Genomic DNA, 288,358 nt, shown 5'->3' with positions numbered 1-288,358 from the left:
GCGTGAGCAGGACTTAATTTGTAACAGCTGGGAAGGTTTCCCTACAAATTAATTTAAAGATGCAGAAATATTCTTTCTCAAACTGAGCATGTTGGTTTGTGGTTTTCTAAAAACTCACTGTCTACATAGCTATTATTTCTCATGAAAAGAGGCTTGATAAAAGAGCACAATGTCATGCTGTTATCCGTTGTAAATCAGCAGCTTTCAAGTTTATCAGGCAAGTTTAGCGAGGAGACAGTTGATTACAACATGACCTCCCCCTGTGTCTCTCACTGATGCCAAGATGCCACAAACCCAGCTTTAAAAACCTGAATGAGTAGGTGATTTTGAACTGATTTTGATCCTGTAGTTGTCCATAACATAAAACACAGGTAACATTACAACATGGTCCAAATTTTTTCCGAGTATTACATATCATGTTTAGATAGTTAGAACTCCCTGCTACTGTTTATTCATGGCAATATAAATGATTGTCTTTACATGAACTCGAGTCACGTAAACTGGCTTCCAGGAACCAAAACATGCTTTCTTTTGGAGAGATGTGAATTTCACCTTATTCCTTGAAAATTGAGAAATCAAATAACAAACAACCCTAGTGTTTGCAATCAATACTGAGTTCAGTAACTCCTTGAGATTGCTTGACTCCAGTGTGAGTCGCGGTCTTGGGAGTATTAAGGACTTGAAATCTTTTTTTGCTATCAACTCCAAAACCCAGGTGAGCTGCAGTAGGGAGCAGCCTTTATTATGGGGGTCTGAAGAGGATCTCTGGTTTGTTTTATTTATTTTAAAGCCAAAAGCCAATTCAAGGGTGATGAATGGTGTCAGTTTGACAGCACCGAAGACTGAAATTCTTCATTTCTTCTAAGGTTTAGGAGGGCAATGACTGTCATTTCTTTTACAGTTTACCGGGTGAAGTGCATTAACTCTTACCTGGATAAGCTGATTCTAAAAATGTGGTATTAGGATCATGATCTATTCTGACAATCCTTTTCTCCTGATAGAAAGGTAGATGTAAGTGTGAGGATAGATGTATAAAAAGAGATTTCTTTTACTTTTTAAGAGATCTTTTTTTCTGTTGGAACTGAATAAAGCCTTCTGATTGAATTTATTGGGGTCAGCACAGTGATTGAAGGATAGAGCTGGTGTGAACCTGACCCCAACAATGACTGCTCCATGGACCCAATCTCAGATGGGGTCCAGATTTATTGACCTGAATTTTTCCAGATTGAAAGGAAGCCGTGGAGAAAGTTTAACCTTACATAATCTACCTTTCTACTTTAACAGAAACTCATTCTACTCTTTGTTTGGCACCACTAGTGATGAGGGCGGCAATGGATATTTCTTTGCTACATTCAGCTGGTTATTACCATCTAGGTAATAATGACTTCCGGTTGCTAATACACAATCTAGTTTCAAATGAGACTCATTTTGTCAGAAGCAATTTGCTTTTCACTTATTCTTTCCCATAAGTAACTAGTTTAGAGCATTTAAATATTTTCATTAAAATGATTATAGAAAATAAAAGGATGGAAGACATGATTTCATTTCTCATGCCTTCTTTTCTTCAACTTTTTAAACATGATATACATTTTAAAAGAAGGTTATTAATAGACACTGAAGCTAGGTTTATATGAATAGTAGCAAAAATGTTTGAAGAATCGTTATAACAAAAAGTGTTGCTGAAATAACTTTTACAGTGAATCATTTTTAATACATAATTAACTAGATAATATGGCATGGACTCCAAATACTGATGGAATTCAGGTAAGGAAGGAATTAAATGAAGCATACGGTATTTGAACTGTGCACTAGAATTTGGAAAAAAAAAAAAAAACCAAGACAGTATATTTAAAAAATAGATTTGGAAGAAGACATTGTCGATCAAAAAGTAAATGCTATTGGATGGTGTGAGAATGGATTTTATCATTGAAACAATGAAAATTTCTCATTTCTCTAGTGGATGGAACCCACTTTGAAACGACTTTAGTGAATATTGTTTTGCCCTTCACACAAAACTTTTAAGAAGTGAAAAACTGAGTGATTATTAGGATCATTTCAACTCACATCAAAAAATAAAGCAAATTATAGCAAACCAAGTTGGAAGGGAGGGAATAAAAAGGCAAAACATAATTCCTTCTCTTAAAGGATTGAATATTTGTGTTAAGATTTGCTGCCCACAGTCTTGACAGATTTTTAAAAATCTCTTTCTTGATTTAAAATGATGAAAGCTGAGTGAGAAGTGTTCTTGAATTTGTTAGACTAATGTAACACTTCATAGCTTACAAGTATAATCACTCATATTACTTATTGTATCCTAAACTGGAGAGAGGATAGCTGATTTCAGTGCACACCTTCCAGCTATGGGATTAGGCCTTTCCTTTTTCTATTTTGAACATCGTTTGTAGTTTAGTTTTCTTTTCTGTTGTATGAAAATAATGATATTTATCACATAAGAGTTGTCGTAAATCCCTTAAAAACATAGTGCTTAGTACAGAGTTGGCACTCAAGCATTAGTCCCCTGTGCGGACTGAGCATGGCCACCATTTAAATGATGACAAAATCTAGAAAAAGCCAAGTAATTTATCAGAGGCTTCACAAAATGAAGACAGATAGCAGTAGTCTTCAGATTTACCATCTTGTGATTTTCCTGCTGTATTGTATAGCTTCAAATACAAATAATTTTTCATATCCTATTAATAGATATGAGAGTCTTTTTTTAATTTTTTAAATGTTTTATTTATTCTTAAGAGACAGAGAGAGAGAGAGAGAGCATGAGTGAGGAAGGGGCAGAGTGAGAGAGGGACACAGAATCTGAAGCAGACTCCAGGCTCTGAGCTGTCAGCACGGAGACTGACATGGGGCTCGAACTCACAAGCTGTGAGATCATGACCTGAACCAAAGTTGGATGCTCAAGCGACCGAGCCACCCAGATGCACTGATTTGAGAGTCTTTAGATACATTTTTACCTATATCTAACAAAGCCAAAATCACTTATATATTTAAGTGGTATGTGTATCACCATTAAGCATCTTAAACTATGCATCCATGGGGAATGTGTTGGGGTGCAATTGTTATTCAAAATTAAAGATTAAACTTAGAGCACCTTAAAGATGGGAGAAGGGCAATATTTTACATTAAAATAAGCAACCACATATATGCCATATGTAATGAGGTAGACTTTCCATTTCTTAATATAAAACAAAAAAATCTGCTTCCAGAAGTTTGTTTTAGATCTTATTTCAGTCCCTCGTTTATATGATCATGTTTTCCACCAGCTTGATACCAGGCTTGAAAGGAAAGTTTGATGAGCAATCAGATACCATGTCAAAGATCACAAAAGCATTTGTGTTCACAGAAATCTACATTTTCAAATATAGGCTAGTGATTAGTATGCTCTCTAATCCTCTCTTTATGCTGCGATTTCTATATACTCGTATTACCTACTCTTTCCCATTTCTCCTTCTCCTCCATTTTGAATGAGGAAGTACTATGTCTAGCATGGCCAAAGGCAATGTAAGGAGGGAAGGCAGAGGGAAACAAGCCCAACACTTAAAATATGCATCGTGCTTTCTCTATCCTAAAGGACATGATTTGACTGGAAATAAAATTAAAATTCTTAATTGTATGAAATGCTCTCATATCAGTGACATGTGTGCTGAATAGCAAATTTTAAACCCAATCTTCTATAGTGCCCGTGTGGTGCTGGGGCTGGAGGTCTGTAAACTCATTTCTGCTTTATGTAGCTGGCTGCCTGTCGGACTGTGCCAGTAGGGGGTGCTAGAGGGAGATCAGAAAGCCAGAGGATGAAAAAAGGCGTGCTGCTTTGTGTCTGCTTCCTGTTCTTGTCCCAGTGGACCCAGCCACATACCTTCTCCCTGCCAGTGACACTTGTTCAGTAAGCATAGTTAATTCCTATTTGCAGTTTTCCCAGCATTACCACCGTCTTGCTTTAAATCACTGATTTAGACATTGTTTCTTTTAAAATCATTTCCTTAGTGCCTTGGTTATTATCACAAACAACAGTGACAGGTTTTTGCTTGTTGTTGTTTTTTTTTTCTCCAGCTTGATCTCTGCCAGAAGTCTCCAGAGCAATCATACTATCTCTCATCTCTCCCCCAAGAATTCTAGATGGGTTGGGTAATCTCCTTTTGTGATTACTGGAAAGAGAATATTCAAATAATTAAAATAAAATTTGTCTCAACACTGAAAGCCATGAGACCATGAGATCTTATTTCAAACCCAGTTCAATGTGTCCATATAAAATATTATTGAATGAAGTAATTAATTTGGACTTGCAATTAAAAAAAATCTCTTGAGAGTTTCTATGGGATTAGAAACAATTTTTTTCATTTCCTTCACAGATGCAGCATAAAATGCACCAGAAAAACTAAACCATTATGCTTTTCACATCTGTTTTTCCTACTTTATATATAAGTAGGAAGACTTACATACAAATCTTCATTTTTTTCTTTTTCTGTTCTCTGTCTAATGCTCTACAAGACCTTGTGAAACAAATATTTTCAGTTCTCTACCATTTCATAGGAAATAAATAATCCCAAGATAATTTTTAAAATATTTTTAAAGCTTTTATTTTAAAGATTTTTAATCTTCCAGAAAAGTAGAAATTTATATAGTAATTTTCCATATATCCATTAGATGGTTAATTTTATGTGTCTACTTGGCTGGGCTACAGTACCCGGATATTTAGCCAATGTTATTCTGGATGTTTCTGTGAAGGTGTTTTGGAAGAGATTGACATTTAAATTGGTGGACTTTGAGTAAAGTAGATTACCCTTTATACTGTGGATGAGCCTCATTTAATCAGCTGAAGGACTAAATAGAACAAAAAACGGACTTCCTCTGAGCCGGAATCCTGCCAGCAGACAGTCTGCACATGTCAACTGCAACAATGGCTTTTCTCTTTTCAGCCTGCTGACCCATCCTATAGTGTTCGGACTTGTCAGATTTCATAATCACGTCAGCCAGTTCCTTCAAACAACTACATACATTAACATATATATAATATATATATATATAATATATATATAAAATTTAAACTACACACACACACATGCACATGCACACACACACACACACACACATACACATATACACCCTATTGATTCTATTTCTCTGAAGAACCTTGAAAAATATACTCATTATCACAATCGACAATTGGAGTTGCCATATTTACTTACTCTATTTTTGTTTATAATTATTTAAATTCAGACATCATGACATTTCATCCCTAAATAGGTCAGTACATTACCATCAGAATCTCCGAAAGTAGTATTTTCCCACATAAGAGAATACTATTATCATACTTAAGAAACTTAATAATTCTTGATGCTGATCTAGCTGCATTTCAGGGACAGGAGAAGCAGAGAACTCCCATGGTGCTCTGCCATGGTGGCCCCTCCTCCAAAGTTTGAAACTTAATAATTCTTTACATCAGTTAACACTTACTCCATTTTGGAATTCTCCCAATGGTCCAAAAAATGTCCTGTTCAAACAAGAAGCCAATTAAGAACCAAAACTTGTGCTAGGATGTGATGAAACATAATACTTTATAGGTGATGCCGTGTATCTCCCAATGTATCACAGTAAGAATTCCGTGATGTCTGCACTATTAGTGATGCTCACATTAAACTCCGGTCCAAGAGGATAACTGCTGGATCTCTCCTTTGTAAAGTTGCATCTTTTTCTTTTTGTGACCTGTAAATATTCTTTGTGATGATATTTTGGCATCCTATGAAGATCTATAGCAATCTTTCATCTAGTGATTTTATAATCCATTAATAATCCTTACCTGAATCAAATTTTATTAAAGGATGCAAAACAAATGTTAGCAGACTATCCAAAGATAATTCATTATAGGATTACAGGAAAGCCAGTTCTATCTTCTATCTCCTCCTAATTTGTTCAATTCTAAACACACTAGCTTAGAATTTTGGGTTGTCATGACTGCAATCAGTAAAATTAAGTAAAAGAGAATTGCTCTGGATGGAAAAGAGTCTATTTTAAGGTATGATTTCTGTAAGATGAAGGCAGTCTAAGAGACTAGTAATAGAAATATTGATCTTTAGGAGTCCCAACCCCCATATCATTTTAAAAAATTACTTGGGATAGGGGCATCTGGATGGCTCAAACAGTTAAGCATCTGTCTCTTGATTTCAGCTCAGTTAATGATCTTGCAGTTTGTGAGTTCGAGACCAACAATGGACTCTTTGCTGCCAGCATGGAACCTACTTGAGATTGTCTATCTCCCTCTCTCTCTCTGGCTCTCCCCTGATCATGTTATCTCTCTCTCTCTTAAATAAATAAATAAATAAATAAATAAATAAATAAAATAAACATCTAATTACTTGGGATATATTGTATGGAATGTTCTGATAGAATGAGGAACAGATACAGATGAATTATGTTTTACAGGGCAAACCAAGGAGTTATTAGCTTGGAATTTTTATCCAGTTTTATTGAGATATAATTGACAAATAATTGAATTACTTTTATAAAGATCTAGTCAAATGACATTTAGTATATGTTACCTGCTAACTGAACACTGTTTTTACCTATTGCCATGTATTTTTGTATGGTTTTGGCAATTCTTAACGTTTTTTGTTCCCATTTTTTTTCTCATACTCACTTTGCATCACAGGTTTTAAAACTCTGAGTTCTTTGGCCTTTGATTTTCCTCTTTTTCCTACCACTGTATATCTTCTGCATATACCAATGTACCTTCAATTTCACTAAGTCTATGACAAAGGAACACCCACTGAGGATAAATGGAAAATATATTAAATTCAAGGGCTATGGGAATTTAGAAATTAACATTCTTATAGGAACAAGAAGATGCTGAGACAATACTGGAAAAATGCCAGTTTTCTCTAAGTTTTTGGTCTGTTCTATAGATTGTAGACATTTAATTAAGATCCCAATAGACTTTGAACTCAGAATACTTATTCAAACTCATTGTGAACCCTTTGAGGTTGACTCATTGCTAAAATTTTTCCATTTTAGGGTAAGATTTCCCACTGACACTAACCAATACAACCTTAATGTGGATAAGTGGAATAGGAAGTTCAAGATCACTGAACTCTTGTAAGATGACTTATTTATTGTTTTTACTTAATTCCTCAGACATGCTTTGTGGGTTTTTTATTATTACTATTAGATTTTTAAGATCTACTTTCCATCCAGTGGCCCTGATCTTCCTAAGAAAATCCTGAACAACAGGGACAGCTGTTAAAAGAATGAGCTCACTAATTAGTTTCATGTTGGAAAAATAAGTAACTTACCTTATTGTTTATTTCTTAAGAGATGGTGTGGAAAATGTCCACTCATGACTTAATTGCAATAAAATAAATAAGATTTGATCTGTATGCTTTGGTTGACAAATTTTCTAAGGGTAGAACTGTGCCAAATTAAAATAAGAACCTGTCTTCACAAGCTTGGTTGTTATTATTTATCTGTTTATTCATCTTTTTAGTCTGAGAAAAATTCAGTGGTGAACAAATCAGTTGCTTAAATCCTAGGATGCAACAGCGTCCTCCTGAAATTCCTCCAGTATTTAGTCTGCATGCCAGTCTATCATGGGAAGTAATATAGGAAACATTATCTACTGAGAGATGACAGGTTTCAGTAGATTCTAAATAAGTATCCCATACACTGGATCTAATTGTTCTATCTCAATAATGGAGTCAATACATTTTACCTATTCTACAAATGGCATGTTCCTTTCTTTAAATGTAGATGTAATTTTTTCTTTGTGTTTCAATTTTTCCTTTTCATTTCTCCTTCTAAGAATTTACTGGTTTGTTTCATATATGGAAACCCTATTCCCCTAAACCCCAATATATAGAAACCCTACACCCCTACTGGTATTAAGACATTGAGTCTTTGGAAGGTAATTAGGATTAGATGACATCATAAGGACTTGCCTTCATGAATGGGATAAGTGTCCATATAGGAGTCACCAGAGAGCTTGCTTCTCTCTGCTCTCTGCCCTGTGCAGATAAGAGAGATGACAGAAAGTAGGTTCTCACCAGACTCTACTGGATCTCCAGGCACCTTGATCTTGGATTTCTGAGCCTCCAGAACTATAAGAAATAAACAGATGTTATTTAATCCACCTATCCAATAATAATTTGTTATAGTAGCCAGAACTAAAATTGTATAAGTAATTGCATGTCATTACAAAAATAAGAATATGTTTGAAAAATAATGCTTTTCAACTCCAACACTGCATACAAACCTACTGCACCTAGTTTTAGTTTTGACTTCTTACTCAAAAGATACAGTGTTCTGCAATACACAAATATATCTTCTTTCTGGACAAACTTAAAATGTAATGCCCATCAGAATTATCATGTGGTTCAACACAACTTTGCTTCTCATTTTTGCCTGGTACCAAAGTGAAGACAAACCCACAGCCAGTTCCTGTGGGGGCACAACAGCCAACACTCGTTTCTCCATAACTGCCACGGGCTAATTGGCATCTTACCTGGAAGTCCTCAAGAGCACCCAAACTTTTAGATTGCCTTCTTCTGTTTTGTCACCTCAATTGTTAAAAAATGAGGAAGTAAGTGAGACTAAGCAAAGCAGTAAGGAAGAGAGTGGCTGGAGAGAAAAGGAAAAAGACAACAGGAAACATTTACAGTGGATTTCTGGATTCCTTTACAATGTTCTCTAACAAAGCTCTGGAACAAAAGGCCATGGTAACATGATGTGCAGCTAGTAAACTATGCAAAAATGGGGAGTTTTATAGTGACCATTGGTGTTGTCAATCCAAATAAATCAAAACTGACTAAAAATAAAATATTTTCATTGAATTTATTATTTTATTAAATGTATTTTAAATCTTAACAAATGCTTGAGATATTAACTTCAAGCAGTTAAGTAATATTAACACATTAACTTGAGAAAATGGATCACATGTTTACTTCCGCCAGTAACACTTAGCTATAGAAAAACTTAAGGACTTTCATTTGCTTTCAAAATGTTTTCCAAAGCAGTTTATCATACTGCTCTGTTTTCCTCCTGTTTCTCATATCCAACCACTTTACAGTTGAAAACAAGTTTTAAAAGTCTGTGACAAAACTCTTGCTTTTCTTTCTAAATAGGTAGGTTAGGTTAAACATAAATAGCATCCAATAAATCTGTAAATGGCTAAGCCATGAATAAATTCGTGTTAGCTTCCGCCCTTGTCTTTTCATAATTCTGAAGTAAAAAACTATATATTTATGACTGAGTACATTCTAAGCTACAGGAGAAGACGTGATTAGTGGTAAACCAAAGAGAAGATTCCAACTGAAACCTCTCAAAGCTTCTTAAACATACATTCTGAGGCAGAATGTATTTTCAAAGAAATGGCCACAGCAATATCTCTTGTTCCACAGATTATTTTCAGATCCTTGTCATTCCCCCATCAGGAAGTGGAGTCTATCTTTCCTCCACTTTTTTTTTTTAATTTTTTTATGTTTTATTTATTTCTAAGAGAGAGAGAGAGAGAGAGACAGCGTGAGCAGGGGAAGTTCAGGGAGAGAGGGAGTCACAGACTGAAACAGGCTCCAGGCTCCGAGCTGGCAGTCAGCACAGAGCCCGACGCGGGGCTCGAACCCACGAACCGCGAGATCATGACCTAAGCGAAAGTCGGACGCTTAACCGACTAAGCCACCCAGGCGCCCCTATCTTTCCTCCACTTTAAACTGAGTGGGACTTTCTGAATAAAATATACATCAAGTGATGCTGTGTGACTTTGTGGCTGGGTTATCAGTGATGGTGTGGCTTCTGCGTGGCTCTTTTCCAGTCTCTTGGGACACTCATCTACGGAAACTGACCACTATATGGAACCCGTCGGTGTTCAACTGACAGCTCCTAAATTCAATCCTGGACAACTGCCACACGGGTTTGCTAGTTACACATAGGAGTCAATGACTCCAACCATCAGGCTTCTGGCTGCCCCTGTTGACACTGAGTGGAGCAGAGACAAGCTTAGCTGTTGAGCCTTGGCCGATGGAAAATTTGTCAGGAAATTCAATGTTGTTTTGTTTTTAAGCCACTAAGTGTTGTGAAGGTGTTATTGTTATGGGCTGGACTGTGCCCTCCCTCCAAAATCCATAACTATAAGCTCTACCTCCTAATATGACTATATTTGGAGGTAGGGCCGTTAGGGAAATAATCAAGGTTAAATGAGGTCATACAGGTGGTGCTTTTAAGGAAAGGAAAGACACCAGAGCTCACTCATTCACTCTCTCTCTCTCTCCACTGACATACAAAGGAAAGGCTATATATAGACACAACAAGAAAGTGGCCTTCTGTAAGACAGAAAGAAAGGCGTTATGAGAAACTGACTTGCTGACACCTTGATCTTGGACATCTAGCCTTCAGAACTGTGAGAAAATAAGTTTCTGTGGGCTAACCCACTTTGTGGTGTTTTGTTATGGCAATTGGAGCAGACTAATACAGATGTTGGTATTATGAAGTAGGGTGGGTCTATGAAAAATAACTAAAAATGTGACAGAAGTAATGTCAGCTAGACTAAAGAGGACAGAGAAAAATGGGACAGAATGAAGGAAGGCTGTTGGCTTCTACAGGATGGAATGATAGAACTCTCCAGCTTTGAACATGCATTATCCTTCAGGAAAAGAGAAGAAAGGCTATGAAGACAATTCAGAGACCATCAGGAACGCCACTTCTGTCCCAGACCCAGGGGGCAAGGCTGTTTCCTCTGGTTTCAGGGGTGGGGCCACCTCGTCAATTTCTGTGGGCCAAGATGCTGCTGCGCAGTGCTTCAGGGACAAGACCATCCACAGAGGTGAAGGGATGGGGCTGACACCTCAGGGCCAGGGAGTAATACCACCACCCAACGGGCCCAGAGGGCAGAACATTGACCCAAAGGGGATTATACTCGAGTTTTAAGACCTAATGGGGTTTTTACCTGCTTGGGACCTGTCATCCATTTTGTATTTCTATTTTCTCCCTTTGGAATATGGGAATGTCTATCCTATGCTTGTCCTTCCATTGTATTTTGGAAACACATAACTTGTCTAGTTCCATAGGTTCTCAAGTGGACAGGAATTTTGAGTCAGGAAAATCATACCTCAGGTCTCACCCATACCCAGTTGGGATGAGACTTTGGGATGAATGGTGGAATGGGTTAAGATCTGGGGAGGGCTGTTGGGATAGGATGGATTTCACATGTAAGGAGGACATGGATTTTGGGGGTGAGAGGACAGAATGCTAATAATTGAACTGTGTTCCTTTCAGATTCATATATTGAAACCCTAACCCTCTTCGCTCCCAATGGGACTGTGTTTGGAGATAGGGACTTTAAGGGAAGTAATTAAGATTAAATGTGATCATAAGGGTGAGACCCTAATCCAGTATCCTTATAAGTAGTGGAAGAGGAACGTGCAAATATACAGGAAAGCCTCTGTGAAGACACAGAAGAGGCTGAATGTCAAAATCTTCAACTATATTGTAGATTTGTCTATTTATCCTTTTACTCTGCCAGTTTGGGGTTTCATAACTTAAAGATCTGTAATTGGCAGCATACATATTTGGAATTCATATATTTTCTTGATGAAATGGACCCTTAATCATTATGCAATAGCTTTCTGGATCCCTGCAAATAGTCTTCGTTCTGAGGTTTACTTATCCTGATATTAATATATTCACACCCACATCCTTATGATTAATGTTTACCTTGTTCATCTTTTTTTCCATCATGTAACTTTTAACATAGCCATGTTTTTATATTTATAACGAGTTTCTTATAGACAACATTTAAATGGGTTTGCTTTTTCATCCTTATAACTCTGTCTTTAATTAGGGTGCTTTTAACTATTTACACACAGTATAGAATACTTGAGTGTTGTTCCGAATGGTGGCTTTACAAGTAAGTATAAAAAATAAGAAATAAATTGTAAATTTGTACAAATGAAATCTCATTATCTGTTGCATAGTTCAGAATGCTGAATAAGACATTTTTGAAGACAAAAAAGGTTTTGCCACTAAAATTATCTACAAACCACAGATGATTTTGCATTGATCAATTATTAGCTTTCAGTTAAGTGGATTAGTTGGTGTCTTAGCAGATGCCCAAATGAATTTTCATTTCTGATTAAAGATATGGGTCATTGTTTATCACTTATATTAATAGTACCACAATACATTTATAGAACTAATTCTGCCACCCTCTGGTAATTCTACCACGATCATAGGCCTTTGGAACTCTGAGTTTGGCTACAATGAAAAGTCAAAGGAACGGAGAACTGTTTCTCATGAACTTTGCACTTTGCTTCTCTCCAGAATTAGTATTGACTTTGCCACCTTATCAGTCTAAGCTTCCATTCTAACACCTAAAATATGAAAATAATATTATTTTCTCCAAAGGAAGTTAGAGTATGATCACAAGAGAATAAGTGATATTTCCTAATATTTCCATTAATTCTGTCTTGCTGAATGCGAATCTTGTCTTTATATCTCCTCCCTCCCTTGAAAATGCATCCATGCTATAGATAAGACATTTTTCTCTCTTCCCTTTTGTTTGGCAAATTTAACTGAAGAAAAGTCAAATGCTGATATTATCCAGAGACTAGCCAAATTGCTCTTAAAAGAAGGCATCTGTGAATCACTTGCGGGCTTTAAAAGGGGTTGGTAAAAATACAAATGATAACAAATTGTTGTAATGAAAACCATTTGTTTTAAGGATTCTACCCTATCTTTCAAGTTATTATTAGCTAGAAAAGAACAGGTAGAAGGAAATTATTGCATGGAAAATAACAAAAGTTCACTTGCTTGTAATTGAATGAATGTGACTCAAATTTGAGCTCCTGTATTTGCCTGGAAAAATTCCCTCATTTAGTTACTTATTAAAGATAGAGAACTTCACTGGAGGAGTGCAATATATCAAATCATAGGCTAACTCCACAGAGAAAATAATAAACACCCATTTTTCTCAAAGTATATAAAGGAGAAAAAGCGATTTCTCTGTGATGAGTTTAGTGAAATCATACATACCAACTCTATGAAATCTAGTCATGTCTGCTAAATCAGCTTATATTTTACATTGAAATACTTCTGCTATATAGCAATAAAGAAAAAATAATATTATAAAATTGAGAAACAAAACCTTCACTACTTTATAAACTTAATCTCATTTCTTATAATCTCTAAAATTAATCTAACCTTTAAAAACGTAGATGACAAATCATTCACACTTATTTATAATTTTTTTAAATCCACAATCATAAAACGCTGAACCTAAATTTACAAAAATACAGACCTGAAAAAATGTTAACACTTAGAGATTATTTTTAAATGGACCTGGATCTAGAGTTCTTAATTTACGTAATCAGTTATATAGTTTTTAACATATCTAAACTGCTACATGCTTATTTGAACTTTAATAAAATAGCATTTTAAAATTTAAAGAGACTTTAGAGATTATCTAATCTAATTATATTACTTTAGAGTGAAGAGGATTTAGGTCAAGGAAGATGAATCCCTCACCCAAATCTCCCTGGCTACTTAGTTTGCCAAAATGGAATTAGAACTCGCATGACAATAGTTAGAATAGTAGATTATATTACAGTTAGAAAATCACTTCCAAGTAAATATCATTTTATCTAGTGTATTTTCTACCACACCAACTGTTTTTATCCCTCAATTTGGTTTCTATTGTTTATTCTGTGTAATTGTATGATTTTGCTTAGAAATAACCAACTATTTCCCTTTCTTTTTACCTGGAAAAGAACATCTCCTTAAAATGAATGCTATTCTTCTGTCTTAAGCAAAATGATTTCTTATATGACAATTAGTAACATTCAGATTTATTGACCCTGACAAATGAGAGCAGTGACTTTTTTTAACTCCCATTTTCTGTCATTGAAATGCTTGCTCCTTGACTAACAAACCATTTCCTATGCTCATTTGGTCTAAGCTGAAATTCAACCACTAATCTATATGAAACCCCCATATGTGTATACTTATATCTTTACCTTAAGTACTTACCAGCTGGGTATGAAATGATTTTTGAAATGTGTTCTAACATATTACAATGGCAGAAATTAGAAGGCTAAACCACTTTATTTCATGGTAAATTATTCACTATTCTGCTCTCTTTAGCATTTTCTTCTAAGCTTCTATTATGTAAAATGTTGGTGGTCATATGTGGAGAGAAAAGAGATAGTTGCAAATAAGATTGAAATTGCAATGAACATCTCTAATAGGGATTAGAGTATAAGAAACATGCTATTGTGAATAACAGAATTTGTTGACACTCAAACCCATCATTTTAACATTTGGGGGGAACTACCAAAGACACATATGCTGAAAATAGAAAAAAATAGCACATTACTAAGAAGTGCAATATTAAATTGTTCTATACAACATTTGTTTCTATCTATAAGGTGCCACAAATTATACTGAACTGTATCCCAAAATTGGATTGATATGCAAATAAATTCGAACTTATGCATGTAGACATAAATGTGGATATAAAGAATACTCCTCTGTCTACTTGATTTATATTTATGTTTTTCTATATTTATTTACTTCCTGTTCACATTAAAACTGTGTTCTTTAAAGTTTCTGTATTTATAAGATAAGCAGAACAATTTAATTCCATATCTCAGGTATGATTTATTTTCCTTCTGTTTTGTGGAAATGGGCTAATTCCCATGGATTATCCAGCATTATATACGGTTTCATTATCTTTGTTTATTCAGATAGTATTCAATTGCCAACTTGATGGTGACTATAAGACACAAGCTAGCAAAAAAGAGTTTTTCATTTTGATACCAAGAAGTCATTAGGATTAACAAATGAATATTTATCAAATTACCCTAAACACTCGAGTGCATATTTTTGCATTAGTACAAAGGATTATCTGGTAAACCAGATTAACAGAAGTGAACAGCATGGTAAAACAAGAATCATCTGCTTTACGGAATTAAGTAATTATATATAATTAATGGAAAGGAATAATAATTAGTGAATACATAATACTTATACAATAATTAGTTAACACTTTAAAAATAATTATCTTTCTTAATGACCATTTTCAACATTATTAATGTATTTTGCATGAGTAGCTGGTGACAAGTAAAATACTAATAGCTCCTCATTACAGCACTGCCAGAGGGGGTAGAAAGAATACGGTGAGAGCAAACCTTCATGTTTTTCATTAGTATACTCCTCATGGTTCTTTTCCTAAAGAATAATAATTCTCCTTCAAAAATTTAGCACTGGTAGAATTTAAGTGACAAAAATATACATATACGTTTATATCATATGGATGTATGATGTAAATATGTATATTTATAATTACTGCATTTAAATGCATTCATTTCAGAGAAAGTAATTTTTAAACTATCTCAGTGTCATCTTTGATGCTTTCTCGTTCATCCTGCTATTTAGTCAGTCTTCAATGTGACTATTTTTTTTCCCTTTAGACCCATTTCAATCTTTTCATTCTACACACTGCCGTCATTAGTGCCTGATCTCCTCCAGGTATCTTGCTTATGTTTTTAACTCCTGCATTTCATCCTATGCATGGTCAGCAATCTATTTTCTCCCCTAAAACATGGTTTACAACCACATCTTAACCCATTCAAGAAATATCAGTGGTGGGGCTCCTGGGTGGCTTAGTCGGTTAAGTGTCCAACTTTCGCTTAGGTCATGATCTCGCAGTTCGTGGGTTCGAACCCCGCTTCGGGCTCTGTGCTGACAGCCAGCTCAGAGCCTGGAGCCTGTTTCAGTCTGTGACTCCCTCTCTCTCTGACCCTCCCCTGCTCACGCTGTCTCTCTCTCTCTCCTAGAAATAAATAAAACATTTAAAAAAAAAAAAAGAAATATCAGTGGTTCCCCATTACCTGCAAGACTAAACCCCAATACTATAGCCTGACACTTAACTCTGACTAAAACCCAACCGAGCTTCTTACTTCATTCTTCCATTTCTGCTTTTCAGATAGTTCTTAAATGAATTTAATGACTACCTTATTTTCCTCAAGTTAATAATTCCGATATTCAATGGTAGGAAGATCAAAATTCAAAACACTCAAACTTGCCAGCTATTATAAAGGTGATCTTTCACACTATGCTGAACTTTCTCATTAAGATGAGTATTCCAAAAAATAACCAGTCATCAACAGAAAAATAATTAAGTCCTAACGAAACAATGAAATAAAACTTCCTGCTGTGACTACACTGGCTTCCAAGTGCTCTATAGTTATTGCCAACTCTTCTAGAACAGAAGTATACGCTGTTAGAATTTACCTTCTTTTTTTCACCCTTGACTTTTGAACATTTGCCTCACTATCTGACCAATTGGGTGGCCCAGGGTTTGCTCATCTTAGCTACCTACGTACCATACTACTCTTGGCAAAACATCCCCTAGAAGTCTTTTAGGAACATGACAGCTGAACTATGGGGGAAGAGGGGAAGATGTGCTAGAGACTGACTTAACCCACAATATTATTTTAAAGGCAGTGAGCCGGGCATCACTGTAAAAATAAGGAGATGATATAAAGAAAAAATGGGTCTCCCGAGAAGGTAAAAAAGACACAAAGACATAGGGAATTCATGCAGTGTTAGAGCCAGGGAGATCTTTAGAGCTTATGTAGTCCAAATACCTTATCTCATGAATTAGGTCCAAAGATACGGAGTCACTTGTGTAGTATTCTCCATTCAGTGAGTGTGATATAATTTAAAAAATGAGTGTTCTGACTGAAAGGTGATCCACAAATTTTCTATGAACCCATGCTCTAGATCAGGGGTCTCCAAAGTGGCATGCACACACCCTAGAAGGTAAATAAACCAAACCATTGTATTGAGTATAGAAAATCTTAGCATTTCTCATTATATTTACTTTTTATACTTAGAAGAAAAAAGAGACTGGGCACCTGGGTTGCTCTGTCAGTTGTGCATCTGGCTCTTCATGTTAGTTCAGGTCATGATTTCGTGGTTTGTGAACTGGAGCCCCTAGTCAGGCTCTGTGCTGACAGCATGGAATCTGCTTGGGAATCTCTTCCTTCTTTCTCTCTGTCCCTCACCTGCTCCCTCACTCACACACTCTCCCTCTCTCAAAATAAACAGCCATTTTCTAAAAAATAAATAAAATAAAAGAGAAAAGGAGATATGGAATTAAGCTTTACAAGATTTTAATATAAGAGATTGACACTAGTCCCCTCATTAGGGTGATATATGTCTCAGACATTAACATCACCTACCGTATTCAGCTGTCCTAAGAAAAGAGTGAAACAGGGGCACCTGGGTGGCTCAGTCTGTTAAGCGTCCAACTTCAGCTCAGGTCATGATCTCATGGTTCGTGGGTTCGAGCCCCGCATCAGGCTCTGTGCTGACAGCCAGCTCAGAGACTGGAGCCTGTTTCAGATTCTGTGTCTCCCTCTCTCTTGGACCTTCCCCTGCTTGCTCACGCTCTCTCTCTCTCTCTGTGTCTCTCAGAAATAAATAAAACATTAAAAAAAAAAGATGTGGTGACCAGTAAATTCCTTTAAAAAAAAAAAAAAGAGTGAAACATCAACAACTAGGAAAAATGAGATGGAAGTTCCTTCACTGATATATTTACTTTCATCTTATAGATGCATGTTTTAGTTTACATTTATATTGCACCAGAAAGTGAATTTGTAGACCAACAAGTGAATTTACAAATTGTATTATCTGGTTTCCACTAAATTAAACCTCCATGAAATGGGCAAGTGGCCACAATTACATTACTGCTAATCCTAGTAGGAGAGCCTCACTGGCCACATTACAAAATAAAATGAATGAGAATTCAATTGGATTGGAAAAGATATCAACAAAAATATTAAAATTATGCAGAAAAAACTAAAAATGTAAACATATATACACTGGCAGTAATGGAAAATCTCACCCTAAATGTGTATTGTATGTTGAGATATAGGTTAATGATAATGATCTATGTACAATAAATAAATAAATAAATAAATAAATAAATAGCTATTATGGCCAAAAATATTTTGAGATCACTGCTCTAGTGAAGGAACTGGATATCAAATATCAACAGATGAGCCAAAAACTGTTAATATGTCCATTAACAGAAGAATGGATAAGCGAATTGTGGTATGTTGATATAATAGAATAGTACTTTGCAATAGAAAAGGAGAAATCATGAATACAAGCAACAACATGGATAAATCTTCAAAACATTGTGCTGGGAGCAGGAAGTTAGATAAAAAATAAAACAACAACAACAACCGAGCAAATCAACTGATTTCATTTGTATGGAGTTCAAGCTGAAGTTAAAACAATGTTTCTATGAGATGGAAAATGAGTGAAATGGGACAGGAGAAGACTTTCTAGGATGATGAAAAATGTCCTATGTCTGGATTAGGGTGTTGGTTACACAGGTATATGCATTTATCAAAATTCAGTAAATGGTATCTATGAAGTCTATATATTTCACTGTGTATAACATTTGTCCCAATTTAAAAAAATACAAAAAAACACATTTAAATGAATAACATCAGGTTGAACTCTCTTTTATCTGAAGCTCCCATAGTCTAGCTCTTTTTTTTTTACATGAACTGTAATTTTCATTAGTATATCCATATCTCCTCCTTATTAGGGCAGATACTGTGACTTATTTATTCCCTTTATTTAATGTTTTATTTATTTCTGAGAGAGAGACAGTATGAGCAGGGGAGGGTCAGAGAGAGAGGGAGACACAGACTGAAACAGGCTCCAGGCTCTGAGCTACTTGTCAGCACAGAGCCCGATGCAGGGCTCAAACCCATGAACTGTGAGATCATGACCTGAGCCAAGTCGGACGCTTAACCGACTGAGCCACCCAGGTGCCACAGTGACTTATTTATTCCTGCTTTATTCTGTCACACACAGGATATCATGGCAATGGCTCAAAGCAGGTATTGTTGAATAAATAAATAAATAAATAAATAAATAAATGAGGTACTCATTTTTTATTTCCAAGTTCTTTAATCCTTTTAACTAATGAGCAGTTCTCCACATTAACTCCATGAGGAAGCTTCTCATTGGTCTTAGAACAATAGTAAATAAGCTCCTCCAAGTTCCTGAAGACTCTCTGGCTTTTAAGTCAATCAGCTTTAGGCCTCAATTCCAGATGGGCCTCTTACTACCTGTGGGGCCTTACGTAAATCAGTTAACCTCTCTGGGCCCATTTTCTCATCGATATACAGAAACGATGATAATAAGACCCAACTCAAAAGGTGCTTAAGATAAATGTTAAATAGAAAAGCACTATCACATAATATGACACATACAGCAAACATGCCATATGAGTTTGCTTTATTAACATGTCCTATAAACAACATGAGTGTATTTCTCCTGAAGTCATCAAAATAGTACAGCCTAATGCTTCTCTCAACCTTTAAACGTGTGCAGATGGCCAGAGAAGTTCAGTAATTAACCTCTGTCCCTGCATGATTTCAAGTGGCCAAGTGATCTCTCCCCAGTCCTCCATTTTTAATTTGGTGTGATGGGGTAAGTGGAAATGTTAAGTCCCACACCTTTTGTGGCTTGTGTGTCAAAATCCCCTTTTAAATCTACTAGAAACTTCCTCCCGGAGCACACCAAAGCTCTTTTAGGATGTGACAACTGAATTCAACAGCTCCTTCTAGAATTCAGTTTAATGAGCCTGCTGAATTGTCTAAGGAATGTCTTCCCTTCATTTACTGTTTTACTGCCAACCTCACCCAAAATTGTAGTGTACCAGTTGTTTTCTGCTAACTGCCTCATAAGGTATCCCATTAAAAAAGCAAAAACTGTTGGGAGGAAAGCGAGTAGTTTATATTTGTTCTGTTCTCTATGAATACCTCATTAAAAAAAAAAGAGTAGGCAATGTTTTTATTTATAGCAATAAAGCTAAACTCTAAACTTGGGGAAGGTTTCTGTAGACTCACAACCCAGGAGCTATCGTTTGAAATTCAGAAGTCTCTGACAAGTCCTGGTTTCTGTACCTCAGGCATTTCACAGCTGAGCCTACAGATCATAGTTATAATAAGCCCTAAAAATTTTAACTTTTACAAAACAATACCTACCAACTAACTCCTTCATATAAGCAATACACTCAAATTTACTGTGTGATTTCAAGGAAGGAAGGTATGAAATTGGAAACTAGTCTCCTGATAAGACATTTAGATTTTTAGCACTTTAACATAGAACAATATTTTTTTCTGAATCCTGCCATTCCCACCACATGTTCTAACCAATTTAAACAAGAAAACAACTAATTTAATTAATGTAACTAATTTAAATAAGAGAGATAATCTTTACGTAACAGAATGGTATTTTTACTGGACATGCTAGAAGGAGATCCGTGTAACCTCAGATGACTGCCAAACCCACAGTAGCCTCCTAAAAAATGTGTCCAGAACTGGTTCTTTCTTGAATAAGACATTTTCAAATATTTGGAGTGAAATCAACCCCAGTCTTTTAGTCACAACTGATCCCTGCGATAGTCAGTGCTCTAGTCGAAGACAACCACATTGGAGCAGGTCAAAAGTGAGACCAAACAAACATCTCTGAAAAACTTTGGCCTGAAATTCTACCCAAGAATCTTAAATTTTAGAAATAGAAATGTTAAATGAAAAGATGTTTCATATTCCTATTAGATCCTTGGTAATACTGTTATGGTTTTTTTTTAATAGTTTATTGTCATGTTGGTTTCCATAATACTGTTATGGTTTCAGTTTTCCAAAGAGGGTAGTACTCTCTTAGAATCACTTTCAACCCAATATTTCTACATAAGCTTAATAAGCTCCCTTTGCCAAAGGTAATTCCTGTGTGCCTCTTTCCTGCAGTATTAAAGAATCTGACTAATATAACAATACCACTGCTGGGAATAATGTATTTATTTTTATGTGTATAACAGAGTAATACAATAAAACAAAGCCTTATCTTTGACATCACAGATCATAATTCTCACTTGTAGCTTTCCTAACCACTGGAAACATGTTTAAAGGGAATACGCTTTGGAGGAACAAAAGGAATTAATTTAGCCAACGAGTTGACTGTGAAAACTGTATTATTGAGAGAAAAATACTAATTGCAAATAAATAAGTGGGTTAGTTCATTGTACTAAATCCCCATTTTCCTAGGGCTGTGTCTCGGTTAAAAGTAGAGCTTTAAAAGGTTGGCAAATACCAAGTATATCGTGAAAATTCTCCCCAGTTTATACCACAAACCAATTCCAATCATCACTGGCTCTCCGCCAACAAAAGCAGCTAATCAGAAATAGGGTCAACACAAATGTTACCCAGTCAAAAATGTTTAAAAAACACCAACTTATAGCCAAACATGTAAAATAAATTCTTAGACTATAGTTTGGATCATATCAATACCTAAAGTGGGTAGTAATTAGATATACAGGAACTTTTAGTTACTTATTATTTCTCCCATAATTTTGTCTTCTCAATAAGCCCTGATGCAATTTGCACAAATTTTGCATATTTTCCATAATATATACTATCCTATTTATAATGCAATTCTAATTATATGCAGTCATAAAAAGGGAAATGTTATTTTGCTATTTATAATTGGCTGTAGTAGCAACAAGGCTATTATCACTGAATTTCTGTTAAGGGCATTGTGTCCTCATATATTCCAGTTATCAGTGAAATGAAGTATTTTTCCATGTTTTAGTCTTACTTTCTGATTTTAGCCCTAATTTTTGCCCGATAATTTGAAAACATGAATGCACTTCACTCGTCTAACCATTAGATTCCATCTTCTATATATGTGGTCTTACAATGTTTTATGACACATCTTCTTCTCTACTTTTCTTGCACGGTGACCTCAAACCAGACCTCTTTGCTTAAACCATCCTTTCATGAAGAAACATTGGTGTTTAAATCTACATAATGAAACTTATTCTAAACTTTTAAAAAAATGTTTTACTTATTTTTGAGAAAGAGAGAGAGACAGCGTGAGCAATGGAGGGTCAGAGAGAGAGGGAGACACAGAATCTGAAACAGGCTCCAGGCTCTGAGCCGGCTGTCAGCACAGAGCCAGAAATAGGGCTTGAACCCACCAACCATGAGATGATGACCTGAGACAAAGTCAGTCACTTAATCGACTGAGCCACCCAGGCACTCCGAAACTTATTTTAAATATGCCTCCTGATAGCTCCTTGTACTTATTAGTGGTGAGAGATACAAGGAGAAATCTAACTTCAAAATACAGAGTGCAATGGAAGTACCAATTAGTCCTTGTTCTCCACACAAATCCTCTACAAAAGAGACTATCTTTTGAAAGGCTAAGGCCATGAAAGAAGATAAAGCTAAACTTAAAAAGTTTGCCCCTGAAACTGAGAATTCAAGATGCATTAGAATTTCATTACTCAAATGCAACCTTTAAGGGACTTCAGATGAGATTCCGTTTTTTGGCTCAGAAGCTCAGAATATGGTGATAGAAAATCTGGAGGGTCACTCCTTGGTCTGATAACATTGATATCTGTGATTTGATTGGTTGGTTCATACTCATGGTTTGTGAAACAATCTCCAGGTCAATAGTTCTAGAATTCATAGAACCTTAGAGTAGAAAGGAACCACAAGAAGTCACCTGCAAATAAATGACTTAGTGATGGGTGCTTAAAAAAAAAGACAACAGGACCAAAATGGAGTCACTTGTCCTAAGCCTCACATCAGCAAAATAGGACTTAATACCTAACATAATTGCAGTTTTGTCCTCTCCCAGGAATGTAACCTTTAACCAGTCAATCTAGAATTACTTGGATCAGCATAGTGAGGTAATCCACTCAATAGACCTCTTCCATCTCCCATAGGAAGATGACTTTGAAACATTTGACTCTTTGCTAGAAATGTTCTTTATCTGCCTCTTTCTGCCTATAAATGCCTTTATTTCATACAGCACTTCAGAGATCCTTTCTATCTGCTAGATGGGATGCTATCCAATTCCTGAATCATTGAATAAAGCCAATAAGATCCTTAAAATTTAGTTGAGTTTTGTTTTTTGACATGGGAAGGTGAATCCTGTGACTAGTTAGGGGAGAGAGAGCACTAAAACCAGTTTTTCTGCCTCATGGACCCGTGTTTTATTCCACTACAGAAGATACAGAGAAAAAAAGCTTTTGTCTACTTGATAGTTTCACTTTCCTTCTATCTTTTGGTTCTTAAACGCTTTTACACTCTAATCCTGCCTTCCATAAATCTCTAAGCTCTCCTGGAGGTGTGATTTTTCAACATTTTCTATTGTAATTGCTATTTATTTAAAAAAAGAATTCTAATAGACTCTTTTCTGGCTTGCATCTCATCAGAAAATGTGAAATTTCAATCCTAAGCTATTCTTTCAAATAGTAAATATTTTATATTTATTTAAATAAAATTACATTTTGTAAGCATGTTCCAAATTAGTGTTCCAAAACACTTTAGAAACTCAAAATACTATATGAGGCCCAAAGGAAACAGTTTTCTTTTTATTATAAGAGGCTTTATCTAAAAAGCAAGGGATTAGACTATGAATTCAATAATGTTTTACACCAACTTAATTCTAAATAGCCTGAAAATATGGTCTTAAAATTTTAAGTGGAATGCATAACTCTCCTAAGTTAATCAATGGATTATTTTATGTACTGGCAAGAAAACAATATATATACACCAGGATAATTATTTCAGTCACCAGAAATAACTCGTTAAAGTAGAGCTGAGTGAAAAAATAAAGAGCCAACACACAATAAAAACAAAAGAAATACAACAATGTGACAAACAATGTGACGACTAAGGTTTGTGTAAGAGGTTTTCATCTCTATGAAAGGAAAAGAAAGTGAATATGGACTTCAGGGGCCCAAAATCATCAAAGCAAATTTTGACAAAAGCATGAGGGGTGGACTCACAAGAAACAAGAAAGAAAGAAAGGACCAGAACACTTCTGACTAAGATTCTTATTTGTTTTTTGATACACATACACAGAACTGTATGTCTAATTTTATCATTTCTATGTAGGCACAAGAAATCAACAAGGAAAAAAAATGTACAAAAAGACTTCTCCCTAGCCAAATTTTTAAAAAGAAATTTACAGGACCAGGGAATTGAGGGGGGTGGGGGGGGGGGGCGTGTGGAATGCACACATGGAATGGTAGCTGAATTAAAAGAGGCCCAGTCAGCCTTTTTGATCATCTCCAGTAATGACTAATATCAGTCACGGCTGGCCCTGCGAAGTCTCCAGCCCTGCTGGGTAACCATCTGAGTATTGAACTAAACGACCCTCCGTGATTCCCAAATACTGTCATAGATCAATTGCATTTTAACATTTGCACAGCTGGTTATTTGGTTAAATGTGGGCAATTCCCCAAGTCCTCATTTGATTTTGGAATGTATCTGTTCACTTAAAGCACACTGTAATGTGCTGTCTCGGATAGTGCATTTGTACCAGGGGAACTCGTTCAGTAAACCTGTGCTCCCACAAACCACACATCCCTCCTAGGGAGACAGTAGAAGGCATTCTGAATTCATTGGTCAAAGCCCTAAATACACACTATCTGATAATTTTTTTTTTTAAAGAAAGAAGCTATTAAGATTAGCTAAAGAATCGAAAGCTCAAAGAAAGGGGGAGCCCAGTGGTAAACTTAATTCCCACATTACTTATGATCCAATATATCTGTTAAAGTTGCTGAATTTTAGCATAGCAACTCTCTCAAGATTTGGATTACAAAATACCAGAAAAATTATCCACAGACTAAAAAATTTAGTAGGCTAGATACTGAGACTTTTTACTAAATAAATGATATGTATGGCATTTTCAGTTTATCAGAGAGTTTTAAGTCTTTTCATGTTAAAAATATATATTCTTTACACCTATTATGTGGGGATTTCTTTCTACCATCCAATGAGGAAAACAGAAGCAATGTGTTCTTCTGCCCTCAGAAGAGAAAAGAGGTGAGATTTTTGGAATCAATGGAATCCTCCATTGCTGCTCCCAGAAGGCTTTGCTGCTGCCCTTTAACAGCCAGCCCCTCTGGTCCCTGTTCTCAGATTCTTTCCCCAAAAGCAACGGTTCCAGATTTTTCTTCCTCAGTCACTTTAGCTTCAGGACTTTTGCTTGGAGGAAAAATACTTGGATGTTGCACATGCTCAATTAGTTCTTAGGAAAGAACTACCCAGATGATGGCTATATGCAACCTCTCTGAAGTCTCAACATCTCCCTCTATAAAGGATCATGTTTGGGGCATCTGAGTGGCTCAGCTGGTTAAGCATCAGACTCTTGGTTCCAGCTCAGGTTATCATCTCATCACTCGTGAGATCAAGCCCCACATTGGGCCCCATGCTGACAGCACGGAACCTACTTGGGGTTCTCTCTCCCCCTCTCCCGTCCCCCCCCATTCATACTCTCTCTCCCTCAAAATAAATAAATAAACTTTAAAAAAGGAGAATGATTTAAAAATCTATCTCAGAAGTCTTTGTGAGAAATAAAAGAGCAAATGCATGTGAAGTATATGTTGCAAGACCTGGCTGTTGGAACATATTGTGTGGATGGTAGGTCATATTATCAAGCACTCTAGTAAAAGACAAAAAGGTGCTTTAAAAAAATTTGAAAAGGAATTTGTAGCTTAATATTTAGGGCAAGAAGAGGGAAAGAACAGTAAAAGAGGAGATAAAAAAATAATGAAGGCAAAAGACACTTCACTTTAGTTCATGGGGCTGCATCTGCTTTGAGCTCAACTTAGGTGCTAAAATGATGAAAGCTGAGTTCTTCATTCCACTCCTTTTTTTCCCCTTTGCAGAGCATTCTATTTTAAACAGAGGCTAGAAAATATCCATTTCTGAGCATAATGGAATTTAACACTATAATATTTTAAATTTTCTTAATGTTTTATTTATTTCCGAGAGATACAGCGTGAGCAGGGGAGGGTCAGAGAGAGAGGGAGACACAGAATGTGAAACAGGCTCCAGGCTCTGAGCTAGCTGTCAGCACAGAGCCCGACACGGAGCTCAAACCTACGAACCATGAGATCATGACCTGAGCCGAAGTCGATGCTCAACCGACTGAGCCACCCAGGCCCCCAGACATGATATTTTAATTTATGTCTCAGGCACCTAAAATAGCAAGGACAAGGAAAGAGTGGGAAGTGGTAGTCAAGAGTGGGCTTTGAGCAGTGAAAAATATTACAGATTTGAAAAAACTGTACCTACAATATCTCAAAAAAAAAAAAACCCAGTCTGAAATGGATAGATATATGTGCACCCATGAATCTTTTGTACTTTTATATTTTTATTTTAAAAAATTTAATTTTTATTTATTTTTGAGAGAGAGAGAGAGAACAAGCAGGGGAGGGGTAAAGAGAAAGGGAGATACAGAATTCAAAGCAGGGTTCAGGCTCTGACCTGTCAGCACAGAGCCCCACATGAACTGTGAGATCATGACCTGAGCCAAGGTCTGATGCTTAACTAACTGAGCCACCCAGGCTCCCCTCTTTTGTACTTTTAGAATCTTCAGAGTTCATTATTTCTCTTAAAAGTGAGAATGAACACATATGCAACTACATGTGAATGAAATTAAGGAAAATTAAAGTCAAAAAAGCCCTTTCTAGAATCGCTCAGGTGTCAGCATTGCCACTTACTCCTTCATAGACATATTTAGTTATTTTTGTCTGTACAGTTTTCTAGGTTCTCAAAATTAAAGTTGTGTTTCTTCTGCAAGGAGTGAAGAAGGATCAGGCAGCAGAGAAGTAGGAACTGACCCCAAAGGGTTAATGAGGGTAGACTCAACGGAAGGGAGACAGGGCTAGGTAGCTGATACATCTGGGGATTGTTAATAGCAATCAAGGGCCACTATAAACAAATCAGCAGGAAATAGAGAGACTACATTTTTCTGGCTTGGTAGTAGGAGCCATCTGGGCAGAGGGAATTTGGCTTAAAAGACTCATGAGGGAGCTTGGCTTTTTCTTTTTTTATCCATCTAGTGTAGTAGGTCACTGAAGTAAACAAACTGATCCTGCTTATGCTATAACAGATTAAATTACTATCACAAAATATAAAATCCACAATGGATTATGACTAATGTAACACAACAACATAGGAAGAATTTTACAGCTAAGGAAAAGTGGGTATAGTTTTAGGAGTAGCCAGGGAAACTTACACAAAGAAAAGAGAGTAAAGAAGAAAAAGTTATTGGTTTATCACACACACACACACACACACACACATACACATATATATTAGATTCTCCAGAATTTGAAACAGAAATTATTTGTTTAAAAGCATCCAAGCCAGCAGAACTGGTAACCATAATCAAGTTTCCTCGAAAACATCTCATAGGTAGTCCTTGGTCAGGGAGTTGCCAATGAGAATAGAAGTAAAACACAATCTGGAAAAACAGAGACTGAAAATCTTTTTCTCTCTCTAAAAAATAAAAACTAAATAAATAATTTTTTAACGGGACGATCACAATAGAAAAGAAGGGCAAACAACCAAATGGTGGTTTTTTCCAAGACTTTTCTCTCTGCCTGTACACTTACAAATCTCCAAATCTGCATCATCTCTGCTCCGATTTCAAATGTTTACGACACCCAGACCACACTCCAAATCCTCACTGTTGTTGCTATTGTCGTTGTTGTTAGCTTGGCATTTTCTTTACTGCTCTATGAGTCCCTTTGTTTCTATCTACAAGTTGCACATTTCACTATCAAGGGGACAGACAGGGGGCTAGGGGATTCTCCATCAGCAAGGTTGCTAATCAGCAAGGTTAATTAGCGCTCTCTCTCCTGACTTCCTGTCTCTTTTTCAATAGTCTGCTCTATAAGGCTAACTCTTTCAAATATTATATCTAACCAAAACTTTGACTTCAGAACTCAGAAGGGCACCTGGATGGCTCAGTCGGTTGAGCGTCAGACTTCAGATCAGGTAATGATCTTACAGTTTGTGAGTTCAAGCCCCACATCAGGCTCTGGGCTGACAGCTCCGAGCCTGGAGCCTGTTTCGGATTCTGTGTCTCCTTCTCTCTCTGCCCCTCCCCCACTTGTGCCGTGTCTCTCTCTGTCTCTCAAAAATAAATAAATGTAAAAAAAATGTAAAAAAGAACACAGATAAAGAATTGATGTAAATTCAGGACCCTACATTTACTGTGACTTGGTGTCTTCTTCTTTTGGCTATGAAAATCTCAGTGTTAAATAATTAATATGAAATGCACTCGTTATTGCTATCAGTTGCGTAATTAAATCCTAAGGGATAACCTAAAGACATCTAGCCCCATGGAGGTGAGTTTAAACAGACAAAAACGTTTTACTGCCCCTGCTATTAGGCTTGTATCCAAGTTGTGGCCTCCATATACAACAATATGTTTCATAGTTAAGAGACCCACTCAGGACAGAATCTCTGTGCTATCATTTAGCAGCTGTGTAGTAACGAGGAAAGGTACATACCTTTCTAAGATTCAATTTTCTCATTTGCAAAAGGGGAGAACACCGATTCACAGTGTTGCTTGAGGATTTAGCATTTTAGTGTGTGCAAAGTCCTTAGCATGGTGCCAGGCACAAAGAACAGGCTTTTTAAAAAGTAGGTCAACTCATTACTTTTTCCAGGGACTGCTTTTGAAACATTTTATGACTTCCCTCCATTTGAGGCCGACTCATTTGACTCATACCCAATGGTGAAATTATAAATATTTTGCTATGAATAGTTTTACCTCTCCTTTGTCATTTTTTTTGTCAAGTGTATTATGTGCACACAATTCCCACCAAATAAAGGCAGAAACAATTTCTTGGGTTTTGCTTTTCTCTCCTGGGCAGCAATTATAATTTGCTTGGAACATAGTTTATTGTAAGTCATCAAATACATTTCCCCAAGGTGTCATTGCATACCACCTATCTAAATATTTTTTCTGCTGATTTACTTATTTATTCTTTGGAATAAAAATAAAGAAAGCCATATGACAAAAAATATAATTTACTTATCCAAGGGTCTTACACAAAAAGCATGTACAATTTTAATACGTTGAACCTCTATCGATGATGATTTCAAATACCATTGGGTTTTCAAACTAATTCCATGCTTCCAAAAATTCTTAGTTGAGACTTAAACGCAGAAGAAGAGACTAACATTAGCCATAGACTACATTGGAAAAGGAAAAGCTCGGATATGTTCCAACATCATGGAATCATTCTTTCCGTTTTCAAATCATTAAATGAAGAAACATACATAGAGCACTTAGAGGTGCCCACACTCTGCTAGGCACTGAGGATATGACAGTGAAAAAAATTGTCTTGCCTCAATGGGCCTTGAGTTGTTCTGTGGAAGTTAGAAAATGAACAAATCATATATATGATGTGTTAGATCAGAATTAGTGGCGAATAGAAAAGGATAAAGTAGGAAGGGAGAGATTGTGCACATTGACTGGGGTGGCTCATGGTGAAGGTGAGTTTTGATGGAAACCTGGAAACACAAAAGAACTAACTCTAGGATATCTGAAGGAACAGCATTTCAGGAGAAGCAGTAGCAAGTGCCAAGTCCCTGGGTCAGGAGTATATTTGGCTGTTTGAGTAAAAGCAAGGAGGAGGATGAAGAGAATGAAAGGAAACCAAAAAGTGACAGAAGTCATGAATACGTAAGCTTGCAGGGCCTTATCTTTGCATATTCTTTGACTCAGTAACAAATATTGCCCAGAAAATAATTAGAAGTTTTATTATTTTATTTTATTTTATTTTATTTTATTTTATTTTATTTTATTTTATTTTATTTTATTTTATTTTGAAAGAGAGAGAGAGAGAGCAGAGCGGGAGAGAGGGAAAGAGGAAGGAAGAGAAAGAATGTTAAGCAGACTCCACACTCAATGCAGAGCCTGTTACAGGGTTCAATCTCATGACGTGGGCAGAAATCAAGTCAGATGTTCAAACGACTGAGCCACTCACGTGTCCCTAGAAGTTTTACTGTTCTACAAAATATGTACTCTAACTTAAGGTAGCCTAAAAAGAATATTTTAAAGATGGAAAGAAGGAAATATATATTATAATATATATGTAATGTAATGGAGATAATAGAATTCATCATATGTATGATAAATAGATACATAGAGATAGATATGTAAATAAAGACAATTACTTATCAGACTTTAAGGTTAATTTACTTGGAAGTGACTTTTGATGACAAACTTCTTGTTTGCATGTGTAATACCAATAGTGAATCTTTTCTATGCATCATCTTTTAATCTAAGGCTAAAGATACAAATTGGAGAAAATATGACCATTGAAATTTTTTTCTTTTGAGTTAAATCACAATGTTAATCATTGATACTTTTAGTTTAAAAATATGATAGAGATTAAATTATGATACCTGTAAAATAGAAGTAGCTTCAAGTAGTAGGTAAGAAGTTCTACCCAGTAAAAAGGACAGGTTACTCCTCATGGGGTCCAAATCCATAATGCTCAGTGAAGAAGATTCCTTCAGAAACTCCTTAAATTCACTGTAGGGGAAAATAATTAGCAGCAGAACACTGACAGATCTATTAATGATCTAATTCCTCTACAATTTTAGGACCAAAAATGCTCAAATGAGACATGAGAACTTTACATAAAGAAAAGACTTAAGTACTGAACCTCCAGTAAAGAGGGAGTCACTAAGAAGGATTAAATGTAATTGACATAGGATCAACAATGGAAAGAGGCCCGTGCTAGATACACAGCAAGTAAAGGCGTTACCGTCTAACAGAGAGGACAGATGTCCTTAAAAAAAAATCAAACAATGAATTTTAGAACCAAAATGAAACCGAATGTTTGTTTACAAGATCATTTTTATAACTTCAAATATAACTTCTATGAGAAAAAGTAAAAATCTTTAAGTAGGATATATGAAACATGTACAACTTATTCATCTAAACAGTACTGTTTACTTACCAGTAAGAAGAAAACATGTTATACTTCCTTTACATTTGCCTCCAAAATTCTGAAACTATACCAATAAAATGGGAAATCCAAGAATATAGTTTAATCTTGGTATCCGCTTTGAAAAGGAGCCTCATATTTATCATTTTGTTCATTTTTGACAGTTACATAGCCTCACCAGGCTTAATATTAATCGGCAGTTGATAGAAAATATATTTCGATTCAGTTAGTATATTGCCCCAGTAAAACTGAGTCACTTTTAGTATCTTAAAAGTACTAACAAATTATATTTTTTATAATTTATCAAATTATGCCACACTTATCAGGTGTCATAACTTGTTTTCAGGTATCTTCCCTCACTGCCACTAACAAGAATATGGATAGAGGCTGTGAAACTATTATCTAGCCGTATCTGCACTAGGAGTAGGAGTTTTCCTATAGTCACCTCATGCCTAGACTTCAGCTGTTTGGGGTCTTTACCCCCCTCTGAAGTTTAAGAAATGAGAGTTACCAAAAAGTGACTTCCAAGTAAATTAACCTTAACCTTCAATAAATAATTCTCCTTATCTATCTATCCATCCATTTATATATACACAGACATACGTTTACATGACGAATTCTATTATTTGTATTATCCTACTGTTTTTACAGAATTATAATATAATCTGTTATAAATAAATTCTATTATCCAAAATTTTTGACCCAGAACTTCCTGTCACTACCAAAGCTGCGGCAAATCCCCTCCCTTCTTTGCAGTATGACTCATTTCACACTCTTAAAAATGGTTTCCCCTAACATTCCTGATGCAAATGTAAGCCTGCTTCTCCACCGTTCACTTGAATCCACACTGATCTGTCTCGTTTTCACTGTCTAACTCTTTTCTTCCACCCTCTCCATGGGTTCTCCTCAGCAGCCTCCAGTGTCTACCTTCAGTCTTCCCAGGACTCCTTCCTCCTCCTCAGGCCTTTCCACAGTGAATAGAAAGAAGCTAGCACATGCCTGCAACATAAAATCCCCAAGATTTCCCTTCCACCTTTTTTTCCCAGATCACGTACTAACTGTCGAGCATTTTACACAGGACTTCAATTTCAAATGCTTTTCTAATTCGTTTCTTTTAATAGAGCTATGGCTTGCACATTGTACATGTGCTAACATATAATCTTCACAAACACTCTGTGAGGTAAGTACATTATTCGTCCCATGTTACTGGGAAGAAACTGAGGTACCTAGAAGTTAATTGCCAAATTCACAAGTTAGTGAGTAGAAGAGCTGGTATGTGGCTCCAGAGTTCATGTTCTGAACCAGTTCACCAATCTCCTTTGTGCTCAATATTTACCCTTTATTTATATTTTTATAGCCTATGCAGCTGTGTTGTCTGTTCTAGGATACTAAAAACTCTATTGTTATGAAGACAATGCAGTTTAACTCAAACTATTCTTGAATTTTTTTAACTTTTATTAATCATTAGGAGATAATGCATTCAGAGGACTAACTAACTTGGACAGGGCCATGCAAAATGGTAATACATAAGAAAAAAGACAAGGAAGAGACAAGAGAAATATGATGAAGCTGTATAAATAATATATTCGCTGAGATTTTTTTAAGGAGATTCATCATCTCCTTTCAAAGTTGTCTACTGCCTCAAACCATTGCTGAAAGATTATATTAATGTTCTAGTCCCTTCGATGGATTACTTGCTTTGTCAGCAGTATTTGTGAGGGCTTTTTTCCTTGGAAAAAAAACTAAAATATACCTCAAATCTTAAAATTGTGCTGTTGTTTACAGTGTGCTTTTATATACATTATTTCATTTGACTATATTGGCAATCATCTCATCTTTTTCCCTGACAAGTAGTAAGTAAAGGTGACATAAATATGAGAGTGGATTTCCTAATAAAGCCTTTATTTTTAGCAAGTAGAAGATATTCCTCATGATATACATACATCTTCCCTTTCCTAAGACCTAAATATCTATCTTAACTGATAAGAAGGTTTAGAATACCATTGCAGGACCATCTTTTTTGTATCAGTTTCTACTAAATAATAGCCAGGGCAAATGAATGAAAAAGAGTTGAGAGCCAGCCTCAATTCACACAGAGTGGTAATTCATGTACAACTCTTATTTTAACCATGCTCTTAACTTCTTATAGAAAGCTATTCATTTATTCATGGCTAAATCACCACAGATGAAAACCTCTTATACACATATACAAATACACATAGATATAAAAGAACCATTTTATTAATGTATTAATGTGTAAAATTCTTTTATGAAATTTTTCATATAGTAACAACTAATTGAAAGTAGGTAGGTGGTCTCTTATTAGTTATGATTTACTCCTATTTCAAAGAAAATGTGTTAGGCTTAACAAAACAATCGAGGCTAAGCTAATTGTAAGAGTGAATTTACTTTATAAGTTGTACCTCCTTGGATTCTTATTATTTGGGGGAAAATCTCTTACTTTTTTCATTGTTTTTATATTTCATGCTTTTAAAAGAACTCTTCCACTGGATTCACTACAATAACAATAACTTAAAGATTTTTACTAGTCAGCAAATAACAGTAGACTTTGTTAAGGAAAAGATCACTAGTACTATTCTTCACTGCAACCAATAACTTTACAATTACAGGAAATAGGCCAGTTGCAGTATAGACTTTTCCATAGAATTCTCGTGAAGTGACTGCCAAGAACAGATTTCCACACCTGCTTAATGGTCATTAAGAAATGATACATTTTTGAAATTTAACTGATTAATTTCTTCAGATACTCTCTTACTTTAATATAATAAAAACACAAAAACATACAACCAATGGTTCTAAAGTGCATAAAGAATGTTTCAAAATCCAAGTCTCTTTTTTTTAATGCCTTTTATTTACTTTTGAGAAAGAGATAGAGACAGCATGAGCAAGGGAGGGTCAGAGAGAGGGAGATACAGAATCTGAAGACAGGCTCCAGGCTCTGAGCTAGCTGTCATCACAGAGCCCGTCGTGGGGCTCGAACTCACAAACTGTTAGATCATGACTTGAGCTGAAGTCGGATGCTCAACCAACTGAGGCACCCCTGTGCCCCTCAGAATCCAAGTTTCAACTAAGTAAGTGCCAAGTGCATCTCTAAACAGAGAAAGAGTTATTATTCTCTCTGAGCAGGAGACTACACCACTAGATAGGATATACACCAAGCTTCCTGTCTGCAAGTTTGCCTTTCACAGAAAGGGAGTTACTCAGCGCATTTTTACCACACAGCAACACAGATAGCCTACAATTATGTTTAAGACAAATCCATATTGTGGAATCAAACAATCACTGCTGTATTAACATTTTCAAGTAACACAAAAATCATGTTAACACACAAAATCAATCAGATTGATGTTTGAAGTCCACAAAGAAGTCACTGTAGCTGTTCTTCAACTATTCCTTTGATTTCTTTTTCTTTTCTTTTTTTTTTCCTTTGCAAAAATCAGAGCTTGATACTGGCAAGCTGAATTACATACCTGTTGTAGAGACATCTGTAAATGATTGTGTAACCAATGGCCATGGCCAGACCCCAAATTTAATTATGTGTAAAATGATAAATAAAACAGAAAAAGTTCCAAATTTAATTAACATGGTGAACATTAAATGGATATTATATTTAGAAAGTTCAAGCATTTAACAGGCACATAATGCAGATGCAGTATTTTTCTTTGCATCACACATACCACTGGTCATGAATGAGAGCAGGCAACAGTTGATTGAAAACCTTTCTGAAATTTTGGGTGTGTTTTTCTCTACACAAATATATCATTGATGATACTACACAGCTCCAGTAATGAAGAGGCTAGGCCAGTGTCAGGCTAATCACATGGAGAGCCAGGACAGTTCCCTCCTTGTCACAACCAGAAACCACTCAGCTTTCCTTCCTCTGGGCGAAACACAAAAAAATCTTTCATGTCATTCAGATTTTTTTTCTAGTTTGAGACATTTTCCAGAAGTCTATTTTTCTTCAAGTGCTTGAGGAATGGTAACATGTTCTGGTCCTTGGTCAGCACTGTAATGCCTGCCTGGATCACTGAGAGTAAATTAGCAAAGATGGCACATGCCAACATTCCTCAAGTGGTGAGCTGGCGGCAGCAAAGGTGTGTATTTAGGGACATCAACTAATATTTGCAAGGTAGTGCCGATTAATAATAAAGAGCAAAAAGCCCTGGAACCAAAGCTTAGTTTCAAGCCCCAGGTCTGCCACTTTCTGTGACTCTTGCCAAATTACTTAACCTCTCTGCACTTCAGTTGCCTCAATATGCAAAAGGAGGATACTTATAAGGTTGTTTGGGGGACTAAATGGTTTAACATGTATGTAAAACTCTAAAAATGTATACTAGTCATATTGTTATATTTTATGATTTATAGTTTCTCAGAAGACATTTGGATTGTATGACACTATAACAACATTCTCTATTCCCAGAAGAAAATGAAGCTTCTTTATGCCACTGGTTTCAAACCTGGCTACACATTGGCATCGTCCAGGCAATGTTTAGAACTACTCACAAGAGGTGTAGGCTACAGCCTAAGCATTCGAATTTTTAAATGATTCCTATGGTATTTCAATGTGCACCCAAATTTAAGAACCATTGATCTATGTTCTTCCTCATCTAGATGGATCATCTGGAAACAATACAGTCAGAGTGAGGTTGGAGGTAGCTGATGCTAGTTCCCAAGGTTCACTGTGGCCTATGACAGTTGTTCTTAATCTTCAGTGTGCATTAGAATTATTGGGAGGACTTATTAAAATAAAGATTTCCAGCCACACCACAGTTTCTGGATCAGCAGGGACAAGGCTCAAGGATTTGCTTTTCTAGCAGGTTCCAATGGAACGCTCATGTTACTGGTCCAGTGATCAGGAGTTGGGATAGGTAAGCCCGCAATAACCCCATGATTTTCACATCTGAAGTATGGCCTGTTTTAGTCAGGATTCTCCAGAAAAACAGGACAGGATATGTGTGTGTGTGTGTGTGTGTGTGTGTGTGTGTGTGTGTGTGTGTTCTATAAAGGCCTTCAACCAATTGGATGAGACCCACCTGCATAATGGAGGGTGCTCTGCTTTACTCAAAGTCCACCAATTTAAATGTTAATAACCAAAAAAACCAAAACAAAACAAACAAACAAAAAAAAAACACCGTCATAGAAACACCTGTGCACTGTGGCCTAATCAGGTTGACACTCAAAATGAATAATGCATATTCTCATTCGTCCATAAGTACCAAATCCAAGATGAAAAAGAAATAATTTTTCTTCTCCAAATCTCTTCATTATTTCAAATCACCATGGGAAAAGTTCAAATGAATCAGATGGAGATAGAAACAATAAGAAAGTTGAATGAACTAAAGCCATTGATTTTGGTCATAGTCGGTGACAAAGTTCTCAGTGTATTTAATGACCCAACAGAAACAGCTATCTAAGTAAAATTTTAGGATGCTTATGAAAACCAGACATGGATTCACTTGAAGGACAATTATAAAGCAGACCCTTGTTTCCAGCAACTGCTCTGCTGGGTGACAGGGCTCTAATGCTCTTTGAATCCCTCTAGCTTGTCCCATTCCCTCCATCAAAACTTAGCCCCAAATTTCCCAATCTCAGCTGTAAATATTATAACAAATCAAACTAGTGTGTTAATATGCCAAGAAGTACAGAAACAAAGAACATTGACTGATTTTTACGTGGCTTAATAAACAAACCCCTGCCCACATTATTTTTCCAGAATTGCAAATGGACAGCAAAACTAAGCACATGAATGGACTTATTTTTCACACAGGGGTCTATTGCAAGATTAGCATTAGTGGGGGAGCTTTTTCAAAACATACATCGGGTCACCATGCACACAGGATATATTAATATGCCCAGTGATGGGTTTGTTCCAGATCATTCAAATAAAACCCCTTCTCCCTCTCCCATCAACCTTAATTGTATGTTAAATCACCTTACAAGCTTTTATTATATACAGATGCCAGGGCTCCTCCTTAATCCAATTAAGAAAAAACATCCCAGATGGCTAGGGAATCTATGAGTTTTTAACAGCTCCCCCCCCCCCCAGTGACTCGGTGATTCGAATATGTAGCCAAGGTTGAGAACCACTGCCTTACATTAAGAAGCAGTCGTAAACCATGAGGTCACTGAGTTTGTAAAGGAAAGCAGACTACATTATTTATCATAAAATAAGTAAAATCTTTATAGTATCAGTTTTACAATATACAGTCACAAACTTTATACTTATAGCCAGCTGACGTTAGAAACAGCCTGGTGTGGGAAGAAGTTTGGGGGGCGACACAAACATCTTTAGCATCTTCTAACTTCTCATTCTCTCAGCTTTACTATTTTTATCCATTGAAAAATCCTTACTCACTGAAAAATACCACCATAAGTATGAAACAAGCCAGGTACTTTGTCATAGCAACATTTATTTAAATAAAATAGTGATTAAAGATAGAGGGTTTTTTTCTCTTCAGTTGGGCTTTTTGTCTGCTAGTCTAATGAGCTTAAAAGACAAATGCCCTGCAAACATCCTGAAGTTTTCTTGTAACATTTGATCAACTAGAGCAGAGGGTATGTCCTAAATCAATTGAGGCCTCTCCACAGTTCTAGCTCAGACAGGAACTCAATAAGTATTATTGATTGGCGACCGAGGATGAATTGCTTTAACTGATTTATTTCAATTTTTAAGGTATTTTAAACACACATATTTTAATGCATTTTTGTAAGATACATTTAAATACTTTGATTTTAGAAAAGCAATGTAAACCTTCAGAAAACATTTATACCACAAAAATTTTGTTGGCTATCAAAGAGGTAAATTTGAGAAAGATCAAAGAACCAATGTTCAAATAATAGGAAATATTGGAAAACTGTTTTCAAAATATTTCAGACTTTAGATATAAGAAAATTTTAGGGGGAGAAAAACATTCCAGCTGTTACAAATCCTTAAGCAAAGGAAACATTCTTCAAATAAACAAAATAATACACGTTTCTAATTGTAAGTGGAGTGGGCCCTTATCTACACAATTGGATTATAAAGGTAACTGGCATAAGGCCATACTTCCTCCCAAAACCACATCTATTATTGATTGAAATGCCACCAATGTTGTTAAGGGTAGTTGTAAGCACTGATCACTTTTAGCAAATACTCCTGAGAAAACTAAGAGCCCCAGTGATTTAAGTAACTTTACTCAGCTCTGAATTGAAAGTGCCTGGTGTGAAGAGAGGGCTTAGGGTCTTCCAGACAGCATTGAACTCTACTTTTATCTACTCTTCCAAAACTGAAATTATAGGACTCACCTACATGTTCTCAGGATCAGTTTCTTTGTTGAAAAAGATGTGAATAACATGGTGGAGCTCTGGGAAGCTGGAGTCACTTACAATTAGACATATTTGCACATAATTTTGACAGCTAGAAAATCTGAAAATCTAATATATGTTTTACCTAACCTTAAATGTAGAAGGAAATATAAAAACTGTTTGACAAGAAGAGTATGCTCAATAAAATTTGAGGGAAGACATCAGGGTAATTAACTTGTCAACAGCAAAAAGAAAATTTTCAAAGACTACCAGAATGCCAGGGGCTAGTCTACAATAAATATGAGCACCACATTTACATTATTTCAGTACATTTTAAGATAACACGGATCATTAATATGCGATTTCCAAGTGGGTAATGCTAGCAATGTTTTTAATGGTGTGTGCTGTTGGATTCATTTTAATTCATTTAACTTTTCAGTAATGTTCCATTTTGTTTGCAATTGTGCCATAAAATAATAGCAACCATATTTGCAAATACAAAAAGAATGAATGAGGGGTGCCTGGGTGACTCGTTCATTAGGCTGGCAACTCTTGGTTTCGGCTCAGGTCATGATCTCACAGTTTGTGAGATGGACTCCCATGTCGGGCTCTGCACTGAACATGGAGCCTGCTTGGGATTCTGTCTCTCTGCCCCTCAACTGCTCATGTACTCTCTTTAAAAAAAAGAAAAAAAAAAGAATAAATGATATCATAAACATAACATTGATAACAATTAATTTGAATAATATATTTATGATTTATAATGATTTATATAAATTTATAATTACGTTTGTTTTATTAATACAATTTTGCATGATAATTGTAATATTCATGATACTGTGCATAAATTGAAAATAGTAAATATTTTAAATATTTGAAATTAAAGTATTTGATGATATTATATGCATGTGTTATTTGTACAAATCAGTTTTTTTTTTAATGTTTTATTTATTTCTAGGAGAGAGAGAGAGACAGCGTGAGCAGGGGAGGGTCAGAGAGAGAGGGAGTCACAGACTGAAACAGGCTCCAGGCTCTGAGCTGGCAGTCAGCACAGAGCCCGACGCGGGGCCCGAACCCACGAACCGCGAGATCATGACCTAAGCGAAAGTCGGACGCTTAGCCGACTAAGCCACCCAGGCGACCCTGTACAAATCAGTTTTGATAGTAATATTTTAATACCACTTCCTTCCTAACCTTGCAATAGAATTTTTTTTAATCATTAAGAAACACTGCATTCAAATATTGAGTTCAAGAGATCTCTTTAGAAGTAAAACCAAACTCTCATAGAAAACTTACGTTAACTGACCTCATAATTTAGACACATGCTAAAATGGTGATTAAATTTGAACACATAATAGATAAATAAAACACAAATTATTATAACCCAAACATAGGTTTTCAATTTTAAATCTCTTACCGTTCACAATTTCAGTAAGTGAAAATACATATAAAACCTCTTTAAGTAGAATCCCCACTGCTATTTAATCAGCCCTAAATATGCTATTCACTTTCCACATGGTGCTGGGCTTATCAACACGTTTCTAATATCTTGAGATAAGATGTCTTTGAAAGAATGAGAAATGTCATTTATCAGGCAAATCTTCCTGGATCACTCATTGACTTCATTGCAAGATTTAGGAGGCACAGAGTCAGAAGAGAAATTGTTGATCTAGTTCACGATTTAAAACATTGTTTTTATATTAAAACAAATAATATCATGGAGTTAGAATAAGAACATTCCCCAGAATGTTTAGGATTAAACAGGATGTATCCAATGTATTGGGTACGGCTGCTTTGGCTACCCTTCAGCCGCCTGGACCCTCACCACTCTCCTCTGCTTCAAGGACAACATATCTTGAGAAGTATGGCTGTGGTCCCTTCCTCGTGTTCATTGCAATGTTAACTGCACCTCTTACCCTGCATGATGCAACTAAAACTGTGCTTCTTTGATTAAATTCAACAGGTAAAGAGAGGTTATTATGAAGCTGGCACTTTAATATACATTCAAAGAGATACTTGAGGATAAGACACAATATACGAGGGAAGAAACAAAATACAGTAACTTTTATAGCTTACAAACTCAATAAGCATATAGGACAGATACACATGAAATAATGCATTTTAATAAACCACACAATAGTTCCCATGGGTGATACAATAATTACTAATCACATATGGGAAAGGGAGACAGACCTGAGCAGTAGAGGAAGGAGTAGACAGTACTCTAAGGCAAGAGACTTACCTTCTTTCTTAAAAGAATGGATAGAGAGAAAGGGGCCAAGCTTCCCCATTTGGAAGAACAACTTGAGTACCACCATATCACTGACAATAATCAGGGTCTGAGAAACACTGTAAAGGAAGAAATTGCTGGTCATGAAAGATCGGACGAGGGCGAAGACTAAAAGAAAAGATTATTTCTAAGTTCCAAATCTGGAAGAATAAGAGAACAAAATCAGGTAGGTCTGAAGGGAATTGTCACAAGAGAAAAGCTTGAGTTTGGGTTTGTATGTGTTGAATTTTCAGTCATTTCTGGGACCACCGGAAGACAATGAAAAGTGGCATTAAATCTTAACCAACATGAGAAGTGGTGACAAAAGATCACTGCTACCATTTCTATTACTGGGAGAAGCACAATACCTAAAAATTTTCATTATTTTTATCACAGCATCTCTTCCATCCACATGAAACACAGAGCAGTGAATATTTTCAGTGAAGGTTTCAGCAGGATCCCTAGAACCCTTGCATTTTCAGCATCTCTGAGGAATGAAGTTCAACACCAGGACATTGAGTCAAGCCTCCTTCTATGACTTTTCTTGCAGGTTCACTTTCCTACACTCATTGAACGCTTTCCTAATTCTTCCAAGAGTCTTCTAATTCATTATCTTGAACTTTACCCCAGGCATATGAGAAAATGATGTGTCTAGTAAAGGGGCCTAGAATATGAAGGTGAAGACTAAGTAGCATGATCACACTTCCATCTGGCACTCCCTAGAAAGAAGGAATGGTACCAGCTCCCCACCAAGAGATGAACAAAGTGACCACAAACATTTCCTACACTTGGAAACCTGATGTCTTCTAGATATAGACAATAACTCAGGTAACAACCAGGCTCATGTGATCCAGGCTCAGCTCAGACTTTTGGTCAAAGAAACATATAGAGTAACCAGAAGGAATTAAAAGACATTCAAATCATTTAAAGATGTCCTTTTAAAAATGGTGACAGGATGGAAGCTGACTTTAAAAACCACAAATCATCTGAAATGTTCATTCTCCCCATCTTTGCGACTCTTAACATTCCCCACATGGATTAGCAGCAGCTTCTAAAGATCTTCCCCTCTGATACTCACAAGGCCTACGAGTGCTCTCCTCAGTCCCACCACCATCCCATGAGCGTCTTTGCCTTTCCTTCCTCCCACTTTCCTTCTAAGGCTATTCTTTTTTTTTTTTTTTTAATGTTTTATTTATTTTTGAGTGAGCGCAAGTGCGGGAGCAACAGAGTGGGGACGGAGAATCTGAAGCAAACTTTAGGCTGACAACACAGAGCCCAGTGTGGGGCTTGAACTTATGAACCATGAGATCATGACCTGAGCAGAAGTCAGATGCTTAACTGACTGAACCACCCAGGTACCCTTCTAACACCATTCTTTTTTTCTCTTCCCAAAGTAAATATTCCATCCTCCCTTTCTATATTTTTTTTAAATTCATTGACCCAAAACAGCATCAAAGTAACATAGGGACTGAAAGAATTTTCCTTGGAGGTCAGAGGCAAAGAGAAAACCTGGGGCTTAAGTGGGAAGGAGTAAGCATACACACATTAGCATTTGTTGTTCCCATCACATGTGGATGCTTAGTTACAAAATAATTTACTGTTATTATGCCTTATTTTGTTCTCAAACTCTAGGCTTTTCAGAAGAAAATTCAAAATCTCAGAAGAGCTCTGGATCTCTCTTGTAGGATCCCTTGGACTTTTGGAATCCATGACAAACTGAATAGAAATCTCTGTTGTTCAGTCAAACCACAGAGACCTCAAGAGTCCTCCAACCCTGGAGATGCCAAATGTCTTCAGTGCTTCCTGGCATGTGGGATGAAATGCTGGGACACAGTGCAGGAAGGGGTGCTCACTGGTCTGTGCTCTCCACATGGCCACTCACCAGAAGGCAAGCATGGAATTTCTGTCTGTTCCAAGACGTGGTGCATTGGCATTTCCATGTTGCCTGTTTCTCTCACACAGATTATATTTTTGTCCTATTTTGCTTTTATTTATTTATTTTTTTAATTTTTAAATGTTTTTTATTTATTTCTAGGAGAGAGAGAGAGAGAGAGAGAGAGAGAGAGACAGCGTGAGGAGGGGAGGGCCAGAGAGAGAGGCAGTCACAGATTGAAACAGGCTCCAGGCTCTGAGCTGGCAGTCAGCACAGAGCCCGACGCGGGGCTCGAACCCACGAACCGCGAGATCATGACCTAAGTGAAAGTCGGACGCTTAACCAACTAAGCCACCCAGGCGCCCCTGTCCTATTTTGCTTTTGATGAGTAAAGAGTTTGACAACATGATTAATCAAATTTTATTTAATTTTTTAAGTACTAGAGTACAACCAAGAAAGAAAAACCCTGTAAAAATACATAATGTCCCAAGAATTTTATGTAATGGGTAGTGAACATCTAGTTAACTAAAGATTTTTGTATCAATTACTAATTTCAATGACATAAAGTATAATCACACAAAAATAACAATGTGTTAAATATAATTCAAAGTATCCTTTGGCATAGAGTGGGAGCTCCATAAATATCCATAAAGAATCGTTCTCCTTCAAGAGACTAAATTATGGATGGTGATTGCAGATAATATTCTCTTTGCTAGAAAACTTAAATACTACCTTTTCTTGAAAAAATATTTAAGAAAATTTGCTCTTAAGGAGTCCAATTTTAAGTAACTTATTTGAATCATGTCCTCTAATATAATTATTCTTTATAATAACAATTATTATAAATGTGTCAAGGAGTGCTACATTCTTAATCTCCACTTACAGAACAAGAAACCAGAGGAATAAGGTTTCAGTAATGTAGAATATGTACTTCCTACTCGACCCTCAACCTGTCTAGCACTACTTAAAAATTATGTGATCTGTAACTATCAATTGTACCTACTCAACTGTTTATTCAGCTGAGTAAGGAGACATCAGCCTAAGTAGCACCAAGTAGTTTCAGAGTTTACCGAAGTGCTAGAGAACTTTAAAGACACTAATAAATTACAATTACATAGCAGATAACAATTACATGAAATAAATGAAAATCATCTGAATTAATGAGATCTTACTTAAAGCATACTATGTACCATTTAGGAAAAGTTCTGAATACTTGGTCTGGGATGAAAGAAAATTTTGAATAAAGTTCCTTAATTTTAGATAGCTATTCTGTGAATGCATGTGTTTAATAGCATTATAAAGTATCACTTCTGAAGCACCATTCTGTTTGCAGACAGCACATTCTTGGGTCACAGAGTTATGATTCATATATATCAAGCCACTTAGCACTGCTGGCAAGTGTTGCCAGCCTGAAATATAAAACAGAGAGGATAATAAAACTTTAACAAGCTGCAATAAAACTAATGAAATATAATCTCAAATATACTACTCTAATTCATCCAGAGAGGAAACACGATCACCCAATCCTGAGGATGAGGAAATGAAGCCAGCTCCATAAAAACACATATTCATCACAGTAACATGGATCATTTTAGAATTAGGACCAAAGATAATTCAAGCTGGTTACAGTAGTGTAATTATCATGGCCAAGTAGATGAGGATGACAGGATGAAGCAACAGTTCACAAAAGCTTATTTTGGCTCCCTATTTAAAGCTATGGAAGTGAAAATATTGGTATTATTTTTATTAGAGGTCATCTTTCATGCTGAGGACAGAGAAACTTCATGATAGTCAGAATGAGCAGCATTTCAGAAGTTAAGACTTCCAAGATCAATATGTAAGTGGGTCACAAGTTTATTTACATACGGTTTGCATATGCCTATAATAGCCATGCAACCTAGTCCAAAAGAACTTCAAGTTGATGTTTATTACTATGTCCCTTGAGGTTGTAATTTGGCAAATACGAGTTTCCTGCTCCCCACCCCCACCCCCATTTCTTGTCATTCTCATCAGTGTTTGAGAACCTAGAATTCCAAATTTAAGAAGAAGCAAAGAGAGAGCAGGAAAGGAAAGGGAGAGTGAGGGAGGGTGGAGTGAGGAGATGAAGGAGGTAGAGGAGAGGAGCAATTTGTTATATGAGCCCTGCCTCTACAAGCTTTGAGGTTCTGCACACAAAAGTGATTTAAGGCTGCAAGCTAAACAGAGACAGACCTCTCCAAAACTGAGATCAGAAGAGACAACTTGTTTTACCTTTTAGTAGACAATCTATGTGATTGTGCATATAATACAGTTTATACATCAAGTAAATTAGGAAAGGGAAACAGATCAGTAGCTGCCCATTCTCAGAAGCATCTGCAAGACCACTAAGGGTTCTGTGCTTGGTTTTCCACCACAGGAAGATCAAGGAAAAACTTAGAGGAATTCATATCAATGATTGATTTCTTTTATCCAAGGAGACTGAAGAAACACATAGTGTCAGGTGGGTTCAAATAATGAATGAGACAAGATAGGAAACTCTGTTGTTCAAGATAAGCAAAAATAGTGGAGAAGAGCAAGATGCCATATGGAGATTATACAGGAGTTTGGAATTTCTGTTAACCAAACGGCAACCCGGATGGGCTAGTGGGAGTGTCTTCCTAATGAACTCGTGAAAAGTCAGGTTATCTGCTGCAGGCTGAACTGAGGCATTTTTAAAAGCTCGAACTAATAAGGTGCTTGAAAAACAATAATGGAAAGAAGGTGTCACATGAAAAATGTATGAATGGTAAAAATGACTTTTCCTTTTTTTAATCCCACATTTTATGAGTAGAAGGTAAAATATGAGGTTAAATTCAAGTATTAATAACCAAATTCATCTTACTTTCTGGTGCCTTGCCTCACTTTTCTTTTTAAAATATATATATACTTCTACCCATTGGTTTTATTTCGGTTTGTTTGATAGCACTAATGTTGACCTCAATATTGTCCCCTTGTAAAAGATAGTTTTCACTATTTCCTCCATCTTGAAATTTTAATAGCTAGGTACATGACTTTACATCTTAAAAGTGGTAATTATTTAATTTAGTACTCATCCCTGAAAGGTGTCCTGAGAATTAATAATGCAAAAGGAAGAAAACACTTTACAGAAATTAAATAACAAGGTTTATAAGAGTTATACATTGATAAAGAGCTAATGTTATTATTTTCCGTCTGAATATAAATGCCTGATCTTTCTTTTCACTAGAAATAAACTCAAGACAACATCTTTCACATCCACCTGCCTTCAGGGTTTATTAGTAATTCTGTCAGTCTATGGTGGGGGAGGGAAAACTTCAATATAAAGAGCGTAAATTGATAGTAGTTTCAGTATGAAGAACGTTCTGTGGAATTGCAGAACTGAATTAGGTCACGTTTATGTTTTAAGTGGATAATTTCAATTGTTCCCTTATACAGTTTAAAAAGGAGTCTTTTTAGGCCGTGCTCCCATTATAAAGCATTCACTTAGCACCATCGTGTGGTAGCTCAAGCACATAGCAGGTTATTTGGATTACTGTGAAAAGACCCCAAAAGAGAGAAAATGTGCTATTTGTTTTGGTTCATTCTGTCACCTCCATTTCATTCAAAAAAGCATAAAAGGAGTTAGCTGTGGTAACCTCATACTGCAGATCGAAGCCAAAGAACTTGCTCACTAGCAGGCTGGGATAGGCTGAGTTTGAAGTCAGAACACATGAACGTAACTGATAAAAACACAGGGAGCAAGTAACATTTTCCCATTTCAAAGCCGTTTAATATTCTAGTATCTTATATAAAGTGTCTATCAACTGTTCAAAGTCATGTCATTTATGTATTTCCCAAATCACAAGGTACAAGTAAAATGATTATTTATAATCACAGTGTCGTTTTTATCTAACCGAAAGAAACAGGCTACATGAAAGGACAAGTTTAAGTGCATATATGGGGTATTTGAAAGCTACTTAAATTGGAAATGTTAAACCTACAGCTCAATATCATGATTTTGCTAAAATTAGATCTAAATTAGATCTAAATTAGATCATTTGCATCTATTTTCTTTTTCTTTTTTTTTATTTTTTTTTTTAATGTTTTATTTATTTCTAGGAGAGAGAGAGAGACAGCGTGAGCAGGGGAGGGTCAGAGAGAGAGGGAGTCACAGACTGAAACAGGCTCCAGGCTCTGAGCTGGCAGTCAGCACAGAGCCCGATGCGGGGCCGAACCGACGAACCGCGAGATCATGACCTGAGCAAAAGTCGGACGCTTAACCGACTAAGCCACCCAGGCGCCCCTTTTTGCATCTATTTTCAAAAGCACAAAATCCAACTTTTATTTTAACTCTCTGCTACTTAATTTTCAGTATCATATCTAATACTGAGGAAGGAGTATAATAAGATTATTTTAACAGATTTATATTACAAATTAACATTTTTCTTCTGAGGTTAAAACATAGAAATCAAAAACATAAGTTGGTAGGGGAGTAATTCTGGCTTTATAAGAATACAGAAATTCTTATAAAGTGTCTAAATTTTTTTTTCAGAAACAAAAAATACTTAAAATTTAAATTTAGCAAGAACTACAGAGAAGTGCAAATATGTTAATAATTTCTCTCACTTTAGAAAGTACTAAATGAGCCGATGAAATTTTTACCTTTAATTAGTAGTGTAAGTAGAAAAAAATGTGATTATTCAAACTCTATGATCTTTATATATTGTTTTAAGAAATGCCACGTGCTTTCAAATATATTGCCTCAGATTATAAATTTAAATACACCAAATAGCTTTGTGACATGAAATCCTAACTTGTTTTCCTCTTTTACTTTCTCCATTGAACACAAATCACAAATTGCTTATTAAATTTAAGAGATATAAGAGCACTTGGGTGACTCAGTCAGTTGAGCGTCCAACTTCGGCTCAGGTCATGATCTCAGTTCGTGGGTTCAAGTCCCGCGTAGGGCTCTGTGCTGTCAGCCAGCTCAGAGCCTGGAGCCTGTTTCAGATTCTGTGTCTCCCTCTCTCTGTGACCCTCCCTTGCTCACGCTGTCTCTCTCTCTCTCAGAAACAAATTTAAAAAATAAATAAATAAAAATAAATAAATAAATAAATAAAAGATAAAATTGTCAACAGATATGAAATCAGAATATGAGGGGGAAAAAAGACCTAGTAAGCAAATGTCCCAATGAAGAAAGAAAAAAAAGTATTGAGTAGAGGTGGAGATTATCTAACCCTAAGATTAGATAAACTAATATTTGTTTATTACAAAAACAAAAAAAAAAACCAGTAAGTAGACATAACACAGAGATGTAGGATGGCTAATGGAATCTTGACATTTTTAAAGGACTTAATAATTAAGGAAGGCGGGACCACAACTGAGACAGTCCAGAAGTTATTTAACTGTCTGCCAATCCCAGAAAAAGTTAATTTAGTCACAGTGACTTTGGCTCAACAGGAGTGTCCAAGGCAGCTGCCAATGGCAGGGTTACAAATCTAAAGTCTCCGGAATCTCCACCCCCATGAAGAAGATGAAGGGCATCTAGAAGATCTGGCCATGAGGTAACATCAAGGAAGGAGTACTGGTCACCTTCATAGCTACATGTCTATTGTTTTAAAGAGAAAAATGGAGACAATCTGAGTCATCTTTCTTTTGACTGCAAGTTACAGAAACTCATGTAAGATAGTTTTTACAAAGAACAGGAGTTTCTTACATGGAAATAAATGTGCAGTGCTACTCAAAGAGCAATCAAAAGACAGTTATGGGACTGGTTATAGAAATTGGCACTAAGTATTTAAAAAGTTGTACAGCATTTGATAGAGTACTCTTTTGTCTGCTGATTCTTTAATGAAATCTGCATTACTTTACTGTGGCCATTGTAACGAATTACCACAACTTGGTGGCTTGAAACAATAGAGATTTATTGTCTTATAGTTCTGGAGACCACTAGCCATTTTCTTTCAGGGGGGCCTTGAGCTAATGAAGCATGTTAGGCAGCATAAGCAGAGAGCAGGAAACACTTGAGAGTTTACAATCACCATTGCCTCCCAAGATGGCTATAAACCAACAACTGATTGGTAAGGGAATATAGAAGCCCAGGAACTTTGCCTTGGGTCAAGACAAACAGTGCATTGTATCTTACATTCCAAATTCCTCTACTGAATAAGGCTGTCACCACCCTTGCTTGAAATAGCACCCTTTGCTGCTTACTTTCCCTGTCTTACTTCCGTCACTCCCTTATCAGTTTATCTGGGAGCAAGTTCTTAATAAATGACTTGCATATGAATCCCTTGCTTAATGTCTTATTGTATTGAAAAAAGTGACCTAATGCTAAAGGTATTTCACAAAGACCTTGTTTAACACCCCCTAAGTCTGGGAAACCCAACCTAAGACCAAAGCAAACTTACACAGAAGAATCCAACCCTCACGGAAGAATCAGAACCAGATCATCCAGCTCTCTCTCTCTCTCAGCCTCCAGAGCCTAATGAACTACTATTCTCTTTGCATGCCTTTTTTATTTTTATCTCTGCATGCATCCATCTCCGCTGCTTTATTGTACATGACCATAACTTTCAACCTAATTTTTTGGTCTCTATAATTTTCTTCCACTTAATATAGCAACTCTCCACAATCTGTTAATGAATTTTATAATAGTTTTATATAAAAGGAGTTTATTTACTTCAATAAACTTCAATAGGAAAAAAAAAGGGATCACTCCACAGCTTTAGAGACTACAAAAGTCTTCATAATGATAAACCAGATTAATTACTTCTCAGTCTCATTCCAGTATAGAATGAAGGTGGATCTGATTGACTCAGATTATATTGAGATAATAATAGTGGGTCCGATCAGTAGAGGTATATGGTTTAAAAATAACTGCCAACCTTCACTCCTTTAAGATGTCCTCTCTTTTAAAAGAATAAAATAACTAGGAGTAAACTTAACCAAGGAAGGTGAAAGGCCAGAATTCTGAAAATTATAAAATACTGATTGAAGAAATTAAAAAGGACACAAACAAATGGAAAGATATGTCATGCTCCTGGCTCAGAAGAATTAATATTGTTAAAATGCCCATAAAACTCAAAGCAATCTACAGATTCAATGGAATCTCCATCCAATACCAGCACCATTTTTCACAGAACTAAAACAAATAATATTAAAATTTTTATGGAACCACAAAAGACCCCAAATAGCCAAAGAAATCTTGAGAAGGAAAAACAAAGCAGGACTTATAACAACTCCAGAGTTCATCATATGTTGCAAAGCTGTAGTAAGCAAAACAGTATGGTACTGACACAAAAATAGACACATGGAGGGGCGCCTGGGTGGCTTAGTCGGTTGAGCGTCCGACTTTCGCTTGGGTCATGATCTCGCAGTTCGTGGGTTCGAGCCCCGTGTTGGGCTCTGTGCCGACTGCCAGCTCGGAGCCTGGAGCCTGTTTCAGTCTGTGACTCCCTCTCTCTCTGACCCTCCCTGCTCACGCTGTCTCTCTCTCTCTCTCTCTCCTAGAAATAAATAAAACATTAAAAAAAAATTTTTTTTTAAAATAAATTAAAAAAAAAAAAATAGACACATGGATCAATGGAATAGAATAGAGAGCCCAGAAGTAAATTGGCCATACTTATATGGTCAATTAATCTATGACAAGGGAAACAAGAGTACACGATCGGGAAAAGACAGTTGCTTAAATAAATGGCACTGGGAAAACTGGGTAATTATGTGCAAAACAATGAAACTGGACCACTTTCTGCCACTATACACAAGCATAAACTCAAAATGGATAAAAGGCCAAAATGTGAGGCCTGAAACCATTAAAATGCTAGAAGAGAAAATAGGCAACAATTTCTCTGACATTGGTTGTAGCAACATTTTTTTAATATTTCTCCTAAAGCAAGGAAAACAAAGCAAACAAACTATTGAGACTACATCAAAATAAAAAGCATTTGCACAGCAAAAAACAAAAACAAAAAACTATCAAGAAAACAAAAAGGCAACCTACTGAATGGGAGTAGATATTTCCAAATAAAATATCCATTAAAGAGTTATCCAAAGCATATAAAGAACTTATACAACTAAACATCAAAAATAAAACAATCTGATTGGAAAATGGACAGAGGACCTAAACAGACATTTTGCAAAGAAGAAATACAGATGGCCAACAGACACATAAAAAGATGCTCAACATCACTCACCATCAGGGAAATGCAAATCAAAACCAGGATGAAATATCACTTCACACCTGCCAGAATGGCTGAAATAAAAAAACCACAAGAAACAAGTGTTGGTGAGGATGTGGAGAAATAGGAACCCTGTGTACTGTTGGTAGAAATGAAAACTGGTGCATCTTCTGTAGAAAACAGTAAAGAAGTTCCTCAGAAAATTAAAAATAGGACTACCTACCTTATGATCCAGCAATCGCACTACTGGGTATTTACCCAAAGAATACAAAAACATTAATTCAAAGTGATCCATGCACCCCTGTTTATTGCAGCATTGTTTACAATAGCCAAATTAGGGAAGTAACCTCAGTGTACATTGACAGATGAATGGATACAGAAGATATATGTATATAATGGAGTATTACTCAACCATAAAAAAGAATAAAACCTTGCCATTTGTAATGACATGGATGGAGCTAGAGAGTATTATACTGAGTGAAATAGGTCAGTCAGAGAAAGACAAATACCATATGATTCCATTCGTATGTAGAATTTAGGAAACAAAACAAATGAACAAAGGAAAAGAGAGAGAGAGAGACAAACCAAGAAACACACCCTTAACTATAAAGAACAAAGAGAGGGTTACCAGAGGAGGTGAGTGGGGGAATTGGGTGAAATAAGGGAAGGAGACTAAGGGCACACTTATGTTGATGAGCACTGAGAAATATGGAATTGTTGAATCACTAAATTGTGATGAATATAACTATGTGTTAACTACACTAAAATGAAAATTAAATATACATATTTTATTAATTGAATGTATATGTTTTTATTGATTTTATATATAATTGTTTAACTTAGATAAAACAGTATAACCAAACCTGTGGAAGTTTAAAATGAAACTCTGATGGTAGAAACTCATTTTGTGCTTTTTTTCCCTATCCTTACCATTTATCAAATGCTTGTCATACAGTAGCTGTTCAGTAAATGAGTTGTTCAGAAAATAAGTGCACTGAGAGCTAGCCGAACTGTAGAATGCATAGAAGCAATTCAATATAAAGAATGACAATGGAAACACAGGCAAGGAGAAATGCAATAACCCAAGTGAGAGAGGAAGTGAGCAGAGGGCAGAAGTACTGTGGTGGTAAGTGAGAAGAGATAACAAATCCCAAAAATATTTCAGTCACAGAATTGACAAGACGCGGTGACTGAATGAATGTATATGAGGGAAGTGAGGGAAGAAAGCAGCATGAGGTCATAGATGAAAGATTCTCAGAGCAAGTGCCCAAGTGAATGATGATCCTTTTATTTAAGATAAAGAACACAACAGCAAAAACAGACTTGCAGGAATTAATAAAAAGTGCAATTTCAGGCTCTGTTAATTTTGAAATGCCAGGTATGTGTTGGGGTTATTCTAGAGATACAGAACAAAAGCTCAAGAGAAGTAGGCCAGAGATACATCTTTGGAAGTCATTTCCAGAGAGTTGACCTCTCAAAATGGAATATGCGCAGAAAGGGTCTGTGTACTTAGCAGCGCAGTAAGTTTACACTAAGTCACAGGAGACTAAAGGGTGTTCTCCTAGGGCAAGTGATCTCAAGCATTGGCAACGGGAAAACAAAGTTTAAAACTGAACTCATGGCATGTAGTTCTTGCTGAAAGAATTCGTTTCCAGGAAAAGGTTAAGAAAATGATTCTCAGAATGTGTTGATGCAGAACATCCTTGGAGAATAGGCTGAGGCAAACGGGAAAGTATCACATGATGGGTAACTGAGAAAATGTATGAACAAGAATGACTAAATATCATTTTGTAGTTACTTTTTAAATTACTGTCATCAGGTACATCAAAACTTTACTGAGTGCTGCACCTTCAAATTCATTGTGTCAGCTATATTTGGAAAACTGTGGAGAAAGAAGTTTATCTTCTACACATGGCGTGATGTGGTCCTGACAGGGATGGATGGTACTAGAAGGATAGTGAAAGAATATATAAAATGCGCTACATCAGAAGCAGCAGGAACTCAAAGTCAGAAGTGACTGAGGAAAGCTTAAATGCCTGTTGGCTGCCACACAGAGACACCAAATCCCCAGTTCACAGAGAGATGGAGAGGGACCCCATAGTATCTGGTATGAGGTTTAAGCAAACACAGTATTCGTTGCCAAGGACAGACTACCTCATCTGACATTTTAGTTACAAGTTTTATAAATTAAACAATAACAGATATAATATCAACTGAATATAAAATCCACCTGATTTAAGATAAAACTCAGAACTTCAAAGTAGTTTTGTGCTTAGGGTGAACAACTTCATGTTATGCTTCCAAACCTTCAAAAGACAAAAGTTCACTCTCATTTGCTATTGGAACTGTTTTTTCAGTTTGCAAAACAACTAAAACAGAAGACAGGAGACGGAATGAGAGATTGTGAAGCCAACCATGGAACTGTATAAAGGGAATACAACGCCAAATATGAGGTTTGAAAAAATTCAATTTAAAGGATGACTTTCCCAGAGTTGGCCTCCCACTCAATTTTTTTTTCGGAGACACTGGAAAAAGAATCCTGAAAAAGATAAAGCACAAAAACCAAAGTCTAAAAGTGTTTCAGATCAAATAGTAGGCCCTGGTCAACAGTGTCAAATGTGGTTAACAGGTCTTTGAGAATTATAATTAAGATCTTCCGTTTGGTAGATGAGAGCTGACTTTTACAAAAACAGTTTTAGTGGAATAGCTGGTCTGGGTCATGGATTAAGTTGTAAACAGATGACTTTTTAAACCGAGCAAAAGAATATGATGGCTCTCTTGAGAAGTTTAGAAAAGCAAGTGGCAGTCAAGAGATAAGAATGGACTAAAAGCCTTTCACAGAGTGAAGACATCATGAATATGCTTGTAGACCAGGAAAAATAGATAGAAAGAAGAAAGAACTGATAAAGAATGCAAGGAATAGGGAAGTCTGGGCGGCTCAGTTGGTTAAGTGTCCGATTTCAGCTCGGGTCATTGTCTCATGGTTTCTAAGTTCGAACCCCGCGTGCACATGCTCTCACGCTCTGTCTCTCTCTATTTCTCCCTCTCTCCCTCAAATAAAGAAACATTAGAAACAAAAAAGAATGCAAGAATGCAAAGAATGGAGAGGTTTTAAGGGCATGGGGTGCCAACAAAGTGGAGGCAGTGTGACTGAAGCGCACGGCACAGGAGAAGCCCTGCTTTCCCAGGCACTGAGAAAAGAAGGGGTACAGGAGGGTGACAAGCTAGCAAGTCTGTGAGTCCTCTGACTTCTCAGAGGCTTTAGACACTGCTTCTCTGGAGAGGGCTGAAGGCACAGGGTTGAGGTCAGTCATGAAGAGATAATAAAAGTTTGTTCAATCTAGGTCAACTCGAGAGAAGTAAAAGAATTAGTTAATACATTGTAAATGCACTGAACACCACCAAATGACTTTAAAATGGCTAATTTTATGTTATGTGAATTTTACTTCAATTAAAAAAAAAACGGTGAGTAAAAGTGAAGTGAGATCCTGAAAAGCTCTCAGTCATGTACAAAACAATAGGAAGGAGGAGAAATAGGTTTTGCTCGAAGACCATAACATGTTCTGCCAAATACGTCACAGTTCTGTTTTACTGACCTGAAACAAAGCTAAGACTGAAATATGAGTCTACCTTCAAAGGCAGACAGAGAGAAAAAGCAGTTTTCTCTGTTAAATGTAAATAATGGGAGATTTTTCCCTTTGTGATGGAGTAGAGTTCATTTGAATTATTCCCAGGGATGTCAAAGTCATGATGAAACACTCCTTTTGTAAGAGGATTTGAAAAATAATGACATGTCCAGGTTGATATGAAAGTTGAGGATTTCCTTTGAGACAGTTCCGACAAGATTTGTGGATGTGGGCTGTTCTACACTAATATGAGTCATCTGTTTTGCCTGGGACGTGAAATTCCAAGAATGAGGAGGAAAATAGGGTGCATCTTTGCATGTCAATATCTTCCTTACATGATAATCTCTCTTTAGAGTGTAATGCTTTTTGTCCTAAATCATCTGGTTGTGGACTTGCATAGAAATGGCTTGTTCTTGCTTCTTTATAGATAGAACAGAAACACAGAAGCCTTTGATGTTTTCCTTTATATCCTGCAAATGTTCTGCCATAAACATTCAGCTCCAAAAACCTTCATTATCGTGATATTCTCTTTTAGATGAAATAGTAAGTGAAGCATAACATAGTTTATCTCTGTGCGCTAACAAAGCGCTTACTGAAACTCACATGTGTCATTCTTTCCCACCTATTGCTTGTTCTTCCTTTGACCTTCACTAGTCCTCAGGATTTTAATGAGCCTTGATTTTTCAAGTATCCATGAAGTCATTGGTATTTTAGGAAGTAGACAGATTGTCCAGAAGCATTTATGGATTCAAAAAGAATAGTATTTTCCCCGTGTGTGAATGTTTACAAATTTGCTGCAAGTTGAAGAGGAAGTGAAACAAATACTTAAAAACAAAAGTATTTAACAAATATGTATTACTTACCAAATGCCAGGCACTAGGGTACAGATAATGTCCATCCTTTCAGAAAAATTACAGTCCCTGGAAGGGTCCATTGTAAATAATCAGTGTTTTTGAAAGTGTATAAGTGTGATCAAGTGCTTTACAAGGGAAAATGGATGGATTGATTTAAGAAAGTCTGGATAAAAGTAGGGAGGGATCTCTTAGTGGATGATGACAAGAGAATTAAGTGACAGATTAGTGGTACCTGTGAAAAGCCGCAGAATAACTAACCTGATGAGGTAGAGATAATGGCTGGGGAGATAATGTAATAAGAGGGGAAAAGATTATGAAGGACCTTGGAAACTCTGCAGGGAACTTACACACAAAACAAAGCAATTAGTGATGAGGGAAGTAGTCTGGGGTTTTTTTTGTTTTTTAAATGTTTTATTTATTTCTAGGAGAGAGAGAGAGAGACAGCGTGAGCAGGGGAGNTGAGCAGGGGAGGGTCAGAGAGAGAGGGAGTCACAGACTGAAACAGGCTCCAGGCTCTGAGCTGGCAGTCAGCACAGAGCCCGACGCGGGGCTCGAACCCACGAACCGCGAGATCATGACCTAAGCGAAAGTCGGACGCTTAACCGACTAAGCCACCCAGGAGCCCCAGTAGTCTGGTTTTAAAATAAGCTTAACCAGGGGCACCTGGGCTGGCTTCGGCTCAGGTCATGATCTCACAGCTGGTGGGTTTGAGCCCCGCATCGGGCTCTGTGCTGACAGCTAGCTCAGAGCCTGGAGTCTGTCTTCAGATTCTGTGTCTCCCTCTCTCTCTGACCCTCCCCTACTCATGCTCTCTCTCTCTCAAAACTAAATAAAAAAATCAAAAAATAAAATAAAATAAGCCTACCCAGACTCATTTCTTTTGTCTATGACGAGAATTTACTCTTAGTCTTTTCACTGGAGAATTTCACAGGTAAGGAAAAAGGTAACAGTCAGGGAAAGCAACTGGTGACATGGTAACTTGTCATTTTGTCCCTAGTTACCTTGGGTTTTACTTATGTACTAAACTGAAAGCATAAGTTGAGAGAAAGTGTATGCAAAAAGCTGCTTTAACATCTAAGTAATTAATGGAGCACCTGGGTGGCTCAGTCAGTTAAGTGTTCAAATCTTGATTTCAGCTCAGGTCATGATCTCATAATTCATGAGACTGAGCCCTGCATCCGGCTCTGTGCTGACAGCTCAGAACCTAGGGCCTACTTCAGATCTTGGGTCTCCCACTCTCTCCACCCCTCCCCCACTCACTTTCTTCTCTCTCTCTCTCGCCCTCGCTCAAAAAGTAAATATTAAAAAAAAATTCTTCTCACTTTCTATCTCTTTCCTCTTAAATTTTAGTATCAATCTAATATGAATTTTAGACTGTAGTAAACCTAACAGGCTGGATCGTTTCCCCCTACCCCCCAAAAATACATGCCTACATCTTAATCCTGTAAATTATAGGTGTTACTTTACTTGGAAAAAGAAACGTTTTTTGCATGTAATTAAATTAAGGCTCTTGTGGGGCGCCTGGGTGGCTTAGTCGGTTAAGCGTCCGACTTTCGCTTAGGTCATGATCTCACGTTCGTGGGTTCGAGCCCCGCATCGGGCTCTGTGCTGACTGCCAGCTCGGAGCTTGGAGCCTGTTTCAGTCTGTGACTCCCTCTCTCTCTGACCCTCCCCTGCTCATGCTGTCTCTCTCTCTCTCTCCTAGAAATAATAAATTAAAAAAAAAATAAATTAAGGCTCTTGAGATGAGAGATTATCTGGGTGAGCCATAGGTTTTTTATGTTTTGTTTTGTTTTTTGTTTTTTGTTTTTTTGAGAGAGGGAACAAGGAAGGAAGGAAGAGTAGATGGAGAGGGGGAGTGAATCTTAAGCAGGCTCCACACCCAGCACAGAGCCTCACACCAGGCTTGATATCAAAACTGAGATCATGACTGGAGCCAAAATTGAGAGTTGGACACTTAACTGACTAAGCCATCCAGGCACCTCAGATGGCCCAAAATTTAATGGCAAACACTATTGAAAGAGATGCACAGAGAAAAGACACACAGAAGGAAAGCAATGTTAAGATGGAGACAGAAGTGCAGTAGTGTGATCACAAGCCAAGAAAGTCAAAGAATGCTGACAGCCACCAGAAGTTAGAAGAGGTAAGGAATTGATTCTCTTCTAGAGTCCCCAGAGGAAGCATGACCCTGCCAGATTTCCAACCCTGGCCTCCAGAATGGTGAGAGAAGAAATTTCTGTTATTTTAAGTCACCGAGTCTGTGGTAATTTGTTACAGCAGCCTCGGGAAGCTAATATAGTAAACAATATATTGGCTTTGGATGACTAATCTGGAAGCACATTTTAAGGAACTATTAAGAATGGTATAACTCAGACAGACTTGCAAAATCTGATTTTTGAATATTCAAGAATTTTGCAAATTTGTTGTTAAATTGCTACCAATCAGACGTTCCCTTTCCCCCATAGAGTCATTTGGCCATTTTGCACTACCTCTACTTTATGCACTGTTGGAGCTGGGGTTTCTCTCTTGGCCTAGGTCTCATCTTTTCACAGCCCTCACTCACTGCATCTAGTAGAGCTCTGGATTCTGCCAATAGGAAATGTTTTCCTTTCCTCAGCAGAGGCATCTTATGCCCTTTAGCAAGTTTTGATTATTACTGTTAATGTGTATAGGGAGAGGAAGAAGTGTGGAGAAAACAGGATAAGAATATGAAGTGTTGCTAAACACCAGGACAGGGGCTTCTATAAAAGACCTGTTAGAAAAGCTGGTTAAGTATTGGCACATCCAACACCTTCCCCACCTTCTCTCTACCTGCTTCAGACACAAACATACTTCTATTCTAAAATTCACTTTGTATTTCATAGGTTAATTCCTGGGATCAGATATTCTTGAGTCAAAAGATATTTCAAGTCAAACACTAGGATGTGGTGACTGCACAAAACCCATAGACATGCCTCTACTTGTCTGAATGTCTGTTGATTCATCCTATATTTTTTCTTTCTATCTCAAAAGTTTTATCTAATGTTCAGCTACAGGAAACCTTTTACTGTGTATTGAATTGTTTTCCCAAAACTTCTATGTTGAAGCCCTAAACCCTAGTATTTCAGAATGTGATCTTATTTGGGGACAGGGTCTTTATAGACCCTAAGTATCAAGTTTAAATGAAGTCATTAAAGGGGCACCTGGGTGGATCAGTTGCCTGAGTGTCAGACTTCAGCTCAGGTCATGATCTTGCTTTCCTGGATTCGAGCCCCACATCAGGCTCTATGCTGACAGCTCAGAGTCTGGAGCCTGCTTCAGATTCTGTGTCTTCTCTCACTGTCCTTCCCCTACTGGCAATCTGCCTCTCTCTGTCTCTCAAAAAATAAATAATAAAACATTTAAAAAACTTCACTCATTCATTAGAGTGACCCCTAATTCAATATCACTGCTATCCTTCTAAGAAGGAGACATTTAGAGGCAATTATGTAAGGAGGAAGATGGTATGAAGGCAAGGCAGGAGATGGCCATCTGTGAGCCAAAGAAAGAGGCTGGAATATACCTTCCCATCCCAGCCCCTAGAAAGAGCTAAACTTGCTGATACCCTAAGTTCACATTAAGCCTCCAGAACCATGGGACAATACATTTTGTTATATAAGTCAAACAATTTGTGCTATTTTATGCAGCATCACCGGCAATCCCATTCAATCATGCATAACCTGAGTAGAAAATCTGGACAAAGATAGGACCAAGAAAATTATCTAGACTTACTCAACTTATGTATATATAAAAGTGTCAGAACATACTATAAATAAAACCCTTTATTTGACAAATACAAGGATAATTCAATGTTAGGAGATCTGTTGATATAACTAACTACGGTATATAAGGAACAAAAAGTAAATCCCAGTGGACACTAATGACATACATGATAAGCTTCAATAAGTAATCTAGAAAAAACCTAGAAAACTAGAAAAATATAATGTATTACTGTTAAGCAATTTATAAATCAATTGATGAGTCATATTTTTAGAAATCAACAGCAAATTTTAACTTAATGGTGAAATAGCAAAAGGAATACCATTAAAATCAAGAACAATACAAGAATGACTGATAATAATCAGCAATATTCTGAAAGTCTTAACCAATATAATTAGTAAGAAAAACAAATGAAGTGTAGTGTACAGAGAAGAAAAAATTACTACTATTTTAATAGTAGTGAAAACAGTAAAAACCAAAGAAATATGCTGAGTCAATCAAATGGAACATTTAGTGAGGTGATGGTTTATAAGATAAATAAGAGATGATAATTAATGTCTATGATATATAAAGAACCTCTAGACTTCAATAAGAAAGACAAACCATCGAATAGCAAAATACATGATGAACAAGCAAGGCTCTTCTCCTCAAACAAGACAACATAAAGTTTCAATAAATGTAAGCAAAGTTTCTCACCCACACTCGTTACCAATAAAAGGCAAATAAAAACAACAAGCTACCACTTTTTCTAAAAAGAGTACCAGAATATAAAAAAGATTAACAATATGAAGCATTGGTGAGAAAGTGGAAAAATAATTATATAAATTTTGAGGGAACAAAATCTGGTATCTGACGAAATAGAACAAGAACATCAGAAAGCGTGGTAGTTTACGACAGAACCAATCATTTAAACAGGTTTTATCAAGACTCTCCAAAAACAATATAAAGGTAAATGCAAAGAGAAAATTTAATATTGTATTCCAACCAGAGTTGCTTTAAAACATTTCTGAAGAGCCATAAGAGGCAGAGTATGAAACCTGGGAAAGAGTTGGCCTCAGCAGGTCCCACTGCCAAAGTGATATCTCCTCCACAATGGAAGAAGATAATTTATAAAAACGAGTTATTTGCTAGCCTAAGTTTTATGCCCAAAATTTGGTTTGCTTTAGAAGCATATACATTTTCAGACTTTTATTTCTGTATGAAAAGTGTATTTCAAGTTAGAGTGATTTTTACACAGCTATTATTATTATTATTATTATTTTATTTCTAGGTGAGAGAGAGACAGTGTGAGCAGGGGAGTGTCAGAGAGAGAGGGAGTCACAGACTCTGAAACAGGCTCCAGGCTCTGAGCTGGCAGTCAGCACAGAGCCCGACGTGGGGCTCAAACCCACCAACCGCGAGATCATGACCTAAGCGAAAGTCGGACGCTTAACCGACTAAGCCACCCAGGCGCCCCACACAGCTATTATTTTTATAAGGTATACATATTACATGCTAGAGTAATACTTTTCCTATGGTAGAAGAAGGATTTTTTGTTGGCATGTTTTTTAATAAAATCTTTAATCAAAAAACATGGCAAAATAAGACATACTTTAAAAATGGGGTGTAGAAATATAGCTTTTATTGAATAAGCTGGGTAAGAAGATTCCTTAGAAACAATGGAAAGTTTTTACTTCATGGTGGGAATCTACAGGTGGTTGCCAGGACCCCTTCTTTGCAGTTGTTTGCACTCCCAGCCCCTTCCCATACATCTGGTTTCATGGACGATGCATGCTCCTGTTACGTGCCTTAAAATCACCAGCAGAGTTTTGAAACTCTCCATGACCAGATGGCCCAACAAACTGATTAAATTAGAATCCTGGGCTGGAGATTGGAGTCTGCGCTGAGGCTAAGGGGAAGGAGGAAAGTAGTCAGTAGTTCTGAAGGTCTGCAGATGATTTCACTGTGCAGTCAAGCTTGAGAACCACTGGTCTCAATGATGTCAGCCCACCATTATTGCCTTGCCACCATTGTTGATGGTTCAGAATTAACACTTGACCCAGGTTGAGCCAGTCATATATTTCCCTTGGAATTCTGCAACTGGAGATGAAACAATATTACCTAGAGCTGTTATGTGATCTGAATATGTAAATTCAGAAACAGTTGGCAGCCATATTCCATGACTGAATAGTTGAGGAAACCAGGATGTATTCTTATGGCAAACTATAGTTGTTCAGAGAGAAACAGTCATGAGGAACAATGTGAGGAAACTTCCTCAGTTCATTACAACAATCCAACCCTTGGGAACAGTTTTTACCCTTAAACTCTGTAAGTTAGCTATATTACCTTTCTAAGCATTCTCTTTTTGTGTAAGCTACTTCCGGATGAATTCCTGCTACTTGCATCCAATAGAATCCTAACTCATTTGTGTCAGTAAAAGAGGAGCATTTAGTGTTAGGTATGGATACTCTGATTTTTTTTTTTTAATATCAAGAGGGCTTTCTAATAGAGCTGACTGTGGCAGATATGGAGGCATGCTGCTTAGATCACCTTGAAGAGAGCCTGTTGTGTGGAACACCACTGACTGACAGCTGCCGTTGTTACCTCCCTGGATCCATCTGGAATCCTTCCTGGCCAATGACTAACCATAGTTCAAGCACTTATGCCAGGCCACTTCTGCCTGGTGCAGAACCCTTCTGATGGGCAATATTTTCACAAATTCTGTGTCAACCTAGCTGAAACTTTCTCAGAACTGCACTGAGATATTAGACTCTTCCTATCAATCTATTTCCTCCTCTCCTTGTATGGCTATCAGACATACCTGGCTACCTGAAGATTCTCCCTACCCGTTCCTGCTCTCTCTTCCACTTTTCCCTTCACAGGTGATTCTCCCAATAAATCTACTGTGTGCTGTATTTGCTAGGACTGCCAAAATAACATACTATACATCAGGTGACTTAAACAACAGAAACTTGTTTTCTCATCGTTCCGGAGCCTGGAGGTCCAAAGGTCAATGTATCAGCGGGTCTGTTTCTCCTAGGGCCTCTCTCTTCTTTGCCTTGCAGATGGCTGCCTTCTTTCTGCTATGCCCTCATATGGGTTTTCTTCTTTGTGCATACATCCTGTCTCTCTCATTCTTCTTATAAGAATAGCAGTTGCATTGAGTTAGGACCCCACTTTTATGACCCCACTTAACCTTAATTACCTTCTCACATGCCCTACGTCCAAACACAGTCACATTGGGGTTTAGGGCTTTCACATATAAATTTTGTGGACATGCAATTCAGTTCATAACATCTGCCTAATACCAACTTGGTATCTGCTTTTTGAAACTTCCAAGCTAATGCACTGAGCAAAGAGAAAAAAGGTTTCTCAGACAAATAGTGAGCCCTGCATCAGTGAACGTGTTCACATAGAGCCTAAAGATCACTTCTCAGTGATATCATATGGTCCTACTGATTAGGTTTCTATCTGAATTCAGACCCACATAACATTTTTTAAAACGTTTTATTATTTATTTTTGTGTAAGAGAGAGTAGAGTACAAGCAGGGGAGGGGCAGAGAGAGAGGAAGACATGGAATCCAAAGCAGGCTCTAGGCTCTGAACTGTCAGCACAGAACCTGATGTGGGTCAAACTCACAAGCTATGATATTATAACCTGAACCCAAATCAGATGCTTAGCCAACTGAGCCACCCAGGTGCCTCCACCATTTTATTTTGAATGAACATGAACAGTAAAATAGTAAACTGAAATATGCAATACTAAGGTAAAAGCTGATTTAAATTAAGCCATAATATGCAAAGAGTCACAGAAGATACTTTTGCTTTCTGGGTTGGACTTCTAGTTTCTTTTTTTCCCATGGCTAAGTTTGTACATAGGTACAAGGTTTTCACTCACGTAGCCCAAGTACCTAGAACAAGTCTAGCATATTGTATGTGTTCCAGAAAAACTCTCAGAAGTTTTCCCACAATGGTGTGCAGTTCATGGCCTTCAGAAACCCCTCAGATAATTCTCTGGGGTAAATAATCTGATCATCAGGAAGACTTGATGTTATTATGCCAATAGTTTTCAAGTAATCATGGGCTGTAAGGCTTAACCTTCCTTACTAGACAGGGAGGAAAGAATAAAGATGGCAGGAAGGAAAGGCAGGAGTAAAGAAAATATCTTTGCTCTCTTGAAGGGAGATTTATGATTAGATGCCATGCTCTATGCAAAGAACTCTTGTGAAACTAGATTGAGCTAAGAGTGAGATAACAATTACTGCATAAAAGTTACAGATCCCGTGGGGCGCCTGGTTGGCTCAATTAGTTAAGCATCTGACTCTTGATTTTAGCTCAGGTCATGATCTCATATCATGAGATCAAGCGCCACCTCAGACTGTGCACTGGGTGTGGAGTCTGGTTAAGATTCTTTATCACCATCTCTCTTTCTGCCCCTTTCCTGCTTGTGGGCTCTCTCTCTCTTTCTCAAATAAATAAATAAATAAATAAATAAATAAATAAAAGCTATAGATCCCTAGTACTTTCAGGCATTTCTAGAGTATTTTAAACAACAGAGGAGAAAGTATAGATACCAAAGTGTGTGAGGATTCAGATCGAAATGGCCTGGCATAAGAGAAAAATTTTCTTTGAAAGGTACTCTTTTTAGTTTCATATGCATTTGCCAAAGCCTTTCAAGAGCAACATGTTCAACATCAAGTTTCATGCTTTGGGGAGATTCTGGAAAAATGTGGTGCTTGCAAGGAAAATACAAACACATTATTTAGATCTCCAGACTGATTGTTCTACATATTTTGGGGTCTATAACAAAGACAGAGGAATGTTAAAAATCGTGAGAATCTCTTCCAAAGAGGCAGAGAGGGTCTGATGAAGAGAGGGCTACATTACCTTAATAATGGATTCTACTAGAGGGTGCAATTCAAGCAAGGTTCTTTCTTTGTGGAATATGACATGACACTCTCCATAACTTAGTAGTTTTCATAAACTTGTCATTTGCACATACTACTGGATTTTCTTTCCTTCACTCCCAAGGGTTGCACATTCATATATATAACTAGACCACTGTTAATAGGCCAGCAGCCATAGCCTATGATGCTTGGATTCTCATACAACAGTAGGTTTAAAAGTTCTTGGGCACCTGGGTGGCTCAGTCAGTTAAGCATCCCATTCTTGGTTTTCGGCTCAGGTCATAATCTCACAGTTGTGAGTTTGAGCCCCACGTCGGGTTTCACACTGAGAGTGCGTAACCTGCTTGGGATTCTCTCTCTCCCTCTCTCTCTGCCCCTCCCCTGCTCACTCTCTGTCTCTTAAATTAAAACTTTAAGAAAATAAGGTACAATTAAAATGAAAGTTCTCACTGTTCTAATTGTAGCATTGATCTCACTCCATGTTTAAGAGTGCCTTCTCGCCTCTGCATTTCCCCACATGTAATCCCTGATGATCCTTTTTGGTGTAAACTGACCAAGCCCCTAATTTCAAAGAGGTCAGAAACGAGGCAAGAAAATGTCTGTGATGGTAGTTGCAAGCCCTTCCACCCATTCCTGGCAGAATAGTACAAGATAATACCTATGAATTCCTGTAGAGGATTCCTTGAGGATTGATTTTGGGGACACTTTGGGGTAAATCCTACTTAGCAGATACTTGGCCGGGAACTCCACCTCCTGGCATGGAACATGATCTCCACACTCAAGTCTTATAATTGCCATGCTCACCTTGAGTAAACTGAATGAGTCCCCTCTACTTCTTCTTTTTTTTTTTTTAATGTTTTTTATTTATTTCTGAGAGAGAGAGAGAGAGAGAGAGAGAGAGAGAGAGACAGCATGAGCAGGGGAGGGTCAGAAAGAGAGGGAGAAACAGAATCTGAAGCAGGCTCCAGGCTCTGAACCAGCCGTTAGCACAGAGCCTGACGCGGGGCTCAAACCCATGAACCATGTGATCACGACCTGAGCTGAAGTCAGATGCCTAACTGACTGAGCCACCCAGGGGCTCCACCCCCTCTACTTCTTCTTATCTTCTTCTATATTTCTGGTTCTCTTTCTTTCTCTCTCTCTCGTTTCTTACTTTTCCTTTTATTTATAACTATGTTCTTCTTGTTCCTACTTTCTCTTCCCAGACATATTCTTCTCCTTATTTCTATGTCTGCTTCCTTCTTGTTTTCCTTCTGGCACTCTTTCCCTCCCTTTTTCCATTGTATTTGTTTCTTCTGTCTGTGCTTGACTCATTTCCCTCTTCCTACTTTTTTTTCTTTCTATGCCCATCTAGTTTTTTCTGTTTCTCTTTCTCCCTTTCTTCTTTCCTAATCTTTTCTTCTTTCATTTTTTCCTTTTAAATTTCTGTCTTAATTTTTAATGCTTATTATTTTTGAGAGAGAGAGACAGATTGTGAGTCAGGGAGGGGCAGGAAGAGAGGGAGTAACAGAGTCTGAAGCAGGCTCCAGGCTCAGAACTGCAAGCACAGAGCCTGACCCAGAGCACAAACCCACAAGCCTTGAGATTGTGACCTGAGGCAAAGTCAGACACTTAACCAAATGAGCCACCCAGGTGCCCCTAAATTTCTTTTCTTATAAATTTCTGTCTCTACTTCATTATCTCATTCTCTCTTTATTCCATTTTCTATGTGGATCTCGTTTGTCACTACTAATAACACCTACTCCTACCTAAGTGTCTAGAAGAATGTAGATATTTCATTTCTTTTTGTATTTTTTTTTTCTATCTCTATCTTATTCTCCTCACCCAGTATCTCTCTATGTCCTTTGCTTTTTCTCTTTCCCTTTCTTCATTTTGTATCTTACCAAATCTTTCACTGAATCTGTTTTCATATCTTTTTTATCTCCTCTCATTCTCTCTTTGTCCTTTCCTCTCCTCCTGGTTCACACACACTCACCCATACCTGTTCCTCTCCCTTTCTCCTATTTCTATTTTACTGATTTTTTTTTGCTTTACGTCTGTTTTTCTGTGTGTGCGTGTGAGCTCACATGCCATGAGAGACAAAAGGAGACAGAAGGGAGTGCATGAGGTTAGGGAAGAACCCAGAGGCTGGATCTGTCATGTGTAATTCTGGTTATCCACGGGGATCTTCTGATTCAGTTGTCTGCAATGGGGCCAGTGAATGTAATAAGCATCTTGGGTTGACTTCCACTAGTTTAATGATAAAAGCTCTTGAAAGCTAGGATAAATCATCTGTACTTTGTGCAATAATCAATACGGAAATAAAGGAGATTTTGAGAATTATAGTGAAATAAGATCTCTCTGTGTGAGAGATTATCAAAACATTGTGGGAAAGAGGACTTGGAGCAGAGAAACTAATGGAAATTCATATATACATGTATATGAATATATATGTATAAATATATATTTAACGTTTATTTATATTGTGTGTGTGTGTGAGAGAGAGAGAGACAGAGACAGAGAATGAGCAGGGGAGGGGCACAGAGAGAAGGAGAGAGAGAGAATCCCAAGTAGGCTCCATGCTCAGGGCAGAGCCCAATGCAGGATATCAGGACCTGAGCCAAAACCAAGAGTCAGATGCTGTACAAACTGAGACACCCAAGTGCCCCAGGAAGTTCATATATATCTTAGTAGGCCTACTTTAAATAGCAATTCACTATACTTCCATTTGTAATCAGTTTCTCCCTCACCATAATGCCTTTATACGGTTTATTCCCCTGTTGCACATCTTGCCAAACTCAGGTTCATATTTGAATTACTTGTACCATTACCATCTCCTAGACTATTAATATTTTTACGGAAGGACTAGAACATTTTCTCCATTGTTTTCCTAGGACACTATAGAACCCAGAGTTCTAATTATATACATTTTCAGAGTCATTGTCAGCATTTCCTTAATTTAATTATATAATATTACATTTGTCTTCAAAACTATTAAATTATTAATATTATCAACTAAGAATCAAAGACATAGCAAGTTATACATAGAGCTGAATACAGAATTTGTTCACTCCAACAATTAACAGTTTACTGAGTAGTGGAATAACTAGAAAGAATATAGGAACAATATAGAGGTTTGAATTTGGGCATGGACTCTTGATTCAGATGGCATAGGTTTGGTTTGGATCCCCTCCTTGTAACCTGCTAGCTTCATGTACAAAATAGGCTAAGACCGTACCTATTTTCTAGAAGAGCCAGCTGCTAGTCCTCTGTGACTGCCTTGTACATGCTGAGTTGGCTCAGTAAGATATTCATCCCTGTAGGATCCAGCCTCAACCCATGTTCAATATGGCTGTTTAATTTTTTATATTTATATAAAAATATAAATATATTTAATTTATATAAAAATATTTATATATTATTATTTTCCATTTATTTATTATTTGGGAACTTCAGATAATGATATTAGATTCTTCCTATGTCATTTAAATATTGACTCAAACTCCCTTAAGATCAACTTGAAAAAGGATCAGAGGTATCAAGTGGTTTTTCCATCTGGAGACTACTTACAGAATAAGATTTTAGATTCCACCATTTGAAACTTTAGTAAGAAAGAGGATTTATCCTCTTCTAGAGGAGAAGGTCCAATTTTCAAATGTAAGTTCTCTGGGAAACCTTGAAGTCTGGTATAGCAAGTAGCCCATGTGTAAAACCATTGTCAGATGAATCTCGTCTGTAAGAAACACTCCCAACCCCAAGCCTTATGTACATGCATCTCAAAGAGAGATGGAGCCTCTGTGAAGATCACTGCATGTTGGAAGTTTTCTGTTTCTGATGGGAAATGTGGAATTGGTCCCTATAGCTGTCCTTGTACCTGGGCATAATTAAACAAAAATCAGAAAACTCCTCCCCAAACAAAATTCATTTTCCCTTTGTTCCTTTTTTTTTCTTTTTCATATGCTCAGTTTTTCAGCTTTGTTGCTTTTTTACACCAACATAATTGTCAATAGTTGCTGACTGAATTCATCACTCCTAGTACCCTGTGGTAACTGGGAGAAAGATTACATCCAATAAGATGAGCTGGCACAATTTCTGGTATGTGTCAAACACTCAACACATATTACCTTTGTTTTTCTTCTCTTTCAGAGCTCCAGTGTACACCTTAACCATAATATTGATCAAAAATTTAAGCTTTATATCTTTCAACTAAAGAACTACTGTACTGTATGAAGACGTACATGTATATTATATAATTTTACCTTCTGTTCAAAGAGTTGATAGAATATAGATATTATTCATATAAACTTTTAGAATATACTCCACTTTATTATGTTTTACATGATATAAAATATTTACAGTAGAAAAAAAAATTTTGTTTTCCAAAACTATCAGTGAAACCTCTGATACATACCTAATGTGACTGGTCGGTTTGGGAGTGATAAAACTGCCCCTTGAAACGTGTTACCAGCAAGGACATGGCACTCTTCCATCCTTACGCCAAAGACCATCTTAACTATGTCCCTGTGTGGTTATGCTTTTGTCCCATCTGTTCTACTTTTCAGAGCTCTTTTTGTCCTGCAGCAATCACAGGCTGGCACGTTACCTGGTAATTCAAGGAAGACTATGAACTTCCACCTCATTCATTCTCTCATTCATCCTTTCCACTTAGGCTCTGCCTTTTCTAATCTTGAGCTTGTGTGCCCCGCACAGCCAATTTAAGGAATGAACCCAACCTAGGTTTCCACACCCATTCCAGCATAATCTAGTATCTCATCTTCATAAAATTCAATTACTGACCAGCAACAACCATGTGCTCTCGTAGACACGTGCACCCCTTGTTTTGTAACTCACGAGAGCTACTGGTTCAAATGTGAAGCTAAGTGAAAGAAAAATGAAGCCAAAGCTGGTCTCCCTGAAGAGACGCTTGGGAATAAAGCTTTAAAGCCTTCCATTCAATTCATACTTAATAGGCCACCGTCTCTCCTTCTGCCTTCATTAGGAAATAACAAATAAAATAGTATGTGCTATCATCACAAGTATTTAGTACATGCACTTTTGTTTGAGTTTACTTCCCCGCCTTCCAAAAAACACAAATATTTAAGCACTAGCTCATGGTGACAAAATTAAATTCTACTTTTGCAAACATAAAAATGAAGAAATGCCATTTGTAGCAAAAAAAACTTCACATTAGACATGTTTATGAATTTCATTATTTAATTTCTAGGCAGCAAGAGAGGTAAGGATGTTTTAACGTGATTTGTATCACAAAAGGATCTTGTTCTCTTGAAAAAGGACCTTTTGGAAATTCCAGCAAAGTCAAAGTACCATAAAATAATCAAGTTCTGCACATCGCAAGTAAAACCTTTCAGCTATTATTGAAACGTTAAGTATAATTACACACAGGAAAAATATATTATCACACAGGAAAGATGCCTTAGGAATTCTTTGTGTTTTTCAAAATTGATGGACACGAGTGAGCTCTGATATCATTATGCTTAGAAATGGCTTCATCCAGATCCAACTGAACACCATTAATGTTCATTTCCATACAGCCATTATAAAAGGCATTCACTGGTGTAGCGCTGAACGGAATATCTGTAAAAACAGAACATTAAAATATTAGCCCAAGACTTTTGGCATCTTATTTGATTACAATTAGAGGAACTATTCAGACTTCCCACTTCAAACCTAATTCTATTCACAAAGCAAAAGTTAGTAATGTAATTCTATCCAATAAATTTATATTAAATGGCTCCTGTGTATATAAAGTATTGTGCTTGGCATTGGATTCAGCGTATCATGAGTTCCTCTGATTTCATAAACACAATCAGTCTCATCAAGACTTAAAATAAGTAAACACACTTGAAAAAGAATAAAGAGCATATTCTTACTTGTGATGCTCTACTTTATTATTATGTCTTTTTAAAATTTTTTTGAGAGACAGAGAGAGCGCATGAGAGAGGGTCAGAGAAAGAGAGACAGAGAGAAAGAATCTCAAGCAGGCTCCATGCTCAGTGTAGAGGTCGATGCGGGGCTTGATATCATGACCCTGGGATCACGACCTGAGCTGAAATCGAGTCAGACACTTAACTCACTGAGCCACCCAGGCATCCCTACTATTTTCTCTTTATTTTTTTTTTATTTTTATTTTTTTTTATTTTTATTTATTTCTAGGAGAGAGAGAGAGACAGCGTGAGCAGGGGAGGGTCAGAGAGAGAGGGAGTCACAGACTGAAACAGGCTCCAGGCTCTGAGCTGGCAGTCAGCACAGAGCCCGACGCGGGGCTCGAACCCACGAACTGCGAGATCATGACCCAAGCGAAAGTCGGACGCTCAACCGACTAAGCCACCCAGGCGCCCCAACTATTTTCTCTTTAAATTTGAGCAATAGCTTATAAGTATTTTTAAATCATTTTTTTTAAACTCTAAACTGTAGTTACTTGGAAATCTTTTAAAATGCTATGATAAATATATACCCTTTATTATTGCTAGAATAAAAGCAGATTTCTATATTTCCGCCCAAAATAGCTTCTTGCTAAGCATAAAATGGCAACTCATGATAGGGAATTCACTTTTATGTACTGTTTGGTGTTCTAAAAAATAATTTTAATAATGCTTCAGTGAATACTTTAGGGCCTTTGGGCCTTTCTACACTTTCACTTTCTTCATCAGACTTAATACTTGAGTTACACCCTTGCATTCCTAAGAGCTATGGTTCATCTTAATAACATCCATCTCTCTATTTGCTTCTTTTTTGGCATCTTCTTTCCATCAATTTAGTTCCCAATGGACATTTTTCAGAGCCTTTATTCTTCTTCCTTAGTGCCTTATGCAAAAAATATTCAGTTCAAATTTTCTACCTGTAGTTTGCCAGAACAGTGAATTAAGTCCATACTTTTCTATGGAAAAGATTCGGCCACTATTCTAAAAATCCTCAGAATCATCCATTTTCCCTGACTTTTAATTCATAACATTCAATTCATTATGCCTATTTTGCTGTTAACTGATACTTTTCCTATCCCATTGTTTATACTCCTAAAATCTCAATTGTCAGTTCTCCTCAATTTCCCTCACTCTTTTTCTAAACACATCTTACCTGAAATCAATCTTCAGTGTTGGTGTAAAAGTCTTGGAACCACTAAAATTTGATAGTTTTACCTCTTTTGAACTCTTTCATTGTCTGATTTACAAAAAATTGCATTCAACTAATTTGTAAATAAGGAGGTAGAAAGATTTCGATATAGAATTCATTCATTTGAACTATAATTATACCCTAATAATTAACCATAGTAAGTTAAGAAACTTTCTAATAATTAGCCATGCTATTTTTTCTATTTATCTACCTCTTTTATAGCATCTTTACTTCTATTCCCCAAAAACTCAGACAAAATTTCCATATAAAAAATGAAGACCCTGAGCAGTTAAAGTAATATAACAAAGATTACTAGAAAGCCAGACATCAAATTCAGAATTTTCCCTATGAGAATAACCTGAGAATGGTAGTTGAACATATTTCTCAGAAACTTTTTCCCTCAATTATTTTTACCACTTAAAGATTGATGCCAATTTCACATTTTCCAATATTAAGTTAAAGATGAATGTGCTTTTCCTCCAGTTTTCCCCATCATGTGGTAAATGGAATCTCCACCCATGAAACTGGGAATGCCAGACTGCCTAGGAAGGAGATCCCCACACTACCTTTCTATCCTATTATTTTTTTAAGTGTTTATTTATTTATTTTGAGGGGGGAGCCTGATGCAGGGCTCGATCTCACGAACCGTGACATCATGACCTGAGCTGAAATCAAGAGTCAGACGCTCAACCAACTGAGATGCTCAGGCACCCCAAATCCTATTAATTTTGTTTTTACATACAGCTCCAATCTAATCACTGTTTACCACCCTCACTGCCATCATCCTAGTCCAGCAGCTTCCTCATCTGTAATATGGGGATAATAATAGCACTCACAGGTCTATTTTGAAAATTAAATAAGTGGATCCATTTGAAGCAGTCTGAAAAATGCCCAGCCTGTTCACTATGTACTGATTAATGGTGGTATACTTGTTGCTTCTGTTGTTACTGCTTCTCCAGCTGGACTCCTTCAGTACCCCCCAGCTCATCTCATCCACTTTTCCCTCCCACCTGTCCATCTCCATCCATCATGCATGGTATATTGATATACCATTTCCTTGCCTAAAATTTTTAAAGACTCCCATGGCTCTTGCAATAAGACTCAGGACCACAAACCAGGTCTACAAATCCCCACCCAGTTCACAGCCTTATCTTGCACTACATCCCCCTTGCTCAATATGCTCTCACCATCCCCATCTTCTATACAGTCCTCGAGCATGTCAATCCCCCATTCTGCCTACACATAGACCATTTCACTTGCATATTAATTCCAGTTCCTACCTCATTACTTGGTTAAATTTAAGCCTTCAATGTATCATATTTACATCTTAGCCTTTTCTGTAGAGAGCTCATTTCTGGCCCCCACAACCAGACCATTTTCCATTTTCAGGCTCTAAAAGCAATACATACTATTCCTTCATAGGAGTTATCACTGTTTTAATTATCCTCATATTTTTCCAGTTGGTTATTTAATGTCTGCCTCTACCATTAGATTGTAAAAGGCTTAGAAGCAGGGATCATATCTATTTTTTTTATTACTAGTCACTGGTACCTAGGATGTAGGTTCTTAATAAATACAAGGTAAATGATAGATGAATTGAAGAATAAATATTGAATTCAGAAGACTATTGTGAGGATGAACTAAAATAATAAATATGTTCTGGGGACACCTGGGTGGCTCAGTTGGTTGATCCTCCGATTCAGCTCAGGTCATGATCTCACTGCTCTTGGGTTTGAGCCCTGTGTCGGGCTCTATGCTCACAGCTCAGAGCCTGGAACCTGCTTCGGATGCAGTCTGTCTCTCTCTTTCTCTCTCTCTCTCTCTGCCCCTCCTCCACTCATGCTCTGTCTGTCTGTCTGTCTCTCTCTCTGTTTCTCTCTCTTTCCCAAAAATAAACAATAAAAATTTTTTTTAAATATATGTTTTGACTAGGGTAGTCAAATGCAGCAAAACTTGATTAGTTTTAGTTCACTATTAAAAATAATAAACAAAATGTACCAATAAAATGTCAATATAAATCCCCAGAAAGAGACTAATAGATACTGGAATTTTGTCTTACCCTTCTAATGTCCTTTTACTAAAATGACATATTTAAAATACTATCCATTTGATTAAAAACATACTTTTAAAATCTTTTTAAAAATAATTTTGAAACAAAAGTCAGAAGATACCTGGAAGACCACCCAGGTAAGTGGCTACTGTTCCCTTCATTGCTTTGTCCAAAATGGCAAGTTGACTCTGAAGGGCTTCGGAGTAGATGATATCTTTTTTAAGTGGAGTCAACAGCTCCAGATTGGTTCTGTTGACTCTTACTTCCAGATGGAATTGTTGACTAGAACAAAGACTTATGGCCTCTATCCGAGATACTACCATATTTTCAATAGATACCAGGATATCCTGAAAAACAGAGTAAAGAGAAAATATAAGCAAGTATTAATGGTAATGCCACTTAAGAGTGACTTTTGAGTTTTTAAATTCAAAAACCAAATTTCAGTGAGGAAAAAATAAGTATGATAGTGCCTCCCAACTTAAATTTAAAAAATTATTATAATCATAATTTTAAAATATATATTAGAAATTTAAAATTTACAAACTTTACAAATTTCAGGGTCAGCTAGGATGTAATTGTATAGTGGCTTTTGAAAATTCCGTAAGCAAGAGAGTTGTTTTACTAAACTCATGTCTTAAGCAATATTTTTCTGTTTGTGAGCCTTACTAACTTCAAAACTTACATATGAAAAAGGAAGGAGCTGAATAACTCTTTGTTGGGGAAAAGACTAAAGTGCTTTAGTAAGCAAATGCCAGCAAGACTGAGAGGTTTTTGTGTGCCACACAAGCAATCCTGTAAGACTTGGGGAAAAGTTAGTGAAGGCGTCCTGAGAGGGAAAAGCCAGGGATCACCAGCAGTAAGTTAGAGTATTCACCAGAAGATATTCAAAAGTTTCAAATTTTGTTAACTTTTGTTAACATTTTGTTAACTTTTCAAACTGCTGTACACAAAATCATTCAACTTGTTGAGAGTGATCCATGCATATCATTTATGTGTGTGTAGAGGGAAGGTAAAAAGAGAAAATAAAATCAGAACTAGGAACGTGGATGTTATGAGATGGTAGAAAGAGAGTCTGAAGTATTTACTTCAGAATCAAATATACCTATGTTAAGTTTACACTTCATAAATACAGGTTATCTGAGGAAATCTGTTACTGTTTATACATGTCTATGTCCTTGAATTCACTAATAGTCTTAAAATGGTCAGCTGACAAACCATTCCAGAATGATCAATTGTATGTGAAATAATGTTATGAAACACTGCACACAGATTTTGAGAAATCAATCTGACATGGAAAAGAAAAAGAAGAAGGAAGAGGAGGAGGAGAAGAAGGAGAAGAAGAAGAAAGGAAAAATGAAGAAGGAAAAAGAAGCCATCATGGAGTCAAACACAGAAAAGATCTAATAAACATCAAAGACATGGCATGCCTTAATGTCCTGTACTGCATGGATATAGTAGAAAACAGGATTTCCATTTTATTAAAAAAAAAAAAAAGGCAAACAAAAGGCTGAAATCTAAATGTAGTAAGCTTCTGTGGTAGACTGGAGATAAACACTCAGCAGGATCTCTTAGGTAGCTTATGCTTAACCACCAGAAATTCCCTGCAATCATCATTAAGCTGCAACCAGCACACCTTTTTATTATCACAGACATTATTCAATTATAGGTCTTTTTCCAAAAGCCACATAGAACATCCAAGCCAACCTGGGCACAAACGCAAGTTTCTTGCTGTAACTTGTTGGAATCTACTGTCGATGACACATGGTCAGAACTATTCGCCTCTAATAGAAGGCTGAATAATATAGATCTTCTGATAACGCTCATGTTTCCTTTTATCCAAGAGTTTTTTCCCCCTGTTCTTCCTCCTAATTTCAAATGAGAGTTGCCAGCAAGAAGCCAGGTGGACTGGTTTTACATTTTTCTAGTTCTTTCTAATTTACTCATGGGAGAAAAGATTAAGAGTGCCAGAGAGCACAAAACATTATAATTAGACACAGAATATCTGTGAGTGAATTTTAATCAGACTCACTTTTATGTTGTTAGTACAGACTAACTCCCATGATACTTCCAGAATTCTAAGTAAAGGTGGATCTCTATGTACTCTGGGAAGGCTCAAGGCAGCCTATGTGTGAGTCTCCCTCATCTTAGCTGTAGATGCAGTAACAGGCTTTTCCTTTTCTCCTCTCTCCTTCTTAGATCAGACCTCAGAAATAAGCCAGCAAGAAAGTAATAATAATGGACATTTATGGAGTCTTTACTGATGTGCTAGAGACTGTGCCAAATACTTTCCATACGTTATCTCATTTAATCTTCAAAGTAGCACTTTGAGGTAAATACTGCTAATATATCCATTTTACAGATAAAAAACAAAACAAAACAGGAAAACAGGAATCACAAAGGTTTAATAAACTTACCTGAAGGTTTTCAGAGGCGGAGTCTACCAAGGACAAGGCAAAGGGCACAGTGAAACCAGAAACCAAGGCGAACATAACACCAGTACCCGTGGATGGACGGCTATTCAAGGACACATTTACTTGCCAGCCCTCGGCATTGGATATATTATCTGTTTAAACAATAAAACAGAAGCAAGATCAGTGTACTCCTAAAATATGCCAGAAGGAATTATTACAATCTTATTCATACTTAAAGCCATTAAACCAACTAAAGATTTTAGTTCTCCTTTCTCCATGATCTATATAACCTAGGCAAAAAAACATAAAAGGCAAAAGCCATTTTCTTTGAAATGCAGGCAAAAATACACATGAATGAAGCCCCATCCTTCTGGTTTTTCTAGAATAAAATTCTAGACGTGGTATTTCAGATTATTATGAATTTTCCCATTTGCTCTTTTACAGATTACCTTCTTCCTGTATATTCACCACTGGTCAAATCTCAGAGTGGTTATACTTGAAAGCACAAATTTAGAAGGAAGTTCACCGAATTTATTATAATATTTCTGAGGGAACACAGTTATAGCTGTGATCACCATTCCATCATGGTGATCATGGGGGGCTCAGTTCAAAGCAGGGGGGAGGACAGGATTTACACAAATAGGGAAGTTAGATAGTTTGATAGTAGAGAAAGACTCTGAAATCAACTCTGGACTCTGAAATTCTAAAAGGGACTCTTCTTCTGTGATTCTCTTATCATAATAGTTAACATTCTTTTTATTCATTACTAGGTTAATTGTCTATCCCACTAGAGTGCAGGCCCTACATGTCTCTTCTACCACTTTGTTTTCCACAGTAGTCACTCAACAAATATTTGTTGACTTGATATGTTTCCAAAACAGTGTAATTCCTAAAAATATTAATTCACAATTTGAAGTCTTCCTTATTTAATAAGAAGTAATATATAACAATAGTCCAAATACCACTTGTAGATTTTGAAAAGGTGAATGTGAATGGAGAAAATAAAGACCCTTGACAAGATGATCTTCCATTTAGCCACATCTAATGCTATTACATTTTTTCATTATAATTCTTGAATTTTCACCCAAGAGAAAAAAATATATACATATATATTATATAAGTTGAAATTTTGAAATAAGTAAATTTACAATATTAACAAACTCAAACTAAAATAAACTTACAAATGTAGAGAGATTATAATGTAACATTAAATATTAATTTAAAAGTTAGTCACCATCTGGCAATATGGTACTGGCACAAAAACAGACACTTAGATCAATAAAACAGAATACAGAACCCAGAATTGGATCCACAAACACATAGCTAACTAATCTTTGACGACGCAGGAAAGAATATCCAATGGGATAAAGCCAGTCTCTTCAGGAAATGGTGCTGGGAGAACTGGACAGCAACATGCAGAAGATTGAACCTGGGCCACTTTCTTATACCATACACAAAAATAAACTCAGAATGGATGAAACACCTAAACATAAGACAGGAAGCCATCAAAATCCTAGAGGAGAAAGCAGGCAAAAACCTCTTGGACCTTGGCCACAGCAACTTCTTACTTGACACATCTCTGGAGGCAAGGGAAACAAAAGCAAAAATGAACTATTGGGACCTCATCAAGAAAAAGCTTCTGCACCGTGAAGGAAACAATCAACAAAACTAAAAGGCAATGAACAGAATAGGAGAAGATATTTGCAAATGACATATCAGATAAAGGGTTAGTATCCAAAATCTATAAAGAAGTTATCAAACTCAACACCCAAAAAAACAAATGATCCAGTGAAGAAATGGGCAAAAGACATGAAGACACTTTTCCAAAGAAGACATCCAGATGGCTAATAGACACATGAAAAGATGCTCAACATCACTCATCATCAGGGAAATACAAATTAAAACCATGATGAGATGCGACCTCTCACCAGTCAGAATGGCTAAAGTGAACAACTAAGGAAATGACAAGAGTTTGCGAGGATGTGAATAAAGAGGAACCCTTTTGCACTGCTGGTGGGAATGCAAACTGATGCAACCACTCTGGGAAGCCGTATGGAAGTTCCTCAAAAAATTAAAAATAGAACTACCCTATGACCCAGCAATTGCTCTACTAGGTATTTATCCAGAGGATACAGGTGTGCTGTTTTGAAGGGGCAAATGCATCCCAATGATTATAGCAGCGCTATTGACAATAGACAAAATATGGAAAGAGCCCTAATGTGCATCAACTAATGAATGGATAAAGAAGAAGTAGTGTATACACACACACACACACACACACACTGGAATATTACTTGGCAATCAAAAATAATGAAATCTTGCCATTTGCAACAACGTGGATGGAATTAGAGTGTATTGTGCCAAGCAAAATTAGTCAGTCAGAGAAAGACAAATATCATTTGACTTCACTCATATGTGTAATTTAAGATACAAAAGAGATGAATATAAGAGAAGGGAAGCAAAAACAATATAAAAACAGAGAGGGGGACAAAAAATAAGAGACTCTTAAGTATAGAGAACAAACTGAGTGTTGGAAGGGTTTGGGGTAGGGAGATGGGTTAACTGGGCAAAAGAGCATTAAGGAAGACATTTGGTGGGATGATCACTGGGTGTTATATGTAGGGGATGAATCACTGGATGCTACTCCTGAAATCATTATTGCACTATATGCTAACTAATTTGAATATAAATTTTTTTTAAAAAGTCACTTTCAAATTATCCATGAATGAAATAACTAATTACTTATGAAGGTGATTTTTATCAGATACAATATAACTATTTTCATCTTCTTTTTAGCGAGATTTTCCTTCAAGCAAATTATTGTGGGCCTAGCTTTTTCCTGTATTCAGTCATCAACCCTAACTAAAACATTTAAAAGAAATGTTTCATATACAAAACAGAACTAAAGTTAAAGACATTGCATTAATTCATGTTAAGAATACAGAAAGTACCAGAGTAAGATTTGTCCTTAAAACTGTAGCAATACTTTTTTGTTAGACTGCAGATAAACACATTGAAAATACATTTTTTTTCTTGGGGTGCCTGGGTGGCTCAGTTGGTGAAGCATCCAACTTTGGCCCAGGTCATGATCTCACAGCTCATGGGTTTAAGCCCTGCATCGGGCTCTGAGCTAACAGCTCATGGGTTTAAGCCCTGCATCGGGCTCTGAGCTAACAGCTCAGAGCCCGGGGCCTGCTTTGAATTCTGTGTTTCCCTCTCTCTCTGCCACTCCCCTGCTCACACTCTGACTCTGTCTCAAAAATAAACATTAAAATATATATATATATATATATAATTTTTTCTTAGAGCAGAGTTATCAGATTAACATTAAATTTATAATACAAAATATTAGTCATTCAAATAATGAACTCCTAAGCAGAAAAAGACAAAGAACCTAATAAGATAATTAAGATATAAAAATAGTTAATAAACATGTGGAGAGATATTCAACTTCAGTAGAAATTTGGATAATAAGATTTACAAGATTTAATTTCTCAACTCTCAGATTGGGAACAAATCTCAAGCAGAAACTGTCTTATTCTGTTGGTAAAAGTATAAATTCATAAAACATCTTTGGAAAAGAATCTAATCAAGCAACAGAAGATATACATTTGAATAATCTTTGATGGACATAACCAAAGAGTCTCTCCTACAGAATTAATCATATAAAAATACAAAGATGTATCCCAAGGATGTTACAGAAATACTATTTTTAAATGCAAAAACCTAGGTCAGTCTGGCAAGAGTTCCTGTTCTGCTTAGACTCTGGAAAAAACTGGAATAACACTGTTCCCAGCCTTACAACAATAACAAAAGACTAATTATCTATCAACTATCAAAGAGCTGAGGTTGCAGAGCCACTAACTAGAAATCTGAAGAAAGACAAGTGCTTCCATGAAAACACAGGAAGAGTTTACTCTCTTCCCCAAAGCAGACACCTAGATGCTATATAATTTGATAAGAATAATTTAAATAAAAATATTAACTGCTAAATTCCAAGTGGTGGCTCATATGAGAATACAGAAGCACTGGAAACGGCAGGCACATGAGGAGTTAGGGAAAGGAAACTGGAAAAAACAAAACAAACAACCAAAAAGCACCTACCACAGAAAAGGAGCAGAAAGACATCTTGAGTGTTGACTGTTAGATCTCTCCCCCACTGGTTGGGAGGGGGACAATGAAAAGTCCAGGGATACAACACCTGCCAATCACTGAGTCTGTGATAGAACATTAGAGAATGCTCTCCAGATCCTGCTACCATGCTAGCAAATGTCAAGTAACAAGAGCAGTCTTCTGGGCTGAAGCAAGACCATGGAGAGACACTTTCTAAGGTATCCTAAACAGAATACCTAAAGCTAAGGAGAGATCAGCTATTAAGAAAAATCCTCTGGCAAACCATTGCCTACCATAAGCACAAGGTAACAATAAGGGAATTTGAAGGGTACTCCTGGAAATAAGAAAGCTTAAGTAACTCAACTCTGGATAAGCCTGATTCAACCACCTTATTAAGGGCCTAGCAAAAGCAGAAAGATGCTCATTTCCAGACATAAATATTATTTATCTGTCTCTACTATTCTACATAAGATGCTCATCTTTAAACCAAAAATTATCCAATTCAGAAGGAAACAAAAACAACACATGGTTAAGAGATAAAGCAATCAACATGACCAGACTTAGATATGACACAGATATTGGACCTATTAGACATGGAATTTAAAATACTTAGGATTAATAAGTTGAAGGCTCAGGTAGAAAATGTGGACAGATAGGGAATTTCAACAGAGGGGTGGACATTTTAAAAAACAATCACATGGAGAGGGGGGCCGGCAAAATGGCAGAGAAGTAGGGAATTTCAACAGAGGGGTGGACATTTTAAAAAACAATCACATGGAGAGGGGGGCCGGCAAAATGGCAGAGAAGTAGGGAGCTCCGTGCATTTCGCTTGCACCCATCTCTCAAATAAAGAAGGCCTGAAGTCATAGGACACTAAGCCACAGGAGTTTCTGAAGAGAAAGACGCAGAGCACACTGGGAAGGAAACCTCATAAGTGCATGAGTGCGAACTGGGGAAGATAAAAGTGGCCTGGACCCAGAGATACGGAGGGAGGGGAGGGAACATGGCTTGCGTGCAGCTGCGGTGAGTGATGAGCCTCAGCGAGTCGAGGGGAAAGGAAAGACAAGCTGAGACTGCTTATTGAACTGTCCCTGGAGAAGACAAAAACCTCAGCTTGGAAAGAGTGTTTTTTAGTTCTGGCTGGGGTGCTGACTTTGAACTAGGTGCCCCCGGTCCCAGAAGGCACCAGGAAAAACTGCTCTGTTGCGCTCCCAGCACCATCCACAGCGGCAGCGCAGACGCTGTGGGCCTGAGGCTGCTGCGTTCCCCGCACGCATATGGGGCGCGGAGGCCTCGGATCCCAAGTTGTATCGCTGCTTGACTCCAGCGGATCTGAGGCTGCAACACCTCCCCCCCACCACCTCAACCCCCGGCAGCAGGGAAGCAGCGACCTGCCAGACGCTTTTGGGCGGTATAAGCAAAGCCCATGGACTGGGACCTGGAAACGAGGCGGGATGTGGGGCATAGAACTCAGCCCACCTTGGCTATGTCCTCCACACAGGGAGATCGGACCCAAAGGGGGGAATCGCAACGTTTGGTTGAGAAGGGACTGGGGCGACACCATTCTTCTCCCCACAACACCAAGGTGGCTCAGGGAGCGGCCAGTGGACACAGTGGAGGCAAGACCTGCCTACACCAAACCACACCCATCCCCGCCAGAGAACTATTTTTTGTTGTTGTTGTTGTTGTTTACCTGAGCCAGGGGCAAGACCAACATGGATGCACTGCCATGATTAATCCTAGATAATCCTTTCAATTCAGATACAATCTCTCTTTTCTCATTCGTAATCCTCCACTCTGTTGGTCAGGGCACTCTGGTCACTGGTTGGCTTAAACAATCACATTTAATCCATTCTCTAGATGTACGCTCTACACCTCCACCACTACCTTTTTCTCTCTCTCTGAAGTAATCAGACTATATAGTTTCTCTGAATGCCTCTTAGTCTCTCTGCCTGATCATTTCATTTCCAATTTCCTCCCCAACCTGTCATTTCTCTCTTTGTATATGCTCTTCCATCAACACTGCATACACCTTGCTCTTTATTTGTAGCTGGGAATTCTGGTTTTATGCCTTTATACTGTCCTTTGCCTTTTGGGCTTTTTCTTTTTTCTTTTCTTTTCTCAATTTTTTATTAATTTTAATTTTTATTATTTGTCTTCCCTCCTTCCTCTTTATTTTCTTTTTTGTATTGTTTTGTTTTTTGTCCTCTCTTTTTTTTCTTTCTTTTTCCTTGTCAGTTTGCATGTTTATTGGATTTGTCTGTGCGTTTGTGTACCTTTGTTCCCTGTGTGGTTGTCTGCTTTCTTTTTCCAGGGCTTCCTTAAGAAACAAGCCAAAGTATACATGGTTGAGAGTCCCATATACCACTATTAGTAGGGAAACAAAATAACCAAAGTCTCAACAAGAGAAACCAAGAGACACCATTCAAAGAATACTTCCTGAATAGACAGGCCCTGGACAGTCAAAGAGCCCTCTTTAATACAGCAGAACCCGCAGGGGCAGAGTACACAACAGGCTTTTAAAATTAACAAGAGATAGAAAGCTAACCAAAATGATGAAACGGAAGAACTCTCCTCCAAATAAATTCCAGGAAGAAATGACAGCTAAAGAACTGCTCAAAACAGATATAAACTGAAAAGAATTTAGAACAACAGTCATAAAATTAATCGCTGGGCTTGAAAAAAGAATGGAAGACACCAGAGAAACTACTGCTAAAAAGACTTGGAGCTCAAATATAGTTGTGATGAATAAAAAACGCTATAAATGACATACACAATAAAATGGAGGCATCTAATGCACAGATTGAAGAGGCAGAAAGGAGAATAGGTGATTTAGAAGACACAATTACAGAAAAAGAGGAAGCTGAGAAAAAGAGTGATAAACTGTCCAGGAACATGAAAGAAGAGTTCGAGAGCTCAGAGATACAATCAAATGGAATAATATCCATATCATAGGAATCCCAGAAGAGGAAGAGAAAGGGAAAGGTGATGAAGGAGTCCTGGAACAAATTATAGCAGAGAACTTCCCCAACCTGGGGAGGGAAGTAGATAGTGAAATTCAAGAGACACAGAGAACTCCCCTCAGACGTGACTTGAATCATCTTCTGCACGACATATCATAGTGAAACTGGCAAAATATAAGGACAAAGAGAGAATTTTTAAAGCAGCTAGGGAGAAAATGGCCCTAATATACAAAGGGAAACCTGTCAGAGTGGTTACAGACCTATCTACTGAAACTTGGCAGGCTAGGAAGGAATGACAGGAAATCTTCAATGTGATGAACAGAAAACATATGCAGCCAAGAATCCTCTATCCAGCAAGCCCGTCATTCAGAATAGAAGGAGAGATAAAAGTCTTTCCAAATAAACAAAGATTGAAAGAATTTGTCACCACTAAACCAGCCCTACAAGAAATCCTTAGGGGGACTTTCTGAGGGAAATGTTGCAAGGAATGCAAGATGCTAGAGACACCACCACAAGCATGAATCCCACAAATGACACAATGACTCTAAACCCATATATTTCAATAATAACACTGAATGTAAATAGGCTGAGTTATCCAATCAAAAGACATAGGGTAGCAGAATGGATAAAAAACCAAAATCCATCTATTTGCTGTCTACAAGAAATTCATTTTAGACTGGAGGACACCTTCAGATTAAAAGTAAGGGGATGGAGAAATATATATCATGCTACTGGAAGTCAAAAGAAAGCTGGAGTAGCTTATACTTATACCAGACAAACGACTTTAAATTAAAGACAGTAACAAGGGATGAAGAAGGGCATTATATAATAATTACAGGGTCTATTCATCAGGAAGAACTAACAATTATAAATGTCTATGCACCGAATATGGAAGCACCTAAACATATAAAACAATTAATCACAAACAGAAACAATCTTATGGATAAGAATGTGCTAATTGCAGAGGACTTTAATACTCCACTTACAGCAATGGATAGATGAACTAGACAGAAAATCACTAAAGAAACAATGGACTTGAATGACACATTGGACCAGATGGATCTGACAGATATATTTAGAGCTCTACATCCTGAGGCCATGGAATTCACTTTCTTTTCAGGTGCGTATGGCACATTGTCCAAGATAGATCACATACTGGGACAAAAAGCAGCCCTCAATAAATATAAAAGAATTGAGATCATACGATGCACACTTGACAATCACAATGCTATGAAACTTGAAATCAATCACAGGAAGAAGTCTGGAAAACCTCCAAAAACATGAAGGTTAAAAACACCCTACTAAAGAATGAATGGGCCAATCAGGCAATTAGAGAAGAAATTAAAAAATATATGGAAACAATGAAAATGAAAACACAACAATCCAAACTCTATGGGATGTGGCAAAGACAGTCCTAAGAGGAAAGCACATTGCACTCCAGGCCTATTTCAAGAAATTAGAAAAAGCGCCAAGAGCAATATCTAACAGCACACTCTAAGGAACTAGAGGCAGAGCAACAAGAGCACCCCAAACCCAGTAGGAGAAGAGAAATAATAAAAATCAGGGCAGAAATAAACAATATAGAAACCAAAGAAAAGGTGAACAGATCAATGAAACCAAGAGTTGGTTTCTTGAAAAAATAAACAAAACTGAGAAACCTTTAGCCAGGCTTCTCAAAAAGAAAAGAGAGAGCACTCAAACAGACAAAATCATGAAAGAAAATGGACTTATTACAACCAGCCCCGCAGAAATACAAGGAATTATCAGGGAATACTATGAAAAATTATATGCCAATAAACTGGACAACTTAGAAGAAATGGACAAATTACCAAACACACACTCACTACCAAAATTCACACAGGAAGAGAGAGAAAATCTGAACAGACCCATAACTAGTGAAGAAATTGAATCAGTTATTAAAAATCTCCCAACAAATAAGAGCCCTGAGCCAGATGGCTTCCCTGGGGAATTCTACCAGACATTTAAAACAGAATTAATACCCATTCTTCTCAAGCTATTCCAAAAGATAGAAATCAAAGGAAAACTTCCGAACTCATTTTATGAAGCCAGCATCACTTTGATTCCCAAGCAAGACAGAGACAGCAAAAAAAAGAGAACTACAGGCCAATATCCTTGATGAATACGGATGAAAAATCCTCAACAAGATACTTGCAAATCGAATCCAACAGCACACAAAAAGAATTATCCACCAAGGTCAAGTGGGATTCATTCCTGGGTTATAGCTCTGGTTCAATATTCACAATTCAATCAATGTATACATCATATCAATAAAAGAAAAGATAGAAACCATATGATCCTGTCGATAGATGCAGAAAAAGCATTTGACAAAATATAGCATCCCTTCTTAATAAAGACCCTCGAGAAAGTCGGGATAGAAGGAACTTATTTAAACATCATAGAAGCCATCTATGAGAAGCCCTCAGCTAACATCATCCTCAATGGGAAAGAACTGAGAGCTTTTCCCCTGAGATCAGGAAGACGACAGAGATGTCCACTCTCACCTCTGTTGTTTAACATAGTGCTGGAAGTCCTAGCATCAGCAATTAAAGGAATAACAAAAGTAAATAAAAGGCATCAGAATTGGCAAAGAAGAAATCAAACTCTCACTTTTCGCAGACGACATGATACTCTACATAGAAAACCCAACAGACTCCACGAGAAACCTACTAGAACTGATCCATGAATTCAGCGAAGTTGCAGGGTACAAAATTAACATACAGAAATTGGTTGCATTTATACACCAACAATGAAGCAACAGAAAGAGAAATCAAAGAACTGATCCCATTCACAACTGCATCAAAAAAACCCCATAAAATACCTAGGAATAAATCTAACCAAAGATATAAGAGATCTGTATGATGAGAACTATAAAAAACTTATGAAGAAAATTGAAGAAGACACCAGAAATGGAAAAACATTCCATGCTCGTGGACTGGAAGAATTAATATAGTTAAAATGTCATTAGTACCCAAAGCAATCTACACATTCAATGCAATCCCAATCAAAATTGCATCCTTCTCAAAACTAGAACGAACTATCCTAAAATTGTATGCAACCACAAAAGACCCTGAATAGCCAAAGTAATATTGAAGAAGAAATCCAAAACGGGAGGCATCACCATCCCATACTTTAGCCTCTACTACAAAGCTGTCATCATCAAGATAGTATGGTATTGGCACAAAAACAAACACATAGACCAATGGAATAGAGAACTCAGAATTGGACCCAAAAATGTACAGCTAACTAATCTTTGACAAAGCAGGAAAGAGTATCCAATGCAAAAAAGAAAGCCTCTTTAACAGATGGTGCTGGGAGAACTAGACAACAACATGGAGAAGAATGAAACTATATCATCTTCTCACACCATACACAAAAATAAACTCAAAATGGATAAAGGACTTGAATGTGAGACAGGAAACCATCAAAAGCCTAGAGGAGAAAGCAGGAAACAACCTCCTTGACCTCCACTGCAGCAATTTCTTACTTGACACATCCGCAAAGGCAAGGGAATCAAGAGCAAAAATGAACTATTGGGACCTCATCAAGATTAAAAGCTTCTGCATGGCAAAGGAAACAATCCATAAAACTAAAAAGCAACTGACAGAATGGGAAAAGATGGTTGTAAATGACATATCAGATAAAGGGCTAGTATCCAAAATCTATAAGGAACTCACCAAACTCCACACCAGAGAAACAAACAATCCAGTGAAGAAATGGACAGAAGATATGAACAGACACTTCTCCAAAGAGGACACCCAGTGGCCAACAGACACATGAAATGATGCTCAGCATCCCTCCTCATCAGGGAAATACAAATCAAAACCACACTGAGATACCACCTCATGCCGGTCAGAGTGGCTAAAATAAGCAAATCAGAGGACTCTAGATGTTGGCGAGGATGTGGAGAAACGGGCACCCTCCTACACTGTTGGTGGGAATGTAAACTGGTGCAGCCCATCTGGAAAACAGTGTGGAAGTTCCTCAAAAAATTAACAATAGAAGTCCCCTATGACCCAGCAATAGCACTGCTAGGAACTACCCAAGGGATACAGGAGTGCTGATGCATAGGGGCACATGTACCCCAATGTTCCTAGCAGCACTCTCAACAATAGCCAAAACATAGAAAGAGCCTAAGTGTCCATCAATGGATGACTGGATCAAGATGTGGTTTATCTATACAATGGAATACTACATGGCAATGAGAAAGAATGAAATCTGGCCATGTGTAGCAACAGGGATGAAACTAGAGGATATTATGCTGTGTGAAATGAATCAGGCAGAGAAAGACAGATATCATATGTTTGCACGTATAGGAGGAGTAGGAGGAACGTAACGGAGGACCATGGGGGAGAAGAAAGGGAAAAATTGGGGGGAGAGGGATGGAGGCAAACCATGAGAGACTCTTGAATGCTGAGAACAAACTGAGGGCTGATGGGGATGGTGGGGGAGGGGAGTTGATGGGCATGGAGAAGGGCACTTGTGAGGATGAGCACTGGGTGTTATATGGAAACCAACTTGAGAATAAACTATTTTTTTAAATAAATGAATAAATAAAAAACAATCACATGAAAATACCAGGAATGATGAATCCTTTTGATGCATTAATTAGTAGACTCAATACAACTCAATACAATTGGTGAACCTTAGGTTAATCGAATTTACTTGAAATTAATCAGGTTATGTGCCAATGATCTTTAAATAAGAATATAAGCATATTCTACTTTCTTTTCCCCCTAATATACTGCAAAAAGCTAATATACATATATATATGTATATATATATATATATATATGTATGTGGATCCTCCACTGGGATCCTAATGATTTTTAACATATATATATGTATATATATACATGTATATATATATTAGCTTTTTGCAGTATATATATATATATACACATATATGTGTATATATATGTATGTTATATATATGTATATATACATGTATGTTATATATATATACATACATATATATATACATATATATATAAAACACTATGAATAAGCCTAACACTATTCCTTGCACATAGTAAGTACTGAATAATGTTTACTGAAGGAATTAGTGCAGTTAGCCAATGAACAAATTTAGTCATTAATGAGAAATGAGAAGTAAAATGAGAAATCACTTACTATAATCAATGCTAAACAGAGCAACTCCAGAACCAGGATAGTAGGAACCCTTTTCCACAGTGACAAGACAATGCTTATTTTGTTTTTCTTGAATAATTTCCTTTACTCCCGAAGCTCCTTGATTCATCAAATTCCAGGATCGTATACATCCATCCAGACGAGGGTTAATCTAACAAATTGAAATACAGGTCAAGGAGTGCATCTGAAACAAGTCAGACTCAGAAGTGGTTTAACTGATTACAGATACAGTTTTCACTTAGAGGGAAAACCCTTTCTTTGATAACATTTTAAAATATTTTAAATATTTTTAATTTTATCTAATTTTTAAGGCATTCTTCTTTTTCAGTAACAGGGAGTTTATGCCATCACAGACCTCCACCGGGATCCTAATGATTTTTAACACCTTGAGCCCTACTTGCCTTTCCCATCCAGAGATAATTTTTCTGCTCCAAGTTCCATGTATGCTACTAGCTGTGGCCTTGGGCCGTAAGCTGCTTTCTTTAATTGCATTTACAATATAGGTTTGTCTTGTCATCAGGCACTGACCCTCTTCAGGAGCAAAAGTGTTTGCTTTCTTTAGTCTCCAAGAAAGCATCCAACCAGACTCAAGACACACAGTAACCATTTCATAAATATTTTTTGAATAATTTATTTTACTTTTAAAGTGTCTTGATTTATCAATTTCAAAGGAACGGATATATTCACTCTGACATGAGTTAACTAATTCAGGTTTTATATCATATTGCAGAAATCTTTCAAAAGTTATGGTAACTGAATTGCCATGAGTAAAAGATGGATATAAAATAGTAAATATTTAAGGTAAATCAGCAAGTATAATTGGCAGGCCCATGACTTCAAATGAAATTTTTAAAACTCTTCAAGGGCAGTGATTAGTCTCCTTCATGAAATCTCTTCCATGGTTATTAGACAAGCATAATATGCAGAAAATCATCTTTTATATAGAACTTCAATTTATGACAGGCTGAAGTTGTACTCCCAGCAAAGATTTTTTTTAAGATTTTTAGAAGTTCTACTTTATCTCCCAAATTTAAGTCTTAAAGTAGACCTAAGAAAATTCTTTGACTGGCTTCTACAAAATATTGTATTTTTTGAACTCAAATACATGTATTTGTATCTGCAATAGCTGAATATGGACAGTTCTCACGTTAACACTTAACTGATGCTTGAGAATTGGAAAGGCCTACTTCTCCACGAGTAACACTGGGGGGTTAAATGGGCTCAAAAACACTACATTCATTTCCTTAATACAATTTCAAGGATCACTATGTTATTTTTCCTTGTTCAATTCAAGTTGTCACAGTTGGTGTGTTCAACAAAATAACTTCTTTTGACTCTAAGAAAAACACATCTTCAAATCTATTACAGACAAGAGGAATTCATCCATGGTAAATGATGTAAGCTCGGATCATTACCGGTTTAATGAGTGCATTCTCCCCTTTCCGAGGTAATCCTGCAAAATAAACTTTAGTTTCTAGAAATCCGTTTGCAGGCTTAAAAAGGCCTCCGGGTTTATTTATATTCATTACAGCTTCTTTGGCTATTTTAACACTTATACTGTTTTCTAATTCTTCCACAGAGACCTACAATTAAAAATACAGAAATTATCAAACAGCCAAACATCACTGCATGTCATTTGAAATACTAAGATTAAAAAATTCCATTATTATTCCAGTAAATACTTTTTCAAAATAATCATTTTAAAGTTATACTTTATTATAAACCCACTGAAATCTCTAATTTATTATTAAGGTGGTAAAAATGTGTTTTAAAGTGATAATTCTTGTCTGAAAATTAAGTGAATATTTTAAAGTAAAAAAATCAATATTATTCTTTTAAATTTAAATATCCAATTACAATACATCTTTCAACCCCAGTGTGTCATTCTACAAAATCTTAGGAAACCTTTAAGTGTTCTTATTTTGCAATTGTCTAGAAGTATACATATAGAATCAATAATGGAAATAAATTCTTAATATAAATTATTTGAAATTAGTATCTCCAGTGTTCTGTTCATTACACAAATTTATACTTTATTTCAAAAATCAAAAGTAATTGAGATCATAAGGAAGCACAATACATAAATTTAAATTGGGTTTTTCCAATTTTGAAAGTGGTTTGGGTTTTCTAAAAAGGTTGAAAGTGATAGTAAACAGCAATAAAAAAATCCTCCCAAAAGGCAACCTGAAGAACCCATCTCCTCAAGCAAAACTCTAGCACTCAAAATGCAAACTCTTCTTTTATTCATCAGTAATAGAAGTGAAACAGTAGGCATGTTAAAGCACCATAACAGGAAAAGAAAAATTATGCTCTAAAGTAAAATAACTTTGGTGACATTTACAGATTTCAAGTTGGTCAATGCTCTGTCCTCAATACAGCCAATCAGCATCATTTTACTCAAATGACTGTTCCCTCCTGGAAAGATGTTAAGCTGGCCTCTAGAACCTCAGTCTAGCTTGCTTCTAGAAGTCTTACCCCTCCTCTGTCTCTTTTGGGGGTTCCTCCTCTTCTTTTCAACCTCTATGATAAGCCCCAGATCTCAGTCCTCAGACCTTTTTCCTCCTAGTCATGCAAATATTTTTAAATGGGGCTCTACTGTCCCACTCTTGGGCATCTGGAAAATTTGGGGGTGGGGAGGGTACTTAGCTGTTGCAATGAGTAGGATGCTGGCATTGCAAGATGCTGGATATCCTGTAATAGGGAGGATCATCATGCAAAATAAACAGTAAAACATCCAATATCCTGCAAACCTACAGGATAGCTCTACAGGATATTCATGTAGGGTGTACTCATGCTTATCTGAGTTTGGTATATATGAAACAAAACATTTTTTGTACCATTTCAGTATTCACTACTTTTTAAAAAATGTTTTAATGTTTACTTATTGTTGAAAGAGACACAGTACGAGTGGAGGAGAGAGAGGGAGACACAGAATCTGAAGCAGGCTCCAGGCTCTGAACTGTTTGCACAGAGCCCAGTATGGGGCTCTAACTCACAAACTGCAAGATCATGACCTGAGCCAAATTCGGACACTTAACAGACTGAGCTACTCATGGTCCCCAACAGTCTTGCAAACCAAGGATAAATTGACGTTTTTTGTGTGGATCTTTACCAAGAGTTTCTCACTATTTTGGAGAATTACCTTTACTGATGGTAATACCATCTATGCATTTATGGTATTTGAATTGCCAATACAATACACCAGCATGAGTCTTCATTTGCAGCTCTCACATTATTCTACATATAGGAGCAAACTTTGACAAATACTGTACTTGTATTTGAGCACTTATATATTGAAATACATATTATTTTCTTATGATTTACTTTCCTTTATTTCTTTGTATAATAATTAGGGTATTATATTGGTTTCTAATAGGAATATGCAAAAGTAGCTTACATTATTGATGCGTTTCATTAGAGGACAGGAAAGGAGAATTATGAATATATGAGCACTGGATGAGACAGAGTTTAGAACCAGAGATAAACTATAATCAATCTCATGGCTTTTAAACCTCTCTTTATGTTGAATATTCAAAAATTTTTATCTACCTTAAACTGAAGGCTGAGCTCAAAAGTATATCCAGAATCTGGCCACTTCTCACTACTTACCATCAACACTCTAGTCAGAGACGCCCTGTTCTCTCTACTGAGTTACTACAGTGGTCCAGTGGTCTCATAAGCTCATATCCTGTCCCATTTTTACTCTCTACTATCTAGTTTCCACAAAGCCATCATGTCCTGATTAGGTTTATCTTTTTTTTTTAATGTTTATTTATTCTGAGAGAGAGAGAGAGAGAGAGCATGCACACAAGAGTGGGAGACGAGCAGAGAGACAGCTAGAGAGAGAGAACCCAAGGAAGGTTTTGCACTATAAGTGCAGAGCCCAACGTGGGGCTCGATCCCACAAACCATATCATGACCTGAGCCGAAATCAGAGTCGAAGCTGAATCAACTGACCCACCCAGGTGCCCCTAGGAATATCTTTAAACATACATGCAAATTAAATCATGCAACTTCTCAAAATCATCTTAGGTCTTTCTACTTAGCATAAAATCTGATTTCTCAATAGAGTCCCCATGGCCCTACTGGTTTCATTCCAGATCACATTTCTAACCTCATTTTCTACTCCTCTCTCCCTCCCTTACTCCACTGCATCTGTACTGAGCTTTGTGTTGTTCCTCAGATACAACAATCACATCCGGTTGCCTGTTGCTCTATACTTGCTGTTCACATGGCACAGAATCATCTCCCCCCATATTTTCTCATGACTTGTGCCCTCAAATCTCGTCAGATGTAATCTCATTGGAGATGGCTTTCCTGATCCCGCATGCATTCACCATCATGCCTCTCTATTGCCGGGCCTTGCTTTCCTTATGCCGCCTAGCACTAACCATTGTCTGACATAGCTAGTTGTTCATTCATTCGTGGTGAATATCTCACCACGAGAATGCAAGCTCCATAAGAGCATGATTTTGTTTTAATCACTATTGTAGCCTCACCACCTAGACGAAGAAAGAGCACATAAAGCACTCAATAAATATATTTTTGAATGAATAAAATTATGATACAAAGTACTGATTTCCTGCCAATATTAGAATTATACCCAAATATGGGATGTTATAACGACATAGCAATATTTATTTCTCTGATTTATAGCCATTTTAATTAACAATCACCCACGTTCTGTTTATCTCAATTACCACAATCCTAAGTTCTACATTTTAAATTCTTATTTTTAAAGTATTTGATGTGAACTTTTAAAATTGTTTGAATTTAGTGAAGGAAATGGTACCAAGTGAACAGTCCAGTTCACTTAATGTAACTTAAGTATTAATGTTTAATGATTAATATAACTTAACTTTGTCAATTAAAGCTTTTACTTAAAATATGTATTTATTTGAGATAATTTCTGTGTCTACATAGTGTGTCTGACACTGTACAGTTTATTAACAAAGCGTCAAAATTATAAAATGATAAAATTACTATGAAATAATATTTTTTAAATGAAAGATAGGGAGAAAAGAAATCCTACATATATGGTGGGGGAGAAAATTCATAAATTACTAAAATAACAAATTAAGAATTTTTATTAAAAAAATTTTTTTTTTAAAGTTTAATTTTGAGACAGGGAGAGACAGAACATGAGTGGGGGAGGGGCGGAGGGAGAGGGAGACACAGAATCTGAAAGAGGCTCCAGGCTCTGAGCTGTCAGCACAGAACCTGATGTGGGGCTCCAACCCAAGAACCACAAAATCATGACCTGAGCCAAAGTCAGATGCTTAACTGACTGAGCCACCCAGGCACCCCCAAATTAAGAATTTTTAAAAACTAGCCAGCATCAAATTTATTACCAGATTAAAGTTTTTCTCTGATTTACTTATTGTTCTTAAATTTTTAATGTCAAGTTGTATTCAATGTAGAAAGAGAAATTCCGTGTTTTATTTAAAATATGGGCATATCATTAAATAATAGTTTCTTTTTAATAAAGATCATAAATCTAGGAGGCAAAATGTATGGAACTGAGTAGCTGCCTTCTATCCAGTCCAGAAACCTGCTTCTCACATAACATTCATGGATAATTCATTAGTAAACACTATCTGCAACTCAAGATGTTAGCCTCACAGGTAAACATTTACCTTTTTATATATATTCCATATTACCTAAAAGGTATCTAAATTCTCCTTCAAACAGCTGATAATTTCAATTTGGATCAATTACTTGGAAAAATTCTGTTTGCTCTCTTTTGCTGAAAAAGTAATTTTAGTGATTTTTAGATAGGTGATAGAGGCAATAAAATGTATTATTCAGGAGTACCTGAGTGGCTCAGTCAGTTAAGCATCTGACTTTGGCTCAGGTCATGATCTGATGGTTCATGAGTTCAAGCCTCACATCGAGGTCTGTGCTGGCAGTGTGGGGTGTGTTTGGGAAACTGTCTTCCTCTCTCTCTGCCCTTCCTGGCTCACGCTTGCTCTCTCAAAATAAATAAAGTTTAAAAAATGGGGCATCTGGGTGGTTCACTCAGTTGACTGTCCAACTTCGGCTCAGGTCATGATCTCATGGTTCCGTGAGTTAGAGCCCCGAGTCAGGCTCTGCGCTGACAGCTCGGAGTCTGGAGCCTGCTTTGGTTTCCGTGTCTCCCTCTCTCTCTGCCTCTCCCCTGCTTGTGCTCTGTCTCTCTCTCTCTCTCAAAAATAAATAAACATTCAAAACATAAATTTTTAAAAACCTTAAAAATGTATTCTTCAGGACAGTGGAGGAATAGCTGTACTCACAGTATTCTACATATAGATGCAGCTGGAAAGATGTAGCAGCAAAGCTACACTAATGAAATCATTTGGAGAAGCCAGAAAATTTTAGTGATTTTTCTGGCAGTTGCATCTGATCATGTGCAGACACTATTTTGTTAAGAGTCAGGAGCTCTGGGGCAACTGGGTGGCTCAGTTGATTAAGCGTCCAACTTTTCATTTTGGCTCAAGTCATGATCTCACCGTTCATGGGTTCGAGCCCCACATCAGGCTCTCCACTGGTGGTGTAGAGCCTACTTGGGATTCTCTCTCTCCCTCTCTCTCTACCCCTCCCCCATTTGCGCTGTTTCTGTCTCTCTCAAATTAAAATAAACTTTAAAAAAGTGTATTTAAGAGTCAAGAGCCCCAAATGTATTGCTATTAAAGGACAGATAGCCCCATTTTTGGTAAACTACCTCTGTGCCCAACTGTACTTTGTTTGCCACCTGTACTGTAATGATTTCACATTACATTGTATTAGTTCATAAGGCAGCATCACCTATTAAATTGTGAGGTACTAAGCAGGCTCAAGAGCAAGGAAAATCTCTTGCCATCGTTCTAGTGCCTTGAACTCAGGGACACAGCATTTTCATAAATTCTCTTTTTTTAAGTTTATTTTGAAAGAGAGAGAGAGAAAGAGAGAGAATGAGTACATGTGAATGTGAGTGGGGGGAGGGGCAGAGGGAGAGAGAGAGAATCCCAAGCAGACTCCACACTGTCAGCACAGAGCCTGATGTAGGGCTCCATCTCACAAACCGTGAGATCATGACCTGAGCCAAAATCAAGAGTCAGATGCTTAATTGAATGAGTCACCCAGGTGCCCCAGGAACTTAGCATTTAAAAAATGTTCACTGAAGGCTTCTTGAATATATGAGTGTGAGTGTGTAAATAAATGAAATAATTTAGTGATGACTTCACATGTCTTTTCAATATAGACCTCTTGTCAGATCCCATAGGCATAGACAGTGTCTCTTTTGAATACCACATTCTAAGGTGAAGCTAAGTTCTCAGTTAGTACCTGCTGAAAATAGCAATGACTCTTGCAGAAGAGTTCTCCTCATTATAGACTAACAGTAATCCCCCTGTGAAAAATTTCATTTTAGGCTCACTTTTAGTGATTATCTAAAAATGCTAATTTCTAAGCACTGTAATTGGTATTGGCTAATATATACTCTTTATACTAATTGATTCCTCCTTATCTATATGCTAATATTTAAAATTGAATTAATTACTAAATGTATTACTCTTTTTCTATGTTACTATTGTATTTCTCTTTCATTTAAAAAATGTTGGTGTCTACTCAGTATATTTGTCCTTGATCAGTAATATCTTTGCATAAACTGTTATGAGTGCTATATATAGTATATATATACAGCACTGTTATGAATGCTAATAACGTATAGGAGAGACACCAATAACAGCCATTAAAAAGGTAAAAAGTTATAGAGTAGTTTAAGCGAATAACTGAAGGCAATTTCAGTTACAAAAATCCTAAATATATTCTGTGACATTATTATTTCTCAGGCTGTTTCAAGGATTTACAGTGTATGTAGTATACTTCATATAACATCAAATAAATCAAACTCCATTTTGATTTGGCATCACTATAAAAATTATTAATGATGTTAAACAAACTGTGTCAAAGTAGAGATATTCTTTCTGAATTCTGTAAGACATACCGTATTCCACAGACCGTCATTAATAACTGTGCCTCCAGTTGTGATTTTGGTTGTATATCCATTCTTAAACTGAATTTCAATCTTCCCATCACGAAGTGCAATCAGGAACCAACATGAGTGGTCAAGAGATTCTGCATACAGGATAACACCTTCTGTATCATAGGTCCGGAAATCAAATTCCGCTGAAAATCTACAGAATGGGCAAAGAGAGAGCCTTAATAGAAAAATATGGAATGCTCAATGCATTATTCTTTTTCTCTTATACTAGCAAAAAATAATATGTTGAAAGACTCAAGTATTTTCTTTCTTGGAATTAATAAAAAAGTAGAGCAGAATTAGACTGTTCATGTGTTATCTCTAGCTCTGTGTGTGTTCAAAATCAAGTTATTAGGGGCGCCTGGGTGGCTTAGTCGGTTAAGCGTCCGACTTTTGCTTAGGTCATGATCTCGTGGTTCGTGGGTTCGAGCCCCGCGTCGGGCTCTGTGCTGACTGCCAGCTCAGAGCCTGGAGCCTGTTTCAGTCTGTGACTCCCTCTCCCTCTGACCCTCCCCTGCTCACACTGTCTCTCTCTCTCTCCTAGAAATAAATAAAACATTAAAAACAAAACAAAACAAAATCAAGTTATTATACTTTCAAGCTTATTCTTGGAGACTCTTTCCTCAGTGAACAGATGCTTTGGTACCTTTTCATCATTTTTTGGCATTTGTTTTGAAGGTACTCATGTAAAGGCTGGAATTCATACAGATGTACAAATATTAGATATATTGTATCTCTCCTGGAGCTTTTTATACACTACATAATCTGATATTAAGATTGTTTTTTTTTTTTTTTTGGCTGTATCTGTGATTAGTAAAAGATGTTACAATCTCATGATTGGCTTATACATCAAAAGGCCTATTTTCCCTGTGACTTCATATATATGTCAGGAAGGAATCACTCACAGATACACAAAACAGCATCTGGATAACTGCAAACGTAATTAAGCCTTCGTGTGTGGTAAGAAACATAAAGTAAAAAACTATCAGATCTCTTAGCTTGATTTTAAAGAATTCTCCAAAGCTTTCATTGTATAAATCACTAAACTAGAGCACATGGAAGAAGACCTTAAAAGACATAATCTAGCCATGTTTTTTGGGGTACCTGAGTTCTGGCTATGCCTATTGCTATTAAGACCCTGAGTACATATGTAGCTATTACAGGGGAATATCTTAGAAATGCTGAATTAAAAAGTAACATGTATTGGGGCTCCTGGGCAGCTCAGTCAGTTAAACGTCTGACTCTTTGTTTTGGCTCAGGTCATGATCACACAGTTTGTGAGTTTGAGCCCCATATCAGGCTCCACTCTGACAGTGCAGAATCTATTTGGGATTCTTTCTCTCTCCTGTGTCCCTGTCCCTCTCATGCTTTTTTCTCTCCCTCTCTCTTGTTCTCTCAAAATAAATAAATTTTAAGAAAAAATAATACGTATTGATTAGTCCCCTATGACACTGAAATGAAAATCAGCATTAACATTTCTAAGAAACCAGCAAATCAAAATGATTGAAAAAAGACAAACAGAATAGAAAAAAAAATAGTTGTATAACTATTAGTCACTGAGTTAAGTTAAAATAAAGGTGATTTAAGTTAAAAAGTCAGGACTTCAGATAATTTCCAAGAAAGGCAAGAAAGAATCCCAGCCACACCCTTACCTTCTAGTGATAGTAACAGAGGCACCATATATGCAATGGGGAGCAGACTTAACTTCAAATAGAACAAAGAAAAGCTGATGAAATAAATGTTTTAATCTTTAGAATCCCAAAGAAATATTTTAAAGAGGTTATATGGAGTGAAGTATGTTGGACAGATAACAATGGAGTAAGGATTTACTGATTAAGATTATTTTATTTATTTTTGCTTAGGATAAGGACCTCTATTTCATAATCATCACAGTTTGCAGATGTGAAGCAGGTATTATCTTGTCAGAACGCAAATCTGTGTATGCTCAGGATCTTCCAGAAGTTGATCCTCTTATGGAGATAATTTCCTTCTCTTTGCAAAATCATGCTACACCAGTAACACAAAGAGTTGTGTTCTATATTCTTTCTGTCTGGAATACATCAGCATACACTGGGGAACAATTCATTCTTTCTCTGAAGTTTTGTAGAATGAAAAAGAAGAGTGAATTTGTTAACTTTAGGGTGGGATAAGTATTTGATCATTAGAGACTGAGCTGAAGGAATTTGCGAAAAAAAAAAAAAAAGGAAAAAAGCAACAAAGCACTAGCTATTCATTGTGTTGGTTACCAGGTGGCAGCTTATAAACAATTCATCAAGCTGTACATTTAAGATAGGTGTTTATTTCTGCATATGTATATACATTATACTATAATAAAAAGTTTAAAGTATATAAATAAAGAACAAATAAATACTGGAAAAAATAATAGTTTGGCTTATTTGATTCCATTTTAGAGCCCAAGCTATTGTGAATTGTCAGAAATGCATCCCCCTGACAGTGACTAAACGTATACAATAATTAACCTTTTTCTCTCTCATTCTCATTATTATCTTAGCAAGGAAATGTTGCCTCCAGTCTATGTCACTAGACGATATTATTTGCTGAGATGTTAAAAGGGAAAAAGAAACAAGTTTGGTGGATAAAAGAGTGTTGAAGGAGCACCATCACATTAGTGAATTTTAGAATAATGTTCCTTAATGATACAATTTCTATGAATTTTATTGAATTATTTAATGACTAATCATTCACATATCTAATGAATTAAATTGTACATATGCATGTTTATCTAATTATTTCTATATATGGACTCTATAATCAATCTCAAATACATTCCCTATTATTGCAACACAAATCTAATTTCTTTTTTTCTAGTTTCAATCATGTATGACTCTGAAAAAATTTGACAGCTAAAGAAGAATCATGACTAAATCATAAACAACTATTCTTTCCCTAGAGACAACCTAACTACAGGAATAGCAGATAAGCTACTCAGTCAACTAAAATCATGTGATGTGTTTCTTTAAAATACCACTTAAGCAATCTTATGAATTTTCCTAGGTAATCATGAATATAACTATATTCTAAAGGCTATACATGAAGTGTTTTCTTTAAAAAAATTTTTTTTAAATCTTTATTGATTTTTGATAAATAGACAGATTGCGAGCAGGGGAGGGGTAGAGAAAGAGACACAGAATCTGAAGCAGGCTCCATGCTCTGGGCTGTTACCACAGAGCCTGATGCAGGGCTCAAATTCATGAAACGCAAGTTCATGACCTGAGCTGAAGTCTGAAGCTCAACCAACTGAGCCACCCAGGTGCCCCAAGTACTTTCTTATTACTTAGTTTTTATAACATGTATAAAGAAGAATGAAGGGGTGCCTGGGTGGCTCAGTAGGTTGAAAGTTTGACTTCGGCTCAGGTCATGATCTCACAGTTGTGAGTTTGAGCCCTGCGTCGGGCTCTGTGCTGACAGCTCAGAGCCTGGAGCCTATTCCAGATTGTTTCCCTTTCTTTCTGCTCCTCCCCTTCTTACACTCTGTCTCTCTCTCTGTCTCAAAATAAAATAAAGACATTTAAAAAATTATTTTAGGGGCGCCTGGGTGGCTTAGTCGGTTAAGCGACCGACTTTCGCTTAGGTCATGATCTCGCGGTTCGTGGGTTCGAGCCCCGCGTCGGGCTCTGTGCTGACTGCCAGCTCAGAGCCTGGAGCCAATTTCAGTGTCTGTATCTCCCTCTCTCTCTGACCCTCCCCTGTGCACGCTGTCTCTCTCTCTCTCTCCTAGAAATAAATAAAAAATATTTAAAAAAATTATTTTAGAAAGGAATGAAAATTTCACAAATATATTAAATCTACTTTCTCAACTTCTTAGTAAATATGTATTTACTAGAAAACGAAGAAGGATGGATTAAGGTAAAATGATCATTGGGAAACGTCACCCAAATGATTTTAGCATGAAAATTACATGTGTGAAGAGGTGAATTAACTTTAGGGCTCCCTAAATCATCTGATTGATAATATATCTAAATTATCTAATTGGAAGTGCAATTTCATACATTTCATACCTTTTTGGTCACTTCTTCTCTGTCCTTACTTTTTTACCTCTAAAGATTGTCACTGACATTGGTTCCTCACCTGGTGATTTCCGGCAAACGAAATTTTAAGTATAAAACCACCCCTATGAACTGCTCTGCCAAGTAAAGTAATTCATAATTTTTGTCAAGGTTCAAGGGAAGGCACACTGGAACAGCCTGGAGAAAAAGGAAACAAAACACATAAAATCATGTATAGGTTATTGCTTGCTGTTTGTGTCAGGTAACACATCCTTTCTCTGGTGCCTACTGATCTTGTGAAATGTATTCTTTGGGATACATTAAATAAAGAACACCGTTGGTAATAAGGCAACATCTTTTACTTCCTCATACAGTCCATCAGTAAAACCTCCCAGAACACATATTCTAAAGTCTTGTTCAATGTCTGTGGCTTTAAATTTTCATCCTTAATAATTCGTTTGCAAATCTCTGCCCAAAACACAACCTTTTTCTTCCAGTAGCAACGTGTATCCCTTTAATTAACTATAGTTCTGATGTCTTGAAGAATTACATTGAGAAAAAAAATTGGAGTCAGAAATCATGGAGAATTAATATACCAATAAGCAGCACCCCATACACACACTCATTCATTTACTAAGAAGAAATTTCTGAGCAAAAATGTACTATCTAGACAGTGAAGCTTCAGTAGGGAAGTTGAAGGAAATCATTTTAGAAAGGCTCCATTTCTTCTGTTTTCTTGCTGGGCCCTATTTATTCATGTTCTATATTTCACTTTCTATCTATGTAAAAACCAAAGAAGCCATATTCCCACCCCAGGGGGAAACAAGGACGTTAATAATTTTCTGAGTTTTGTCCCAGGGCCCCCAAACACTTGATAACATCGAAGAAGAACCAGATCAGCCAACATGTTCCAGGACATTAGCCTCAAAAAAACCTCGGCTGATGCTGGCATCAACACCCCCTACCTTCTATGATTTATAAAATAACAACTATTATTCAACTACCACTTGTCTTTGATTGGACCCTCCTTAGATTCCTGAAGGAACATGTATCCCGGACCCCTTTCCAATATAAGCCCTAGCCTTAAACAATGAAGGGACTCATTCTCTTTTCCTTTCCGTGTCCTTCAGACACTCGGTCTGCCATACTCTGTTATTCATGCTATTTAATAAACTCTGCTTTCACTTTCTCTGGTTTGCATTTGATTTCTATCCTTTGCAAAGCTAAGGGACCTCTTGGATGGCCCTGTGGGGACTCCTTCCCAACCTGGGTTCTCAATGAGAATACTAGAAAACCTAGATGGTATAAATATAAATTAAGAGATCATGTTAGTCTCCAAGGAATTTACAAAAAAAGTGATTCGGAGTCATTAAATTTAATTTCATTTTTTTTCCTAAGAGTAACACTAAACATAAAAATGGAAAGATTTTGGGGCGCCTCAGTGGCTTAGTCGGTTAAGTGTCCGTCTTCGGCTCAGGTCATGATCTCGTGGCTTGTGCACTGGAGCCCTGCATCAGGCTCTGTGCTGACAGCTCAGTGCCTCAGATTCTGTGTCTCCCTCTCTCTGTGCCCCTCCCCTGCTTATGATTTGTCTCTGTCTCTCAAAAGTAAATAAACATTAAAAAAATAAAATGGAAATAATTTAGGGATAGATTTTCGGGCATACATATAGAGGTATTCAGGGGCAACTGTGTACATGGCACAGAAACAACATCTCATTTCCTCTTAGGACTTTAATAAATCTATTCTAAAGAAGACGGTGATGTGTAACTACTACAAATACTACAATAGTAAAAGTAAATTACAAAGTAGCCATTCACGCAGCATGGAATTCCATTAAATAAAATCAAAGTTACTACAGAGATATAGTATTATCTCACCTTATCTTTCTTTACCAAGAAGGTAGCATATATTGAATGTTACATTTTTGGACATAGTTTTGTCTTGGTAACAGATACAATGGTTTGTGTATACACACGATTAAATCACTATTTAGGTAGTTTTTGTTTTGTCTTGGGGTTTTTTTGTTTGTTTGTTTGTTTTTTCACTGTCTGCTTCATGATCATATAACATTTTACCTTCACTTATGAAACGAAATGCAGGAGTTGGACCAAGAATCACTAACACATGATCTTTAGTTAGGGGGAAAAAAGCTTCAGATGTTGACCTGCTTATTTCAGTGAAGGAAAAGCTACCCCCAACATTCAATTCCTGGGTCAATAATGAATTAAATCCAAGTAACTAAAAGCAAGTAACAAAATCAACCTCTCTGAATTTTGATATCCTTAAACCTCACTAAATCCTATCCTGACAGTTATTTCCACCGGAGATTTTATGAGGACTCTTGCAAGTACCAACATGACGAGGTGTGATCAAACTCGTCAAGAATGGGATAAAGAAAAGTACGCATGGGAAAATGTTTCTGATAAGGGTTCCATATAAGATTTTTTCCTCACAAAGAGAAATATGAACCTCAGCTTGTCTTAATATTTTGAATAAACATACACATTGTATTTTGTAAATGTATAGGCAGTACAGATGAGCACTCTCTGAGCCTTTTTTTTAAAACCTAGTCACTAATTATCCCAAATATTTATGGTTTACATGACCAAAACTAGTAAACAGGCTGTGACTCAGAGCCTGCTATACATACAGCAATTATTATTGAACATCTGTATTTTCCTGACTTACCTCAGTTATATGGAAATAAGTACCCAGCTCTCTCATTTTAGAAAAGAGATAAGAAGTTGAATGTTGCAAAATATTACCTCACAACTCTTGTGATCTTGGGCAAGTTTGAATCCTTTCTTCCCATCACAATAACAAGAATAACCTCCAGGGAAATTGACACATAGTTGAGCACACATGTTTTCAGAGCATTCATCCACATCTGGGGTCAAAGAAAACATAAATCTTAATACCTTCTAAATGTTCAATCCAAGAGGAGTATTCTGATTTTAGTGTAAGATAATCAATGATAATAGATTCTTAGTAAAAGAAATTTCTGTGACCGGAAATCACATTTCAACACTTGGCAGAACTTTAAATGAGTTACAAGTGTAATGCCTATCGATTTATACACCTAAAGCAACAAATGTCATGTATAACTTTTAGCAATAAATAATTAATAACTATACTAATTTTCCAGTTTTTGAATTTGAAGGAAAAAAGGCTAAGAGTCTCAAGATAACTATCATTTCTGACTAAATAAGTTCCACTGAGACTGCTTCACAATTCTTTGCTTCGAAGAAAAGAAAGGGAAGGGTAAGGAAGGGAGAGAGGAGGAAGAGGGAGGAGGAGATAATGAAGAGAGGGGAAGGGGAAAAAAGATCCCTTTTAACTGAAGATTAATATAATCTGGTATTAAATAATTTCAAGAACATTTGATTTTTCATAAGGCATTTAAGGATGTATCTTTATTTCTTACAATTAAAAAAGAAAAACAACTTCATGGTACTGTAATCTCCCATATTGTGAAATCTTTGATATACCCCTGTCCTCACTCCATATTTTGAGAAAATCATTCTTGAAAAGTTGTAATAATACAACTTCAGCTAAAATTCATTTCAGAGCTATATAAGATCCCTGATATTTTCAATGAATGCACCCTGCAATCTTTGAAAATCCCCAAGTACATAAATGCATATAATCATGGCATGTAAATTCCCCCAAAAATGTCTCAAAATGCAACTCCAAAATTAGTGATCCCTCAGCATTAAAATTAATGGCATATAATTAGGCATGCCTGGGTGGCTCAGTCAGTTAAGCATCCGACTTCGGCTCTGGTCATTATCTCACAGTTCATTTTGACAGCTCAGAATCCGGAGCCTGCTTCGGAATTTGTGTGTCCCTCTCTCTCTCTCTGCCTCTTCCCTGCTTGTGCTCTCTCTTTTTCTCTCTCTCAAAAATAAATAAACATTAAAATAAAAAGAAATCATTGCCTAATCCAAAATAATAAACAATTTTCAAGAAAACAAATGACATATAAAGTAATATGAATATTGTACATATGTACCACACATACATCTTATTTTTAAAAATATGTCATTCTTGAATAAAACTATAATATACATAATGAAGTTGGCTAATAATAAAACCGAATATTATCACAGTAATTTCTCTCTGGAGTTGTGGGAGAATAGAGATGGTACGTGAAGGGGATAATTTTTGATGAGTGCATGGGAAGTAAAACATCAAAATATCAAGAGAAGCACATATATTTGAAAAAAAAACTATTCTGAAATTACTATTGATTTAGGCAAATTAATAGAGACAGAAAGTAGATTAAAGGTTATCTCCCAAAAAGTAGATAGAGACAAAAAGTAGATTAGAGTTTAGGAGAGGGGGGAGGGTAAACTTATTGCTTAATGGTTACAGAGTTCTGTTTGGGATGATGAAAAGTTTTGGAAACAGATAGCTTTGATGACTCCATAACCACTGGTTATGGCTAATGCCACTGAATTGTACCCTTAAAAATGGTTAAAAGGGTACCTTATAACATATATATACACTTATATATCTATATATATATATAGATATCTCCACAATGAAAAATCACTATCAATTTGATTAGTTTTAATTATGATATTAAATTTATTTTGAAATTTTACAAAATGTAAAGGAGGATATGAGTCTATTTGAATATATCCATGATAAAAAAATCACCCTAATACTTCTAAGGTCCCTGGGGCGCACCTCACAGCGCACCTTCAGCCAAATGAAGTAATGAGTCCAAAGGGCTCTCCCAAATGCACAGGTGCTGACAGTACTAATCAATACTTCTCAAATTTCAAGAGCTCAGTTATCATTTAATTATGATGAGATTTTTCTTTTACATGTATTTAATTGTAACAGAATGATGTCATTTCCTACTTGAGAATAGATGATATAATGGTACATGCACAGAAAATCATCCAAAAGCTTGGCATAAACCTGAAGGTTTCTAACCATCCACGTAAAACCCATGTGATTTTTAAACTTGTCTTTTGTTTATGTCTTTCCTTGCAGGTTGAAATTCTTTTTATCTTTGAATACTATTTAAATGATGTGAACGTGTTTTTATTTTGCTTTTATCATCCATGGGAGGTTTCCCATTCATACACAGCTTCAAGGGCAAACAGACTACACAACAGCAAACCTAAAGGTCATGTGTCTTATGTACTGTTATTCTGAAAGGAAGCCAATGACTACCCAACCAACCAGGTTATATCATGGAGCCTGCCATCTTAGAACATCTGACTGCTGAGTTCAAGCAGAACCAGTGCTTCTAATATGAAAGGAGGACTCAAACCCACCCTCTGCACCATCAATGATGATACCAACACAACTCTACCTTCACAAGACTTTAATGTGGGGTTATATCTGTAGCCTTCGGCACATTCACATTCAAAGTCTCCCGGGATGTTCCTGCACACAGCTGTGCCACAAATGTCTGGCTTCACAGAGCATTCGTCCACATCTATAAATGAAACCAATAGATTAAAAAAAAATTTCCCCATACCAGAGGATACTAGCAAAGAATGTTTAATTTGTGCTTCCTGGATCTAGTTTAATGTATGTAATGAGAATAGAGAGTGGTCTGGGAATAACAAAATTTTAAATCTGTCATCATGTTTTAGTTTACTAAATATGATTTCTTCATACAGACATGCAGGGAATTTGACTGATGTTTGCTATGTTCTTTATAGTTAAGTAAAATAAGGAGAGGGCTTTAGTTCTTTTCTTATGTATCAGGTTACATTACATGAATAAACGGGAGAAAAGATTCACCATATTCTTAATATATATCCCTAAATACATGTTTCTGAAATATGTTCTTAAAAGTAGACTCACTCTATATTAGCAAAATTATAAAAAATAAAAACAAAGGGGCTCACCAGTCATGTTTTCCTTTGGAAATAGACACTAGCTAAATGTGCATATTCTTACTGTTGGCTACAGTATCCAAGAGTGATTCAAATGTAAAATGGGATTGAGTAAGGTCTCTAAGTATTTATAAAATTACAGAACAAATTTTAGTGCTAAATTAATATCCAGAAATTTCAGATGCATTTACTGTATTACATGGTAGAGTAGGAAATAAAGTATTGATTGCAGTTAGTCACTAGATAAAAGCATCTATGAGAAAAACAAAACAGGAGATAGAAATAGTTCAATGGAGATGTAATTATTTTAGTGAACTTTTCTCATCTGTACTCTCTGGAGACAGACAAGTTCAGAACAGGAAATATATTTTCTACTCTAAAAAATTTAATTTTTTCCACAGACTAAATAACCAAAATTTCAGATAATACTCCAGTTAAAAAAAAAGGAAGCACAGAAATAATTGTATCAATTCCTGTGGTAAGAGAATTTTTCTGTATCATTACTGTATCAATGTCAATAGTATAGTTGTGATACTGTACTATAGTTTTGTAGAAAGTTACTATTAATGGAAATTCAGCAAAGAGTATATGGGATCCCTTTTTATAATTTCTTACAACTGTAAGTGTCTAAAATTACATTGAATAAAATATTCATTTTTTAAAAAAGAGCTATCAGATTCATATATTTAAAAGAAAGTGGGGGTATCTGGGTGGCTCAGTGGGGTTGAGCGACCGACTTTGGCTCAGGTCATGATCTCAGGGTTTGTGAGTTTGAGTCCTACATCGGGCTCTGTGCTGACAACTAGCTCAGAGCCTGGAGCCTGTTTCAGATTCTGTGTGTGTCTCTCTCTCTGCCCCTCCCCTGCTCGTGCTCTGTCTCTCTCTCAAAAATAAATAAATGTTAAAAATAAAATAAAATAAAATAGTAAAGTAAAAACATGTGACTAAAATTATTTGGTTTCAGGCATATTGCAGAGAATTGCATAAACTATATGAGTCCAAGTTATAGCACATTGATTTTATTACTCTACACTGACATCTAATGTCTGATGAAAAGTTTCATTCTTGCATCTGTAGACAATTACTGGCAACTTGATCTCAAGCATATCCACATTGTGGTAAAGGCCCTATTGTAATAGTTATATACATATTCTTCTTTCACCTAGTTCACAGATAAAGACTATGTAAATCAGAGTGCCTGATTGGCTCAGTCGGTTAAGCATTTGACTTGAGCTCACGTCATGATCTTAACTGTCCTGGGGTTCAAGCCCCGCACTGGGCTCTGTGCTTGGAGCCTGCTTTGGATTCCATGTCTCCCTCTCTCTCTATTCCTCCCCCACCTCACGCTCTTTCTCCCTCTCTCTCAAAAAATAAACATTAAAAAAACCAGACTAACAAGAAAAAAAAACACAGTAAGAAAACAATAAAATACTCACTAAATAATAAAATACAATAAGAAAGCAATGAAAAATTCTATAAATAACAAAATGCAAGTATAAACATTAACCTAAAAGTCAGTCACCTCAAGGCTTCAAGGTGGATGATAATGTGTATTTATTAGAAGTGCTTATAACCAGAGAGTTCCTCGCATTTTCTGGGGGAAATTCCTGTAGCTGAACTATGCTCTCACACTTACCTTTACAGTCCTTCTTATTTGAAAGCATAACAAAACCACTTTTACAGGAACAGTGGTAACTTCCAGGTGTATTATCACACATCTGGCTGCAACCTCCATTCACATTTGAGGGATCTTTGCATTCATTTATGTCTAAGAAGGGAAAAATCGATTATTTTCAAAGCGGTGAAGCCTTTGGAGAATTTCCCAGGAGGCCAATCCGGATGAGCCATGTGGGTTTACTATACATACCATATTCACACTTGTCTCCTTGCCAACCTGATTTACAAATGCAAGTGAATGTAGCTTGGCCATCTTTGCAGCTCATATATCCATCTTCATTGCATGGTAGAGGACTACACTGGTCGGGAATGGCTGAAGGAGATAGACAACTATTTAATTTTTACCATGTACCATGGTAAAAAAGAATTATATGCCCTATAATAGAAATACTGTGCACAAAGCCTGTAAGCAATACAAAAAAATTAGAACCCCTTCCTTCAAATAATTCTTTCTCATAGAAAAATGAATCCATATTTTTTCTTCTATGATTGTTTGCCTTGTTTTCCAAACTCCACATATGAATGAATTCACATGGTACCTGTCTTTCTCTGACTGACCTATCTCTCTCACTAATACTCTTTAGCTCCATCCATGTTGCTGCAAATGGCTCCATTCTTTCTTTATTAAAAAGAGAGGCAAACCAAGAAGCCGACTTGTGACTATGAAGAGGCTGATGGTTGCCAGAGGGGAGATGGGTGGGGGGATGGGTTGAAAGGGTGATGGGGATTGGAGTTACAATTGTGATGAGAGCCTGGTGTTGTGTGTAGGTATTAAGTCACTAGATTGTACACCTAAAACTAATATTGCCTTAATGTTGGCTAACTGAAATTTAAATAAAACATATACAGAAAAAGGGGGGAAAAGAAAGAAAACACATACCTTCCTGGAAAAAAAAAAAAACAGTAAGTCCACTAAACAAACCTTTATAATTATTTTGCAAAAGGAGACTACTTCTTTATTTGCAAATATACACAGACTTTACAACTCTAATTTGATATTTTTTTCATATAAATTACTCTATTTGATCCTTAAAACAATTCAGTGAGCTGGGCAGAACAAATAAAACTACATAGTATCAATATAAAATGAATTTGGGACTTCCAATTTGGCTAAGAAGAAGTAACATGGAATAGATTTATCTTCCTGCTCAAAATACATAAAGCAGCGGTTTCCAGACCACTGGACACAGGTAGCAGAGTACTGGCGATGCCCAGGGGAAGGCCATTTTCTTCATATGTTATAGCACTTTATCACCATCTTAAATGATATGCCCATTTGCTTCTTTACTTATTTGTGGTCTCTGTCCCTTCACTGGACACAGCAATGGTCCCTTGGTTCCTGTACATTTCCACATCTCTTTCTCAAGCCTTCCTAGTTAACTCTGCAAGTTCCTTCCATCCTTTTAACACATTTCCCTTTGCTTAAGTTAGCCTAAGGAATTTTTTGTTACTTGCAAAAAAAAAAAAAAAGAAAAGAAAAAAGTTTTAAACCAAACCAAAACCTAACTATCAAATATTTCAACAAACGTCCTCATAAAATCAAGGTTTTTGAAAAGTAGTAATAAAATAGGTATTAGTTAAAATGACAGAAAAAAGCTAATCAGCGGGGCGCCTGGGTGGCTTAGTTGGTTAAGTGTCCGACTTTCGCTTAGGTCATGATCTCGCGGTTCATGGGTTCGAGCCCCGCGTCGGGCTCTGTGCTGACTGCCAGCTCAGAGCCTGGAGCCTGTTTCAGAGTCTGTGACTCCCTCTCTCTCTGACCCTCCCCTGCTCACGCTGTCTCTCTCTCTCTCTCTCTCTCTCTCTCCTAGAAATAAAGAAAACATTAAAAAAAATTATTTTTAAAAAAAGAAAGAAAAAAGCTAATCAGCAAATTATCAAATTATTTTCATATAGTTTGGTGAATTAAAAATAAATAAAGTAGGGGCACCTAGATGGTTCAGTCGATTTACCGCCCAACTTAGGCTCAGGTCATAATCTCCCAGTACATGAGTTTGAGCCTCACATCAGCTCCACACTATCAGCTTGGAGCCTGACTGAGATTCTCCTTCTCTGCCCTCCCCCACTAGCGCTTTCTCTCTCTCTCTTTCTCTGCCCCTCCCCCACTCACTTTCTTAAAAATTTTTAAAATAAAGTATGAATTAAATATGTATGTTCAGCACACTGTTTTACCTGTGTAATTAAAACCAACTTAAAATTGGAGAAAATGCAGATAAATGAATATTTGGATAATGCCAATGCTATATGTATAATGTTCACTAGATAAACCTCCCAATTTACACCTTGCAATTTCACCTTTGTCTCTTTGCCTCTCAGTTAGAAAAATGGGTAATTAGAGACAAATAATCTACCAGAATTATCACTAGGCCCTATGTGAACTTTAGAGGAAGAAGGATAATTTGATATTCAAACAGTTTTCACATTTATGTTACTGATGCCAAAAGTTAGAATAAACATGGCTCCACTTTGACCTATCAATCAACTGTAACATTTGGTCATACTACATGATTAAGCAACACCATCCAAAATAAGGCTGTCGGGAATAAAATTCTGAAGTCAATAACCGAAAGCTTAGTACACAAGGAACACTGTTCAATTTAAACCTTAGGTGGAACATTTATTTTGAGTAAAAAAGCAACATTTGCATTTGAAAAAACATTCTTTCAAATGATGTTAAGAATATCTCCTTGCTGGGCAAACAACTCTTCTCGAGCTCTTTAAACATCAGTTATATTTACATGGTGTACTTTACTCGCATATTTTTATTTTGTTTTGTTTTGTCACTTAAATGGATGATAGAGATGTTTACCATTGACACAGCTCCTCAGATCAGGGTAGGCTTCAGTTGACTGACGTAAAGCAGTGAACAATCCAGCTCGGAAAGAGCCAAGACAATCTGTAAATACAAATGTAATCTTAGGGTAGATACATTTACTTCATCTGAAATCACAGTGGAGGTAGAAATTATCCAAAGTGATTGAATATTTACATTCCTATAGATTTACATGATTCAGCATTCAAAATGACAACCCTAAATGTTTCCATCCACCTTTTTGAAAAATTAAAAATCTAGAAGCAAGATGACAATACATACAGAATAATGAAAGGTTTAGGGAAGCTTCTTTTTGGAGAAGAACCATAAAACAAAAAGTGAAAACGATCTTAGATTAACAGAAAACTTTATTCGCAAATAAATCTATGTTCTTAATTCTGCTGCAGAGACCTAAAGTTATCCTCATATCTGTACACCAGAGCCTGATTTAAAAGGGTCTATAATTAAATCAATAGATTAACTTAGTGTTTCTTGTCTTTGTAGGCAACTTCTAAATCTCCCAGTGTTGCACAGAAATTAATATAATATTTGTATAACACTTCAGTATTACAAAGTAGGTTTACTTCATTCATTTATTCATTTATTCTTCACTACAACTCTGGGAAATTAGAGCAATCTGGCAGCAATAACAGGTGAAATAACAGATAAAATACATACTTAAAGTGTTTATATACTTGATATTAACTAGGAGTCATTTAGTGTCAACAATGTAACATTTCTTAATAGTCACTGAAGACAACATGATATATATGTATGTATATCACTTCATTGTACAGCTAATCACTCCTTACTAAAAAAGTGGTATTTTGATTCTCTTTTGCTGAGTAACAACCCCCAAAATTAGAAGCTTAAATAACTACTCCATTTTAAATTAAATTTTAGGTCAAATACTTAGAAAGGGTTTGGTTGGGCTGTTTGTCCCTGTTGCTCATAGTCAGCCAGGTGGCTTAGATTGGAAGATCTACCTCCTAGATGTCTTTTCACTCACATGGCTGACAGCTCGGGCTCCTTGGCATTTCTTTCTATCCATGTGTTGTGTTTCAGGGCTTCTTACTGTAGTTGCGTTTCTCTTAGCATGCTGGTCCTAAAGTGGTACTTCTTTCGTGGTAGCTAACTTCCAAGAGGAAGAAAGCAGAAACTGCCAGGCCAATGAAAGAGGCATTTTGTCACCTCTGCCACTGTCTACTGACAGTGTCAGTAGCAATCCCAGGGTCCATCCAAATTAGGGGGGAAAGGGGCACTATATTCTTATCATCACTTCATGCTGTTGCATAGAAGTTACTGGTTCTAATTTATTGTTAAACATTACTCCATGGCAAGCAACCACCATTTTTATAATCCTGTCACCAATAAAAGCTCTTCAGATTGCCCCCAACTTCCCACCTCCACAAGGTGCACTGTGGTGGACATCTTCATGTGTGTCTCATTAGTACATGTATAAGAAATAGATACCTGGGGGTTTCCAGAATTGTGGGATCATTAGATAGGCAGGTACTTTGTGACTCTCTAGAAGTGCACTCCCACCAGAGAGCATAAGAATTTCTATATCTTGGCTGTCTAATTTTTGCCATAGTAAGTAATAAAGCGATATCTCATATTGTTTTTCTGATTTCTAGTGAGATGCAGCATACCTTTATGTCATTAAACATTTTCTGAGGGGCACCAGGGTGGCTCAGTCAGTTAAGCATCCAGCTTCGGCTCAGGTCATGATCTCACAGTTTGTGGGTTTGAGCCCTGCTCTATGCTGACAGCTCAGAGTCTGCGGCCTGCTTCAGATTCTGTCTCCCTCTCTCTCTGCCACTTCCCCACTCATTCCCTCTCTCTCTCTCTCTCTCTCAAAAATAAACATTCAAAAATTAAAAAAAAAAACAATTTTTGAGTTTCTTCCTCTGAAAATTTTCTTTATTACTTATTAACCATTTTTCTACTGGCAGTTATTTATTGTTCACAAGGGTTTGCAGAAATTTAAACATTAATAAATATCATCTCTCATTCTGTTATCTGTCTCTGAAACGTTTATGTCTCTTTTAAAAGAAGTTATTAATTTTGTTGTAATCAAATTTACCCAGTATTTTGCTTTATGGTTTGTGCATTTGCAGGTTTTTTTCCATGCTGTTGATTACAAAGATATTATAAAGATATTCTACTGTACTATTTCTTTAATTTCATGACTTTCCTTTAACATTTTTGTCTTTATTCCATCTAGAATAAACCATTACATTTAGGAACCCAGATTTATATTTCTGATTAGAGTTAGCCAATCTCCCCCACACCATCTTCTCAACAACACATAGTGATTTGTGGTGTCATCTTTATCAGATATTAGGTTGGCATATATACATGGGTCTCTCTCTGAACTCTCTAGGTTCATTAGTCTACATATTCTGACAATATTATTTGGTTTTCTTTCTATAGCTTTGAATTAATATTTGATGAGACACTTCCTCCTTTTAGATTTTTAAAGGTTTATTTAGACATAGGTGAACTTTTATTCCTTGATTTAAATGCTAAAGTGAACTTACTGAATTTAAAAAAGAAATCCATCTGAAATCTAAATGAAATTGCTTTGAATATATAGATAATTTGCAGTGAACTGATCTCCCTATAGTATCACTCAATTCAAGATCATGAAATGTCTTTCCATGATTTCAGTTCATCCTCTAAATCTTTAAGTTTTAAAATTTTTCTATAGACATCTTATGGAATTTGCAGCTATAGCAAAAGGTATCATCTTTTCATTTTCTACTGGACTACTGTTTGTGTAAGAACTGCTACTGATTTTTATGTTAGTCTTAGAGTGATCTAAAAATCTCTTATATGTTCTAAATTATTGTCTATGGACCTTTTTTACCTCTAGATATATCGTTGTATCAGTTATAATTAATGATAGGCATATATTTTGCCCATGAGCTATACAATTTCTATTTCTTTTTCTTTCCTTATTGCACTGGCTATAACTTTCAGTGCTTCTCTTCTTGTCCTAGTAACAGACTATATCTAAAGTTGATCTAATAAGTGTAATGTTTACTACAGACTTTGGTTTTTCCCTTCCTTTCTTCTTCCTTTTTTTCTTCTTTTTCTTTCTTTCCTTCTTTTTTTCTCTCCTGTTGTATGTAAATCATTAAAGTGACCATACATGCCAATTTTCCCAGAACAGTCCCAGTACTGGGTAGCACTAGTCCTGGACAAAAGTATCAAAATTTGTAAATTATATAGTTATTCTGTATAACCTTTACCAAGTTCAGAAAGTTCCCTTAAAATTATAGTTTGCAAAAATGTTTTACAATTAAGTGCTGAACTTTATCAACTGCTTTTTCTGTATGAACTGAAGTAATAATATACTATTTACATGGATAATTACATTGATAGATTTTCTGATGTTAAACCACTCTTGAATTTCTGGAATAAACCTAATTTATTATGATCTAATTTCAGATTAGATTTGATATCATTTTATTTATAATTAATTTATAATTGAAGAGGAATTTTATTTTTATATTCTTGTGTTGTTTTTACCTGATTTTAATTTTTTTAATTTGTATTTATTTTTGAGAGAGAGACAGAGCATGAGCAGGAGAGGAGCAGAGAGAGAGAGGAAGACATGGAATCTGAACCAGGCTCCAGGCTCCCAGCTGTCAGCACACAGCACAATGTGGGGCTTGAACCCACAAACTGCAAGATCATCACCTGAACCAAAGTCAGATGCTTAACCCAGTGAGCCATCCAGGTGCTCCTTACTTGACTTTGGAATCAAGATTACACCTGCCTTTCTGAATAAGCTCACAGCATAGAATCTTATTCTCTTTTCTAAGACAATTTTATAAGGGAAAATTTAACACCTTTTTTTTTTTTTTAAATGTTTTATTTATTTCTAGGAGAGAGAGAGAGACAGCGTGAGCAGGGGAGGGTCAGAGAGAGAGGGAGTCACAGACTGAAACAGGCTCCAGGCTCTGAGCCGGCAGTCAGCACAGAGCCCGACGCGGGGCTCGAACCCATGAACCGCGAGATCATGACCTAAGTGAAAGTCTGACGCTTAACCGACTAAGCCACCCAGGCGCCCCAACACCTTTTTTTTTTTAATTTGGAAAAAGTCATCTCTAAAACATCTAGACTTGGGAGATCTGGAAGAGGGCTTTGGTTGAGGTTTTACTTGTTTACTACTTATTTATAACCAAGTTATCTATTTCTTTGTGTAAAATTATAGATGTTTTCTACTTTTCTAGGAATGTAACCATTTTATCAAGTTCTCAAATATATTTTGGTATAGATGTTTGTATTATTTTGTGATTATTATTTTATGATTATCTTTATTTTGCCATCATAAATTCAATCTATGTTGGACTTCTAGTACTTCTTTTTGTCCTATATTTTCTGTTTTGGCATTCACTCTTTCCCTCTTTCTCTTTTTCCTTAATTATTCTTACTAAAGATCAGGCTAACTTACGAACCTTCTCACAGAATAAGATTTTGCTTTTGTGAATCTTCTCTTTTGTTTTGTTTTCCTTTTAACTTCTTTTTATGTCTATTTTTGTTATTATTTTTTGCTACTCAGGGTCTGTTGTATATTGCTTTTAAGAATTTTCTTGATTTGTATGTTTAGGTCACTTTGTAAATCCTTTTTACAGTGAAATGCATTTTTTCACTGCTCCTTCAGAGGTCAGCACCCCCGTCCCCTATACACATACACACACACACACACACACACACACACACACACCATAAAACCAGACTTCAGCTTACCCATGGATTCCTCACATTTCTCGTTGTTTTTCATTTTATATTGTTATCATTAGGGCCTGGAATGCCAATGTTTCTCTTGAGATGATTTTGAGAGATGGAATCAGCAGTTTGGACTAGTTTGCCAACTTGGCAAGAACTAATAATTAAAACTTATTTCTAATGTTTACATTTAGGCTCAGAATTAGCATTTTTCCAAACAAGTTTCTCTCCCATTAATAAAATCATCCACTCTATCAGGTGATATTTTAAAGGTTCATATAAATGGTAGAGATGTTTATTTTATTTCCTAAGGAAAGAACACAACTTAAAAACTCATGTTTGTATAATGAAACCCAGAGTATTTCTGACCAAATTCCATGTTTCCAATACAGTTAATAGGATAGGATAAAGGGAAGTGCTTTCAGAACCTCTGAATCTCTAGATCTAAGCACTGCCAATTGTGTTACTATTAGTGGTCTAACTTCTCAGGTGTCCTTATCCGGCTGCAAGGAGCTTTCTGAATGAGTTTTGGTAATAGTAAAGTTATGTCAACTTTACCAAGGACAGGATTATAAAGGGTTTTTTTTTTTTTTTTTTGTCTTTTGTTGTTTTGTTTTTTCCAATGAGGGCCATTGGTCTATAGAATACACATATCAAATGACAGAAAAGTTTTAAGTTAGGTGGAACATTTCTGTTTTCAACAGTGGAATTCATTGCATATGCCTATATATATATATGTAAAGACCAAAATATAAAATATGAATCAAAAAATAAAACATGATAAAAAGTATATATTTGTTTATATTATGAGTTAGTTAAATCATAATACTTTACATTTGAAGAAAGTTTCATGCAGTAAAAAACCTATCTACATACACATACTTACTTTTTATTCCCAATAGGTACAAAGTTAGAAAATATAATTATGGTACACATTTAAATGTAGACCCTGAAAAGCTAAATAATTTGCTTAGCCTGACACAGAAGAAATTTTTAGACCTGGGAGTACAGCCCACATCTTGTGTTTTGTTTTGTTTTTCTTTGTTTGCGCTTGGTTTTTCTACCATGCTGCCAAATAAGATAAGCAAAGAGAAGAAAAAGTTGAGTTGAGCCAGAAAAGAGGAAGTTGAGAAACATAAAAGGAGAAAAAAATCAAAGTATTTTATTAAAGGCACTTCCCCAAAATACATGATATTGTTTTAAAATGTTATTTATCTTCATCCACATATACTCTGATCAAATGTCTGTGCTTCTAGAGTGCTGATGTCTACAGAAACACAGTTTCATTACAAAAACCTAAGAAACAAGAATTAATACTATATTTTTAATGCAAGTTTTTAAGTTTTAATAGTCAAATATAATCTTTTTTTTAAAATAAGGTATTTAAATTCCTTCCTAAAATTGAGTAGCTGAAACAGCCTTGATATTCTATTTTTTCTCCACTTTAACAGTATAAACACTTAGTTTTATTCTAGAAAGTGAGAAGTCATGTGTAACTTTACAAAAGAAGAGAACTTTTTCATGGATATGTATCTATTCCCCATTGCTCTTTTAAGATATGGCAGCTAAAGGTTTTAGAGATTCTTGCTGCATTTTCGTATCTATCAACATGAATAATATTACTAGAAAATTTTTATAGTGTCCCCTTTCCCAATTTGAAGGAAGCCCTTTAAGTTTGTTATCAGCAGCTAGAAATGGGAAGGGAAAAAGAAAATGGGAATAGAGGGGAAGTCAGGGAAGAAAACTAAAGAGGACTAGCATAACATAGTCTTCTGTGAGCTTTCAGAACATCATCTCATGTTACTTCTTGCTAGAAACATGTTGGTAAATTGCTGTTATCCATTTGACAAATGAGAACACTCGGCTCATAGAGGTTAAATAATTTTAAGTTCTTGCAGTAGATAAGTATTGAATTAGAAATTATAAAAATAAATTGTAATAAGTCAGCTGGAAAACACCCAGCAGCCCGGTCATGCCATGAAGTTCTCAAAAGAGATACCACTGAACGGATGTCTTGCAGCTGTTACCACAGGGAAAATCAGGAGTATACTGCAATGGTGTCTCCTTGGCTCAGGATATGCCACATAAGTAAGATTCAGACCATGATGGATACAAAACATGTAAAAGTAACCACGTCAGAAATTATGAAAAAGGGCACGTGGTTCTAAAAGGGTGTTCTACCCAGTAGTCTAGGGCTCTTTTCTTGCTATTTGTCCTGAAGGGTAAATATAAGAACATACCATCATTTTGGTGTAAAGCTTCCTAAGAAAAGGGGAAAGGTATAAATATTCCCCCCATCTAAAGATGGTTTCTGAAACTTCTGCATGGGAATTCAGAAACAAAACAAAAGAAAACAAAAAGTAAAGCCCTAAACTATAATAAAACCTTCAAACATCAAGAGGAATGCATTTAATAGAGTTACGTGCAGTATTATATTAATAACTTTAAGCTGCATCATTATTAATGTGTATATGATCACATTTCTGCTATTCTTTTTCCAAGGAAGATTTACTTTTCATTTCTGAACCCTCAAATTGGCTTGGATAAGAGCTGAGTGGAAAGAGGCACAAATGGTGAATATTCTGAGCCTAAAAGAGGAGAAAGAGCATGCCTGTGTAGGATGGACCTACAGAGAATTCCATCAGAAAAAGGGGATTTTTGCAGATTTGCAAATTATAGTCCACTTTTATTGTTTGGAAATATTGACAACTTTCCCAAGTAGTATTAATATATTTCAACATTTGCTTAAAGCAAACTGGAGCCTTATTATCTTTCATTTCTATTGAGTTGGAATCATCTAATCTATTTGGGTGTAGAAATACCACCTCCCTCCTTGAGAATACAGAATGATATCCAAAAGCAAAACATGGGTAGGGATATTTCAGGGAATGGTGAAATGGTGTTGCCAAGAGAGACGTTGGTAATGATTTTTGTAACTATTTAAATTATGATGATTTCTGTTATAAGCTCTGGAGAGCACAGAGATCTTTCCTTTCATTAAAAGATAACTGATAAGCTCCAGTTATAAAGTAAACAAGTCCTTATAATGTAGAAGATGGTGACTATAGTTAATAATATTTAAAAGTTTCTAAGAAGCACTCTCCACAATAGCTAAAACATGGAAAGAGCCTAAGTGTCCATCATCGGACGAATGGATCAAAAAGATGTGGTTTATCTATACCATGGAATACTACATGGCAATGAGAAACAATGAAATCTGGCCATGTGTAGCTACATGGATGGACCTTGAGGGTGTTATGCTGAGCGAAATAAGTCAGGCAGAGAAGGACAAATATCATATGTTTGCACGTATAGGAGGATTAGGAGGAACTTAACTGAGGAACAAGGGGGAGAAGAAGGGGGAAATGGTGGGGGAAAGAGAGAGAGGCAAACCATGAGAGACTCTTGAATGCTGACAAAAACTGAGGACTGATGGATGTGGGGAGAAGGGGGGATGGGCATGGAGGAAGGCACTTGTGGGGATGAGCACTGGGTGTTATGTGGAAACTAATTTGACAATAAACTATTTGTAAAATAAATAAATAAATAAAAAATAAATAAATAAATACATAAAAGTTGCTAAGAAAGTGGATCATAAAAGTTCTCATCACAAGGAAAAAATTATGTATGCTGATGGATGTTAACTAGACTTACTGGGTGATCATTTTGCAATATACATACACATATTAAATATTATGTTATGTACCTGAAATTAATCCAATGTTATATGTTAGTTATGTATCAATTTAAAAAATTTTTTAATGTTTTATTTATTTCTGAGAGAGAGAGACAGCGTGAGCAGGGGAGGTCAGAGACAGAGGGAGACACAGAATCTGAAACAGGCTCCAGGCCTTGAGCTAGCTGTCAGCACAAAGCCCAACTGGGGCTCAAACCCACGAATCCCAAAATCATGACCTGAGACGAAGTCGGACGCCCAACCGACTGAGCCACCCAGGCTCAGGGTGGCTAGGTGGCTCAGTCAGTTAAATGTCAGACTTCAACTCAGGTGATGATCTAGGGTTCCATGAATTTGAGCCCTGCATCAGGCTCTGTGTTGACAGCTCAGAGTTTGGAGCCTGCATCAGATTCCGTGTCTCGTTCTCTCTCTGCCCTTCCCCTGCTCACTCTCTCTCTCTCAAAATAAATAAACATTAAAAAATTCTTAAAAAATAATCCATGAAAATTCACATGCTTATAAAGAATGTCCTGATATGTAATATAATTTACCAATAGCCCATAGATCTTTATGAGAAAGACATAAGAACGAAAAAGGCTAAAAGTCAAAATGCCACATGGTAATTAAAGGGCCATTTCAAATTTGTCTACATGTCTCTAAATAAAAGGACAGTAAAACTGCATATAAAATGAGAAGGCAAGGCAAATTAAATTATATTGGATGGGAGGTGCCTGGGTGGCTCAGTCGGTTGAGTATCTGACTTCAGTTCAGGTCACGATCTCACGGTTTGTGGGTTCAAGCCCCACAGTGGGCTCTGTGCTGACAGCTAGCTCAGAGCCTGGAGCCTGCTTTGGATTCTGTGTCTCCCTCTCTCTCTGACCCTCCCCTGCTCATGCTGTCTCTCTCTCTCTGTCAGAAATAAATAAAAACATTAAAATTTTTTTTAATAAATTATATTGGATGGAATATATGGATGGAAAATTGGACTTAATCAAATCTAACATCCCTTACATTTCTAAGATTATATGATTAAGATTCTTTGAACTTACCTAAGTATTTTGGATAAAAATAATCCTAGAAAGAAAGAGAAAAATATATATTAGCAAGGTTAAATTTCACTATGTAGTTAAAACTCAATTTTATAATGTGTCTTACAGTAACGATGCCAATATATTACACATAACTATCATTTCCATGTTACATTTTTGCGATAGTAAAATATAACAAGAGTAGATAACCAGTAACATTAAGTCAATAAGATGCTTAGCTTAAATCAATATTGATCAATAAAATCATGTCACAAAAGCTTCTAATCTGAAAACAAGTTCTGTTGAGGATGTTAAATATAATATATGTTCTCTATTTGTAACTCCTTTAATTTTCCCATAATGATAAGATACCCTGTAGACACATTTCATGTCATGCTGATGACACACACCAAATTTAATGCTGAATAACAGTGACACAATTTGAAGTGAATTAAAGTGAACACTTAGCATCTTATGTACATGTAATGCCTTACTTACAAATTGGTTAGGTACCAAAAATTTGTCTGTAAATCAGTAATTTGGACTAAGGAATGTACTTTACCAAAGGGAGGAAACTGTTAAAAATGATTTCTGAAGGTAACGTTCCTAGGCTGGTTCCCCAAAGCCATCTTAAGCCATACTATATCTAAGGTGTAACATTAGTAACACAAGAACACCTCACAATAAACTAGTGTTTCAACAGAAAAACATACTCTAGTAAGGAATATACCTCATCCAGTATGGAGTCAAAGTCTTCGCTCTTGCCTCCTTTCATATGTTAATCTACACAACACTTACCTACTAGTTTATAAGGATGGGATCTCCCACCAAATAATTCCAACAGTGCTATTTTCCTCAGAACAAAAGCCAAGAGGACAAGCAACAATGAACAGGTTCAAAGAGAGATGATGTGAGGGGAAAGGAAAATGTTAGCGACAGTGAGGAGGTGAGCAATAGCGTGGGTACTGAGAGTGTGGATTAGGGTATTACAGCGTGGACAGGGAGAGGCCAGGGCAGGATAGAAAATGAGAAACAGTCACAAATGTTTTTGCCTTTCTTTTCATTTCTCCCATTTCTTCTTTGTTCTCTCTGTCATCTTTCACGTTCGTATATGTGACCAGAAAGTGGAGGAGAGGAAGCGCATAAATGAGTTTCCCTTCTCCACTACCTTCCATCCTCTTCACTACGGTCTTCTACCTACTCTCCATTTGCTATTCAGAGGCTAAGCAACAAGAACATATCTGTGGTGTTAGAAATATGTACTCAAGTATTTATGGGCAAGGTAATAATAAGGTATCTCAGGGATGCAGACGTGCCTTAAGTAACCCAGCAAAACAAAACAAAAATTAGACTGGGTGAGGCAGAAAATAGGCAAAATAAGAATGGCTGATTGTTGATAATTGTTGAAGTCTAGGGAGTATTACAGTAAAGCATATAAATATATACTATAGTATTAAGTTTCTATAATAAATAATATTATATTATAAATATTATATATATACACACCCCATACATTAAGAGTACTTGTCTGCCATATTGTGTGAAATAAAATATTTTTGCCCTGTCAACTGCTTACCCACCAAAAGCAGCAAAACTGAGAGAAACATGTTGACTTAATCCTGGAGAATATTTAAAAACGATCCTTTGGATATCTTGGAAAAATTTTTCATTGAGCCTACTAGAGTATGTGGAGGTAAAAGGATTAAAGAGGAACTCTGGGGAACACAAGCTGTACTGTTGTGGACAAGTTCTCTAACATAGACAAATGTTCCTGCTCATTATCTCTCATCTAGTCTCAAGGTCCTGGGAGCCACTGCCAAGTTGAAAGAGGTACTTTGTATATGTTTTCTTCCTCATTTCCTTTTGGTTACATAGTTCATCTCAGGAAAAATATCTGAGGTAACACTGAGTTATCAGATGTGAATTCTCAAGGTCATCCTCATCCTAATTTTTAGAGGCACTGTTTATAATCCCGTTTTCCACAGGCATATTAGAAAACACTCTACCCTAGGGAAATTGGGGGACTAAAGATAAGGTCTGGGGTCCCCTATTTCTGTATGATATTTGGTGGTCTTTATGATTAAATTATTCTAGACTAACTTGGAAAAATGTATACACTAAATATATACATTCTAACCCCAGGAATTACTGAGCATATTAGATGGGCTCAGGAAACTTCCCAAGGCTTTATGTTAAAGATTATACTCAGGGAATACAGTACTGTCAGTAATTCTTCAGTAAGCATTTACTGAGTACCTATTATGTACCAAGCTTTGGATTAGAGGGCCTTGTTTTCTAAAGACTGGTAAGAAATTCCAATGGAGAGATTTAATGAAGTATAGTGATAATGAAGTCATCCCCCCTCACACATACTCACATACTCACATACACATACTCACATACCTGAGACACCTTCCTCCCTGTCTACCAATACTACCAAATTCTGGTTGGGAGAAAGTATTTATAAACCATGAGGTCAAAACCATTGCCAATATTGAAGTCAAAGTAAATTATAGTTTGGTCAGAGCACATTGCTTTGACAACATTATCTCCCTAACAAAGCCCACTTTCCTTGGAAGATACTTCCTTCTGAGAAGCTTCAGTGGGTACATGTGGAAGGCAATATACACAACCATTAACTTTAAAAAGGAACGCAAGGGAGCACATATTTAAGTTGGAAATGTTCAGTCTTCCACTGTATGTCTAGGTATGCTAACTTATTTGCTTTCATGAATTCTTACCGTTTCAGGGTAATTTTCAAAGATCTCCCTGGCTTCTTCCTTATTGCACAGTTCTTCAATGCATTCTCTTTCCAGATTACCCTTTTTGGTTTCTTCAAACAAAGAATTTGCTCGGCGTTTCCTAATCAGGACTTGTGAAGCATGCTGCTTTGACAAAACTGAAGGAAAAAATAAATTTTGAGGTAAGTCTTTCACTTCTTCACTTAAAGTGTTAAGACATTATTTTATTAAACAATGAGAATTAAAATCATTGTTAATGGCATAACATTTAAAATCAGTATAGGTAAACTGAGAAGAAAAAAACGCAGATACATAGCACTTTGGCTAACAATTCAAAGAGCAGGTTTGGTGTGCAAGCTGTAGCACTTGTAGAATGATCTACACAAATCATTCAAGTTCACACCCAAGGTCAAGCATTTCAGACAATATTTAATGTTTACTTTATTATGACTATACTGGGAAAAGCATCATGCTGAAATGCCTATATCAAAAGTTACAGCCACACATCTTTAAAGCTGGAGTAACAAACTTTCTCAATTTTAATGGAAAACCACATGATCTCTATAACAGATAGAAAAACGCAGGAGTACAGTCTAACTTGCTTTGAAAGAAACCTGAAGGGCTAAAACATTTGATTTATTCATACAAAGGAAAATAGAAATCTTTGAAGCAAGGAAGACCTGATACAAAGCACAAAATACAGAAGGCAAAGAGAAAAATTTGTTAATATTGACTATACAACAAATTTTAAACAACTGAACAACAACAACAAAAATAACAAAACAAAATTCAAGATCAAGTGACAGATTGGACGAACATATTTCATGATATAGAATGGAAAAAATTGCACCCAGAATATATAAACAACTTTTGCAAACTAAAACAATAGCAACAGCAGTAAGACAATGAATAAGAATGTGGGTGCAAGCTTAATAACAAAATAATATAAAGGAAATATAAAGAAAACACTATAATCAAAATCATATAAACATCACTAGAGGAAAAGGAAAATGGCCAATAAACATATGAAAAGATGTTTATTACAAATTTTTAAACTAAATTTTGCCCGGGGCGCCTGGGTGACTGAGTCGGTTAAGCATCAGACTTTGGCTCAGGTCATGATCTCACAGTTCGTGAGTTTGAGCCCCACATCAGGCTCTGTGCTGACTGCCAGCTCAGAGCCTGAAGCCTGCATCAGATTCTGTGTCTCCCTCTTTCTCTGACCCTCCCCTGCTCGCACTGTCTCTCTCAGAAATAAAGCATTAAAAACAATTTAAAAAAAACAAATTTTGCCCATTAGATTTGCACAAACTTAAAAAAGACTGATAATATCAGGTATTGGTGAGGGTAAGGGGGAATAAGTATTCATGTACATCAGTGGTGGGAATATATACAGGTAAGCATTATTTTAAGGTAATCTGGTAGTAGCTGAAAATTTAAAGAACACACACTCTTCAACTCAACAAATCTGCTTCTAACGATGTCCTACAGATATGCACATGGGCTGGAAAAGGTATATACAGAATGTTTATTGAAAATCTGTATGTAACATCAAAAATCAGAAACAACCTAAATAACTCTCAGGAACTATAATACATCTGTACTGTGGAATAATATGTTGTTATCATTGATAAAGAAGATAATCTTACCTTGAAAATCTGCAAGATATGCTATTAAATTAAAAATGAAGGGACACCTGGGTGGCTCAGTCGGTTAAGCGTCCAACTTCGGCTCAGGTCATGATCTCACCGTTCTTGAGTTTAAGCCCCATGTTGGGCTTTGTGCTGACAGCTTGGAGCCTAGAGCCTGCTTTGGATTCTGTGTCTCCCTCTCTCTCTGCCCCTCCTCTGTTCATGCTCTGTCTCTGTCTCTCTGTCTCTCTCTCTTAAAAACTAATAAACATTACAAAATTTTTAAACAATGAAAATTGTCTGGGGCGCCTGGATGAATCAATTGGTTAAGTGTCCAACTTCAGCTCAGGTCATGACCTCCCGATTTGTGAGTTTGAGCCCTGTGTCAGGCTCTGTGCTGACAGCTCAGAGCCTGAAGCCTGCTTCAGATTCCGTGTCTCCCTCTCTCTGCCCCTCCCAATTTCTCTCTCTCTCAAAAATAAATAAACATTAAAATATTTAAAAATGAAAATTGTAGAATGCCACACCTATAGCATAATCTGATGTATATCAGCCATACTTGTAGATACGTGTCATGTGGACAAATCCATATAAAAGAGTTTGAGAAGACACTCAAATTACTGATTGCAATTACATTTGAAAAAAAGAATAGCAAGTATAGTGTCATTGTTTTAGTGTGTAAATAGAACATTATTTTATAATAAAAAATTTTTTAGCCAAAAATAAAATCTACAAATAATTGTTTAATCCTGATTTTAACCACAAATGGTTCTTTCATTAAGATAAGCAAGTACTATAAACAGATAATTTTGTTTTTCTCTTTTTTATCTTATTACCTGGTATATAAGGCACATACAATAGATGACAAGAGTAAGAAAAAGAAAAGCAAAAGGACTGATTAATTAAAAATCTTTCAGGAGGCAAAGAAGTAATGTTACTATTTCTTCTACTTACCAAAAGGGAAGTTTAAATGTGATGATTAACTAACTAAATAAAGTGTTTGGGTTATATTTTGAACTCTATGTTTTACCATCTTTATCATTGTCCATTAAGATCAAGATTAATCAAGGCTGTGTGTGTCTAACAGATGCTTTTCTGTGAGCATATTACTTCCCAAGTGTATTACTGACTGATAAATGGTAGCACTATCCACAATGAAAGAGTCTGACATGGCCAACTGTCTCATTTATTTGAAATAGTCTTAATGATGCTCCTTTATAACAAATATAGCAAAAACTTGGCCCTTCTGCACTTCAAAATATAATTGTAGTTTTTCTGGGGAAAACAATAGCAACTTTCTTTGAAAGATAAATAGTAATTACATAACCAAAAATCAAGGTCAAATGTACTTAAGAAACTAACCATAATCATCACTCTTTGGCATTTCCTCCTTATGGAATATTAGGTTTTGGACTTTAGATCCTGATATCTAAGAATATCTCTTTCTCTAGAAGGGAATCTGTTATAGGACACAGAATAGGTTTGATAACACAGACTATATTCACATTTGTGAAAGGGAAAGTTTTCAAGTGTCCAGAGAGAACTAGGGTAGACATTTAAAGGAATGCTCACATAAGTGTGTTAAAGTAGAAGGAAACAAAATAGCCTCCATTATTTCAGAGATGATGAAACGTACATAAAGAGCATGAAAGATAGTTGCCCTAAGTCATAAAAGCAAAATTAGGACTTAGATCCAAATATCCAGACCTGTGACTATCCATTACGATTTGCTGCTTCTCAAGAAATAGGCATAGGGTTCATTTTCTTTACTGATTAGAGGAATACTAAAACGGAAAATAGTTAACACTTCCATCCTAAAGGATAATGAAGCTAACAATAAAAAATTAATTTTGTCTACATTTGAATGCTTATGTTTTATTTCACCTAGGTTCAAACCAATAATTCTTTAAATTGGTATGGTACTTAATAATTTGCAATGTGTATATGATTTCATTTTGATCCTCACATAAATAATGAAATAAACTAGAGTACAGAATTATCATCCCCACTTTCCTTGAGTTACTTAAAGAAACTTAAGCTGAGAAAGGCTTCATGATCTGGTCCAAGGTCATAGAGTTAGGATGTGGTCTAATGGGACAGGGATTTAAATATGCCCACCCTCCTAATACAGTGCTCTTTCTTCTGTATATTCTGCCCCTCAAATACCATAGTGTATTGATTTAAAGAAAAGAAATTATGTGACTGTGGCATGGATAAATTTGATATCTTCAATAAGACATTTACTGTTCTTTAGAAAATAAACCCATCCATTTAACAAGTGTGCTTTCAAAGGAGTCTGCTATTCCTTCTCAAAAGAACATAAACATCACATCACAGGTCCACCTTAAGAACTACAGACTGTAGGCTGAGAAAAATATGTGCATTTACCAGCTGCCTCAGTCTCTCCAGGTAAAAGGACCCACCCTGCTGGAATGCAGGAATGTCTAAAAAGTTCCATTATTTATCAGAATAGTCATGGCATAAAAGCATACATATGCTGTTTTTACATTATCTCCTTTAATACTAATCACAACTGTTCTAACCAGAGGGTCATTGTCCCATTGTCCCTACAACTCAGGGAAGCTGAGTTCATCTTACCAAGTTCACACAGCTGAGCACAGAGCCAAGCCTGCCTCCAAAATGTGTTCTCCTTTTACATGACTACACTGTGGCTAATCATTTGTTTCACTTCTTTGGATCAAGAAGTTTTTCATAAAGCTTTTGTTAAAACCCAACCTTGCTGCTTGAAAAGTGTTACATTCAGATTCAAAATATCAGGTTATTATGTACAGTTAAGAGTCTTTCAAGATAGAAGAATGATGGAACTATTTACATTTTTAACTTATCTGAGTCCTCCCTTCTTCAAAAGAGTGTCCATAGCAGGTTGAACAACTATGTCAATAACATAACCATTGTTCAAACATTAACTGGAATTCTTTCTTGATGTTGTCTTAACAGCCTTCATATGTTCCCTTCAATATTTTCTATGGGGGCAAATCTTTGTGTTTTGAGCACAAAATTTGATTGTCTTATCTCTAAAAAAGTAATTAATTGTTACTGGTACTTCATCAAAGCACCTGGAATAAGAACAGTGGTATTAATATTGCCTCTGCTCACAGGAGAAGTTCCCAGTGTTCAATGAATTTCCAACATGGTCACGAGGAGGTACTTTCCTTAGGCTCTTTTTCCACATCAGTGTTCAGACTTGCTGCTGTCTGTTCAGGGGGATAGGACCACAGATCTGCAAGTTGCCCAAAACAAATCAGTCAGATGTGAGTGAGGTTTCTGATGAAGGAGATGAAGGAGGTTCATGCTTTAGGACAGCCCGTCTTCCGAATCTTCTCCATTCTGTTCTCTTGTCCTTTGCAAAGATGGTTCTCACATCCCTCCCTCCAAAAGCTCCTCTCTTTTTCTGTTCTGCTTTCTGCCTCTTCTTTCCCCAGGCTCTACTTATCTGGTATCCCAAGAATGAAAAACTACCCTAAAAAATGTGTCTGAGAATCCCTGGCTAGTATTTGGGTTGGCAGAGTGTTTGAAACCTTGTTTCTGCTTCACTGTGAGATGAAGCAGGGAAAAATTGCTTTCAATGTACAAACAGAAGAACTAAACAATATCTTGAAATATAACTGTGTCTCATATGTGTCAACTGTTGAAATGGCATGTTTTCATTAATCAAAGCCTGAGAAATATAGAACTGCATGTAATTAGAAAAAATGTTAGTTAATAATGGTGGGAAAACATAAGTCCAGATATTACCAATTTTATTTAAAATAATCACATAGTAATCAAATGTAAAATGTTTCCGTTTTTTCCATAAAGATTTCTACCACAGAATAATTCTAATTGAGGAGGGGTATTTTAAAATATGAATGTTGCAAAAATTATGAACAACCATAAGATAGATTTTTTTTTTTTTAAGGCAGGCTTCATGCCCAGCACAAAGCCCAATATAAGGCTCCAACTCATGACCGTGAGATCAAGACCTGAGGTGAGATCAAGAGTCGGATGCTCAACTGACTGAGCCACCCAGGCACCCCATCAAAAGACAGATTTTTAATTAGGCATTTGTCAGCCTATATAATTCTTATCAATTTTCAGAGAAGCTTGGGCTAGCTTTCAGGAAGTTATGCTAAGTCTGTATGCATGCTACACTTCAATCTTTCTTAAGTCACTTTTTTGGAAGAGAGTTATTACACTTGCTTTTTTCTAAAGTCCTCACTTTTGTTTATATTAAGGATTATGCTGCTGAGCTACTGATTCTTCTCATATTTTTAAGTTAAAGGTTAGAAAAAGTATTCTCTAAAGGTGAACTATCCATTCTTCAAGATGACTAATCAATTAACAATCTTGTAAGAAATACTTTAAAAGAGTCAAGAATTATAAGGAATAGATCTGGATAAGAGTTTAAATCTGGGAAAGAAAAAACAGGAAATAATCTGTGAGTTATGTGTTGTACATATAAAGGTGAGTCCTGGAAACATTCGGAAACATCTCTTCATCGAAGAGATGAAGGTTGGCTTTCATATAGAAATTGAAAAGCCATTGGTGGCATTAAAAAAAAAGCCACTATCGACCCCCATTCTGGATGAGCAGGGAAACAATGCCTGAACTGTTTAGCCACAACAGGAGTGACATGGACCCTTCCTTACTCTAAGAATTAATTATAACTTTAATTTACAGTCCCAAGTCTGGGGGTGGGGGGTGGAGAATAAACCAAACACTCTGCTATTGTTTCCCCAAGGTTAAAACCTTTGATTGTAGCCATAGACAGAGAAAGTGGTACATTTCTGTTATTCATTCCAAAACAACAAATACTTCTACCCAAAAGACAGCACAGGCAGTTTACTGCCCAGAAAACAAAATGCTACATTAATCATTTCTTTCATTTGACTTGATTGCTCTTGGTGAGTGATAAATTACAGTACTTCGTTCGAAGGGACTCAGAGTTCAGATTTTGGCAAGGTATGCAGAGGAATTTTCTACAGCCCTCTCTTTTCTTCTCCTGACTGCCCCATTGCAGGGTATCCTTCCGAGGCTACAGCAGGAGATCGCTTTTATGACGTTCACAAGACAGTTCACACAGTCAGCTTTCCTTGTCTTTTTTATCTCCTACACACTAGGACACCAAAACACCATCTGATTTTGACGTCATGTACCAAGAGGTTACAGTGCAGGAAAAGTTGTGGTTTTGTTCTATTTGACCTATTTGTTAGGATAGCATCAATTAATATTATTAGTTCACTGGCCTGTCTCTGTGTTTATGTTTGGAAAAGCAACAGGCAAACTGTTCCTGGACATTTTTAAAGGCAGCAATGAAAGAGTTGGCCTAATTTTGCACTATCTTACTTCCTGCAATGTCTCCCAGATATGAACCAAGGCTTAGAAAGACTCTAGATGCTTCTACTTTGACTCCTAGGACATATAAGTAATGATGTGGAAATGAGTTTATTTGGAATATTGGTAACTATATCAATTTTCTAAATTTTTGCTAGCCCCTTGTTGGCTTTCTAAAAGGCTATAAGATACAGTCTAAATAACAATGGAATAAAATATTTTATTAAAGAAAAGGGAGAAAGTGATTGGGATAAGGAGTGGAAGCAAGAAGGACAATAAAACAAGTAATAAGGAAAGGTACATTTAACATACAGAAACTCAGGCTCACTTAAAAAAATTAGTCACAAAGTTAAAAAACCTACCTCTCTCTTTCTATAGTAACAAAAATAATAAATTAAGCAATCGTGTTCCACTTGACAAGGCCTTATGGACTCAGCGTTTGACATTATGTTCTCAATGTTTATGTCCACCTCCCATCCCCCACCCCCTGAATTCATATGTTCAAGTGGAAATTCCTAGTGTGGCTGTATTTGGAAAAGGGGCCTCTATGGAAATAATTAAGATTAAACAGGCCATGAGGGTGGGGCCCTGATATCACAAGATTAGTGTCCTTATAAGAGGAAACATTAGTGCGTGCTCTCTCTTTCTCTTTCTTTTTCTCTTTCTCTCTCTCTTTTTCTCTCTCTCTCTTTCCCTGCAAGCATATGAGCCCTGCAGAAAGGGCATTTGAAAATACCATGAGGAAGCAAGGTCTGCAAGCCAGGAAGTCCTCATTAGAGTCCTCATTAGAAATTGAAGTGGCCAAAACTTTCATCTTGGATTTTCCAGCCTCCAGAACTGTGAGAAAATAAATTTCTCTTGTTTAAACCATGCAGTCTATGATATTTTTGTCAAGAGTAGTCCAGGAAGTCTAATATATAAGGCAAGGAGGTTGGTGACTATTTCTCGATGCTCCTTAAAGACATGGAAAGTGGTTAGTGATGTTAGAGAGCTTTTATCTGTTCTCTCCCCGAGACTGCATTAAAACAACTACAGGAGAATTTTAAAAATGAATAAGCCACAAGAGTTGAGACAATGGGAAGGGACTTGGCAGATAAGAACTTTAACCAAAATCTCCAGAAGTTGGAAACCTGAGGAAAACCTGTTAATAAATAAGGGAGAGAAAGCCTTGATCCAGGAGAGATATAGCAGAAGAACTCTTTTGCCTTTGGGAAATCAAGTCTCAGAAAGACTGTAATAATATAGCATTAGTGGGAATGGGAGAAAGGCAACTTGAAGCAGAAGATCAATTTGAAAGTCAAGCAATGACACAGCACTGGTTTTCCAGTGCATCTCAATATACACGAAGCTGTACACTCAGAGCGGGCTCAATAAACATTAACTGTATAAATGAATCACACAATGAGAGTATGAAAAGCTACTTGTTAATTCTCCCTTAAAAAAAAAAAAAAAAAAAGACTAGCAGGATGCCAGATCCATATACACAACAACAGAAGAAACCCACACAAATTACCTAAAGCCTACCCAGTATCGCTGGTTAAATATGAAGAGACAACCAAGAATCCTCAGAAATATAGAGGAAAAAAAAAATAACAGCTACCAATAACATGAAAAAGAAAACTTACATAAAAAAACAGGTAAGTCAGAGAAGAGAACTTTAAAAGACTCTTCAAAGTCTAATGAATATCCTCATAGTGACTTAAGAAAATGCATCCATAAAAGGATGAAAGTAAAATCAAAGAAAAGAAAAACATGTCAAGAAATTTACAATACGATTGCCAATATAGAAGGGTTGAAAGAAAAAGTTAAAGATATCTCCTAGAATATAGAGCAAAATTTCAAAGATACAAAAAACATGAGAGTCAAAGTCATAAAGGGTCAACTCTGAAAGAGTTCTAGAAAGAAAACAGAAGCTATGGAGAAAGGAAATTATCATGTAAGCACAGGTAGAAAATATTTTGGAGCTGATGAGAAATACTAATGTTCATATAAAGATGGTCTTAGAGACACAGAAGATAACTTAAAAATATATATAAATATCCTAAAATAAATTGAAAGGATCTGGCATCCATAAAACAAAAGTAGGCTGCTATGAAAAGGGAGAAGGAGAAAATTAAAATACGATTTTGAAATTAAAAAGTTAATGGATAAACTGAAAAACAGGATGGACTACTTTTCTCTCTCACCCCAAGAATGTCACCCCCATTTTTATTCCTATTGCACTGACAAAGATTTAATAAGAAGTTCTTGTCTAATGTTGGTAAAGATGAGAGGAATTAGGAACTCTTAAAATGTATTTTTAAAAACAAATTTCCAGGGAGAAATCTAACAATATATACCTGAAGCTTTTAGACATTCAGCTAACCATTCTATTTCTATGAAATTAATCTGAGGAAATAAATATGGATAAAAGTAAAGAAATACTTATGAATATGTTCACCACAATATTATTGATATAAGCAAAACACTGGAAATGATGTAAATCTCCAAAGATATGTTTTGGTTAAATATATTATGATGAACATATATGAAAGAAAATTATAAATCTATTTTAAAGTGTGACAGAATTTATTGACATGAAAACCACCATCATATCTTATTTTTTAATTAATTTTTTAAAATTTGTATCCAAGTTAGTTAACATATAGGATAACAATGATTTCAAGAATATAATTTAGTGATTCATCACTTATATATAACACCCAGTGCTCATCTCATCAAGTGTCCTCCTTAATGCCCTTTGCCCATTTAGCCCATCTCCCTATGCCAAATCCCTCCAGCAATCCTCAGTTTGTTCTCTGTATTTAAGAGTCTCTTATGGTTTGTCCCTCTCCCTGTTTTTATATTATTTTTGCTTCCCTTCCCTTATGTTCAACTATTTTGTATCTTAAATTCCTCATATGACTTAAGTCCTATGATATATGTCTTTCTCTCACTGACTAATTTTGCTGAACATAATATACTCTAGTTCCATACAAATGGCAAGATTTCATTCTTTTTGATTGCCGACTAATATTCCACTGTATGTATGATATAATATATACCACTTCTTCTTTATCTATTCATCAGTCGATGGACATTTGGACTCTTTCCATACTTTGGCTATTGTTGATAGTGCTGCTATAAACATTGGGGTGCATGTGTCCCTTCAAAACAGCATACCTGTATCCTTTGGATAAATACCTAGTAGAGCAATTGCTGAGTCATAGGATGGTTCTATTTTTAATTTTCTGAGGAACCTCCATACTGTTTTCCAGAGTGGTTTCACCAGTTTGCATTCCCATCAGCAGTGCAAAAGGGTTCCTCTTTCTCCGCATCCTCACCAACATCTGTCGTTGCCAGAAATGTTCATTTTAGCCATTTGACTGGTGTGAGGTTGTATTTCATTATGGTTTTGATCTGTACTTCCCTGATGATGAGTGATGCTGAGCATCTTTTCATGTGTCTGTTAGCCATCGGGATGTCTTCTTTGGAAAAGTGTCTCTTCATGTCTTTAGCCCATTTCTTCACTGGATTATTTGTTTTTTGGGTGTTGAGTTTGATAAATTCTTTATAGATTTTGTATACTAACCATTTATCTGACATGCTATTTGCAAATATCTTCTCCTATTCCATCAGTTGCCTTTTAGTTTTGCTGACTGTTTCCTTCACTATGCAGAAGCTTTTTATCTTGATGCGGTCCCAATAGTTCATTTTTGCTTTTGTTTGTTTCCAATGCCTCTGGAGACGTGTTGAGTAAGAAGTTGCTGTGGCCCAGGTCAAAGAGGTTTTTGCCTGTTTTCTCCTCTAGGATTTTGATGGCTTTCTGTCTTATGTTTGAATCCTTCATCCGTTTTGAGTTTATTATTGTGTATGGTGTCAGAAAGTGGTCCAGGTTCATTCTTTTGCATGTTTTCCCACATGCTGTCCAGTTTTCCCAACACCATGTGCTGAAGAGACTGTCTTTTTTCCATTAGATGCTCTCTCCTGCTTTGTCAAAGATTAGTTGGTCATATGTTTGTGGGTCCATTTCTGGGTTCTCTATCCTGTTCCATTGATCTATGTGTCTGTTTTTGTGCCGGTACTATAGTGTCTTAATGATTACAGCTTTGTAATACAGCTTAAAGTCCATAATTGTGATGCTTCCAGTTTTTGTTTTCTTCTTCAGGATTGCTCTGGCTATTCAGGATCTTTTCTGGCTCCATACAAATTTGAGGATTAATTGTTCTAACTCTGTGAAGAATGTTGGTGTTATTTTGATAGGGATCACATTGAATATGTAGATTGCTTTAGGTAATATTGACACTGTAACAATATTTTTTCTTTCAATCCATGGGCATGGATGTTTTTCCTTTTTTGTGTGTGTGTCCTCTTCTATTTCTTTCATAAGTTTTCTATAATTTTCAGTGTATACATATTTCTCCTCTTTGGTTAGGTTTATTCCTAGGTATCTTAGGGGTTCTGGCGCATCATCATATTTTTAGGTGAAACATCAAGTTAAAAATAATATTAGAAAAAAATGAAGAAAAATAAAAAATAAATTTAAAAAGGGTGCCTGGGTCTCTCAGTCTGTTAAGTGGTCGACTTTGGCTCAGGTCATGATCTCGTGGTCCATGGGTTTGAGCCCCACATGAGGCTCTGTGCTGACAACTCAGAGCCTGGAGCCTGCTTCAGAGTCTGTGTTTCCCTCTCTGTCTGCCCCTCTCCCACTCACGCTCTGTCTTTCTCTCTCTCTAATAAAAAATAAACATTAAAAATTTTTAATAAAAAAAGAAAAAATAGGATTAGAGCACAATTCCATTCTTGTATTTATGTATTTTAATTTCTAAGAATGTGTATATGCAGACAAAGTTGCTTAGAAGAATATAAAGCAAAACATTATTTTGGTCTCTGGCTAATGAGCTACAGAGGCATTTTATTTATTTATTTTTTTACTGCATATATGCATTCCCAAATTAGATTATATTAATCATGGATTACTTGAATGGTTTAAAAATGTAAGGGATTCGGTAGAATATACCTAGTAGTTTAAACTGGAAACAAATGTTCAATGAGGTCAGAAGGTCAAAGTGGAACCCAAGGAAACATTAATATTTAAGGGAAAACAGAGATCAACAAAACAGCAGAAACAGAATTAGTAACATATAAAGAAAAAGAAAAAAGAATTTTTTTAAGTAGGCCTCACAAGCAGCATAGTCCCCAATGCAGAGCTTGAATTCACAACCCTGAGATCAAAACCTGAGCTCAGATCAAGAGCAGATGCTCAACTAACATCCCCAAGTACCCCAAGAGAGAAAGAAAATTTGAAGAAGATAATGTTTATAGACATAAAAGGAGGTCGATTTCAGAAAGATAATTTCAACAGTGTCAAATGTTGGAAAGAAGTTAATAATAATAATTACCATTATTTGGGATGAGAGTTAAAATGTAGTTGGTTTAACAACAGGATCACTATAAACATTCTCCATCACCAATATCAGTGACAGGTACACCAGAAGGAAGAAAGGTTATAGAGACAGCTAGAATAAACTACTTCCTCAAGTTCAAATGAGAGCAGGAAAAGAAAGAGGGGGTAATAACTTTCGTAGAAGGAGAGTAAAGGTAACACTTTCCTGAAGATAGGAAGGTACATCACAGAACAGCTGTGAACTCAATGGGAAAATGCCCAATGTAGCATTTTGAAAGATGGAAACACAAATACAGGAAGCTATACTTTAATCATTTTTATGAAGACTTAAACACTGTTTTCCTTCAATGTGTCTTTTTAAAAGTCCATTCAAAAAAAAATGAACAAGAGGGCTAAGAAGAATTCCACTAATGGCCCAGAATACATTTCTATTACTTTACTCACTGTAGAACACTCAGAACCTATTTAGATAAATTATCTTTATTTCACGTTCTCTCAAGCCTGGAGGATTCAATTTCTATGTTTAGAACGATTAATAGAAACAAAACTCTTGTATGAAGTTTCTTACACTAGAGTAATAACACAATTTATTATAGTTATTGAAAACAAAAAGGTAAACAAGGAATAAAAAGCATCATAACTCCCACTGGGTATTGTATGTAAGTGATGAATCACTGAATTCTACTCCTGAAACCAAAGCTGCACTTTACGTTAACTAGTAACTAGAATTTAAATAAAAAGTTGAAAAGAAAAAAAAAAAGCATCATGACTCTACTTTCTAAAGACACTCACTATTAAGATGTCATCCATTTTCTTTCAATTTTTTGTGTGCAGTATTTTCTTGTCTAAAATTACTGAATTCTTGCCCATCCCCCAAATTATTATAATTATTTACTTATATATATTTCCCAAAAACATATAAAGTAAAATAGGAATATTTAGATAAAAAAGATTTGCTTCACTCAATAGAAAAAAGAGTCAAGACTACTATCTGTTTTTGCATCACCAAGGTGAATTTTTCTCTTTTAGTATTAACAAAATGTTACCCTCAATCAAAGCTTAACAATTTAAAGATAACTTGAGGTTTGCTAACGTCACATACTATTTTGCCTTTTTTTTTTTTAAGTCTATTTATCTATTTTGACAGAGAAAGAGAGAGTGAAAACAAACAGGGGAGGGTCAGAGAGGGAGAGAGGGAGAATTGCAAGCAGGCTCCCCACTGACAGAGCGGAGCCTGATGCAGGGCTTGAACTCACCAACTTTAAGATCTTGACCTGAGCTGAAACTAAGGGTTGGACACTTAACCAACTGAGCCACCCAGGTGCCTCCATCTTGCCCTTTTTGATTCACTGACTGGTGACCAAAAACCCAATCCCATACATGATAAAACGTCTCTTAAGACTTCCACATTCTTGGGGCGCCTGGGTGGCTCAGTTGGTTAAGCATCCGACTTCGGTTCAGATCATTAGCTCACAGTTCATGGGTTCGAGCCCTGTGTTGGGCTCTGTGCTGACAGCTAGCTCAGAGTCTGGAGCCTGCTTCGGATTCTGTGTCTCCCTCTGTCTCTGACCCTCCTCTGCTTACACTGTCTCTCTCTCTCTCTCTCTCTCTCTCTCAGAAATAAATAAAAAACATAAAAAAAATTTTTTTAAAGTCTTCCACATTCTCTTGTAGCTGAGGTTCTTATGGGTCACTATTCACTCAGTGTGTTAGCTTTCACTAAACTCTTCAACTCCGTTGCATCTTATGGAACTCTTCATTCTTTTTTTAAAAAAACTTTTCAATGTTTATTCATTTTTTGAGAGACAGAGAGACAGAGCATGAGTGGGGGAGGGGCAGAGAGAGAGAGAGGAAGACACAGAATCTGAAGGAGGATCCAGGCTCTGCAGAGTCTGATGTGGGGCTCGAACTCACAAACTGTGAGATCATGACCTGAGCTGAAGTCGGATGCTCAACCAACTGAGCTATCTGGTGTTCCTCTTCTCTTTGTTCTTAACCAACTTAGATGTGGAAATAACCTCTTCTGAAGAAACACTGGGGGTGGGTGGCAGGGGGAAGGTATGAAGGGCTATGGTTTACATTAAAGCAATTTTTGCAATTTAAAGTTGTGTCTTTTAAAAAGTTTTAAAAAGCCAGTTCCTAAAGGTTCTCTGTCCTTCTCACATATAATCAGTTCTTCCCGGAGACGCTTCCACAAGCTGCATTCTCTTGCCATATGGCTCAGCTTCTTTTCTCCCTTCTCTGACATCCTCTCCCTTTCTGTCTCCTGGTTGCTTCCTACAGCTATTCCCCTCCTGCCGCCACTGTAAATTTCTGTTCACTCTTATGCAGAACCATTTATCGACCTTTTCTGCTATCTCATTGTAGACCAAGCATGATTCAAATTTTAAACGTGCATAGGAGTTACCTGGGGTCTTCTTAAAACGCATATTCTGAAATGGTACGTCTGGGGTGGGGCCAGAGACGCTTCATTTCCAATAAGCTCGCAGGTAATGCTCCCACTACTGGTTCATGAACTATTCTTGAAGAGCAAAGCTACACATCATGTTTTCAGGACTCTACTTTCTAAACCTAAAGCCACTCTTCAAGTAAAATAGTAACAGTTCTCATGAGAGGAGTAATTTCAGTATCAACTGTTACCCTATTTTTTTCACCCTGCTACATTAACCACCCACTCACTGTCATCATACTATGTCCCCAGCTTAGATCTGTTGGGCACAGTTAATTATGCCCTCCCTATTGAACAAGCAGTTAATACAACCTCACACTTTGTAAGTATATTGCCAGAGTTTAAATAAGCAATAAGTGTTTGTGCTTCTCTTAGAGGAAGAAATAGTAATCTTAACCTTAGAGGAAAAATATTTGTAACAGAAACAATGCTGACCAAATGTTCCATGTGCTTCCTTGGGTTGGAACTATTAGAAATATAAGCAGAAGTGAGTTTTGTCACTTCTTTGCACAAGTCCACCTCCTCCACTGCTCTCCTTTCTTCCTCTCATTGGAGAGATCAGTATCCTTGAAAGAGGATGCCTCAAATGAGACCTTAGCCCTGGTAGACCCCTTGATTTTAGCTTTGTGACACCCTTAGCAGGTCCCTGGACTTGTGCCTGGACTAAGAGATGATAAATTGTGCTGTTTCAAGATGCTAAGTTTGTGGTAATTTGTTACACAACAATAGAAAACTAATACAAAAAGGCATGTATAATTTTGCATTAGGCTGAATGTATTAATATTGCTGATTCCATCTCATGTGCTGGCTAGGGCTATCAGATTCAGTTCTAACAGTTGGCTTGGTTGGCTAATGCCATCCTAGACAAAACCCTGGCACATCCTAAAATAACTGAAAAGCCAGACATTCCTTGGCATAATATTAAAGAAAGAATTCACAAAGACTAGGAGACAGACATTCTGGCTTGAATCTTTCACATGGTTCCTACCTATTCACTTTCTCACTTATCCATCCCACTCCCCAGTATGAAATAAAAGAATGTGCTTCCAAGATTAATACAGAAATAACTATTAAGAAAACCACTGGGCCTTCCGAAAAGCATTTTACTGGCTGTTCTCCCAGGATCAGAAATGCTGGTGGGAGAGACTGTAATGGAAGTGGGCTCCCAGATCTCAGGTGGGATGGGAGGAACCTGGGCGCTGGGTGGCTGAGCTTAGGTGGCCACCCAGAGTCATATGAATCAAAGTCAAGGTGAGTGTAGTGACTGAATGTTGGAGAAAGAATTAACATGTGAAGATCCCCCTCGAATGAGATGCGAAAACAACCCACAAAGTTCTTCATTGGGTTTTTTTTTTTAATCCCCAAACTCCCTGAGTTAGCAAAAGAGGCTGTCCTTCAGTCACAATACAAAGAAATCACCATGTCTCCTGAATCACCAATCTTGAATCAGTTGATAGATCTAGAACCCCTTAAAGGGAGAGGAGAGATGCCCTTGAAGAAGCATCCTGTATACTCTGAGCTTTTCTCCTTGTTTTCTCTGAAGCAAGTTAACTGCAGTGGGTAATTGTACTAAGGGAAAAGATTCCAAAAACCTTCAGTGATTATTAGATATTGACCTTTAGGGAAGCAAAACACCTAAAACCTAAGGTTTGCTGGTTAGAACTGAGGCTTACAGGGGTCGGTTGATCAAGGGAATTGTGTCCTAAAACTACCTAACTATAAATCCAATAAAACTCAAACTCCAAACTGTGGTTCATTCCCCAGGCCTGAGAACATTGAACTTCTGCAACAATTTGGTGACGTTAAAATATTCCTGCCTACATGTACCCCAATGTTCCATAGCAGCACTCTCAACAGTAGCCAAAACATGGAAAGAGCCTCAGTGTCCATCAACTGATGAATGGATCAAGAAGATGTGGTTTATCTATACAATGGAATACTACATGGCAATGAGAAAGAATAAAATCTGGACATTTGTAGCAACATGGATGGACCTTGAGGGTGTTATGCTGAGTGAAATAAGTCAGGCAGAGAAGGACAGATACCATATGTTTGCATGTATAGGTGGATTAGGAGGAATTTAATGGAGGACCATGGCGGAGAAGAAGGGGAAAAATAGCAGGGGAGAGGGAGGGAGGCAAACCATGAGAGACTCTTGAATGCTGAGAACAAACTGAGGGCTGATGGGGGTGAGGGAGAGGGGAAGGGGATGATGGGCACGGAGGAGGGCACTTGTTGGGATGAGCACTGGGTGTTATATGGAAACCAACTTGACAGTAAACTATTTAAGAAAAAAAATTGTTTTAATTAAAAAAAAAATTCCTGCCCAAGTGAGAGACAAGCTTTTATACACCTAGGAGTTCAACATGAAGGTGGAAGAATACATATTTGTGGACTTCTTATTTTTGAGGCATATTCCATTTTTAGGCATTCTACTCTGATCTATTTACCATATGAGTCCAAAAGGTGCCAGATGTAGATAGGAACAAGAATAAGAAAATGCTGTCTACCTAGTTCAAAGTTCAATTCAAGCAGTCTGTCAGTCAGACTAGCCAGTGACCCATCAGATCCAATTGTGTCAAACTGTACATAGGACGGCAGAGTACTTTAGTTCTGTAGAGTACCACAGCAAGTCCCAAAGGAAGAACTTCAGTAGAGCGCTTTATGATTAGATAGCAAGTCACATTTCCTTCTGTAAGTAATTAGTCTGTCCTCGACAAACTGTTTCTGGCATCCTTTTGGACCTCAGTGAAGTATGCAAATCTGACCACAGGATACCTAGTGACCATGTGGTTTAAACAGCACATTGTGAACTGGATGCTACCAGTTCCATCTAGCCAAAATCTTAGTTGTGACAGCAGTACAACTGTGACATGTTCAAACGGTATGAATAGGATGGGACTAAAGGCAAAAACTATGTGGTCTGTGTGGGTTGCTCATTCTCTTGACTTGAAGAAGTCCTCCTGGGAGCTTCCTTTACAGCATCATGAGGAAAAGCCCATAACCAACCTATTAAAGATCCAAATCAACCTACTTAAGACAAAATCTCTAGTTTACAGATACTTCTTTGTAATGTACCAATATGAGCCAGAGGTAGATCTGATATGAAGCTACAGCCTACAATGAACAAATAAACAAACTATAGTCTCCCTGAGGCTGAAACAGAATCCTGAGGAGAAATGGAATTTTTGGAGAAACAAAAACCTCGCGATGGACAGACATATAAGCAGTATTTCTCATTATCCACTTTGCTTGGAATGAGATCAGAATCTATTCTCCTTCCTGAATGATGGTAAATGGTCTGTTTAGTTGTTCAGAGACCTAAAAAGAGCTAGATATCAGGTCTAGAGACAAGGAAGTGTGGAAAGAATTGCCCAGAGCTGAGAATATCTGTTTTCTACCTGAATACTCACAAGACAGCATTACACCAGAGAAGTTCTTAATAATAGGAGGGGATAGAATGATCCACTTAAGGAGTATCAGTTGTGTTCCTCTCCAGGGCAATCTAGTAGAAGGGTCACAAACTCAGAAATCTACAAGTTTCAGATACTACCATAAACCAGGGAAGAGAATTTGATGAAAGATGACAGGGGATGCTTGGAATTGTGGTTAACTGGAGAAAGTATATTCTATCTTAAGAAGGCAGCTTTGAATGTGTGTCCAGTGTAGCCAGATCTTCCTTTATTTTTCTTTTGTTCTTCTTAATTTTTTAATATTTACTAAAATATTAATATTTTAAAATATTTGTTTACTATACAGACTTTTCCTCACTAATATCTACTAGGCTCTCACTGCTAAAATACACCACATTTGCCAGCAGAATTTCCATTCCTTCTGCTGTTACAGACTGGACATATTGCAAAATCCAATCAGGTACCTGGTGGATGGTTGATTAATTAGGCCTCTTTTACCATGCAGAAACAACACATTGTTCTTGGACACAGAGATATTTATTCTGTATTTAGACTTATTTTCTTCTATCGGCACCACTGCTGGTAGACTTATTTAATGCTTTATGCTAACCACACACCTTTACCTCTAACCAAAGAATTAAGGCCACAGTTAAGGAAATAAGTCAGTAGGATGCTGATTATGGTTTTCATGGGTCCTACTGTGTACCCTAATACCTGAAAGGAGCTAGCCTTATAGGATGATGGAATGGCCAATTATTGAAGGTTCTGTTCCTGCCTTTTTGGACACAACACTATCTTCCAAAATGTGGTTAAAAGATGTGGTATGTTTTGGGATCCCCTTGCTGGCTCAGTCAGCAGAGCATGTGACTCTTGATCTCAGGGTTGTGAGTTTGAGCTCCACATTGGGCATAGGGCTTACTTTAAAAAATGTATACATTTTCTCGTAGTAGACATCATAAAATGTTGTGCTTTTTTCCCCTAAAGCTGAAATACATAGGTTTTGAATAAAGGTAGAAAGGGAAGACATAGTTGTTATGATATAATGCTTACAGACTGTCATGGATTGAATGGTGTCCCCTATAAAGATGGTAATGACTTAATCCCCCACTACTTACAAATATGACCTTATCTGGAAAAAGTAGTTTTGCAGATGATCAAGTTAAGACAAGGTCATAAAGGTGAACTCTAATCCAATATGACTGATGTCTTTATCAAAAGGAGAAATTTGGAATAGAAACACTCATGTGCATAGGAAAAATGATGTGAAGACATAGGGAAAATGCCATCTATAAACTAAGAAATGTCTGCAGCTACCAGAAGCTAGGAGAGAGGTATGAATCAGATTCTCCCTCACAGCTCCCAGAAGGAATCAATCCTGCTAACACCTTAATCCCAGACTTCTAATTTCCAGAACTGTGACACAATTAATTCTGTTGCTTAAGCCACTCAGTTTGTGGTACTTTGTTACAACAGCCTAAGAAATTAATTCAATGACCTATTCCCAGTTGGGTTTTTTTGTGTGTGTGTTCTTTCCTTGCTCATCTCAAAACTGATAAACCAAGAAGAAATGCATTCACTATGGGACCTACTATATTTTCCACTGAATTAGATGCTGAGACTGCTTGTGTTGGTATGACAACAATCAAGGCAAATAGTGATGTGGCCACATATAAATCAAGGCTAGAAGGAGTGCTGCCCCCTCAAGCTGAGTATGATGCACAATGGAAATTGTAACAGACATGGATACAACCGACTACAGCTAGGAAGAACAGGCTCAGATTCCTCCTGAATAAGGATGTGGTTCATCTCAGAGAGCAGACAAAAAAAAAATCAAATGTAAGGGAACTACCTGAAAGCAAGAGACATGTCAAATTGGGAAGTGAAGGAGGAGGTCATAAATACCAGGTCCAGCTTAAAAATAAGACAGTCTACCCTAAAGTCAGTACTTGTATTCTATTATTATTATTGGCATATGGGATGTGTTAGTACACTACAATTTATCATTTCATTCATAAAGCATAGCACATTGACATGGGATTGTGACAGAATGAGAGGAGGCAGGGGCATCACTCAATGATCACCGAAACTAGGAAATGGTAGCCTTGAAACTTCCTCTTTGGATGTGGTGATGGGAATCTTCTAAGGAGGACGTCCTTTCTGCTGTACCTTAGCTATTTGTATTATGTTAAAAATATCTGCATTATACTTGAATCATTTCCAAACGGTGTTTATGGAAAGAAGGGCATGTATGTATGTTGAACAGCTGATAATCAGAATGTGTAGACTTTTCTTGTTTCTCCTTCCCTCACAGCATCCATCCCTTCGTGGGAGCTGCCGGGGCCGTCACGTGATTCTAGTGAGCTGTCAGTCACAGGACTCTCTAAAATAATCAAGTTCTGTCTCCTAGGAATTTCCATCATGAGTGGGGACACCCAGGACTAGAAGGCAGTTAGAAGCCAGTCATCTGATGGCAGCTAACACAGTGAGTGCTTGAGTTCCCAACTGTATAGATCACAGAAATGCCCAAGTTCCTGGCTTCTGGAAGGCCAAGTTCTTCAGCATGCCATTCAGTAGCAGTCTTCCAATAAATTCACCAGCCTGCCCTTTCTTTTGTTCTTTCTCTCTTTCTGTCTTTCTTTTTCTTTCTCCTTTCTTTTCTTTCTCCTCTTTTCTTTCTTTCTTTCTTTCTTTCTTTCTTTCTTTCTTTCTTTCTTTCTTCTCTCTCTTTCCTTTCTTTCTGCTTTAGTTAGCAAGAGTTCATTACTGTTGTATATACCTAAAGAATATTGATATGTATATTATCAAGGTTCTCATTTTTTTTTCTCATAATATGTCGAAAGTTTAAACATAGATCATTTAGTTGTGAAGAGGATATTGAATGTGGTGGACAGGAAAGGTCTATTATGAAGAAGCACTTATGTAACCTGGCATAGTAAGAGAATATAGCAAAGGGTATTGTTGTTGCAGCAGAAATTGTCTCTAACTCTTCCCAAACTTAATAAAATTTCTCCATCAGTGCAACACTTTGAACTCTGAAATAAACGGAATTTAAGAAAATACAGATAAACAGAGAATGGAATAGTTAGGGAAGGAAAGAAGAATGCAAAAAGGAAAAGAAAAATATTACTCAATAATATCCAGAGTACACTCACTATACCCACCCAGAAGTGGAACTCTGGATAGGGCCAAACTAGCTTAGTCAAAGAAGCTCCCCTTTCTCCTATTTCTCTTTACCACAGTTCTTAGTGGCAAATGATGAAATATGTAGATATATATATATATTTTAAATCTCTCTCCCCCTTTCTGTCTCTCATATTTATTATAAATATAAGAGATATCAAAAATATCTTTCATATGTATAAACATCCACAAAGTCAGTTAACACCTCTGATCAATTCTTGTTAAAAATGAAGATTTTGAACTGGACAACTTCTTTTCTTTTCTTTTTTTTTAACATTTATTTATTTTTGAGACAGAGAGAGACAGAGCACAAGCTGGGGAAGGGCAGAGAGAGAGGGAGACACAGACTCTGAAACAGGCTCCAAGCTCTGAGCTGTCAGCACAGAGCCCAATGCGGGGCTCGAACCCACGGACCTCAAGATCATGACCTGAGCCGTAGTCGGATGCTTAACCGACTGAGCCTCCTACGCTCTCTGAACTGGACAATTTCTGACATCTCTCAAAACTAAAACCATGATTTGTAAACCTTTTCTTTAAATAGCAACTGTATTTCTATGGACTAACCAATGAATTATAAATCAAATATTTAGAGTTCTAATTCTATGTCAAATTTAAAATCTTAGGGAGTAAAACCATTCCATCTATATGTCAGTTTCCTCATCAGTTAACCAGAGATGATTTCTAATCTAATGAAACTATTCATATGTCTTAAAATAAAGGCAATACAGAGCCAACTATTCTTTATGTGATGTATTTGCACAATTAATTTCTCTACTCTGTCAGAGTTTATATATAACAAGTGCATTTCTTCATATATATGGTTTGATTACCTGTGTGTGATACACACATTCACGTCATTTTTTAACTGTCTAGATTCAACAAAAATGTAACAATCCTTACAAAAAGAAAGGGTTTAGCACATTCCTGTGATGACAAGGAGTGAATGTGGAAAGATACTTTTGCCTCTTTCACGTTACCAGGCAAATATTTGATTATGCTAATGGACTATATAAATAATGAATTCATACATGTGGTCTACATATAGGCTTAATGACAGTGGTTTGAATAGCAATGCTGCTATTGTAGCTTTTTCATATAAACTCAACAAATGATGTTTCCACCTGTAAATCAGAATTTTAAAATACCTCATTCATTCTGATCAGTGACTGATACAAACTAGTGGAATGTTAGTAAATTCCGACTTAGCTCTCCTAAAATTAAATCTTTGAAGTCTCGGGGGATGGGCATGAAGGAGGGCACTTTGGGGATGAGCACTGAGTGTTATGTAGAAACTAATTTGACAATAAACTATTTGTAAAAAAAAAAAAAAAAAAAAAATCTTTGAAGTCTCCACAGGAGCTTGAGGCAGCCTAAACGTTTTTGCAATTCAAAGTTTATCTCTCTCGTGCCATTTCCTGAGAATAAAACGTAGCACAAGTAAGCATTTTTAATCGGTGAGCATGCTGAAACTTTAGAAAACAAATTAACGGGGGGCGCCCGGGTGGCTTAGTCGGTTAAGCGTCCGACTTTCGCTCAGGTCATGATCTCGCGGTTCGTGGGTTCGAGCCCCGCGTCGGGCTCTGTGCTGACTGCCAGCTCAGAGCCTGGAGCCTGTTTCAGAGTCTGTCACTCCCTCTCTCTCTGACCCTCCCCTGCTCATGCTGTCTCTCTCTCTCCTAGAAATAAATAAATAAAAACATTTAAATAAAAAAAAAAAGAAAACAAATTAACGGGCAATCAAAATGTACTAAACGCCGCAATATTCCTTATATACCTTACAGAGAAAGCTCAACTTCCTGCCTTGAATCCACCCATGGGAACATAAAGAACTGGAAATACGAAGATAAAGTACAAAGAATTCATGCCACGACCTCAGATCAGCGACAGTGTCAAAAGTAGTACAAAATGATCCGAGAGACACAACATTTAACAGTCCTTTGGATTTCAAGGTTAGAAAATGACATCTGCCTCCTGCCATGAAAACCAGCAGTGATCCTAAAACAATTGTTGTGTCAATGTTGAGACAGGCAAACCAAGCTCAAAGTCCAGAAATTGCAAAAGGGAGGTAAACTCTGCAAGGGGTGCTGCCCGGGGACAGCCACTTGCACAAAGGGTATAAAACATAGTAGGTTGCCCTCTCCCCCCATTGTTACACTGGGAAGTCCTCATCCCTGGCTTCTGACTGGGAGCTTCAGCTGTTGAGGGCCAATGGATAGGTGCTCTAATTCCTTCACTGAGAAGTCGTGGCACCCAGGTTCTTGAACCGGTCCTGCGGGCAGCCCTTGACGCCTAGAGCTGGGCATACCTTGCTCCTGCCCCACCATGACACTGCCCGCTAGGTCCAGGCTGCCTCCATCAGCCGGGAGACGGTCGGACTTCCTGGAAACTTTCTAGCAGGCTGCAGCCCTAGACGAGGAAATCCTGCCGGGAGGGCTCCCGGTTCAGCCGGCGCTGCCGGGGAGAGAAGACAGGACGCTACGGATTACTCACAGTTGGCCTCGGCGACGGGGAGCGCGAGCACGAGGCACGCCAGCAGCGCCCCGCAGCGCCCACCCAGGACCCTCATCGCGGAGCGGGCGGCGGCGCGGGCGGGCGGCGGGAGCGCGGCGCGGCGCGGCGGGGACCTGCGAGCCGGGGCGCCGCTCGGCGAGGACTGCGGCGCGGCGGCGCCTGCGAGCGAGCGCTCCGGCGGAACGGCGCGAGCCGGGGGCGGGGGGACCGCCCGCTCCCAGCCCCCAGCCCGAGAGGGGACGCGATAACGAGGACATTTCCAGGAAGCTTTTCGACGCTGGGGGCAGGGCTCCGGGAGAGCGTCGGAGGCCTAGTCAGCACGGTGGAGCCCCCTTCCTCGCCGGCCCCCGCGCTCCTGCGGTTCGTTCCCAGGCTCCGCAACGTGAACTTTCCCAAGCAGGGAAGTACACGCAGGAGAAATCTCCAGCGAGCTAGGGTGAGAGGCTGCGTGGCCGGCAACTTTGAGGACTGAGCACCGGGTGTCGGAGCTTAGGTGGAAAAATCATGCCGAGACGCTCTCTGATGTTGGGGATGAAGACGTTCATCAAACCTAGAAGCGAATAACTCCAGGAAGGCGACAGAGAAGAGATAACGGAAGCAAATGGCATAGTTTTGATCATCTACATTTTCATTTTGTTCTTGCATTTATGGTGGAAAAAAAATATGGATAGGAAAAATATGTTTTGAGGAAAAGATGAGAAATATATCAACTTCCATCATCTTCAGACAGCTCGGTTTGGGTTTTTTTTTTTTTTTTTTTTTTTAATATAACCCCTACTCTTCGTGCTTATACATAGACATTTGAAATGTTATGTAACGTTTAAGGGGGCCTCTGGAGCTAGAACTCCTGATTCAAATCTCAACACTTCCATCACTTACTAGTAATGTAACTTTAAGCAAATTGCTTAACCTCTATAAGCCTCAGTTGTAGTATCTGTAAAATGGGGATAATAATGGGTTTTCATAATATTAATGTAAGGATTTTTTAAAGTATATTTCTTTACTTATTTGTTTTATTTATTTGAGAGAGAGCGTATGTGCTCAGGCAAACGGGGGAAGGGCAGACAGAGAGGGAGAATCCCAAGTAGGCTTCTCACTATCACTGCTTAGCCCCACTCCCCACTCCTGGGCTCCAACCCACCCCAAAATCAAGATTTGGACCCTCAACCAACTGAGCACCAAGCACCCCTGAAATCCCTATCGTGAAGAGGTATCTGTACTCCCATGTTCATTACAGCATTTCTCACAATAGCCAGGATATGGAAACCACAACCTGAGTCTAATCAATGGATGGATGGATGGTTAAAGAAAACATGTGATATAGAGATAGACATAGACAGATAGAGATATTTCACATTTAATAATACAATTGGGGCATTATGCTAAGTGGAATAAGCAGACAGAGAAAGACAACCACTGTAGAAATCGCTTACGTGTAGAATCTTAAAAAAATAAATAAATAAAAAGCAAATTTATAGAAACAAAGGAGATGAGGAGTAAGGAGATGAAGAGACTTTGATAAAGAGTATATAAACTTTCAGTTATAAGATGAATAAATTCTGCGAATTTAATGTACAGCATCGTGGCTATAATTATATTATATACTGAAATTTGCTATGAGAGTAGATCTTATATTCTCAAAAAAAAAGGGTAACGATGTAAGGTGATGGGTGTGCTAATTAGCTTGATGTAGAAATCATTTACCGTGTATACATATATTAAATCATCATATTGTACACTTTAAATATATTTATTTGTTAATTATCCCTCAATAAAGCTGGTAAAAGAAATCAAGTAACATTTAGGATGCTAAATAATCTCTGGGGGATGAAATAAAAGTCTTAGCTAGAATCGTGACAGCAAGATGGTTTTCATCATTCAGAATAAACTAGATTACACTACAGTGAAACAGCCGTGAAATTAGAGTGGTTTAAGATAAGTGATTGTTTACTTCTTGCTCATGGGAAGTTCACTGCAGGACTTTCTATGCAGACATCTTCCAAGTGTTGGCTCAGCATACCATGCTATTTGGGTTTCATAGTACTTCAAAGTTAATGTCGTCTTCCACAATTACCATTTCATTCACATTTCACTGAATAAAGCAAGTCCCATGACTTCTAAAGGGTAAAAATAACTATCTTAAATGCTTGTAAAAGAAAAAGAAAACTGAAAATAGTGTGCAGTGCTTATATCTACCAAACCACTTAAGGTTTTGTAAAATGAATAGTCAATTTAGTTGACTGATTATATATGGCACAAATGTTTGATAATGTGTAATTCTCAAAGGAGACAAGAAGTAGAGCTGAGGTTGAGTATATTTCTTGAGGGGAAAAAAAGAGTGTTGAGTATAGTTCCAGAAATGCTGAAGAAATATCTGCATGGTAAGTCCCTTCAGGCACAGAAATAAGTAATTGGATTCTCCAGAGAACATGTTTTTATTATTTATTTATTTATTTATTTATCGAGAGAGGGAGAAAGGGAGAGAAAGAGCAGGGGAGGGACAGAGAGAGAGAGAGAATCCCAAGCAGGCTTCTCACTGTCAGCGCAGAGCCAGACACGGGGCTAGATCTCAGAAACAATGAGATCGTGACCTGAGCTGAGATCAAGAGTTGGACACTTAACCGACGAAGCCACCCTGGCACCCTCAAGAGAACATGTTTTTAAAAAAGAGAGTAGAAGGATAAGGTCAGATCTTGGAGAATACATATTGGAAGCTGCAGTAAGAATGACCAGTGAGATCAGAAGAGAACTGGAATAGTACATAATTGTGAAAAGCTAAGGGAGGAAAGAGTTTTAAAAGAGTTAACTGTATTAAACGTATTAAGTGATGGAAAAGAAAACGTGAACTGACTTGATAATTAGGAAGTTACATTTAAAAATATGTTTTGCATAGTTTGATGGAGCAGAAGCCTAATTACAGGAAATTGATAAAAAAGAGGAAACAGAAAAAAAAAATAGTGCTTTAGGGTTTTAGTGGTAAACTACCAGTTTAGAAAGTTAGGTTGTGAAAGTAAAGAGTTAGCAGAAGAGTACTAACCTAAGGGGAAATTGTGGATCTCTCCTGCCCTGCCTTCTTACCCCTTTTTCACCCTGGAAATTGTAGCTGAAGGTCTAGGAAAATAAAACGGGGGAGGGATGTATTTCACATGTTGGATCAAGAATAAATAATCAGGGGCGCCTGAGTGCCTCAGTCTGTTAAGTGTCTGATGTTGGCTCAGGTCATGATCTCACAGTTTGTCAGTTGGAGCCCCACATCAGGCTCTATGCTGACAGCTCGGAGCCTGGAGCCTGGAGCCTGCTTCAGATTTTGTCTCTCTTTCTCTGTATGCCTATTCCTCGCTCACACTCTCTCTTTCTCTCTTCTAAAAATAAACATTAAAAAAATTAAAGCAAAAAAATAATCAGGAGCGCCTGGGTGGCTCAATTGGTTAAGCGTTGGATTTTGGCTCAGGTAATGATCTCATAGCTCATGGGTTCGAGCCCCCTTGTCAGTCTCTGTGCTGACAGTTCAGAGCCTGGAGCCTGCTTCAGATTCTGTCTCCTTCTTTCTCTCTCTGTCTCTGTCTCTCAAAACTAATGAATAAAATGTTTAAAAAAGGAATAAATAAAGGAATGGGATTTCAGAAAGATTGAAAAATGATGTTTGTCAAAGTTGCAAGGAAATGGTTAACCTTGGAAAAGATAAGGTAGGTATCTTCAGATATTAGAAAATGAGAACAAATAGTGAGAAAAGAAAATTCACAAAGGTATAATTCAATTTTCCTCATTAACTCTGTAGAATAGAAGTATTATTGTTTCTGAATAGGAGAGTCCAGGCAGAGGAAGCATCTGGCACTGATGAAGGGCAGGTTCAGTTAGGAAAACTAGTAGAGGTCATGCAGCCTGGAGCGACTGGAAACAAAACTGAAGTTATCAAGTCAGGACAATGAAAATAGTAAACAAGACTCCTAGCAATTTGGAGAAAGAGATAGGAGGTAACATACCATAAATGTTTATTATACAAGTGACACCAGCTTTAGAATCTGCTGTCATAAGCTTTATTTCTCTCATTTCATCATCTTAGCAACCCCACAGTGTAGGTAATTTCATTGACATTCTGCAGATGAGGTACTTGGGTTCAGAGATCGTAAGCTGTAAGAGACATATATGAGTTTGAATTAGGGTTACATGAATGAGTGAAGAACAGAGAGCTAAATCTATTTGTAGTTCCAAACCATTATTTCCCCTCCTGGATACACTGGATATTACAGGGCCCTCTCTCCTTTTACCAAGATTTGAAAAAATATATAAGTAGAAATAGAATAGACACACAAGTTCCTACATAACATGCATGCATTTTTTTCCCCTACAGGAATGTACTTAACCAACGTGACAATAAACTATTTGTTAAAAAAAAAAAATGTACTTGTCATTTTTTTCAATAAAAATATATAAAAACAAATACAGACATTACATATTTCTGTAAATAAGACATACTGCAGAAGAGTCAGCAGATCATCTTCATCATGTAGAAACCAAATAGCTAGCAACCTAATATTATATAAAAATCCTAGAAAGAGCATATATCAAAATGTTAATATTGGTTATCTTCAGGTGGTGAACGTGAGATCTTATTTTCTTCATCTTACCCCTTTTTCAGTGTTTTCCACATTTTATACGATGAACATACTATTTCTTTTTTAATCATAACTCCCACACAATTTCATTATATATTTCATGTAGCAAACAGCAATAAGCATTAGACAGATTAATATGTCATCTGAAATATTGGATAGTTAGCAACAAATGAGTTTTCCCCTCGTCCTTAACTTATAATAACTGCTCCAGTGTATTGTTTCTGTAGTTGTGCAGTCTGCCGGAATCCCAAAGGATCCCAGCCCTGCTTCATAAGAGAAAACAAAACGCGCACAAGACCTAAGCTCTCTGTATCTCAGTTGGGGTTAGAGACACAAGAGGAACAACACCCTCGGCTGGCAACACATTTTGTGTGGGTATACAGAGAGGCCTTGCCCAGGATCTGTCGGGGATTTTTTCAACTCGTCTGTGGACGCTCCAGTTGCCTAGTTACGAAAACCATCTTCCCGCCCCCGCCCTCCCGGGGCACTGGGAGTCCTGCCCCTTCAGCCACTCAGCGGCCCCCACCACGAGCCGGCGGATGATGATTGGAGAAGTACATGGGCGGTGCTTGGGGTGGGCCTTCCGCGCCCGGGAGAAACGTCAGCACGTCGACGCGGGGTTTTCACTGGCCGGGCTCCGCTAACCCTACTGGGGTCTGTGTCTCTGTGCCTGTGGGCCCGGTGGTACCTGGGCGAGGAGGCCGTTGTTCGCTCGCGGGCCGGCGCGGTTACCAGGGCTGAGCGCTGGGACTGACCACCCCCACCTCCCTCCCGACTTCTCCGCCTCAGAGGTGCCTCGGAGCGGCTGCGGCCCCGGGACTCGGCCCGGGGCAACGAGGGGCCCTTCCTCGCTCGGGGCTCGGATGGGAGGCGTTGGGAGCAGCGGCCTGGGATGTTCAGTCTGATGGCCAATTGCTGCAGCTGGTTCAAGCGGTGGCGGGAGCCGGTCAGGTAGGCTGCAGCCGGCTGGCCCGGTGCCGTCCTAGGGGATTGGGACAGTTGCGCCCTGAGGGCCCTGTAGGGGCGCCACCTTTCCTCTGGGCAGAGCCGCTCCCAGGCCGCGAGGGATGCTTTTGCTCCCAGTCTGACTCTTCTCCGGAGGGAGAGAAAGCACGATGTAGCTTTTTTGCCTAGTTACATTGACGTTCTCACAATGCTTTCTGTTATTACTTAAATGGGTTCGAATTTCTTAAAAAGTTGTGGCTTTTGTGTATGGAGTTGGAAACCATCCGTTGTGTGTTTTTCCTGATTCTTTAGTAATGGGATTTTTTTTTTTTTTTAAACAGAGGTATGGCATACAGTTTTCATAACACACACACATTCTTTTTCAACACATAGACACTCACTCGCTGTTTTAAGGACTTGGGTTTGAAATCTGGCTCCACTGCTTAATAATTACATGACTTCACCTCTTTGGCCCCACCTTCGTCATCTATTATATGGGGGTGATAATATCTATGCCTGAAGAGTGTTGTAACAAGTGAGAATAGCTGATGGGAAGTGTTTTTCTTAACTGTAGTGTAGCTTCAGTTTTCGTGTGACATCTAGTTAAGCCTTTAATTCAAAGAGTCCACTGCTTACCCTTTCATTTTGGAATGCTCGATGTATTAATATTTAGCACCTGCTACTTGGTAGTCATTCATTTGTTGAGAAAATACCATGTACCAGGCACTGTGCTAGGAAGGAGTCAGGGAAAATGATACTTTTTAGGCTTAACCTTTAAAGAAGCCTTAAATTTGTTACTCCTTATAAATAATGTTGACCTTGGAATTAGGCTAAGAGTAAATTATAACAAAGTTCCGATTTTCTTTTGATTTCCCATTTTCTGAAGAGCTTCAGTTGTTCAGCATTTTGGCAGGGATCACAGAGATGACTTCTGGGATGCAAGAATAAACCTAAACTCTTACCCCAAAATGTATTGGTGAATTTTATTATCAAAAATACAAAATCCCTTTCTCTTTTGTCATCCTAGCTTTGCTTCAATTCTTTCTTTAGTATGCAAACATCCACAAGCTTCTCTTACCTAAAAACAAAACAAAACAAAACAAAAAAAACAACCAACCCAAACCAAATGTTTCCTACTGCTGCTGTAGCAAATCACTGTTAATTTAGTGATATAAAACAACACAGATTTAGTATCCTGCATTTCTGAGGTCACAAGTCTCTTATGGGTCAGTAGGGTTGCATGTCTTCTGGAAGCTCTACCAGAGAATCTGTTTTTCTTTGCTTTTTCCAGCAAAAGAAAAAAAAAAGGTTGCCTGCAGTCCTTTGGCTTGTGGCCCCCTTCCTCCGTCTTCAAAGCCAACTGCATAACATCTCTTTTTAAGACTCCTTTTTATAAGGACTCTTGTATTTACATTGGGCCATCCCAAGATAAACTTTCCATCTGAGATCCCTCACTTAATTGTGTTTGCAAAATTCCTTTTGCCATGTAGGGTCAGATGTTCACAGGTTCCAGCGATTAGGATGTGGACATTGTTGGGAAGCCATTATTCTGTGTCTACCATAATAAATAACCCTCTGTCCCTGCAACTATGTTTGCTCTTTCCCTTCACCCCCGATGGAAGAGTTGGCTATGGATTCCTGATTCTGACACTGTCTTAACTTCCTTTCCTCAAGCATTCCTTAACTTCCTGCCTTAGGTGACTTGTGCCCAGAAGTTCTTCCTGCTACACCAGATGCTGCCTGGTTAATAAATCTAGTGGCCTCTTTTCAGTCTCGGCATCATTGGACACTTAAGACCACTCTCTTCTTGAAATTCTCTGACTTATTCTTCCTAAATTTAAAAAATTTTAGTTTTCTACCTGTTGCTTTTTCTGTTTCTTTTTGCCAGTTAGCCTTTCTTCATCTCACTCTCAAGTCTCCCCGAGGATTCTGTGTTCAGTTCTCTCTCTCTCCTTCTCTCTCTTTTTATTTTTATTTTTTTTCCTCCTGTTTATTCTCCTTTTCCAGGCAGTTTCACCACATATAGACTTCAGCAGCTATTTCAACATTGACTCTCAGGTTCATGTTTCCAGCAGTGACTCCTCTGCTGCTTGAAGACTTACTTATCCCTTTCCACAAGAATCCTCAATCCCTGCATATCCCAAATTGAGCTTTATATCCTCCCTCATTTCCATGCTGAATTGCTGCTGCTTTCCCTTTACCCAGATCGAGCCATGAGTAATTCTAGATACCTCTTTGTGCTTTGTTCTCTCAAATCATCAAGTCCTTTGGTTTCTACCAAAGTGTTTACTACCACTTATATGTCTTATACTCTTTTAGCCTTTCCATATCCACTGCTGTTTTAGATAAACTTTCCATTACTTCTCCCCCAGATTTCTTTGACAGACTTTCCACTATTCCCTTATGATTAATTCTTTACACTGTTGCCAGTGTCTTCCTTTTTCCTCCTGTTGTGCCAATTTTGGGGTGCTTAAGTTCTCTAGCCCCTCCATATCTCACCAGATGCCCTTCTTTTTTGGCTGTTCCTAATCATTCCTCACTTGTCAGTTGGTCGATTCTTTCAGGCAACTGTCTTTGCATTCAGCTAGATTCTTTACCTTTTCATTATGTTTGCTTAGCACCTGGTATTTGTCTCTATTTTTCCATGTATTGTAATGAAATGTTTATTCAGCTCTTCACAGGTCCTCTAGGATGGCTTGTGGGCAGGAGCTTTTTTTATTTAAAAATATTTAAAAATTAATGTATATTTTTTCTTTAAAGGTGATGAATGTTTCTGTAGAACATTGACAGCATGGATGGCTAAGCAAAAAAATGGCAGATATTAGTTACCCTTAATCTTACCCCCAAAGATTTCCATTTTGGTGTAGAATCTCTTACATATCTGTAAATTTTCTTTTTATTGAAGTGTAGCTGACATACAATTTCCTATTAGTTTTAGGTGTATATCACAGTTATTCAGTATTTTTATACTTTATCAAATGATCCCCATGGTAAGTCTAATTATGATCTGACATTATACAAAGTTATTACAGTATTATTGAGTATATTCCTGATGCTGCATATAGCATTCCCATGAATTATTTATTTATAACTGGAAGTTTGTGTCTCGTAATCACCTTCACCTGTTTCACCTGCACACCATCTCTGCCCACTCTGGTAACCAAGTGTATTTCCTGTCTCTGTCTCTGTTTTGTCTGTGTATTTGTTTGTTTTTTAGACTCCACATATAAATGAAATATGGTATTTGTCTTTCTCTGGTTTATTTCACTTAGCATAATACCCCTAGGTTCATCCTTGTGGTAAATGACAATATTTCATTCTTTTTCTTAACCAAGTAATATTCCACTGTATATCTATACAGTTCCTCTTCTAAATCTATTCATCTATCATTGGACACTTGGGTTGCTTCTGTATCTTGTCTATTGTAAATAATGCTGCAGTGAACATGGGGGTACATATATCTTTTCAAATTGGTATTTTTGTTTTCTTTGGATAGATACCCAGAAGTGGAATTGCTGGATCATATGGTAATTCTATTTTTAATTTTTCAAGGAATTTCTATACTACATGTTTTCTATGGTGGGTGTGGCTGCACCAATTTACATTTACACCAATAGTGTATCAGATTTCCCTTTTCACCACATCCCCATCAACACTTCTTATTTTTTGTCTTTTTGATAATAGCCAATCTGACTAGTGTGAGGTAATATCTTATTATAGTTTTGATTTAAATTTCCCTTATGAATAGTGATGTTAAGCATCTTTTCATGTTGGGTGTCTATAGTCTTCTTTGGAAAAACATTTGTTCACATCCTCTGCCTGTTTATTAATTGGGTGGGTTTATTTTGAGTTGTGTCAAGTTATATATTCTCCTAAGTTTATACATTTGGGATATTAATCTTTTATTGGATGTATGATTTGCAAATATCTTTTCTCATTTTTCATTCATTGCCTTTTTTTGTTGATAGTTTCCATATGTGTAAATTTTTAAACAATAAAGAGATAATGATTATAGAGTTGCTATTTCACAGCTTTTAATTTATTTTTGCTCTAGTCATAATTAACGTCTTTGTGCAACATTATATGTTTCTCATCTTCTTAAGCAGAATAGTGTGTTCTATAGAATCACCAAAGTATGTTTAGTCAGTCCTGTTATTAAATATTTGGGATATTTAAAATTTTTCACTATTGTGAGCAATGCTTGGGTAGGCATCCTTATATAAACATTTTTAGAAATGGAATTCGAGATCAGATGGTATGGAGAATTTAAGATATTTGGTATCTATTGCCAAATTGCTCTTCAACAAGACTTTTTTTTAAAAAAAAATCTTTTTAGTGTTATATTTATTTCTGAGAGAGAGAGAGACAGCGTGAGCAGAGGAGGGTCAGAGAGAGAGGGAGACACAGAATCTGAAACAGGCCCCAGGCTCTGAGCTGGCTGTCAGCACAGAGCCCAAGTGGGCTCAAACCCACGAATCCTGAGATCATGACCTGAGCCGAAGTCGCACGCTTAACTGACTGAGCCACCCAGGCACCCTGGCAAGACTTTAAAGAAAATCAATTGTTACTCCTCCCAGAAGTGTATAAAAGTGCCTTTTTTCCCTCAAAAAGTGAGAGTCATCACTTTTTTTTTCCAAGTTATAGAGGGAAATGCTATCTGCTCTTAGTTTCTATTTTCTGAATTCCTAGTAAAATTGTTTTTTCTCTTGGACTTTTGTATTTCTTGTTTTAGGAATCTCCCAATGATTTCCTTTTCTGTTTTTCTACTGGGGCAAGTGCATTTTCTTACTGAATTTTCTGTAAGATATTTTAAATGTATATAGTAGTAACCATTTCTCTGTAGTATATATTATAGATATTTTTCTTTGATTTGTTATGTTTGTAAAATTTTTGGTGGTATTTGAAGCATAAACATTAAAAAAATTGTATTGAAATACACCACTCTTTCAGTGTAATAATTAGATTATATGCCATTATATGTATCCAAGATTATGTTCACCTGTACCTTTTTTCTAGTATGTTAATATTTTAACTCTTAAAACTCTATTGAATATTATTTTGTGTATAGGGAACAGCCTTTGTCCTGGGCACAAAACCCAAGCCGTGGTGCTCAGTATATTCTGGACCTTGCAAACAGGTCCTCACCCTTATATATTATCATTTATATACTCTGAATGTCTATTATTTATACCAAGTAGCATCTAGTTGATAGCTTAGTACATATAAAATATGATAGAATATGCAGGAGTTGAAAGATGATTTCCAAGATTTTTAGTAAGAATAGAAGGCAGGAATTTGGGTCTTGAAGAAATTTGTGCTTCCTAAGCTTTCCATGGGCATGAATTCAGAAATGGGTCTTCTGAAAGAAGCAAAAAATTAATATCAGTTTAAATGAAAAAAGTTTGGCAGCAAGAGTTAGATAATATTACAATTAAAAACTAGGTAGGGTCACCTGGATGGCTCAGTCGGTTGAACACCCGGCTCTTGATTTGGCTCAGGTCAGGATCTTCCTGTTTGTGGGATTGAGCCCTGGGACAGGCTCTGTGTTGACAGCCTGAAGCTTGCTTGGGATTCTCTATGCTAGTCACCACCCCTGGCCTCTGCCTCTTCTCCCCTGCATATGCACGTCTGCACACTCACTGTAAATAAATACATAGGCATTTAAAAAGAAATTGAAAATATTTTTACCATTATGTAAACAAAAAGAAAAATATAGTAGGTACTCAAGTGCATATCACCCACACCCAGATTTTACAAGTATTAACTTTTGGTTATCACACTTCAGTTTTTCTTTAAAGACATAGATAACAAATCTTTGAAGCTCCTTTTATCCTATTCATCTCCTACCATCCATCTCCAGAGGTAACCACTAGCTGGAATTAGTTTCTTGTCTACCTGTGTTTTTTGATGTTACAATTCAGGCTACCTAAGCTTTACCCCAAATTTATTAGTTAAATTGTCGTTCACTGTGGCCAAGTCTAAAAGAAGAGACTGAGATGTTACAATAAGCACTGTGGATTAATGCTTTCTGTACCTCACGGTGGTGTTTGGTAAAGCGTACAGATAGGGCATGTCATCTCTGCTATGTTTTTTTCAGTGGGGGAAGATTCAGCACCTTACTAGCCATCTTTTTTTGGTTTAAATTAATATAACTGTAAATCCTAGGCCATTTATAGAAATTGCTGAGTTTTTAATTTGTTAATTAAGCTGTACATACAGATTAGCAAGGATTATCTGATGTGCTGTATGAAGAACTGGAATGTTTTACATTTCTTTTTAAACCTCTATGGCTTCTTGTTTATTCTTAGTAAAAAGTTTAGAATTTTTAGGATAAAAAAGACTTAGAGACATTCTGATTTCTACCCCTTTATATTTTTGGAATGAATAAATTGACACTAAGAATTTGACTTAAGATTTCAGAGTTAGCATATGATCTCAGGTTTGGTCCTCTTACTATCTATTAATGCTCCATAAATTTAGATAGTGATTTTGATGTAATACTATCCTGAACAGTATAATTTGAATTAAAATGTCAGAAAATAATGCACTTGTACAGTAAAGTCATACCATAATTTTTTGGGGGGGGTAATTTTGTTTTATTTTATTAGTTTGTGTATGTGTGTGTATGTGGTAGGTTTTTTTCTTTCTTTTGCACATTTATCATAAAATAATATTCCCATATCTCTTTTCCTACACGTGTCTATGTTACTTTTGAAGTTAGGAATAGTTTCTATGTAATTATCTCATTTGAAGTATTGTCTCCTTATTTGATAGATCAGGAAGTTTAGAATTGTAGATGTTCAAATGGTTGCAATAAAATCACTCAGAGAAGATTAATAATTCAAATATTTTCTGTATCTAAGTTCAACATAATTCCAGTATTATGTTGGTTATGTTTCTGATATATCAAATTGTTTATCTGTTATATAAAAAGAAACTCTGGGATTAAATATAAAACAAGCTTTTGACTCTTTTAATCCCTACTTTTCATTATTTTTTTTACTCAGAATTATTTCAGTTTTAAAAATCATTCTCACCATTAATTATTACCTTGAAAACTTGAGCATGTAAACTTTTTTGGAAAACTTCAGCCAGTTAGATGTAAGAAGATAAATAATTTTAAATGCATTCTCTAAGATTGAACTGTTACTTTTATGTGAAGATTTATATAAATTAAATCCATTATAATATTTTCTCAACTGAAAATTATATATTTTAATTTTACATAATATTTACTCAGGCAAATGGGGGAGTCAGAAAATATATTATGCTGTGTCATTCAGTAAAGATGTTTAATGTGTGCCCAACATATTTGATCCTGGGGCTGCAGAGTTGATTAACAAGTTCCAATAGAAGAGACTGCATGAGAAGGTGCATGAGAAAGTTGAGGTCTGTTTGCTGTGGTGGCACGGGTGGTCAGGAAGGACAGAAAGGATGATGGGAGTAGCTAGACTGGTACGCCTACTGGAGGAGGGCAGTGGCAGAGGACGCTGCAGAGTTTGGACTTGAGTCTGTTTAAGGATTTTAAGCAGAAACATGCCATAGTTAGGTTTTCATCGAAATCATAGTTAGGTTTTATTACAGACATGCAATTCATGATCTTAGTGTACTTGTTACTAGGTAATCTACCTTCTATTAAGTCCATGAACTGGTTGTGATTGTGATAGACCAAAGTCTGGGGTGATAATTTCAAGATTCTTTGATGAAAATGAGCCACATGTTTATCTCTGTGCATCTCTATAAACATTTTTAAAAATCTTTTTTAATGCTTATTTTTTGAGAAATAGAGAGACAGAGTGCAAGCCAGGGAGGGACAGAGAACTAGGGAGACACAGAATCCGAAGCAGGCTCCAGGCTCCGAACTGTTAGCACAGAGACGGATGCGGGGCTTGAACCCAGGAACTGTGAGATCATGGCCTGAGCCGAAGTCAGATGCTTAATTGACTGATCCACCCAGGCGCCTCTGTATGCATATATATAATGTGAGTAAATTAGAGGCTAAACAAATGGTTCAAGCTATCCTTTAAAATAATAATTATTATTACTCTTTTTACAAACCATTGTATTTAAACTTCCCATGGAAACTGCTGTTGACTAACTTCTTATTAGCGCTGTAGCCTTGTGTAACCTGTACCTGCTCTACTTGCAGAAACAGTATGAATATAAATGATAGGGTACAATAGCTTTGAACTATTAAGACATACTGTGTGAATTCAAAGCATTGGTTATTCAAAGCAGGGTTTGGGAAAAGATGAGAGCATTTTCTTCTCAGTTACTTAATTTGGGGCAATTACATAAAAGATACTTTTATTTTATAAAACTTTGCAGTCTGATATTGTTTGTCTCTTAACCCTTCTGGACACTATTCCCCGGTGCTGCCATTTCTTTGGTCTCATTTCTTTCTGAGTACAATTTTAAGTTTGTTTTTTTTTTCAAAGGTTCTTGGGGTTCCATTTTCCCCTGGCTCTTCTCCCTCCTGTTGCTCTCCCTGGGATCTTTCATCTCTTCTCATAGCTTTAATTACCAGGTATGCCTCATAAACACAGGACAGATCTTTCTTCAGCTTCAGTCTTCAATGTGGGATGAGTGAGCACTGCTGTCAATGTGTGTAAAACTGAACCTGTTCATTCTCTTCTATAACCTGGTTCCTTCCTGTTTCTGTGGTCTCCTGTCAGGGACTCCCTAGCTTGAATTTTGTGGTGTAATAAGAAGAGCTATTGACTGAGCACTTATTTTGTGCCGCAGACATTGAGCACTTCACTTGCATTGTCATACTTCATTTTACCACAGCCCTATGGGATAGTCGTTGTTGTTATCTCATTTTACTGATGAAATTCTAAGAAGTTAACATGGCCCAGGTCATATAGCTTGGAAGTGGCAAATCTGGGAGTTGAATACAGGTTTCTCTAATACCAACTTTGTGGGAAGATATCAGATTGCACACAATCTCTGTTATTTGTTACTAGTAAAAACATACTGTACATCTTAAAATACCACAAAGTTCTTTCCATCTCAGCCTTTTTAGTTTGATATATAATTAAAGACTCGGGGATAACTGTAATAAGAGTGAAGTGATCACTTTCAGCTTCTGGGAAGGTCATATTATTAACTATTTGTTGATAATAGTTCCTACAGGAGAAATCTATCAAGTCCTTTACACTCAGTGTGTAGTTGTATCGAGTTGTGATTACTTATGGGCCCCTAGCAAGCATGCTCTACTCTTGTTTAATGCGGCTCTACTGAGATGTGCTCTTAACCCCTGGGTTTAGACATCCCCAGTTCTCCCCTCCTTGGTATGGTATCTTCCCAGACAGTGTTCTCAGTCTAGAACCTCTTCATTTTCCTTCCTTCTATTTGTACCTTCCTCTTGCTTGGCAAACTTCTCCACTTTAACAACTTAGCTGAGGCATTGCCTTGTGTAAGAAGCTTCCCTGATCTTCTATATCTGTATCTCTAGGTTAAAATCATCTTGCTCTGTATTACTTAAACATCTTCTATATATAGTTGTGTATACTTGATGGTCATGGTGTCACCATGTACTAATACTTGTTTATGTTTTATTCACTCTCATTAGAAGATGAGTACACTGAGCTAGAAAACCATGTCTTAGGCATTTTTATGTCTGTAATGCCCAATGCCTAATGTACTTTTATTGAATTACTGTCTGACCAAATGACTAAATGATTGTTTTTTTTGCTAGTGTCAACTTTTCCAGATGCTATAAACCTAAGAACACTGTATGCTAGTTTTTTGTTTTTGTTTTTTTCAATTGAAGGGTTAATGTACTTGATCAGTAATCAGAAGATTAAAAGACAGAGAATGTCTTCCATCTTTCTTTTCATATAGGACCACAGCCAACTGTTCCCAATCAGTGATAATTTACCATATTTTAAGCAGATGTAATGACATGTACATTTTAACATGTGTTAGATTGTGCATCTTCATTTTTTTAAAATGTTGCATAGAATTTTAAGTGGTAGGTGAATGTTAACTTTTTAAATCCATTATATTCTTAAAGTATAAATTCAATGTTTTGTTATCAGAGATTGCAGTAATTCATGCTGTGATTTTTATTTGTACTGCTAATATTATGTTTACTCACTAAGACTTTATTTATCAAGTATTTAATTAAAGTCATGTTTTCAAGTATATAGCATAATAATCTAAAAAATTAACTATTTTCAACAGTAGTCAAAGTAAAAGAGAAATCTAGAGAGACTTATTTTGTGCCAGTCTCAGCATAATTATAATTTTACAAAGCGATCTGTATGTTTCAAGGACTTCTCATTTGAACCTAATATTTTATTAAGAAAGGAGAAAACATTTTTTAAAGTTTGTTTGTTTAGAGAGCACCAGCAGGGATGAGGGAGAGAGAGTTAGAGAGCGAGAATCCCAAGCAGGCCCCACACTCTTACTGCGGAGACTGATGCAGGACTTGAACTCAACAACCATGAGATCATGACCTGAGCCAAAACCAAGAGTGAGACACTTAACCGGCTGAGCCACCCAGGTGCTCCTAGAAAGCTTTTAAAGTAAATAGCTAGCTTTAGGAGCAATGTCTCAAAATGTGTAATAGCAATTACTTGGAAGGTTTTTTTTTTAAGCTGAAATCTTGACAAAAATGGAGAGAAAACATAAGATGTAACCTGTGGAATAGAGAAAGAGGGACAGCAACCTGTTTCTTGCAGTAAGCTATAGGAGGACTTGGGATTGTGGATGTTTGTGTGCTGTTCTATACAAGGTGTATAATTAAAATTTTAGAATAAATGATGCACATAAACATAATATGGGCATTTGTTCCCCCATGGTAATTGTTTTGGTTCATTGTCAGGTTTGAAGCATGGTAGATCTTGAAATGGATTATATATTTTTCATGGGACAATTGAATTAGTTTTAATATTCTTTTAGTCTAATTCATTGGATAGCTAGTAACTTGAGTTACCTAAAATTTATATAAATGCTACATTATCCATCACTTTTGGATAGTCATTTACTGTATTTTGTTTAGGAAATTATTTTGTATTTAAATCTTATTTGATATTTGGTAGTTATAAATTCTTCAAACAAAATAATAATGTTATACTCTTAAAAATCACACACAGCTTCCTTAAGAAGTAAATTCATATTTTTCAAAGTTGATAATGCAGATAAAATTTCTACATGCATAGAGGTATCCGGACCTCACATACAACCTCAGCTCCTTAAATTCGTAATTTCCCATGGTTCTCTTTGACATTCCCATTGACCCCACCACTGGCCCACAATATGGGTTATGAGGACGCTGCTAATTGTGGCTTACTTTATTCTTGCACTTACTCAAGCTTAGACATACTTCCATTTATTCCCAATGGTGGGTAGAGATGGTTGAAACATTTAGAAGACTAAGGCTCTTGGATAACAAAGGACATTAATATGGAGAGTAAGTTAATTTCCTTCACAAAAGCCAAAACCCTCAACTACAGGACCCCACATGATCTGGCCTCTGATGTGTTTCTGACTCCTTGTCCTTCCCTGCTCCATTTGCACTGGGCTTTACCACACTGGCTTGGATGCTGATACTACAACATTCCTGCATACCCCCATGTTAGTGCCTTTGCCCTGGGTGTTCTCTCTTGTCCTAGATACTTGTATGACTAACCTCCTTTAAGGCCTTCCTCCTTACCTTCTCAGTGAGGCCTGCCCTGATCACTCTATGTAAAGCTGCAGCCCAGCTCCCGTTCCCATTCCTGCCTCCCTTTAGCCTGCTTTACTCTATATTTTGTTTTTTTATAGTATGTAATCACCTTCTAACATACTACATAGCTTATAATGTACTTATTTCTTACATTTATTATTATTTTTTCTTGCCACTAACATGTAAATTTAATAAGGGAAGAGTTTGTGTCTGTTTCTGTTTGTTTTTTGTTGTAGTTATTTTAATAAACAGGTATATCTCAAGTACCTAGAACACTGGTGTCTAGTGTACAGTGGATGGTCAGTAACTATTTACTTGGTTTAATAAATGACCAGTTTGGTTTTTGCAAGACCAAGTGTGTTCGCCCTCAATGCCCAACCCATAACTGGACTGCTTTACACCTCAACTCTGTCCTTTCTTTTTGTTATAGGGATCCTTTGAATACATCTAGAATTTAAAACAAAACAAAACAAAAAACCCTAAACACAACAGATCCAGGAGAGTCAGGGCTAGAGAGATGAAAGAATACCCCTTCTTAACATCTAAGCTCTGAATTTTTAACCCTTCTTGATCGTCAGTGAAGATGACGATGGCAGAAACCCTGACTGTATCCCAAAGGAATTGTGGCCCTGTGGTTTTAACATGATGGCCGTGTTATGCTGTGACTTTCTCTCTATATTCTCAAATCCATGGTGTTAATGAATGATCTTACCTCTTATATTGTGCAGTGGGTCAGCCTGAAACAGAAATGAGCTTTAGTGGTAGACTGAATTGCTAAGATAATAGGGCCATTATAAAAGGTTTGTTCCTTTATACCTATGCCAGGTTTAAGAAGTCTAGGAGTTAAGTGACTTAGGTTCTGGTTTTGACTCTGTAAGCAACTCGTTATCTGATAAGTCTGGGTTTATGTTTCTTTGATTATAAATTGAACTAGACTTTTTTTTTCTCTTTTTTTTCTGATTCTGTGAAGTTTAGCTATGACATCAATAGTATTTTAAGGTTTATAATTTTAGGAGCCCTTTTTCAAAATATGTTAGCACTTAACTTAATAATCATCTTATACTGTATTTAAGATTTATACTTGGAAAGGTGCTGCATATCTAACAACAGAGTTGAACACACCACTGGTGTGTGTGAATCTTTAGCCATGATAAATAGCTCATGGGTTAGAATCCTTTTCCTTCTTTCTCTTATTTTTTCTCTACCTTTTGTACTATCTCTTGTACAACTTTCTTTTATTTTTTTTCCTTTTTTTGCTTACAGAACAAAAGGATGACACTTTAAGGATATTTCTCAAGAATTTTGTTTTTTTGAATCTATTTCATTCATTACTGAACTGCCTGGGGTTCAGCATATTGTCCTATATATAGTAGATGTTCCTTATATGTTGCTTGGATGAATGAATTTGCTTTTATTTTTCCACAATATTAACTCAAAAGTGATTTTTACATTTTTATTATTTCAAGAAAGGTGACTCTTGTGATGGTGGGACTTGATAATGCTGGTAAAACGGCAACAGCAAAGGGAATCCAAGGAGGTAAGCTGAAAATGTTTCTTATTAAATTACTTGGAATTATTTATTTGGAAATTGCTTTGTTACAGAATCATTTGGCACAGATAGAATACACTCCATTTCTTTATATCCTTAGTATACTTGTGGCTAATATGGTGAACAGATTCTAGCTTAATAGTAGCAGCCTGTTAACATGTTTCAGATGTGAATACATGCAGGGGTGCAGAGGATCCTTGAGGTCTTTGATCAGATAAAAAGCATCACATCTGTCTTCTCAGCACAGGAGGGAAAAAGTTAAAAAAGGACATGCCCGTCCTTAAGGATACCCATCTTCTACTTACACACTCTTGGCCAAAATTTAGTCACAAGACTACACCTAAATAAAAGGGAGGTAGAAACACAGCCAGCATGTCTTTTTTTTGGCATGCCTTGATTTTTTTTCAATATGATATATAATTTTTATAGTTATGTTAAAAGTAGGTCCTCTTTTAAAGAGTTTTATGTCACTTATATTACAACTCATTGGATATATTTACTTAGTCTTAATTTAATGCTGTTTACTACAACATAGAAGCAACTGTGCTAGTGAGTTTGTTGTGTACCCGGTAGATGTAGCATCAGCCAAGCATGTTATGACAATGAATTGAGAAAAAACTTAACATGTGTTTGTTGCTGAAAAGGAATCTTGCAACAAGATATACATTACCAAAAAGTCAGGGGACTTTTATTTATGGAAGTTTATGAAAGAAAATTTACACCTTGCAAAACTTACTTTTGGAGGAAAATGTTTTGCCACCCCATATTCTACCATGTAATATTAGATGTAAATTGTGTGTTATTATCTGTGGATTCTTATGCTACCTCTCATGCTGTTCCTAGCTTATATGCTCACAGAATACTGACTGTCATCATCTAAACCATGCGCTAGCAAACTTTTGTAAAAGAGCCAGATAGTAAATATTTTAGATTTTGAGAATCATGCAGTCTGTTTCCCAACTATGCAGCCCTGACATAGTGATGCAAAAGCAACCATAGGCAATATGTAAACAAATGAGGATGGTCACCTTCCAATGAAACTTTGTTTATGGACACTGAAATCTAATGTGTTATGAAATATTATCCTTTTGATTTTTTTGTAGTATTTTAAAATGTAAAACGCATTCTTAGCTTGAGGGCCATATAAAAATAGGTAGTGAGCCAGATAGGGCCTGCAGGCCATGACTGCTCATCTAAACATCTTCACTTCTTCATTTCTGCAAAGCCTTACATTCAAGGGAACAGAATCTAAGAATTTGTTGTGTGTACTTAGAACATCCTCTTTCCATTAGGATCTTTCTCTTCTGATTTTCACCTCCATATTTCCATCAGTTTCTTTTTTTGAGTTTAGAAAATACTCAGGGTATTACATCATGAACAAAAAGTTAAAGCTGCTTTCCACTTTGAGCTCCCTTCTGGTTCTGTTTTTTTTTCTTCATCTCATATTTGTTTACTCTTCAGCCTATTCCAGTGACTGATTTCTTACCTTTTTTCTTTTTGAAAGATTCCAGTTATATAGAGCTACTTGAAATTTTCCAATGGAACCTTTTCATGCTTTTGTATTTGTTTATGCTCTTCCCACGTGTCTTACTAGAGAGAATATCTGCTTTTAAAGCAGAATATTTATGTATCTCTAAAGACGGAGTTTTTAAATATAGTTTCCTTTATGAAGTCTTTTCCAACCTCCTGCTACCTTTACCTATTACCACCACCATCAGTAGACTTGGCTACTTCCTCTGCTTTGGACTCCACTTACTTATACCTGCTTGTATCGCTACTTAATTACCCCTTTGTTCCTGTATCTCTCCTCTTCTCCAGACCATAAATCCCTAAAGGGCAGTTTTACTAATTTTGGTGTCCCAGTTCAGCCATGCCTTAGATGTAGTAGGCGGTCTTCTTACAACATTTCTGCCATGGCTGCTACTCCTCAGCTTATTTCTGCCTCGTTTCCATTTCTTTTCTTTGCTTTCCTTTCCTTTTTTCCCCTTTCCTTTCCTTTTCTTTTTTCTTTCCTTTTCTTCCTCCTCATTTCTTTTGAGTTATATCTGCTTCTTTTCTAATTGCAGTGTTTAAATCCCCATCCTCCATGTCCTTCATCTAGAATGTTACAGCTTCCTAATCAAGGAATACTTTCCATACCTTGACCTTTGCTTTTTTTGATCAGCTTCTCTTTTTTATGGCTATCAAAGTGATTGTATCAGTTGGATATAGATTCAGTTGTCCTAACAGAGACCTAAAATAACAGTAGCTTAACAAAATAGAATTTTCTCATAGTGGTGCAGGCAGAAGTACTGTAGGGCTGGCATAACACCCCAATGGTGTTACATTCCTTCTCCTTTTTTTTTTTTGCCATTTTTTCCCCCTTGCCTACCTGCTCCAAGATGGCTCACTACTACCATATATTTCAGCTGAGGGAAGAAGTAAAGTGGAAGGGAGGCCATTTTCTTTTCCTTTAAGGGCATGAACTAGAAGCTGCTGCATCACTTCAGTGGTATTTTAATGTGTGTGTGTGTGTGTGTGTGTGTGTGTGTGTGTTGTCTGAGAGAGAGAGAGGCAGCATGAGCAGGGGAGGGTCAGAGAGAGAGGGAGACACAGAATCCGAAGCAGGTTCCAGGCTCTGATCTAGCTGTCAGCACAGAGCTGTTAGCACAGAGCCGGATGTGGGGCTCGAATCCATGAACCGCGAGATCATGACCTGACGCGAAGTCGGACGCTTACCCGACTGAGCCACCCAGGTGCCCCATTTCAGTGGTATTTTAGAGCTGGCTCCTACTTGCTTCTGTTGGCTTATATCACCTATCTAGATCCAGTTAAGTATATCCCATCCCAACCGTGTGTTCAAGTACCTCACACAGGTAGTATGAAATTGGCCATAGTGGGAGTATTTATACCATGGAAAATGACAAAATACTACATATCAAAGTCCTTCAAGAGTGGCTAAACCTTTAATGCTATGCCACTAGCTCACTTTCTAGAATGTACTCTTATAGCCCCTCCTAACTGCCAGGGAGGCTAGGGCTTGTAGTCTTTATCCTAAATAGGTATGTGCTCAGCTAGAAAACTAGATTCTCTGACTGTCCTGTGCTATTTTCTAATAATTTCTAGGGAACAATTGTTTTTTGGGTGGCAAAATTCTTCTTTGTGTAAATTGGTCCCTAGCATTGTTGGATATTAATATATCTTCATTGTATTATAGTTGTTTATCTGTTTCCCCTTTTCTCCTCTATGTAAGAGCTCTGTAGGATCAGAAGATGGATATTATTGTGTATATAGGACCTTGCACGGTGCTTAACATACAATAGATGGTCAATAAATAACTTACTGATTATGTATTTTCACTTTATCTTGGACTTCGTAGACATTGTCTTAGCACATATACTTCACTGAAGTTCTCAGGGTTGGGGGACCATGTGTCTTTGTACCCCTGGTTTTTATATGATCTCTGATCTATAATAGGCCCATAATAAATGGCTACTAGCATGAATGGATGGATGTAAGAACAGTAGCTTCAGCTGTCATGGCAGTCTGGTGTTGTAATTGAGCCACTATATACTTTGTGCTAAGTACTAAGGACACAAAGATAGGTCATAACTGCTGGGAAGGTACAGACCATTGTGAGAGGACCAGCAAGAAGACAGAATATTTTGATAGTGTAGGTGATACTGAAAGTAGGAAGGAATCATCAGAAAGGATTTATAGGGAAGTTGTATCCAGAACATTTAGTCCTGAGTCTTGAAACACAGAATCATGGATAGGAACCAGAGCAAAGGATAGACAAGTCAGGGAGGGAAGACTTAAAGTTTTGACCTGGATTTGAGTCCTGGCTCTGCCTACCATACAACCTTAAAAAAATTACCTAATTTGAATTGGTTTCAAATGTTGAGGGAATGTTGCCCTCATTTTATCTGGGCTTACATTGCTCTCCTGCCTAGAACGTTCTTCTCCCTTCTTTATTCTAATTTTGTGGTTTTTAAGACTTCATTTTTATTTCATGGCCTTTCCAAAGCTTTTATGTACCATAACTTTCCCCTCCCCCCTCTTTACCCTTTTCCTCTTGAATGCCCTTAGTCTTAGTCTGGGCTGCTATACCAATACCGTAGACTGGGTGGCTTAACCAATGGTTATTTCTCACAGTTCCGGAGGTTGGAAGTGTGAGGTCGGGGTGCCAGCACGGTTGGGTTCTTGATGAAAGGGTCCTCTTCCTGATTTACAGACAGTTTTCTTCTTGTCCTGTTCTTATGTGGTACAGAGAGACAGAAAACAAACTTTCTTGTGTCTCTTCTTATAAGGGTATTAATCCCATCATGGGGACTACACCCTCATGACCTCACCCAAACCTAATTACTTCCCAAAGGCTCTAACTCCAGACAGCATCACGTTGGGGATTAGGGTTTTAACATAATAGGAGTTCTGCAAGGTGGTGGGGGGAAAGGGGGCCACAGACACATATAATCGGTAACATCCTTATACTATTCTCTCTAGACTTTTTTCACAGAAATATAGGTTCTTATGTTAGTTCCATTAATATATATCTGTTGATATTATACTGTATATTCTTTGAGGATAACAGCCCTATCTTATTCATCTTTACATCCTGATGCCTAACAAAGTCCTGGTACTGAGTAGGTGTCTGTACTTATTAGTTCCCTCATCCCTACTCCAGCATAGTTGATTTATTTGCACTGTTAATTTCCTGGAGGTACCTCTAAACTCATACTCAAAGATGACTGCCTGTTTTAACTATGGAAACCAATTCTGGCCTGGACTAGATCCATTTTTTTAGATATCTAGGGTAATCCTGTTTTAGGAATATCAAGCTGCCTATATTGCTTCCAAACTTTTCTTTTTCTCCTAGGTAAGGAAGGCCTTAGAAAAGTGTGACTTGTAATGTCTCTGCTAACTTTCTAGGGAGTTGCTTAATTTTTTTTAATGTTCATTTATTTTTGAGAGAGAGAGAGAGATAGAGCGCAAACAGGGGAGGGGCAGAGTGAGAGGGAGACACAGAATCTGAATCTGTCAGCACAGAGCCCAATGAGGGGCTAAACCCACGAGCCCTGAGACCATGACCAGAGCTGAAGTCCAACGCTGAACCAACTGAGCCACCCAGGTGCCTCTAGAGAGTTATTTTAACTGCACTAAGGTAAAAAAAAAAAAAAAAAAAAAAGGCGAGGGTCGCATGGGTGGCTCAGTTGGTTAAGCATCCAACTTTGGCTCAGGTCATGATCTCATGGTTTGTGAGTTTGAGCCCACATCGGGCTGTCCCAACAGCTAGCTCAGAGCCTGGAGCCTGTCTTCAGATTCTATGTCTCCCTCTCTCTACCCCTCCGATGCATGCTCTCTCTCTCAAAAATAAATTAAAAAAAAATTTTTTTTAATAAAAAATAAACTGCACTAAGGCATTTGCTGAAAAGGAATAGTATGTTGCAAGTCTGTTTCCCAGTCACACCTAAGCCTAGCAGCAAATGCCCTTCAAATTTATCTTTGTAATAGCAAATGTTCTGTTGATTGTGGGAATGATAACACTAGTGTTATTCAACAGAGCTTTCTGCAATGATAGAAATGTTCTATATTGGCTCTGTCTAGTAGTAGGGTGGGCCACTAGCCTCATGTGGCTTTGAGCACTTTAAATGTAGAGAGTTCATCTGAGGAACTGAAATTTTAATTTAATTTTAATTGATTTTAATTTAAAAACCCTAATATAGTTTGTGGCCATTGTATTGCCCATGCAGCTATAAACAAAGTCCAGTGGAGTAATATTTGTTGTGGATTCTGGTGATGAAGAGAGAGTGAAAGAGACAAACATGAAGTTTGAATTCTTCTTCCTAACCATTGAGTCACCAGGTTCTATTAATCTTTCATGAGTTCTCTCTTTCCAGTCTTCTCATTTTCATATCTCTCTGAAAAGTGGCTATCACTCTCATTTCTAGTCCATTCTAGAGATTTTGCAAAGATGTACCTTATTAAAGCACTACTTTAGTCACGTTAATTATATATTATTGGTCTGTTGAAATACCTTCTGTGGCTTCCAGTTCTCTGCTTTCAGAACTCCCTTCAGTCTGCATTCCCAGTGTTAAGGGTTTGCTCCAATGTTCAGTTTGTACTTTCTTGCCTTTGCTATTTCTGTTACTTAGTCACTTTTTTGCCTGTCTGCATACTACTTAGCTTTAAGGCCTAAGCTTAAGCTTCTAATTCAAATCTTTCTTGAACCTTAGTTATTTTTTTAATGTTATCATTATTACCACCCCCTTGGCAGGTATAATCATGCATTCTATGCCTTCTTTGTGTTGTCATATACTGAAGTCAAAAAAAATTCAATTTTAAATTTATGAGAACATCTGAAAGATGTCCTAAGAAATAATGAAATCTATGTTTGTAAGCTGTCCTGAAAAGGTTCTTTATTTCAATTATAGCTTTAATTCAGTAATTTAAAAAGAGTGGTCCTACTCTTCATAGCTTCTCCCATTCTTTGGTTCTTCTCAACTATTCGTAGAAGTTGTAATGGTCCCTGGGGATGGCTGTGGTGTTGAAGGGTTGAAACTTTTATTGTTTGTAATTTGGAGAGTCAATAGCCTTAAAGGCAAGAGTTTGTTTATTCATTCTATGGATATTTATTAAGTACCTGTTAAACAGTAGACATTGTTCTAGGAACTGGGGTCAATACCAAACAAATAAGCAAAAGCAGAAATTTTTATCTGCATGGGGCATAAATTCTGGTTGGATATTTTACAGTATCTACCCTTCCTCATATCTACTGGTATTCTTAGATGTAAAACTTAGTCTGTAAGCAAATAATAATCATTCTGTTTAAGACTAAATTATGAAAAATACTTTTTATGTCCTTTAATTTGTGTAGTTAAATTAATGTTATTTATTTAAAGTCTAAGTTGTTTCTTTTGTGTCATTTGAAACAGAGTATCCTGAAGATGTAGCTCCTACTGTTGGATTTTCTAAAATTGACCTTAGACAAGGAAAATTTGAAGTCACCATCTTTGACTTGGGAGGTGGAAAAAGGATTCGGGGAATCTGGAAGAATTACTATGCTGAATCCTATGGGGTAATATTTGTTGTGGATTCCAGTGATGAAGAGAGAATGGAAGAGACAAAAGAAACCATGTCAGAAGTACTAAGACATCCTAGGATATCGGGAAAGCCTATACTGGTGTAAGTAATGTTTGTGTCATTGTAAACACAGGAGCAGTGGCATTAGTTAATAAAAAAAAAATTGTCGGAGTTACAAAATAAGCTAAGCTGAATAAACTAAAATGGTCACATTCTAGCATAATAAAATGTATCCAATTAATGGGATTGTGTATATAGTGAGGCCTTACTGTGATGTTCTCCATGGGGATTAGGGTTAAGGCTATATTATGAAGAAGAGTTATACTTAGATCTTCTGCGTGTATAAACTTTTTGTTTTATTTGACAATATACTTTCTATCAAATTTTACATTTTGAAATGACCTATTAATATGATTCTGGAATGTTTTTAAATTTTTATCCCTGTTTTAATAACTTTATGTTTTGCCTTTGTCCTATTAAAGAGTATTCTTGTTTGGAAGTTATTTAAAAAGTTTTATTCTTCCAATGCCACATTGATTTCTAAATTTTTATTTCTGTATTTCCAAATTGAATATGTGATCTGTGTTGTTATCAACTCAGTCCTATGCTTTTCTCACTTTGTCTGGCTGCCTAAACACTCTTTAAAAAGTGACCAAGGACTTTTACACCATCTGCCCTCATAGCCTTCCTCATAGTGAACACCAGATGGTGCTGTAACTATAAGACATAGTATAAAGTGAAAGTTCCTTAAATTGCTCTTGAAATCAGACTGAGCTGAATGTGTTCCCTTGCCTTCTTGTCCCTTTTTTTTCATGCTTGTTTCATTACTGAGGATTAAAAAAAACCCAACCTGATTACCACATGGTTACGTGAGAAATTGTAAGCAGTTTCTCAGTGGTTCTAAATAGTAAGCGAACATTTTTTAATGAGGCAGTTTGGAAGCTCTGATTACACAAATAAGACTTTATGGCATTATTTATTAGTACAGGTTTTATGGCTTAATTTTTATATATTTAACCAATTAGAGAAGTTATTTAATTTGTGTAATTTCTCACCTTTATTGAATCTGAAGGAAAGCTTAATAGACACATATCGAAGATAGGCTAAATTAGTCTCTAATGTTTCAGCAGAGAATCAGTGTCTTCTAAAGTAAAATGTATTAATGACTGAGAAGACTAATACTCATGTTTAAAATAATTGTTTGTGCCGGTTTTAACCTAATAGTCATTTACTGAATTCTTGCATTTATTCATTCATGCATGTATTAATGAAGCAAGTGTTTATTGAGCATCCACTATGTGCTAGTCCTTGTCCTGGTGATGGGGATACCGTTGGGAACAGAAATAATATAAATCCATGTATGACCTCAGAAGCTTACATTCTAGGGCTGGAGACACACAGTGAATGTAATAAATAAGTTATATCAGACATTAGGTGATAAGTATATTGAAAAAAAAGCAGGTAAAGATCTGGAATCCTGTGGTGATGGTATGGCAGGGGTATGCTGCTCTTATAATCAGGGTAATCATAGTAGGTCTTACTGAGAAGATGGCACTGGAGGGGACAGAGGCAGTCAGGTAGATAGATGTGGAAAAGCCCCGAGGTGGGAGCATGCAGTTCGTAAGTGACTACAGATATCACTGAGGAATCAAATAATGGTCCGCAGGAAACCTGCTTCCAAGCCCTTCACCTCTCTCACCTAGTAGATTATCAGAATAGAGGGGGAAAAATCCCGGAAAACCTCCAGTAGGGGATTGCTTCACCATTATAATTTTGTGGTCAGTGAGATCTCACAAAGACATGAGAATTCATTATGGATACTATAATATGCTTGTGAAATATATAATGATTTGTCATTTGACCAGTTTTCTGGGGAATTTTATAACAGAAGGGTTTTTTTTATTAATATAGGTAAACTGCTTTTTGAAATAAGTGTACTTAAAGAGTATACAAAATATACAAAAAAGTATAAATTTTTAATAAATTTAGAACATGTAGGGAAGAGTGAGTTACAAAACATTGATCAAGAGGTGCATGGGTGGCTCAGTCAGTTAAGCATCCAATTCTTGATCTCGGCTCAGGTCATGATCTTAGGTTCATGAGTTCAAGCCCCACATCAGGCTCTGCACTGACAGAGCTTGGGATTCTGTCTCTCACTCTGCCCTCAAAATAAATAAATAAATTTTTAAAAAGTTGATCGACTGTACAGAGCCAACTACTACTAACATTTTGATGAATTTCCTATGCATAGTTTTGCAAAATTTGTAATGTGTACATTTGCATATAATATATAAAATTTTTTATCTCGCCTTTCTACATTTTTATGCATTTTTTAAAGTTTATTTTTTTTGTGAGAGACATAGAGCACATGAGCAGGGGAGGGGCAGAGAGAGAGGGAGAGAGGATTCTAAGCAGGCTCTGTGTTGTCAGTGTGAAGCCCCATGTGAGGCTCGATTTCATGAAATGTGAGATTATAACCTGAGCCAAAATCAAGAGTCTGACGCTCAACTGACTGAGCCACTCAGGGTCCCCCTAAGATTTTTATTTTATATATATGTAAATATATATATATATATGTTTTTATATGTATTTATATATATAAATATAAATTTACTTATTGTTTTTAAGTAAGCTCTCATGACCTTGAGATCAAGAGTCACATGCTCTTCTGACTGAGCCAGCCAGGAGTCCCTGTATCTCACCTTTTTTTAATGTTTCTAAATCCCTTTTAAGTATCTACTCCAAACCTGTGTTTGGAAATTCTCCTGTTTACCTTTTTCTCTCTGACCTAGAAGTAATTTCTCTTATTGATATTACTGTATTAATATCATTTGAGTCTCTACTTCTACTTCTATTCCCCTTGATGTGCATCCTTCATCCCCTCTATATTCTTCCCTTGTACTACTGACAGGTCTCCTGACCAGTCTCTCTGTTGTCTCTCCCGTCCTCCAGACTCTCCTCTGCATTGCTAGCAGGAGGCTTTTTCTTTATTTCATCTTTTTCAACTTTACAAAATTTGGTGTTTTACCAAAAAATTTGATGTTTTACAAAACCAGTATGTGCTTTAACAAGTGAAACAATGAAGGAGTATATAGAGAATGTGAGAGCTCTTTTTAACATACACATGTAATCATTTTACAGCTCCTCTGCTTAAAGGTCCTTCAGGTTGCCTTTGCAGGTAATTCTGTGTAGCTGATACAAGCCTAGCATGTAATAGGTGTGACATTGAATAGTCCAGTAGGTAATAAGTGGGAAGGGCTTCTGGCAGAACCCTGCTAAGCTCAGTGCTAGGAGCTCTGGTGGGTTGTGGAGAGGTAGGGGGAGAGCACCTAAATTAGGAGACAGGCTACAGTGCCCTTTGTTGCACTTAGCTGCTTCCTTCCAGTCCACAAACATCTGGACCTATCAGGAGCAAAACTCAGTGACAGCATCTCATCTCATCTTCTGTTCCTCCCTTGACTGAACCTAGACTAGCTGATTTAGGACCTACAAAGCCTCTCAGAACTAACTTCAACATCTAGATAAGTTTCTCTTCCCACCATCCAATGATGAGCAAATAGAACAATATCAGACCTCTGAGAAAATTCAGCCATTCAATAGAAGGAAATAAACCTGAAAAATTAGAATACCGTCTATTGTCACAAAACTGCAAATTGGTGGCAGCAGGATTCATTTGTGCTGTAGGAGCAAAGTTAGATGACCACAGTAGCAGGTCCCGGACAATCTCTGGCTCTGTCCGACTTGCTTTTGCACACCAGCCTGACAGCATGTGTCACTGCAAATGAAGCCGCAGCCAAATTTCACTTCATGTCACCGCCTTGAGTGTTCTCTTAAAAGGTCTGAATCATAGAACATCATTAGGCTTCTGTGTTTTATTAGCTCAGAAGTCCTATTTTATATTTCTATAGTGTTTACTACTTAATAAGCATAATATTTTGATTAAAATCTCTGAAATCATGGTGAAAAGTTGAACAACCATGGGTTTAGAGAGAAGATAGAGAGTCTGGAACCTGGATTCTAAGAGCTGGTGTGCATTTGTTTATGAGTCTGGCAAATCACTTCACTTCTTTGGACTTAGTGGTTAAACACCTTTTCTATATTAAAAGCAGATTCAAGATATTGTAATTCTGCTTTGTATTTAGCTGTATATAATCACATGAACCATTTCAGTAAAAAAGTAAAAGTGATTGAAGAGATTAAAAATAGACACTATTTGGGGTGTCTGGGTGGCTTAGTCGGTTAAGCACCTGACTTCAGCTCAGGTCGTGGTCTGGTGGCCTGTGGGTTCAAGCCCCACATCGGGTTCTGTGCTGACAGCTCAGAACCTGGAGCATGTTTCAGATTCTGTACCTCCCTCTTTCTCTGCCCTTCCCCTGCTCATGCTTTGTCTCTCTCTGTCTCAAAAATAAATTTAAAAAAAAATTAAAAAGAAAACAAATGCTGTTCAAACTTTCTACTCTGTAATCATGTTAACCTATTTATTTACTTAGAAAGTGTTCCTTTTACTCTCATAGCTATAATAGAGTTTAACCTATACTCTAATGAGCTAAGGTATGAATTATATTATCTACCCTCATGTACCCCTCTATACTCTTGCTTTAACAGTTTATAACTTAATTTTTAAAAAACTAAAATTAGATACTCTGAACAGATGAAGACCTTTTCAATAGAAAAAAGTAAATAACTCTTGTAGGTGTATGAATAGCACTGGAATCAACATAATCTCCAATTTCTTCTTTAGTTGAAAGATAATTGACATATAAATTAGTTTCAGGTGTACAACATAGTGATTCAACTATTATATATACATTACAAAATGCTCACCATGTTAAGTGTAGTTACCATCTGTCATACACTTACTATAACATTATTAACTGTATTCCCATGCTGTACTTTTCCTCCCCATGACTTATTTATTTTACAGCTGAGTTTTAACCTCTTAATCTCTTTCACCTATTTTACCTGTCCCCCATCCCCTTCCAGCAGTAATCCCGAAATTTAAGATCAACACCCACTAGAAATTTTTTGTTAATAATACAAGGCAGTATTTGTTGATTACTTGTGGAAAGAACTGAGCTGAAGCTTTCCTTTTTTATGGTTGAATCTCTTAATACTTAAAACTGGAATAACACTGGAGATCCAAAGCTAAACTTTTCTCCCAGGATAATAACAATTCTACTAGCACACTTGAACTCTTGGAAAGATACCACTTTCTCATTACATACAGTCAGCTTTTCTGTGGAGTTATATGACCTAACTTAACTTTTGGCTAAACCTTGTGAATTAGATGCTGTGCAACAGAAGTGCTAAATATAGAGGCATTTCACTCAGGGAAGAAAACATAATATCTCTGTTATGATCTTACTAGGTGTTATGAACATTTCAATAAAAAAGAATTTTTTGACCCAGGGGTCTTTGCACCAACGATGGCCTCCCTCTGAAATCAAATAAATGATTCTGAGTGCATGGACATTTTTTCTTGGGAGCAGATCCTAGCTTTCATCAAATTCCTAAAGGATTTCATGACCAAAAAAGTTAAAAACCATGACAGTGAGTTTCCATATTAGGAGGAAAAATAACCAGGGTTTTATTATTACTTTTCCAATAGAAGGTTTTTGTCTCCAACCTTTCTATGCCAGCTTGAGTCACTTTTTTTTCTAGACAGTATTATAGGGAAACATTAGTTTGCAAATTTCTTTGAGTCATAGTCTTTATTATAAGTGCTTATAAATTAACTTAGGTTATGGGTTATTTAATACTGTCATTAGAATTTGAGTAAAATGCACTTTTATGACATTAGACCTTTACATAATAAAGGTTTAATAATAATAAGCCCATAATAAATGGGCTACCTATGTCTCTTAATTCCTTGAGCCATAGATATAGTGGTGAGTCCTTTAATCTACTATTTTTACCATCTGAAAACCTACCCACTGTATGTATAGGGCCCCTTGGCTTGGGATTTCTCCTTTTTCAATGGAAACTTACCAATCTGTTATCTTCATCAACCTTATTTAACTGTTGACTCACCCAGATACTTCCTTACCAGAATCTTCCTTTTGTCACTAATGGCATCCAGCTTCACTCATAGCAGTTTTAGTTTATAGTAAAGTTTCTCAGCTGGTTGACTTCCTAGATAATTTATGCAAAAGGAGCCTTCAGAAGGTCCCATCCTTGCCCTCCCCTCTGGAACACACTTTATTTAAAAACAATATAACAAAGAGAAACGTGTTGGCAGTGTTGTTAGCAATATGTTTCCTGGGGACCACCTGCATCAGTACCAGCACAGACCTTTAAAATTTTTGAAGGTGGGACCAAGAAATGCTTCTGGGATTTTTTTTTTCACTTGTTCTCCAGATCATTCTGATACACAGCAAAAGTTGAGCCTACTGGTGTAGGGGAAGGCGTGGGCTTTGAAGTCTGACATGTCTAGGGTAGGTTACTTGCTCTTTCTGAGTTTCCGCGTCTACACTTGTAAATAAGGATTTTAGGAAGTGTGTTGTCATGAGAATTTCAAATGATATATTTAAAGCAGCTAGGGCAGTGCTTTACTAGTGCTTTGTAAATGTGATTGATGATGAATATGAATAGTTATTGTTGATGATATGCTGTGTCTGGATGGAGATGAATTAGGAGAGCTTTTAAAGTGTCTCATCATATGAATTCAGGCTACATGAAGCTTTTGATTACAGAAAATGACATAGTTTAGTAGGTGAGAATATGAGTCTAAGTGCTCATAGTAATTTTACCAGATTTTCTAATATTGTGCCTTCAATGCTTAGTAATTTTTTACTTTAAGGTAATAATTTTAAGGGAAGAAATACTTTTAGTGCCCAGTAAGTGTGTGAATAAAATATACAAAATGTTCAGCAACCAATTAAGTATCCAGTTTTTTTTGTTGCTTTGGTTAGGGTGATTCTTTTTTTTAAGATTTTATTTTTGTTTCTTTATTTTTGAGAAGGCACACATGTGCACATGGGCTGGGGAGAGAGGCGGAGGAGGGGAGAGAGAGAGAGAAAGAGAGAGAGAGATTCCCAAACAGTTTCTGTGCTGTCAGTGCAGAACCCGACACAGGGCTTGATCTCACAAACTGAGAGCATGACCTGAGCCGAAATCAAGAGTTGGATGCTTAACTGACTGAGCTACCCAAGGCGCCCTTCTCTACACCAAACATGGGGCTTCAACTCACAACCCCAAGATCAAGAGTCACACTCCAGTGCATCACTGACTGAGCCAGCCAGACTTCTCAAGGTGATTCTAATTGGTTTAAAAATGTAACCATGAAAACTATATGTGATACATGTGATATATTGTTTTGCCATGAATCCTTCTGTGCTTAAGTCTTGCTTTAAAAGCACTATGTGCAGATATAAATACTAATAGAAAATTACTGTTTTACAAATCCTTTGGGATACAATTATGCTAGTGAATATTAAATAATACTTAATGTTCTCAGTTTCCATGATAAACAATTTAGGAACAATTAGAAACCAGTATCAGTAAGGTAATAGATAAAAGGATATAGTGCAACTTGAGAAGGGACAGAAGAAATTTATCACCACCTGATTAGGTAGAGAGTTTATCATTGGCTCTAAATTTATCTTTTTTTATAAAGTTCTTTAAACATTTGGAGCTGACATAGATGAAACATCTTTTTTTTCCAGTAATACTTGACAATTGACACAGCAGAAAGGTCTTCAATTTCTTTATATTTTAAATTTAAAATTTATTGTATAGTGTTAGGAAGTAATGTATATGTATATTCCTGTTCTCCCTCAATTCCACTGTGCTTTCAATTAATAATTTTGCCTCATAGTTCTTTAAAGAAGTAGAAACTGTTATGTAAGAATTCTTTCTTTTAGCAAATTTGCTCAACTATCTGCCTTTATTCCTAAATATTGCCTTCTCTCGAGTCTATAATATGGAAAAAGTGCTACTGCTCCCATCCAAGGCCAGCTGCTCCATTTGTGCTACAGATCCCAACCCTGTCTACTTTTGCATATAATCCCTTCCCTTTCTTGTGTCAAGAGTTTGCCAGTATGGATCGTTCCCATTAGCAGGATGTGCTCTTGGATTTCTTAACTTTAAGTATATGGAATCCTTTGACCCTGCATTTTTCTCAAGCCGTTAATTCCTTTTCACACTCCTCTATTCACATGGCTGGAAAGAGTACTTTGTGGTGGCTGCTATACTTCATTACGCTTTCTTTCTTCAACATACTCCACTTATGCTTCTATCTCTACAGTTCCTTGAAATGGCTCATGTTGCAGTCAACGTATTGTCTTCACATTGCCAAATCCATTGTCAGTTTGCTGTTCTTATTTTACCTCAGGTTGACTCTTTCCTCAACTTTCTCCTTTTAACACTTTACATTGCAGCACACTTTTTTGGTGTTCCTTCTACTTCATTAATAGTTTCTTCTCAATCCCCTTTATTAACTCTTCCGCTTTAGGTGGAAATTTTGAAAACCACAGGCTCTTTTTAGGGTATCTAGTTTTTCATACCTACAAACCTTTCAGGTAACTTCGTTCTAAAATTACCTACCTCTGGGGTGCTTGATTGGCTCACCTGGTTGAGCCTCTGACTCTTGATTTAGGTTGAGGTCATGATCCCAGGGTCATGGTATCGAACCCTGTGTCAGGCTCTGCGCTGCACATAGAGTCTGCTTGAGATCCGTTCACTAGCCCCTCTCTCTCCCCCTTCCCCTCTACCTCTCCCTTACTCTCTCTAAAAAATAAAACAATAAAAAATAAATAAATAAAATCATCTGACCTTAAATGCTGTTTATTTGCTCAGATGTCCCAAATCTGTACTTCTAGCCCTACCTCTTCCAAGAGCTCCTACTGATATAGCTAATATCTTAGAAACCTCCACTTGCACATTTTATAGTAATCTCAGGTAATCTTTGTCAAAATAGAATTATAGATTTCCTTTTTACTCCCAATTCTGAAATCCTCATCTTTGTCTTTTCCCTGATGATACCATCATCCAATCAGTATTTTGTAGATTCTAGCTATTAAATCTATCACAAGTTAGTCTATTTTTTTTTTTCATCACCACTTAATATAGTATATAGTAGCTAAGAACTGGTTTTGGAATCAGATAGCCTGGGTTCAAATTCTGATTCTCTCAATTTCTGTGACCCGGAAGGTTACTTAAGCAACTGTACCTCAGTGTTTTGTGGGGAAAATTGTAAAAACTATTAGGACAATGCTGACACATAACACATACTTTATTCATCTCAAGTGTTAGTACCACTACCCCCACCACCACCTCCACTCCCATCCTAGGCCAAGCTTCCACCATCTCTTTTTTTAAAACATCTTTTTATTTTTGAGAGACAGAGACAGAACATGAGCAGGGGAGGGACAGAGAGAGAGGGAGACACAGAATCTGAAGCAGGCTCCAGGCTCTGAGCTGTCAGCACAGAGCCTGCTGCAGGGTTTGAACTCACAAGCCCTGAGATCATGACCTGAGCTGAAGCTGGACGCTTTACCGACTGAGCCACCTAGGTGCTCCAACTTCTACCATCTCTTACTGGGATTGCTGCGTTAGCCTTCTGGTGGTTTTCTATACCTGCATGCTTGTCCTCCACTCATCTGCCTCGAATCCATTCTAACCCACATACAGCAGACAAAATGGTTTTTCTCAAATATAAATTATAGAACATTATTTTCAGGCTAGAGACAGTCTGTGGGCTTTGCATTTATTACGCTTGCTGCACACTTCCAACTTACATGGCCAACAAAGCCTTAAATCTAGTGCCTGCAGACCTTTCTTAACTTTATCCCTTACCTCATTACTCTTTCTTACTATGATACAGCTGTACTGCTGATTTTTTCTTTAAGCAGAGTAATATCATCCTCTTTGTACTATGCCTGGGATATACCCTTCCTTGTCCTCATCATTTAAATCTTCACTTAATATTCCCTTGCAGAGAGGCCTTCACTGACCACCAACCAAAAGAAGCCATGCCAACAGTCAGTTTCTCAATGTTAAGTTTCTGCCAAGAACTTAACAGTATCTAATATTTGTATTTGTTACTTGCTTTCTCCATTAAAATGTGAATTCCAAAACTGTGTCCCTGTGTGAGTTCAGACTACATCCCTAGCCTCTAGAGCAGTGCTCTTAGCTTCACCATAAAGTGATAGAGAAACTTTCGAGAATGCAAATGCTTTTATTTTTTACTTTCTTTGCCAACCTTCCTAATCTGTAATACAGTGTCCTGAATGGACCCAAGTTCAGGAAAACAGTGTCTTACTTTCTTAGGCCTTAAGCTAGATTCAGCTCTCAGTTACCAACCAGATTCTTCCTTTAATACGTAGCTGGATTTTTCCATGATTTGTTGACCACTACTGAGTTAACTTACCCATCTGAGCATAAAAGATTTGACACAGTTTCTGGTTTGATTTTGCTTTAACACCGCATTCTTTGAAGTCTTGTTTCTTTTTATTTTTTAATTTTTTTTTGTAATCTTTATTTATTTTTGAAAGACAGACTGCAAGTTGGGGAGGAACAGAGAGAGAGGGAGACACAGAATCCGAAGCAGGCTCCAGGCTCTGAGCCCAAAGCCTGAAACGAGACTCAAACTCACGAACGGAGAGATCATGCCCTGAGCCACCCAGGCGCCCCTTTGAGGTCTTGTTTCATACAGTTATTAACCACTGAAATGCTCTCAAATGAGCCAGAAGGATTGGTTAGGCAGTTGTCACTTACTGACATTCATCTTGTTAAGGCATTAAAAGTTACAAAAATATATTATAGAGCTTGATCCCTGAACAGAAACGGAAGATCATTGATCTCATTTTCAGTAGTTAACTTGTGAGTTTAAAGTTAACTAGCTATACTGTTTTTGGTTTAATAAATGACTTGTTTTGTCCCTGACTGCAGAAGTTTCTGTTCTTCTAGCAGATAAGGGCTACAGATACGATGAAGGTATGTGAATGGATCTGTAAAATGAAGAAAGACGCTGAAATACGGGAGATCCTTCATTCTAAAACTTGAAAAAATGGCTGAAATAGTTTCTTTATTTTGAGCCACAGCATGGACAACACCAACAGCACAATACCTTACAAGGATTTCTTTTTTTGTATTTTACAGCCAATCCAAATTTCTCTTTAGTAGTGGTAACATATTCTTTTGTACCATTCACTATCATTTCAATATTGTTGATGCTTTCTCCTTGTTCCTCTACTAAAAGAGATATCTGAATGAAAAGGTCCCTTAAATCCTTTATTTGGTTCTCCAGGTTAACAAGTTCCTTGTGTCTTTGTTCTATCTCTGAGAGCTGTGCTTTAGTGATAGTGATTTCTGTAAGTAAGCTTTCATTAAAAACTTCCCATTTGCCTTGATAGAGCATATCATTTACTTCTTCTTCAGGCACTTCTTTTCCAGCAACTTCAAGCTGACGGAAAATAAATGTCTTGCACTTCTCTTGCTTTGCTGCTAATGTGTCATTGTATGTAAACATTGTTTGCTGAAATTGGCGGAATATAGCAGCATGCTGAGATTTAAGTATCCTTGTCACCACTGATGATGGACCATTTTCAGCCTCTGACTTTTTAACTTGTTTTACTAAATCATCCAAACCTCTGTTAATGTGTTCTGCTTGTATTTTTATCTCCTTTGTAATGCTAGACTCTCTCTTAAGTAGACTAAACCTTCTCATTGAAGCCACCAGACTTCTCTGTTGCTGCCCAAATTTTTGAACATCATCTGTCAAATTGTTAATACTCTCCTGTAGCTTTTGGATCTCATGTAAATGTCTCTCAGCTACCGGCTCTCTTTCATAAATAACAGCTTGCTGCAAAAACACCCCTTGTTCTTCTGCTTCTGTAGCCACCACATGCCTGTCTCTAGAGAGTTCGATTTCCTTTGTTCGTTGCTTTAGTTCTTGAAGTCGGTCTTTCATCTTCCGTTTCCTTTTAAGAAGCAAAAATGATTGTGTTGAACAAAGAAAAGTTTGGCATTTTCTCTCAGTAGCAATTGGCTTCACATAGCTAATGTTTGTCTCTCAGGAAAAATCCTCCTAGTTTTCTGAAAAGAGTTTGAAAAATTAGAAAAATCAATAAGCATTTCCTCATAAAGATAACTGAATAGGAAAAGTAACGTAAAATAATTTATAAGATACTGCATATCCTATGGGCCTACTGTGAGTCCTGTTCAGTTGGGTGAAATAGCTGAGAAAGCAGTGATAAAGATACAATTACCCCAAAATAAGTAGTTCTGTCTCATGATACTGCCACTTAATAGATTTTTGTGCAACTGGAGGATATATCTTAAAATGGAAGATTTGACCATATCTTCAACTTTTAGGAGTAAAAGTGTACTTTGAAAATGCCCTTATTACTAAAGATACTGTTCCCACTTAATTTGGTCTCTATAATTTACTAGATATGCATTACAGTGACAGGGCAGATTCCATAGGAAAGATGGAAGCAATATAGATACTGTTGGATTTACTTTATAATTTCCGATTGATTGTTAATCACACTTCTAGATTAACACATTTAACATAGCATTGTTTTTTTATCCATTGTATACTATGAAAGCATATTCTTGGTTTCATTATGTTGATTTCTTCTTATTCTTAGCATTCCTTTGCAAAGATACCCAGACTTAGAACAAAATTTCTGTCAATTCATGTTAAGTGTTATTGTTTCAGAAATGAGAATATATAAAATCTTATTTTGGAGTGCTGATAGTATTGACATATCCTGTGGTAATCCACAGGATTAAATTTGGTGTATTTAATTTATATATATATGTACATATGTATATGCATACACACACGTATGCATATATAATTTATATATATTTATATATTTATAAATATATACTTTATAAATGAAGTATACTGAATAAAATATATATAAATATATATATTTATAAATATATAAATACTAAAATAATAATTCAAAGGGATACATACTGTCCTATGCTTATAACAGTATTATTTACTTCCAAATTACGGAAGTGTGTGTGTGTGTGTGTGTGTGTGTGTGTGTGTGTGTTATCTAACTAGAATTTAAATAAGAGCAAAAATATATTTAAAAAGACAATCTATGTTAATAAAATGCTTTATTTTCATAGAACATCTTGGCTTTAGAAGGGCATTTAATAATGCTTTTCATGATATTTTTGCAGATAAGAAGCTGTTGGGGGAGTTACAAATAGTTCATTGAACCACACATAATATCAGTATAAGCCAGAAAAAAAAAAATCAGCCAGTATTGCTAATGTTATGCTGTTATGCTATGGGACATAAGTGGTTGATACTGTTTATGCAAATATTTCATCAATGATTTGGGTGTTGTCACAGAAGGCATACTTATCAATTATGTTGATGACACAGAATTTGGAGAGATCTTCAAGTACAGTGTTGGGATTCAAAGATTAAAATAGCATAGAACACTGTACTAAAAGTTAAAAAAAAATATGTTTAACCAGAACAGATGCAAAATATTGCAACTAATTGTTTAGAAAGTACATTTATATCTATAAAATGGAAGATCCTATGTTCATAGCAGTGCTGATGAAAATAACTGGAAGTTTTAGTTGATTATGAGCTTTATATCAGAATAATTATGCTTTTATGAATAATATTGTCATGTCTAGATTGACTAAGATATTTGTTCCACTGACTTTATGCTAGTCAAAGCAAATGAGAGAAGTACTGTGTTAAGTTCTGATGTTTGTAGATAAAAATTCAAAAATTGGGTATTTCCAAACTATCATGGAAAGGATGAGATTGGGTGACAATCTCAGGGAGACAAGACAGGGAGAATTATTGAAAAGAATGGAAATACTTGTCCTATGACAGAGTTGTAGGGAGTATCTGCATATGTTTTCTGAAATGCCTAAGTCTGAATATATAAGAGGGTTCAGACTTTCTTGGCATTAGTCCAAGAGACCTGGGTGGAAATTACATGAACAGAGGTTTGATTTAGTGTAAAGAAGACTTTTCAAATAAGTGGGGTTGTCCCAAGATGGAGTGAACTGCTTCATGAGTTAATAAGCTTGCTGTCACTGGAGACGTTCAAGATTCTTGATTGATGACCCAATTGATGTGGAAATGAGGCCTGTATTGCACAAAAAGTTAAACCATTTCCAAATAATATTCCTTTGGTTTTAAAGGACTGACATTTTTTCAAATAATTGTTGAGGCTTACTATATGCAAAGTTTTAAATACGGTAGTATTTATTTAATAGTACCTGTCCTGGAATAATTTACTCTCTGACAGGAGATGGGCAATATACAATTAAACAGATAAATGAGACAATTTTAGATCTTGATAGATCAATTAAACAAATCTTCTCTAAGGTGGTATTTGAGCCATGAGAACTGTTGAGAAGATGAAGAGCCATGGGAATCTACTCAGGCTGTAGGAAATGGAGCGCCAAGGCAATGATTGGGATTCCAGAAAGAAACCTCATGAGTTAACTAATCAATTGTCACATTTTTCTTATGGGAAGATTGAGAATCAAAAAAGTTAAATGTCTTACCCAGAATTTGCTAATAGTAGTAATGTGTTAAATAATGCAAGATTTCCTGGCTTCTAGACCACTGCTTTTTCCAGTGTGAGATGTATAATATAAATTTCCCAGAATATATATATTACATAAAGCTGGGATCATCTATATGCTCTTTTGTATTCAGTATTTTATTAAATGTGTGATGATTATGCTGGTGCAGATATTTAGAAGCACTCAGAAACATTGGGAATTTATTGTAGAAACTTTGTCTCATGTGGCAACTTTGTGAAAGCAGAATTACCACCCGTAATTTGCTATATATTTCTGATAAAGACTAACCTCTTTTTGTGGTGTAGAGGGAGGTTGATGATAAAGTCAGTTACTTAATGACTTCTCTTGAATAGCTCCCTACTGTTCTTTGTTTGGTTTAGTGTTATTACTTCCTTATCTATATGCTTTCTCTGGTATTACCTTATTAATGCTGACAATAAACTCCTCCCCTTAGTGTTTAAGATGTCAAGTCATTTTTGGTATAGCTGTAGACTTTTTCGTTTTTAAATTGACTTTTTAAATATGATTTTTCCCCTCAAATTAGCACATACAGACAATTTAGGAAGTCAAATCACTTCAATACATGTAAAGATATATAGCTGACCCTTGCCTGCCCCACCACACTTGATTTCCACTTTCCCATTCTCAAAGGCAGTTATTTCTAGCTCCTTAGCTGTATGTAACTTTTAAACTCTCTATTTCTAGGTAGGTCATTTACTTCCATAGGCATTTCTGCTTTTTCAGTTTTAAATATTATATTGTATCTCTGCTATGAAAGATATAGTTTAACCACATTATACCCCCAGCTTTCCCTCAATTTTTCCCTCTCAATATAGTTATATCACAACTTTTGGTTAGTATTCTGTGTTTACATTATTATGACTACCCAAATATTACATATACCAGAGTCACATAAGGTACTATGGCTGTATTTCCTTTCTCAGATAATTTTTTCATTGTTCTAGGCCTTATCTAGGATAAGTGTAGGAGATGTGTGTTTTCACTTTAAGAAAGCTTTTTGTTGAAGTATTTGCACATATACAGAAAATGCCCCAAATAAAAATGTTTAGTTTGATGATTTTTCATAAAGTGAACACGTCCATTTAACCATCGCACAGATCAAGAACCCTGTGACTTTATTGCACCAAATACCGTAAAATACCTAGGAGTAAACCTAACCAAAGATATAAAAGATTTGTATGCTGAGAACTATAGAAAACTTATGAAGGAAATTCAAGAAGACACACAAAAAAAGGAAAACATTCATGCTCATGGATGAGAGGAATAAATATTGTTAAAATGTCATTACTACCCAAAGTAATCTATACATTCAATGCAATCCCAATCAAAATTACACTATCATTCTTCTCAAAGCTAGAAAAAACAATCCTAAAATTTGTATGGAACCACAAAAGACCCTGAATAGCCAAAGTAATATTGAAGAAGAAAACCAAAATATGAGGCATCACCACCCCAGACTTTAGCCTCTACTATAAAGCTGTGATCATCAAGAGAGTATAGTATTGGCACAAAAACAGACATAGACCAATGACATAGAATAGAGAACCCAGAATTGGACCCACAAACATATGGCCAATTAATCTTTGATAAAGCAGCAAAGAGTATCCAATGGAAAAAAGACAGCCTCTTTAACAGATGGTGCTGGGAGAACTGGACAGCAACATGCAGAAGAATGAAACTAGATGACTTTCTTACACCATACACAAAAATGAACTCAAAATGAATGTGAGACAGGGAACCATCAAAACCCTAGAGGAGAAAGCAGGAAACAACCTCCTTGACCTCAGCCACAGTAATTTCTTACTCGACACATCTCCAAAAGCAAGGGAATCAAGAGCAAAAATTAACTATTGAGATTTCATCCAGATAAAAGGCTTCTGAACAGCAAAAGAAACAGTCAGCAAAACTAATAGGCAACCAACGGAATGGGAAAAGATAGTTGCAAATAACATATCAGATAAAAGGCTAGTATCCAAAATCTATAAGAACTCACCAAACTCCACACCTGAAGAGCAAATAATCCAGTGAAGAAATGGACAGAAGATGAATAGACACTTCTCCAAAGAGGACATCCGATGGCCAACAGACACATGAAACGATGCTCAACATCACTCATCATCAGGGAAATACAAGTCAAAACCACACTGAGATACCACCTCACGCCAGTCAGAGTGGCTAAAATGAACAAATCAGGAGATTATAGAAGCTGGCGAGGATGTGGAGAAATAGGCTCCCTCCTACACTGTTGGTGAGAATGTAAACCCCTCTGGTACAGCCCCTCTGGAAAACAGTGTGGAGGTTCCTCAAAAAATTAACAGTAGAACTCCCCTATGGCCCAGCAATAGCACTGCTAGGAATTTACCCGAGGGATACAGGAGTGCTGATGCATAGGGGCACTTGTATCCCAATGTTCATAGCAGCACTTTCAACAATAGCCAAATCATGGAAAGAGCTTATATGTCCACAACTGACGAATGGATCAAGATGTGGTTTATCTATACAGTGGAATATTACATGGCAATGAGAAAGAATGAAATCCGGCCATTTGTAACAACGTGGATGGAACTCAGGGTTGTTATGCTAAGTGAAATAAATCAGGCAGAGAAGGACAGATACCATATGTTTTCACTCATATGTGGAACAGGAGAAACTTAACTGAGGACCATAGGGGAGGGGAAGTGGAAAACATAGTTAAAGAGAGGGAGGGTGGCAAACTATAAGAGACTCTTAAATACTGAGAACAAACTGAGGACTGATGGGGATGGGGGAGAGGGGAAGGGGGGTGATGGGCATGGAGGAGGACACTTGTTGGGATGAACACTAGGTGTTATATGGAACCTAACTTGACAATAAACTATTAAGAAAAAAGAACCCTGTAACTTTTATATTTCTCTTGAAAATACTAATTACCTCAGGTTTTCAGTGGCTTAATTTTGTGTATTGCCTTACTACTTCATTCAAAACTCACCACTTGAACTGAAACTATCCTCTTAATATATTCAAATATATTTTCTTTTATTTCATTTTGTTATTCCATCTTCTGAGGCTTCTTTCTTAAAATCCTCTAGTATGACCTGATTTACCACACAGCTGCTATGTTTGGATATTTTTCTCGTTTCTTGTGTATTATCTCCCCCGATTCCTAGTTCTTCATCTCTATTCTTGGTTTATTCCCTTGATTTGGGGGCATACCGTAGTTTCCTTTTAAAACATAAATGTGATTATCACTTATATTTCTATCCTTAATACCCGAATGATAGATTTTTCTGCAGATATAATTCTTACTTGGAAATTATATTCCCATAGAATTTTGAAAACCTTGCTGCATTTTTATCCAACATTCTTTGTTGCCCTTAAGAAATCTGCTGTAGACTGGGGGCGCCTGGGTGGCTTAGTCGGTTAAGCGTCCGACTTTCGCTTAGGTCATGATCTCGCGGTTCGTGGGTTCGAGCCCCGCATCGGGTTCTGTGCTGACTGCCAGCTCAGAGCCTGGAGCCTGTTTCAGTCTGTGTCTCCCTCTCTCTGACCCTCCCCTGCTCACTCTGTCTATCTCTCTCTCTCTCTCCTAGAAATAAATAAAAATATTTAAAAAAAAAATCTGCTGTAGAATTCCTGGCAGTTTAAATAGGATCTTTTTTTACCCCTTCCTTCCATGAATGTCCTGGCCTTTTTCTTTTTATTCTCAGTGTTCTGAAATTTCACACTAACATGACTTGGGGTACATCTTTTTGCATTTATTTGCTGTAAGTTAAGTGACTTTTCAATCTAGAAATTGATGTATTTAGGATTTGGGGGGGGGGTAAGGAGGGTCCTAATTTTTTAAAAAAGCTTTATCTTTTCTATTTTCTTTAAAATTCCGCTTATTTGAATGCTAACTTTCTTAGTGTCTGAAACGTAAAGTGACTTGCTGGAGGCCATATAACTAAAAATTGGCAGAGCCTCATTCACATACAGGCCTACCTGATTGCAGATCTGTTCGTTTTCCGCATTCTATAGTGACTAGCAATGGGTTGTCCTAGTGAAATACACCCTAAATGAAGTTGATCTGTATCAAACTTTTATTATAACCTTTAGTATAATTATACCAAATTAAGCACTTTACAGTTTAGGAGAGGAAAAAGATTTAATTCTATCTCATAGACTTATGTTATAGATAGTCTCCAAGAAACTTTGAAACCTATCCTTCGTAGCATGTAGAGATAAGGATTCTTATATTTTATTTTAGCTCATGGTCATAGGCTGAGACAAGATAGATTAGGAAGTGAGCAATACTTCATTTCTATATATGTACACAGATTTCTGTTTTCTACTAACCTGTTACTATGAATTCTTACAGCTACAATACATATACTATGCTGTATATAGTTATACTGTTTTTTGCACTTTATTTTTGGAAAAAAAAACCCTGACTTTTATTCTTGATAATATGAGAAAAAGAAAAGACTGAGTATTAGACAGTCAGATTAGAAAGGGGATGGTAGGGACCAAACCAAAAGAGATTCTCAAATTTATATTCATGAGAATTAAGTCCTGTTTAATGCTTACATATGGCTAAGTAGTTTTTGGCAATGCTTAAATTTCACAGTTCTCAAGAACTGCAGGGTCCCCCACTTTCTCCTTGGTTGCATGGTTTAGAACAAATCCTGAAACTACCCCCTCCAACATTTTTGTGGCTGGATAGATTTTTTTTTTTTATTTAGAAATAAATGGTGCCATCATAAGCCTTTTCCTCATGCATCATAGTTTGAAAAAATGTTTTAAAGAATAGAATATTTCAGATTGCTGTTGTAACACAGTATGCCTTTGTAAAGTGATTTTGGAAAAGTAAATTTTACTGTCACTGATTTTGGAAACCAACACATTTGACACTCACCCTTGTAAAGGTTGTCTTTTTCTGGGTTTCTGTTCTTGAAAGAACAGTTCCCTGGCATACTATATTTTAATATTTGAATTAAACATACTTCAAGAAATCCTTTAAAATATATTTGTAGTATTTTCTATTCATTAATGTTAATAATTTTACCAGAGAAAAACACAAGTAAATATTTCAAATCTTTTTTTTCTGTAGATCTCAATATGTTACTGATATTAAAGGAAAAACAGATTTCCTTTCAGTGCTGTATTATCATGGCATGTGTATTATAGTAGATAATGTTTATATAAAAGCAGTGATACAGTTTATACTGTGTTCATCTTCATTTATGGACCCAATGTTTTTCTGTCTTTGCTTTTTAATGTTTTGTTTTATGTTTTTGAGTGATAGCGTATTTCTTTTGAACATTTAAAGTATATTTGTGTTAAAGATACTTTAAATTATTAGATTATTTCTGGTTTCTTAGGAATAAATTCCTTTGTTTGTTGTGGCCACAGACTGTTTCTTCTGGTAGTGGGCAAGGTATTTTGTGATCTTTGTCAGTAGTTTATCTTCAGTAGGTAATTATATGATACAAGGATGCCCTGAGTGCTCTGCATTACGGATATATTTTTAACCCATTTTTTTGTGTTTGGCACTCCTAGCACCCCCTGGAGTTTGCCCTCCTTAGCCCTGATAGTATAAATATGGACTTGATTTTTCTCTAGAGATTTCTATAGCTCAGGTAATACATATGGCTCTGATTTTTTTTTTTTTCCTGGTGGATAGCCTCAGTGAATACCTCACTTCCTGTTGTAATCCTGGAATTAAATCCAACAGAGATTTTCCTGTATATGTATATTAACTATATTCTATTTTTTTCTAGTTTACTACTTTAGGAAGCTCAGTTTTAGTCCCCTATTATGCACAAATTCGAAACCCCAGCCTCTAAGGTAAAGTATTTGCATGGAGTTAGCTTTAATTCCTGCTTTCCATTTTGGCTCTGAGTGTGTTGCCTCTTCAATTCTAGCATCTGGAAATTTCCCTTTCTTACTTCAAATGTAATTATGTAATTTTAAATTTTGTGTTTTTTCCCTTAAGATTACATCAAACACATCTATATGGGTTTTTTTTTTTAATGTGTTTTATTTATTTTGAGAACAAGAGACAGAGACAGAGAGGGGGAGAGAAAGAATCCCAAGCAGGCTCTGCACTGTTAGTGCAGAGGCTGACATGGGGCTCCATCTCACAAATCATGTGAGTTGAAATCATGAACTGAAAGCTTAACCAACTGAGCCACCCAGGGGCCCCATTCTTCTATGTTTGTAGCAAGAGGGAGGAATATCTGTATATCTTGACTGAAAGTCTCAGGTGATTATCTTTACAGAGTTAACATAGTTCAGAATGTTCCTTAAATTCTTCTTAATCTGTCCAAAAATTGACTTAATGTATGTACTCAGGTGTACTTACATGTTATATATAAACTGCATTTTCTAGTAGTTACGTGCTCATGAGTACATGCATAACTATTTACAGTTTAACCTGTTAATCTTACAACTTCATATTAGAAATTAGGTAAAGTCAGACTTCTAAGCATATTAGAATTTGAAAGTTGGAAGAGACAGAGGTCATGAAGCCATAAAGTGTAATTGCTTAGGCTGCATGAAATTGATGAGAGTACCATTATATATAATCTTTCTGTACCTTAAATTTATTTTTCTTCATGTTGGAGGATTTCTATCCAAATAATGACTCCTCTGTCAGTATGTTTAGCTTACTGTGTTGCTATACAGTTTTAAATTGTGACTTATCTTTGATGTAAACGGATATTTGCAAAAAGACATTTAGAAGACTAATTTATAAATATGGTAATCCACTTTGACAATTTGTTCTGGGAAATAGAAAAGTAAACCTTGTATGACTCAAAAGTTTCTCCACCCTATTATAAACGGGGAGTGTTCCCAGAAACAGAAATATGAATAAAAATTACCTAAAGCTTTAAGAAACATGCCCCGGGATAGACATTTACAGATTTAGAGATTTCTTTTAGTAAGAAATTTCTTTCTGTAGTTACTGTATTCAATATAATATTTTAATAAATGTAACCAGTTTTTATCCAACACGAAATGGAGTATTCTTTTGCTTTTATATATGAGGACAACTTACAACATTTTCTTCCTTCAGAGTGAAAACAGCTGTTCCTGGAAAACTCCCCTTTTTGGCTACTTAAATATGGAAAGCAAACTAAAAACAAAATATTGCAAATTGCATATATTCTCTCAGAGCTTAAATTATCTGATATCTTTTTGTAAAGCAGTTTTTCAGCGATCTTTTATTCTACTTATTTGTTGTAAATAAATTGTTAAATTACCTTGCCTAATGTAACAATAAGACCATTTTTGTTTAACTATTTAAGACTCTGGTATAATTTTGAACTCTCACTTATGTCATTAAGCTGTATATACATGAAATAATTTTTATGTTAAATTTAAAACTTCATAGCCATGGAGATAATGTGTTTTACATATAGCATAGCCAACTTTCAAATCCACCCTTAAAACACTTATTAAAAGTCATTATTATTTTGATTGAAAATGGGCTCTTTATTAAGATCTAACATGGTAGGAATTATAAAATAACTTTGAAGAAATATAAAAAAATAAAATAGGTTTTGGTAAAGCTTTTATATATTACTTAATTCTGAATGTATCAGACCTACCTATATATATGTTGCATTTAAACAGTACTGACTTAAGTTTTAGAACCATCAAATCAAACATATTTATATTAAGTTTTATAATTTAGGTACTTTCAATATATTGAAACTTTAAAAATCTGAGTACTTTGATATTTTTACTGAGTGCTTTTACAACAAAAGTATTTTCTAATTTCTTCCAATATAAAAGACTTTCAGAAACAACAATGAGGTAATTAAGATCTGACAGAAAATTATCTTAACTTTTCAAATATTATTATGTGTGTCAATGTGTATATGCATTTGGGCATAAGCTTCTTTTCACAATTATAGTCTGTCTACAAAAGAAAACATTTTAAGCTTTAGAGGATCTGATGTTCTAGTGTTTCTAAAATGAGAAGTTATTTTTTAAAGAAAATTACAAGAAAAAGTTTATTTTTATTATACTGGTTTATTTCTAAGAGCTCTAAACCCAAACCTTATTCAAGATATAGCAGTGTAAATGAACAGGTCAGTTACCTGGTCGAAATCTGAGCAAACCAGTAACTTTAATTATCTGTTGAGCTGTTTTTAAATATCACACACTTCAGTCCAAGGATGGCTTGCATTGAAAAGTACAAAAAAGTAGTTTTATTTACCTTTGTCTTGTTCTTTTTGTTGCTTTTCCACCTGCAGTGTTGGAGTCCTGCCCTTGAGAGAACAGCTGAATTACTTGTAACGTTTCAAATTATTTAAGCCTCTATCTTATAGTTCACAGGCTCATTTTTGTATGGTTTTCATATAGTTAACGTAATTGAAAGCTGAATACTGAAGTCAAATAAGTTAGATATAAAGTTGTCCTTTTGCTGTTAGTATCAAATGAGAAGAACAAATTGCTTACTTCACACCTGGAGAATCCGGTTTTGCCTGTTAGCCGCCTATTCTTTAGATTAAAGGAAGATCATTTTCATTGGAGCTGGCTTGTAACAGGAAGTCCTTGTTAAACTGCCTACATAGAGCATTTGGCACAGGCTCTGTAATTCCAATCTTGTATTATGTATAAAATCTATTACTCACAGAAAAGGTGGTTTGTATTTAAATAGATGTTACTTTGTTTTCTTTAGGTATCAAAACTTGCTAAATATACAGAATTTGGAATAAATAGGAATGGAAACAAGCCTGGGGTAAAGCCTTTTTGTTCCATTTACTTTAAGATGATTGAATTCTACTTTATTTTGAATTCACTTTATTTTAGGAAATCCCAAGGGCTTAACTCATGAGATCATTGAATCTCAGAACCATAAAAGCCAGAAAAGAGCTCATCTTTAAACCTTCCACCTCATTTTTCTATTTACTTGTACTTGCTACTTTCATAATAAAGTATTTTCAGTATAGAAAAACTAAAGTTGTGCAGCAATATGTGATACTGTTTATAATATACAGTATAACAATTGAAAATTAACTTTTACCAGAGTGAAATACTTACAAGGAAGTATTAGAAATGAAATTTCTCTCATAGTGCTAAATTTTCTTACTCCCCCTTTTTTCCTGTCTAAGTTGTTTTGATTTGAGGGTAAGAGGAAGAAAATTGCTATAATATCTATCAAAATAACTATTGCATTTATTCTTTGATTTAGTAGTCCCACTTCCTGGAACCTGTTCCCAAAATAAGAAATAACTCCATCACACACTTCTTCACAGCACTCTTTGTGAAAACACATCACTGGAAACAACACAAAAGTCCTTCCGTGTAGGCCTGGCTGAATAAATGAAACATCCATATAAATGACCTTTTTGTTGCTCATTAATAAAGAATATAGTAATAAAAAAGATTTCTTTATACTGCTCTAGGGTAATTTTAGAATTTACAATTTAAAAAAAGCATGGTGATGCATAAGTGTATACAGTGTAGTAGCTTTTGACGAAAAAAGGAAAGGTGGATATACACACAAATACTCCTCCTCACTATTAATCAATAATGGTGAGTTTCAATAGTCTCGAAATTGTGTACTTTAAAATACCATTTCCCCCATATACGTGTTTATATGTTCAAAAAGGAGCAATGGGAGGTGGAACTAGATACTAATGAAAATAGTTACCTAGAGGAGAATGGAAGCAATAGAGGGAAGGGACAGAGATGGAAAATAGTTCTGATTGTACCTTGTTTTTACAGTTTTGAATTTGGAACCATGTAAACGTTTTAAGTTAAATCTTAAAATAATAAAACTATCTCTAAAAAACAAAAGAAGCCTGAAACAAATGAACCTGGCTGCATATCTAGATGGTAGCATAGCCGTACAGAGAAGCATTATTTCAGGTAATTTTAAAAACCAGTATTTTGACCCATGCATCTTTTGTGGGATATGTTGTTAGAGACAAAAAATAACCACAAGGAGATCTTAATCTGCATTTAGCAGTATTTTTAGTAATACTGTTGGCATTGTTATGTTGAAACCCTTTATATTGTAAATAGTTAATGTCAGTGTTATTAGGAACTGAAGTTTTAAGCATAAGAAAAAAGAACTACAAATCAAGCTAAGTAAAAGCTAATTAATATTCGATTTAAAATGTAAAAATCATATGATTTAAATTTTTTCTAGCTCTATCCACTGAAAGGGTCTAGAAGCAATGGCAAGTCAATAGCAATAAATGTCCATAGTCCCCAAATACCAGTTCCTTCCTTACTGAAAGGAATCAGAGCACCTAAGAGAAACTGATGATTTCAGGTCTGGGACATTGTTTCTTATGGGAAAGCAAAGAAGCTATCAAAGACTACTGGAGTTGTGCCAAAAGAACCCAGGAGCTGTTTCAAAGGGGAATCCCACTGACCAAAAATTGGTAACTCTGAGACTCAAAAAAGAACACTGACTACAATAAGTTGAAACACATTATCATATACGTGTATGTTTAAGGTTATTTAAATAATCTCTACACCCAACATGTAGGCTCAAGCTCAGGACCCCAACATCAAGAGTCACATGCTCTTCTGACTGAGCCAGCTAGGCACCCCTAAAATCCATGTGTTCATAATGATATGAACTCCACTCACTCCCAAACCAAAGAAAGCAACTTGATTAACTTTGGAGGTGGATAAGGCACTAATTCATTCTTTTTAAATTTTTTTAATGTTTTTATTTCTGAGAGAGAGAGAAGGCGCGAGCAGGGGAGGGTCAGAAAGAGAGGGAGACACAGAATCTGAAACAGGCTGTGTCAGCACAGAGCCTGATGCGGGGCTTGAACACATGAACCACGAGATCATGACCTGAGCTGAAGTCAGACGCTTAACCGACTGAGCCTCCCAAGCTCCCCGGCACCAATTCATTTTTAGGAAACCTGGGAAATGAAGGCAAAGGATCAAACATTTATGTTGACTTTTATCTGAATTGTATTTAAGTAAGCATTACCAAGTTGTTGATGAAAGTTTACTTTTTAGACAAAATATAGTTAGTAAATTCAGAAGGAATATAGAACTAGAAAAATCATTTTATAAGCTCTTATAAAATAATGAAATTAAGCAAAGGTCATTACAGCTGTTAAAATCATTACATGAAAGAAAGGTTAGTGGGGAACTTTATTTGGGATGAATCAAGCTAAGTCCAGCCAAATCCACTGATCCATTATAATATCACTAAAGGTTGTATAACTGGATGTAATATGGCTTCTAAGTATCCTATTAGCACTATCGATGAAATATGCTTGTCAAAATTTCAACTTGAAACTCATCCAGCCAGTACATCTAACTACATCTACAGATGTGCATCTAATTACAGATATAGGAAATACCCGGTATGCGTGTTAAAATGACCTCATAAGGAGGATATTAGCTGAATCCTAAACACAGGAAATTCTATAGAAATAAGACTTGTTTTGTTTTACAAATTGACGTCATGGGAGGGAAGAGTTGGTGGTGGTGGTGGTGCAGGGGTGGGTGTGTTGGGACTGGGAATGGTATTGATTCAAGAAGATTTAAGTGAATACATTGTAATGTGTATCTTGTTTGGATCTGAATTTGGATATAACTTTATAAAAAATATTGTGGAATATTAACTTCTTTTATGTGTGATAGTGGTATTGTGGTAATGTTTTTTAATTTTTAAGTTTTGGGGTGAAGTAACTTGACTGGGCAGGGAAAGTAGAAGACCTGTAGATGAGCAAGAGTGGCATAATGTTGATAATTTTTAAAGATAGGTGATAAGGGTTAATTAGATTTATTATTCCATATATTTGTTAAATAACACATATTTTGGCTCTGAAATGTCTATCAAGCCCTGACCAAGACAGTGTCATATCCCATCTGATAGGCAAACTTTTGTTGTGTAGTAATTCCTATTTTTAATAACTCATTTTTTTCATTTTGTTGTTCCTCAATCTGTTCCTAATTGAGTATCATGTTTTTTATGCCTAGTGCTCTACCAAGTAAATTAAAAGTGCCCCCACCTCTCCAATAGGTTGCACATATATGTGGACACATTCACACGTGAGAATATAGATGAACTCTAATAGTACAGACTCAGAATGAATGTCTGGGTGTTTAAAACATGATGCAGTTTGTATTTTAAGAAGATAAGGACATAATTGATGTGAAAGCTGTAACTGATGGTGGAAGGCTGCGGAAGCTAGCAGTCTACTTCTTTTTTCTCTTTGTAGCTTGTTTTGGTGTTGGACTGTTGACCTATTGCTTGTTTCCTTGAGACTTCTGTTTACCTGATTTCCCTTTAAAGACCATGATCAAAATATTTTTATGTGGCTTTATGATTACATATTTGCTATAAAACTACTTCATATATGTCTCTCTAGGTTGGCAAATAAACAGGACAAGGAAGGGGCATTAGGAGAAGCTGATGTGATTGAATGCCTGTCTCTGGAAAAATTGGTCAATGAACACAAGTGCCTATGTCAAATAGTAAGTTTTTGCTGATTTTTTTTGCTCTATGTTTAGAATAACTTGTTTTTGTAGAGGTGATAGGGGATTAGGTTGTAGGCAGCTAACAAAATAATTTATTAGTGCTCAAAAATAATTTTTTTTAACCCAGGAAATCCCATTCTCCCTGTCTGTTAATATTATTTAATACTGTAACATTTATTTTTCCATTTAGTGGTTACTTCCATAAACTATCTTTCATGATCTCCAAGATTTTAGATTTGCTTTTTGTTTAAGATATTGCTGATAGGACCTGTAAGTTATACAAACATGCCATGCTATAAATTTTGTAGAGGGCCACCTGGCTGGCTCAGTTAAGTGTCTAACTTTGGCTCAGTTTGTGATCTGACAGTTTGTGATTTTGAGCCTATATCAGACTCTCTGCTGTCAGCACAGAGCCTGCTCCAGGTCCTTTGTCCCTCTCTCTCTCTCTGCCCATTCCCCCACTTGCTCATTCTCTCTCTCTCTCTCTCACTCTCTCTAAAATAAGTTAAAAAAATTAAAAAATTTTGTAGAATGGTCTAGTATAAATATAAAGTGTAAGCATAGGAGAGGTTATAATGAGTTTTGAAAGATTATATCAGGAAAGTTATCCTATAATCTTAAGAAAGGTTGACAAACGGTTTCAGAAGATGGCCTTTAGGTTGTCAATCTTAAAAGATGTTTACTGCTGGTATAAGGAATTAAAACTTTCTGCTGTTTTTAGTAAGTAGGTATTTTTCTTCTGGTAGTATAGTTTTGTCTTCCAATCAGTTTGTTTAAAATTATAATTGGTACTGTCGACTTCTTGTGTCATAGTGTCTCTCACAGTTTACAGATATTATCCATAAAACATATCAGATTATATATACTAATGTTTACTTGTCATTGCAAAGGTGTGTTTTATAAGTTAAATAAGCAGATGCTTCATATAATTAATGGATTAGTTTTGATTTGCCAGTATTTACACTTAATGGTTTATACAATTTTTGTGGAGAACTCTTAGTTTTAATATTTAAGTCAAATAAATTGCTGTTTTTCAGGAACCTTGTTCAGCAGTCTTGGGATATGGAAAGAAAATTGACAAGTCCATTAAAAAAGGCCTTTACTGGCTACTACATATCATAGCAAGAGACTTTGATGCCTTAAATGAACGCATCCAAAGAGACACAACAGAACAACGTGCTCTTGAAGAACAAGAGAAACGAGAGAGGGCTGAACGAGTGCGGAAATTACGAGAAGAAAGGTATGTACCACAATGCATTTGAAAAGTCAAGACCACCACAGTTTTATGGATAATTTTATAGTTTTGTCTATTCGGTTTCCCCTTGCTATATGAAGGAAGATACTAGGTAAATGTTTTATTTCTGTGGATCTTTCCATACAGAAGTTTGAGTGATAGGGTACTGATTTTTCTACTGGTGTTATAGTAATTAAATTTATTCTTTAGGTATTTATTAATTCCCAGAATTTGAATAGTTTTATCTCTTATTTCTTAATGGTTACCATTAGTGTAGTGGTTCTCAATCCCTGGGGTGATTTTGTTCCTCAGAGGACATTTGGTAATGTCTAGAGACATTTTTACTTGTCATGGCTGGGGATAGGTGGAGTGCTTACTACTGGGATCTGGTGGGTAGAGGCCAAGGATGCTGCTACATATCTTGTGATACATGGGACCATCTCCCACAACAAAGAATTATTGGGCTCAGTGTGTCAATAGATTAAAAAAGCCTTCTTTAGTCAAGCAAAGATAGAAGGTAAGTGGTTAGTGGATGTATCAGCTGAAGCAAAATCTGATCTTCAGCACTACTTTTGTCAGAAAGTAGATTAAATTGCAGTGTCTTAGTATTTTAAAATATGTTTTGAAATTATTTTTAAGATATGTTGCTTGAAAGCAAACTTTTAAATGGACTTTAGCAAACTCTGAATTAAAAAAAAAATTATATAAATTTTACCACAGAATCATTTATAATAATCTTAATGCTGGAAGAAAGTACTCAGATGTGATTAGTGCTTAATCCTGTGATTCTTCTTTCTGGATTGTTATATGGTAGGGGAGGGGAGAAATGAAGAAGATTTTTCAGTGAGTTCTATAAGATACAAAGTTGTCTTCCATATACCTAAATAATACTGGCCTTCCATGTACTTTAACAGAGTTGTAGTCTGGTAGGCAAGAACTCACTAACTGCCGTTGGTGATGCCTTTGTGTGATGCTTCCATACACTGTTGAAGAAATCCTCTGATTTCTGGTATCTTTCATTTAATTCAGAGATAGGACCTAAAGGAAAGAAATATTTCAACAGAAATACTCTCCATCCCCAAGTGCTGAGTGATATGAGCAGACTATTCATCTAGGTCCCTCTTGATACCAGTGTGAGGTTTAATTTTAGTAAATGTGAGAATCTTTGGTTTCTTATCCTCATGTATATTTTCATGATATAAAGCTCGGTACAACCAGTCATCCATAGGAGTATACCTTTTATATTGTTATAAAAATAAAATATATGACCACACTTTTCTGAAGACTCTTTTGCTTTTCTTCCAATAAGAAAACAAACAACAAGAAAAAAAAATTGAGTTGGAAAAAATGTTGTCTAATGTTAGTCACTTTTTTTCAAGTTTTTACCTTTTCCATAAAGATAATCTAGATCATGTTAACACGTTGTGGCCTTTCTGATAACCGTTCCTCTTTCCTCCTTTCTCCCAGCCACACCACTTCTGGTCTGAGGCCTCTCCTGTTGAGCAGCAAAAGTTTGTAATTAAAAGTAAAGTGGCATTAGAGAAGAGTTATTAAAAAAGAAACTTTTTATTTAATTAAAGGTTCAGATATTTTTGAAAAACAGTAAAACATGCTGGTGTTGATATATCTGAAATATATGAAATAGTATCTGAAATAGTATGTCAGTATCAGATAACCTGAAACTGCTTACTAATAAAAGAATAACATTACCATCCTGTAGATGTGTTCATTTACAGAGTGCTTTCACATACTGAGCACTTTGCCTGCACAACCCTATGAGGTAGATATTTTTTTTTTTTTAATTTTTTTTTTTTTATTTATTTCTAGGAGAGAGAGAGAGAGAGAGACAGCGTGAGCAGGGGAGGGTCAGAAAGAGAGGGAGACACAGACTCTGAAACAGGCTCCAGGCTCTGAGCTGGCAGTCAGCACAGAGCCCGACGCGGGGCTCGAACCCACGAACCGCGAGATCATGACCTAAGCGAAAGTCAGACACTTAACCGACTAAGCCACCCAGGCGCCCCTTGGTAGATATTTTTATAAACATTTATGGGAAAGCTGAGGCTTAAAGATCTAGATATAAGTCCAAAGTCATAGAAGTAATAAATTGCAAATCTCTAACTCTTGGCTTCCTAGGTTTACAATGAAAGGATATATATTTCTACAATAGAACGTAATAAATGTCATAGTAATGAGCATTCATGTTACCATACTTATAGTGTAGTTGTAGATTATATTATAAATTAACATACTAGGGTCCCTCTGTAGAGGACTTCCTTTGTAGAAATTTCCTCCCCCCTTCACTTTTTTTATGAGTTGTCCTTTGTTGTGAGTTGTCAAGACTGAAAATCCTGGCCGGTTAAATAGGAACTTTGTTATGTCTGTTTTACCACGTTGATGCCAAGGGAAGGGGCTTAGAGTGGGGCAGAATGAGTGAAGGAGAACGGGAGGTACCAGCTTCCAGTTACTGGAATGACTAAGTCTCAGGATGAAAGGTACGGCAAGGGGAACATAGACAGTGGTATAGAGTTGTATGCCTACCGATGCTGACTACACTTATGGTGTACGTTCAGCTACTTGTTTTAAACAGAAACTTCTTATTCTTCATATGTGTGGGGCAGTATTAAGTATAAATCACAGAGATAGTGAATGTTTCAGTAGTAACTCATGTGGAAATACTTATTTAATCTGAGTGACATAGAGCAATTTAGTTTTATAGTTTCTTTATGAGCAGCAGTTGTTATCTAGTCCATATGTGACATACAGTTTGACACAGCCGTGAAGAAGGGTGTTAACAAGAGGACTTATTTGTTAACATCAATGAAGAAGATAGCATCTGTCTGGGAGAGGAATGAACAAATCTATGAATACAAACTTTTGATGCATAGAAAATTAATTAACAAGCACCACTGACATTTAGAAGTCAGTCAGGGAATGTTATTTTTGTCAGCATTTCTCTTTTTTTTAATTCAAATAATTAACAGTGGAATATTAGCCATAAAAAAAGAATGAGATCTTGCATTTGTAACAACATGGATGGATCTAGAGGGTATTATTATTATGCTAAGTGAAATAAATCAAAGAAACACAGATACCATATGATTTCATTTATATGTGGAATCTAAAAAGCAAATGAAAAACAAAGTGAAACAGACCCATAAACACAGAGAACAAACTGGTGGTTTCCAGGGAAAGGGGGGTGGACAGGCAAAATGGGTGAAGAGGAGTGGGAGGTACAGGCTTCCAGTTATGAAATGAATAATTCATGGTGATAAAAGGCACAGCATAGAGAATATTATGATAGTGTTGTATGGTGACAGTAGCTATACTTGTGAGGATAGCATAACGTATAGACTTGTCACAGTGATGTGAAGCTAATGTAATATTGTGAGTTAACCATACTTCATATAAAAAGTTCAGATGATTGCTCTTTACATGTGGCTAAGGGGCTATTATCAGAAATCAGTATTTTTGAAAATCTCTTAGTAATTCAAAGCCGTATCCAGATGTTTAACTTACTAAATTTAACAGCATTAAACCTATTACAAATGTTCTTACACACGGTTCAGCATTTTCTCATAAGGAATTCCAAAACTTTTCCTTCAAACAATAGAGAACAAAGAGAAAGAGAGCAGGCGGAACTCAATGGAACCAGCAGCCTGGCTGAGTTGGACTCCGAACCAATTATTGTTAATCCTTTCCAGCCAATCGCGTCTGTCATCCTTGAGGTACGGATGGTGGCAAATGTAATTTTTTTCTATCTTAAGTTATAAAGTTAGAAATTGTGAAAGGAGATGGGGAGAAGTGTTTCACCAGAGATTATTTCTAAAAGAAATTAAATGGGAGAGGTGGATTAAAGGCTTACTGCTTTTTCTTCCTCTTAAAGTTTACTTTCTGATCTGATATAAAAAGGAGAGATGACTCCTGAATTAACCGAGAATGATAACGAAGATTGAATGTGGCAACTGCCATAATTACTGTCCTACTAAATCTTTTTTTTTTTTTTGTCATTTATTTCATAGGATAGTGATGTATTTACTCTTTCTTACATTTTGTCCTGGTATTGCTGTTACTATCTCTTTAGAGTAATATTTAGGTGCCAATGATGCATTTTAGAGTATGTAAATGATTTTCTAATTATTTTTCCAGAACACTTAAAATGTTTGAAACTATAATAAGCTTTTCTATATATGAGTATCATTTATTTTCATTTTGATTGTCAGAAATTTTACCAAAATTAATTTTTAGATTTTAATCATGAAGAAGTTAAGGAGCCGTGTATGTGTGTCTGTATGTCTGTATCTTCGTTTTCATTTTTCTACTGGTGTCCAGAGTTTGCCTGGCCCTACTTTAGTCACCCTCAGCAGCCATGCCTCCCTCGAGGCAGAGCTTCCTAAGTCTCCTCTCCATTCACTCCAGAGCTTAATGTGGCAGCCGGCTCGCTGGTTCCACCTGTATGTTTTCCATTCCTCTTCCCCTGTCACTGCCTCCTTCCACACAGGTCCTCATCTGGAAAGGTGGATGATTGTTTCTTCCTTGGGGCTGCTGATGAGGAGGGAGGCAGCTCCACAGGTAAGAAGATGATTGGAGAGTTTTGGTATTGCTTTATTTTGCAGAATGAATGGTAATATGAGATATTTTGTCTTGGGTTGCTTAGCAACCAGAAGATTAATTGTATTTAATCATTTTATTAACCTGCCACATTTACCTTCAGTATATGCTTTTCTAAGTACATTAAAGCTACCTTAATAATGACCTATTGATTTATCTCTATCCTATTAAATACTGGGTTTGCCAAGTCATGTTGTATGTTCTTTAAAAAATATTGATAGAGAAGGAAATCAAGTTTGACTTTTCACTTTGAAACTTTAATTTACTCTATATTTGTAATAAAGTTCACCTTGTAAATAATGACCAATTATTTTATAGCACCATGGTTATAAATTACTTAGAAGGCCTTAATGCTTCTACCAACATTGTATTTTTCGCAATATAAAGATGTAAACAAGCATAGTATACCTTATATTGAAAATCCCTGAACTAATTAGTGGATGTGGAAAGTTATTATGCTTTCAAACCATGTTAATTTTAAGAAGATAATCGGTAAAGAAATGAAGGATATGAAAACAAATTACCTAGCGTCTTTTTTCTACTGAGCAAGTATTTTTTCCTTCCATTAAACTTCTCTTTTAAAATGTTTGCATTTTAGAGAATCGCCTTGCATTCATTTGATTTCATTACAAATAAAGAAAAAAAATGGTGAGGTATTAGTTCCAGAAGAGATGTATGGAACAATGGAACAAATAGTAACAAACCCAATTATATACAAGCATTTAGGATAAGGTAAAGGTTACATTTTAAATTTGAGAGAAAAGAGTTGGAATAACTGAACATCATTTGGAAGACAGCTATGCTCACTACTATACTGCCAACGCACTGAACAATCATTTGGAAAGAAGTAAAATTAATGAACAGTGTATACCAAATTGAACTCCAGAAGACTTAAATGTGTAAAGTGTGTAAAGAAGCCTTAAAAGTACTAGCACATAATATAGTTAAACATTTGTAAATACTTGGAGAAGGAACACTTTTAAAGCAGGACCATCAAGGGGCGCCTGGGTGGCTTAGTCGGTTAAGCGTCCGACTTTCGCTTAGGTCATGATCTCGCGGTTCTGGGTTCGAGCCCCGCATCAGGCTCTGTGCTGGCTGCCAGCTCAGAGCCTGGAGCCTGTTTCAGTCTGTGACTCCCTCTCTCTCTGAGCCTCCCCTGCTCACGCTGTCTCTCTCTCTCCTAGAAATAAATAAAACATTTAAAAAAATAAATAAATAAAAATAAAGCAGGACCATCAAGCCACAAATCATAAAGTGAAAAACAGGTCTTACTATATTGTTTTGAAAGATCAGTTCTACAAAGCTAAAAGCAAAAAACTCCAACTCCAAACAAACCCTAATGAAATATATCTAAGACACATAAGACCACCAAAAAAAAAAAAAAAAAAAGAACTCTTAGCAATTCCTATGAAAATAATGATGAATCTAGTAGGAAAAAAATTTTTGGGGTTACCGTGGATAAAAACAAAAATAAAAATGACAATAAGTCATTTGATAGGTTGATACTTCATCCTCACTAGCAATAAAAAAAAAAATAGATTGAATTAAACTAACACTGAGGTAAAAATATGTATTTATTAGTTTGACAGACATGTAAAAAGATTGATAATGATATACAGAAATTGAAAAGGAAATGAAGAAATGTCACTCTTCTAACCCTTTGCCTGGAGTGTAAACTGACTTTAGTTTTTCTGAAAGGAAGTGTTTGGTTACCTATTGATCCAGTAGTTCCACTGTTAGCAATTTATTCTAAAAAATAAATTCAATAACTGTATTTCTTATAACAATGAAAAATTGAAAATAATTGTCTTGATTAGGAGTTGGTAAATTAAGTTATAACCTTCAAAATGATAATGTAGTTGATGAAAGTAGTAATAGCTAACACATATAGCTAACACTTTATTATGGGTCAGGTACTATTCTAAGCACTTCATGTAATTGTTGACAAGAAAACAAATATACATTCTTAAGTAAAAACTTAAGTTCTTTTTTGTTTAAAAAACAAATGCATAAATAAATGTGTATATGGAGAGACACATTCAGTCATGTATGTTTGTGGGTGGTATATGTCTGTACATGCATGGGGTAGGAAAAGAAAAACACCTCTTAGTGATTATGCACCAAACAGAAATCATCTCTTGATTGTGGAATTACAGATAATATTTGTTTTCTTTCTTTATACTATATGTGTTTTCTGAATGCTTAACAATTAGTATGCTTTAATGATATATTCAATAAATAGTTTTTTTTAATAAAAATGTCACAGTGCCCTGAAGTTACAGGATGCATTTGGATTCTTTGATTTCTCTTTTAAAACTGTCTTAGATACAACTTTTATATTAAAAATGATATATTTCATTTTTGTTAGAATGAAAGAAAACTTGAAAAAGAGAAAAAGAGACACAGTATGGAGAAAGACAGTGATGGCCTGCCCCCAAAACTTAAAATGGAGAATGAGCAAATAGAGACACAGAGCCAGATCAGTGACAACAGCCAAAAAAACAATGAGCTTGGAATAGTTGAAAATTATAAAGAGGCATTAACACAGCAGTTGGAGAATGAAGATGATATAGACCAGCGATCATCAGAATCAGGTGATAAATCTAGTTATTCAAAATATATGTATGCATATATACACACAAAATTTAATGATACATCTATCATTTTTCATGATTATTTTCACAAAAAATGTACTGTAATATTTTTTTTGTCTCCAAATGCATTATTTATCATGGTTTTCTCATGGTTTTTAGTTTCTCCTTAGTGAATTTGCTAACTTACATTTTTATTCATGGCACCTTAAAATGTGGTCCTTTGTAATTAAAAGAATTTCAGCAGAAAATTCTTTTTTCAGTTTTATTTCATAAATTTAGAATATAGCATAGTCCCAGGAATCCTTGGAATATGTTTAACCTTTAAGGCTCTTTTAAGGAGTTTTCTCTGGGTTTTATTTTAAGCTTTATAATACTGCAATTAGTGTCACTCTTTTATTGACTTGTTATTTCTATAGAATTCAGACATACTCATTTGAACATTTTCAAAGTTTTTATTTTATTTCCTTATTTTGAGAGAGAGATAGAAAATATGAGTGGGCAAAGGGGGGACAGGGTGGACAGAGAGAGAGGAAGAGAGAATTTCAAACAGGCTGAAATGTGTGCTGACAGCATGTCTGATACATGGCTAGAACTCAAAACCATGAGACCATGACCTCAGCCGAAATCAAGAATTGGACATTACCTGACTAAGCTACCCAGATGCCAGTAACCATTTTCCTATTATTTTAGTATCATACAAGATCTTCAATTCATAATTGCTTTATTTTCTCTAAGTGGTTTTGTGATTTAACAAAATGTCTTTGATTTAACATCATGTCTTTGGTGTCATAGACAGCCTGTGTTTAGAATCAGACATCCTGGGATAGAATCTAGCTATTTGTTATTTTACACTGTATTGTTTTTCAGTCTTGGATTCTTCCTCTCTAAAATGGGGATAAGCATCATTTTTTTCCACAGAGTTTTTAGATTACTTACAACAAAAATAACCTGCAGTGTTTCTAGCTCAGAGTCTGACTTATGACCCAATAATCCCATTTCCTTGCAATTCCTAGTTAGCAGTATGGTTCCATTATATGTAAGAATGATTATACATACTTGGGGCACCTGGGTGGCTCAGTCAGTTAAGTGTCCGACTCTAATTTCAGCCCTGGTAATGATCTCACGGTTTGTGGGTTCAACCCTGCATTGGGCTCTGCACTGACAGCGTGGAGCCTGCTTGGGATTCTCTCTGTCCCTCCTTCCCTCTCTATGAATGTATGAATGAATGAATAAATCTTAAGAAAGAATTTTTGTACAGCATCAGAAATGTTGTCAAAATAAGATCTCAATCCCTGACGTTCAGGTTAAAAAAAACTTGATTTGGAAGTTACACCTTTTTTAAGTTGAGAAGTTAGGGTAGCCACATTCATACCCTTGTAGCTCTGTTAACAGAAAGTAGATTTAAAGTAGCCTCTCAATATGTTGAAAGAAATTTTGAACAGTAACACATTGTTAAAGAACAAAAGATTGGGCAGATTATTTGAAAATATGGTGTAGAAAGATCTAAGATAGTCAATTATACAACTATAATAAGTAACATTTTTGTGCTTTAGAACATGGCTTCAGATACCTTAGATTGTTTAATGCAGGATTATGTTATTTAACGTAAAAAAATTTAGAGTACATTATTCCCATTATTTTGAATAAGAAATCAAGGACTTGGAGAGGTTGAGTAGCTTGTTATGATCATACGTCTTGTCTGCAGCTGGGATGAGAGCCCTCTTCAGATTGTCTGCCCATTATCCTGTGCTCTTTCGTGACCCTGAGCTACTGCCCATCCTGAAATATCATGATTCTGGACTTTCTCTTTCCTTTCTCTCAAGCCTAAAGCTTGGGGTTTAATTGTAAAATGATTTCTTTGTTTCTCTGTGGAGTAAAATGTCTCAAATGACACTAATTTATTTAGAAAAAGTATGTGTTTATAAACATGTTTATATTTCTCATTGCTTTGTAGATTTCATAGATGTTGGCTATTTCTCACATAATAGATAATTCCCATTTTATAAAATGTATTACATATATATAAATTAAGCCGTTTGGGATTGTCACTTAAAATACTTAAGTAGCTTTGATGTTTGGTTATTTAACTACATTGTCATACGGTTTACACTGTTAAAATTTACATGTTAATGACATAGATGTCCTTAAATTGTTTATATGTGCTTAAGTGAGAATCTGTAGTTATTTTTTAGAAAGAGCAGCAATTCTGCAATGTCTAATAATGCGATTTTGGTTACATATATTTATTTATATTAGTCATACCTTGTCTGGGGGTTATTTTAAATGGGTAGGGTAATGTGTTTAAATTTGTTTAGGGTCTTTTTTCACATTCAAAGGATTAATTTTGGGTTGTTTATACCTAGAATCATTCTATATATTCTACTGGGACAAATCAATGTCTCTCCCCTTTCCCTGGGTTTCATGAGAATGCCTAGGATTAGACAATTATATTTACTTAATATGACGTTGGGAAAAAATATGTTACTTTTGGAAATGTGAACGTTTTCAGTATGCTGAATAATCTCTCATAAAACTTAAAATACAGGCTTTTTGCTGTTGGTATCATATTCATTAAGTACTAATTCAATAAGCAATCATTTAAAATTTTATTCTTAGTAAAAGCAGACTTACATTTTGTTACTGGTAACAATTTCCAAAGTTTGAAGATCTATTTTTATAGTAATGATAATATCAGTAGTCTAGTTCCATTCTTTTTTATTGTAGAAGTTTACATTTTCCCAAAGGCATATAGTTCAATGTTTATATTCTTATAGATAACAGTAAAAAGAAAACTAAGAAACTAAGAATAAAAAGGAGTCACCGTGTGGAACCTGTTAATACAGATGACTCTGCTCCTAAGAGTCCCACACCACCCCCTCCACCTCCTCCTGGTGAGTAAGTTGATCCTGATACTGAATTTAGATTTACTGCTCTAAACCATAAAGAAAAAGAAAGAAATTTTGTAGCTTTATTCAGTATATTTATTTTTTTATGAATTTGTGAAAAAAGTCCATTTTTTTCTTTTTTGTTCAAAATTTGTCATTGCTATTTTAGTCAGAAAAAAATGTTTCCTAAAAGAAAGAAAAAAGGTAAAATTAATAAGAACATTTTACCCAAGCACTTTCTAGAATAGATTCAGGTCCTATTTGAGGTATCAGTGCCCAGATTGCTAAAAGGAATTTTTAAGTTTAATGAATGGCTAGATAGTGTAAGTTTTTAAATAGTTGAGTCTTTCATCCTGAAAGTTAATATTTGAAACCAAGATGTGTGAATTTTTCCAATATATTTCCAACATACATACCTTCTAGGTTGTTATGAGAATTAAAAGAAATATTGCATGTAAAACACTAAGACATACTGACTGCACAACAATTGTGAGTAATTTTTCAGCACTAGCATAGTACCTCACATACTATATGTGCTCAATAAATATCTAAATGTATATGTTTGTAGTGTCCTTTTAGCCCTGTTAGAAGGCTTTAGGTGGTAACATTTTCCTTTGAGAAATAGTTCAAGACTCATTTCTAGTATTTCATTTATTAGAAGAAATTTCTTTTAGCCTTTACTAGAAGCTGGAGTAGTAGCCTAGGGTAATTTTTGATGGTGGTGAAGATGCTTATATTTTTAACTAAAGTAAAAACTTAAAGGATATGTTACCAGCCTATAATTACATTTTTAAATAAAAACTATTTCAGATGGCTTTGTGTCTATCCAGTACTGTGTCAGTCAATATACATATACATATGACTTGCCATCACATCTATACATTCCTGTCAAGGGAGGGAACCAACAAACCTAAAGAGACCTTGTTTAACAGTGTTTTAAAATGTTTTTCTTTTTCTTTAGTTGGCTGGGGAACCCCCAAAGTCACTAGACTTCCAAAACTTGAGCCTCTTGGTGAAACACGTCATAATGGTAATGCAAAAGGATCAGTTTTCAAATATACATATTAAATCCACTTTTCTTTACCTCAACAAACTTTTATTTTTAGAAGCCTTTCAAATCTACAACCATCTTTTTTCATTATACTTTAGTCTTTTTATTTTATTTAATTTTTTTATTCTTTAGTGCCTTTGCTTCCATATAATTAGATTACTTTGGAATACAGAGGTAAAAATAATCATAGTTTGTGTTTATCCATTATAATTATGTAAATTGTTGTGGAATAGGGACAGTTTTAAAGCAATTTAAATTACATATGAGACATTACAATTATCCTTAGTGTTAAAAACAGCATTGTCCTGTATATGCTCGGTACTCAGTGTTAACACCACGTAATTGTTCTTTGTCTGACTCTAATAAGTTGACCCAGCAGCTGAATATTGGAATGAAGTAAATATCAACACAGTTTGCAAAATCAGAGACTAAATCAGTAAACCAAATGAAGTTCAGCTAAATAGAAAGTTACTAAAGGCTTATTGACTTAAGAAACAGTTTTCTTTGGATGAAATTAATGTAAGGTTTAGTCCAGCCAATATATGGCATTAGAAATCTACCACTGGAAAGAGAAAGGGCAGTTGGGTATAGGGAAAACTGCCTTGTACAATAGGCAGAAGTTCTGATTTCAGACGATGAGGTCAGGCTCTTTCAATAAAATGTTTCTAGAATGCAAAAGGGCAATTAAAGTTCTCCATCAAGAATATCCAATTCCCTTTTTGATACCTCTGTTTACCTAATCTAGAACTGAGTTTCCTACAGAGACCCATTACCAGGAAAGAAAAAAAAATCAGAAGTTTAATTTTTTTTAAATGTTTTTTTATTTATTTGTGTGTGTGAGAGAGAGACAGCATGAGCAGGGGAGGGTCAGAGAGAGAGAGGGAGATAATCTGAAGCAGGCTCCAGGTTCTGAGCTTGCTGTCAGCACAGAGCCTGACATGGGGCTTGAACCCACAAACTGTGAGATCATGACCTGAGCCGAAGTCGGCGCTTAACCTACTGAGCTACCCAGGCACCCCAAAAATCATAAGTTTAGAAAAGCATTATCATGTAACTTGAAATTATATCAAACTGTATAAAATATTTTTATTCAAAAAGTATATAAAACTGGCCCATTTGTTTATTTGGAAAATAAAGTTCCAACTGATTGCAATTTAGGTTCGTGTGGGTAGAAAAGACAAGAAAGAGGACATTTGAAATTAGTTACAGAGTTTTGAAACTGGAGTTATGGCTTCAGGTCAGATTGTGAAGTCCCTTACACATATGTTAAGATGTCTGGACTTGCTAAAGTTTTCCAAGAGACCCTATACATTTTTGAACAGGGAAGTAGTGTTACTAGATGTGTTGTTTAGGAAAATAATTTTTTGTCACAATGGAAAGTACAGACTTGATGGTGGCCACACTTGAGGTAACAATCCCGTCTAGGAGGCTGTTGTAGCAGTCATAGTGAGAAGTGAGGTATGAAAATTGGAATGAAGAATAAGAAATGTATGTAGGAAATATCTTTTTTTTTTAATGTTTATTTATTTGAGAGAGTGGGACAGAGAGATAGAGACAGAATCTGAAGCAGGCTCCAAGCTGTGAGCTGTCAAAAGCCTGACAGGGGGCTTGAACCCACAAGCAGTGAGATCATGACTTAAGCTGAAGTTGGATGCTTAACTGACTGAGCCACCCAGGCACCCCGGAAATATCTTAATTATAATAAGTAATATTTGATGAATTAATGTATGCACCGAGGGAGAGAGGAATAGAGGATTATTTGTTCAAAGGGCTGGAAGGTTGGTGCTATCTCTAAGACTGAAAATACTTGAGGAAGGAGAACTGCTTTGGAGATATCTGTAGGCTTATTTATTTGTAAATGTCTTTTGACCAATCAGTATCAGAAAGACTTAAGAGCTCAGGAGAAAAGAAGGGACCCTGGTGGGTGGAAGGTTTGCAGATTTTTTCAGTTGCTACCACACAATAGGAATTCTTTGCCTGTGATAGATGCGCTGTCATCATTTACTGAATGAATCCAGGAGGGAATGATAGCTTCTTGTGTCTGAGAGAAATTTTGTAGAATGAAGAGAAAAGAAGTAATGGTACCATCCAGGGTGAACATAGTTAATGGAAAGTGGAAAAAGGTAAAAAAAAAAAATGGGTTGAGAAGGTTATTTTGTTTATCCTCACTTTCCCTGTGTTTTTTTTTTTTTTTAATTAGAACTCATGGGAAAGAATTGTAATAGATTAGTTGAGACCACCATATTCCAATAATTTAGTTAATTTTGAGTATGTATCTATCAATAAATGTAGCTTCCCAGAGCGGAGAAGAAAACACTATAACCTCACAAGTTTTAAAATATTTTTTTTGTTTTTTTTCATATAAATTAGAAAAATTTTTTTAATCTTTATTTTTGAGAGAGAGAGAGAGAGCGCACATGCACAGTCGAGCTCCAGGCTCTGAACTATCAGCACAGAGCCCAACATGGGGCTTTGGCTCGAACCTATGAACCGTGAGATCATGACCTGAGCCAAAGCTGGACACTCAACCAACTGAGCCATCCAGGCGCCCCCTTCCCATAAATTTTAAATCTAGGTATACCTAATCTGGGTTTAAAAAAAAAAAGTACAATCAACTGCTTTCATTAATGGGGAAGAAAGCAGGTATAATTAAAAATTCTAATAAAAAATAAGTTATTAAGATTTATCATAAGATCCTTATCTGAGATGCTGAGAGCTACCAGTTTTATAATTGCATCTTCTTCTTTTCTCCAGCTTTGTACACATTTCTTTGCACTTGAATAATGGCAAGTGCATAATGAACTAGAGTAGTAATTAAAAGATAACTGCTAATGACTTGTCACTTGAAACTTACTGGGATGAAAAACAATTTTTTATAGTTATTGGGAATTTTTAAGGCAAATTCTTACTTGTTCTTTGATAATAGACATTTACCTTGATAGCAGTTCCATTTTACTTTTTTAATTATTGTCTATAATACTTGCTTAGTGTAACAGTTAAGACATGCATTCAGAAAAGAGATTAAAAGAGAATCTGTATTTACTATATAAACAGTCTCAATCCATACTTCATTAAAATGTTGTGTATCATACATCATGGAAAATATATCAAGGATTCCCTTAGCTAAAAATACCAAATGCACTAAAGAATATTTCATATCTTAAAATATGTATGAAGATAAAATTTTGTACTACTCCAGTTTCATGTTTAAAAAGTTTGAAGCTCTTTATAAAAATACATTAACAATTAAGTCAGCCCTATCAGTTGGACACTAACATCAACTTATATTCCCTACATTTAAGACAATAAGAAACTTACTTTGTATGGAATGATTTTATTTTCCAGCAAAGAAATAATACAAAATAAGTTTCAAAAATAAAATAATTTCTTGGGAGGGGGAAAAGATACTTCTTGCCATATGTATGTGACTTTTTTCTTTTTAGGAGGGCTTTGTTTTTTTAATGTTTATTTTTTGAGAGAGCATGAGTGGCGGAGGGGCAGAGGAGGGGGGACAGGATCTGAAGCCAGCTCTGCACTGACAGGCTGACAGCAGCGAGCCCAATGTGGAGCTTGAACTCATGAACCGCGAGATCATGACGTGAGCTGAAGTCGGACGCTCAACAGACTAAGCCACCCAGGCACCCCTGGAGTTTTGGTTGTTTAATAAACTTAAATATACCGTATTAGAAACTATATTCACTCTGGTTTAATCATGAGTTCTGTTAACATGTTAAAAGTCTCATTAATTTTGAAATTAAGAAATGTCATACTTGAAGTTTATCAAAAATAATTGTTTTAATTTTAATAATGACAGTAATATCACAATAATATTAACAGTATGTTCTGTGTTCCTGGCATATTTCTAAGCACTTCAGATACCATTATCTCCTTTTAATTTTCCTAAAACTTGTAAGATGGGCAGTGATATCCCCATTTTGTGCACAGGGAACCTATACCCCAAGGTCAGATAGCTACCAAGTAGCAGTATTAGGATTTGAACTTAGTTGTATCCAGCTTTGAAATCCATATGTTTATTAATTGATATGTCATACTATTACATTAAGATTTATCTGGGTATCCTTGCAGCATACTAGTTGCTTTGAATTTATAGTTGTTTGAAAAATCATTTTCTCCTGATATATTTTTATATTTAAAGTGGTTTGCTTATAGATAGTAGCCTATAGTTGGATCATATTTTTTGATCCACTCTGACTCTCTGCCTTTTAATTGTTGAATTTGGACCATCCAGCATTCAAAGTGATTATTGGTATAGTTGGATTAATATCTACCATATCCATTACTGTTTTCTATGTGTTGCCCTCATTCTTTGTTCCTGTTTTTGTCTTCTACTCATTTTCAGCCATTTGTGGCTTTATTTGTTACTTATTTTAAATGTTTATTTATTTTGATAGAGAGAGTGCATGGGCACAAGTGGACACAGGCAGAGAGAGTGGGAGAGACAGAATCCCAAGCGGACTCTGCGCTGATAGCCCTGACACAGGGCTCAGTCTCACTAACCATGAGATCATGATCTGAGCCAAAATCAAGAGTAGGATGCTTAACTGACTGAGCCACCCAGGCGCCCCTGCCTGTTTTGGTTTTAACTGAGCATTTTATATGATTCCATTTTCTCCCCTTTCTTAGCATATTGCTTATACTGTTTTTTTTTTTTTTACCTTTTTTAGTAGCTTCTCTGGAGTTTGCAGTATACATTTACAACCAATCCAAGTCCACTTTCAAATATCACTGTATGATTTAATGGTTGCTGCAAAGTACCTATAATAACCAAATAATCATAATTCCTTTCTCCTGTTCTTTATGCCTTGCTGTCATTCATTTGACTTTTATATAAACATACATAAGTGTATATATGTATATATTTAAGATAAATATGTGTTTATGTACATAATCAAATACATTGTTTCAACAAATTTTTATAGATCAATTAAGAATAAGAGAAATATGTTTTCATTTTACTTTTACTTAATTTCTTCAATGCTTTTTCTTTATGTAGATCTGAGTTTCTGACCTATATTATTTTCCTTCTTTCTAAAGAACTAATTTTTCCATTTCTTGCAAGGCAAGTCTACTTGCAGTAAATTCCCTCAATTTTTGTTTGAGAAAGTTTTTATTTTTCCTTTACTTTTGAAGGACAGTTTTACTGGGTACAGAGGTTGGTATGTTTTCTTCCTCTAAATACTTTAAATATTTCACTTTACTTTCTTCTTGCTTGCATGGTGTCTTAGGAAAAGTTGGATGTAATTCTTATCTTTGATCCTTTGTTGGAAAGGTAGACTTTTTTTTTGGCTTCTTTTTCAGGATTTTTTATTCTCTTTGATTTTCTGTGATTTGAAAATGATGTGCCTATCTGTGGTTCATTTGACATATATCCTGCTCAGTGTTCTCTAGATTGCTGGATATGTGCTCTGCTGTCTGACATTAATTTGGGGAAAGTCTTAGTCATTGTTGCTTCAAATATGGCTTCTGTTCTTTTTTCTTTCTTCTTCTGATATTCCCATTATAAATAAGGCATGCCTTTTGTACTTGTCCCACAGCCCTTGGATGTTCTCTTGTTTTGTTTTGTTTCCAGTCTTTTTTCTCTTTGCTTTTAAGTTTTTGAGGATTTTATTGATCTATCCTCAAGCTCAGGGGTTCTTGCCTTGGTTGCATCCAGTCTACTAATAAACCCATCAAAGGCATTCTTCATTTCTGGAACAGTGGGGTTTTTAGGATTTCCATCTGTCTGCTTACATTGCCATCTGCTCTTGCATGCAACCTCTCCATTAAAGCCTATAAATCATAGTTGTCTTAAATTCCTGGCCTAATAATTCCAACATTCCTGCCATGTCTTGCGCTGATGTTTGATGTAGCTCTTCAAATTCTGGGTGTTTTGCCTTTCTGAATGCCTTGTGTTATTTTCGTTATTTTTTAATTTTATTTTTATTGATAGCCTGACATGATGTCCCAGGTGAAAAGAACTGCTGTAAATTGGCAATATAGTGGTGATGTGTGGAAGGAGAAGTGTTATAGATTTCTGTGATTAGATCTTAGATTTTTAGTGAGCCTGAGCATCTGGGACTGTGAACTTCACAAGAGTTTCTCAGTTTTTTCCTGCTGAAAAATAAAATGGACAGAATGGAGAGAGCCAGCTGGAATTGGTGACTTCCTTTCTGAGATTGGTTAGGGTTTGCTAATACCCCAGTAGGCTAGTCTCTAGTTAAGTAGTTTGCCTGAGGGCAGGTCTTGTGCCCCAGAACAGAGTGCTCTGAGGTATTTCTAAATGGTTTCTTTTCCCCTCCCCTGCCAGAGGCAGGAGAGGATTTTTCTCCAATATTTATTGTGGGAATTTGTTCAAGAGCCAAGAGATAAATCTCACAGTATTGTGGGCATCCTCTTAGGACTTAGACTTTCATTCTCAGACTTGTTGGTAGCAAGCCTCCAGCAATTTATCAGTACAGTTCAGGTTTGTTCCCTCCACAGATTCTATTCATGAATATCTTTTTGGGTAAACCAAAACTCCCTATATTTGCCAGTCTGTCTCCAGTATTGAGGCAGTGATTTGTCTTATGACCTCCCCCCTTAAGGATCTGAGACAAGTTGTTGACTTTTTTTAGTCTGTTCAGCCTTTTTACTTCTTGTTAGGATGCAGTGGTGACTTCCAATCTCCCTAAATGCTGTTATGACTTTTTAAAATTAATATTTGTTAAGTAGGGCCCCTGGGTGCTAGATGGTAAGCCTTAGTTCAAAAAGACCACAAAAGAAATCAAAATAGGAGAAGTTTATTCCTCCCAGGTCCTAGAGGAAGTATAGGGCATTCTTTGAGGGTTCCTCAGCGGGAAATCAAGGCAGAATACAAGCAGAGAGAGCTGTAGGAACAGGGGAACATGCTAAGGACAGATTCCTGAATTCAAAACAAAAGAGTCTTACCTTACAGAAGGTCCTGGAAGGTGAGGGAGACTGTTGGTCACAGAGGGCATCGGGGAAGTCATATCAGGAACTTAGATTTACTTGCGACTTTGCAAGCTGTTATCTAGGGCATGTGCTAGTTTGGATGAGAGGCTAGTTAGCCAGACTCTCCACATATGTGAAACTGGAAACAGGCCTCTAATACATTTTTAATATGTTTATTTCAAGTGACCCTAAAAATCTATGTTTCTAGAATAATTTTAAGGTAATAGGCTAGAAAAGAATTACTTACTGAAGGTTTACATATTCTTAAATTTTTAAAAACATTTTATTTTTGAGAGGTGGGGGAGAGGGGAAGAAAGAGGGAGACACAGGATCCAAAGCAGGCTCCAGGCTCAGAGCTGTCATCACAGAGCCCAAAGCGGGGCTTGAACTAATGAACTGTGAGATCATGACCTAAGCCGAAGTACAACGCCAAACTGACTGAGCCAGCCAGGCACCCCTGAATGTTTATATATTCTATTAAATTTAAAATAATTTATAATAATTAAGCGACAGGAACTTGTTATGAAATATGAAATAAGACTTTCTTTGTATCAAATATGCCTTAAATTGCTGAATAATAGTAAATCATCATTGTAAAAGATTACTATTTACCACAAAACTAAGATATTTAATTAACTCTTTCCCAAAATACCTAGAAGAAATAGGCATTGGATGAGAACATGGATTATACAAATATTGACTTATCAGGGCCTTGGCAACAGGTTCCATAGATTTTGAATATTTGTTATTTGTTTGTTCTACTGTGAATGTGTAATTGGAAATAATCATATATATTACATATAACTTTTTAAAAAATCAACTGGAAATTAATTTATAATCTAGAGTTAGAAATTCATCCTACTGGTTGTGTTTTGAATTTATTCAAGTTTTCTTGAATTTTTATTTTTTTCTTCTATTCTCCTCACCTGTTGTTTCACCTGCCAAGTGAGAGTGCTCTACTCTTTTAAAGTGTTGGTTGGAAAATAATGAGTTGTATCAAAAATTTTGATTTACCACCTCTTTCATATTTTTGGTTGATTTACCACCTGTTTCATATTTTTGGTGTCCCTTCTCTACTTAGATTTCTATGGGAAGCCACTGCCTCCCCTGACTGCGCGACAGAGACCTAACAGTGATGCTCATGATGTGGCTTCGTGACCCAGTCATGGGGATGAGCTTTTTAAAGATCTGCAAGATGAACTAGAAGACCTTACTTCTCAAAGAAGAAAAACCCTAAGCGTTGATGACTGGGATGACTGGGGCAAGATAACCATAGTGATTTCAGTGAGATAAATAGCCAAAGACCTGACAGATAGGACAATTACCCATGTTATTCATGGTTGTAAAAAAAAAAAAAAAAAAAAAAAGGAAGCAAAATGACCAGTAGACGGGATGAGCATTTGAATCAAGTTAGCAGGAGTTACTGTTGACTCTGGTTTTTACAGTCCTACTCCTGGGCATATTCCTGAAGGAAAACCTCTTCAGAAAAAGAGCCAATGGACTCTACACACTTTCTTTACTGTTTGTTTAATAGTCTTTATTACTGTATCTTAAACACATTTTTTTTGTAAGATACATGTGCATGGAAGGGGAACTCTTGGGAATTTATAACCTAAGTTTTTAACTTTTTATATTTTTCTAAAACATAATTTTAATTACTATGATATTGCACTTTTCTATAGATGCTTTGTTTAAATTGTGTCTGGAAATGGAGTTGATTTACTTGACAAACATAAACTCCACAAACAACATATTTATATGGTTTCAGATATATTTCATAATAGTATTATTCTTGAAGTATACATCCTAATTTTACCCAATTTTAAAATAATACCTTTTAAAAATAGATTCTTAGATCTTTATTCTACCAAATTATATTATTTGAAAACACTACCCAAGGAGAGTTCAATTTTTTTGTCAGTTCCTTTTTTTGGTAATGATCACAATAAATAAAAAAGAGACTTGAAATATGTTTTTGACCTAAGTGCTTTTTAAATTAATAAAAATGTCATGTGAGATATTATTAAAATTCCTAATGAACACCTCTTTTATAAGATAGATCATTTCAGATCAAGGTGCTCCGTGTTACCCCCTCATTCTGTCAGAAGCTTCAGTGACTCTTTTAGGTTATTCTAATTGTTTTGTGCCTTGGAAATAAAGGCAGAAAGACTGGAAAAGCGACTGTAGTACAGAGACTGGTGTTTTATAACCAGGAAATGCTTGGGTACTAATCAATAAGAATAAAAATGATGGTTTAAAATTACTTTTGTGAAGAAATAGTTCCAAGATAATTTCTCAATTTAAAATAATAGCACTTCTCTTGCACTAAAGAATGGCATCTATAGGATTTTCTACTTGTCTGGCATTTAGACGAACTTATAGAAATATACTTCAAACTTATAGAAATATACTTTGAGTAATAGATTCATAGTGTTGCACTTAACTGAAAGTGTACATTTATATCAAGATGAAAATGCAATATGAAAATACAATATGAATGCTTATCACCTTGTTAAAATTGGTGAGTTGGGTAACTTGTACTGAAAACAGGCATATACTAGTATCTGACAATAACAAGATTAAATATGTCTAAGACTGTTTAATATGGTTATTTACTTTAAAATTTTAACTTTGGAGATTCACATTTTAATCATATTTTATAACAACGTAAATATGATAGATGGCTGAAATGTAAGGAAAAGCAACACAAGAACACAGAATTTGAACTGGATTTTAGAGAAAAACTTGTTTGTATATCTTTTTTGGCTCCTTTTCGTAACATTTACATTTAGTCATTTTTTAAAAAAACTAAACTTATACTTTTGCCACCTTTTTAATTTTTATCTAGTTTGAGAATAAATAAAAGTTAAAATTTTTTTTTGTTTCCTACCAGTGATTACTGTAGTATACAATAAAACTGAGTTCATTTATTAGAAATGCATAAAAATGATTTTGAAATTAAATACATGACAAAGTGAAATGTTTTATATATGTCTCTCAAAAATTTGTATTCTTAAAACATTCTAAAAATATTTTAAAAGAAGTTTTGTAAATCCAGGTTGCTTTTAATAGGTAAATGCCTATTTTGTTATATGCTGCATTTTTATTCATAATCATCATGAATTATGACATTTTCACACAATAAAAATAATTTATATCAGTATCCTGCTTTGCTTTTCATTTGATAAATTTAAATGATTTCTTTTTGGTAACAAAATAGAGAAGGATTTATAATATGACTTTTGGAAGAGTCAACAGATTAAAATAATGACTTTATTTTATATGAAACCTTTTTTCTCTGCACAATTTTTATATATGTAGAAAAGAATATTGTCATTTTAAAGGCCATTAAAAATAACATCATATCACTTTATGATTCTAGATGATCCAATGTCTGTCTTTTGTTAAAGCTGCTACTGACCCAAAGATATATCTTACTTATTTAAAAGAGAATTCTATATGCCTTTTATGCAAAAAGCATACATCACATATATCCATTATCATATGTGATTCTAACTATGAAATTATCAAAGCAGCACTAGAAAGAAATGTTCTAAAACAGTAATAATGATTTTTTTAGAGTTGTGTGTTTTCCTCAGTTTTTCGAACTAGTTTTTAAAATTTTGCTTTTAAATTACTTTTATAATGGGAGAATCAAACTTACAATTTTGTAAAAATTAAGTGCCATGTTTTCTGCAAGCTTAATATTAAATGGTCTTTCAAGTGTCAAATGAAAGACTTAAAATGTAAAACTTATTTTGAATAGCCCAGAAACATTATCTATAGAATGTGCCATTATATTTGCAGCTAATCTCTTAACTAAGTATTCTTTTACTAGGACAATATTTTATTTTATTTGATACTCAGTTCTATGAGCTATACTCTTCATGTTATTCAGTTTCTCCTATTCTCCACTAATCTAATACTTCTAGATGTCAAAAGTTTTATACATATAAATAAATATATAAATAAAGCTGTAGCTTATAAACTTTATTATCCTTGGCTTTAAATAAGTTTTTCTCTACATGGAGAAGTTTTGCAACTAAGATTCTGCTAATACTATTTATCAAGAAAATATTCCTGCTGATCCAAAAAACAGACTCAGATGAGTTACTTTAAACTTTTTTTTTTTTAACACTTATTCATTTTTAGGAGGTAGAGACAGAGCATGAGTGGAGGAGGAGCAGAGAGAGAGGGAGACACAGAATCAGAAGCAGGCACTAGGCTCTGAGCTGTCAGCACAGAGCCTGATGCGGGGCTCGAACTCACAGACCGTGAGATCATGACCTGAGCCAAAGTCGAACACCCAACTGACTGAGCCACCCAGGTGTCCCCTCAAGAGTTACTTTAAAGTATGATTATAGGGGCGCCAGGGTGGCTTAGTCGGTTAAGCGTCCGACTTTCGCTTAGGTCACGATCTCGCAGTTCGTGGGTTCGAGCCCTGCGTCGGGCTCTGTGCTGACTGCCAGCTCAGAGCCTGGAGCCTGTTTCAGAGTCTGTGACTCCCTCTCTCTCTGACTCTTCCCTGCTCACGCTGTCTTGCTCTCTCTCTCCTAGAAATAAATAAAACATTAACAAAAAATTTAAAAAAAAATAAAAATAAATTATGATTATAAATTATCAAAATAACAATAATCCATTAGCTTTGTGGAAACACTAATGGAGGCCTTTTGCAAGGGAGAGGGGAGGTAGAAAATCAGAAATGAATTTCATTTATTTTTATTTTATTTTGAAAATGTTTGTTTATTTTTGAGAGAAAGAGTGCATATGCACACATGCAGGAGAGGCAGAGAGAGCAGGAGAGAATCCCAAGTAAGCTCCTCGCTGTCAGCTCAGAGCTAGAGGATGAGGGGCTCGATCCTAGAACCACTGATTCAGAACCTGATCTAAAATCAAGAGTTGGTCACTCAACCAACTAAGCCATCCAGGGGGCCCAGAAATGAATTTCCTTTAATGAAGGGGAGCAGTTTATAACTGAAGAAAAATAGGAATAAAATTATTTGCTTGTTTAGGCTGAGTTGTAAATTCTTTCTGTGTGCTGATGAGGCAACCGTATTTATGACCTAGATAAATGGGTGAGTGGTCTCCAGATTTTTATGATACCTCTTTTCCAGTAAATATTTAAGTTAATTGTATTTGTTTAGTGGATCTGCCATAACATAGTACCAAAGACTTGGTGGATCAAACAACAGAAATTAATTTTCTTAACAGTTCTGAAGTCTGGAAGTCCAAGATCAGCCTGGAACCTTGTTGGCAGGATTGGATTCTTTTGAAACTTCTCTCCTTGGCTTATAGATGGCCTCCTTCTCCCTGTTTCCTCACATGATCTTTACACTGTGTATGTTTACCCTTAGTGTCTCAGCCTGTTTAAACTTCCTCTTTTTATAGAGATATCAGTTAGGACCCACCCTAAAGACCTTCTTTAATTTAATCACCTCTAAAAGAGTATTTCTGAGGGGCGCCTGGGTGGCTTAGTCGGTTGAGCGTCCGACTTTCGCTTAGGTCATGATCTCGCGGTTCGTGGGTTCGAGCCCCGTGTCGGGCTCTGTGCTGACTGCCAGCTCAGAGCCTGGAGCCTGTTTCAGTCTGTGACTCCCTCTCTCTCTGACCCTCCCCTGCTCTCTCTCTCTCTCTCTCTCCTAGAAATAAATAAAACATTAAAAAAAAAAAAGTATTTCTGAATGGTCACATTTTGAGGTACTGGGGCTTAGGGCTTCAGCATGTGAATTTTGAGGGGATAATTTTCAGTTCCTAACAGTTACATATATGTTCTGTACTTTATACATGTACTTCCCCTTAAGTTTTTTTAAGTTTTGATAAAGTTAAATAAAAATATAAGTTATATTTACTTTACACATGCAGTGAATTGTCTGATAGAATTTGTACATACCACTTTGGAGGACCAAAATAATAAAATGAGAATCTGCTGATTAGCTACTCTCCCCGAAGTGAAATTTCAAGATTGCCTCTAACTATGCTTTGTTCTCTTGCTTTGATTGTGGATTTCTTTGTTGTGTTTTTCTGCCAGTCATTGTAAGGAGCTAATGGTCTCTGGATGTTGGATCCTTTTACTACAAAGCCTGTCTTTACCTTTTTGACACATAAGTCTCTCTACAAACATGAAGGGTTTTGAGAAATGTTTTATGTAAATATGAAAATTCATAAAATATACAGAAGTCTATAAAGTATACTTATTCTGAAACACTTTTTTTAAATGTTTATTTTTGAGACAGAGACAGAGAGAGAGCATGAGTGAGGATGACGGAGAGAGAGGGAGACACGGAATCTGAAGCAGGTTCCAGGCTCTGGGCCATCAGCACAGAGCCTGAGGCCGGGCTCAAACTCAGGAATTGTGAGAACATGACCTGAGACATAGTCAGCAGCTCAACAGACTGAGCCACTGAAACACTTCTTATGAAGTGGTATGAATTTTGCCAGGTGCCCACTGAAACACTTCTTATATCAATTTCTTATCTGCAATAAACTTGCTTAGATATGTAAAAATTCTTTTCCTGCCCAGTGTAGGTCTTTATTTAAGCTGCTTTATTCTTTAGTAATAATAATAAGATATATAATTGCTGGTATTTGTGTCAGCTCAATTTCTTATATCTGCAGTGTTTTACAACAAGTCTGCTAACAGTTTCTATTTTTAAAATTTAGTGTGGAGCTTTGTTTATTCTCCAGTAGCTATTTGATGTGAGGTAGGGGAAGTCCACTAACATTCTCATTATACATTGTTGATTCTAGATAGATTCATGGGTTAAACATTAAAGATCAAACTGTAAAGAAAAAAAGTGGAAGAAACAATAGCTTGCCTCTGTGAAAAGAAAATTTCAAGCCCCAAAGCAATGGAATTAATTACAAAATCAAATAATTTTGAATTCTTTATAATTTTATAACTGCATAAAATTTTAAAGTATTTTTACATTTAAAGTTAAAGGATTGAAAGAAAAAAATGGGAAAATACTTGAAAATGTGATATGGTCAACACTGATATAAATAAAAATAGCACGCAGGCATCTATAGGTAAGTGGACATGAGGTAATTTACAAAAGAAGTATAATAACTAATGAGATTTGAAAACTTCAAATTAACGACATAATAAAAAATCATAAGGCTATCAGACAAACATGAGGAAAAATGTTGATCCATAATAAGGAGGTAGCTAGTATACTAACCTCCATACTTTGGAATACTATGCAACTTTCAGAAATGATGTAGATAAAGAATTTTTAATATAAGAAAGTGCTTATAAAAACAAAGGATACACTATATGTACTATTTGATTAACCTTGAAAATGCATAAATATAGAGGAATACACCAAAATAATAGAGATGATCTCTAGTGGCATGATGCCCATTTTTCATTCTCATAAGCTTTTTTTTTTTTTAAATATTTTTATTTATTTCTAGGAGAGAGAGAGACAGCATGAGCAGGGGAGGGTCAGAGAAAGAGGGAGACACAGACGAAACAGGCTCCAGGCTCTGAGCTGGCAGTCAGCACAGAGCCCGACGCGGATCTCGAACCCATGAACAGCGAGATCATGACCTAAGCGAAAGTCGGACGCTTAACCGACTAAGCCACCCAGGCGCCCCTATTCTCAAAAGCTTTTGATTTTACATTTTCTTTAGTAAGCATTAGCTTATTTAAAATCAGAAAATAGAAACACTCTAAAAAAGCAAAAATATAATAGAACCAATTTGACCTCTTTCCAAGCATTACACCATTTCCTAATAGAAATAGAAAGTATATGGATTCTATATCTCCTTAAAAGTCCTTAAAATGTCTATTTTGCAAATATACTACCACATTAATTCATTAAATGCAAACATTCTGTAATGAGCACAGAAAAAATATAAAATCTTGAGTATAGAAGCTGAAAGGTAGACTAATGACTTTCCCTAAACAACAAACTGCATTTAATCACTTTGCTTCTTAATACGATATTTAATACTATTTTTGCACCAAATCTAAATTCACTTTTATATTACTGGGGAACTTGTTCAAATAAGCTTCTAATCACATTAGAGGTGATGAAATTTTTCTTTTTACATGGTTTTAAGATTTGTACCTGTCGTATATGCCTATACTGATATTTTGAGTCTCAAAATGATGATGCTCATTAGATATCAGGGACATATGAAGCGCTGATTTCCTGATGAATTGCTTATCGCTGTTACAAGTGAGCAACTGAATAGTAACACTAAAAAAGCAAATAAACTGCTGTTCCTATCAGAATGGGTGTAATACCTTCCTCAGAACTAATAACACTGCCCCTGGTAAAGGTGGGTGGGAGGCTAGTGTGTAGGATCATTTTGGTCTTCAGGCATTTGGTATCAGAACGTGATGATAATAATCTCAAAGATCATGATTGTGAAGATAATACATAGCAGCAGCTAACGTTTGGGCGTTTGTTTCCTACTCTTTGTTCTAAATGCTTTACTGTATTTCAATTAATCCTTTAACCCTCCCCGTTAAAAGAAATTATCCCAATTGACCATCTCTAGGAAATAGGTGCCTTAATTTCTTCATCATATCCGTCCCTTTTACCCTGTTCTGAATATCTGAGCTAAACGAGAGGGTCATCAAATTTGGTAGATTAATCAGTAACTAGCTTAGCTTCTGAGACCATTTTTCACTAATGATCATTATACAAAACCTAACAGTAACAAAGACTTTTTCTTTCTTTCCTGTTTTTTTTGTTTTTTTGTTTTTTTGTTTGTTTTTTTTTTTTAATGAGCCGCAAGCATACAGCAATCCCTGTGATGTTAAAGGTTCAACTTGACGTTCTGGACCCTCAAAGCTCCGCCCAAGGGCCTAGCCACGCCCCTCGCAGTAAGTACAGCCCCCATCAGCCTTCAGAGGAAGTAACTTAGCGCGTGCCTCTCGCGGGATCTACGCCCCTTTCTGGCGAGATTTCGATAACGTAGGCACAGCAGTATCTCGCGGGAAGTTGAACCGGCAAAGTGAGGGATGGAAGCAAATGCGGGTGAATGTCGCACGTGAGGCTGTGCTGTTGAATTCCTGGAGGTGTTGGATGCTGGGTGGTTAGACCTTTTCTTTGGCATCTCCTAGAGGGATAATGTTGACCCGGGTGAGGCTGGCACTCAGCTGGGCTCCTCGGCGAGGGTGGGGGTTGCGATGAGGGAACTCCTCGAGCTGTTGGTTTCTCTGCTGCTCAGTCCCAACCCCTAGAATAATGCTGAATGCTCTTCTCGTGAGCGTTTTCTGTCGTTTTCTTCCAAGACTCACCTGCATTCCAAGTAACTTGTATGCAATCCAGCCGGTAAACTTTATGACCCACACCCTTGCGTTTTGAGCAGAATGCATGCTCCTCCAGGGCTGAGACTATCACTGTTTTTTCCTGGGAGCTTAGAACGATGTTACATACTCAGCACTCAAATAACTCAGATGAGTTAGTGAAATACAGTTGCAAGGGAGTTTCCACAGGAATCGAGTGACTTTTTCTTTTTTGAAGTAGCCTTTTTATTTTAGAACACTTTTACATAAAAGCTGCAAAGATAATACAGACTTCCCATATGCTTTTCACCCAGTTTCCCTTAATGTTAACACCTAGCTTGGCTTATGTAATTTTGTTCCTTGAACACAGCTTCCTCTAGTTATTCCAGAGGAATACTAGAATTCCTCTGAGTAATCCCGTTACTCTAGAATTAACACCACTAATTCTTTAACCATTGTTTTTCCATTTGAGCAATAATTGCTTAAAGAAACCCCTTTTTTGGTAAATGTCTAAGTACAGTTTTGTTACATTTGAGTTCCTGCTCCCTTGCAAGAACTAGTAATTATTTTAAAACGTGTTCTTAAGGAAATAACTGTACTAATTTGAAGTTTAATAAATTTGTAATAGTAGATTGTGTCAGCAACGTTTTCTTGTTATCATAGCTGAAAACAAAATCAGAGAGGAAGCTTGCTAAACAAATTTGCAAAGTTGTATTGGATCATTTTGAAAAGCAGTACTCCAAAGAACTTGGAGATGCCTGGAATACAGTAAGGTTAGTATAATTCATCTCGGGATGCCTATAATAGAACACAAAATAAAGCCTTTTCGGTGGGGAGGAGGCATGCTGTGAGGATAAGGGGTAAAAGAATTTAAACCTGGCTTTCCTTTTCCTACAGTGGCTAGAGAAGGGAAGAACTGGGAAGAAATAGATGGAATCATAGGAAAATGGAAAGAGGAGAAAGAAAACTTTGTAAGAAAAAAATCGTTAGGCCCTTGCCTTGAGCAGTTTTGATCTTTGAAACAGGAATGCCCACCAGTTTGACAAAATGAATTCTACTGTAACAGAAAAATCTTAAAACTTTTGACTGTTTTCTGAAATTCAGAAAGTAATACAACATATATTTAAAGCCAGCACTGCTCTGTCTTAGCTAGAGTGACTTTATTTGATAGTCCTATTTCCTCCCTGTGTCTATGGCTGGCTATGTTTTGACCACATGTGCACACACAAATTCTTTAAATGTATTACTGAAAACAAAACATTTCATGGATAGAAGTGAGAGAAGTTTGATTTGTGTGTTTAGTTTTACCTTTGGTCTGAATGTTATTCCATGGATTCTTTACACTGAGCTCTTACACAGTGTGTTCCATGCTCCGTGGTCTAGAAAGAGCAAGACAAACCCCATGTCTGATTTGCTTGCAGTCTGGTGTTCATAGTTTATAAATGACTAGTTCCATAAATATCCTGATAGAAATGAGCAGGAGTACCTTGTCTTATTTAACAAAGCCCAAGGGTGCCATCAAAGGCTTGAGGAGAAGCCAGGCATTGGGGCTTCACAGGAGTTACCTCGGCAAAAAGAACCAGCAGTTTAGCCATAAAGAATATGTGCTGCTTCTGAAGCTAGAGGCAAATGCCCAGTACATTTTGTTCAGGGAAAAGAAAAAGTTCTGTGGCTATTAACAGTGGAAATTTGTTTGCATTGTCTTCTTGAATCAACTCAATAACAGCTTCTCATTTACAAACGCTAGCTTTAAGCATTTTTTAAAACAGATTACATAGTGACTGATAAAGTCTGAGGCTGTTCTGAGATGATTTTAGGACAGATTACGCTGTTTTAGAAACTTATAGATGTTAGAATATGAAAAAGTCGTTTATAATTGTGGTTTTTATTTCAAAACTAGATCTTAAAATGGGCGTCTTCTGGCACAGAGAAGAAAGGGAAGTATGAGAGTAAAGTGTAATAAATTCATTATGTTTTTGGTATGCAAAGTTACTTACGTAGTATATCCAAACAACCTCCTGCCTACTGTATGTTTATTATGTACCAGATGATATTGACTCTCTGTGCTCCTTGGAACAAAGCTCTGAGGTTTGTTTCCTGTTTCTTCTCACCTGATAAAACCAGAGCAGGGGTTTGTGTCCAGGCTTTCTGGTTCAAGAATTCCCACTGCTAACCCCTATTTTCACACCTGGGGTGTAATTAGGCATACATGGATGATTTCAAGCAAATAAATAAATAAATAAAGATTTTAAAAGGTGTATTGTTTTCAGACTTTATAGTAGTCAGGCTACTCCTACCCTGTAATGAGTTATTTTTCTGTTTAATGTGCTCAGACAGATTTATAAATTATTGTTTGACCCTAAACAAAATGAGCAATGAACCTCAAATCTATTTAATTAGCTGTGCCTTCTGCTTCATCTATCTTTTTGTTGGGTATTCATGGTAATTTAAGTTTTGCATAAATGTGCTAAATTTGCCATGGGCAAAATAAAGGCTGAGCTTGGAAAGTAGTCTGAGCATGGAAGATGGCATGGGGAAATAAGAACAAATATTTTTCATTTCTTTAACTTTTATTTGGAAGACATAATATCATGGTGTCGAGTCTGTTTACTTCCAGGGAAAGGTGAGTGCTTTTTTGTCCTCTACCTCGAAAGCAATGTTACTCAACATTTTTTGTTTCCTTTCTTATCTAACAGATTTAGATAGTGGGGAAGATTTAGTATTTACTTAAATTTTATTGTTTTGTAATAACTTGCTTTACCAAGTCACCCTTGGAGCAATGCTTTAAAGTTGCTACAGTGGGTTCAAGTTTTGCTCTGCGTGTTGCCTACATGTTATCCTTCAGGTCAGTGCGTTCATGGTAGGACTTGAAACTTCCCTCAGTTTGCTGTCACTGCAAGCTGTGCGGTCCTCCGTAGGCTTTGTTCCATAGTTCTCAGTATATTCTGGTGACTTCACTTAGATTCATACTAGGCAACCTCAAAAGCATGTTGTTTTTCCCTTCCAAATCTGTATTGTCATTGGCTGCTTGCATATTTTATCTCAGTTGAGGGTATCACCATTAATATGTTTCCTCTTCTCTACACCTTCAAGGTAAAGAATGAACCTTAATCAAAAATAAGTTTGGCCTTCGCCCTCAGCTCCTCAGAGGTTATCTGTAAGCCCTTGGAATGTCCTGCCTAAGAGTGTCCTTGTATACCTGGGGGATTGGGCCACACTGGAAAGTCTAGCAGTGTGATTTATGGTGGCGGCTATGGGCCGTGGTATCAGCTCGCCCTCTGACCTCTAGAGGAGCTGGAGACTAAAGACTAGCTGGTTGGTCATGTTTGTGCGACTGAACCCCAGTAAAATCTAGACTCCAAGCTTGGTTGAGCCTTCCTACTCGGCAGTACTCTTCTGTGCATGTTGTCACATGTTGTTGCAGGAAAAGATGTCCTTGTCCATGATTCCCCTGGAGAGGACAACTGAAATCTTCATGCTTTGAACTTTGCTGCGCTCTGCACCATGTCTCTCTTACCTGGACTGACTTTAGTCTGTCTTGGGGGCTCCAAACTACATACCACCATATACCACTGCCCTGCCTCCCATCAAAATTGAAATGCCCAGCTCTTGCGTTTTCCTGAGAAATTTCTTAATTTGTATTTCATTTTTATCTCCTCTATTACTGTTGAGTTAGCCCTTCATCATTTCTTATTTGGCATATTGCAATTGCTTCTTTCCATAGTCTCCTACCTTTAGTATTTATTTGTTGACTTACTTTAGCAGCTGCTTTTATGGCACTCTACACCAGGCAATATTCTGATCACTTTACAAATACTAACCTAATCCTCTGTACAACCTTCTGAAGTAGTTATTACTGTTGACAACATTTTACAGTTGGAAAGCTGAGGCAGATCAGGGTTCCTTAACTTGCCCAGTAACACACAGCTCATATTTGAAAGAGCCTTGGGAGTTTGTTTTACCCACCGTGTGGTGCTACTTCTCAGTGTCATCATGTGCCTTGCGCCACTGCTGGAGTACGAGCCTCCTCTGCTCCCCTGCTGTCTGTGGCATTCTGCTTGGACTAAATACATCTTTGTGGCTAGACAGGCTCTTTCATCCCTTCAGAACTGGATATGCTGTTCCCTCCGCAAGGGATCATCCTCTCCTTTTTCCTTCTGTACAGTGGTTAAAGTATAGGTTTAAATCCTACCTCTGCATCTTGTAGCATATGACCTAGGCAAGTTACTTAACATCTCTGTGCCTCACTATCCTAATGTGTAAAATAGGATCTATTTCAAATAATTATTTGGGAAGATAAAATGATTTCATATAGATACAAAGTGCTTAGAAAATTGTTTGACTTATTGTAAACCCTCGATACATGATAGCATTATTTTTATTACTGTTACTACCCAATTCTCCATCAGGCTGTCACATATACCCTTGGCAAAATTAGTTCTGCCTTTGTGTTTCCATTGCCTTTTGTTGATAGAGTTGTTACAATTCTTTGAAGATTGTATTGTCATAATTTATTAAGTTGTCTCCTGACAAGGGAGGGTCTTGAAGAACCAATACCTTGAGACTCAAGCAGTTCATCTACTTACTCAATTTAGTGCTTAATAAACCAGGCATTGTGCTAAGTATTGTGATACAAAGATGGATAATATATATATAATCTGCCTTCAAATATATATGAGAAGAGGATTACTTGGAAATCTTTATATGAAGTTTGGAAATTTTGTGTGCACTTTGTAGAAAGCAAAACAAAAGAACCTCAGTGAAGTCTGGCATGTCTGTAAATTATATAATATATATTTAATTCAGACACTTTTCTCATTAATCCAGAGTTCACATAATTCACATCTAGAGAGAAAAGATATTATATAACCAGATCGCATTAACAGAATCTCTGAAGGGGATGGAGTGGGATGGTTGGGGAAAACAAATGAACTAGTGTTTGTATTTCTATTTTGTTCTTTATATTGGCTTTACACAAATATTCAATTTTAATTTTTGCAAATTCCTGTGAAGTAGTAACTTTTATCCCGTTTAAAATTCAGAAGTTAGGAAGTACCAAATTTAATGGCCAGTTCAGGCCTGTGATTTTAAAATCCATGCCTTTTCCTCTACCAAGTGTGCTGCTCTGAAGGGTCTGGAATCCCAGCCTTGGGAGTGTGTGCACAGGCCTCCTGATATAAGGGAGTAGATATGCAGCATTTTCAGCCTTTTGTTGGTCTCTACCAGAAACACAAATCTTTACTCAGGGCTTCCTATCTGAGGTACTATGGATAACAGATATGGACAGAGATTACCCTTCTCTGAGAGATAGTAAGGAAACAATGTCAGGAAACAGTAGGGGGTGACCAGCTCATCATTAGAATCTTTGAAGAATAAAAATAAAAGTCTCAGACATTCTTAGGTGCTCTTACATGATTCATTGGATTCACTTCTACACCACACTTTTAAAATGGTTGAATGAGCACCCTCTAGTGGATACCAGTAGTAGTAAAAGAAACAGTATTTTTTTTTTTTAACGTTTAAAATATTTATTTATTTTGAGAGAGAATATGCGTGCGTGTGCGTGTTGGGCAGGAGCAGAGAGAGGGAGTGAAAGAATACCAAGCAGGCTCTGCACTGTCAGAGCCTGAGACGGGGCTCATCTTACAAACGGTGAGATCATGGCCTGAGCTGAAATCAAGAGTCTAGTGCTTAACTTACTGAGCCACCCAGGCACCCCATAAAAGGGATTTTTACTTTTTTAGCCACAGGGTTATACCACTTGTGCTTAGCAGTACCTAGATAAAATGATTTTTCATCCTCATCATTAGGTAGGAAGGTAGAATGAAGAATAGAATAGTAAGAAAAAAAAATCACATAAAAGTCGAATGAAAATATCATCAAATAACGTTGTCCAAATAAAATAACATATTATGTAATTTTTCAAGGGATATTTGAACACTGGCAAGTAGCGGTAATCAACTTCTAGATTCTCAGTTTTCATGTATGCTTTTTCAGAAAATTACTTTATTTCTCTGCCTAAGAGAGTACTTATTCTCCTTTCCAAACCTGACTTTCTGTTACTGTCTGTCTCCCATTTTACAAAAAAAGGACATACTTTAACCATCCTGACTCTTGCTCATTGCATTTCTCCAGGGTGTCAACACCTCCATACGCCAGAGACTATTGGAATGCCATTGTTAAGAGTTTAAAAAAGTAAATGACTAATGACTAACAAATCTTTGACAGGTCAGGTGGTTTCCAAAGTTTACTTTTAACAAAAGTAAAGGAGCTTGAATTGAGTTGTCAATTAACAGAACATTTAAAGTATTTTTGATGATAGGTCATTAAATAATCTGGGAAATAATCCGAAAGAAATAGAAGTCAAAAAGGGAGATATTTGCTATAGCAAAACATATTAAATTCCCACCCACTTATTTAAGCGAAGGTTTTTATCAGCCTTTGTAAAAACAAAATAGAATAAAATTGATTTGAACCCTGACTTAGTATAGTACTAGGAAATATTCATCTCTGGATAAGTGGGGGTTGGTGAAGCTCATTTCATTGAGATCCATTTCCTATCACTTTTCCTTTTTTTTTTTATGTTTTTTAAGTTTATTTATTTTAAGAGACAGAGAGAGAGAGAACATGTGTGTATCAGTCGGGTAGCGGTAAAGAGAGGGAGAGGAAGAGAGAATTCCAAGCAGGCCTCATGCTGTCAGCACCAGCGCTAGAACTCATAAACGATGAGCTGTGATCTGAGCTTAGATCAAGACTTGGATGCTTAACCAACTGAGCCATCCAGCCATCGCTCACTTTTTCTGTTGATGCTTCATAATCATCAAATCAGTAATAAGTTATTTTCCTCAGTTTTGTAATGACAATTTTAACAGGTTTCCATTTTAACACTTAGAGATTTAGGCCACAAGGAAAACAAAGTTAGTATATGTACGTGTGGAGGGGTGGGTAGGCAGAGAAGTACAATAGGGCAATAAAAGATTTCAAGCACAAAAATGTATTAGGATAAAGTTATATGGGGAAATAGAATGTAAATAGAAAAAGGAACTATAAAATTTTCACCTGTTTAAGAAGAGTCAGTCCATGAATATTTAAATGGACAATGATGGGTTTCAAAATCACTCTGGTATTTAGGTTCCATTGGATTCATTTTAAAAAGTGGTATAATTTATGTTTTAAAATGTCAGTTTTTATAGTATGCTGGAAATTACATTCTTAGACATATGGGGAAGATTTTGATGCCAACTTAAAATGTTCCAGAGGGTACATAATTTTCTCAAAATGGTATCAGTTGAAGGTACTAGCAAAACATTTTCAGGTCACTGATCTTGTGGGTCCCACTTCATCTGGCTGCTGATGTACTTGAATTTCTGTCATTGAAGACCAATAAGTAGAACAGTTTCAGACTCCTCATGAATCTTGAGGGTGGAGAATGTCTTGTTGATTAATGTACACTCCCTCCACTGTCTGCTGGGCTTCTTGCCCATCCAGTCAGAGCTTTGGACTTGAGTAGCCATTGGCATGCCAGCCTAAGGGGCATCATTCCACGAGTGCAATCACTGGAGAGTGTATGTCTGTGTGGGTGGGGTGCACACACTTGTGGTGTGCACATGCCCATGCTGGAAGGAGGGAACATTCATGGTAATTGAGTGCAGGGGGAGCTGAGATCCACATTAATAGGCAGTTTTGCTTTCTCAGGGCTAGGAAGCAGCAGCCTGAGCAGCCCCTTCCTCAAGTGGTCCCATGTCAGGTCCTCAGGGCAGTGTGCATCAGTCTGTTCCACAGTGTTAGAAGTGATGGGAGACCAGGGCACTGACATTAGGTGAGGTTGGGTGCAGATTCTCTGCCTCTCCCTGCGGTATGCCACTAATGCTACAGTACCAGGATCTCACACTCTGTTAAACTTTAAAGTGAGCCATATTGTTGAATCAGGTACTTCTACTTAATAGTGATGTAACTTTGGGTAAGTTGCTGAATTTCTGAAAGTTTTAGTTACCGAACTTCTAAAATGGGGGTCCGTAGCTCCTCTTCACAGTAATGATGGTTAAATGGAGTAAGCATGCAAAATGCATATTGTAAGTATATGATCAGTAATTTTTATTATTAGTTTCAGGGTGAGGTGGAGCAAGTGAGTTGGGTTATGGGTAGAAAGGCTTCCTTGGGGAGATAAATCCTAAACTGCCCCCTCAGTCAGCCAGGCTATAGGTGGTTCATTGTAGCTCAGAAAGGGCATTTTAGGTAGAGGCAGCAGTTTATCTTGAGACTGGTAAAGGCTAAAGAAAACATGTTCCAGGAAATTCAAGTAGTTCAGTAGGGCTGTGTATATGTTAGGAGGAATCAGAAAATGTATTTGTTCAAAGCAAGTTCTTATTTTATCTAGTTGTTAAAGAATGAGGACAATTTCTGAAGATTTCCTGTCTCATTCTGCCATAAGTTTTTAAATGCAATGAGGCTCTCTCTTTTAAAACTTTATCATGTTGTACTTGACCCACACAATCTTTCATAAAACACACTAGACTGCTTTTTTTTATGTTTATTCGTTTTTGAGAGAGAGAGCCTGAAAGGGAAGGAGCAGAGAGGGGGGTACAGAGGATCCTAAGCTGGCTCTGTGCTGACAGCAGTGAGCCTGATGTGGGGCTCAAACTCACATACTGTGAGATCTCGACCTGAGCTTAAGTCAGACACTCATCCAGCTGATCCACCCAAGTGCCCCTAGACTACTCTCAATTCCCCAAATGGACTGTTCTTCATACCTCTGTGCCTGTGCATGTGCTATTGCCTTTGCCCTTGAACTTCCTTTCTTATTTTGGCCTGTGGCTAATTCCTCCTCATCCTTCAAGATTTAACATTGTATAATGTATAAAAATAACTAGTGTTCCTAAGCTATCCTTTTATATACAGTGAGGTTAAAAGGAAATATGCAAGATTAGTAACTTTTATACTAAGAGATCTGAAAGAAAATGTGAATAAGTGGAGAAACATTATAGTCTGGTTTGGAAACTAACTGCAATAAGGGTGTTAATTCTTCCTAAATTTAGTGTATTTAATATGATCATAGTTAAGGTTTCTATCCTCATAGATATTTTATAAAATTAACTGACAAACTGATTTCTGAAGTTCATCTGAAAGAATAAACATTCTAAAATTACTTTGGAAACTCCAAAGAAAAGAGAGATTTGCTTTGTCAGATATTAACCAACTGAAAGTGACCTACCTTTGTTAGCTAAAGGGGTGGACACATGATGTCAGCCAAGCTACTCCAATCTGTATTAATTATGTTTCTGACCATTATTTCTCTGTTACTGTGTGATTCAAAATCGGGAGTAGATTTCCATCCAGTTTGGAGGATAAGATTAGGATGTACTGAAGTAAAAGTTACAGCAGTCATTCACAGATTTCCCTTTTGGGTCCATTTTAGTTCAGTGGTTCCCAAAGTATGGTTTTGGATTAGCAGCGTCATTATCACCCTAGAGCTTGCTAGAAATGCAAATTCTCAGGTCCCACCTGCGACCTGCTGAATCAGAAAGTCCTGGAGTAGGGCTCAGCAGTCTTTTATGGCCACTATTTGCATGCTGAAGTTTGCAAAGCACATTCTTAAAAACAGAGGCTCTCATCCTCTAGAATTCCCAAAACAGATACACTGGCCCCTAGGATGATGCACCGATCATCATAGTAAGAGGCAGTGAAGGAGAAAGCAGTTTCACAGATTAGCCCCCAATTGAAATTCACACGTGGCACAATTCCAGTCGCAGGTGTTACATTTCAGTCCAGCCATTTCTCACATAGGCAACTCCAGGGTGAGTAGCAGCTGGAATTTATTTAATTGACCATGGTTAATGAGGCTCCCAAATAACTCAGCTAGAAAGGTCAGCTTGTAAATAAATTAAATATTTCCTGCTGTATCATCTGTCAGTTGATGTGAGCTTGTGACTGTTAAGAGATCTAGCTGTTGGACTGAATAAGAAATTAGAAGGTGAATCTGCTGGTGGAAGTGTGTGAGGGGGGGAGGGGTGGCACTGTCAATCCATAAGTGAGTTTTAAATCATCTTTGGTTTTGTATCATCTGAGCCACCGAGTGCCTCATTAACTATAGTTAGTTTTCCATACTTTTATTTCATGAGAGGGAAGACTTTAACAATCACTCCTTTAAACACTCTTTAATGATAGTACTTTTCCTTCCAATATTAGCAGTCTCAGGTTGTCTTTATGAAAAACACTTCCTTGTGCAAAGAGTGATAGACTGACATATAGTTTGATGTATTCAGAGGTAGGTAAGAACAGGCCATGTGGTTTGGGCAGGATGCTCTGCAATAAGAGACGAGGATGAGGCAGATGAGCCATTCCTCTCCGATGCAGAATTTAAGGGGCCCCTAAAACTCAGTAATCAAAAGAAATGATACTGTAATGGGCACAGCTGATACAAAAGAAAGCAAGCCTACGATGAATAAAATGCCAAGTTTTAAATAAAGGCAGGATCATAACAGCAGTAGATTGATCCATATCATGGACAGAGGCAAAAGACAAAGTCAACGGTAATAATGACTCTGAGAAAAATCACAGGTAAGTATAGGCTATGACCCCATTCACTCGATTAGTAATACAAAATTATATTGACACGTGTAGTATTAATATTAATTTGTTTTTCTATTTCTAGGGATATACTAATAACTCCATCATGCTGGCAATATGCTGTCCTTCTTAACCGATTCAATTATTCTTTTAAACTGGAAAAAGATTTACATTTAAAGGGCTATCACACACTCTTTCAAGGATCTTTACCCTACTATCCTAAATCAATGAAGTGTTACCTTAGCAGAACTCCAGCCAGAATGCCTTCAGAAAGACACCAAATTGGAAATCTAAAAAAATACTATCTTCTGAATGCCGCCTCTCTTCTCCCGGTATTGGCTCTGGAGTTAAGAGATGGGGAGAAGATTCTGGATCTCTGTGCTGCTCCTGGAGGCAAGTCGATCGCTCTGCTACAGTGTGCCTATCCAGGTAGTGTGCTTTTCATTCAGTAATTGACAACTCTGAACTAGCCATGTTTTACAAAATTCTTAAGGTATATGGGGAGAAATGTAAGATTGAGTTTGCAGACAGACTTTGGAAGCCTGAAAATCAGGACTCTGTGTAGAAGAACGGAAGATTTAGCTGAGGAGATCAGTGTTAATAGCATTTTTTTTTTCAGCTAACTACTAGCAGATAATTTTGAACACAACTGCAGCATTTTATAAACACAAATCTGTCAGATAATATGAATCCTGATAAGCCAATGACAAACATTTTTTATTTTATTGTTACTTTTATACTTGAGAGTCTTGCATTGATATCTTGTCATACTTTGAAACAACAAAAATACACACATTTAAATTTTTTGTATCATTGGTTATAAGGTCATAAGACAGTTCTGTCGAATAGAAATATAATGTGAAGTGCATATAAAATTTTACATTTTTAGGTACTCATTAAAAAAAGGTAGAAAGAAACAGTTGAGATTACTTTTAGCCCAGTGCATTGTAGCCCAGTACATCCAAAATATTAATTTCAGCATGCAGTCAAAATAAAAGTTATTAATGAACTATTTTGCATTCTAATTTTCTTACAAAGTCTTCAAAGTGAGTATTTTAAAGCACATTTCAATTTGAACTAGTTATTACCTTTTAAGGAGCTTATCACCACATGTGGCAAATGGGGATGGAATTAGACAATGCAATTTTAAAAGATTTTACGAAGTTCTTTGGAAGTAACTTATTGCTGTTATTAGTACAAAAATGATGAAATATATATAAATGTACATTTTATAGATATTAAAAGTAACGAGTCAACAATCATAAATTATTTTCCTAATTAGATGATGAGACTTTTAAAAAATTACTTCAGATTTTCCTGGATAAATATTACTTACAGTTTGAGAAGACAGGGGCCAGCATCAATTTTGTCTGGTTTTGTTTGATGTTTTTATTTTTATAAATGTAAATGCCTTCGTTCTTAAAGATGGAAATGGTGGGAAATGTGTTAGAGTAATTTCACTAAGCTCTTTCAACTCTTGAGTTATGACCCTAGATCACATAGATATTTTTCATGAAGCATTATTTTAATGATCTGCTAGGAGAGCCCTCTAGGTCCACTTTTGATTTGGTTGAAGGCAAAGGATTACAAATCATCTCAATTACAAAAGGCTACATTGCCTAGTTGTTTAACTCATTCACTTTCTCAGCCAAGGTAACCATGTGTTTAACTCCCTTTGTTTGGTGCTTTCAAAGTTTCTACACCCCGACACAGTCCACGGTAATAAGATTCTGGACGGGTGGGAAGCATGGTCCTCAGATGGTTGGTGAAGGGTCCTGTGAAGGGAAACCTGAGTCTCAGAGGTGTTCTCCTTTAGGAAGCTGATGATCTGAAATCGATTCTTTTTTTTTTCTTTTTTTTATGTTGGTTTATTTATTTTTGAGAGAGAGAGAGAGAGGGAGAGAGAGAATGTGCATGAGCTGGGGAGGGTGAGGGTGGGCAAAGAAAGGGAGAGAAAATCCCAAGCAGGCTCCACATACTGTCAGTACAGAGCCTGAGAGCGGGTTCAATCTCACTATTATGAGATTATGACCTGCACTGAAATTAAGAGACCAGTGCTTAACTGCTTAACAGACTGAGCCCCCCAGGTGCCCCTGAAAATTGATTCTTTTAAAGCTGCGGAAGAAGCTTCCTTACCATGTAGAAAGTTGTTATGTATTCCTAGGACATACATATCCCAGTTTGAAGACCAATTTATATCTTTCTTTGAGAGCACTCCTTGTTGAAATAGTTTTGAAAAACTTTTATGAGAACTGTGAATCCAGTTGTACTAGTCATTGGTATGAATATGTGTTTAGGGGAAAACATGCTGTGTGTTTTTGAATTGCAGTTAAACCTCCATTGTTGAAGCTTGTTGTATTTTTTAATGTAAGAAATCACAACAAAAGAGATCATTTTGTAAGGTTATTTTATTATTTTTATAATAAATATAATATTTATGACCTGAAGGTTTATGGAATCATGTGTTATAAGGAAAATTATTACTTTCACTCTTTCTGTGTTCTTTCAGCAATATTCTTATTTTGGCTGTTACATCAATTTTGAACATAGAATTTTTGGTATTATAAAAAAATGGAAGAGAAAGGTCAAATTTGGGTACCATTTTGAAGAGAGAGCATTTTAATCCTAAATTATCTTCATTAGCAGGCTATAAATATTTTACATACTTATGATAGGGAAGGTGATTTGATTAGTAATCTGAATGCAAACTGATATATTCTAGGAGTTTGAAGTGGAGAAGAATCTTCCTGTTTTTACATCAAGGGCAATGAACTACAGGCAGTGTTCCAAGTAAAGTAGCTTTTCATCTAAGTAGGACTAATGATAATGGTTTAGTAAGAAGTACAGATGTGTTCATGCTGATGCTCAAAGCCCAAATTAGGTTAGCTACAGCGCTTGAATTTGGAATGCAGAAGCAATGCTAAAATAGGCTTTTAAAAGCAAAACCTAAAGTGATGGCTGCAACTAAATGTGCATTTATACAATGAATTTCTTTAGATCAGCACTGGCCTTTATTCTGGGCCAAGAGGCTCACAGCTTTGAATGATTAAAAAGCTCGTATTTTAGGATGACTAAAGAAATTAGTGTACTTCTCTTTGGGTCCAGCTGCTCCCACCTGTTAGCACAGTGATAGATCGGCCCATTGTTTTGTTGTTGTTGTTGTTGTTGTTGTTGTCAACACAGCCTTGGTTAGGTCCTGGTAGAAAAAGAGCACACAATTCTGATTCTAAATAGGAAAGCATTAACATACTAAGAATGACCAGCTTGGTGGAGTGGCTTCATCAACTTTTTGGCTGAGGGCCCTATCCTTCCATGAAATTCTCTTTACTGTCAGTAATACCTTTTTGCCATCTAAGGTAGAAAAGATGAGAAAGACTCCTTTCTTTACTGAATTGCTTTTATCCTGCTTCCTGCTTCCTTTTAGGCCTCCAGGCCTTTTGCACACCCTACAGATACCACTTTTCTCTACTTCCTCCCTGCTGGTTTTTTCATCAGATTTTCATTCAGGAATCAACTTGATTAGAAAGCCTTCCAGAACTCCCTGTGTTAGGTGCACTTTTTATTTTGGTAGTAATAAAAACATTTTAGAATACCTAGTATGTGCTAAGGACTGTATTAATCACACTGCATAAATCAGAGTTTCTGTATAAATATATTTATGAAATCCTAGAGCTCTGAGGAACATAGTGTGCTATGTTCATGCTATACATGATCTTATTTAATCCGGCAGCCACGTTAGTTGGGCACTGTTATTCCCATTTTATTTTAATTTAAAAAAATTTTTAATGTTTATTTTTGAGAGAGAGACAAGAGTGGCAGAGAGAGGGGGAGACAGAATCCGAAGCAGGCTCCAGGCTCTGAGCTGTCAGCACAGAGCCTGATGTGGGGCTCGAACCCACGAACCGGCAGTTCATGACCTGAGCTGAAGTCAGACGCTTAACCAACTGGGCCACCGAGGTGCCCCTTGTAATCCCCATTTTAAAGATGAAACCAAGACAAAGAAAAATTTACCTAAATTGTCCTAGGAAAGTGGCAGAGCTGCAGTCTGAACTCAGGTTTTCAGGACTGTGCACCTGACTCTGTTTTGAGGTCTCCTGATGTTACTCAACTGCTGACCTTGTCCAGCACCCTCCCATTAGACAGCTTCTTGAGAATAGTGGAGGTTCTCACTTAACTTTGTGTCTGCAGCTACTAGCACTGTGCCCATTCCCCAACAGGTGCTTAGTAAACCAGCATCTTGACGTGGTCATATTCTCAAGTGTATTTTCATTTATTTTCAACCATGTTTTAACATATTTGTTGCTACCATTTTGTTCTTTTGTGAATTTGTAACAGATCTTCCAGATAACTCATCGAACCTTATCATTAGTCTTCATAGCACTTCTTATATATGGACAATATTAGTATTCCAATATTTACATTGAGAGGGACATATAATTCCTTAGATAATTGTAATTAAGGCTTATGGCTCCAAGGACTAGTTAACAGAACTGAAAATAGGCAGAATTTTTTTTCTTTTCAAGTTAGTTGCACTAGAAAAAATTAATAAATGAAACTGTCAGCTTCAGTTTCTTTCCATGGACGAAGGCTACCATATATACATGTAAAGCCTCAATGGCTTTTCAAGTATTTGTTAAATTCATCTCCTTTCCTGCTTAGATGAAAAAATACCAATATTTGGCTTATTTTTGACAATTTAAGCTTGAAGTTAGTTGTTTCAATGTAGGAAGTCATATTTTTTATATATATATATATATATATATATATATATATCATGGTTTGTGATGTCTTATATTACCTATTTTTTTTAAAAAAAAGCTTAACCAATCTAAGATGTTTAAAATAAAATTTACATCTAGGCCAAACAGTATTGCAGCATAAAGCTATATTTGAACTAAGAGTTATTTTTTAATGCTGAATTAAGAACCTTGACAAAAGCTATAATTTAATGAAAAATTCACCTCATTGTCAGTTTTAGCAATTTATTCTTCATTACAATGTCATGTTTGAAATCAAATCAGCTACATTTAGTGAGCACATGCTACATGTGAAAGTCATTGGATGTTATGTGTGGAGATGTGAAGGATATAGAAGTAACTAAGACTTTGGTTCTTGCAGAATGACAAACTAGGTCTCCTAACCAGGCTTCCTGCTGAAAACAACTAAGAAATGTAAGATATAATATTAAAGAAAATACAGAATCTTTTAAAATGCATCAGTGATCTCTAAATACTCAGTGAACAGAATCTAAGAGATAATAGGAACCTAGGAGATCAATTAAGCATTGAAGCTAGCTTTTCACTTGAGAGTATTTGCTTAACCTGAAAAATTTGCATGTTACTTTTCATTGCTTCATGAAAATGTGAGAATAGAAGACAGCCTCTCCAAGAGAGCATCTACTAGGAGGTTAACTTACATAAAGCTGATATTCCAAAATGGTATGCCCTCCATGTAAGGTAAGCTAGGAAGAAATTGTCCTCACCAAGGGACTGAAAGGAAAACCATCTATCTTCAACTTTGGTGATGGGGGAGAAGTGGAAATAATCTCTGAAATTGTGTAAGCACAACTAAGCCAGTATAGACCATTACAGTGAAGTTGTAGAACACTGAAAATAAAGAGAAGATCTTAATAGCAGCCAAGTGGACAGTTTTACCTTCAAGAGACAACAGACTGAGGATTAACCTTTGAGAGTAATACTGGAAACTAGCATTCAGAGGAATGATGTTTTCAATATGCTAAGAAAAGATGACTATAAATCCAGAAACATATTCAAAATATCCCTGAAGAACAAAAGTGAAATGGACTTGTTTTTTAGACAGAGAGAGAGAGAGAGAGAGAGGGTATAAGTTTGTTCCCAATGATCCTGAAGGATCATTCCTTAGATTTACTAGTAAATTAATAGAAATGGAATGTAAAACATTTAAACCAGAAAAAGGGAGAATTGGAATGAAAAATAATTGGAGACACATTTTTCTCCTTTGAGTCTCTTAGTGTCTGATAGGGACAAGGTGTGACTTTGGGGAGCTGTCTTGGCCCCAGTTTATGCTCCACCACAGATAAGTTTGGCTTCACCTTTACTCTCATTGCTCACGTCAGGGCTGGAGACAGCTGAATTGTTTCCAGACTGGAGAAACCCTAGAAAAGATTCATGCTGTTCCTACAGGTATCTGCTGCTAATGTTACTATAGCCCACAAACTGAGGGGCCTCCAGGTGGCTGCCAGCTGACCAGCAGAAATCACCACACTTGAGTGGTTGCTGCAGCCGGCCTTGGGACTCTCAGGCTTCCTTTGCACGTGTCTACAGACCTGAAGTGTGTGGGAGTTAGCAACTCTTGAGATGGATTTGAACCAGTGAGAGGCAGGAGGCAGGAAGATGCCAGCAGATTAATTGTTCACCCTCCCTATTCCCTTAAACCCCATAGTTTGCTCTAAGGCCCAGTAATTTCAGACTGTGGACATATCCGGACAGACTGAGACTGGCCAGCGCGGTAGCCACCTTGATTACAAACCCTTTTACATTTGTGTTCTCCCTTTGCATGATTTACTTTCTTTTTTTCTCTCACTCTGACTTCTTGGGATTGCATCCCCTCCAGAACAAACTTTTGTTTTAGGTTGTTTTCTAGTGATTTCAAGCTTCTAGACAAGAGCTTTTAGACTTTTCCATAAGCTGCATTAGCAAATCCTTTGAAAGCCACCCGAAATAAACACGTAAACTAAATTTTTAAAAAATTTAAATCCAAGTTAGTTAACATGTAGTGTAATAATAATTTCAGGAATAGAATTTAGTGATTCATCACTTACGTATAACACCTAGTGCTTATCCCAACAAATGTTCTCCTCAGTGCCCCTCACCACTTTAGCCCTTCCCCACCCAGCGCTTCTCCAGCAACCCTCATTTTGTTCTGTGTATTTAAGAGTCACTTATAGCCAGTTGCCTTCTGGTTTTGTTTATTGTTGCTTTCAGTGTGTAGAAGCTTTTTATCTTAATTAGGTCCCAGTAGTTCATTTTTGCTTTTGTTTCCCTTGCCTCTGGAGACATGTCTACTAAGAAGCTGCGGTGGCTGAGGTCAAAGAGGTTGTTGCCTATTTTCTCATCTAGGATTTTGATGGCTTCCTGTCTTATGTTTGGGTCTTTCATCCGTTTTGAGTTTATTTTTGTGGTGTAAGCAAGTGGTCCAGGTTCATTCCTCTGCATGTTGCTGTCCAGTTTTCTCAACACCATTTGCTGAAGAGACTGTGTTTTTTCCATTAGATATTCTATCCTACTTTGTCAAGATTAGTTGAGCATACATTTGTGGATCCATTTCTGGGTTCTCTATTCTGTTCCATTGATCTGTGTCTGTTCCTGTGCCAGTACTACACTGTGTTGATAATTACAGCTTTGTAATAAAGCTTGAAGTCTGGAATTGTGATGCCTCCAGCTTTGGTTTCTTTTTCAGTATTACTTTGGCTATTTGGGTTCTTTTCTGGTTCCATACAAATTTTAAGATTGTTTGTTGTAGCTTTGTGGAGAATGCTGGTATTATTTTGATAGGAATTGCATTGAATATGTAGATTGCTTTGGGTATTGACATTTTAACCATCTTTATTCTTCCAATCTATCAGTGTGGAATGTTCTTTTTCATTTTTTTGTGGCTTCAATTTCTTTCACAAACTCTCTACAGTTTTTAGCATGTACATTTTTCTACCTCTTTGGTTAGGTTTATTCCTAGGTATTTCATGGTTTTTGGTGCAATTGTAAATACATCAATTCCTTAATCTCTTTCTGCTGCTTCATTATTGGTGTATAGAAATGGAGGCAATTTCTGTACATTGATTTTATGTCCTGCAACTTTGTTTAATTGATGTATCAGTTCTAGCATTTTTGGTGGAGTCTTTTGGGTTTTCCACATAGAGTATCATGTCATCTGTGAAGAGAGAAAGTTTGACTTCCTCCTTGTGATTTGGATATCTTTTATTTCTTTGTGTTGTCTGATTGCTGAAGCTAAGACTTCCAACACTATGTTGAATAACAGTGGTGAGAGTAGACATCTTTGTTGTGTTCCTGACCTTAGGAAGAAAGCTCTCAGTTTTTTCCCATTGAGGATATTAGTGGTGGGTCTTTCATATATGGCCTTTTATGATCTTGAGGTATGATTCTTCTATCCCTACTTTGAGGGTTTTTATCAAGAAAGGATGCTATATTTTGTCAAATGCTTTTTCAAAATCTATTGAGAGGACCATGTGGTTCTTATCCTTTCTTTTATTAATGTGATGCATCACTTGATTGATTTATAGATATTGAATCAGCCCTGAATCCCAGGAATAAATCCTACTGATCATAGTGAATAATTCTTTTAATATGTGGTTGGATCCAGTTTGTTAGTATCTTGTTGAGAATTTTTGCATCCATGTTTATCAGGGAAACTGGCCTGTAATTCTCATTTTTGGTGGGATCTTTGGTTTTGGAATCAAGATAATGCTGGCTTTGTGGAAGGAGTTTGGAAGTTTTCCTTCCATTTCTAGTTTTTGGAACAGCTTCAAAAGAATAGGTATTAACTCTTCTTTAAATGAGTGGTAGAGGGGTGCCTGGGGTGGCTCAGTCAGTTAGGTGTCTGACTTTGGCTCAGGTCACAATCTCACAGTCGTGGGTTCAAGCCCCACATCAGGCTATGTGGTGACAACCAGCTCAGAGCCTGGAGCCTGTTTCAGATTCTGTGTCTCCCTCTCTCAGACCCTCCCCTGCTCACGCTGTCTCTCTCTCAGAAATAAATAAAACATTTTAAAAAATTAAAAAAAATAAAAATAAATGAGTGGTAGAATTCCTACGGGGAAGCCACCTGGCCCTGGTCTTCTGTGTGTTGGGGAATTTTTGATTACTGATTCATTTTCTTTAATGGATATGGGTCTGTTCAAATTTTCTATTTCTTTGTGTTTCAGTTTTAATATTTTATATGTTTCTAGGAATTTGTCTATTTCCTCTAGATTGCCCAATTTGTTGGCATATAATTGCTCATAATATTCTCTTATTATTGTTTGTGTTTCCGCAGTTGATTGTGATTGTTCCTCTTTCATTTAAAACATGTAAATTAAAAAAAGAGTATACTACTCATGCAAATGCAGCTTTAAGGTGATTTTCTTTTTTCTTTTTTTTTAATGTTTATTTTTAAGACAAAGACAGAACAGTGAGGGGGGAGGGGCAGTGAGAGAGAGGGAGATGGAATACAAAGCAGGCACCAGGCTCTGAGTTGTCTGCATAGAACCCAACATGGGGCTCGAACTCACAAACTGTGAGATCATGACCTGAGCCAAAGTCAGATGCCTAACTTACTGAGCCATGTAGTCACCCATTTAAGGTGATTTTCTACTCCTTTCTGCCCCTAACCAAGTTGATGCCATCTCCTGAGCACTTTCCATATAGAAATTGTGGTGCACTACTAGTAGGAGAGTTAAGCAAAACACAAACCTCTTTCCTAAGACAAAATATGGTAAGTACTGTAAGAAAGTTTTGAAGTATGTATGAGAAGTGGACAAGTCAGTCAGATTTGGTGGAGCATAGAGTATGTTGTTAAAATAGCAGGAGGTTAAAAAATGGAAAGATTGTCTTGAGGGCTTATTATCACAGACCTTGGAAAAAAACACTAGTTTGAACTTTAATGGATGATGGGAAATCATTAAAAGTTTTTAATCCTGGAGTGGCAATCAAAAGTACAACAACACACGTATAGATATATATAGACTTGTAGATGTATATATATTTGTACAGATACATAGTTGAGCAAAGGGTTTACAAAAATATTTCCCCCTCTACATTAGAATTTCACCTTCATTTTAGTGCTCCAGCTTTGTTTCTCTGGTAACCGGATAGATTGTCACTGTGTTTCCAGGCAACCTTTCTCATGATAAGAAAGACCCTGAAGGGTAAAATCCATGTGCCCTTGGAGAAAGAATAAATAAGCCCCGGCGATCTCGTGGGGATGCCCTGACTGGGCCTTCCTGAGTACACAGATTCCTGTTCCTGGGCACGTCCCTCATGGGGATCCTGGAAGCTGTGCCTATAGAGTTGTTAGAGGAGATCTGGTCTCCTGTGGGACATGAAGCTTTGAAGCCTGGTCAGCTCCTGCACCTTCCCAGTGCGAGTCTTATCATCTTGTACCTAAATTACCAACTGTGAGCATTGCCCCAGGTTTTCCATGAAAGAGGAATGTCTCACCCTGCCCTCTTGGCAAGCCGTGATTCCTGTAGCATGATGCCAGACATGGCCTGCATGCGTGTTGCACTGAGTCAGACCTGAAAATCTAGTGGCTTATTTTAATGACTGCCTTATTTTAAGACCAAAAAAACTAGAAATTATAAAAGTGGTATGATTGACCATTAAAAATTGTAAACTTAGGAATTAAGATACTACATATATATTCAGAAGGAAATTTAGGAAAGATTTGCAGATCAGATGGCAGGTAAAGAGTTGTTAATATCTATCCTATGAAAATATCTCTTACCTGTTAGTAGAAAAAACTTAAATAGTGGAACAGGAAAAAAAAGGACAAATAGTAAGAATAGTCATTGACAGAAAAGCAAAACCACATGGCAAATGGAAAATGAAAAGATGCTCAACTGTGTTAGAAATCAAGGATTATACTACAACATCACATCCCATGTCAGGGTAACATGGAGTTACCCTTGTGGGAGTAACTCCATAGAAGTTTGGTGGAGGGACAGGGTAATATTTACTAAAAGCAAAAAATTCCCCTACCCTAACCTATCTAATTTTCTGGAACTGTCTCACAATAATACAATCATATTATAGGATAGCTGTATAAAGATGTTTATTGAACTTTATTAGTGACAACAGTGTGAATGCCCAATGATGGGTAATGGATGAATAAAGGATGACATATCCATTTCATATACTATTAGTGGCCTTTAACAATTACTTCTGTTTGTACCAGTTGACTTGGTACTGTTTGTTTTAAAGTATTGGCATGGTATATGTGGAAAAGGAGACTTATATTGGGTTGATAATATAAATTCCTTTTGATGGGCCAGTTGGGCAGCTGATAGGGTAGATGAAAAATGAGATGGAACAATGACACTAAGTTAGTATACAGTTCCATTTATATAAATTTTATATGGGTATACACATAAAGCAGTGTGGTGTGATCAAAATGTTAAATGGTTATCTGAAAGCACTTGGTTTGAGGTAATTTTTGATGTTCTGTATACTTTGTATACTTTTGTGCATTTAAAAATATACCTATAAGAGCACCTAGGTGACTCAGACAGTTTAGCCGACTCTTGATTTCGGCTCAGGTCATGATCACAGTTTGGTTCTTGAGCTTGAGCCCCACTTCAGGCTCTGTGCTGATGGTGTGGAGCCTGCTTGGCATTCTCCCCACCACCCCCCACTCTCTTCCCCTCCGCTGCACTCACACACTCGCTCTCTCTCTTCTAAATAAATAAATAAACTTAAAAAAATATACTTGTATTTATAGATTATATATTTAGACATCATATAATTTATATGATATATATAAATATTTATAAACATGTAAAATAGTTGTTGGCAAGGACGTGGAGAAAGGGGAACCCTCATGCACTACTGGCGGGAATGCAAACTGGTGCAGCCACTCTAAAAATCAGTGTGGAGGTTCCTCAAAAAATTAAAAATAGAACTACCCTACAACCCAGCAGTTGCATTACTGGTATTTATCCAGAGGTTATAGGAGTGCTGATTCAATGCGGCACATGTACACCAATGTTTATAGCAGCACTATCAACAATAGCCAAATTACAGAAAGAGCCCAAATGTCCCATCGACTGATGAATTGATAAAGAAGATGTGGTATATATATATACAATTGAAAAAACTGAAATCTTGCCATTTGTAACAACATGCATGGGACTAGGGTGTCTTATGGTAGGTGAAACAAGTCAAAGAAGGACAAATAGATGATTTCAGTCATGTGGAACTTAACAAACACAACAGGTGAACATAGGGGAAAGGAAAGGAAAATAAGATAAAAACAGAGAGGGAGGCAAACCATAAGAGACTCTTAAAGACAGAACAAACGGGCGCCTGGGTGGCTCGGTTGAGCATCCAACTTCAGCTCAGGTTATGATCTCACAGATCATGGGTTCGAGCCCTGTGTCGGGCTCTGTGCTGACAGCTAGCTCAGAGCCTGGAGCCTGTTTCAGATTCTGTGTCTCCCTCTCTCTGACAACCCTGCCCCCCCTACCCCCCCGCTCACGCTGTCTCTCTCTCTCAGAAATAAATAAAAAACATTAAAAAATTTAAAAAAAACAAACAAACTGAGGGTTGCTGGAGAGGAGGTGGGGGGGTGGGATAATTGGGGGATGAGTGTTAAGGAGGGCACTTGGGTGAGTGCTTGGTGTTATATGTAAGTGATGAATCACTAGATTCTTCTCCTGAAATGAATACTACACTGTATGTTAACTAACTTGAATTTAAATAAATAAATATTTAAAATGATGAAATTAATTTTAAGTAAACATGTACTTAGGGTTGCCTAGTGGCTCAGTTGGTTAAGCATCCGACTTCAGGTTAGATCATGATCTCATGGTTTATGAATTCGAGCCCCATTTTGGGCTCTGCACTGACAGTTCAAGCCCGGGGCTTGCTTCAGATTCTCTCTCTCTCTCTCTCTCTCTCTCTCTCTCCCCCCCTCTCTCTCCCCCTCCCCACCCCCCCCACTGTGTGTGTCCCTCCCCTACTTGTGCGCATGTGCTCGCTCTCAAAAATAAACACTAAAAAGATATGTACATATATATTTAAATAAAGGAAAGACAAAATACCTGTTTCACTTGGAAATAAACCATTTATTAGGTGCTTTCTATAGTGAGAAGCAGTGTATATCATAATGCTTAAGAGGTGCTTAAGGATAGGTAGGGCTCTGGAACTGTCTGGATTTCTGGCTCTGAACTTAGGCAAATTACTTAACTTCTCATGGTCTAAGTCCTCATTAGTAAAATATAAATAACAATAAAAGTAACATGGGCGCCTGGGTGGCTCAGTTGGTGGTTGTAGTTGAGCATCAGACCGGCTCAGGTCATGATCTCATGGTTTGTGAGTTCAAGTCCTGTGTCAGGCTCTGTGCTGACAGCTCAGAGCCTGCAGCCTGCTTCAGATTCTATGTCTCCCTCTCAGTTCCTTCCCCTCTCGTGCGCTCGCTCTCTCTCTCTCTCTCAAAAATAAATTTAAAAAATATTTAAAAAAATTTTTTAGAAAGTACTTACCTCAGGTTTGTGAGGATTAAATATGACCCTACATGTAAAGTCTTTTTTTTTTTTTTTTTAATAATTATTTGGAGGGAAAGAACATACATATGAGGTAGGGTGGGGAAGAGAGAGAGGGAGAGAATCCCAAGTAGGCTCCACACTGTCAGTGCAAAGCCAGATGTAGGGTTTAGTCCCACAAACCTTAAGATCATGACCTGAACTGTAATTGAGAGTTGAACACCTCACCGACTGCGACACCCAGGCACACCCCTGACATGTAAAGTCTTCAGAGCACGGCCTAGCACATAATGTGGACTCAAGAATTGTTAATAATATAAGCATTTGTTATTACTACTTTTGCAGTCCTATGCTAGAAATGTTAGTAAAGTATCACATTTAAACTGAACAGTTTTTAAGGTAGCCAGTGTGGAGGAGATAAAATCTGAGACTGACATAAAACAGGTTAGTAGAAGTAAAGCATACAAATAATAAAATTTTACATGTATATGGGAGTTACCACAAGAAAACAAAGATCCAAAAGAGTGGCCAAGCCTCAGTGCTTGTATTATTAGGTGGGACATAGAGTGCCAGTTGTGAACAAGTAACTAACGTGTGTGAGGGAGAAGACAGAATTTTTAACAAAGTCTGTTTGTGCAGGTTTCTCTGGGTCCTGACTCCCCATCTCTTGATGATCAGAGTATTTCTTTCCTTCTGGGGTAAGGAGAGTATCTATCATATGAGAGGTCATTTCCTGCTTTCAGGAAAAAAAAAGAAGGCGGACATGACCTTTGTGCATCTGCTGTTATTCAGGTGCCTTTAACTCAAAATAATCAGCAGGCCAAAGTGGCAGTTTTGGAGAGGCATGTTCTGAATCTCTTCATGAGGCACAGTCTCCATTTCACACAAAAGGAAACCAAGACTCTTAAAGAGAGCTAAGTAGGGGCACCTGGGTAGCTCAGTCAGTTAAGTGTCCGACTTTGGCTCAGGTCATGATCTCACGGTTTGTGAATTTGAGGCCCACTTTGGGCTCTGTGCTGGCAGCTCCGAGCTTGGAGCCTTCTTCAGATTCTGTGTCTCCCTCTCTCTCTGCCCCTCCCCTGCTTGAGCTCTGTCTCTCTCTGTCTCTCAAAAATAAATAAACGTAAAAAAAAAAAAAATGAGAAAAAGAGAGAGAGCTAAGTAACTTCCCTAGAGTCTTAGAGTTCATAATTTGAGCCCATGTTTTCCCATAGTGCCAATAGCATGTTAGATGCTTTTTTCCATATACCATCTTCTTGTACATAATATGTACATAATATGAGAAAGAAAAAAGGAAAGAAAAGGGGAGGGTAGGGAAAAAGAGAAGAGAAGGGGAGGGAAGGAAAAAAGGAAGGAAGGAAATAAAGGAAAAGAGGGGCACCTGGGTGGCTCAGTTGTTTGAGTCTGACTTCAGGTCATGATCTCATGGTCCATGCGTTTGGGCCCCATGTCAGGCTCTGCTGACAGCCTAGAGCCTGCTTCAGATTCTGTGTCTCCCTCTCTCTCTGCCCCTTACCCGCTCACCCCTCTCTCTCTCTCTCTGTCTCTCCCTCTCTCTCTCTCAAAAGTAAACGTTAAAAAAAAAAAAAAAAGGAAAAGAAAGACAGATCATATACCAATTTACTCTTAGAGCTTTAGGGGAGAACTGTGTTTGAAGTATTGGTTGCATAGCATATCTATAGGAATTCATAGTTAAATTTGAATGTGTGTATGTTCAGAGCCTCTGACAGGCTGTGTAGGCATGACAGTTATAAATTGTGTGTGTGTGTGTGTGTGTGTGTTTGTGTGTGTGTATTGCTGTTTTTAAAACATAAGATAATCATCATATTTACCTCTGTGCCCTATGTCTGCACAGTTATGATGAATTGATTATGATGAAATTTATTTGGTCAAAAGAGGAAATTTAACAGTTCCATTTCATTCATTTCAAAACTTTTTAATCCTTTATATTTAGGTTATCTTCACTGTAATGAACACGATAGTCTGAGATTGAGGTGGCTGAGGCAGACGTTAGAATCTTTCATCCCGCAGCCTTTGATAAATGTAATTAAAGTGTCTGAATTGGATGGCAGAGAAATGGGAGATGCCCAGCCTGAAATGTTTGACAAGGTACTGTTATTACATTGTGACAAACTGATGGACTCCCAGTGATACCACTGTTCTGTTCTTTGTTGTTGTTGTTTTCCATCTGCTTCCAGACGTAGCCTGATACAATTTCTCAGTACTCTGGGAAATTTTGATAAAGTGAACAAGGAAGCAGTTTTTATTTGATGGTCAGCATGGTTCAAAGGAAGCGGTAACATTGGAGTTGGGGATTATTGAATGTTTTTTATTTCCATGTGCCTCAAAGATACTCAGGTAGAGATCATTGTTATTTGGGTCAGTGTACAAACATGTGCACTGTATTGCTTTAATTTGGTAATATTTCATAGGAGTGTATGACAGTTGAAGAAAAAGAGAACATTTCAGTAAACCAAAATTGAAGTATTAGTTCTTAAGAGTAAATGCTGAGAATTCAGAAATATAGTTATGTCTGTTTAAAATGAGTAACTTCTGTAAAAATTTTTGCTGTAGTTGCCAAGAGTATGAAATGTGAGTAGACGTTAGTCGACTTATAGTTCTCCTGTTCCGTCTCCACTCCAGAAAAACAAACACTCAAGGTGTCAAGTATTAGTGAAAAAAGGTCATGAGTAATTTACCATGTTATATTTTTGGTTTAAAAATATGTATTTATTAGCTTTTTTTTTATCATTTTACATAGCTTCTCCATGTACTTTGCATCTGAGAATATATTTTCACTACATATTTCCATTATACTGCGTATTTCCCTTTTTTTCTCTAGGTGTTAGTTGATGCTCCGTGTTCAAACGATCGAAGTTGGCTGTTCTCTTCTGATTCTCAGAAGGCAGCCTGTAGAATAAGCCAGAGGAGCAGTTTGCCTGTTCTGCAGATGCAGCTCTTGAGGTGAGGGCTATTAATACAAAAGTTTATTCTGGTTTCTAATGTGATTTAAGGAGGCATGACAAATCATGACACAGAGTAGCCCCCAAATGGAGTTTCCTGTGTAGGTGTTGGTAATTACTCCTCCAAAGTCTGTATCCAGAAAATTCTTAACCTTTTTCCTTTTAGGTCTCCTGCTCTAAGGCCTCACTACTATCCACTCAATGAAATTTGGTATTGCTGTGTATTGTCTTTTAAAGGAAACATGTAATTTTATTGTGGTTTAAAATTGTTTGCATATCTGGACCATCTCAAACCTAGGGTTCAGCACCCTGTTCTTTCATCAGGACCTGAACAGCACCCCCGTAGTAGTAGCTTGGGACCAGGATGTATTTTTTTGGTAATGGAAACATTTGTTCTGGATGAGTCAGCCTCCTGGGAAGTTGTAGTTCATTGTTAGCACTTATCTACCCTTTAAGAATTTTCCAGAAGCATATGACCACCAAGAGATACTTGGTTTTCTTCTATAAAGAGACACTGTGGGACATGCTTTCCTGATTTTAAAAGAGATTTCTACTTATACTACACTCTCAAGTAATTCTTGTTGTTTAATGCTGAACAAAAGTTCTCTGGAATATTTAAATATAGTTAAATGATGCGTTATCACTTATTATCTTTTACATGTGGAATAAGAATGATGAACATTTTGTATGCACTGCTGACGTGGTTTACTTCCAGCTTCTGATTGATACACAGTAGTGACTACAGAGTGTTACAGTCAGCTAATGTATAGTCTTGTTCTTGTACCAAGTTAAGTGCCAGCTCGTTATGGCTGTTGTAGGTAGTGCCCATGAGAGGGTTCCTGTAGACGTCACTCATCTGGCACTTCACTGTTTGTATGCTTACTGTCAGCCTTCTGTCTACTGAATTCCAAAATATTTTGAGGATTTTATGCTACTTTTCCCTTTGTACCTCTTGGGTTATTAGCTTTGGCATGTTGATCTGGCTTCTTAGTTAATTATTCCAGCTACTCTGGGCCTTATAATTATTATAACTTCTTCCTTGTAATAGACAATAAGTTTTATGAGGGCTAATTAGCATTGTGACCTCTACTTTTTTTTAAGTTGTGATTAAGCAATCAGGCTTTCTGAGAATATCATTGTTCTTTCTCTCATGAAAAATCCTCCCTTTACTTCTTTTTCTTCCTGTTCATTATCAAGCTTTTTGTGTTTTATATTCTGTCTATTGCTTTTCCTCCCAGTTTGTCTCCAAATCTATGCTTGTTAAAGTTACTAAAGACTCATTAAATGGATAGATATTTTTCAATTATACTTGATCTCTTGATAGCATTTCTATAATGTATTTTATTACACAACTATTAAATGGAAACATTTTCATTGTAAACAAACTCAAATAATAAAAATGAAGAAAAAGTCCCCTTGGACATGGAGCCAATCAAATACCAGCCTTTTTCACTGAAAGTTAACTGTTGGACTTAAGTTTGGGGTGCACTTTTCCAAACTTGTTCTGTAGCTAGTTTTAAAATTATATGTGCATAGAGAAACACATTAAAAATAACTGCTATTATTGTGTCTATATTGTTCTGAAACTTGCTTTTTTATACTTAATTTTTCCTAGTTTTTTCCTTGTAGAATTACTTTGTTCTCTTCAGTTTTTGTGAAATATTAAATAGGGTCAGTCTATCCTATTCTATTTAATCTTCTGTTTTTGGATGTTTACATTATTTCCTTTTTTTTTTTTTTACTTCTTTTAAAATGTTTATTTTTGAGAGAGAGAAAGACAGAATGTAGAGGAGGGGGACAGAGAAAGAGAGAGAGAGAAGGAGACACAGATTCTGAAGTAGGCTCCAGGCTCTGGGCTATCAGCATAGAGCCCAACATGGGGCTCAAACTCAGTAGTCGCTAGATCATGACCCCAGCCGAAGTTGGATGCTTAACTGACTGAGACACCCAAGTGCCCTGCCTCTCCCCGCCTCCTTTTTTTTTTTCTTAACTTTTATAAACCATCCTAAAATTGGACATGCATGCTAACATTTTCCTTGGTTAAATATCAAGAAATGGAATTGAGGATCAAATATTTTAGATGTATTGAACTGTTCTCTAAAATGATTGTGTCAGTTTATACTTTCTGTTACCTTGTTCCCTCTTAAAATATTCTCTTTCCTTGATTTTTATGATCATATGCTTTCCTGGTTTTCCTCCTACTTATTTTCTTAATTTTTAATTTACTCTTATTCAGCTCATTCCATAATTTCTGTGTTTCCTTCCACTGCTGATGTTGGTTTTCTTCTCTGTTTATCTGATCTCTGCAACTGATGTAAGATGCTATCTCCCAAGTATGTATCTAAGCTCAGATCTTTCTCCTTTCCTCCAGACCTGTACATTCAGTTATCTATCAGATATCTCCATTTGGAAGACCCTCAGACACATAACTCAGTTTGTCAAGAGGGAACTCATAATTTCTTTACAGTACTTTACTGCCTCCACCCCAAATCAACAAAATAAAAAATCAAATAGAAACCCCACCAACCTTTTTTCTCTCTTCTGTATCTCAGTAATTTCCATACCTTCATACATTTACCCAAGTCAAAAATCCATCTCCAACTCCCCTTTCTTTTATAGTCAGTCAATTGCTAAGGTGTTTCAGTTGTACCTGTTACATATTTTTCAAGTCCATCCAATTCTAGTCATCCTTAATAGCCTAACCTAAGCCACCAGCATCTGTAATCTGAATCCTTGCAACAGGCTTCTAACTGCCCTGCCCATTTCCAGGTGTGAGCTCTACTACTTCACTCTTCACAGTAAAGCAAATCTGATCTGAAATATAAATCTGATTATGTCCTTCACTTTTTTTTAAGTTTGTTTATTTATTTTGAGAGAGAGACAGTGCCAGCAGGGGAGAAGCAGAGAGAAGGAGGGAGAGAGAATCCCAAGCAGGCTTCATGCCGTCGGCACAGGGCCCAATGTGGGGCTTGAACTCAGGAACCGTGAGATCATGACCTGAGCCAAAACCAACAGTGCCACCCAGGCGCTCCTGTAATTGTCCTTTTTAAAGTCCTATACTGGTTCACCATTAGCATTAAGATTTCACATTCCTTAGTTTGATATTCAAGTTGTCTTTGGGTATGGGTCCTTCTTACTTCATTTGCTATATCTCCCTAGGATTCTTCTTGCATTGTTTTCCCCCCTGAGCAGTTCCTCAAACTCACCTTACAGTGTCAATACTGAGACCAGTGCATTTCCTTTTCCTTTTGGTGGAGAGTTCTTCTTACTCACCCTCCACTTTTTCTTGGCTAGCTCTGGGTTCTTGAGGAGTTAGCTCTGACATTTTATTAAGCCTTACCTGACTCCCTAGGACTGGGATCGATATTCCCTTCATGTCCCTACTTCATTTAAAACATGCATTGATTGTCAGTGCCTTTGCTTAACATTTGCCTGGTACTTATCTCCTTTCAACAAGACTATTGAAAGCTCCTTGGGGACAGGCGTAGCCTTACTGTTTTTACTCCTAATACATAATTTGGTGTCTGGTATGTAGAATGAGGTCAGTAACTAATTGTTTAAAAACACTAAATTATAAGAGCTGACTATTTAAAATTTAAACCTGTAATTAAATTTATAGCAAAGTTAATCTGCCAAAAATGATATAATCACTATTGTGCTACATAGTAGTTAGGCACAAAGTACTACCACACTTTATTTTGATTAGTATTGCTTGTTTTAGTTTCAGTTTAGTTTTCTCCCCCAATTGATATATTTCTCTTAACATCATATAGCAGTACAGTCATCATGAAGGTCCTGCATTTATATAAACCTCACATAGGTACCTTCTTATGCCTTGACAACTAAGCTTCTTCCTTAGTGACCCCTCTTCTCTCCCATCATCTTATTCTCCAGAAGGAATGGCTTTAGAACTACATCATTTTAGTAGCATATTGACGAGGAACAAAACTAACCTCTCAATCACTACAGATGTATATTTCCATGTAATTATATGGGGAGCACCATCATACCAGCCATCTCCTATTCTTTTCCTTGAACACCTACTCTGCATTTCCTGTCCCTGATGCTTAGTCTGTGTGAGAGCTTTGAAAGCCACTTAAAGTAGTTGAAACTTTGGGTCCCTTGGCTGTATGATCAGGATGATAATGGGGAAAGAGTGAGATACCCAAGCTCTAGGTTCAGAAAGTAGTTCTAATTCCCTGACATCTACAAGTCTGGGGCGGGGGATTAAAAAGATAAAGGAAAAACTGATAATGCCAGCCACAGTTTCTCTTTTATCTCCTGCCCCTGACTCCAGAAAATGAATTGTGTGTGTGTGTGTGTATACATACATATGTAGTAATTTTCTCATAGCTCTATCACTATACCACATGCAAAGAAGTTTCTTACTTTCTTCCAAATCTTTTTCACCTAATTATTGCCTTACCTCCCTTTAACAAAAGGTAATCCTTTTATTCCACCATAAGAAATAAAAGGTTTCAAATTCAAACATATGCAAGAGATTATATATATTGATGTGTGAATTTTAGTCAAAAGTATAAAGGATTGATAGTAGATCCTTATTTACATTTGCAAAGAGCAATTAGAAAGCAAGCAAGCAAATATTGCCTCGCCTGATATTGTGGACTGAAGATGACACTCAGGAGGGAGAAAACGAGTGGAGAGGATAATTGAGAGGCAGATAAGGAAAACTTTTTGTACTGTTTTGTTGAAGACTAGACTTGTATTTGCATTTGTCAGCTGACTGATTATGGTACACAAAGATACTTTATGCTCTTTATGGCTGTATATTCATTTACCTTATCAGCAATCATTCATATTTATATTAAATAGGTCATCTACATAGTGTTTACAGTTTTAGCTTTTGAAAACACAATACTCTGTAGCCAAATATTAATCTTACATGTTTTTATGAATGTGATACCTAAATTAAAATTGGCACTTTTTAAAAAATTTTTAATGTTTATTTATTTTTGAGAGAGACAGAGAGTGAGCAGGCGAGGGTCAGAGGGAGATGGAGACACAGAATCCAAAGCAGGCTCCAGGCTCCGCGAGCTGTCAGCACAGAGCCCGATGTGGGGCTCGAACTCACAGACTGCGAGATCATCACCTGAGATGAAGTCGGACGCCTGACCGACTGAGCCTCCCAGGCACCCCTAAAATTGACACTTTTTAAAGTTTATTTATTTATTTCAAGAGAGACAGAGAGAGTGAGCAGGGGAGGGGCAGAGAAAGAGGGAGAGATCCCAAGCAGGGGATGCAGAGATTGAACTCACAAACCATGAGATCATGACCTGAGCTGAAACCAAGAGTCAGATGCTTAAACGACTGTGCCACTGAGGCACCCCTACAAGTGATGCTTTTTTAAAAGAAGTTTCTTGATTTACATTTTTTAAAAGACTAATATTAGTAGATATGTAAGTCTTTTTTAAAAAATTCTTTTAAAGATTAATGTATGAATATAATCATGAAAATAGTAATTGAACCTGATTTTTCTTTTTAGCGTGAAAAGCATATTGGAAGACACAATGATGACAAGAGATAGATCCCAAAGCATATGACTTCCTTATACACTTATTGAGGGCTCTTTGATTTATCCATACAGAAATGGAAAATTAGAATCTTCTATTTAATTTATAATACAAGAAAATAAAAACTGTATACAACTCTTACACATCTGTCCCCAAAACCGTTTCCAGAAGATGAGAATGTGGAACAGTGATGTAAGGAATAATTGAACATAAGCCATTTTTATTAACTGAGTACCATTTGAAAGTATACCTTTATTATCATTTCTCAAAATAATTTCTGAGACCAGTCATTTCTCTTACATACTGTGTACATACATAATCAGATTCTCTTGCCTCATTTTTATTTAAATGTATTAGGAAAAACAGAGTGAGAAAATATGCTGAAAATGATATACATGTTGTCTGTACAAAGTGGCCATGATGTTTATGTAAGAGAAGTTTACTTGATTTTTAAGTGGGAAAGCATGAACTGAAGAGTATGATTTATAACAAAAATATTGGTATGTTATTGCAGTAATGTATCTTGTCATCCATTTCCTCGGAGAAAATCAATCACATTTAAAATACTGACCCCTTCTGGTTTTTTCTCACCACTTGACAAGTAAAATCCAATTTGTGAACTCATTGAAAAAGGAAGCTTAGATTACTCAGTAACATTTTGAAAATTTGTATAAATCATTCAGATAACTATCCTTAAAAAGAGGCACTCTGACAGCAAGAATTGTGTTTTAAAAAGAAACGTTAACGTTAAAAAAAAAAAAAAAAAAGACACCAGCAACTCCTGTGTCATGCTCCTGAGCTGAGATAAGTGACACCTGGTGATTGTGAAGCATGAGTCTTCATCATTCATCAGCACAGTGACCAGAATATTGATATGTTCATGTTGGAAAAATAGTCTTTGGACATACAGGTCTGTTAGAATGGAAGATTTCCACCACTGTTTCAGCTGTGGATGTATTTTCTTTTTAAAGGTCAACTAATCCAGTTAGCTTTGCATACTATCATGATCTGCTTAACCATATGTTTGGAATCCAGACAACACAAGCAGACCCCTCTTAATACCCTGACTGCTACTATTGCTACTACTACTACTTATCTTATGCCTCTACTTCCTTTTTTTTTCCTCTTTTTCTCATCTTAGATGGCAGGAGTCAGAGGTTCTCAGATTAAAAATTTGTAATCTGTTGGGAGCACCTGGGTGGCTCATTCCATTGAGTGTCTGACTTTGGCTCAGGTTATGATCTCACGGTTTGTGAGTTCAAGCCCCGCGTCAGGCTCTGTGCTGACAGTTCAGAGCATGGAGCTTTCTGTGAATTGTTTATCTCCCTCTCCCTGCCCCTTCCCTGCTCAGACTGTGTCTGTTTCTCTTTCAATAATAAGTGAACATTAAAAAATTTTTTTCAGTCTGTAATTTGGATGAAGTACACACTTCTTTTTAACAAGATTGTACAGATCAAAATATTCCACATTAAATACAATTGTTAAAAGATTGAAGACACATCCATAGTTTGTATCTATTTTATTTCAACATTAAAAATGTCTCAAGTACACATTGACTGGGAAGGAGTTAGCAGCTGACCTGGGATCCATTTCTCTTGATTTCTAAGGAGGCACTCCGTTGGAAAGAAAGAAGGCAGGTGACCCAGTATACATGTTGATAACTGATCTCCTTGGTGAATGGACTAATGAATTTTGCTGAGTGGAGAACTCCTACTTATGTCATTCTTTGAGCAGAATATCCCTGATTAGGATTGCCTGTGGTAAACACAACCTAGAATATATAGATTTGTGAGGCACAGCTTCCTGGAGAATGTCATACAAGCTATTCAACTCTTTAAGATATATTAGAGATATGACATAACCTAAATGCTTCCCATTGTATGAAGCGACCTGTGAACTTTGCTTAGAGAACTCATCTCTTATATGAGCTAGAAAACATTCTGAACTAGAAGCAAGACTGAGATAGCCACATTGGATATCCCTCCTTCTTTTGTGCTATTTGATTGTTTATATACTTGAAATTATTAATAAAGCTTGCTAGCAGGTAGGTTCATGAGAATCTGATTTGACATTCCAGTCCTTTGTGTTAGCTCACCCTAAACCCCAACCAGGTGCCTTTGATAAAACCTCTTATTCCATTCCCACTCTTAGAATTCATTCAACTGATCCAGCGAACACTTAAAAAATGAAACCACTTCCCCTTTATATCCTGTGCAGTGAAACATTGATTAAAAAGATGAATGGGTAGGACCTGTTGTTCCAGAACTTAGGCAGGTCAAAGAGAACAAGAAAGTGTGTGATGTTCCATGAATAGTGATTTTTCCATTTTGGCTCCATCACTAGTGAAAATAATAACAGTGGATGCCATTCATTGACTACATTAGCTACTTCTCCTTGTCTGCAGAGGTCCAAGTAAATAGATGGAGAGTCTTTCATTGTTTACTTCAGTAAAATGCCTACCCCTGCCTTGAAGGTGGAGGAGGAAGAATCTCCTCTTTCTTCATAGAAACATGAGGCAAGGATGGTGACAGTTCTCCCCTAACCATGTATTCTTTCTATAAGGGTTTATCGAATTCCTTGTATGTTCTGGGTACCAATAGTAAAACAGGGCAGATTCAAATTTTGTTTGACTTGGATGCTGTTATTTTGTAAGTAATTAACTGCTCATCAGTTCTGATTTAGAAGTTTCATGTCTTCTACCAACATATCTGAAACTGGCATGCTACCTTTTTAACTTGCAAGCAGGATGAACATAAGTCCCTTAACAATTTTTGATATTTTATCTTCTCCCATATTGTGGCTTGGCGGCTTACCCTTTCACTCTTCTCGGTGTTTTGGTTCTTTTGTTTTTGTTTTACAAGAAGTGGTTATTGCTTTTTGTATGTAATTTATTATATATATATATTCCTTTAGGATTAATGCTTTTTTGTGTGTTTTATTTTAAGAAGTCTTTCCAGTCTACAGCCATACCACTTTGAACCCGCCTGATTTCGTCTAAGAAGTCTTTCCATACATCAGACAATTTCTTCTAGAAGCTTTATTTTTTAACTTTTACACTTAGGTGTATAATCTACCTCAGCTGATTTTTGCTTAGTAGTGGGAGGTAGAAATCTATTTTCTTTTCTTCCTTTTTATTTTTTTCAACTTTGTGCATAGATATTTAATTGTTCCGACAGCATTTATTGAAAAGTCTGTTCACTTGCCAGGTATCTGTAGTGCTACTTCTGTCATAAATAAAATGTCCACATTAATATCAGTCTGATTTCTATTGCATTCAATTGCCTTATTTATAGATACAACAGTTGATGCTATACTAACTTAATTACTATGGTGTTAATACCATAATATGTAGGTGCAGGTATTCCCTTGTTGTTTGTTTCATTCTGTTTTGTTAAGAGTATCCTGACTTCAGTTCTTTGCATCTTTATATACATTTTAGAATCAACTTTTCAACTTTAATGAGAAATGTATAGGGATTTTGATTGGAGTTATATTAAGTCTATCAATTTAGACAGTTTTGACATTTTCCTGCCATTTCACAATATTGAGAAATTTATTAAGTCTAAAATATTATAGATTCTTTTGGATTTTCAACAAAAGGCCTCACAGTTCTATAATATGTAGAAATAGATACAGGGGATTTTTTCTGGATTCTATATGATATTTTGCTTTGGATTTTTTCCGTGTATGTTCATACATGAAACTAGCCTATAATTTTTCACTTTTGAAATATTCTTAGAGTTTAGAATTAAGGTTATACTAACTTCATAAAATAAATTGAAGAGTGGGTTCTCATTTATATTCTCTGGAACAGTTTATGGCAAGTTGCAATTATTTTTTTTTCTTTGAATATTTAACTGCCGTTGAAGCCATGATGGGGCCAGAGTTCTGTGGGAAAATTTTTGACCGTTGATTTAGTTTCTTTTAAGGTTACAGGACTCTTAAGTTTTCTCTCTCTTTTTAAATCAGTTTTGTGAGGGTTTGTTGTTAAGTAATTTTCTCATTTTATCCAAGTCTATAAACTTACTTACATAAAGTTGTAGACAATATCTATCTTCTTAGTGTCTGCAGGATTTATAATTATGTTTTCTGTTTTATTTTGTTAATCAGCCTTGCCTGAGGTTTGTCAGGTTTTATATCTTTTCAGGATCTAATATTTAAATTTGGGGGCACCTGGGTGGCTCAGTCGGTTAAGCGTCCGACTTTGGCTCAGGTCACAATCTCACGGTTCATGGGTTCGAGCCCTGCATCGGATTCTCTGCTGTCGGGAGCTGTGCTCCAGCTCAGAGCCTGGAGCCTGTTTCAGATTCTGTATCTCCCTCTCTCTCTGACCCTCCCCTGCTCACGCTGTCTCTTTCTCTCTCTCTCTCTCAGAAATAATTAAAACATTAAAAAAATAAATTTGTTTATCTTTTTAAAAAAAGTTTTTAAATTTTTAATTAATTCATTCATTTTTGTGTGTGTGTGTGAGAGAAAGCATACAGGTGAGTTAGAGAGGGACACAGAGAGAGGGAGACAGACTCCAAAGCAGGCTCTGTGTTGTCATTACCCACAAACCCTTGAAATTATGACCTGAGACAGTCGGACGCTTGCCCCTGTTCAATTTTTTTTTATGTTAGTTTGTTTCCAGTTTCCATACATATGGCTATTTTTTGGTTATCTTATTATTTTTTAATTTTTATTGTGATCAGAAGGCATATGCTACATCAGCCTGTTGTTTTTCTCCAAACAGTTATCTAAATAGTGGTTTTTAAACTTTGCTCTGTAAAGACGTAGGGATTCTATAGCACTGTTGTAAGAGCCATCTTGAAGGAAGGGAGAGGGATGACCAGGAGAGCCTTGTATATAGTTCACTACACTAGATCCAGCTAGAAGCATGATAGCTTCATCTGATTAGACTTGTAGGATGTCACTTGAAGAAAGTTTATTTTTACTAAAAAAAAAAAAAAAATTTTTTTTTTGGAAAAATTTTAAAAAATCATTTAAATCCATAATAAGCAAAATCTCTCTTCATTTATAAGCACATTTGCCTTGGGCCAGAATTAAGTCAATTCTGGTGGCTTTCTTGGAAGCTTTTTATTAGTTATTTTTCTTTGTTATGAGTGAAGAGACAATATTTGATAGTAGATTAAAGACCCTACATAAATAAGTTAGGCAGGCATAATGTGGTCTGTTGTCACTCTTCCTGATTTAAGCAACACAAAACTAGCTTCCTTATATTGAGGCTCAGCAGAGAGCTTTTCATCCCTAACTCACCCTCCTTTACTCATCTTAATAAGGTAATTAACTGTTGAGAAAATATACTAAAGATCTCCAAGTAGAAATCTATAATAAATATGTTAAAACTTGTCATTTATAATTTATTTCAGGAGTATCTAGCGTTATTTATCACTCTGCTCTACCACATATAAAAATAGTACATAAAAAATATTCCTTCTTCAAGTTAAAAACTTCCTGCCAGTGGAGAGAAGATAATTATCAGCACTGTTTTTGTTTCCTAGGCTGACAGAGGAGTAGCCGCTGGGTATGGCATCTCTGAAAATAGCAGGCTTGGTCATGTTTCTTAATCTTGAATTTACAGAACTTCTTTGATAATAAACAGTTTGATATCTAGAAATTTGATTAGTCACTGTGAGCATAGTGAAGGGTACCCTTAAGGCTTGGAAAATAATACTTTTAAAACTGATGATAGCACTAGGTAACTATCAACCCAGAAATATCTGTGCTTTAGATGCTTACAGTACCTGAAACTTAATTTTGAATCTGCATTTATTTGATAGATTGTACATGAGCTTCAACTTTTCACCTTAATGTTTCTTTGGTCATAGTACATAATAATGGTATTTGCTTTCTTGCTCAGACTGCTGTTTGCCAGCAGAAATAGTAAACTGATACAAACAGAGTAGAAATGATGAGAGACAGGCCATGGAAAAATGAAAGAAATAAGGAACTGTTGAAAAGAACAAAAATAGAAAAATTCTAAAGGAATACTAGAAGCTAACAATGTAACATGGAAAAAAAAATATGGGATGATAAGGAAAAATAAATGAAACAGAAATATCCTGAAATACTTAGGGGGAAAAATGATACAAAATATAGAGGAATTAAACTTAGAGGATTGTGGGGGGGACAGAAAAGGAACAACAAAGGAAAAGCTTTGTGAGCTCCTAGCAGTTGGCTAAAGTTGTGGTTTTATCATTTGTTAAATTATCTTATAGTAGTTAAAATATTTTATTTAGTACATCAAATTAGGCTAATAATTTTTTTAAAAGACTAGATTTATTTTCTTCCTTTTAAATCAGATTGCCTGCTCCCCACAATAACGTTCTCTGTTAAATTTCCCTTGTGTTTCCAGAAAGACAGTGTTAGGGATAACCTTCATTTTAAAATATGTCTTAATGGTATTTTTGGGGTCTAGATGGGTTCTGGTACTAATTCCAATGTGGTGGGTGGGGTGGGAAGCTGCCCCCCCCAACATACCGCTAAGCAATTTTCTTTGATATCAGCAGGGTGTCCTACAGTTTAACTCATTTCTGACGCTCTCTACCTGGAGTGTCACATCCCTCAGGTTCAGTCCCACAGGGCTGCCCCTGCCCACATTTCAGATGCTACTTACAAGTCCAGGTTTGTCACCTTGCTTTTAACTAATGAGCGGTGCCCATGTTGTTCGTTTTGATTTGCTAGAGCAGCACATGGAACTCAGAGAATACCAATTCTATTAATGAAGACAGAATTGGTAGGTATTGGTAATATTATATGTACCTTCTAAATATATATCTTCTATATCTAATATTGGTAATATTAGATGTATCTTCTAAAGATAGAAGATAGATATTGTTAATATTCTATTAAAGAAGATGATAAAGGATACAGTTGAACATCCAAATGGAAGAGATGCAGAAGGCAAGGTATATGGGAAAGAGCAAGAGCGTCCATGCACTCTCTGGGCTGTTACTCTCTCCCAGCTTCTCCACCTGTTCACCAATCCGGAAGCTCTCTGACCTAATCTGCTGGGTTTTTACAGAGCCTTTATTATATAGGCATGGTTGATGAAGTTGTTGGCCACTGGCACTTGTTAAATCTTCAGCCCATCATCCTTCCCTGGGGATTGGAGGGTGAGGCTGAAAGTTCGAATCCTCTGGTCACATCATTGGTTCCCTTGGAAACTAGTGCCCTTCCTCAGCTGATGTCCAAAAGTCATCTCATTAGCATAACAAAAGAAACCTTTGTTACTATCATCTCAGGAAATTTCAAGGCCTTAGGAGCTCTGTGCCAGAAAAAGGAATGAAGACCAAATATATCTTTCTTATTTTAAATCATAAGATCACAGTACCACATGTCTCAGTTTTAAAGTAGTGGCCATGGTTTTCCCTATGGAAAGTAAAGTTCATTTGCTAAAATTTACCAAACTATTCCAGTCAATCATATTGAGACCACGTAGCAACCTTCCTTAATAGATTGTTTTACCTTTTTTAGGAATTTATCTATAATCCCTGTTAGCAAGGGAAAAAACCTTCCATTTTTATAAATATCTCATTTTTATAAATTATTTGTTGGCAAAAGCTTTATTAATTTTTTTTTTCCAAATAAAGCCTCTGGCCTCTAACATTTCCATCTGTCCTACAACATGAGAGTTGTAGCTTGCTTGAGCTGTCCCCTATTCAGAATTTTTGAGTGTTAGTTGCAATGAAGCATGTTTCTTTGATTTTACACTGAGAAGTTCTCTGCCTGGCCTACCTCTTAATTGAGGTGGCATTCATTCATTCATTCATTCATTTAATGAATATATTTTGAGAACATACTTTCCAGTTGTGCTATACTTGAAAAAGGCAAAATGCATATAATATGAACCCTGTTTTCAAGGAGCTGAAAATTTATTGGATGGGAAAAATAGAAGAGGAATGAATCCCATAGGAAGTCAATGGATGTTTGAAATAGGTCTAGAAGGATATGTGAACTTTAAAATAGATCTAGAAGGATTAATGAAAAGTTTGATCAAAAGGAAACTGGAAAATAATTATGTAAGCATTAGAATTTACTAAACATATAGAAAAATGAGGCAAAGAATGAATTTTAACTCCTTTACTGACTTGATAGTTCATTCTACAAGGAGCAGAGGTATTACTGACTGATAGGGTTTGGTCAGAAAAGAATCTCTGCAAGTGAAGTAAGGGATCTTTTAAGAATTAGATCTTACTGAATCCATAGGAGCTGGTTAAACAGTCTATAGTTTACATATACAGTTATGTACAGTTGTGCCCCTACTTCTGCTGTGGAAACTGAAGTTAACCAGGGCTAGTAAGAAGACCCCATAATTGCTGGAGGAGCTAATCCCTACCCCACCCATAGGTTGAGCCAGTGGATCTGTAACCACATGTGCATACACTAGGCTGTATGTTCGTTTCAGGGAATTTTTACAGTTACATAGGCATGTGTAACCCACTGCCTTATCAACATAGAACATTTCTATCACCCCAGAAAGATCTGTGGTGCTTCTTCAGAATCCATTTTCTCCACTCACCAGAGGCAATCATTGTTCTGACTTCTCTTACTGCAGATTAGCTTTGCCTGTTCTCAAACTATATAAAATGTAATCAAACAACATGTAGTCTTTATTATCTGGAATTTTTCTCTCAGCATAATGTTTTTGAAATTTATTCATGTTGTATATATCAGAAGTGTGTTCCATTTTATTGGGTGAGGTGTGAAAAACCTCTTTGTTTTTGGACTAAATCCCACTGTCTGGATAAGAATATTTGCTCAGAAGTGCTAGAGCGAGCCTTGAGGCCACTGTCTTATCTTTGTATGGGTTGCCAAATTCGATATAGGATCATAAAGGATATTTTTTTCTTCTAATATAACAGAGAAGGAAAAAGAGAAAGACTCAAAATAATAGTGACGTAAGTAAGTAAAAGCCTGCATAGGCTTCTCAGGGTTGTTCTAGCAATCAGTTGCTTGCCAGACTCCATAATCATGAGATCCAGTCCCCATCTTTATTCTACCTCATGCTCCAAGGTGGCTGTTCCAGCTTTTGCTGTTCAATCTACATTGCCACTGGTAGGAAGGAACAAAAGAACATACCTCACATTACTTCTACTCCCATCTCATGAGTCAGACTTAGTCCTATGACTACCTTTAGTGAAAGGCAATTTAGGAAACTAGCCTTAACTGTACCTAATTAAAAATTGCATTACTACAGAAGGAGGTAAGACCTGGTATTAGGGAGGAGTTGAAAGTGTTTGTCACAAGTTGGAAATCCCTTGATCAGATAACAATAACATTGGAGGACCCAAAGATTTATAAGAATACCTTTTAGCATGAAAACCAATATGAAAAATGTTACAGTAGTCAAGAATTAGATGGCAGAGGCCTTAACTAAGTGAACGGTAGGTAGACATGTGGTTAGATTTGCAAGATAATTTCAGTGGAAAATTAATAGAACTTGGTGATTGATTGGCTCTAGAGTGGGAAGGAAAAAGTGTCAAGGGTAACACCTTGGTTAACAGCATGAGCTGTAGAGCTCTATTGCCTGGATTTGAATCTTGGTTTGCATATTTACTGAGTGTCCTTGTACAAGTTGCTTAACTGTCTTGCCCTGGGTTTCTCATCTGTAAAGTGAGCATAAGAATTCATGTCTCGGGGCGCCTGGGTGGCTCAATCAGTTAAGCATCTGACTTCGTCTCAGGTCATGGTCTCATAGTCTGTGAGTCTGAGCCCCTCGTCAGGCTCTGTGCTGAGAGCTCAGAGCCTGGAGCCTGCTTCAAACCCTGTATCTCCCTCTCTCTCTGCCCCTCCTGCGGTCACACTCTTTTTCTCAAAAATAAATAAACATTAAAAATTTTTTTTAAAAAGAAAAGAATTCATGTCTCAAAACTTAATTGAAAGATTGAATGAGATAATATAACACCTTAAGGAAAAAGGGAGCCTGGCTGGCCCAGTTGGTAGAGCGTATGACTCTTAATCTGGGGATTGTAGGGTCAAACTCCATGTTGGGTGAAGAGATTACTTAAAAATAAAATCTTAAGGGACACCTGGGTGGCTTAGTGGGTTACGTGTCCAACATTTGATTTCAGCTCAGATTATCTCATGCGAATCCAGCCCCGTGTTGTCAAGCTCTGCATTGACAGCCCAGAGCCTGCTTGGAATTCTCATTCTGCCTCTCTCTCTGCCCCTTGCCTGCTTTTCTCCCTCTTTAAGTAAATAAATAAATAAACTTTAAATTAAATTAAATTAAATTAAAAAAATAAACCCAGGATAAAATTCTAGGGAAGACTGATATTTAATGGATAGGAAGTAGTGGAAAGGTGGATAAGGAGGCTGAAAGGGAACTTTAGAGCTTCAGAGAAGAAGGAGTGAACAAAGAGTAGTGTCCAGGAAATCAAGTTGGGGAATGTTTCTCAAGGTTGAGGATGAATGATAGAATCAAATAGTACGGTAAGATGAAGGCTGAAAAATCTTTCAGCCTGGTTTTGTGATCATTTGATCAATAAGCATCTAAGGAAAATATTATTTTTTAATGTTTCTTTTTGAGAGAGAAAGAGGTCAAAAGCGCATGTGTGCAAGCAGGGGAGGAGTAGAGGAGAGAAGAGAGAGAATACCAAACAGGCTTTGCCACCAGTGCAGAGCTTGATAGGGGCTTGAACCCACGAACCTTGAGATCATGACCTGAGTAGAAATCAAGAGTTGGACGCTCAACCAACTGAGCCACCCAGCTGCCCCAGGGAAAACGTATTTTTATTTAAAGCTGTGGAAACAATACTTGGCTAAATTAATTGCCAGATTCTTTGGAATTTGGAATAATTACCAAGTTATTCCAAATTATTTGGAATTTTAATGTTACTAATGCAGAGGTTTTAACAGTTGAATGTAGTTTGTAAAATTCTTTAAAACTATGATTTAGATGTCAGACTGTGATGAAGAGGTTCAAATCATTTGTCAACATGAAGTGATTACTATTAGTTTCTTCATGTTAAAAGTGCCTGTAAGTATATGGTTGTTCGTCACCTTCAATGAGTATTTGGGGCAGTTGAGATGATAAAATGTATGCAAATGGCACACTCTGTCTTATTGCCCTAAATTTCATACTTATTTTAGCATTTGTAACATTTGCTGCAGGCTGTATAGCAGTGGTAAAGCTTGCCGTTCTTCTCCTGGTATTAGATTAGGGTGATAGTCTTTGTGCTGTATTAATTAACTGTGTAACTTTGAGTAAGTCACTGAGTCTTTGTGACCCTCCATTTGATAAATTGGGCCAGACTATTTACCCTGTGCACCTCATAAGGTTTTATTAAGACTCCATGTGTGAGGTGCTCTTTAAATTAAGTACCAAATAAACATTAAGGTAACATTACTAATTAGACTGATCACTTGTCCTTCACTTGGCTAACAGGAATCAGCATCTCATTTGATTCCTGGACCAAATCCATATTCCCATTGATTCAGGAATATTCTCTTTTATTCTTAAAAAACAAAAAAGAATAAAAATTTCTTCCTGGAGGAACACGTACTCTATGTGCAGTGTCCTATGGAAGCATTTCATCTTTTCAGTTTTGGATTTAGTTTGTCATTTGAGTAGTAAGATACAAAGACTGCCAGTAGTTTTCATACATTTTTCACATTATTAATTACATGAATGTTTTTCTTTTCTATATAAGTTGCTAGTCACCTTATAAAGTAGCCTTAAATAGAATCTCTGAAGTATTATTTGAATATTAAATGGTTACGAGGGACCAATTGCAGGATTGATGCTCCTGTGCTCATTTTAAATTTTTAAAATTACTATAGTCTCACCTGGTTTAAAAAAATGTTTCATACTAGAGTTTCTAAGATGAAGGGAATAAGACTGAGAATATTGTGGCTATAAAAGAATCTTTAAGTCCATTTCACTTGATTGCTTCCCCGTATTTACATCTGAAGCAATGGTAGCTATTGCCTTGGTGCTTTAATGTTGATAGAAGGGACTAGAGGAAGATGACGAATAAATATATTAATCACAGTAATGTTTACCTGTAATCTTAATTTTTCAAAAGTGCAGACATCTATGATTGCTTTACTTCTACACCAGAAATTGTTGTAGGAGGGACAGTGACTGTAACTTCAAACATGTTACGAGGAAGACATAAAAAGATGTTGTTTATCTCCTGATAGTAAATCATGAGGAATTAATGAAAGGGGGAGAGAATCACTTTCTGCTTTGGTCAAAAGATGGCACTATTGCTGTGCTGATTATTTTCTTCTCCAGTTTGGCTCAGTCTTTCAAATGCAGAAAACAGTTAAATTTAGTGATCTAATTAACACTGACCCTCCCAGCAGAATGCCAGATTTCTAATCAAGGACCAAAAGAATAAACCAGAAAAATGGAATTTATATTTTAAAATGTGTTATCTTGTCTTAGGAGCTATTCAAATAACATTCTCTGAGATTCAGAGATTTGCCTTAGGAACAACAGAACACCCTACATCATGTTTTCAATTTTGGTTAAGTTAAATATCTTCAGTTTGGAAGTTTGATAGCTGCCAGGGTTCTGAGACATGTTAGGTATGTGGGGGTTTTGTTTGTTTGTTTTTTGTTTTTTGAGTTTTTCAAGGTCATTGAACTTATGCTTTGATTAAGGAAATAATACATTTTATTTTTGAGGTATGCCAGTCAGGTAATCATTATTTTCTCCCTCAGCCATAATACTTTACTTCTTGATAGTTGGAAGACTATGTGGACCAGTCTAAAACTATCAGGGTGATTGATCTCCCTTCTTGTGGTGGGAATGCAATATCCTCTTTTCTTATTTTATTTTATTAAAATAATTTTAATGTTTATTTATTTTTGAGAAAGAGACAGAGCACAAGCAGGGGAGGGGCAGAGAGAGAGGGAGACACACAGTCTGAAGCAGGATCCAGGCTCTGAGCTGTCAGCACAGAGCCCGATGTGGGGCTTGAACTCATGAACTGTGATTTCATGACCTGAGCTGCAGTCACACGCTTAATTGGGCCACCCAGCTGCCCCATTCTCATCTTATTTCTAAACCAGTACCCTACATGATTCTTAGAGCTTAATTCTCTGTTTTTATTTAAGCAGACCTTTCAAGGAGAAAGAAACTCCGTGAAAAGCAGTGAACAAAATGACAAACTTCTGATAAAAAAAGCTTTATTATTAATTGTACAAAATGTTCTTTAAAAAATACAAAAAATTTAAAAATACAAATGTACAAATCAAAATACTTTTTTTCGGAGAAGGGGGAATCCTAGGTTTATTAAGAGAACACAAAATAATCCAATTTTTTTCTTACTTGATATTAGAATAGGAAAACACTGATAGATTTCTGCATATAGACTGCAGACTTCCCTATCTGCTGCTTTTTATTTTTTTTTTAATTAAAAAAATTGTTTTTAATGTTTTCTTTATTTCTAACTCAACTTAGATTGTGGCTTAAATACTGGTAGCTTTATTGCTGGCTTCTTAATAAAGACCTTTCTTTTTTTTTTAATATTTTTATTTATTTCTAGGAGAGAGAGAGAGAGACAGCGTGAGCAGGGGAGGGTCAGAGAGAGAGGGAGACACAGACCGAAACAGGCTCCAGGCTCTGAGCTGGCAGTCAGCACAGAGCCCGACACGGGTCTCGAACCCACGAAACGCAAGATCATGACCTAAGCGAAAGTCGGACACTTAACCGACTAAGCCACCCAGGCGCCCCTATCTGCTGCTTTTTAAAGTTAAGATTTAAATGGTCTACTTTTAAAAGTAATTAAGCTTTCATCAGTTAATGATGTAGCTAATTTATCATGTAGATACAGTATAGAAATTTGCACTGTAACTTATTTGAATCTAAAATACAAATTTAAAACCTTAGTCAAAATCTTTGAGGCCAGATATGTTTCAGAATTCTGATATTTTGGATTTTAAAAAGGTAATGTAGTAGATATTTGGTATGTCACCCACTTTCCACAGTAGGGTCTGAGGCAGCACCCTGTCATCAAACATGAATATGTTTTCAACAAAACCTAGGAATAGTTTTATCACATGGGCTACAGCTTGACCACAAATAGCCTCACATCAATTTAGGTCAGATTTTGAGGCCAAATGAGTCTGCCACAAACTTAAAACAACTGTAGGTTGCAGAGCTTTTGGATTTTACAAAGGCATGTAAGAGATAGCAGACCTGAAGTATCATTCACATATGCGCAGCGAAGTGCCAAAAATTAGCTAAGGCTTTCTGTTTGCAAATGGGAGAATTTAATATAACATTTTATTCTTAATTTCATGGCTTCTTTTTTTAGAATATATTTTATTTTGTTTTTAGTTGCTTCATTAACTAGGTGGTTCAAGCACCAAATGCTTTCCAGCCTATTTCATAATACACTGAAAGACAGCCAAAGATTTGGAGATATTAGTGTAGCCAGAACCTTCCATAAAGCATCAAGCTATCTAGCATAGGCTCTGTGGCAAGAAAGCCATCATTCTTTTCCTATTAGGAGTACTTGAGGTAAAAGCATTTCCCACTTTATTTTATGCTGTAGTAGTAATCAACACCAGCTTTATTTCCTACAGCAGTGTTGTGAAATAGAATCTTAATTTCATATTTCAAATAGGATTAAGCCTGATCACCACTTAGATAGGAGGTTTCTGAAGAGAATATGTATGTTTCAGGGCTATGATAGAGGGATTATATTATGTGGCATATCTGCTTCCTTTAAAAGTACTTCTCCCATTTCTGCATTATGGTTAGACATGTGTATTCAATAATATAGCTAACCCAAGATAATGTCTACTTAGTTTCTATTTCAGTTTAAGGTACTAGGTTAGCCTTCTACCTAATCTGATCAAAATAATACTTCTGCTCCACCTGTTGTAGTCAGCCATGACATCTTTTTCTGCCTTCTGCTGGCAAGTACAATTAGACAGCTCTGCTGACCATCTCTCTGGCATCTGTTATAATTAATGGTAAATGATGCCAGTCTTAATACAACTTGGTTTGTAGTAATTCGTTGCAGTAGAGTTAGTGTTCTGTCATAGGTGAAAAATATCCTATTACTCAGGTTCTTGTTAGGCTGTGAAGTTTACAGACATTGATAAACCAGGGGTCCACAGCTCATCTGGAGAGGATACCATTATGCCAAAATGGATGTTGCTTAGTTGCTTAGTTTTTTTAGTATTATTAAAAAATAAGCAAGCAAGCAAACAAACAAACAAAAAAAGAAATTTACATGGACAGAAATGTACACAAACATAGAGAACCCTTTTGCCTTCTACCAGAACCCAGATCCAGATCCAACATGTCTTATTTTTCTTCTCTAGTCCTGACTTACGTATTTATATGGTCATGACCACAACTTTGCCAGTTTATGTCTATTATTCAAGTCTCTCTGACTTTTAAATGTGTTTTCCCTCTCTCTGGAATTTTAAATTTCTTACTGTGCTTGTTAAGATCTATTAAGCAGTATCTTTCTTCCATTCTGATTGTAATCGTCTTTGTCTTGAAGCATCACAGCATTCTCCCACCCTACTGTCTAACTGTTTTAAAAATTATAGTCTTTTTATGATTGTGATGAAGTAATAATTACTTGATTCTTATGGGCTGTTTCAAAGTATGTGTGAATTATTATAGGATCAGATGATTTATCGTAGACACTACTGTAGTAGGCAAAGTAGTGCATATTTAAGTACTTATATTTTAGAAGTGTTTAATTTCACTTAGTATATTGTAAAACACATCCTAAATTATCTTAATTTATCAGGATGCCAATACCAGAAGTATTGGTTTTTAAATCATTGAGCTAATCTGATTATAGAGTTGTTATATACTGTAGCCTTAACTAAAATTAAGTACCTTTTGCCACTTATGTGTCAAAAGTGAAGAAACTATTATATGTTTTGATAAATGTTCATTATGAAGATATCTTTATACTTTCTAACAATTCTCAGCTGTTTGAACCTTGGGAATGAGTTTTTCACACTATTTTCCTTGATCTTTTTTTTTTTTTTTTTTTTTTTTTTTTTTTTTTTTTAATGTTTATTTAGTTTTTGAAAGAGAGAGAGATCACAAGTGAAAGGAAGGGCAGAGAAAGAGGGAGACACAGAATCTGAAGCAGGCTCCAGGCTCTGAGCTGTCAGCCCAGAGCCTGACAAGGGCTTTGAACTCACCAGCATGAGACATTGACCTGAGTGGAAGTCGGACACGTAACTGACTGAGCCACCCAGGTACTGCTTCCTTGATCTTTTAATACAGAATCATGGTATTTTTGAAATCTATAACTACTACAAGCAAAAGAACAAAAATGGTATTCAGACAACCATCTGCAGCAGCCAAATAGCAACAACCATTTTACAGGAATCTCTAACGTTTTGCCCTATGGTGTTGAGATTAACACAATTTGTAAGAAGGCCACACACAATTTCCTTCTGTAGAAATTAATGTGACCAGTTACCTTATACCAGCCTAATTTTAGAAACATAAGTTAAGAATGTTGGAATTAAAAAAAAAAAAAAAAAAAAACCACCAGAAGAATTAGCCAGCATTGTAGAAATTAATTTAAATTTCCATTAGGCCGGGAACATATTGTTTGTAAATGATAAGACTTCTGTGTACTTTTGTATAATTGTAATAAGAAATAATTATACTTACTTGATGAGGCATTGGTTTTGCTAATTGTGGAACCAGGAACAAAATAGTCCTTTTAGTGGGCGTTAAAAGATCTGCGTTCAAACTGCATATATCCCTTACACAGTAATCTGAGTTTTTAAGGAAAATCTTACACCATTGTTTTAATCAGAAAATGATCCAAAATGAGTGTATTTGTAACTTACACAATTTTAACAAAATCAAGGCATCTTCTGATGCCTTAGTATGTTACTATAAAAGAAAAATTTTAAAAACCATCACTAGGTGTATAATAATTCCTTATTGTTGCTATAACAAATTACACAAAGTTAGTGGCTTAAAGTAACACAAGTTTATTATCTTACACTTCTGAAGGTTCTAAGTTCAAATTCAAGGCCCTGGTAAAGCTGCAATTTCTTCTGGGTGTTCTACGTGAGTGCAATAGACTGAACATTTGTGTCTTCCCCAAATTTTGTTAAAATCCTAATCCTAAAGGTGATGGTTTAAGGGGGTGGATAATAAGGAGGTAATTAGGTTATGGGGGTGGAGCTCTCATTATTGGGATTTGCGTCCTTATAAAAGAGACCCCAGAGACCTCCCTCACCCCTTCTGCCATTGAGGACACAGGCCTATCACTGAACCAGAAACCAGGTCCTCACCAGACACCGAACCTGCTGGTACCTTGATCTTGGACTTCCTACCTTTAGACTGTGAGAAATAAATGTCTATTGTTTAAGCTACCCAGTCTGTTATTTTTGTTATGGTAGCCTAAAGGACTAAGATGGAGAATTGTTTCCTTACCTTTAGTTTCCAGATGCAGCTCACATTCCTCGGCTTATGGTCTTCAGCCAGCAATCCTGCCACTCCTGCCTTAGGTTCACTTATGAACTCTTTCTCTGACTTACCTCCTGCCTTTTTGATTTGTAAGGATTTGAGGGATTACATTGGGCATACTCAGATAATCTAAAATAATCTTCCTGTCTCAGTTTCCTTCATTTAATCACATCCACAAATACCCATTTGCCACCTAATGTGACATGTTTAAGGGTTCTGAGGATGAGGATATGGACAACTTTGGGGGGCAGCCTTTATTCTTCCTACCACAGGCTCTTCACAAATGTAAATACATTAATGGTTCACGTATCTGGTGTCTAGATAGGAGCCTTGTGTGTGTGGGAGGGGGTGGGATATTTAGGGCACAGTGAGGAGTAAGAAGGTACATATAAGAAATTCTTTAGAAACTGCCAACAGGGGCGCCTGGGTGGCTTAGTTGGTTAAGCGTCCGACTTTCGCTTAGGTCATGATCTCGCGGTTCGTGGGTTCGGGCCCCGCATCGGGCTCTGTGCTGACTGCCAGCTCAGAGCCTGGAGCCTCTTTCAGAGTCTGTGTCTCCCTCTCTCTCTGACCCTCCCCTGCTCACGGTGTCTCTCTCTCTCCTAGAAGTAAATAAAAAATATTTAAAAAAAAAAAAAAAAAAACTGCCAACAAACACTGAAGATTAAGTAAGCTTTCAGTGGTAAGGAACTCCCCAAATATTAAAAAAATTTTTTTTAATGTTTATTTTTGAGAGAGCATGAACAGGCAAGGGGAGGAGAGGGAGACACAGAATCTGAAGCAGGCTCCAGGCTCTGAGCTGTCAGTGCAGAGCCCGATGTGGAGCTTGAACTCAGGAACTGTGGGATCATGACCTGAGCCAAACTCAGAGGCTTAACCTACTGAGCCACCCAGGCACCACTCCAAATATTTTTTAATCAGTAAAGGAATACATGAGGAAACTAGAAATTCTGAATACCATAAAATTTATTTATCTGTAACCTCAGGGAATACATTTTCTAGAGAGTTAATTCCTTAAGAGTAAAAAAGAAAAAAAATTAACTGGCGTCTGTAGGAACATTTTTGGTTTTTATCCTACTGTCATAGCTCCTTTAATTTGTACTAGAGAATTACACATACGGGTAAAAATTGGAAATATAAATGAGCTTTTAGTTAAAGGAAATTTACCCCTACCCCTCCTCCCTCTTTCCTTTGTCTTATTCCTAATAGGCAACCATTTCTAATTATTTCTGTTCTTTACTTATTCTGTACACAACTCTCAAACCTCTGACTAGTACGCTTAGCTGTCATTTCTTAATCTAACAACTTTGGACATGAACTGCTGACTTCTTGCTAGACTTTGTCCCTCATATGCCACGCTTACCTCCTCACACCGCCATATACCCTGGGTTCTCACCCAGTTTCTCAGTTTCTCCCTCATTCAGCCTAGAAACTTAGTACTGCATGCTTATACTTACGCTTCTTGTTCTGTTAGTATTGGAATGTGTCTCTGACATACATCAGGCTTTATTCTTTGTTGCAATAATCATGCCACTGTCTCTTGGTTTCTATCTGTGTGTTATAAGAATATTTGTACTCCCATCCAGCCTTCCATTTCTCCCTCCCTTCTTCCCAGTGTCTGTACCTTTATGTTTGGGTGGACAGTATTCTTTCTGGGATGTAAAAGTCTGTTCTGAAGCATTACAAAGATCAGTCTATGGAATGATGCTGAACATTGAAGGCCAATAATCAGTGTATGTGAATTCTGTAAATATTGTTCATTGCAGAATGGACTGATATGTTAGAATTAAATTTTCTTTTCTGTTGGCTCAATGTAATGATCGAGTGCCACTGAAAGGAAAATTTTCCTTCAGTCCAGTTTGATGGGAAAATCTCTCTCCTCTTTTTCTCCCTTTCCCCAGCCTAGTTGCATATACCAAATCGTCAAGGTTTTCCTTAGTTTTCAGTCATTTTATCTCTTCTGTCCCTTCTCATTTCCCTTTAATGATCTCCATGTCATTGTAGCCTGGAGTAGTTATCTCTAGGGCTCCTGAGTAGTCATTATTCTGGAACTTTACTCTCCTCACTGCTTTCCTGTGTTGCATTTACTACTTTCAGTATCACGTTTCTTCCCTTTCTTGATTTACCTCCTCATTTTGCTAGAGGTAAAATTTTTGTGTCATCAGATATCTGAAAAGCTTCCGTATTTCTCCTATATATTTATTTGACAGTTTGGCAGTAAACAGCATCCACTTTAAATTGCTTTTTTTCCCAGGGTTTGGGGTGAGCTATGCCATCGATGCCAGTCAGTTTTCAAACCCTTCTTGGTGACCCATTTTTCTTTCTGGAGGCATTTAGCATCTTTTATTCTTGAAGTTCTAAAGTTTAACATTAATGTATCTAAGTATGTATGGGTTTTTTTTGTTCATTATAAGACTGAAGCTTTTACAGTATTAATATAAACCCTCCTGCACCCCCCTGTCTTGGCTCTTTGATCTTACCTCATCCTACCACCTGCCGGAGTCCAGCTCCAGCGGGTCCAGGGGTCCCTGAAGGATGGACGGTGTCAGTGAGGGAGGGAGGGAGAGAGCCCCAAGATTCTTTCTGATCACCAGGCAGGCATCTCTGCTCTGTCAGTTTTGGTGTCTTTATTTATAGGTCAAATGTTAACATGGCATCAGAAAATGGAATTTTTACAATGGATAGCTCTCTGTGATAAGATGTTTTTGGAAAATTGTCAGAAACAGGTTTTACGGAAGTCTTCTTGCAGAACTGCCCCAGTTATACTGAGGTTGAGTAACTAAGAAAATAACAGGGTGTTCACATTTTAATAACACTAAGATTAAGTCATAGGTTTGTAGATACTCTTATCCATCCTCATCACAGCTGCCAGGGTAAGGGAAGGTGTTTGTGGAAAGTAGGCCTAGGGAAGGGGCTGCTATACACCATCAGTTAGCAAAGGTGTATGTACTAACTTCTCTTCTGTCCTTATCTGTTCCTTCTCTCTAAGTTAGGCTCTTTGTCTCCGGGCAAGACTTGGTTTTCCAGTTATATGCTTTATTGCACCAGAGAGCCAACCATACCTTTAAAGAGTTTAGTTCATTTCCAATACATAGAATAGCCTCTTCGAGTGCATTTACCTTTGTGTCTAGTTTTATGATTTCTTGAATAGCTAGGGCATGAGAGACATTTTTGGTTAGCTGATTTACATGTTGAGCTGTATGAACCTCTTGGACTAATGCAACCATAGAAACAGAATTGTACATGTAAAGGTCAATCTTTAAGAGTAAGGGTCATTAGCCTGTTCATAGGGCAAGGGAAAGTTTAGAGGGAAACAGAACCTGCTGGAGACATGATGTCTGTTCCCATAATCAAAAGAAGAAGTTCCCACAATAAGTTCCTTCACAAGGTGCAATCATCACACCAAGGCCGGAATAAGGGGACAAGTCATTCCCGATACCAATCAACAAGGTACCTTGGGGGTTGGTGCTCAAGCAGAAATAATTGAGTGGAGGTGGATATCAGTGGTCATCTGGTTGGCAGGAGACCGTGCAAACTTGCTTTAACCTCACCAGGAGCTTTCTTGACTAGTAGGCTCAGAATAGCTCCCAACAGATACACTTTTGCTCACCTTGCTCTAGCCACGGTAGCCTCTCTTTCCTCAAGTATGCTTCAGGGTTTTTGCCCTGGCTATTCCTTTTGTGTGGAATGCTCTTCCCTCAGATATTTGCATGGCCACTTTACCTCCTCAGGTCTTTGTTCAACTGTCACTCCCTGAAATGTCATCCTATTCTAACTACACCATTTATAATTGCTGTCCCCTCCTCTGTCCAAGCCTCTTATCTTGAATGAATTTTCTTCATAGTACCTATTTCTAGATTAAAAAAAAAAATAGGCAAACTGTGATATTGTGAAAATATATTTGGTCTGTGTTCCTGGACCCTGGCCAGAGCTCCTAGAATTTCCTTTAAAAATTTCCTCTGTGTTAAAAGGGATAGGCATCTTTTGTTATAATACTTGGTTTTTGTAAAGATGAAAGGAACTTTTGTTATTGAGCTTTTCTCAGCCACACCTTAGTTTATGTTAATGAGGTGGCTTTTACAAAGTGTCTAAGGACTTCGTGGGAACCAACCATGTGTTTAGAGGGTTGGGACTTTCAGCTTCCCTCCCATCTGCCTCCTCCTCCAGAGAGATTGGGTTAAATCACCAGTGGCTAATGTTTTAATCAATTACACCTCCTTAATGAAGCCTCCCTAAAAAACCCTAATGGAAGGCCTTGGAGGGCTTCCAGTTTGGTGAGGAGGAGGTGCTGGGAGGGTGACGTGCCTGGAAAGCGCACAGCAAATCTGCACCCCTTTACTCATACTTTGTTCCCTGCAACTCTTCCATCTGGCTGTTCCTGAATTGTATCTTTTCATAATAAAACAGTAATCTAGTAAGTAAACTCCTGAGCTCTGTGAGCCGTTCTACCAAATTGTTGAACCCAAGGACAACCTTAAATATATGGCAGATTAGTCAGAAATACCAGAGGTCTAGGCTTCCGGTTGTCCTCTGGAGGGGAACTTGTAGGGCTTAGCCCTTTCCCTGTGGGATTTGACACTAACTCCATGTGAATAATGTCAGAATTGAGTTAAATTGTTGGACATGCAGTCATTGTTTCCAGAGAATTGGAGGACTGGAGGACTGAGGAAAAAATACACAAACACACATACACACATATACAGTAAAACCTTAGTTTACGAGCATAATTCTTTCCAGAAACATGCTTGTAATCCAAAGCACTTGTGTATCAAAGAGAATTTCGAGAACCATTGGTTCAGTTGTGATCATGTGACATTTGGCTTCGTGTACTACTCATATTGCAAGACATTGCTCATTTATCAAAACATTACTAGAAATATTTGCTTGTTTTGTGGAAAACTTGCAGAGCAAGTTACTTACAATCAAGTTTTTACTGTATATATAGACTGTGTATATATGTATATGTATCTGTGTATATATATATGTGTGTGTGTAAATGTATTTGTTTACACACATACTCACAAGTTGTCCTTTGGTGCGTATATACTTTGTATTAGTTTTCTAGGACTACTATAAAGTACCATAAACTGTGTGGCTTAAACAAAAGTTTATTTTCTCACAGATCTGGAGGAAAGAAGACTGAGATCAGGGTCCCCAGGGTTGGTTTCTTCTGAAGACTCTCAGTTTGGCTTGTAGACATCTGTCTTCCCCTTGTGTCTTCACATGGTCTTCCCTCTGTAACTCTGTCCAAATTTCCTCCTCTTATAAGGACACCAGTTATATTGGAGTAGGGCCCACCCTAAAGATCTCATTTTAACTTAATCACCTTTTCAAAGACCCTATCGCCAAATACAGTAAGATTCTGAGGTACTAGGGTTTAGGACTTCAACAAATGATTTTTGGGGGGACACAATTTAGCTCACAACAGACTTCCTATTGATACTATTTTTTAAATATTCTGTCTCCCCCTATCTAGAATGTTAGCTTCGTGAAAGCAAGGGGTATTGTTGTTGCCGTTGTTGTTCTATTTTAATATATACCTAACTTCTAGAACAATGCACAGCAACAGAATAGATGCTCAATAAGTAATAATTCTCGCCTATTGATGACTTCTTTCTTTCTGAACACTCCTTTTATCTCTGTAAATTTCTCTTAATATTTCATTGATTTAATGTCCCTCACTTCCAATTCTCTGTATTACCTTTCTAATATGCCTATTAATTGAAATTTGGATCTACTTGATCTTATTTGTCTTATTTTTGGTCATTCTGTTCTTTTTTTGGAAGATTTCTTCAACCTTAACTTCCAAATACTTCTACAAAATATTCTTTATCTTGATGAAAATATAGTTCATACCTAAGAACCCTTTTCTTCATCCTGTCTCATGGCGTTCTGTTATTGTTCTACGCGTGCTGTATCTTTGCTGATCTTTCTGCATTTATTAGGTCTTACTATGTGTCTTGTTTTCTGAGTTTCCTGTTTCTTCCTAGGTCATTTTTGTTGTTGTCGTTTGTTTATTTTGTTCTTGCTCTTACATGTTGCTTAAGGATTTTTCACCTAAAATTGTCTGGCAGGTTGTACATTTTTGTTGAATGGGACAATAAAGTCCCATTATTATAGGGGTGGAATTGTTTGCCTCGTGATGTCACTTTATGAGAAGCTGGCAGTTACCCTGGAGGTTCCCTTCCAGGTAAAATGTAGAGGTCTTTGGTTTTGGGGGCAAACACTTAGAGTGGCTGCCTTAGCTCTCCCCACACAATGTATTCAACTTCCTTAGATAAAAACTTTCCAACTTTTTACCTGGCTGCCTGACTTTGTCATATATGGGAGTATGTTTTTTTTTTTTTCTTAATGGTGATGTATTTTTTTAAGTTTATTTTTGAGAGAGAGAGAAAGAGAGAGAGAGAATGAACAAACAGGGGAGGAGCAGAGACAGAGGAAGAGAGAATCATGACCTGAGCAAAAATTAGGTATTAACCGACTGAGCCACCCAGGCGCCCCTCCATGGTTTCTTATATATGCTTTGAATCAGTATCTTTGTTTTCACTTTTTACTCCCATCGCATTACATCTGGTATTTCCTGGTCCCAAACTCTTCTGTAGTTCAACAGGTCAAATTATGCCCTCTGTGGCTGTTGTCCTCACCACGAGAGGCTCTCTCCACTCTGGTGATCTGCTGCCACTCCCCTATCTGCATGTCATCTTTCAGAAATGTATCAAAGATACTGTAACCAGTATCTTTGATTACTGTGTTAGCTAGTAATTCTGTCCTATTTATTGTTTTGAGTGCGTACATATGTATATATTTTTTACCTTATGTTTAAGAGTGTCTAGGAGGTTTCAGGAATGGAAACCTTGTCCTCAGGTTCTTTGTTTCGAGTTAGAATTCTTCGATCCTTTAATAATTGAGAATAGAGAATAAAATTTGAACTTATTTTGATCATGGGTTTCTTTATTATAGACCTCAGGTAATGGCCCATGCTCTAGTTGTTTAAATACAGATGTGAGACATGGGGCTGTCTGTACACTTAAATCTAGTATAGATTCTAGAACATGGATTTCTTTGAAGAAAAAAATCTTGAGTAGTAATTGCTCAGAGCCTATCACCACAGCAGCAGGACTAAGACTTTTCTAGTTTTCTCTCCCAGTAAATTACCTTACCTCCCACCCCCTCTTATTATCAAGGCTTTCTGTCATGAACTTTTATTTACCATAGAACATCCTAGTTCCCTGCTCATGCTCCCACATTGTTTAAGATGAAGAGTTGTAGTCCCATCTTTTCTGAAGCTCTTTCATTTGCAGTCTGAAGTCCTGGGACTGTTCTCCTGGATCTACTTTTACAAATATGTTCAAATCTTCCCCTAAAAAAAAAATTTAAAAAATGAAATAAACAAAAAAATACCTTCCTTTCCATCTTTTCTCAAAACTACACTTTTCATCTGGTGAAGCTGCCTTTATTTCCTTTCTAAGTTTTGCCTCCCTTTAAATATAAGTATTCTCTTAGTGCCTGTCCTTAGTCTACATATTTTCTGTACTTCTTTTTTTTTAAGTCTGTTTATTAATTTTTGAGAAAGAGAGCTAGTGAGAGAGAGAGAGAGTGAGCAAGCCAGGGAGGGGCAGATAGGGAGAAAGAGTCCCAAGCAGGCTCCGCACAGTCAGTGCAGAGTCTGATTTAGGGCTCAAACTCCTGAACTGTGAGATCATGACCTGAGCCAAAATCAAGACTCAGATGCTTAACAGAGCCGTCCAGTCACCCCAGGCCACTTATTTTCTTGCTCTTTTCCTGGGAAATCCTATTTACTACCATGACTTCAGCTATCACTGAACCCTAACTCCTTTCCTGAAGTTCAGATGTTTTCTTCTCACCTACCTATTAGTACCACTCAGTATATTCAAAGACAAACCCATTAACCATACTCTACCCCCATCCTCCTATTCTATTTTTTTATATTTATTTTTGAGAGAGAGCGAGCATGAGCACACAAGTTGGGGAGGGGCAGAGAGAGAGGGGGACACAGAATCCAAAGCAGACTCCAGGCTCTGAGCTGTCAGCATAGAGCCCAGTGTGGGGCTTGAATTCACAAACCAAGAGATCTTGACCTGAGCTGAAGTCAGATGCTTAATTCACTGAGCCACCCAGGCATCCCACCCATCTTCCTATTCTTAAAAAAACAAAACAAGGAACCGGTCAAACACTGCCTGTTTTCCCCATGTTTATTAATCTGATTATCATTTTTCTTGAGTCATCCAGGGAGACACTAGATATAAATAGTTGTAAGGCTGGAAAATATCCAAAGTTATTGCAGCCTGAGTTAGAGTAAGGTTAATTTCAAATACATAAGCTTCCTTGACCTCTGACTTCATAGTTTTCTTTTAACGCATCTAACCAAACTTCTTCATTTTCCTGGTTACACACAGGTCTGCAATTAAGGCCTTACGCCCTGGAGGGTTACTTGTTTACTCTACTTGCACACTTTCCAAGGCAGAAAATCAAGATGTCATCAGTGAAATTTTAAACTCCTACAGTAACATCATGCCCGTGGACATTAAGGAAATGGCAAGGACTTGCTCCCAAGACTTCACATTTGCTCCCACTGGCCAGGAGTGTGGACTCTTGGTGATACCAGATAAAGGCAAAGCCTGGGGCCCAATGTATGTAGCCAAATTGAAAAAATCATGGACTACGTGATATTGGTGACATGCATTTTGTAAGCCATGTCAGTGTATTATTATATTTGTTTTTCTGAGCTCTCTCTGTTTTAACATTTCAATAATTATGGAGTCATTTTCCCTGGGTCTATTTGGAATCCTATTTAGTTAATACTTGGCATCTCAGAATCTAGGCTTGAGAATTTTCCAGGTGTATTTTTTTCCCTAAAAATACATCTATAGCACTGGCTTAAGGTGTTACAGATGGTGTTTGTTCTGTATAATAAATCTGCTGTCTTTCAGTTGGCATTTTGTAGTTAAATTAATCAGAATACATGGTTTTATGCATAATATATTTAGGAATACATTCAATACCAATATTCATGATGTTGCTACTTTGAACCTTTAAGAATGCACATTTGCTGCCCTTTTATAATTTTTCTCCTTATCAAATATACAGATTCTTTTGAAGTCCCACCCCCCATCTTTTTCTGTAAGAACTAATCAGTATTCTGAGACTAACTTCTTAAGCAGCACTATTTCTAGTTCTAGAAAATAGGTTTCTTATTTGCCACGTTGTTTTCCGCTAAGGACTGTCTTCTGTTTACTGCAAAGGTCAGTGACTCTATTGACACCAGCTTTATTTCTCCACTTTTTTTTTTGTATTCACAGATACAAATTAAAAGGGTAAATTATGTTGAAAGGCTGTTAGAACAGCAGATTCACATGCACAAGTTTGACTTTCGACATTCAGCTTGTAGAATAATGGAGTCTATCCAGCAAGCTATAAAGCAAGTACTTGAAACAAAACCAGAATGATTAATAACTGCAATAACTGAACTATATTTGGAGAGTTTTGTTACATAATTGCAGCCATAATGAGCACTACAGAATCTGATTATCTTACAGTTGCAATCTGGAGGGGCTTTTTATTTCACTCCGTTATGAAATGTTATATGAGAGTATGATGTCACATATTAATGCACAAGAGGGAGATGCCTAATGAGAGTGGATTATACTATTACCAGAGCCCAGTACCATTTACTGAGTGGCTCTATCTGTTTACATATATCCTGGGAATATTGTGTACATTTCTGTATATGAACTTAGGGTTTTAGCTTCAGGTTTGGATCATGTGTTTTCTTTAGAAATTGCTTCACTTAAGAGTCCAAATGTACTTTTCCAACTATTAAGAAAAATTATGCAGTATGCTTCAAAAGAGAGTATCTATTTGGAAATTAACTTAAAAAAATAAACTGACTATAGAAATAGAAAATTCTGCTGAAGCTGAGTCTTTTTGAATTTTACTATATTCTGTGCATTTAAACTAGCAACTGCTCATTAACTGGTTGTTTTTGGGGTTTTTTTTTTTGTTTTTTAATTTGCAAGCATGTATAACCAGTTTCCTATAGCTGGGAAAGAAATACCAGATTTCTTGTACTCAATGAAATGTACTGGATTGCTACAGAAAATTAATGATAATGGAAAATTTGTTATTAATTTATTTACCTATTTAAGTTGTGCTTGTTTTTTTCAGATTGAAACCCTGTCGTCAGTTACTATAGATTTAAAAGTGCATTTATTCTGTGTAGGTTAATCACAAAGTAAATTTTCACAGTGCACTTTGCTGAATGTCATTATTTTACCATTATGCTGTCATGAAGCCTAATCTGAATACTCAGTGTGCCATTGGATTTGACTTCCCTAGGATTACTGGGGGGAAAAAAAAAAATATATATATATATATTATTAACATTAATTATAATTAAGCAGCTGGCATTTATGGAGCATCAAATATTATTAAGTTCTCTATATATATGTTACCTTTTTTGATCTTCAGAACAACTTGAGGAGTGAGTTTTGTAACTGCCTTATGTGAATGAGAAAACCCTAGCTCAGTGCCATTTGTACTACACTGGTAAGTAAAGAATGGAGCGAAGACGAAAACTAGCTCCAAAGGCCAGGCCCTTCTCCCTACACTATGTTGTACCATAAGATATAGTTTGTAGGAACCCCCCAAATTATCATCTGGCCCTCCCTTACTCTCCAGCACTCAGTTTTTCACTTGTATGCCATTGTTTAGTTACAGAGCATCAAAGTGTTCATCAATACTTGGGGGGGAAAACTAGTCTTTCAGGGCGTGTTCCAAAATACTTGTAATTGCAATACCCAGAAATCTCCCATGGAGGTGCTCTGTGCCTTCCTTTTTTTGCAGATGCTGAACTGAAGAATAGAACTTTGGAGCAGCCCTGCAATGTCAATTGAAAAGCAAGGAGTAATCGATATTACTTTCTGTGGCATTGAGTTACTTTCAAAATAGCTTTATAAAAATTTAGGTTGCTTACCAACACATTAACTTCTTTTTGCCTTCAGCACACTCTATAGCCAATAGATTCAGAAATAGACTGTGAATAAATGTAATGCATTTAAATGGTTTATACTGATTTTTTAAAGCACTGGATATTATCTGTGGTTTGGAATCAGGGCGGCCTACAGTCCTTTATCCTATTATATGTATCCATATAGCCTCATATTCAAGATTGCATGTTACCCCCTTAGCAGTATTGTAAAAAATATCCTTTCATACAATGTGAGTAGGTGTAACATAATAGGTACCAGAGCACTTGCTACATGACTAAATAAAGTAATCACAAATCTAATAGGCCCTATTCAAGAAGGCTTTATACCTAGAAGATAAGCATCAGATGATCTGCATAGGCTAATGCAGCTCTCCTGGAATACAAAGAGAAAATTGAAACCAATGGCAACAGTTTTATTAGA

General features: G+C 36.6%; 4 protein-coding genes and 1 long non-coding RNA gene across 12 annotated transcripts; 2 read left to right on the top strand and 3 right to left on the bottom strand.

Moving 5' to 3' along the window:
• Positions 1-68,735: 68,735 nt before the first annotated feature.
• On the bottom strand, positions 68,736-145,956 carry PROS1 (protein S). The gene is made up of 15 exons (XM_039256390.1): positions 145,804-145,956; positions 121,921-122,078; positions 119,201-119,225; positions 109,733-109,819; positions 107,114-107,236; positions 106,883-107,014; positions 104,715-104,840; positions 102,151-102,272; positions 99,465-99,580; positions 95,340-95,529; positions 88,792-88,959; positions 87,359-87,527; positions 75,135-75,283; positions 72,842-73,067; positions 68,736-69,134 (listed from the first exon to the last, which is right to left on the bottom strand). Exons 1-15 carry the CDS (start codon positions 145,877-145,879, stop codon positions 68,974-68,976), a joined length of 2,028 nt encoding a protein of 675 aa, XP_039112321.1. The 5' UTR covers positions 145,880-145,956; the 3' UTR covers positions 68,736-68,973.
• A 3,896-nt stretch (positions 145,957-149,852) lies between these two features.
• LOC120248146 lies at positions 149,853-150,862 on the bottom strand. The gene is made up of 3 exons (XR_005532507.1): positions 150,739-150,862; positions 150,301-150,373; positions 149,853-149,955 (listed from the first exon to the last, which is right to left on the bottom strand). It is a non-coding gene; the product is annotated as an uncharacterized LOC120248146 (long non-coding RNA).
• A 194-nt stretch (positions 150,863-151,056) lies between these two features.
• ARL13B (ADP ribosylation factor like GTPase 13B) lies at positions 151,057-220,900 on the top strand. Of its 5 annotated transcripts, none has more exons than XM_039256383.1 (10): positions 151,057-151,391; positions 164,526-164,596; positions 171,520-171,769; positions 198,538-198,643; positions 199,684-199,886; positions 203,491-203,605; positions 206,857-207,082; positions 209,857-209,973; positions 210,929-210,997; positions 219,051-220,900. In XM_039256383.1, the coding sequence occupies exons 1-10, from the start codon at positions 151,333-151,335 to the stop codon at positions 219,125-219,127; spliced, it is 1,293 nt and encodes a 430-aa protein (XP_039112314.1). In that variant the 5' UTR covers positions 151,057-151,332; the 3' UTR covers positions 219,128-220,900. The 5 variants fall into 5 exon arrangements, with proteins under 5 accessions (XP_039112314.1, XP_039112315.1, XP_039112317.1 ...); XM_039256387.1 differs by having other exon boundaries at positions 151,208-151,391; positions 164,530-164,596; XM_039256385.1 differs by lacking the exon at positions 151,057-151,391 and adding an exon at positions 159,879-159,912.
• On the bottom strand, positions 182,694-183,578 carry STX19 (syntaxin 19). Its single transcript, XM_039256388.1, has one exon. The coding sequence runs from the start codon at positions 183,576-183,578 to the stop codon at positions 182,694-182,696; it is 885 nt and encodes a 294-aa protein (XP_039112319.1).
• Positions 220,901-226,897: 5,997 nt separating the features above from the next.
• On the top strand, positions 226,898-287,977 carry NSUN3 (NOP2/Sun RNA methyltransferase 3). 4 transcript variants are annotated; one of them, XR_005532506.1, is made up of 8 exons: positions 226,923-227,064; positions 227,874-227,983; positions 237,862-238,205; positions 252,965-253,119; positions 253,853-253,974; positions 285,347-285,580; positions 287,418-287,495; positions 287,793-287,977. XR_005532506.1 is itself a non-coding variant. In XM_039256382.1 (6 exons), exons 1-6 carry the CDS (start codon positions 226,954-226,956, stop codon positions 285,615-285,617), a joined length of 1,008 nt encoding a protein of 335 aa, XP_039112313.1. In that variant the 5' UTR covers positions 226,898-226,953; the 3' UTR covers positions 285,618-285,886. The 4 variants fall into 4 exon arrangements, 2 of the variants coding, with proteins under 2 accessions (XP_039112313.1, XP_039112312.1); XR_005532505.1 differs by having other exon boundaries at positions 285,347-285,636; XM_039256382.1 differs by lacking the exons at positions 287,418-287,495; positions 287,793-287,977 and having other exon boundaries at positions 226,898-226,959; positions 285,347-285,886.
• The last annotated feature ends 381 nt before the right edge of the window (positions 287,978-288,358 follow it).

Source organism: Hyaena hyaena, unplaced genomic scaffold (assembly GCF_003009895.1).
Source record: "Hyaena hyaena isolate Hyena2069 unplaced genomic scaffold, ASM300989v1 scaffold_570, whole genome shotgun sequence".
Taxonomy (NCBI): domain Eukaryota; kingdom Metazoa; phylum Chordata; class Mammalia; order Carnivora; family Hyaenidae; genus Hyaena; species Hyaena hyaena.
This window is presented reverse-complemented; position numbering and strand designations above follow the sequence as displayed.

Excerpts from the sequence above, each read along its gene's own strand:
- PROS1 (XM_039256390.1), bottom strand. The coding sequence starts at position 145,879 with ATGAGGGTCCTGGGTGGGCGCTGCGGGGCGCTGCTGGCGTGCCTCGTG. Across the intron at positions 87,528-88,791 it reads AGAATGCACTCATTAAACCG|ATTAACCCTCGTCTGGATGG; the intron begins GTAATGATCCGA and ends TCAATTTGTTAG. Across the intron at positions 75,284-87,358 it reads TCTGTTTAGCATTGATTATA|ATAATATATCCAATGCCGAG; the intron begins GTAAGTGATTTC and ends TTGTTTAAACAG.
- ARL13B (XM_039256383.1), top strand. The coding sequence starts at position 151,333 with ATGTTCAGTCTGATGGCCAATTGCTGCAGCTGGTTCAAGCGGTGGCGG. Across the intron at positions 164,597-171,519 it reads AGCAAAGGGAATCCAAGGAG|AGTATCCTGAAGATGTAGCT; the intron begins GTAAGCTGAAAA and ends CATTTGAAACAG. Across the intron at positions 203,606-206,856 it reads TCGCGTCTGTCATCCTTGAG|AATGAAAGAAAACTTGAAAA; the intron begins GTACGGATGGTG and ends CATTTTTGTTAG.
- STX19 (XM_039256388.1), bottom strand. The coding sequence starts at position 183,578 with ATGAAAGACCGACTTCAAGAACTAAAGCAACGAACAAAGGAAATCGAA.
- NSUN3 (XM_039256381.1), top strand. Across the intron at positions 227,984-237,861 it reads GATGCCTGGAATACAGTAAG|GGATATACTAATAACTCCAT; the intron begins GTTAGTATAATT and ends TTCTATTTCTAG. Across the intron at positions 253,975-285,346 it reads CTGCAGATGCAGCTCTTGAG|GTCTGCAATTAAGGCCTTAC; the intron begins GTGAGGGCTATT and ends GGTTACACACAG.